Source organism: Channa argus, chromosome 1 (assembly GCF_033026475.1).
Source record: "Channa argus isolate prfri chromosome 1, Channa argus male v1.0, whole genome shotgun sequence".
In the NCBI taxonomy this organism is placed as follows: Eukaryota; Metazoa; Chordata; class Actinopteri; order Anabantiformes; family Channidae; genus Channa; species Channa argus.
The window spans coordinates 36054688-36316049 of NC_090197.1; the positions used below are offsets into that span (position 1 = coordinate 36054688).

The 261362-nt window shown below is 38.8% G+C and overlaps 10 protein-coding genes and 1 long non-coding RNA gene across 23 annotated transcripts; 8 read left to right on the forward strand and 3 right to left on the reverse strand.

The window, feature by feature from the left end:
- Positions 1–36437: 36437 nt before the first annotated feature.
- ccser2a (coiled-coil serine-rich protein 2a) lies at positions 36438–84454 on the reverse strand. 4 transcript variants are annotated; one of them, XM_067516522.1, is made up of 12 exons: positions 83928–84454; positions 71186–72681; positions 70897–71108; positions 60920–61013; positions 57903–58011; positions 57620–57800; positions 55455–55520; positions 55125–55247; positions 52496–52642; positions 45882–45966; positions 44280–44319; positions 41225–41430 (listed from the first exon to the last, which is right to left on the reverse strand). In XM_067516522.1, the coding sequence occupies exons 2-12, from the start codon at positions 72636–72638 to the stop codon at positions 41370–41372; spliced, it is 2571 nt and encodes an 856-aa protein (XP_067372623.1). In that variant the 5' UTR covers positions 72639–72681; positions 83928–84454; the 3' UTR covers positions 41225–41369. The 4 variants fall into 4 exon arrangements, with proteins under 4 accessions (XP_067372615.1, XP_067372633.1, XP_067372623.1 ...); XM_067516543.1 differs by lacking the exon at positions 44280–44319 and adding an exon at positions 45685–45706 and having other exon boundaries at positions 41366–41430; XM_067516532.1 differs by lacking the exon at positions 44280–44319 and having other exon boundaries at positions 41190–41430; positions 83928–84453.
- A 1357-nt stretch (positions 84455–85811) lies between these two features.
- sparcl2 (SPARC-like 2) lies at positions 85812–93015 on the forward strand. 2 transcript variants are annotated; one of them, XM_067516564.1, is made up of 10 exons: positions 85812–86132; positions 86255–86334; positions 86570–86651; positions 87326–87398; positions 88152–88263; positions 88504–88622; positions 88701–88855; positions 89921–90033; positions 91116–91210; positions 92029–93015. In XM_067516564.1, the coding sequence occupies exons 3-10, from the start codon at positions 86589–86591 to the stop codon at positions 92082–92084; spliced, it is 786 nt and encodes a 261-aa protein (XP_067372665.1). In that variant the 5' UTR covers positions 85812–86132; positions 86255–86334; positions 86570–86588; the 3' UTR covers positions 92085–93015. The 2 variants fall into 2 exon arrangements, with proteins under 2 accessions (XP_067372665.1, XP_067372657.1); XM_067516556.1 differs by lacking the exon at positions 86255–86334.
- Positions 93016–96499: 3484 nt separating this feature from the next.
- On the forward strand, positions 96500–106239 carry ndnfl (neuron-derived neurotrophic factor, like). The gene is made up of 4 exons (XM_067516616.1): positions 96500–97065; positions 99632–99866; positions 102184–102308; positions 104066–106239. The coding sequence occupies exons 2-4, from the start codon at positions 99688–99690 to the stop codon at positions 105517–105519; spliced, it is 1758 nt and encodes a 585-aa protein (XP_067372717.1). The 5' UTR covers positions 96500–97065; positions 99632–99687; the 3' UTR covers positions 105520–106239.
- Positions 106240–107056: 817 nt separating this feature from the next.
- dnajc9 (DnaJ (Hsp40) homolog, subfamily C, member 9) lies at positions 107057–110396 on the forward strand. The gene is made up of 5 exons (XM_067516671.1): positions 107057–107410; positions 107573–107713; positions 109342–109596; positions 109864–109950; positions 110037–110396. Exons 1-5 carry the CDS (start codon positions 107237–107239, stop codon positions 110145–110147), a joined length of 768 nt encoding a protein of 255 aa, XP_067372772.1. The 5' UTR covers positions 107057–107236; the 3' UTR covers positions 110148–110396.
- LOC137133248 (uncharacterized) lies at positions 107720–108912 on the forward strand. Its single transcript, XR_010915223.1, has 2 exons — positions 107720–108273; positions 108818–108912. It is a non-coding gene; the product is annotated as an uncharacterized lncRNA (long non-coding RNA).
- A 119-nt stretch (positions 110397–110515) lies between the features above and the next one.
- fam149b1 (family with sequence similarity 149 member B1) lies at positions 110516–121868 on the reverse strand. Of its 2 annotated transcripts, XM_067516577.1 has the most exons (17): positions 121731–121868; positions 120574–120689; positions 119899–120015; positions 119140–119284; positions 118242–118390; positions 117935–118078; positions 116483–116644; positions 116188–116369; positions 115956–116086; positions 115042–115104; positions 114303–114415; positions 113745–113969; positions 112548–112671; positions 112173–112298; positions 111953–112034; positions 111476–111613; positions 110516–111326 (listed from the first exon to the last, which is right to left on the reverse strand). In XM_067516577.1, the coding sequence occupies exons 2-17, from the start codon at positions 120618–120620 to the stop codon at positions 111244–111246; spliced, it is 2031 nt and encodes a 676-aa protein (XP_067372678.1). In that variant the 5' UTR covers positions 120621–120689; positions 121731–121868; the 3' UTR covers positions 110516–111243. The 2 variants fall into 2 exon arrangements, with proteins under 2 accessions (XP_067372678.1, XP_067372687.1); XM_067516586.1 differs by lacking the exons at positions 115042–115104; positions 121731–121868 and having other exon boundaries at positions 120574–121230.
- ecd (ecdysoneless homolog (Drosophila)) lies at positions 121803–127100 on the forward strand. The gene is made up of 13 exons (XM_067516600.1): positions 121803–122007; positions 122123–122240; positions 122375–122462; positions 123230–123408; positions 123837–124029; positions 124261–124389; positions 124515–124640; positions 124785–124870; positions 124976–125079; positions 125567–125828; positions 126208–126275; positions 126351–126553; positions 126708–127100. Exons 1-13 carry the CDS (start codon positions 121803–121805, stop codon positions 126939–126941), a joined length of 1995 nt encoding a protein of 664 aa, XP_067372701.1. The 3' UTR covers positions 126942–127100.
- A 47-nt stretch (positions 127101–127147) lies between these two features.
- On the reverse strand, positions 127148–133587 carry si:ch211-248a14.8 (uncharacterized). Of its 4 annotated transcripts, none has more exons than XM_067516632.1 (5): positions 133160–133587; positions 132632–132718; positions 132025–132226; positions 130439–130739; positions 127148–130355 (listed from the first exon to the last, which is right to left on the reverse strand). In XM_067516632.1, the coding sequence occupies exons 1-5, from the start codon at positions 133189–133191 to the stop codon at positions 129946–129948; spliced, it is 1032 nt and encodes a 343-aa protein (XP_067372733.1). In that variant the 5' UTR covers positions 133192–133587; the 3' UTR covers positions 127148–129945. The 4 variants fall into 4 exon arrangements, with proteins under 4 accessions (XP_067372733.1, XP_067372753.1, XP_067372744.1 ...); XM_067516652.1 differs by having other exon boundaries at positions 132632–132684; positions 133160–133570; XM_067516643.1 differs by having other exon boundaries at positions 127148–130352; positions 133160–133562.
- Positions 133588–137625: 4038 nt separating this feature from the next.
- Positions 137626–149860, forward strand: p4ha1b (prolyl 4-hydroxylase, alpha polypeptide I b). Of its 2 annotated transcripts, none has more exons than XM_067516701.1 (15): positions 137626–138004; positions 140739–140821; positions 141038–141134; positions 141321–141472; positions 141872–142009; positions 142129–142368; positions 143482–143696; positions 143796–143972; positions 145067–145137; positions 147027–147126; positions 147323–147376; positions 147471–147536; positions 148067–148135; positions 148559–148655; positions 148886–149860. In XM_067516701.1, exons 1-15 carry the CDS (start codon positions 137991–137993, stop codon positions 148954–148956), a joined length of 1644 nt encoding a protein of 547 aa, XP_067372802.1. In that variant the 5' UTR covers positions 137626–137990; the 3' UTR covers positions 148957–149860. The 2 variants fall into 2 exon arrangements, with proteins under 2 accessions (XP_067372802.1, XP_067372794.1); XM_067516693.1 differs by lacking the exon at positions 145067–145137 and adding an exon at positions 144237–144307 and having other exon boundaries at positions 137630–138004.
- Positions 149861–149983: 123 nt separating this feature from the next.
- Positions 149984–167780, forward strand: actn2b (actinin, alpha 2b). Its single transcript, XM_067516714.1, is given in 24 exon segments — positions 149984–150316; positions 153549–153663; positions 153830–153949; positions 154392–154457; positions 154460–154477; positions 154660–154704; positions 154707–154746; positions 155070–155089; positions 155092–155147; positions 157531–157612; positions 157898–157983; positions 158237–158329; positions 158687–158917; positions 159696–159843; positions 160168–160318; positions 162435–162543; positions 163277–163417; positions 163662–163844; positions 164189–164323; positions 164675–164854; positions 165095–165241; positions 165845–165910; positions 166047–166205; positions 166402–167780. Coding segments are annotated over 24 exon segments (2679 nt in total). The 5' UTR covers positions 149984–150187; the 3' UTR covers positions 166561–167780.
- A 2545-nt stretch (positions 167781–170325) lies between these two features.
- On the forward strand, positions 170326–238039 carry ryr2b (ryanodine receptor 2b (cardiac)). 4 transcript variants are annotated; one of them, XM_067516750.1, is made up of 104 exons: positions 170326–170416; positions 172781–172900; positions 173862–173966; positions 175561–175635; positions 175758–175836; positions 175989–176101; positions 176399–176522; positions 176860–176956; positions 177046–177120; positions 177544–177700; positions 177882–178046; positions 178213–178334; positions 178531–178714; positions 178797–178932; positions 180691–180786; positions 180943–181061; positions 181425–181558; positions 183125–183366; positions 184229–184421; positions 184600–184819; positions 184937–185041; positions 185212–185315; positions 185478–185561; positions 186186–186345; positions 186584–186731; positions 186844–187052; positions 187424–187598; positions 190341–190549; positions 190920–191106; positions 191361–191493; positions 191787–191901; positions 192200–192360; positions 192543–192702; positions 193130–193216; positions 193466–193692; positions 193998–194211; positions 194303–194938; positions 195075–195275; positions 195472–195583; positions 195676–195807; positions 196132–196408; positions 196575–196689; positions 197116–197248; positions 197511–197614; positions 197783–197918; positions 198206–198392; positions 198942–199050; positions 199180–199300; positions 199560–199729; positions 200166–200386; positions 200837–200927; positions 201010–201150; positions 201880–202043; positions 202204–202282; positions 202433–202522; positions 202843–202980; positions 203079–203156; positions 204233–204308; positions 204395–204518; positions 204851–204966; positions 205312–205388; positions 205935–206056; positions 206319–206368; positions 206612–206672; positions 207136–207383; positions 207826–207907; positions 208009–208139; positions 208219–208539; positions 208645–208882; positions 209296–209383; positions 209498–209584; positions 209898–210059; positions 210233–210295; positions 210954–211082; positions 213648–213760; positions 214407–214503; positions 215191–215321; positions 216007–216058; positions 217115–217165; positions 217333–217432; positions 217784–217863; positions 219752–219828; positions 221121–221194; positions 221496–221576; positions 221879–221967; positions 222438–222566; positions 222697–222801; positions 223079–223160; positions 223247–224541; positions 224706–224773; positions 225057–225201; positions 225340–225426; positions 226390–226602; positions 226818–226948; positions 227183–227225; positions 229338–229474; positions 230399–230459; positions 230765–230911; positions 231125–231259; positions 232362–232518; positions 232768–232832; positions 235553–235653; positions 237016–237067; positions 237495–238039. In XM_067516750.1, the coding sequence occupies exons 1-104, from the start codon at positions 170369–170371 to the stop codon at positions 237588–237590; spliced, it is 14886 nt and encodes a 4961-aa protein (XP_067372851.1). In that variant the 5' UTR covers positions 170326–170368; the 3' UTR covers positions 237591–238039. The 4 variants fall into 4 exon arrangements, 3 of the variants coding, with proteins under 3 accessions (XP_067372851.1, XP_067372829.1, XP_067372837.1); XM_067516728.1 differs by lacking the exons at positions 170326–170416; positions 172781–172900; positions 173862–173966; ... (2 more) ...; positions 175989–176101; positions 176399–176522 and having other exon boundaries at positions 176861–176956; XR_010915225.1 differs by lacking the exons at positions 170326–170416; positions 172781–172900; positions 173862–173966; ... (3 more) ...; positions 176399–176522; positions 232768–232832 and having other exon boundaries at positions 176861–176956; positions 237495–237578.
- The last annotated feature ends 23323 nt before the right edge of the window (positions 238040–261362 follow it).

The window sequence follows — 261362 nt, forward strand, 5'->3', positions numbered from 1 at the left end:
TGCAGACCTTGAAAATAATGTGCTGTTGTTGCAACAGCGCTCAACCAAGGAAGTTTCACTTGGGGCTAGGCATCTAATACTGGCTCAGATAATGCGCCTTGAAAACCGTACAGGGTAATTACAACCAAACTATTGCTTTCAAATTACCAGTACGGCAATGAGATGGTTGTAGGGAATAAAGCTTTGGCTATCAAAGTGATTCCGACAATGCATAGCAAAGTGGCAGTGCAGAGCTTCACACACTGTGATCGCCAAATGCTTGTAAGAGACAAACTTAGCGAGAGGTAGCTTTTGTGTACTTTAAATCCCACAAGTCATGTATTCAGCAGGCTGTGAAGAGGAGTGGTGCTGAGTTTCTCTTTTTGGCAGATTGTTTTCTCACCATTGTAAGAAAGACTGTTGCATTTCAGTTGTAAATTCTTAATTCCTAACCTGCTGCATGCAGGAGATTACCTAATACCCAAACAGGTTAAACAAATAGGATTATTACTCAATTTGTGCATTGACTGTTTACAACCAACAACTTACCAATCGTAGCTTAGCAACTGTAATTAGGCACAACAGGCCTGTCAAGATACTCTGCATTTAGAGTGAAAAATGAGGAAAGGCTTAAGGCCCCATCCACCCATCCATCCCTCCCTCCCCTTTTCACCACTTACCCTGTTAAAAATCACAGGGCTGCTGGAGCTGATCCCAGCTGTCACTGGATGATAGGCAAGGTAAACCCCGGACAGATCACAGGGCCACACAGAGTCAGACAACATTTCACACTCACATTCAAGCCTACAAACAATTTAGAGTCACCACCTGAACATGTCTTTGGATTGTGGTAGTAAACCACAGTACCCAGAGGCATCGGGAGAACATGAAAACTCCACACAGAAAGGCTCCGGTCCACCTGCAGTCTGTAAGCAGGCCCTTCTTGCTTTACTATAGTAGCTGGTTGTTCCTTTTAAAATAAAATGAAACAAAACAGTAACACTTGGTTACATCAGTTTGTGAGATTAGTTATTTTTAGAAAAGGTCTTAGATCAAGAACATCCACTCTGTAGTATTTGATCATTTTTGGGAAGCTGGTCCCGAAGTCTGGATTTTAAAAGTCTTGCCTTGCAGTAAGGCCTGGAACATTGCAGAGGAAAAGGCACATGCAACTTTAGCTTTTAGCAATAAATGGACTATATGTAGCTACTATATCAGCTACATATTTGAGGCCATTTTACAAGATTCTCATTTCAAAATGTCCACTGGAGACCTTTTTTTTTTTTTTTTTTTTTTTTTATAAATAACATCATCTGCAAAATACTTTAATTAGCTCGGTAGAGCTGATAGTTGACAACAAGAAATAAACTACTTTTGTCTATATCCAAAGATAACATACGTGATGATGGAGACAGTAACGTCTGGGGCAAGCTCTGCTTCCCTGCTGTCCGTGTCCGAATAGGAACGGAGGTGCCGTTACAGAGAGACGCACACATTAGAGCACAGAGGAAGTGGTATTTTATTCTTTGGGTTTTCTTAACAAGCAACTGAGGATAAGTAGGATATGGTACTTTTCAACACTGTGCAGTATTTTCTTGAAGCGAACCTCTTTCTCAACAAGTGTTTCAACCACCGCTGTAGGATCAAGGAAACATGCTGCTGCTGTGCATGGAGAGAAATACTGTCCCTCTGTGTTCAGAAAATGATGAAATCTCTTGACAGTGTTTTCATTTCAAAAATCGGACAGGTGGCTGGCGAGGTGAAACAAAGTGGTGACCGTGGAGGACAGGGACATTCTGTCACTCTTTAGCGTTTAGTATGCTTAGCGAAAGACAGCAGGAGCTTTTTGAGAGTGTGTAGATTTTCCCACTTCTGGCATGAAGACAGCATCACCCACTTGGTTAACCAACTCACAGAGTGTTTCTCTGACATCGAGGAAGTGGGTATCATGAGGCCATCTGTTGGGACAGTTGCAGAGGAGAAACCACATACAGACTCTATTTACATTTCGAGGCGTTTCCATTTGTTCTGTCCAGCAGCCTCTTTACATCTATCTCCTTTTGTTTGGTGGAGGGGGGGCAACTGGCTTTAGCTCAAGACCCTTTAGACTTTTTTCAGTAAAATATGTCAGACTAAAGCTAAATGCCAGGTTGCTCTGGTCAGAGAATTTAATACAAACTTTATGTAAACAAATGTCCGTCAATCACTCACTGCGGGAGGGACATTTGGCCGTTGACTGAGTCACATATTTGGCTAGTGGACTTTCTAGTACATAAAAATGATTAGACTATGGTGACATCAGGGAAAGCATGATTTACCTACGTTAGGTTTTTCATTTGGTCATATTGTCATCAGCCATTACTGAAATAGAATTCAGTTTGACTTATTATTTCAGTCAATTTTTAGTATTGTAATTTACTGGAAAAGGATGAAACATGCAGAGGAGAGGAGTCAAGCAACTACGGCACAGTTAGTCCTACATTTGGAGGAACAAAACAATGCTACTAAACAAATACAAAACACATTTAATAGGAAAAATATGGCTCAAAGAAGAATTTCTAACTTCTGCAACTTCTAGATGCTACCAAAGAGACTAAAGGATACTTTTCAAACTTAAGATACACAAGAAGATAAAGCAGTTGTTGCTGATTACATTAGGAACAGGGGTAATCACTGGCTGTCTGCTAGAGGACGAGATATACACTGGTGTGTGTGCAGATACCCGAACAAAGCCATGGTTTCTACAGATGGTTTGGTCAGTTGAGCTATAGAAAGAACTCAAGTCAAGGTAGTACACTAAAACAGCACTGAACTGTAAAGCAATACTTCAAGTAAGGCACTTCATGTTTTAGTTTAAGGTGGTGACTTCATGGTTTATTTATATAAAAACATTTTCAAAAAACACCTTGGCTCATGGTGAAAAAAAAAAAAAAGAAAAAAAGGTTGCTTGAAAGCAATTTGTCCAAAGATCTTGGTTTCCATGGTGCCAAAAGCAACACATTCATCTCCCAGTACACAAGGTGCTTGTTAACAACAGCTGCTCGTTCAGTGTTTATGGAATTACAGACTGAGCATTGTTGGATTTTTAGGTCAAAGTTTCCAGACTGCATTCTTTCATATATGGTAGTTAGACTTTTTCATTTTTATTACACTATGGACCATTGTATATGCACGCCCATATTTCCACTAAAAAACATTTGTACATTTAGTGGTGATGGATTTTCCTCTGTGGCTGAGACAAAGTACTCAATGGCAGCATTTCAGAAAATATAACACCTAGTTTAAGTCAATCATACAGTAATAAGAGAAACAATTTTCTGCAAAATTAAACAATATACAACTTATTCAATGCTCATGATGACATAATATTAAGCATCTAGGGATGAAAGAGGAAATGTTTATGTATAAAGCTATATATACACATTACACTTTAAATAGACATTGTGCTGTTTAAATTGCAGTTTTTGCCACCTCCTTTACTAGAGGCGCCACAAAACCAAGAGAACGTCAATTCCAAAAACAGAAATAAAGACTGAATGCAATGATTTGCAAATTTCATCAACTCATATTTAATTTACAATAAAACATAAACAACATATCAGATGTTGAAACTGACATTTTAATATTTCATCGAAAATGTTTATTTTGAATGTAATTTGAACCAGGTGATGTTTACTATTGTGTAGCATCCCCTCTTCTTTTAACAACTTTCTGTAAATGTCTGGGAAGTGAGGAAACCATTTGCTGGAGTTCTGGGAGAGGAATGTTGTCCCATTCTTGTTTGTAGCTGCTCAACAGTCCTGGGCCTTTGATGATTTTTTCTTTTATAATGCACCATATGTTTTCCATTGGTGAAAGGTCTGGACTGCAGGCAGGCCAGTTTAGCACCTGGTATCTTCTACGGTGAAGCCATGCTGTTGTGATGGATGCAGTATGTGGTTTAAATATGCAAGGCCTTCCCTGAAAGAGACCATATCTGGATGGGAGCATATGTTGCTCTAAAACCTCTATGTACTTTTCAGCATTGATGTTGCCTTTCGAGATGTGTAAGCTGCCCACGTCATAGGCGCTAATGCACCCCCATACCATCAGAGAGGCAGGCCTTTGAACTGTCTGCTGATAACAAGCTGGTTGGTCCCTCTATTCTTTAGTCCGCAGGACACAACATTGATATTTTCCAAAAAAAACTCTAATTTTGAATCATCTGACCACAGAGCTGTTTTTGCTTCAGACCATTTTAAATGAGCTTTGATCCTGAGAACACAGCTTCTCCTTTGCATAACACAGCTTTAACTTGTGTGGATTTAATTTGTGGATTGCACAGTGAACTGTGTTCACAAACAGTGATTTCAGGAAGTGTTCCTGAGCCCAGTAGAGAATCAGGCCCATTCTTAATGCAGCGCCATCTGAGGCCAGTTTTGACCTAAATGACCTAAATTTATATTCTTTACTAAATATTTTGTTCTTTTTTTGTCCTTTTGGCTTATCCCGAATGAAAAAGCACATATCCTTAATAAAGTAATGTAAAGTACTTTTTAAAACGTGAAAAGGGCTTTTTAGAAAAGGTACAATTTTTGCATTCCTGCTCTACAAATCTGGCATTTGTATTTTCTACTACTCTTCTACAAGTTGAACACTGAATTGTGTGACAAGGAATCCATCATAGCACCTGCAGCTGAGTAATGCTGGGCCCAGACTGAACAATATTCTTGTCTGATAAAATTGTCACTGCGTTAGATCCCAGAGCCCTAATTTCTTCCTGTTTCTTGGCCAACAAATATGACTACACATTGACATTCAGGCAATCATAGCTCTGTTGGTGCCAGACATTGACTTGATAACATTATGTACCTAAATGTTTGTCTGTACAAATTCATTATAATGGCTTATTCGGAGATTAATGCTCATGGCAGCAAAGTTTTTGCCACAGCTCCCGCAAAACTTCTATGTTTCACAGCTTCACCTTGTAGCATGGGCAGCGTGAATCCACTTTCTCATCAGCACATTTACAGTTACATGCACTGTGCAAAAGAGTCATGGATGAAGAAGACACATTCTAGTGTGACACAAAAGTCTCAGATCAGGAAATCAATGGTTGTCCGCTATGACATCCACTAAACCAGATAAAGCAATCAGCGATCGACATCTGTTTGCACTCTCCGGTCAGTCAGGGGGGAATCAGGCTTATATCATGGAGTCTGACCGAGGCATAACATTAATTTACAATCCACTATATGTGTAGTGCATAGTGGATTGTAAACATTGTGTAACGTATTCAGTGATTGGATACATCTGATTTATAAAGCAATCTTGTATTCAATATATGTCTCAGTTGTCACAGGTCACACTGTAGCAGAGTTAATAACATCTGTTCAGTGCCAAATGTTCCAAGTGCATTGAAGACGTTTGGGTCTTTTACTGCTTCTTAGGTTAAAACTAATAACTAAAACAGAGAATGCAAATAATCTGTAAAATGATAAAGACTCACAAATAAAGAAACATTTGTACCTTCAAGACAGAATAATTTTCATACAAATACTTCCCATTTAAGGATTTAGTCATATTCTTTCATAAAGCAAGTGATATTAAATGATGCACACTTTTTAAAAAGTCATGTCAGAATAGTTGACAAATCAAAACCACCTCTCTATCAATCTCTGTATAACTTATAATAAATCTTTATTCCATTTAGTTTATTCACATACTGTACATCAATAAATGCATTTAAATTAGTGCAGTACTAAAATAATTTTGCAGTATTATATCAAATATTCTAAATAGCTACTGTCACACACACACACGAAAACTTGCTTATGCAAAGCTGTTGACATCGTATTTTAAAGATGCTCACTTGTAAGACCTGTAATTTCCTAAGGTTTGTCTGTGACCACTCAGCACTGCCTCCATTACTGGTATACAGGATGTCAGGCAGTATACATTTAATGTCTATAGGCAAGCACACATGGTTTTGTACTTTGTTTTGTTTTTGCAGCACAAGAGACCATTTCCCTTTTTGGAAAAGCTGTGATGATCAGAACTCCTAACCATGTACAAGAACCAGCCCTGTATCTTGCTGACAGTGCTATTTGCAGCCCATAATTCTAAAGAGAATACACTATATGCTCATCTAATTGAATCTGCTACAAATAGGAGGCATCACCTCTGGGAACTCTCTGCCTGACACCTCTTTTAATGCGAATTGATGCATGACTGCACAGGTATTGTATATATATAAAAAATTGCTTTAACATCGCAACTTCTGCAAAGATTCTCAAGTGACTGGGAAATGGGAGGTACATCTGAGGTGAAGAGTGTACGCTGTCAGCCTTGTCAGACATACATCATTCTGTAGTAATGTTCTGCCATTTTAAGGGCCAGTGAGGATCAGTGCAGCCGAGTTTCATCCAACCAGTGTGTCGAACAAGCTGCGCATTTTTGCTAAGGGAAAATGTGGTTTACCTGTGGCATTTAGTCCACCAGATCGTACATCAACAATCAGAGGCCACTACAGCTTTTAGATGGGCAATTTTCAAAAACATTTTTCAACTGGCATTTAATGTCAGCCATCAAATGACCTAACTTACAGATACAATACTGCCATAGGTTTCTAAATTATTTGCCTGAATTGCAAAAAGAGAACAGTGCTCTACCTTTTTAGTTCATAATAGAAACAGTCTTTTACTTCTGTTTATTACCGTTATGCACCACACTTTCAGATTTAGTTAACCGGTGATGCAAACTGATGCATCAGTGAATACTTATTGTGTTGAACTTTAAAACTTAACAGAACTACAAACATTGAAACAAACATTTATTTTTTTGCACCCTAAAACCCAAAAGTGTTTATAGCTAAGATGGCCAACAAGTATTTTGATCGCTGAATTATTCTTTTTTTCAGAACACATGTATAGAGGCCTAAGACCCCTCAGTTTGTTTTTTATGAAGTGGTTCGGGGGGGGATTTTCGGAGGCATACTTTGCTGTGCATTGTTCTTTTGCCAGTTTTTTTAAAAATCTCACTTTATTCACCGGTGTTCACATTATTTTAAATCCATGCAATGTGTCCTACTTCACGCTGGTGAAGTAGGGATTACTCACTCAGTAAGGTACACACATTTATCTACTTATGATAATGGAAAAAGCCCATGATAATTTCAAGTGTTATCCTTAAATTTATTATGAATTCAAAGCAGCTTTTTAATAATTATTATTGTTGGCAATATACAGATTTTTTTAAAGCCACAATATACACATTTTGGGGAGTCAGGCTGGTTGTAGCATGAGACTCAATAATATCCATCCAGAATTATATGCACACTATCAGGAGGGAATATGTTTGGGAATATCTTCGCACTGCTGCCAGGGCGCTCTGCAAAGCTGTGTCCCAAGAGGTTTTGACAGCACTACTCCGCATCAAGATAAGTTCTAGAGCATATCCCTACTGAAAAATATATTTGTGAAAAGTTTACTTACTATAGCTTTAAGTGCCTGAGGTGAAAGTACAACAAAGTTCAATTGTAGGTGCTCACTTTCTTTACTAACACTACAGAGACTAATACTAAACCTTACAACCAACAACAAAAATGAAACAAGGAACAAGGGGTGTCTAAAATTATAAGGCTGTAGAGAGGATGTGAAAATGAACAGCAGTTTTAAGTCTCTTTGGAGATGGCATATGCCATAAGTAAACAGATGAGATGACACAGAGGAGCAGCAACATAAGTCATCAATTTTAAAAACATGAGGGATTGTTGCAAGTTGAATGGAAATTGGTGGAACATTTGTGTGCACGGCTTCTAACGTTGCCAAGCTGGGTTCAAATAAACAAAGTCCTGATGAATTTGTGATGGAGGCACGAATATAAGACTAAATAATGATGAATGAGCGAGTACTTTGATTTGGATAAGGTCCAATTTGTGGTCCACAGCTTTGTGCGGTGTTGATTTTATTGGCTCTCGACTCATACTTCTCTCAGGTGGGATACTTTAGCAGAGTATTTGGTCTGATAGCCTGGAAGATGCATCCCAGTCAATTGCATGGACCACCAAATTTTGGAAGATGGATGCCATTTCCAGCTGTGCATCGACAATAAGTTCCATTTGTCAAAGCTGTTCCTTGTTTTGCTAAAGAGGTTTTGATTATTAATGTAATTCTTCTTGAAAAAGAACTATTGGACAGTTGCATGCAAACACTAACATTGGGTATTAAATGTTATAAGACAAAATCCAAAGAAAACATTTTTTCCCCCATTTCTTTGTTCCACATGCAGTAAATAGCAGGGTGTCCAGCCCTGTGGAGAAGATCCTGTCTGTCAATCTGTCCCGACTGCTCTTTTAACTGTTAACAATGCATCAACATTTGAAGACCTATTCAATGCCTAACTCATTAAACAAAACTGTATTAGCACACGACTTTAATATTGTGTCTAATTTGAGAATTGTCATGACCTATGAGCCAATGGATATTTACCTGAGGGATTAGTTCTTCAGTCAGCACCATGACTTGTGAAAATACAAAACAGCAAAGCTTTGATGCTGTAGCAAACACAGTTCAGGGTATCTGGTTCTGTGTCGAGGACTTTTGTGTCCTGCTTAATCAATAAAAGTATATGTTAATTTAGCAGTATTGCTTCTAGTTCATTATGGAGACAAATGAAGCTTCATCCCTGAGTAAACACTACCCATTAAGTGATAATGAGAAACTTGAAGGATGCATTACATTAACCACTGCTGTCTTTTTCCTCTCTTGCTTTGCCAAGTGTCAAAACTCCACTGTTTGTCTATTCTCTAAAGATTTTCTGATTTTTTTAACACTATTGAACTCATCAGTCGACCATTTTAAAAATTGCTGCCAACACTGACTTTATTAATGATCAGAACCTGATCAGTGTTTCTTTGCTCTTAAGGGCTCCTGACCGCTTAAAGGCTGTGAAAACCTGATACTCTTTGTTATGTACTGTATACAACATGTGCCTCACACCTGTAACTTATTTTTTTCCCCCTTTTTGTAACTAAACCTTTAGCCCTCATTGAGAAGATGAAGATAAAAGCCGGATTTTTTGTGTAAAATAAAAAGGCATTTATTAATGTCTACAGTAGTTATGCTTTTTTGCAGCTCCAACTTTTATATTTATAGCTTCTGTAAGTATAGCAACAATCACTGCTTGTATTTAGATCCCTGGATGTAATTTTTCTTATCAATAAGTTAGTGACAAATATTTATTTTACGGAAAATTAAAAGAGTACAATCTCTGATATATAAAAGTATTTAGACTATGAATTCAACTTGTACTAGCTCCTCTGGCAGCATTTTCAGCCTCCAGTCTCCATGGTTAAGCCTTTACAAGCTTTGCACACATGGACTTGGGCAGTTTATCCCATTCTGCCTGGCAGACTCTCTCAAACAGCTTGGATGAGAAGCATCTGTGAACTGCCATCTTCAGGTTTCTCCACAGATGTTCATTAAGGTTCAATCTGGGTTTTGGCTGGAAGACCTAAGTCACATAGACAGTCGAACATTTTAGACCTGTCTTGGCTCTTTGCTTTAAGTCATTGTTGTGCTGAAAAATAAACTGCTGTCCACGTGTCATGTCACATGTAGTCTAGAGCATCTTTTTCACCCTCCACACCAAGTGCCTCTTAAAGTGGCTTATGTCTAGCCACTCTACTATGAAGGCCTGATTGATGGAGTGTTACTGAGAAAGTCATTATTTTGGCATGATCTACATCTCCACAGAAGACTTCAGCAGCTCTCGTTTAATTGCTGTAGTAAGAATCCTGGGGCCGAGGTGTATAAAAGTCAGTGTAAATTGCAAACATTTCTTTAAAGTGTTATTTCACAATGTCATTGTGTGACTGAGCGCAGTCTGATGGCAAAATTTGCAATTTTAAATCCATTAATAATCAAATCAGAAAAACAAAATGTGCAAAAGGTGAAGGGATCCAAATACATTGTTAAGCTCTTTTATCCCAAAAGTTCAGCAAGGCATAATGTATCAACCACGCTTCGATCTACTGGTAAGTACTGTGGGTGTACTGCATGTTGAGGTAATAAAAACCATTTTAAAAGCACTGAGCAAAGAACAAATCAAGTAACAAAGGACCTTATTTGAAGCTGAAACGGGAAAAAAGCAATAATTACAATACTGTGTTAATGAAAGAGTTTGCCAAAAAGATTGTAGCCACAGAGATAAAAAAAAAGGAGTTTAAAAAAAAAAAAAAAAAAAAAAATTGGGAAAGAGGAGTGTTACCATAGTGATGTTTGGCAGTCAATAGAGAGCTTCTGTGCTTTTTTCTTTTTCCTTTTCTGTTTGAAACCTGATTGAGTTGACCGGTGGTTAGAGGAGCAGAATGCTACAGGCAGCCTATCTATTCCTTTGATTAGCCCCCCCCACCCCTTTTCATTCATTTAAATCATTAATGCCACAGCCACCATGCTTGCATGTGTCAGAGCGCTGTCAAATAAGGGACCATTCCTTAAAGGTCTTTTAGTGTGTTCCTGTGGAGAAGCATAAAAATGTTACACATTTCCAGACAGACCTAAATCAGTTCTGACACCATCTTTATTATTACAGCAGCTGAGGTGACCGGTTTCAACAGTCAGGTACAACATGAAGGGAACCTGAAAGTGCTTAAACAATAAACTAATTGGTCAACAGAAAGAGCTCAAGCCCGTAGTAGGATAGATTTTTATTGTCAGTTCTTCAATAATTAATTTATTTTTTCATGTATATAAAAGTCTCTCAAATACAAAGATTTGCTTCTTTTCTTCACCTATTGCATGTAACTAAATTTTCTTTCAATGTTTTCTTTCAGTGTCAGTATTTTGGTATGATGGTCACAAGAAATAGGATAGTAATAGATGATAAAAAAAAAAAGTTAGTTGCACATAAAATTACAGTTGAATGGTGGAATTGGACCTGATTAATATCTACTAACATTGCCGTTCAATGTATACAGAATAATATATATTATCTAAGTGGCCATTAGATATTATATACATATTTTACCCCTATATGTACTCAATCCAAAATGTCCAACTTCCTGACTGCCTATCAGGCTGGTGAACAGTCGGATTACAGTACAGTAAGCACCTCATGAAAACATGGACAGAATTTTTTGCATTGGCTGCAGCATCCTTCCCTGCACATGCATCTAGTCAAGTTTAGAAGGGAAACGGTACACTAAATGGACAACAAAGACGAGATAAGATCCTGGGATACTTTAAGCCGTAGCTTTAGTAGAACACAAGTTGAGGATTATAATTAGTTGTGCTAGTAGCACTCATGTAGTACCCTACATGACTCAGGCTGGGGACATCTGAACATCGCTGCCATGTGGCTGTTTACAATCCAAAACTATGGGCATTAATATTCAGCTACAACAGCCTCCAATGGTCCAGCCAGGTCCAAATGTCCAAAAGATTTTTGGCAGCATGGAATTGCGCTCATTCAACCCCAACAGCATCTGTCAGGTCAAGCCCTGATGTTGGGCAATGACGTCTGGATACGGCCAGGCTCACAGTCGGTATTCCAGTTCATCCCAAAGGTGTTAGATGGAGTTTAATTCAGGGCTTTGTGCAGACCTGTTTCACAGCAAACTGAAAACATCTTTATGGACCGGGCCTTGTACATAGCGGTACTGTTGAGCTGAAACAAGAAAAGGCTTTACAAAATCTGAAAACTGTAGGATTCTTTAACACAGCGCAAGTCATTTTTTTTGCCTCACTTCCCTTTGGATGAAAATGCTTCCTTCCCGTTTTCTAACCAACGTTTCCATATTACTTTGAGAAAGTTATAAGGATATTTTCACATTTGGAGACATTTTCTCACAATGCACGTCGAAGATTAAAGTGTAAAATACTGTGTGTATCATGCTGTGATTTAATGTTTGACTATAACTTAAATATAAGGCTCTCTGGTAGAGATAAAAGAACTGAAAGCAAAAGAACGTTTTCAGGTCATTGAATAGTAAAGTAAAAAGTTTGCGCCACAAATCTTTCCAGCTTGACACAAGAGACGAAATCTGTGCTGTACTGTAGCTCTTCTAGATCCAGATGGACCATAACTGACCAATTAACTGGAAAAAGCTGCAGTGATTTGATGATAAACAGTGTCATCAAGAAGTCTGAATACAAGGCTGAGAGAGAAACCAGGAGTAATATAAGAAAGGGAAGACAAACGCGTGGGTCGCAAGAATACAGGGATGTGACCCCGAAGTCAGGACAGTCATGTAACAGATATCAGACACATCTGAGACCTGCTTCTCTCAAGTGCATCATTCTGTGCACCCACAGAATGATGCCCACAAAGACCCACAAAACAATCCAATCCAATAAAATCTCACTTGCCAGATGGAACAAAATTAATGTAGAGAAGAATATTATCGAACATGTTAAAAAACAAACCCACCTTGAACAAAAGTTTTATATTTTATTTGCTCAAAAGAAGAAAAGCCAAGAATTAATAGGAGACAAAAATATGATCTCAACCTTCACAAATATTTTTCCCCCTCCATCGGTTTTCATATTTTTTTATTTCATCATTGTTCCTTTGATGTAAAAGCATCTTGTTCTCTGGCCTTTCAATCCGTACAAATAAGAGCTAATAAAGTTTGTTTTGTTCTTTCTATATAGAGAAACTGCTGGAAAACATGATATTTTACTTCTCTCTTGATTACTATCCAAAAGTTAATTTATTGTTATAATTTACTATCGTGGGGAAAATGGCAAACTGTTGGTGTTTAAAGCTCTACGTTCGACACACTATAACTACTGATATTTACTTCCCTCCTGGTCTTGCAGCTCACCTGCTTAAAGCAGCCACCTGTTCTTTTGTTTGGACTTTCAATGGTGATGAGGAGGGTAAAGATGTAACATTGATTATTTTCCTCTGAACTTTTGGGGAGGCCAACGGAGCGATGCGATGACAGAACAGATGGAAGAGAAAAAGCAAACAAACTGTTCAAGGCTCCTTGCAGTAGAAGTGGCAAAGTAAATGAGCAGACAAGAAGCTGTAGGCTCAGGAGAGTGTAAAGCTGTGAATGTTTAATGTGCACTAATGTGACTATGTGCCAGTGTGCCTTCCCGGTGCTGCTGCTTTGTGATCAGAGATTGCTTCATCATCACATTACCTCCTTCTTCTCCTGAGGGAAGGGTGTCGGGCAGTCCAAATTGTCAGCTTTAACATACACTTTTTCTGCTTTGTGACACACGTAGCTCAAAACAGCTGCCGTTTCAGATTCCAATGCTGAGAAGGTATTGTTCTGGAGTCGGGATTTTTTATTTTATGGAGCCGACTTTGTCAACATACCTCATCTAGGTGATGTCTCAAACATGCCTGGCCTAGCTACAGACCTCCTGGATTCTGCAATCGAGTCTGTAGTTCCTAGTGAATACCGAACTTTCCAAATGTTGCCAGGTCTTCTTGACTCAGAGCTTTACCAAAGCTGATCACAAGAAACCATTTAAGACTTCTCTGTAAAATACATACAAGGAACACATGGCCCCTGAAAAGTACAAGTAGCCTCACATTTTTCTGGCAGTTAAACTTGTGTGTTGAAACAGCTACAGCTCCAGGCCCTCTGCGTTAATCAGCCCAGTGATCCTCCAATCTATGAAAACCCTGACAAGAAGAGGAATCCATCCAGTCACAACTTGGCATTGACTGTATACGTGGTTAATGTGAAAGTGTGGGTAATATCCACGTCAATCAATGCCTAAATCTCTGAGCTCAGTTTTTCAAAACACCATTAATCTGGAATATTCACTGAAACATGACAGATTCTGGTAGGAGAAGGCCAGACTGATTAGGAAGTGTATTCATTTTGGCACATCATTTTGCGTTAGTGTTGTGATGAAAATGTAGGCTATATTGGTGTAAGTAAAACTTTAGTGATTTGAAATTTTAGTCTAGATTCTGTCAGAAACATTTTCATTTCATGTTTGTCCTGCATTTTTAATAGTCGGGTCTTCAAGAGTTTTGAAGCTCCAGCTGTCATGAGTGTTGCTCTGATTTAATGCAAGGGAAGTGGAAAAGGCTGCTTATTTGTTTTCACAGACGGCATCAGTGTCCCTCTGTCTGCAAATCAGCAAGTGATTCTGACAATGGACACACTCACATTTTGTTTAAGAGACTGTTCACTGTATTTTATACGGAAGTTATTGGATGAAACACACACGTTTAACTAGTCATGCAGTGGTGTCATTAATGTCCCACCTTGAGCTACAACTACAGAATGATAATGTTGACCCGCAACAGTCATGATGCCAACTTTACTGACATTTCAGGAGTCAGAAGAGTAATGTGGTAATATTGTTAAACAATGACACAGCTTCTTATTCCAGTGTGTCTTCTCTGCTTCATCAGCCAATTTTAAGAAATCTCCTTTAAACATTGACTTCTACATTTAAACTTGAACTATGCTTGGCCAGGGGCGAAACCACAGGAAGCTCTAGTGGGGACCTGTAGGGGGTCCTGATGTGCAGACTGATGTGATGAAAAATACTGCATTTTCTTTTCTGCTTAATGGTAAATGGTGCAAGGAAAACGGTTCTGCCCATCCAACTAAGACCATTACAGTATTATAAAAGGAAATACAATACATCATATGGGCACAGATACCATTGATACTTTTATCCATAATGGTAATTTACTACTCATCAATATTTTTGAAGTACATAAAGATTCAATGTCCAGTTCCAAATTAAACTGTGGTGCAGAATGAACATAATGAGTCACTATCATAATTAAACTTGTCACATTAAGTTATTTTCTTTTCTTTTTTGTCTTTTGGCTCATCATAAGTTTAGGGTCGCAACAGCCGATCACTGGTTCGCATATTAATTTGACACATTTTTACACTGGATACCCTTCCTGATGCAACCGGCTCGGGACTGGTACTGCACACCTGGAGATGGGAATGGGTGGTTTGGAGTGTTCTTGCTCAGGGACCCTGACATGTTTTCTGGGACAGCCTGGCACAAACCTATAATCGGTGGGCAACCACTCTAGCAAATGAGCCACTGCCGCCCGCTTGTCACCATAAATGATAACATGAAACATTTTTGCAGAGTCAAGATGATGCCAAAACATGGTTGAAATCTTTATAGAAAATGGGGCTAGGGGGTTGAATCAAGGTGCATCATTTAGACTCAGCTCAACTACTCAGTAAAAATATGTTCTGGGTCACTGAGAATCAATGCATGAATTTCCATTGCACATTTAGGTAATATAGTGAATGTTTTCACACTTTTTATGATGAAATAAAAGACCAAATGAATTGAAAATGTTGGCCTTAGAGCAGACGTGCACCCAGTTTGCTCTCGGAACTGCCAGAAACAATGTCATTCAAAGTCTAACACCCACTGATGTCCACAAGAATCTTTCACTGACTTCAAACACCATACGACAGAAGAGGCTGTCTAGCAGCAGCAATGTCATACAACTGTTTAAAATGCACCGGAATCTCATCTACCTTAAAATCTATCAAAATACATGTCTGAAGCAGTTTAAAACATGTCGTGTTTGAGGTTGGAGACACAAAGGGGACAGTTACTGCATCACAGTATGAAATCATGCTGTGCTGTCTAACCCAGTTTCAGTCAAATTCAACAGTTTTCTGGGGCCAGCCTGACTATTTCTGAACAGTTTGTTTCTTATCAAATCATGAGGCACATGAAGAAAATTGAGCTGACATGACAAATATGTGTCTAATATTTCAGCACTTTTTAAAGCTGATGGCCCATTTTCAATGGTATAGAGGGGACTGAATACTAAATAAAAACATATAGCTCATAAGTGTAGCTAGAGGTTCACATAATTACCTCACAAATACCTAGCATTACTACACTGCTCATCAGGTTCAGGGTGGTATGAAGCATTCCATTTACACTCTGCCCAGCAGAATATATAATATCCAAGACTAAAAGACCATTTGTTTCGGGATCCAAATTTTATGTGAGTATGTTAGCATGTTTGATTTCCCACTGCCAAAGTGATAAACCTATTTTTATAATTTACCTTCTATAGATTAACACACTGTTAATGCAAAGACATTTATTTTGCCATTTTTTTATTATGAATGTGTGATTTGTCAAAAAAAAAAAAAAAAGAAAAAAATAGAAAGCTTGGCTGGCTCTACTAAATATGCAAGGCTACAAAACACATCAGGAAAAAAAAAAAAAGTGGTCGACTTTGCTCTAGATACACAATCCAGATGACCACCTCATGTTAGTTTCAGCAGTGTGTCCGCTTGCAAAAAGCTCCATAATCACTCTTACAAAGTAGCAGGCACTTTTTATTTTGACTGGACTGAACAAGTTGTTCATTTTTGGTCTGCTGCTGGTTTCCATTCTTGTTTACATTTGTCCATTTATGTAATTCTAATATGGAAAATTGGTTAACAGAGAAGCTCTGATTGTGTATGTGAACAGGATGAATTGTATGGATATCTTCTTAAAAACTACTGTATGTGGATTATACTCACTCCTAGAGTTTAATCGTTAGGAAATTTTTCCAATGAGAAATTGGTCATAAAACATCACATTTACTATACGTTTTCCTGATCTATGACCCCAGTCAACATTGATGCAGTACTGTGCAGTACTATGGTGTTACCTTCAGAGTAGCACGGCCTTTTCCTCAGCACAGAAATGGTTATGTGCTCACTCTGATTTGCCTTTAATTTGTCAAGAGTGGCTTTGTTAATATTTTGTCATGTTTGTGTGTGGCATGTGTGAATTGATTCACACAAAATTGTGAACATCTGTTTGTTAATAGACAGATGATTCTCGCATTGCTGCCAGATTGCTACTGCCCACAAATTAGCCACTCATCTATGACTTGTTAAAATCTATTAACTCAAAGAAAGAAGTTTGAAGCATGAGAGCAGTTTCTAAAAGAATGATCACTGGAGCTACTTGAAAAGGAAAATGGAGAGATTCCTATATGGAGGCACTAATAAGTATAGATTTATAGTCTTGCGGTTACATTGATGGCAGTGATCTCACAGACCTCATTAATAGACAGTTTAGCTGAATGTGATATTACATCTACAACTTTTAGCATTATTTACTTACACCGAACAAAGCTTAAAACACATTTTAAAGCTACAGTAAAAGTTTAGGTAGTGAAAAGTAAAGAGTACAACAGCACATTGCATTTACCAAAGAAAATAAAAATCATAGACCTTAATTACGAGATAAGGTGTAAAATTTTGTTGTCTTTGGTGAATGCAATGCGCCGCTGTAGAAAAGAACTTCTTAATGAAGTTTAATCATCAATATGCACAGCTGTTCATTAACCACACTTCTTACAACAACCATTGTTTAACCAAATCAAAATCATTGTCCCATTCTTTGTTTGAACAAGAGTGATAATATTTAAGATGTGAAAAGGGATAAGTAGAGGATTTTATATAATAAGCAGCAGCTTATTACATAAAAAGGGACAAAACCAAATGATGAACGACCTGCGACCTTATATGCTGTGGGTATATTAAAAGAAGAAAAGCCCTTGATAATTAGCCCATTTTAAATTACATTGTACATTTACACAGTAAAATAAATATCAGCTCTGTCAGGCAGCTTCAATAATACATCGGTTACACTAAAAGTTTATCAAACACCAGAACAATGCATAGTGGTATCAACATACTGAGTCAGCATTTTACTATTGAACAGTTATTACAATCTGGACCTTTTTTTCCTAGTTGTCTAGATGACCAGGTGTCATAGGATGGTGAACGTGGTGGTGGATGGAACAACAAGTCACAGGACTTTTCCAAAGGTGACCAGGGCTTGACTAGTTGGAGACTTGTTTTGGTTTTAGAGACAATGCCTGGCAAGAACGGCTGTTGGGCTGAGCTTGTCTGGCAAGGTAACACCACAAATTCACACAGTATCTAAAAATTATGAAAACCAAATCTTCTAATGCAACTTCCAGTTAGGCCATTCAGGCATCGCTGGCCGGAGAGTGCCTGAGGATAACCGCATAAAAAGTTGATCTGAGTTTACATTATCAAATGCTATTAGTGCCCAACATTTATTCAGTCTTGTAAATGCCAACTAATAGAGCGGGAGTGGTGGCTGAAGATGAAGAGGAAGGGAGTGAAATGAAGAGCACTGACAAGAGAAAAACAAAAAACAAAAACAATAAAAGCATGTGTGGGTCTACTGCATGTGTGTGTGGTCTACGCGAAAGAACAATTCTATATCAGGCATATAATGATGTATTCTTTTAGTGCTGGGTTGGTCTTAGATCTATACATTTTTTGCAGTGATTAATACAGGGATAAAAAGAAATTTGAAAAAGTCACAATAAAATCACACTACTGCACTATGCCTTTGAGTACAGTGCTCCTAATGCATGGATCGCATCACTTGTTATCAGTGGGGAAAATGTGGCTGACCAAGCAACAGTTTGTTGTGAGGCCAGTGACTTCATTAAATGCAAACTCCAGAGCACCTAATCTACAGAGCTCATTCAGTTCCTTTTAGCTAATTAAAAGATATTAGTCTGCTGGAAACCTTGGACTAACAATTCTAACAAGAGTCAATGCAATCCTTAGGAAAATAATGAATTCTCAATCATCAAAAAGTAATTATATTTCATGTAATGAGAAACTAGTCGGTATTATGTGCCTGTCTTTGTTTTAATTTGTTTTTAAATGCTGAAACATGCCATGGGGCAACTCCAGAGTCAAGTTAGACTAAACTGTTCAAAAATGAAATATGCAGCTTCAGTACAAACACTTTTGCACTGTGGCTATTTCGGTGGACTTTTGTCTGACCTCGGCCTCCAAGAGAAATGTTCACATTAACTATTTAATACGTTTTATTAAAACTAATCAAACCTTTGGTTTGTCCCAGATCATTAAGAGCATAGTGTTTGGCAGTTACTACCTTGACATTCCCACTAGTGTCCTTGTGGTTTTTAATTCAGTGTTTAAACATGTATTAATGAATATTATGGTTTAATATATCTTTGTACCTTTTAAGTATTCATGTAGTGCACTGTGGTCAAGCTGTTTAGATGTAAGACTTACAACATGCCTCGCAGAACTGAATGCACAGTTATGGATGAACCCGTTTTATAGGGAACCTTAGTAACATTTCTAGTTTTTAGTAGCACAGTTTCCAATGATCATTAAAACCAAAGTTAATTACCGTGGTTTGAAAAAATAATAGACACTGTTCGTGTTCTTTGTGTACATTTGCGGATATGAACACGTGCATGATCCCTGCTGCTGCAGTTTGGTTAAAAGGTACACAAAACTCATAGTCCCTTTTGAATTTTGTTTTAAATCTTTTATTGCATTCTCCAGGTCATTTCTTATTCCTCCTAATATCAGTAAAACAAACAAATCTGTACATTTTTATACACTATAAAAGCACTTACACTAGAGAAGCTCTGTTTCGTAATTTAACTATATGTAGCTGGCAGAATAATATTTAAGGAGTATAATCTTGTTTAGTTTCCATTCAATAGAGGCATTTAGGGGGTCTGGTACCATATTACATGCTAAAGAGTTTAAAAGAAAAAGGAACTTGTTGGTATTATTCCTGTTTTTACTGCATTTCAACTGTTGATCTCCTATCAGTTGTATTTATTTAGTGATTCTTAATCATTCTCAGCACATTTTAACAATGCTTTGAGAATACTTATAACATGATAATTTTGGTGACTATAATCATGATATGAAATTTTCATTTCAAATCATGGAAAAAAGGAAAAAAACTAAATCTCTGCTCTGATAAGTTTTGCTTTGTGCCATCCAGTACTCAAAAAAAAAAAAAAAAAAAAAAAACAGAACCTCAAAATGTTGCTGGAAAAAAAAGATGCAAAACAATTTGTTACACACCTAGAGGTGCAACAACAAGTAAGTAGTTGACTGACAGAAAACTAATTGGCAGTTCATATAATATGTTATTGTAGCCAAAGCGCTTTATAATGTTTATATTCCCCAAGACAGTCACACACAGATGTTAGCAGCTGCCATGCAAGGCGCTCACCTGACCAACTGGCAGCAATTTGGTGTTCGGTGTCTTGCCCAAGGACAAGACTGTTTTCCTGTAACATACAACTAGGGTAAGTTGTTTGTACAAGCATGCAAAAATAAACAACAATGACCTAAAATGTTAGCTTGAGGTGATGCATAGCAGCCGTAGTGAACAACTACATCTTTCCTCACTGGAGACTAAATTTCTGATCCAGTGTGAAACTAATTCTTGTGATAGGAGTTAGTGACAAGTAAACTACAACAAAACCAGAACATTTCAACAACAACTAACCATTTTTATTTAGTGATTTACTCTTACCTAACCCTCGTCTTTGTGTCTTAACTCTAATCAAATCCAGTGTTTTTGTCGGTTGAAACATGATGAACTCGCGACCATTTTACCAATGTAAAAGTCACCAATGTAGTCAGCATGTGCCATTTTAGTGCCTGGCATTCAAAAGGTGTGCATTTTTAACATGCCTGCCTTCTTGGAGGAGTTATTTCATGAAGAGACGTAATGAAAAAAACACAATATATATGGGTGTAAAGGTTGGAGGACTTGTTGCCCAGTACACATATTCTATGGACAAGAGATGCAGGGGATCAAAACACATGACCCATGATTGGCTAAAGATCTCTCTACTCCTGAGCCACAGCTGCCACCTGGTAGTGAATTAAATGTCTACAGACAGTTGATTAGCCAAGACATCAACTTAGTCTGTCTGAAATTAAATCAGGCGGCTTCACTATTCTGTGGTATTTTGTAGAAAAGAACCAAATATTTTAAAATAACCAGCAGATTCATCAATTACAATGACTGTTAATTGGTGCCCTGTTTGGATCACTCACTGAAAAGCTATTTTTTTTTTTAATTCTATGCTAGTGGAGCCCAACTTCAACCTAACACCTAACAGCCTTTGATAAATGTCGCCAACAATATAAAAATCTCCTTACAAGAACGTACTCGTTCAGAAACCTCTTTGGGCTGTTTCACAGAGCGATAAAGGATCCTACAGATCCATGTCTCAATCACAGATGAGGACCATTTCTCTTGGAGATGGTCTTTGACAGAATGAGACAAGTTAGACTCTCCTGGCAGATTGGTAAAAGGAAAAGGACGATTGGAGCTGCCACAGCTACACTGATGTGGAGAAGGAATCGATGGTCAGCTTTGATTGGACATCGAAGATAAACATCTCACATGGATCACAGTCACTTAGGTTTTCTGTGCTCACAAAGCAAACCAGCAATGAAAAAGGAGGAACTACAGCGTGTCCTTTGAGCATTATCAGTTACAAAACAGTCAAAACCATTTTCAAACATGCTCAAATTGTTACGGTGTTAGAAATGTATACACAAAACAGAAAACCATCCAATTTATTCACAGATACATAATAAAAAACCTTTTTTCAAGCTCAAATGACCCTGCATATCTCAGCAGCAGCGGCCTCACACACCGACATAACCCTCACTTATCCAGATTGCTGCTTTTTTATGTTTTTGGTAGTTTGACATTCACGAGTTGTAAGTGAGTTGACACAAAAATTAAATAAATAGAAATGACATAGTGAGAGCAGTTTCTATGGGAACAACTTTTGTGCCTCTGGGGAGCTTCTCTAGTTGTTGATTCATGTTCACTCGAAAAAAATAAAAAATAAAATAAACATGAGAAAGAAATTAATTAAATTTAAATCCTACTTTGAGTTCTGTTACCTTGGCCCTCGTGAATGTTAAATGGCTGACCTTATAAACTGTGGACCAACAGGTTTTGATTTGCATCCTTGATGAATATTTTGCATGTCGTAATGAGCTCCAGTAAATCAGACAGAATTACAAGCTGAGATATAAATGGATGATGACATGTATAAAGAGCTGTTGATTAATTCGTAAATTGGTCCACTGTTTACATGTAAATATGCAAATGTACAAATTGAACATGTACTAGTGCATTTATTCATGTGAGCCCGGGCACAAGGCTTCATGATTAAACCATTGTTACTGTCAAAGAGGCCTTAGAAGTGCTTCATTTGGGAAAGTGAATGTTTTGAGTGTTTGCTGCCGATTCTTGACAGTTTACATATAAGCACAAACACCATTTCAAACAGTTTTTTTTTTCTTTTTTGCACTTTTAAGCTTGTTTTCATCTTATTTGACAGTGATTTTATGTGTGCTAAGCTTTATGGTTTATCGTGTTCTTTATGAATTGAGTTTTGTTGTTTGTATTGTTTTGATGTTTCTCTGCCCATTATTTTAGACTAGGGAAAAAACACTGGGACAATAGGAGGGAAGACAGGCAATTCTAAGGTAAATGTTAGCCTGTTAATTCTAAGGTAAATGCAACACTGTATAAGTCCATTATGACAACGTAGGTATTTTAGTCAACAATGTAAGTTTCTGTTCATTTTTCACTCAAAACACTTGCTACAGAAGCAGGTGTGTTGTGCAGCAGCTGTGGATTACATAAACAGGGAATATACACATTCACATGCATAATAAATGCACGATATTTATTGAGAGGATGTGTGTTACAGATTGGTGCATTTACCAGAATCATCTGCTTTTTATAGGACGTCAAGCGTTTGTATTGAGGACGTTTACAAAAATTCAAAAAGAAAAAAACCATGATGAGACAAGAACTTTTCTGTGGGTAAGCAGAAAGGTCCTTTCACTTGGAGTCACTTTTTTGTTTTCCAAGAAGGATTAGGACAAAGGTTCCTCAGCGAGGATAAAAGCTGATGATGGGGAGAGGAAAAAAGAGCCCAAGGCGGCTCCGTGGTGTGGATGCTGATGAACTGATGTAGTAATTTGTTAATGAGATCTAAGCGAGCCCCTCTCTCTGGCTTTGTCCATATGAAGGGGCATCTGTCCTGCCTTAGGGTCTGTGACAGGAGGCCCTCAGTGGCCAAACTGGTCATAGTATGCGCGTGAGAGAGAGAGAATATGAGAAGGATGACACAGACCAACATCATTCTCACCTGACATCCAATGTTTCTCTACTTGAGGTGGAGGAAATCCAACTTGAGAAGAAGGTTCAAACTCACAAAGATGCTGAGCCGTTCAAAACCGTTTCAACACATTTATAAATAGCACAGGGGGGTTGAAGCACAGACGTTTGGCAGGTTGCCCTCTTCACTGTGCTGTGACAGAACTCTCTGCAGGCTTTTTATGAACTGTGTGCAATAACTTAATTAGTGAATTCATTGAGTGTAGCACAATGTCATGCCAAATCACTTTTTTGCCAAGCAGAGATCATTTTAAATGACAGGTTTAAACCATCTAAAGTCAACAAACCAGATTTACTCTAAAACTTAAACTAGACAAGTGTGACTTCAACAGTTGCCATGTAAATATTTTGATAGTTGAAAAAAAAAAAGGTTTTAATTACTACAGAAAATAGCCCGAAATTACTTTTTCCTATTTCATAAATTCATAACTCTGCATGTTAAAGCAAAAATTCCACAGGCGTGCAGAGCTTCAAGAAACGAACAGCTTTATAAAACATATGTTTTCAGACGTGGACATCTAAAAAAACAAACACAAGATCAAATACAAGCGTGTTCTTGTCTTTGCGTGTTTACAGTTGAAGGTTTCACTTTTACAGATCGAGTATCAAAGGGGGTTTCTTTAGATTATGTAGTTTTTTTTTTTTAACCCTAAAATGTGATAACGGTAATGTAACATCAGTAAACAATTAACTGTACAGTTAATTAAATGAAAAATAATGATAATCCCAGTCTGACACATAGTTCACCTTAAATCTACATGGAATTTCTTTAGGACAGCAGCTACTGCAGCATTTTAGTTCTGTTCCGTGTTACAGTACATGGTGTTATAGAACTTATGCTACTTTCACCTTGAAACTCCTCCGTCAGCCACACCCACACACACCCACACACACCCACACACACCCACACACACCCACACACACCCACACACACCCACACACACCCACACACACCCACACACACCCACACACACCCACACACACCCACACACACCCACACACACCCACACACACCCACAGTAGAGGACAGGCCAACTTACCCAACCTGTCACAGTGAACATCAAATGTCGACATCTGGGGACAGCAAGAATATAAGAGACTTCATGTGAAAGAAGTGTGTGTACTTCGACTTGTGTACTGTTTTACATGATTTGTCTTGGCCTGTTTTTGTATGGGAAGGGTGTGTCCCTGTAGTAGCCTTCTCTTTTATAATTTTGCTCATTCCAGAAATACAGTAGAAATACTCTGTTCTGTCCTAACAGAGTGACCATATCTGCCACACTTTTAAGATTAATATTCAAGGTATGTGGCCGTTTGCCTAACACCATCCCTCATCCAGCATCTATGTACTGCAGATAGCACTACAAGGCCTAACAGCACTACCCAGAGCGTACCAATTATTTTCAGAACATCTCCAAAGCACATTTCATCAGATGAAATACACTAAGACAAATATTGCTTTTGACTCTATGCAAGTTAGAATTTGTCTTTGACGTGTCCCACTTAGCCCTGTGACTACCATGTTCTCTTTAAACAGAAATCTTAGTCAAGAAAAGACAAGTCCCTAATTACTCCTTTGAAATAAATAAACTAAGAAATTATTAATGTTCTTGTAGAGGGGCTGACACTTTTTGGAGCTCACACTAGCACATACGGTAATGCACTTTATGATTCTTAATGTAACGCAAAGTCTTCAGCCAGCCATGGTAATTGTAGTAGTGCTTTAACTAATTACCTAAGTACAGACAACCAATTTAGTTGATAACAAGTCACATCTCCATGAAAAGGCTTCTTCATCTCGCACATTACATTATTGCTACACAGCAATAATGGCAGAAGCTCACACACTTGAAGAGTCTGGGGAAGTGTTTTTTTTTTTTTAAATGGTGGTTACATTATTTGATTGTTACATTGCCTACAATAAAAGAAAAAAGCCTGGAACAAAGTGATAACATATTGTCCAAACTTAACTATGAAAGGACTCAGGTTACTGGTACTGCTGTGAAGAAAAGTTTGATTCCTTGAAATTCAGCAAAAATTAACCAAAACTGTGAAGCTCTCTGCTTTGGCAACCCTGCTGCATCAATTGAGTTGCTTTTTTTGTAGTGAATAAAGGGGTTTTTCATGCAGTTCCCACGCCGTCTTAACTTAGTCTCACTGTCGGTTTTTATTTTTGTTAGGTTTAATCATTTTGCATAGAAATACACACCACTTCATATGATAGTCTTTCACCCCGCTGCACTGCTACCAGAGTCTCTGTCATGCACTTCAGCACCTCATTACAAACCTGGTTAAGGGTACACATGGCCAATAAATCACATTTCTCCAACAGCAAACAGATGTATATCTTTCTATAAATCCTCAGTCAAGATTATTATTTTGTCTTTACATGATGTTTGTATGTCAGGAAGCTGATAATAACCTCACATTACTGACAAGTAAAAGCACGTAAATTAACTGTAATGAATATTCATAACAAGTGAATACATTAAGCAGAAGCAGAGGGGAAAATACACTGAACTCATATTTTGATCACCATACACATTTGGCAGAAACATTAGTTAATATTAAAGAACTCACAGTTTGACAAATGCCTCCTCTTACTTTCAATTTCCCATCAGAACAGAAAGGGACATCATCAATCACCGCACTGTGTGAATTACTCAGCGAACTAAGTCACATTTTCAACTCGTCAGAGTCTAATCCGAGTTTTACTTATCTTAATAAAAATAAAGCTCAGCCAGTGGGGAAACATAATGTCATCATTTTACACTAATTCAACTGTATGGAGATTTGTTAGAATCCAGGACATTCTCAAGCTAGTGTACAAATATTTTATTCCTTACCAAATTTTATCATGTGACATAGAGCTGGCGAACAAAAGGGAGTTTGCAAATGCTTTCACTGGTTCTCATAAGCATGCTCATGGTTGCACTGTTTTTGCCAGGTAAGCTGGTGTAAAAGCAAACTGTGACATGGGAGAAGTTTTTAAAATAATTTTAAAAAGAGCTTGTTGTTAAAGTAAAATAAATCTACATTGCTATTATCTGGTTTGCCTGCAGTTGTGAAAATTGTGATCTTGTGTAAAATATCCTTGACAGTCATTCAAGGCATCTAACATCTGCCGTTCGGTAGTGTGTATATGGAAAATGCTACGCTGTCTCATTCCATTTTTGCCTCAAAGAGAAACGAAACAAGTATGATAACAAGCAACATCCACTTCACTTTGTTGTCACAGGTCTATAAGTGGAAATGCCAACTCTATTCTGCAGAAAATAATTTCTCCTCAAAAAGTCACCAGAAGTTGCCAGATGATATCACACTAATTTGCAAAGGAATGCATTATTCTGCAGTACACAGTAACTCTGCATGAGAAATTCTGTGATTATCATATCTTACTGGACTCAACCAACGAATGGAAAAAATTGGTAGTACCAGCTGGGTCCCAAAGAACAAGTCACTATAATTAATTAGAGAAGCGGATTTGTCATTCGCTACATTATGTATGCTTTAAAAAAAAAAAAAAAGAATTAGAAGAGGAAAAATTCAGTTGCATTCAAGTAAACATTGGCTGTAAATGTGGTTTTAAAGCAGCAGAATGTTGTCTGGAAATCAGGTCATACTCTGTACCACACAGTCTCTCAACTGGTAAAGAATGACTCAAAGCATCCAGTAAAATATCGTTTGCAACTGGACTTGCCTCAATTTTTCTATATAAGGCATTAAAAAAAAATTGCAAATGAAAATCGTAGGTTCACGGTGACGTTTAGTCTTTATCTTACTTTGCATTTCTCCAATTATAATCACTCCACTCTGGGATTAACTGCTTCAGTTAGAATTGGGTTCAGGTTGGAGTAGAAGCAGGGGTGGACTGGGAGTCAAAAATAGCCCTGGACTTGATGATGCCATCGTTGATAGTTTTTGAGAAAATTATTTCCCCTCACACCACCATTTAGTGCCCTAAAAATCATATTAGCTGTCAGTTAGGTTAATGCCGTTATTTAAACTGAAGACGTGACAAATGAAACTGATGCCGACGCCTTTTCTCTCTGCAACCCAAAAACCACTGTCTGTGCCGAAGATTGTGTATGTTCAGCAAGAGGTATCACTCTGTAATGCCTCTGGAATATAGGAGTAGACTGAGAGTCTCTGTGGTCCCAAAACTCCCAAAAAACAGAGTGAAGCCTTTATTTGTAATGAATCCCCCATCTGATCAAAGCTTCAGTTTTAGTATACCACCACAATTATTGTGAAATTCTGTGGGAAACACTGATGTTAGGCTATTGCAGGAGTTCTAACAATAGCCAACTATAGTCATGAGGCAATTACATGAATACTGACGTAGTAACTCATTTTTCCCCAGCTTACCAATTCTGTAAAACTGTCAGGTCTTCTCATTCACATCTGTCCTCACAGGGTCTGTCTGCTGCCACCCGTCCCTCCCAGTAATGACACTTCCCTGTTGTTTTCTCCAAACTGAGCTGTTTGGAGACAACTGCCTCACTCTGGACTATTCTAATCTACAGGCACAATGAAGTGTGAGATCTGTCTGAACATCAGACATTCAGGGCTTTTCCAGAGTACACAGATGACCAGTCAGCCTCTTAGTTAGGGTTGGTGGTAGGAGTGTAACCGTGAAACAGCCAGGCAAGAATCAACTGGGACTGACTTGATTTCAGTGGAAACCAGTAGAGTAAAAGCAAGTGCTGATGTTGTTCTGATGTTGTTTTTGTCTGCCAGTGTCTCAACTCAACTGTCCGGCCATAGTATAGCATGTAAATAAACATCCTCAACATGACATAGCCCAGATCCACAGCCCAGAGATTTGTTGTTGGAGTGACAGATGAGAGATGAATGGACAGTGAATTAGATTTTTGCATTTGTCTCATTGCAGCGCCGGGAAAGCTAATGCCTTTTTAATCAGTAATGTGAGGCCTCTGAGGGAGATCAAGTCTCCCTGACGCGCCAACTTAAATGTAAAACTAGCTCACATCACTCACAGATTACATGTTGCATTGTTAAAGTTTATAGCCAATGTGACATTTGCAAAAGGTGGGAGCTACTGTAGGCAAGTGAAAAATGATGTGCTCTGTGGAGAGATAATGTTCACCCAAGCAAAAAGCTCACGTCTATTCGGTTTATAAAAAGTGATTTTGAGTGGCACACATAAAACTCTGGAAAGAAATATAAATCCAAGATAATTTAAAAAATGAAATTAAAAAATGCATCCAAAAAATGTGAAGTAGGGGGCAGAGAAAACCAAGTAAGCATCAGCCTATTAAAAATCTAGTCTTTCATTCTGCCTCCGAGTTTCTCTGTTCATCTAAAAAAAAGTTTTTTTATGCAGCTGAATTCACAATGGTTGTTCTCATTTAGAGGTGGGTTTTGTTAGACTGAGACTGTATAAGGTAAAAAATAAAAATATACCAGTGATTTAGTTTTAGCTAATGTCAAAAGGACTCAAACAAATTGTTTCTCTTTTACATGTTTTCTGTTTTGAATGTCAGACATAAGAATGGATAAGACAGGAAGGGCTTTGAAATCATTATATAGTTGTTAAACAGAAGCCCACTGGTCACTGTTGAAATCTAAGGCCTGACATTGTCTGACAAAGTGAACATACATACATACATACATACAGGTTTATGACCACAGTTGTTTGAACAATAAAAATTTTTCACTAACGTTAATGCCAAATCACACACGTTGGAGGATTCAGAAAGTAATACTGATGGGTTTACTTTTAGCACTGTGAGTCATTCTTCTCTCCTCCTTGTTTATAGTATCTAAAAACAGTATTCAGAGAGGCCTTTTACCCTGTGGATTACACTGCTGTAATTTTGTACTCGCTGTCCTCCCACTTGTAGGTATAATAGTTAGCAATTAAGGAAGTCATTTAGCAGTTTTAAAAGCATAGTAGTTGTGTTGGATTTTTGCTTTCTCCATAGTTATGTTTCAGCCTTAGAAGGTATATTTACTGACCCAATAGAAATTTAGCATGTTTCTGGATGAGTTAACTACTTTGAAATGCCTGTAGCCTGAGGCGGCAGGAACCCGGGCACACAAAGGCCAAAGACTTGGCTATAGTTCTTCCTTAGTTTATGCTCACCGCAAAGAAAGAATTCACTCAGCCTTTGAGAGAGAATGGAGATTTGTCATCAGCAAAACCCTGTCATCCTGAGGTAGCGCAACCAAACTAATTTAAACATTGCTGTTCTTTTGAGGATATTGCCCCATTTTTATATGTGTGTAGCACTGAGTGATGGACAAGGCTCATCTCATACAATCACGGGTTGTGGAAACTGTTGAAATACCCTACTGCAATAAAGAGCGTAGATGCTGCTGGACAAACAAACAAATCCCATTGCAAGGATTTAGAATTTATGATCAGTCTTCAAATTGTGATCTGTTAACTACTCAAAGACTGACTTTTATTAGCAGAATTATTTGTCAGGCAAATCAATTTATTTCTTTCAACTTAGTGAATAATCGACACAATGGAGTTTAAAACTTACTCTCTCAACAAGTTACAAAAAAAGGAAGATTACCTTTTTATTTTCGAAATTAATAGTATTAAAGTCTAAGAATTATCCAGTTCCATTAGAGTTTTGTCAAATAGTTCAAAAGTTCTCATGACATAAGTTCGTTGACAAATATGTATGATGAATAATATTAAGACAGCAAAGTCTGTCTCTGAGGTCTGCTCCTTTTAATTTAAACCAGGTGGTCAGACAAGCTGCTACTCCAAAAACTGTAAATTATCAACAGTCTCTGTCTGTAGATATCCTCCAAAACTGTGTGGGTGTGGTTTTTGATGGATAACTCCACTGCTTCCTTTGCACTTCAGACATGTTTTAGCAATGGCACGTTCATTAACTGGCCAGTTGCAGAAGCAGATCGGTACTTGGAAGGCGATCGTGTGCACAAACTGTGAGGGACTTTTTATTATCTGAGCAGAGGAGAAAAAGAAAAAAATCTCTCTGAAAGCAAACACTGAATGCAAGTCTAGCTATAGAGAAAGGGTCATTTTAGGGATATTTGAAGAGACAAAAACATTGAGAAAGAAAACAAATACAGAAATATAGGTATTCTGCCGGCTCCCCAAGTATGTCTGGTATTCAGCAAGAGAAAGAGCTTCTGCAGCACAGGGCATAAAACTTTCATAGCTCTGTCGGGATGCTGTGTTTCTGCTGGATTATTTATCAAATAGTGAGAAGCTGTTTATCACACAGCTAATACTTCTCTACTCAGGTAGAAGCCCGGCAACTTCACATATATTGGGCTCATAATAAATATTAATTTGGTTGAGAGCAACTTAAAGAAAGAAAAATGGATGTGCCACATTCATTTGACCTAAGTGTGGAATACTTTGGATGTTTTGCAGCTCAACTAGAGAGCTCTTCCTCTGATGTTGGCTAAAAAAAACATATGTGGCATAAATGATTTAATGACGACATTATTAGAGATGGATACAGTGTAGTGTTGGGATTTACCCGAGCTGAAAGACATCGGATTCTGTACAAAGCGAAATAAAAATCAAGCAAAAACAGTACAACGATGCCAAAACAACAGACCTCCTGCCATCAAAAGCACTCCCTGTTGCGGTAATCATAGGTCATTGCTAATTGACCCTACTGAGCTTTGAGGGCATTGTTTTGACTTCACAACACAGTCATTATCTCATCTTAATTAATCCCTGTACGGTACAGCTGCATGGTGTAGAAAGGGCTAGGTATTATAGACCCAGGCAGTACAGACCTGTCAGGGGCCACTTTGTTGTTTACCACAATATATGGCCCAAGAAAATTAATAAGGTATCTTCAATAATGGTGGTACAGCTATAGTAAACAAAAATAATTAATCACAGGTGAAGAGGTGACTATCCAAGTTTCCCTGTAGTTCATAGACCTAGTGATAAATTGAATGAAGATGATGGATATAATACCTCATACTGCGATCCTGGTAGTCAGAAATATGTTAATGTTTTATCTAAAGTCTGTCCCTTCAGGAATTTGCAACAATTAATGCAACTTATCTCCAATGAATATGGGGGACTTTGCAAAATAAAACATCACAAAAACACTGCAGCTTACGTCACATTTTCTTCAGAAAAGCTCACATAAAAATCAGCCATTTTACATCTTAAATCACAAAAATGTCTGAAATCTAGGAGAAACTGATAAATACACTGGGTGCAGCAAGGGTAATTAAGACAACAAGAAAACTGACAACATGTATGAAATAGAGCACAATCAGGCTCAAGTCGTATGAACAGGGATTCTGTAATGTCTATAAAGTCTCAAGAGCAAGTTCGGTCTCTGAAGCAACAACAGTATTGTTTCAATGTCAGCTGTCACCTTTTCCTTGGAGACGTCAACATGCGAGTGTTGGTAGTCGACAATATGTGGTAATGGTGTGAAGACAATGAAATAACACCCACAGCAACTAGTCTTACCACTTATTAATTTACTTAGTATTGAGCAGCAAATACACTTGGACACTTAATAGCAAGTGTCATATTTTGTCCTCAATACTCGAGCCGTGCAAAAATAATTTTCTCATCTCTAGAACAGGGAGCTTTGCATTGTAGGAATGTTAGCAGAAAGTACATGCTGTGCAGACTACTTTTTCAGTTCCACTGTGGAGGTTTTGATAGCATTATATAATGAATAGATTCAGACAGTACTACTGAATGACCAATACACTATATAGTGAGCAGTGGCTGATTTTGGACAGAGCCCGTGTCTCCATAAACGTCACAGCACTAGCCAAAAGTTACTGTGAGACGAAAATTGTCCAGAACACTGAAAAGGGGAAAACAGATTAAAAACTAGCTTCCAAAAAAAATGTCTAAAATCTACACAGACAGACTACACCATCAACCTTCACAAGGACATCATTGTTTTTTTATTTTTACTTATACATACAAAAATCATGCTTAGTGGCGGCAGTGGCTTACTTGGTAGAGTGGCCACTTACCGGCAGAGGTAGGGTCGGAGGTTCCCGCCTCGCTCTTCCCGACCGCATGCCGAAGTGTCCCTGAGCAAAACACTGAACCCCAAACAGCCCAGCCCCATCCCCAGCTCAGGAAGGAGATCCGGGGTAAAAACTGGTGTAAAAATTATGCTTGAAAGCAGGACTTTTCTTACAGTAGATGAGCAACATGTAGGTCATTAAAAGATAATCACTACTGTGTAGTTCAACCTGATCGGGGGAAGTTGTGCTTAGCAATGAGCATCTGTGTGTGAATTGGAGCACCAGAGTAAGAAGGTCCTGTCCTGGAGGAGGTAGAAGTCAAACAGCTGTCAGGGGATCCAATTATGGTCATGTTCCTTTGCCATCCCACAGTGTACACTCACATGTTGTGTCTTTCTCCCCTAAAACCTTCCCTCTACACTCAAGTTAAGCCGCCTTGCCTGCAGCGCTTGTGAATATTTGAAAGTATTGCCGGAGGATGAGAACGAGGCTGGCATTTCCCCTTCAAAAGAAGTGGCTGGGTACCCTGGTGGCAGAAAGTGTCTGCCTGAAAACAGAGCAATAAAGCCAGTAAATACATAAAAGGCCCTCTGTGCTTTTGTCACCATTAAAAAGAAGGTGTCCAGCGTGGTGTCCCAGTAGGCTCAATATTTTAAGAAACAATGACAGGAAGGTGAATGAACTGAAAACAAAAAAAAATCCTGAGTTAAATTGTCAGCTGGCACCAACAGCTAGGATTTTATCATCCATCTCCCTGGGACATGAAGAACTAAATTCCAATATGTTTTTCCGGTTCCAGCAAAAGATGTTTAAACAACCCTATAAAATCTTATAAAAGATATTTAATTAAAAAAAATTGTAAAATTAAGTTGCATTCAATATACTTACCTACACTTTAATTATAGCTAAACTTGAAAGTTCAATTAAATTTCATTGAAGACTACCTCCCACACACCACTGATTACAAAGACAGAGATTTGCAACCAACAAGGAGAATTAATGATGGGCCCAAGAACCGCTGATACAGACAATGTGCTATATTATTGCAGTACCCCCAATAAAAGTGACTGAGATGCAAAATACCAGCAGTCATCTTTGGCCTCAGCAAAGACGTTCTGCTACACAATCAGCATTAACCCCCTTACAACACGCCAGGGATTAGATTCACATACTGTACAATTAACCGTGCCCTGTTTACCTTTTATGCACCACTGGTCACTTGGCAAACTGTACATAGTCACATCAGCCTAAACCTTTTAAAGCACCTGCTTCTAAATAATATGTTGCAACATGTCATTAGGAGTTTTAAACAGCAGAGGAAAGCCATTCTTCTGAAACGAACACAGCCACAACTGATGCCCTTGAAAGAATGAAACTGACCTCGTGGAAAAAAGAATGGAGGCCCAGTTACACACAGCCAATGCTATATACTTAACAACTGTGACTATTATTCAACTAAACCCCTGCAAAAAAAATTCTTGGGGAAAACATAGAAGTGCAAAATAGCATCCATTAATCTGAATAGTACATGTTTAAATTGTCCTGTCTTAGATTTAGTTAAACTTACATGTGAATACAGAGGGTGAACAAGGCATTTCGGCTGTGCCTTCCAATTACCGTATACTGAAGTAGGCGTAGTTTAAACATTTTTGCACATTTTCGTCCCCTGCAGTGCTGATATTTAAGCTTGAATTAAATGTGTTTTTAAATGTTTTTAAATGATCTTTTGTTGAACGCTCCCTATACTCTTTCCTTTCTTTGAATGGTTTAGTCATTGAATGGGTTTCCACATGATGTCCATCTCTTGTCAAACCCCAGTCCTCTCAAAGAGCAAAGCCCAAAGCATTATCAAGCAATTTGCTAAATTATTTTATAATTTAGTAACACTTAAACTAGTCACTACATTAAAGAGAAGAGGGTTTTCCCTGTGTAATGCAATACACCATTCAATCAGATAACTCCCACTGAAAAGCTTTAATAACTGAACGCAGGATATGTACAGAGTTAATATTTGGCACGTAGGTCCATATCCTCATCAGTCTGAAATTTACAGAGTTCAGCGCAACAAAGGCTTGAGTGTGACAACAATACACCCACCCAAATCATGTTAAAAACAGAGCCCAACAGCAGCTGGGTCAACTGGAATCTACTATGTGTTGATCAGCCATAAGCTCCTGAAACATGTGGTCCTTCCTGTCTAAGGCATTTTATGAAAGGACTATGACAGACATGGAATTCACCATCAGAGTCATGCACAAAGTCACAATAAACACTTTAAAGCATAGATAACCAGGAAATGAAAACACAGTGCAATAGATAGACCAGATTGTGCAGCACTGGTAAAGGCAACAGTTAGAAGCATAAATGATTATAGCATCAAAGCAAGCAGTCACATTAAAACACACTGATTTAAGATGAATCGTTTTATCTAATTTTGGGCCAATAGGAAGTGTGGACAGAATGTGCATGTGACCACGTAGATTATGCATGACAAATGCCATGTTGAGCATGCCATGAGGGAAATAATTGTGCCATTGAGCGGTGTGCAAGAGAACAATAATGTTTACATCTCTAAAACCAATTTACATAATTATCTTCACCAAGTTTGCATGGAGCCAATGGGAAATCCCCCCCAAAACAACAGCAGCAGCAGCAGCAGCAGCAATCCAATCAAGAGGTAAATATGCCTCAAAACTAATTCAGCTCCTAACAACCATAGTACTTAAATCATCAGGATTCATTTCATCACTAAATACATTAACAAAATGAAAGCATAAATACACATGCTGCACAGCCCTGAAATAAATTCAGCCAGTAGTAAGGAAGTTAATTCACAAGTCTTATAAACATGGATATGGGTATATCAAGCAGCAAAAAAAAAAAAAAAAAAAAAAGCAAAACCAAACAGATGCCAAGAGATCGTCAACAAGCAGAGCAGTTACAGCAGCCAGCAGCATAACAGCTCACAGCAAAGCCAAGACATCAGCTCACAGTACACACAAGCAGCACCTTACCTCGATATTGGCAGGCCAGGAAACTCTATTTCCAGCTTGTAGCGACATTTGGAGGCCCACACCTGATGTGATTAAAGACTGCAGAGCAAACATCCCTATTTTTCCAAAAAGTCAACAAGTTGACAGCATATGTATCATATGTGGAGATAAAAGTACAAAAACTGATAAACACTTAATTAGACCAATAGCTAATCCTGGTGCTCAAAGACCCCACTCTGCTCTGCTTGTTTTCACACTATCCCTGCCCCACCCACAGCTGATCACCTAGACCAGGTGTGTTTAGTCAATCACAAACTCGAAGATACCAATTCAGTTTGTCTCCTCCCCTGATTCCATCCTTATCTAAAATGGTATGTTCCATTAAAAAAAGAGAGAGCCATCAAGCGATGAATGTCACGTGTTGACCACTCCTCTCACCTGATTGGTTCGTGAATCAACTGGTTTGTTCCACTTTATATTGGAACTTGAAAATGTATTGCGTTTCTAATTATTCAATTTGTTTGTTTCTTCCACCATATGTTTGAGGTGTTGTGGTTCAATTTAAGTTTGTTGTCATTTTCACACGTGTGAATATTAGCAATGAGATGGCTCTGCTTAACTGCTCTTCTCTGAGCAGCAATCCGCAGGACTTGTGAAATGCAAAGGGGAAAATCTGAAAGTTATCTGACAGGACATGATAAAAGAGCTTGGTTTCCTTTCAAGAGAAAACCTTTTGCACTCCGTCTCCCACTTTTCCAAGTTAATGACAGTGTCACGCTACTCCCTGTGCTTGGCAGGCTGTTACCCACCCATCGTCTCTGAAGCGCATAACCTCATTAGTTAGTGGACTATATGCAAGGTGTACAGGGGCTGCATGGTTTTTAATGAATAGAGATGAGTAATGCTACTTAGTTTAATTTATTTGACAAGAAGGGAAATGTCTCTGCTTTAAGGCATTTCCTGTGAAGCATACCACAATAAAGTCATATCCAAGTCCAAGTCCATCTACCTCTCCTTATTTCTCACTTCATAACTCATGTTTTTTCAAATGAAAATGCCCATATTCATTATGGACACCCACAGTTCTATTTCATTTCACCTGGGGTCCTCCTGAGAAGCCTGTGACAGGCCTGAAGATTGCCTGAATTTCCCATTTTCACCTGTATCACCTCTGCATGCCTCTGGAAGTGGGCTGAAATTCTGAGAAATTAAAAAAAAAACAAAGTTTCAATTTTTTCTAAAAATAACAAAACATGACAAAAGCACATTTGTTTCACAATCATACTTTATTTTCAGAGAACGACAACCAGCGAAGTGAAAACAAACTGAGAATTAGGTTTCTCTTTTATCTCGTACTGACATCAGCAGCTTTATGTTTGTGCGTGTAAGTGTTGGTGGCGTCAACTTTCAGTGGACAACCTTTCACTTTAGAATTACCCATGTCTTCGCCTATGGCCTGTCACTAATGGCAGAGCACAGTCCTTTACTCTGATGTTTAACATTTTGACTCTTGCTAACATTTAACCACTGAAAGTAAACCTGCCAGGAGATTATTGATCTAACATGCAAGCAACTTTTTATGAAAACAATATATAAAAAAAAAAACACAACAAAAAAAAAAAAATCCAAAACCAAACAATTGTCAAATGTTTTGCTTTGACCTTTATTGCTGTTGCACATTGCTTCCTTAAGATGTGTGATTACCTTTGCGGGGACATGATTAACAGAAATCAAAACACATACTGTAAAACCAATTAAATTATAAATAGCGTCTAAATCCAGTCTAATGTTCATTCAACATTAATAACTAATGCCATTTAAAGTGCTCCTGATAATGTTTTTACAAAGCTTTATTTGCTTTTTTCATTTGCATAAAAGGTCACTCAAAATACAGTGTAGCATTCCCTCAGCTTTTTGCTTCAAACAGTATTGCACAGCATACGAGAGACGGCGCTTAACATCTGAAAGCAGCTATAATACTGAAGGAGATTATGTAGTGATAAACACAGTGACCTTGTATATTACGGGATGATATGTGAATAGCTACCCTATGGGATGTTTCAGTGGACAATCGAAACTTGCCATGGAAATTAAAGTATATCAACAGACTGCACCATGTCTGCTGTTGTTTGGGTAACATATACACTAAACAACAAGTGTAAACTTAGTTTTAAAAAAGTGGAAAAATGTCTTTGCAGCATTATGTTTGTGTTCATCAGGAGCAGGAAGAGGAGGCTAAGAAACAACTGCTCCTGTTGACGGAAAAATCACAAGCTGAAAACACATTGACATTATAATGATTTTATGAACATGTAAATATATTCACTTTCCTTTTAGCTCTCCACTAACTCTTAAAGAAAATTTCAGGTTCATAAGCTGATGAAAGCTTCACTATGCTTTCCAACTTCCTGCAGACTTCATTTAACTATCTGCAGTATGGTGCTGGGCAGGTACTGTACAATGGATTAATCAGAATACTTTTGCTGAAAATATGCAATTGTTTTTTTAAAGGCACTAAAAGCTTTGTAGACCAGAAGAGAACAGCACAATTAGTTGCTGATTATATTCAGACACAGTAATTTGATCAACTGATACAATTTAAAAGTATTAATTGTAGCAGCTTTCAGGTAAAAGCAAAAGTTTAAGCTGCAAATACACTATTTGCAGTAGCTCTACTTTATTCAAAATATCAGTGGATTTCCTGGTTACAAGTCAAGTGTAATGCATCTAGGTTGATATGCATACAGAACAACAGGGCCCCTTTGGTAACTTTTCTTCTTGTTGTGCAATGCAGCTTAATAATTTGAGTCTTCTCACAACAAAAATGATTCAAGATCCTGCAATAGAATTGATTCAAATTGCTGCAGAGACTCTTCACCCCAGTTGTGGTTTTGTTATAGCATAGCTAGCAAGACTTATTGGCTTCAGTGCCAAACTGAGCAGGAACATTGATTTGGAGATAGGGAATACAGCACAGGGAGAGAAGGATGGCACAGCCCAGCTTTCCCTGGCATGAATTTGCTTTTGGCCTGTGGGCAGACACCTCTCTCTGTATTTTTCTCTCTCTCTCGCACACACACACACAAACTCTTCCAAGACAGAATCACTGGCAGCCAGAGGTGTCTGGAGACACACACACACACACACACACACACACACACACACACACACAGTAGTGGGCAACATTGATTTCCTGTTTGGCATTACTAAGCAGTGACTGACACAGCTGAGGGGACCAGGCTATCCTCTGGACCACAGTGCACACAAACAAGCATTATATACCTTCATAAAACATTCACAAGCAGAAAACATGCTAAACACAGCCAATTTTGATCCTTCCCACTTTCCTCACAACATTTCCTAATCTTGGCCCTTTCCTCCTGCTCCATTATATTGTCCCTCTACTCTGCATCTTCCTCGTCCTCTGCATGTATCTTTCTCTGTCTGTGTTTCCATTTTCATTAAAGGAAATAGGTTTTTCTTGGCTTCATGGAGCGGTGTTGACTGCTTGGCTGGTTTGGCACAATGTTGAGCCATCCAACAGGTAAACATGGATCCAAACACACACACACACACACACACAAAACCAACCAGCCACCCCAGTTTCCACACTAATCTAGAGATGGCCATTGTTCTTCGGCGACAGCGGACAGATGGATCGATGTGTATCTGGAGAGCTCATATTGTGAGAGCTATCAAAGCTCCACTTTTGTGCACTTTGTTATAAAATTAAAAGTGTGTGTTCGCGAAGCCTTTGTGTGATAACTAACAATTGATTTGTGTGCTGTGTCAGTGTTTGAGTTTTACCAGAGTTTCTGTTCACGCGTTCACTATGTACAGTACCATGTGTGTCTGCATGTGTATGCATATGGTGTGTGTGTTTGTGTGTGTGTCTCACTCTGTGTAGGGTGCATTACTGGACGCAGCAGACCGGACAGTGCCTGAGGCGTACACCAAGCGGTCACGCAGCGTGACAGAGAAGAGAGCAGAGCTGCTGTCAGAAGGCCTTTTTAACACACTGCTGCTCTCCGTTTGGGGACATTTTGGGAGCATCTGACTGCAAAAGGAGAGAAGTAAACAATTCTCCAAGAGTCCCACAGAAACACCACCTAAGCCCCAAAGGCTCCCTACCTGAAAATATTGCTTTAATATCTTTGATGTTCCCAAAGAGATGTGCAAGATAGCGAGAGAGGCAGAGGAAGAGGGGGGGGGTGAAGTGAGCATCTCAGACATTCAAACACACACCAGTCAGGAGCTTCACACAGCTAATGAATCACAGTTAGTTGATGTTTCTGTGTGTTGGTCACTGAAGGACAAGGTTCAAGCAAGTCAGTGTGCGTGTTGAAAAAATATCCCTCGAGTTATTTAACTGGATTTAAACATTTTTTTACGTTAAATCAACTGTCACTTTTCTTAACTTAAATTTGACTTGTTAAATATTTTTCCATCAATACCTTAAAATTAGGCAGCAACTGTAGCAATTTATTAATCTTTTCAACATTTTTGCACTAAATGTATTTTCACTGGAACAAATGACATTTCTTTACCTTTATGTCAGATTATATGTGATGCGTCAGTGAAATCTTAAAATAGCATTGTTGCATATCGTTTCCTCTCTCATCCTTTCTTGTACCTCATAACCGCGTTCTATCAAAAAACGCACAAACTAATCATGAGGTAACAGACACTTCAGAGTACTTTGCATGTGTTAGTGCATTATTATAAGGAAGACTCCAGTACACTGTGTCGGAGAACAATCAAGTATGTGAGTGCCTTATTACTCTGGTCTTTTCTGCTACATTATGAAAGCTTATTCCTCACTTCAGCTCTGTTTCTCCTAATTAGATCTCTGCCAACAGCACGGTATTATTTTTTTAGAAGCTCATACTTCCATCTGAATTGCTTTTACACAGAAGCTATGCAACCCCTTCTGCTATTATAAGCAGGGTTCAAAGTATCGCAGCATGTAAAGGTAAGAGAGCTGAACTAGAAGCATGTATGCACCTACAGTGTGGAGCAGCTTTCCTATTTGTCCCTCACCTCTAGGTCTCTCATCTCTCTCTCTCACCCACAAACACAACATTTCACTGTGGAAGTAACAACTCCAAGGTGTTTTAACTCATTCTCTTTCCTCATTCCATTTATTTATTTATTTCCCTTTCCCACTTCTTGCTGTTGCCTCTATCTTCCCTTGGGCCTTCTAAAACACAGCAAAGGTCACGTTCATGTCACCTCAGTGTGTAAAACCAAATGCAGCTGTGTGTCAGAGGGCACAATCGTGTGAGGACAATTCAACGCAGACTTATGAAAATAGCCAGCAGGTATTTCGAAATAAACAAAAAGCTGACTTCGGTTAATGGTGACAGTCGGCAGCATCCATGTGCACATGCAAAGCCAGGAAACTAGGCATTTATTTTTCTGTAAATTCCTCTAAATCTAAAACTGTTTTCCACTGCATTGTAAACTGTTGTGAAGATCCTGCTACATACCATGTGTCCATAAACTGGTCAGGTTGGAGACATGGAAGCCAATTTAGAAACAATACTGTACAGTAGTCACTAAACCAGTGTCAGTCACACAGGCAGCCCCTGAATGATTCATATGGGTTAATGAGCTCAGTGTATGTTCCTTTGAAACTGAAAAGGTAAAGCAATTACACTCATCACTAGGGGGGAGAAGGCCATTAAGGGGAATATGAATGTCAGACTGATTCCAGTCTTAAGTTTTGACGGGTAGATTTAAGCTCCTCAGGGAATCTTTGGCTTGGGGAGGCATGAGCGACTCAAAGGACTCAGGATCTTGGCTGAGCCGGGGTCTTTAAACGTCCCCTGGCCAGGCTGCTCCCGGCATGAGCTGGTGCACCGTGGATGCCTGCAGTGGTCTGGTGCTCTGTGAAGCTGAAGCAGTGAAGTGTGACATAGACTTGGAGCCTGCACCTGGGGTTCAGCGTTAAAGCAGGGAAGGCCTCTAGACGGAGGGGGCAGCTGCTTGGTCCGGTTCGCCAGAGCCCCTAAGGGACTCCCTGGCTTTAGAGAGGCAAAGCCACCAGTGCCCCCTGACATAAGTGCAGGGAGAGACACGCGCTTATGAAGGCGAGGTTGCTGCAGCATGCGAGGGCAAGTTGACCCGGCAGACCTAGGAGCATTAGAGTTCGGCAGTAGTGCAGCGGGGCCTCTCCACTCACGCTGCACTGCAGACTGAGCTGCAGATGCTAACCTGTCTCTGCCAGTTACTCCCTTTGGAGCCTCAGAGGCTGGGCAATGGAGGTGGGTGCTGAGAAGATCACTCAGCTCGTCTGGGTCTGTCGGGCCGGACACATCTGCCATAAATCGTTCAACAAAATGGTCCGCATTTATGTGGGTTCCTTCCTCTGATCTGCTCCTTCTGAGGTCACTGTGGCCCTCGATGAGGGGAGTTTTTACTAGTCTTCCCTGGTGCGGGTGCTCGTTGAGGCAGAGGTTGAAAGGCTGTAGTATTTGAGGCTGTAGAAAAGAGGAAAAATACATCAATAAGATTTTTCCTTTAAAAAAACGGTGTAAAAGAGACATGGAGCAGTCAGTGTAAAAGGAGGAAGAACTCAGTTGTTTTAACATGTTCACCCCACCACACCGCTTTTTTTTGTATATTTCATACCAATAGAATCTAGATTTTGAATACTTTGCAGCTATGATGGAAATTCTGAATCAAAACTTGAACTGAAAATTCTGCCTCTCTTTGATTCTTAGATTTGCTTATTTAATATTGCAGCTTGTTTCCACTACCAGACACTGAACTATTGCTAGAGTGGAAGAGGTGCAGCCACAGAGAAAGCCCTGATTCAGCATTTAAAAACAGGCAGTGGAGAATAACCTTAACATGCGAGTGCCTGGAATCTACTGAAGTCTCAGTCATTTCGTGATTGCTGCTGCAGATGAGCTTCAAAACATTTAAACTGAAAACCATGATGCCTTTCACACATGTGCCAAGCTGTTACCACATGGAATTTAGATCAACCATGGTGCTGAGGACAAACAGAGATTATATATAAGCACAAAACCATAAACACCTGCACAATCTATTGTGATCTGTTAACACCTTGCAGCAATTACTGTCTTAGTGTAACTTAGGTTCAATATTTGTGCGATGTGTTTAAGGGATGCTAATTATGCAGCATGATAACTTTAGCTATTGCTTCAAAAGGGTCATTATGATATAAGCGGCAGCATTTCCTTCACCACAAATTCTGGATATTATTATGCGGTACGCTCTACTTCGAAGGGAAATGCAGATATTTTCCTTTTACGAGAGGGGTCAAAATATTTCTAGGGAATGTGTAGCACTATAAGATAACCTTCACATTTTTATAGCAGCCATTCGGGACCACATTTCCAGACAATTTGCAGAATACAACAGCAACAGTGCTTATTAGTCCATCCATCTAACCAAGAGGTTTCAAACCAGGAAAGAAGTCAATACTGAATGCCATATTACTATCTTATCCAATATAAGAACATTTTGTGAATGCCTTATGATCTCAACATCTCTCAAAACATACTTCAAAAGTTAAATCTGCTCAGTTTGAGACTGATTTTTCACAGCATGCTGATGTTTTTGTTGATAAGAAATCACAGGACTTTGGCCTTTCCCATTGTTGAAGAATCTAGATCCATCTTGAACCATCTAAAGCTACTAAAAAGCATGAACTCAGATTTAGCAGGAAGATACCCACTGTGAGTTGAAAGGAACGGATCTCAGAGGATGTGAACATATACTTTGGATGTGCTGATCAGCGTGTTCTGCCTCTTTCTACCATCAGTCATTTAATGTGAGTGGGAGCAGATGTCCATGGCCACAGCTCCATCTCCTGGTCCCCTGCCACAATGCGTCCATTGGTCTAAAACCCTTGTCCACCTCTTAATCTTAGTAATAAGGAAGGAGAGAAATGCAATTTTTAAGAGCTTCTAATTTGCATACTCCTAAATAAAGGATGCTTTGTGCCTTCATACAAATACCTCTGATTAGTCTGCCACTCAAACTACGGGCATGTTTTTATAAAGTCTTTTTCAGTCTGGACACTTCTCATTCCTACCATGATTCACGCTCAGCAATAAGCACTCCCTAATGACTCCCACAGTTAAAAAAACAATCCACAAATTACAGAATTCAACATCAAAAGGTTGAGTGAAATAATTAATTAATCTTAATTCCTATTTTGCTCCTGTCTCACTCATAACAAGGCACAACCCACTGGAACTTGCTATTTTTTAATTTGGGCAATGTGGTAAAAACACAAGCTGTGTCCAGGGTTATAAGTTATAAGTATAGGACACCTTTAATTGACATATTGTCAGTAATTGCTGCATTTATTTATAGCTGACCCACCTGGAAGTGTTTGAGTGATGCAAAAAGCTATAGTCAATAATTATTGGCCTTTACCTCTGTCTGCTATAGACACTAATAATTAGCAGCAATTTCAGCATTTTAAGCCCTTCGTTGCACTGCCAAAAAGTAAATATCGCGGCTTAATCATGATAGCTATCACTTTAAGAGAATATAATCAGTCTAACCAAGAAAAGCGGCAATTTGAGGCAGCTGGAAGATGGCAGGGTACACCATAACATCTCATCTCCAGCTTCTCTCGCTATGAAAAATGGAATGTGATTAGAATAGCAACGCACAAGAATCTGAATAATGATGAAAATAATCCCCATTATATTTGCTGGAAGACAACTAGATGGCAGCGCATCAGCAGATGAGAGTGCCAATATGGTGGCTCTCCATTTCACAGCTAGATTAGACTTTATACTGTCATTTAATACAGGTGGTTGTAAAGATGGTGATTTGGGTCGTGTTTGAATTTAAGCTGTGGGAAAAGTGTGAGAGCAGAGAAAGTTGGATTACTTCGATTTTTCTTTGGCTCCCAGTAACACAGGTATTCATAAATGTTATTCCTTTCAATATAGTTCATCCAAACCCAAGAATAATAAACCGCCTAAATAAAATATAGGAAACAAATCCACACTGAGGGCTTTACCAGTGCATGCATAACAGTTCTCTTATACAATGGAAGAAATGAAAAGTCCCATTTATAAAACTGAGAATAACTACAACACAATAACAGCACAAAACTTACACAGTAAAACATAAAATAAAAGAGTAAATTAAATGTGAAAACAAAATATTAAAACTAAAGCAGCAACAGTGTGACCCCCAAAACTCAACCAATAAGAACAGCAAAACCCAACCCGAAGCATGCAAACTGCAGAGATGCAAACCACAGCCCAGCGTGCAGGAGTTAGGGAGTCTGAGAAGGCAGCATGATGATATCGTGTTAATGAAAGGATTACTGTACCACGCTGTGTCAGTAAAGTACTGCACTAGGTGCTCCACTCCTTGCCATTTGCATAAGGTGTGCAGAGGAAAAGTGGAAAAGGTAGAAGAGAGACCATGTGGGACATTTGCTTTTTTCAGATCATTGAGTGACAGAGTACAGAGATGAGATGGGCAGAGAAAAAGGTCAAAAGACCAGGAGAGAGCGTGGAAAAGCAGAGCATACATGTACAACAGACACTTGTCAGAGTTAAGAAATGTTCAATCTAGAAGTTACACCTAACTTATGCTTTTGAGAAAAGGTCACGTATCAGTTCAACAAACAAATCAATTTAATGTAAAATATAATTACTGCAGCCTCCACTAGATGCAGCCTGTATGAAGAGTCTGATTTCTTATCAAACTCCAGAAATGGCAGAAATTTCTGTCTTCGATTGTAAAATACCTTTATTGTTGGCAAGAACTCTTTGCTGGTTTGTTTACAGCCAAAGCTCCCAGTGGGGGGGGGTTAGGGCATTAGCAGTTTATTCAGCATAACAGAAATATACTTGTTTTCCTCCCATCAGCTGTTTGTCATCCTATGTCTAAATATGACTAGCTATATTAGTATGTTTCAGTGTCATTACCTCTTTCCTCCTACTCTCTCTCGCTCTTTTGATGCTTTTTTGCTTGATTAGACCATGAAATCTACCAGTGGGAGAAAATGCACTTTGACTGAATGCTGGGCTGTACTTACACATTTGTCAAAACTGCCTTGATAGAACAGACTTGATATTGAAAATACACCTGTGCCACTTTTCCATCACGTTCCCTCAGGATACAAAGCTGAGACCCCCTGGGATAGATCAAAGGAACACAGCATGGGTTCCTTTCTTAGTTTCTATCTATCTTTCTGTTTCTGCTCTTCCCTCGCTCACATGTGCAAATTTCCTAAAGCCTATTTACTGTCATTTTCTTTACCTTGCTCTGTCATTGGCAAAGTAACTCAAAAGCTTTGTTGGGAGATTCACTGAATTGCGTGAGGTTGTTGTGACTGCGCTGTCATTGTTTCTGCAGTCCTGCTTTTCTCAATGAAGTCAAGCTGTTTTAGTTTACAGCAAACAAAGTGGGAATTTGACTTTTAAATCCAAAGCCAAGGTCATTTGATGGTCAAGTGTGCCAGTCAATTACTGTATATATAAAGATGACCCCTTCTCCAAATGTAGGTAGTTAAATTAACAGCAAAGCATGGTTTTTAATAGGTATTTGCAGGTAGAAACAGTTGATAAAGTTAGCCAGTTTCTGAGTGAAAGCAGCTCATATGAGAGAAGCGAAGCTATAAATGAGCAGTCAAGGAAACACAAGAAGACACCAGAAAATTAATTGGTAAAGGACAAGCAGTCACACTGTGTTCAGTAAATCAAACAACAATTGTGCATGCTACCAACCTTGTTCCAAATTAATCTAGAACTAATAGAGCACAAATTGTCCTATAATTGCACAGTGAGGCAAACACCACTAGTGATAGTTCAGAGTGTTTTAATTGGAGACAAAGTAAAACTTTTTCCAGGCTATTTACTGACCCCTGGATGTGTTTAGTAATGAAAAGATGGAGAAGAGGCTGCAAAGGACGTTAGTGACTCACTCAATCTGCGCTGGGGCATGCTGGTACGGATCAAGCCCTGGTGCTGTGCCTGCCACGGGGACAGCAAGGGGTTGTGCAGCACACCCTATGCAGAGAAAAACACAAAGGACAAAAGGCATAACCTACCAGAAAACACACAAACACATGCAGAAACATGCTCGCATAGAGAAGACACACTCACGTGTTGTTAATGAATAGAGATGGGCCAATTAAAACAGCACACAAAAACCACACACAGCCACACATGCACATACTGACGCACAGAGACTGATGTACCAAGTCAGTGTTAAATCCATCACTTCGAAAGATCTCTTTTAAAAGAAAGTTGAACTCAGAAAAATAAAAACATCAAGTATTTACCTTATTTCCACTAAAATAACTTTCGGGTTAGAAATGTCCCCACAGAGTAAAATATTTAACCCAGGATACATATATACATATATCTGCATTTATTATTCACTCAAATAGAAATATTCTCAACACCTTTAAACCCATTTTGTTACTTGGCATTTTGGCAACACTTGGGGGATCGCATATGTTATTCACTATATCACTTCTGTATATTAGTCTGTACACAGGAAACTGTATCCAAACACAAACATAAAGAAAAAGATTAGTCTGCCACTATTGTATAAGATGTTTATTTGCTAATTTAGAGTCTTCTTTAAAAAGCCCAGGAAAGTATTTTCTCACTTTGTTTGACACAATATTATAGTATACTCATTATCCTATAAAACGTCTGCTGCCTAGAGATTTCCAATAGTCTTTATGCTCCCCCCCCCCCCCCCCGGGCTACTCTGGAAACCAATTCCCTCCTGCTGTATAATTGTGATACCTTTTATATAAATATAAAGTCAAATCCATTACCAACCATCCCTAGGCATGCTCTTAATGGATTAGAGAGGCTGTGATCATACACAATGCAAAAACAAGATGATACTGTAAACGTAAACAGATTTCACAGTTGAGCCAACAAAAATACTGCCATACAGTTTTCGACCCACTTTTGAAAGTTGACAGGACAATTTCTATAACCTGGGAGGGGACGCTTGGGGACTTTTCATAAAGCTGTTCACGTTGGTTGTGAATTTGATGTATATGTACTCAACAACTTGCAGATATTTTTTTTGTGCATTGGTCTGCACTGGGGTACACAGTAAGATTTGGCCTTACAGTATAATATATATGGTTACAGGAAGTGGCAAACCCATAACTGTTTATTTACTGACTGCTGCAATTGTTGTCAGTGCAGCTCATGTCTATATGCTCTACTTTTTCATTTTGTCACATTAAGCATCCGTAAGTCTGCATGTGCCTTAAGGAATACAAGTTCCTGTCTTAGTACTGCAGCTATCTTCACACTAAGCAATTCAAAGACCCATGGCCCCACTGGGAGAGTTAAAGTGAAGGGGCAGCAGCGCCATCACGTTAAGCAGTCAGACAGAATGAAACCCTAAAAACTGAAAAAAAAAAAAAAAAAGTAAGAAAAAAAAACACTACTCCTTTCCTCAGCTGTGGCGAAGTTTGCCTCAAATACAACTCTAATTTAGAACAGAGGCAAATCTGTTAAGGAAGAAACGGAGAGTGAGAAAGAAGACCAGAAGGGCGAGGCAGCAACTTCCCAGCATGAGCGAGAAGGACTGCCTGCTCTGCTCTCCTCCGTGTCCTTCCTACAACACCAACGAGTGTTTCAGCGGGAGGTCTTGGCAGTAGCCTCTCGTCAAGGCTTCGTGTGCAGAGAGGAAAACCTAAGGCAATGAGAACAAGAGGTCTGGCTGGAGGGCTCTCCAATGATCCTGACAATGTCTGGCCGCTTCATTATACCTCTGCAGCAGCTTAGCCTGTCAATGTTTTTACAGTTTTCCATCGTTGCAAAGCCTCTTCACTGAAGGGCCATCAGAGCTTCAACAGTGCACAGAGCAGAAACTATTAAAGTTTTCATATTCCATCAAAACATCTTTCATTTCTCCCCCACCAGCACATAGACTCTGGGTTTGATGCCTGGTGGCAATACTTTATGCTTCCGTCTTTCCAAAAAACACAGGGGATAGGATTCTCCTTCTTTCTGCTGCACTCAGTGGTGAACTCTTGTCCTGACAATGGGGAGCCTAAACCACAGGGTAAAACTCAAGAGCAAGCTGCACCTAGCACCCACAGGGAAAACAGCAGTGTTAGCAGTGACTAGAGGTCACTGGCAGTCGAAATGTGAAGTAATGTAAAATTCTTTGCGTGTAGCTCACAAATGGGGCGGCCGTAGCTCAGTTGGTAGAGCAGTCAGCCAAGAATCACAGGGCCAGCGGGTCGACTCCCGGTCCTCTTAGCTACAAGTGTCTTGGGCAAGAAACTGAACACCCAAGCTGTCCCTAGTGTCTGCTGCTTAGTTGTAGGGTTGGTTTGGATAAAAGCATCTGCTAAATGACTAATTGTTCACTTGTATTACAGGTTTAAAAGGTTGAATACAAACATTAAACTACATTAAAAGCACAAAGATTCACAATATAATCAGTGTAAAGCATTTCAATATCCCAGTTGTTGCTAACTACAAATTAAACCAAGAGGGCGAGAGAGAGAGCCAGAGAGAGTAAGAGAGAGAGCACGACAGAGGGAGAATTTCATTTTTTGATGTTCCCTCTGTGAATTTGGTTCAGACTATTAGCTTTCTGACAGGAAAAGCTACTTCTCCAAAGAGCTGTAATCATGTGTGCAGCCAAAAGAACAGGAAACACTTTTCTTTGGTAATGTTATTATTATTTTTTTTTTTGAGGGCTTTAAACTTGACCGACAGAATGAAAAAAAGAAATGAAAGGTCAGAAACAATAACAAATAATAAAAAATATTGTAGTTTTGCCATTTTCTTCAAAAGGAAAAACTACGATACCAGAAGTGGCAGCAGTGCCATGTTCACTAAAGTGAACTGCACTCTCAGGATTCGTTGAGCAACCTCACGTGCCCCAAAAGCTGATGGTGAAACTTGGCAAAGTAGGACAAGAACTTAAAAGTCAAGTAAAACTTGTTCTTTGTAATCCGACAGCCTTTTCATCAAATAACAACAGCATTTATAAGAATCCACAATGCTGTGTCCCTACAACGCCCTCTCTCTGCTTGAATCCCCTAATCCACTACACAGAGCTCCCCTTGGCTGCCTACAGCTAATACCTCAGGTCTGACCACAATGTCTCACTCCACCGAATTTGGCAATTAAATCTTCACCTGTCCAAGACGAGTCTGCTGTGTGAGCGTGCTCTAATCAACGCGCATGTGTAAGCAAGTGTGTACGTGTGCATTTGTGATGGTTTGTCTGTAATGCAAGGGGGTAGACTGAAGAGTTGTCTGTGGAGAGGTAATGTCACGATCTGAGATGGGGGGGGGGGGGGGGGGGGGGGGACTTATTCTTTCAACCTACAGCTTAATACTGATCACTAACCCCGCTAAAACCTCCTTCCTCCCCTTCCCTGGCCTCTCTCTCACTCACACACACACACACACACACACACACACACACACACACACACACACACACACACACACACTCTAACACAGTGACTTGAAATGTATCTAATTACAAGAAGTAATGAATTGAGTCAAGTCAAACAAAGAACAACAGAGACAAAAAGAAAAGAATTCACTGACAGAACAACAAGACAGTAAGAGAATAACAGTGAGAGGGCAGGAGTGATAAAAAGACACAAAGGGAGGTGTGAGAAGAGAAGAAGAGATGAAGGAGAGGATGTTTAAAAAGCAGAGAGGGAGTAGGAGGGATGCTGTAATTATCCTCTTTGTCTGCCACTGATGAAACATTGCCTGTTGTGTTGCCATTGTTTCACTGCTGCTGTTCATCTGCGTGTTTGTTTATCTGGGTTATTAACAAGGTCGGATCCTCAGTCCTCAGTCTGCTGAACTCATTGTTCAGTCACACAGACTGTGCCCCACACTTGAGCACAAGAGATACATGTGACACATCCCACTCACACACACAAACTTATGCAGGCAATCAGGGTCTCTCAGAACAAAAACACAAGGTTGCGTAGTTTTCTATTGTGCCATTGTGCTGAAATTACGCAAATTATACTGGTCACGTTTTGTTTTGAAAGACAGAAGAGACACAGAAAACATGACTGCCGCTGTGACTGCTCTTGGGTGCAGAGAGTGTTCTTCAACAAGTTGCATTTAAATACGTCACACTACATAAGCATCTTGCTGCAACAAGTGTGTCCAATATTTGTTGGCATCTTGTACATTGACAGTCATATATTCATACTTTATTGTGAGACACTTTTCTCATGAACATGCCTCTGGACTCAAAATTGGATTGTAAGCAGATTAAAATGGGAAGCTGCAGGAGCTGGTGCCCAGAGGAGTTGGTTAGAATATGCTGCGAAAGCCTTCCTACATACTGGAAGAAGTTATGAGTGCATCCCTGGTCGTTACAAACAGTGAATACAGTTAAAGCAGCCTACAAAGCAAAAGCCTCCAATGTTTTGTTCCTAAGGAAAAATGAGAAGGAGCAGCTCCCCTGAGGAGACCCTCAAGCTGCTGGAAGATGCTGCTTGAATAATGGACTTAACAACAAAAAAGTTATAGTCCACAAATACCCATATCAGAAGGTCAAAGGCCATGAGCTTCTTCTCTCGGTTTTTTCTTACACTCTTAATCTGAGCTCAAAATACGGTAAGATTTCTCTAAACTCCATGTTTAAGTTGTTTGTGGGACTCAGCCAAAGACTCAACTCTAGACCTCCCAGCACCAGGGTGCACTGATAAGGAAACCAGTTATCAGCTTTAAAGCTATAAAAAGATTATAGCTACTGGCCTTCGACATCCAAATTATTCCTGGCTGATCCTTTCAGCTCAGCACTCAAAAACACTATCAGAGGGGAAGAGCTTTCCCAGTGCTATGATACAGTGGCACTTTAAATGTCAGAGGAAGGGTAAATCAAGAGAAAAGGGCATTTCAGAGACTAAATGGGGTGGGGGGGGGAATAATAAAGATGACACCATATTATGAATTTGTGTGTGTGTGTGTGTGTGTGTGGGTGTGGGTGTGGGTGTGGGTGTGGGAGAAGCACTGAAAAGTGAAAAAGACAGACTCAATGTATATATGTATGCGTGGGGGGAGCAGCAAATGATATTTTTGTAGGAAATGGCAAGGGTTAGAAAAACAATGTAGACGAAGAACAAAACGCAATGAAAGATCTTGTAAAAAACACACAAGCGAGGCATTGTATGAGGAGCACTGAACTGAAGTTTATCAGTCTGCTACCAAGAGCTTTGAAACAAATCTAGAAACAAAGGCAAAGAAAGAAACATCCTTTCTCGGTGTTATTTGTTTACTGTGTGCTCTCTTTTCTTGTTACCTTGTCAAGAAACACAAAGCAAAAACCCGCAGCTAACCTTTTAGAGCAATTGCATGCTCTGAAAAGCAAAATGTCACTAACATAATGTGTTTGTACCCACATTGCTGCAAAACACGGTGCGGGAAATAGTCTCCACCCCGGTGACGACACAGTAATGTAAATTAAAGAAACAGAAAACAGGAGGATGGTAGAAAAGGGAATGGACAGGTGTTATTATACACTAGGCACTTCAGGTTCATAGATCTGTTTCCACCATGGAGATGATTCCCACCGAGTACATCTAGCCCTGCTTTGATGGTTGTCATAGCAACTGTTAAACCATATGCTCCTGTGGTAAGCGGGAACCTACTGAGTCGGCCTGTTTTGTCCTTTATGTTTCTCTCCTCTGTTGACTACGTGCACGACATTAAGATGACTTCTGACTGATACGCCCTCCACTGTCAACCACCCCATTAGCTGGACTGCACGTCCGATGTTTATCATTACAGCCACATTAATAAAACTGTAAATCTCTTTGGTATCATTTTTTAATTCTTTTCCTTTCTTTATATCCTTATGCTGCTCAGCTAAAGCCTTTTGTGTGTGTATGTGTGTCACTCCTGCAGCTGAGAGCAGGTCAATTAGGGGAGTGTTTACTAGGCACCCTGCCTGTGGCACTCCAGCTATTGAATCAATATTTGGCTGCCACACAGCATACTATTGAGGCATGATATTGAACACACTGTACACCTATCCATCCCTCCTCCACTTCGCTCTCTCTTTCTCTCCGTCTCTATGTTTGCTTGCTTCCTCACATAAATCTTTTTTCCCCACTCACACTCCCGCAGATCTTGTCTTTCTCCATCACTTTAACATTAACATCAGCATCACAGCTTCCTGTTCAGTGTAAGACCTGGGTTTTGAGAAAGTGAGGCAGAGTGACAACTCCACTGACAACCTAATAAACTGTATTCCATAGAGAAGACATGGTGTAGTCGTCTAACAATTCAGATGTGGCTGACCAGAAAGAGGCAGCAGATAAATGGGTAATTGGTAGACTGAATTAAGTGGAGTTACTCAGCGACATATTGCACACGTGCTCTAGTGTGTCCCAAAGGTCCGTTGTGCACCACTGCATAAGATGCTGGTATAAAAATATAGTGATATTTGTTAAAAATATGAAACACACACAAACATACACACAACTTCAAGAAATCCTGCAAAACAAAAGGTTTCCAGAGTGCACTTGTCAGGAGAGCGTTTGTGTCATGTTTGGACTCACAGCATGGCTGGCTGGTCTCCAGTACGTCTGGGTGGCCTTGTCATAGTGATGCTGCATCCGTTTGTCCATCCGCCTGTCGCTCTGCTGCTGGAAAGAGGGAGCCCTCTGCTGGTGGCACTGACACCTGACTTGACACCCTTGAGCAGACTGACGCCAAAAAAACCCCCCCAAAAAAACGGAAAAGCGAATGTTGTATGATTTGTTTCATTTTAAAACTGTGGATGTTCCATGTCTGCTGTCATGCTAGTTAAAAGTATAACAGTAACTTTGTACAGCATTCAAATCAAATCAAACTGGGAAAGGAAAGGAAAACTAAAAAGGCAAAAAGCATGCCCAAATACATCCTTCCTGCGGACCAGTTAGAAACATCACAACTGACGTCAATGTGAGAACAATTCATGAAAAAATACACTATTGTAGTCTATTGAAAAAAATAAATAAAAAATATTAGAAATTGAACAAGTAGCATTTTAAAAGCTGAACAAACAAAATAATTAAAACAATTGAAAAACAATTCAAAATAATACTGTTTCTCTACTTCTTTTGCTATGAGTCCAGTTTGAAAGAAAACAAGGAGTAAGCGGATTATCAAAGGAGTTTAAAATTAGAAGTGACAGGCGTGATGGGCAAATGAAGGAAAATTAGGGCCAGGTCGTAAATGGTAGAAATTATATTTAAATCTTAATTCCACAAATCTTACAGTAAAAAGTCTCTGACTTCAATTAAATTCTCACTCAGTACTACCTTTTCCTAACAAAACCCTTTGACTGACTACCCGATTAGAGAAATCTATGTGATTAGATTTTTTTTTAGAAATCATTTCAAATTGAAACTGAACATCACAACAAATAGTGATGTGCATTAGATCATTTTATAAGCTTTCACTTGTGAGACTTTCTTACTACATCTAACATCTTCTATTTTATATGTGAACACATAGAGAAATGTGTGCTGGGCTGCAAAGACTATAGCAGAATATGACAGAAATTGCAAGTTTTTGCCAGCCTTGATGAAAACTTCAATGCGGCTCAAACAAGAGCGGCGTATAATCATGAGCAGTCTGCCGCCACAGTGGTGGAAGCAGCATCCAAAAACTGCAGTCTGTCACGTAGGGCTGAGAAATCAGAAATCTTTTATTGCTCAGCTTTTCTCCATACCGTTATTACTATATTTTCTGAGTCCCAGTTCACGTACACACAGACAGTACACTGCCAAATGCAGCTACTAGTTTCGCATAACTCTTTTAGGTTCAATTCATTAAAATCTCTCAACACTTAACCTTTGTTTGCCTCGCTCTTTAATATTTTCTGTCTAATTTCAAGGACAAACTGCAGATCCAGCAAGACACCACATGAACCAGACAATCTGCAACTTTCACAGATTCTACTGTTGTTGTACAGCATTTATTTTCTCAAAATCTAAAATTCAGACTTCCTCAGCACATTGAACTGACCTCAGCCTTATGTGTTTGTTTTTATGCTTGTACAAAAGTTACACAAGGAACACAACCTGCAGAATTCCTTATAACGTCAGGGGTCCATGTAAACGTTTCTCTCTTCTGTTCGTTCTGCTTCCCCAAGCATCTTCACTCTTTCAGACTCTACACTATTATTCAGACACAGATCTGAAAATGCATCCTTGCTCGTTCCTACTCGATCTGCTTGTTGAAGGTGAGGGTGCAACAATGTTGTGTTAGACCAACGAGCCTGCAGTGGGTGGGTGCTAGTTCTAATTGGAGGAATAGCATGTGGCAGGGAGACTAGCAGACAGGGCTTGCTTTGACATTTAATTTTTTTTTTTCCAATACAGAAGGGATCTGAATAATGTCAGTCGGGCATATAGTTGTTTGGCTAACAAGGGAGCCTGGTCAAGACACTAACGAATGTTCGAATGAAGACGGAGTCAGCTAAAAGCTAACAGAACGTAGGTTATTGGAAGGCAGATGTAACCGTGCAAGCACACACTGGAGTGTATGGAGGATCCCAAAAACAGGCGCGAGCAGAAACGATGACTGGTATCAAAGTATGTTGTCACTGACCACTATAAAACTGAAAGCCAAAGCGTAAATCTGCATCACATGCCTTTCACGCCGTTTGTTTATAACAATCCATCTTTCTTCAATATGCCACAAAGCACAGGGTGATTACGTTTATAGAAAATAATGTCTCCTGTCCCTGTTCATTGGTGTGAAACAAAGATAAAGCAGGAGTTGTACCCAGACATGCTTGACTATCTCAGATCTGTGAGGAAAGATCCTCCTCTGATGCTCTTTGTGATGTTTCTCCCTTTGTTTCTTTTGTGGAGTTTTCTTTCTTCTCTAAATAGACGGTGCATAGACTTAAAGCCATTTGAGGTGAACCAGGGATTTGTACAGCCTGTGAGCAATGATCTTGTCAGTTTCTAATTTCACTAATGCCTTGTTTATATAATTCTGCACTTAGCAGGTTTAAAGCTTTAAAGAAAATAACATAAATATCGGCATTAGAAATAAGGCAGCTACCCACTCAGGGCAGCTACACTGGAGAATAATTTCTACCTGGAATTATGTGGTTACACAGTATATTTGCTGTATAGTATGAAGCTGCCTTTTAAGGTTTCTCACTTAGCAGTGCAGTTCACACCAACTCACCATTTGTTCCCGCTGATGCTGTTGTTGTAGCTGCTGACACTGTAATGTGAGCTGAGCAATGGTCTTGTCTCGACTCCTCAGCTCCTCTCTGAGCAACTGCACTTCCTTAATCAGCTCCTCCAACTGAAATTGCAAATACATGTATTTGTTGCTCACACACACACACACACACACACACACACAGCTATACTGTATTTTGTACATATTGATCAGCCTCAAACCACTTGGTCGTTTTAATGTGGTCACATGGGTAAGCACAGGGAAAATGCTGACCCCTGTCGACCACAATATTAGAACCACCAGCCGTAAAATTAAGGTAAAGTTTTTCACCTGTGATGCAGTAGTATCATCTTCAACCTCCTCAGGAACATCTGTTGGAGAGTCTGTATCCTCAAGCTGCAAACAAACAAAATTTATAGAACACACAGACACAGTACACAGTCAGCTGGATCAACGACAACTACCTTAGGCATGCCTCAAGAGCAATATTTCACTACTGTGGAATAATTGTACTCTTTAACACATATACTCAGCTAACCCTGAAGTGTCAGCCACCAATGTTTGATACTTTAGGCAGAGTTGTTGAGTATGGTTGTTTTTTTGTTTTGTTTTTTACATTCAATACATTAATTTCATTGAGTACAAAAATGTCCTTATTTTAGAGACTGCTTGATTTAAAGTGCAACAAGTATATAATTTTTTTTCCCCCAAGGCAGGATATCGTCTCGGTTACACACTCCAATTATGGTCCTTGATTATTTTTCCAATTAATAATTCATTAAGGCTTTAGTGAGTGAAATATCAAGAATAATGAAAATTCCAATCACAGGTTATTAGAGCTTAAAATGATTTTCAAAATTATTTATTTATCTGCAGTACTCAATTTACAATATCATGACATAGAAATGAAAACAAATTTAATCTTGAGTGTTTAATACAATTCACTAAATGTAATTTTCAGAAAAAATAATACAATTGTTGTTGATAAATAGCTTGTCAATTAACCAATTTATATAAAAATTCAATGCAAACTACATTCCACTCGCTCCTTATTCAGGTCAGGTAGGCTACAATCAAACCAAGTATAGATAAAGAGAGTTGTGCTGGATATCTGGCTGTCAGCACAATAAAGCAAAGATCAATTAGGATTCAGCTAGGCTAGAGGCTCAATTGACTATTTCTGCCTTGAGCTCAAATAAAAAAAAAAAATAATAATAAAAAAAAAAAAAAACACACAACCAAGAACAAAATTTCGAATGGACCACAAGAAATATTTTACATCTTGAAGCAATACAGCCAAAGTGTTTGCCTAATTGGAATAAGCACAACCAACGCTTCTAAAGGAGATATTTGATTTAAAAGGTGCTGAAAAAATTTAGTGGGATCTTGCAGTGAGATTACTAATTGCAACCATCTAAAACCCCTCCTCACTTCTCAAACGTGTCTCCCAAGGTCATGTCATCTACGAAAATCAGTGACAAGACATTACACCTTCTATCGCTACTTCAAAATTCGAGTCACTTGGCATATGTACAATAACCTGCCTTGGATATTAACAAATGTTTTTGCATAAACACACAAGATAAGAAAATTACCTGGCCAGGTAAGACAGCCCAGTTTGACTCATTTATAGCAGGTCTGGTTTTAAAATTGACAGATACCAGGCTCTGTATAACATGAAGCGCTTGGTAGCTGTGGCTCTTGTGAGCAAATGTCCTAAGAGTCATAAACAACAAGACATAATAAAACTAATTACAAGCCTCATTCATGGTGGATTTGTCACATTACCACCATTTCTTCTGATTACCTCATTACTGGTCATTCAACTTAACATCTGGTTTGCCTAAATCATTCCTATTCAAACCTAGGTTTACTTTGTGTTTGCTTTTTAACATTGACACTAATTGAAACGTGACCTGTACGTTTCAAATTTTTACGATAAAATATTTTCGGACATAAAGCAGCACCAATTAAAGCTGCATGTTTCAGTGTGAAACACAGGATATCCTGTAGGCTACTGTAAAAACATGGCGGCACAGCATGGCGGCCTCTGTGCAGGGGTGACTGGTGCTATACGGAATCATAAAAGGTTTCTAAGCTAAATTCTTACTTTCATGTGATTTCACACTAATGAAAACAAAACAATGAATTCTATATGCTATGTCACCTAAAGAACCCTTCAAATCACACTGCACCTTTAAAGGCAAACATCTGTTTTTATGCTGTAGTTGGTAGACAAAGCATCTATGATCAATTTGTTATTTTAAAGTATGGAGTTCTTTTACTCCTTTGTAGGTCTACAATTGCTTTATTTTGTAACTGATAAACTGTATTTTTTTTTCTTCTCCTCCCATGTCACCTCTGCAAACGGGTGTCTACCTCTGACAGAGAGTCTCTGTTCAGTGTCTGTCACTGTCAAACGAACAGATATTCACAGTATATTCAAACATATGAGCACGAATGCAGGCACGCAGCACTGTTTAAATGGGCCAAACCTTCAGTAATGTTTTCAGCTTCAGCAGCTGCTTCTTGAGTGAGCTGCAGTCCTGAGTCATGTGGTCGAGTGTGAGTTCATCCAGCATCACTGTGTAGCCATGCTGTCTGCCTTCGGAGGCGTTAGGCCGGGAGGAAATCCTTGGAGCTTTAACACCGTCATAGTGCTGAAAGGCATGAGCCCTGAGACAGAGACAAACAGCCACAGAGAAAAACCGTGATGATGGCTCTGTTTTTACCTTTTTTCTTCTGACATGTTTTAATCTTTTGAACCTAAGAAACAACCTGCTATCAATGAATGAGCGGTCTGGTCCACTCCAGCGTTGATGTTTACGGCGGTGCCCCTGCCGGCCGGCCCTCTCTGAGCGATCAGTGTGGGACATCCTGTCAGAGTCTATGCAAGGAAAAGAAAGCGCAGTGAACCAAAGAAATTTATTCTGAAACAGAGAAGCAGCAAGTGAGCGAAAAAAGGCTACGCTATTCACTGTGCTATCTGATGAGAAATTTATGAAGCCAGTGTTTGTGATAAACTACACTGTAGATGCGAGTACATGTCAGTGGCTGAAGATGAGCCGCGTTATGCAGAGGTTGTTTTTCTCTACTTTTCTTTACCTCTTTTGTGACTTGCACACTCTCACAATACATGAATATGAGGTGATTTTTCATTGTGGTAATGAATACTGCAGTGCATATTGCAAATACTCTATTGTAGTGCAGCTACATATAAATCATAATCTGATCCATCTCAATTTCTTTTGGCTGTCTGCACCAAACACACACACCGGGAAGGGCCATTTCATTTTCAAACACGTAAAAAGACGTAGTATTTGGCGGCACTCAACAGCATATAGAGGTGAAATGAACCATGGTTGCAACAAAATTGACAACTACAGAGCATGACCTCCAGGAAATCAAACAGACTCTTGACTTTTTTTTTTTATACACAACTGAGAGAAAGGGACAAAGAGCGATGAAGAAAAAGAGAGCTAACGAGAGAAAGCTAGATTAAAAAAGCCAATCCAAGGAATTTAGCAGCAGTGGTTAAAATACTTTACCCTCTGTGTCAGCACAAAGCAAAGGAGCAGACGGCCTGTTTCATACTAAACTGTTACATTCCAGGGAACTCGAGCTCTCTCAAAAAGTCCTTTTCAGCTCAGAAAAAGTCCTCTGTAAAGTAATAAAGTGCAAATATATTCCAAATGAAAAAGTAAAATCCTTATAGACAGAGAAACTCAGATGGAGAGCCTTGAGAAGTGACTCCTCGTCCAGTCAGCTGGTGAGCAGTTAAAGGGACAGAAAGAGAAAGTCAACCCAGCTCCCATCCTGTCTGGTTCTGTCTTTGTTGACAGCCTTGTTTTTCTGGGAACTCCCTAGGAACCTAAACTGGGGGAGAGAGGACCGTGGTGGTGGTGAGCGAGCAGCTGAGGTCCAAGCTAGTAGGTCACCGGCTGAGGTAGTCAAGGGAGAAAGTCTGGGGCCTCTTTCCTGTCAAGGGACTTGACAGCTGGATAAAAATACTTATACTTGAGGACACTTCTACCAAACTCTTATTTCCCTTCTCCCCTCCCAGTTCCTTCTTCCTGCTTTGTGGCAGAGTCGGGGTGTCTTCAGGATGAAGGAAACACCCTTCCCTATCCCACGTCTCAAGGCCTGCCCCTGGGTTGGTTCTTAGTGGACTCTTTAGCCTGTCTCGCTTTCACACTGCCTCACATGATAGCAGCTCTAGCCATGACATACAGAGCTATAAATACGGCCACTTCCCAAAAAGGAGTAGGAAGAGATGACACTCCAATTCACATTCCTTTGGAGGGGAACATTCCTCTCCCCCTTTTCTCTCTTTGTCCTACACTGAAAAACAAAGCAATCATTGTTTACCCACTAGGAGTGATGAAATCATGGGGGGAGAATCTGCCTTAGTAAAATGTGCAATAATTTTACCCCCGTGAAGGTGATAACATTCATGTTTTGCTAAAGTTGTTTTAGAGAAGTAAATATTCAAACTTTATTATCACTTTGGGGGCTGTAGATTACATCAATGAGAGCAGGCCAAATATTAGTAAAATTTCTCAGTGTATGCACCACGATCCACAGCTCTAAAACAACCATAATGCTCAATCAACATATCATAAAAGAAAAAAAAGAAAAAAAAAAAAAGAAAAAAAAAAGCTGAACAAAATTACTGCAGTGCTTTTGTGTTTATTTCAGCAAGGTGTATAGGTGTGTATATAGGTGCCCGTGCAATATATGGTTGTAGGGGCACATGGATGGTCCACATCTAGCACTTCTTTCTATATTCCATTTTATGGGACTAAAAAGAGCCTTGTTTGTACAAACCAAGCCTGTCATTGCACATTCAACTAGTGCAAAAAACACACCATCCATGAATGGTACTTTGCTTTCAGGTCTGACAAGAGAAAACATGTCCTAGAATTCATTATTTTTATTTTCAGTTTGGCGAAGCCATAATAACACTCTGTCAACACAAATATCACGATTCTATTGTGTTAACATGACCTGATTACCTTTAACACCTACAAAAGGAGCTATTTTACCCAATTTTAATGATATTGGTACGCGATTATATTACAAAGTCAACATGCATGAAAAAGAAAACTCCTAAGATAGGAGTTACTATGTCAAGATGGGAGAGTGGGTTATGTAATGTGTAAACAGTAAGCTATTAAAATAATTATTCAGACACCATACTGGTGTTGTCAAGACAATCAAATGTAAACTCTGCTCCTATTAGGCCTGTACATGCAGCGTGGTTGTGCTGGCACCATATGCAAGTGTGTATGTGTGCATCTGTTCATATAAACAAACTAGACAGCTGGCTGAATACTTCTGCAGGTCAGATGCTTAGCTGTCATTCAAAGCCAGCTGTGTGGCAGTAGTGCAGTTTTAATTTAATAACTCTTCTTCAACCAAATGTTAAAAGAGCAACAGCACATAATAGACAATGAGAAGTCCAAAGATTGTAATGGATGTTGCAGAGGCAAATCTGCAACCCAAGGCAATGCAGGATTGAATTTATTCAAGTCATTATACGCCATAGAAGGATACTGCTGGAAATAGAAAGCTCAGACCTTGGTGATGCATTAATTTACAATTATGATCAGAACATTTTTTGCTAGAGGTATCTGCTTATAAGAAAATAATGGACAACCTCCAGCCAATGAAACATTTGTCAGGGCTGTAGAATAATCTTAAAAATGTAAATCCTTTGCAAGATAACTGCAATTACAGAAAATATTTTGTCTAAACACTGTGTGCGTGTGCGTGTGATGTGTGCGCACGCTGACCATGCAAGCCATCCTCGGTTAGGTCCACATCCAGCATGAGGTCGTCATCATCCAACTCTCCACTTCCCGAGGGGTCGAGGTTGTTCAGAATGTCCTGGGAAACCACAGGTAACACTCAATTCATTGTAAGGCATTACATAATACTACATGCACATTTTGGACACATTATCAGTGCATTAGAGTCATTATCCGATTTTGCCTCTGGTCAAAAATCTTTTTTGCTGTACAAGACCAACTACAGGGAGACAGAACTCTAGCCATCCTTGGACAGACACAAGTAACTCTGCATGAATTCCGAACAAAACATTTTTGTTTTACACATCATTCTGATTTATTTTTTTAAAATATGTTCATAGCATCTCCAATTAGCCAAACATGGATTTTCACATAGCCCTGCTAAATGTTGTTTTAACATAAAACAGGATACTTCCGTCCTTGGTCTGTCATTACCAATGTCTTCCAAAAGCACCAAAATTGCTTCTTGCCACTTTGCACCAGCATATATTAGAAGTTAGCACACAAATAATTCATTTATAGTGTCATATAAATCACATTATTTAAAGTATTTTTTTTAATGGTAGAGTTTCAGTTTCTTCATAAATGTATATCCACACAACAGCAAGGAGACCTCTACACTGTAATGTAATCCAATTATTCAGTAAGTACTACCTGTGAGACACATTTTAGCAGGTATACTTTTTTTTTTAACATTAAGGAGAATAGAGTGACAAAATCACAATTAGGTTGGTGCACATACCGTAATATTCAATCATATATTTTATTTTGGTTTCATTCCTTATTTTCATCATTCTCAGCAACAATTTAAGAAGCATTATCGACACCTTCTTCTATGATCCTGTTTCATATAATTATTTCACTCTAACAGCACAACTGGAGGAAGATGCTCTTATTCCATACAACCGAACAGGCTTCTGGAAAAATATCACTCAATTATGAATGATAATACAGAATGCTTTGAAAACCCAACAAAAACACTTTTCATAAGTGCCTCAGAATATGCAGCTAGTCTGACTGCTGCGCTGCTGTCTTACGAATAATTCAAAGCATACCCAACAGCAAAGGAATGAATCAATAGTTCAAAGCTTTATTTTTCAAGGCAATTTTGTGCTTCACGAAACTAAATTGATAGGGCTTTGACTAGAAGACACAAGCATAGCATTACTCATTATTGAAAATCTCATGTGTTGCACGAGAACTGACTGGTATTCTGCGTTTCAGACTTAATGAAGAAAGAAATAAACAAATCATACTTCTGCAGTCTTCCAAATACCATCAATGAAGATGAAGATGTGGGGGAAATCTTTGTTGTTTGAAAAGTCCGTGAACAAATCCACCTGTCTCATCTGATCGCTCTCACCTCCTCTTTTGTCTGATGTCTCTCTCCTTTTCATCCTCCACCCTGTTGCTCCTGTCTCTAACACCTTATACTGTACCTCCCACCCTTGGAATGTAAAGATTTTAATACCATATACAAGCAATAAGGTGTGTGTGTGTATGTGCTCTCTCTATACAGTGCACCAGCCACACAACAGAAGCAGCAAAACTGTAGCAGCTCCAGGTCCTCCATCTGTGTGTACACAGTTTGTTCAGACCCGAACAGCTCAGTGCAAAATTACACTCTTGTGCAAGTGAAAAAAAAAAAACTATACAAGAGGCTTCTAAAGGACTCACAGGGTCAAACAACTAATGTGAAGCAGGGGCAGTTATGCGGCTGCTGTTGAGAAAATTAAATCTCATCCTTCCCATCAGAAGGACGGCATGTCAGACACTGTTTTAATGCCACAGCATCTTATGTATATCGTTGTGCTAAGTTTGAAATCAAGACATTTAAGTGTAGTGTGAAGATTCATATTGGTTTCCAATACACACATATTGTATAGATGTTTTATAAACAGCTATTTCAGGACCACCTGCAACCTCTCCCCCCATTTTCAATGTACACATAAGGAGCACAGAATGTGGTTCAGTGTTTTATTTAAAGAAAATGATCAGGCAGGGACTGAAACACCAGCCCCCTCCACCACTTTAACTACACCCCCATATCATTGCAGCACTCCATTGTACCCTGTAGCATATGAATTCTATAAAGTTAGCACTGAACCACTTAATGTTATTTTAGTGCCGTTTCTTTATTTCGGCGCTATTCACAACTTGCTCTCTTTTTCACTCTCTTTGCTGTAATTTTAGAGGCAAAATGACATTTCACACTGATTTGGAGCCAACATGTTGGAGACCTAAAAAATATACATAATCTCTCAGCAGAGGAGTGAGTAACTGAGTTTGTGTACACGCGTGCGTGTGTGTGCAAGAGCAGCAAAACAAATGACATGTTTGTCCACTATGGTCCACAAGTCTTCACACAGTCTGAAGTAGTCATTTATGAGAGGAAAACCATACTCTGGAAAGGAAATGGGTTTGGGTTAATTACTGAAATTACAGTAAAGTGTTTTAGTTTTACAAGACTAACTAAAGTACAGTGTGTGTGCATGTGCGAGTATGCATCCTGATCCCTCTCCTGGATGGTGAAAAACACACAACTGCTGCATCAGCATCAGCATCATCATCATCATCATCATCATCATCATCATTATTGTTATTATTACGAGCACTGGTCATATTCATTCTATCATGAAAAATATATTTTGTTAAACATTCAATCCGAACGAAGGCACGAATTTTGGACTCTCAATTTAGATTGTGAGATCAACAGTTATTATATTGCATTGAAACAGCAGCTGTGAGGCAATTACATTGTAGGAATAATGATTCTACTTGTAGCAATATAGGAATATGACAGACAACTCGCACATTTTTTATGTATCTTAGACACCCAGAGCTGCTCAATCAATCCCAAGCCTGCGGCATTGGCATTATTCAGAATGTGAATGAAAGGTCTTCATACATAGTCAGTTTCTTGGAAAATTCTCTGCTCCCACTGAAACATCAGCTGAATCTTTAAACAAACATAGCCGATCAAAACACTGATTAAAACTTTCAAAATCACTGGGAAAGTTTTGAGGCTGAACTAGTCTCACTTCGACAATTTACCCTAAAATGTCCCGAGTGTCTGCATGACAGACTTGCAAAGCAGAATAAAAGCTCACTACAGAGACCCTAATTCTACCCATCGTTTCCTTCTAAAGCATCTTTTTTTGGGCTGTCTGGCAGACATTGTGTTTTCATGACTTGAATGTAAATTAGCACCGTGGCATGCAATCAGGCAAAAGGCTAAGTATGCAGCTCATTTTCAGTTCAATCAAGCAATCCCGCAAAACCACAAAGTTCAGCTTTAGATAAGAGTGTAAAATCAATAAGTGCCAGGAAAAAGTTGTCTTCTCGTCTCACATGAAGTAACTTGCTCTTTTCAACCCAGTACATTTCTATTAGTTTCAAATGAAATCTCAGCTGAGCTCTTCTGTCAGAGAGGGGGCTAAAAAACCAACATAAAACATGTTGTTTTCCAGGATCTCCAGGTTTTTAAATTTATAATAACTAATGCACTGTTTTCACACAGAAATGGGCTGGGTGCAGGCTTAGTGTAGTCAGCTACAGTTACCGTGTGTGTGTGTGTGTGTGTGTGTGTGTGTGTGTGTGTGTGTGTGTGTGTGTGTGTGTGTGTGTGTGTGTCAGAGAGAGACAGAGAGACATAGAGAGAGAGTATAGTCTATAGAATGTGTCTCTTGTGTGACATTACCACTTCTACTTAACAGAATAATTCTTTACACTCTGTATCTTGGGACTCACTTGTGGTCTTGATCGAGGATATGTCCTTATATCCCAGTCATTTCCACAGGTCACTGTAATCCATTTACCAGACTCATTTGCAGCTTTCAAACTAAGGCTGTTTTTCAACAAAAAGTCCATTTTCAGTGTCTGTCTGAATATCCTACATTTCACATGTCTTACAATGGTTATAATCTTAATGTAGTACACCCACTGTAAAAGCCTCTGTCTTATTGGCTTTAACAGGGATATTTGGTGCTGTGTGGGAGCTGCTCTGAGTAATGGCTCATTGGTGGGAGCACAAACATCTGGTACAAGGTTCATAAAAATCAAAGTAATTAATTTTTATATTGATTGATCTTTCTGGCATCCTGTCAGTATAAAGTGGGGGCCTCAAGGGAAGACAGGCTATAGATAAAAATAGAATATCATCTATTATTCATCCATTATCTAAACCACTTATCCTATTAAAGGTCATGGGGGTGCTGCAGTTAATCCGAGATGTCATTGGGTGAAAGGTGGGGTTCACCATGGACCGATCCATCTTAGGACTGACACATAGATTCACTGTGCTGCTCTAACTTTATAAACTGAAAAATGTCAAATGAAAAAAGGTGGTAACTAGCAAGGTCTCAAGACTAAATATAGAGCAAAAACTTCAACTCATGCAAATCATTTAAGCTTCCACTTATAAGTGCCCACAGGAGGACTTCTACATCAATAAATACTAGTTATCTACTTGGTACATGCATGTTATAATCTTCATGCTGAGGTGAACGATAGTCCCAACAACACACTTTGACCTTTACATTTACGTACAGTAAACTTGCACTGCTGCTGCATTCACCTCGGGACTACAGGAAAGTTGTTGCTGCTGGTACTAATATTTTAGATAATGTTATTGTTATGCTAAACTTTTAATTTGACAAGGAAAAAGAGTGTTGCTAGAAAGACAATACCAAGATCTGTTCCATAAACAATTAGTTTCTACTGGGATATGCTATGCACAGGCAAACATTTAAAAAAAATAAAATAAAAAAATTTAAGGCAGTACAGAGGAGGCACACAGACTGAAATTGTTTAATGAGCATTGACAGCTGCAGAAAAGAGCAGCTGTAAAAATAAAGTTTGAGAACCCCTCAAATCAACATTATGTTTTTGCAGGGTTTTCTTCCCCCCCATTTTTTTGGTGCTCGAGATGTAGATATTGTTAGCAGAAGAACAACAATTTTCTCTACTGTGCCATAGTCTATATAGTATTGCTGTATACAAGCAGATGATGTACTGATATAATGGAAAATAACCTTAGTCATTAAAAAAAAAAAACTGACCAACAGAGTTGCACACATAATTTTTGTTTGAAAAGAGTTTGTTTCTTAACTTGCTTTAAGGTTTAATTTGCATCTGTCAATTTAACCTAAAAAAGGTTTTTTAACTCATAACGCAGGATAAAAAAAAAAAAAAAAGTTTTAGTCATATTAGTCATATTTTTTTTTTTTTTTTAAATTGAGGGCAAAGATCTGCCGTAAAACAGTGGGCAGATGCATAGGACGGTATGTATAATGTCCAATCATACCACTGCCAGTGAAATCAATAGACTAATATGTATTCAAATGAATCTTGAGTGTATCTCTTTCAGGATAGGCTCAATAACCAGGCAATTTTAGACTTAATATTTGAGGGCAAGTTGAGAGAAACTGGTTATAAAAGGAAACAGGGAAATGATTGCCAGTAAAATCACAATTCACGATTGCGGTCGGAAGCTACAGCAGCTCATAATGACAGACATATAGCTTGTAATTTCAGGAATGACTCAGAACCCTCTCGTAACAAGCAAAACTTGTATTATGTGTGTGTGAGATAATCTCTGTAGAAAGCACTGAACTCACCAAAAGAGGTACAAACAAAACTACTATTTACCTTAAAACGGCTGCTGCTGTCAATTTAAAAATAAGACAAACAAAGACAGGTTGAGCTATAAGCCTCATTAATGCAACAATGTGGTCGGTTCACTGGCTGCGTGTTCCGTAAAAAGCTGAGCACACTGCAGACAAAAGCCTTTAGCACCTCACTCATTTCAACACTAATGAATTGACCCGTCTCAACCTGGGCCCACAAAGGCCTAATATTAGAGGCTAAATAAATAAATCAGGGATAAAAGGCAGCAGTAAATCTGCAGTTTGAGAAACCAAAAGGAAGAAACCAAAGGATTACAGAACCAACAGGAGATTGGCTGGCAAACCGAAAGAATTGTTCATGTAAAAACACTGAAAAACACAGCGAAAATAAGGAAAATGGTGAAATATGAAAACAAACAAACAAACCAAACAAAAAAAACCAAAAACAAGAGAGCTACTGAAGAGAAGAATGGCTTAGATGACTTAGAGGTGCAGGTAAACAATCATGCTGTGAGGAGGAGTTTGGCTGAAATTTAAAGGGAAATATGTTCCTTTAAATAAGATAAACTTGAATGGCACATTGTTAATGACATCATCAAGGCTTCAGTTCTTAGAGAACAGCTCCCAGACAAAGCTTACTATAGAATTACAATTAGGGTATAATTAAAACAAATGACTTCTTTCTTTCTAAATGTGACCACTAAGTTCTTTTGAAGATGAAACCTGGATTACAACCATTTCTGGTGACAAGCTGATGCAATGCAATATAATCATCATGCAATACCTGTTTGATAAAGTTAATAACATGCTTGATAAGAATGTGCTGGTGGTTTTGAAATGTTGGGATCTGTTGTCTTATATCTAAGGTGTATCTTATAGTTGGAGCTAGTGTTTGCTGTAATTAACAATATGATGCAGTTCAATAGCACAGCCACAATAGGAATGTCAACCACTTAACACCGTTTAAACCAAAAACATTAAACTCCTGAGGTTAAATGTGGTGTAGATGTGTAGGGATATATAGATGTTGCTATTATTATGTCCACCCCCATGTCGGTAGCGCAAGGCATCAACCAACCTGCAAACACCGAATTTTTCAGCCTCAGCTCTTTACCTTATGCTATGCATTTATGATTTGGCATGAAAAATTTAAATTCTTATGCCGTTTAAAACATAAATGGTGCTCAGGTCTACTGATGTGGATGCACAGAGGCCGGGGACACATTAACAATCGCTGTGAGAAGTGGCCCTTCATTTCACAATGCCAATTCTGTAAAGCTGGTACTGTACCAAGCTGCATGGTGCATCATGGGAATGTTATTATAAGCTCAGGTAGCCCACTCGTTGATTTTGCACAGAGGCATATGAATGCAGATAGAACCATATATAGCCAGAAAAATACTGGCGCACACAAGCCATGAGCAGCAGCGCACACACATACACCGTGTTCACTGAAGGATGCACAGTGCCTCCAAGTGGATTGAGCACGTCACTGCAGTAGATGTGAACCTGCTAGAAGCTGAATATCTTATCCATTCTCTCATAGCAGCAATAAGTGGTAAACCAGTGCTGCAAGTACTAATTCCTCATTGGAAAGTAGATAACTATTTTCTTTTTGTTTAAAACCATGATAGCTTTGCCTTTTTATATGGCACCAAGAATGTGGTAATACCCTTCCATTTCTACTTCACCACAATCAAACTCAGAGCACAATCTTTCCACATACTTCACTTTCTGTGACACGACTAAGAATGGAGCTCTAATGGCTACCTCCTGCTGCAGATGACATTTCATTCAACAGTGTACATTTTCAGGTGCCTCAACGAAAACAGGATTTTATTCGTGGCCCTCTTCTCTTCATTACATAGGACTGTTTACTCCGCGCATAAGCAAAAAATTAGAGAGAGACAGACAAATGGAAATAGCAGAAAAAGAGGAGGGATGGAGCAAGCGCGGTGCATCCAATTACAGTAAGTGGGCTCGTTTCCTCTAATCAAAGCTCAGTTAAATATCTCAAAGGCAGATTCCCCATAGAGCTGATCTTTCACACATCAGCAGTCACTCACACTGTCTTTTTCTGGACCTACCCTTTTCCTTTTGGCACCCTTTTCCCCTCAGCTCCCACTCACTTATTAGCTAACATCAGACCTTTCCTTCTCTATCAGCAAGAACCATAACCTCTCTTTTCCCCTGGACAGAGGTTTGTACCTCGCTAAGAGAGGTCATTGCCCACTGGCTATGTTCAGAAAGAGCAGAGCTATACAGAGAAGAAGAATGGTCGTTTTCTTACAAGCTGCAAATATGCATTCAATCATTTCTCCAGATTTTTTTAGTGTTGCTCGGTTTTATTGTATTGGCCAAGGGCAGGGATGATGTCTGCAACTGATGCAATCACAGGCTCCATTTACACTCATGGGGGGAAAAAAAAACATCCTGCAGTTCAACACAAACTAGAGACCCCATAGCCGTTTTATTCCAGTGGAAGGGATCGGAATTGGATTTTGACTTTATACATCTCTCAAATCCAGCTTTTATATCCATTTTGCACCATTAGTTCAATTACAAAATTACACAATATCATCATGTATAACAATAACAGCCTTGTAGAACTGCGGGCGATTCTCTTGAAGAGCGTCTTGTATGCCCGAACACCGTATGATGCTCTGTGGCACCATCCGTAGATTATGGCTTTCCTAGCACTGATTAAAAACCTCTAATCAGTATTATAGTCTTTTCTAATGATGTAATTCTATAATTATATAGCATTGTTATGTGGAGTATTGTACAAATACCGTAAATTAGTAGTATCCGGGGTGTTAAAACACACACAGACACACTCCTTAAGACATGGTGAATGATGATACACATGGCTAAACAATGTGTGCTTGTACTGACACCAGAAATAAAACTCTCTCTTCTTTTTCCTATTGCTTTGGTAGCACTGGTGTTACAAATCCATTATTAAAATAGAGCCACACACTTTCAAGTAGTCAAGGCTTATGTCGACATAAAAGTAGTAAACACACAAAGCTTATTATACAATTCCTAATCCAGCTCATTTTAAGCTCTTTTTGCATTTCTGAGATCAGGTGCCTTGGTGCAGCAATACAAAGAACCAAAGCAAGGCCAGCCACACTATTAGCGTGCAGTTGGTGGCCAGTTCAGCATTTCTCTCAGGGTGAGAAAGGCCTTGGCATAAAATCTGTAGCAAGAGCTGGCAGAAAACTCAACACAATTTAGGTTTAGTTTTTACACATTGTTCTGCTCATTTAATCCATATTTATAAACAGGAAGGAGGAGTATTTTAAAAAAGGAACAAACTATGGAACGGACTAAGGCAGTACACCATGGTGTACTTGGTAATGGCCTCAGAGACACTGACCTGTGCCATGATATGCTTAATTATTGAGTCTCACCTTTTTAAGGGTAACTTTCATTGCAGCATGCATACAGCATGCACCAGAACATAACAACACAATTGAAAATGCCAGAACTTCAAAATGTGGCAAAAGAAATCTGTTGAGCATATAAACTGCAAGTTTATTACCCCATAGGAAAAAGATCTGTATATAACAGACACGATGTGTGTCCACAGGAATATGCATATCACCACAAATATTACAGGGATTTTCAGTTACTGTAAATACATGCAGTGTTGTTGAGGATTAAGTGGATTATATGCAAGACTGTACTGTATATTGTAGGCCAAGCTGTGTGTTGCAAACGTCAATGTAATAGTAAGTCCATATGGATATTGTACAGCAGAGTGCTCTTGATGTTTTACAACCTCTAGTTTTCTTTCTAACCTCACACAAGTATCAGTAAAAGCTGCAACATTTAATTGTTCTCTGAAGTTTTGCGGCGTATCAACGCTGAAGGATTTTACACCTACTCTACTCCTTTTGCTGCCTGACATATACTACAGAGATATCTGAAATAAAAGAAAGAGGATATGAGCAAGAATGAACCCTTGTTAGCGGAGCTCTTACACTCGTATCAGTTTAAACAACTGGGAAATTGTATCACATACAGAATCACATATTAGCACTAATTCTTTAATAGTAAGTGACTTATTTATCTTCAGCCCAGGATGTCTTTTTTTAGATGCTATCAATTTGTTTGCCTGAAGGATTTTCTTGAATTCTAGTGAATTTGAGATGTTACCATTTCTTCTCTTTTCCTCCTGAAACACAAAATAGCAGTGGGTAGAAGTAGAACCAGTGGCTACTTACAAAATCGAACAGATTTTAGAATTGAACAAATTAACAAATCTTTTTTTGTTTTGTTTTGATTTTTCTTTTACACATTTATTACAAAAGCTGGAAAAAGGCTCACCATGCTGTTGAGCTCTGAGTCATCATAGCTGTCTAATGGATGAGTCCCAGGTCCACCAAGGGGCTCAAAGCCTTCCTCGTCCCACAAATAGGTTCCACCAGAGCTGTTGGAGGGTGACAGATCCAGAGATGATGCCTGGGGGACATCACTCTGCTCTGGAGAGACCACCAGTGGTCCCTGGGAGTCCTGCATAGGGCTTTCTTTTTTATGTTCTGCAGAAAATATAAAGACAGGGCTAAAGAAATTAAAAAATAAACTGAATTATTCCCGTTTAAGCCAGTCGATTTACCTGCAAGATCTATAGCATCCCAGTCACCGGTTTCATTGAGCAAGCTGTGCTGGCTGGTTTGGGTAGTGCTGCCAGTTAGGCCAATGTCAGGCAGTTCCCCATCACTAAGAACATCTCCCACATTGTCCCACTCATCCAGAAAGTCTTCGCTGGTGTCACCCCTGTCCAGGGATGACACAGAAGATAAGGACATGTCCTCCAGAGTTTCACCTGCTGCCTGTTCAGAGCCCTGCTTATGCACATCACTTTCCCTTTCTTTTCCTCCTCCACCTGCAGAGCTTCTATCACTGTCACTGTGAGAGTCTGCATTTTCAGCATCACCAGCTGCCACAGTGTCTACTGCTATTCCTATTAGCCTTCCACACTCAGTTGCAGCTGAAGCTCTGACATCCCCCTTGACCCTGTCTGGAAACAGAGGTTTCTGGTGTTTGGCTTGCCCAGACCGAGCCAGCCTGAAGCCTAAAGACGCTCCAATGCTACCCAGTGGCTTGTTAAGCACACTGCTTGGAAGGAGAGGCTTCTTCAGAGTGGTGGGAGTAGAGGGTGCAGGAGGGACTGAGGACAAAGGCAGAGAGGAGGCAGCTGGATGATTTTTGCTATACTGAAGTGCTCCACCTGGAACTCCAAGGCTACAATTTAGGCCTTCGAGTCCTACACCCATTTTTCCATTGCTGAGGTTAGGAGGTTTGAGGAAACTACTACGAGGAGGCCGTAGCTGAGTGTTGGCCAGAGGCTTAGCTAGTTCCACAGCCCGGTTAAAGGAGAAGGACCGTGTCATATGCTGATCTGTGGGTGAGGAAATCTGCTTGAAGTGAGTGAAGCTGTTCGAACGCACCATGTCACCACTGTCAACTGCCAAAGTCTTCAGGCTGTCAGTGGATGGGGACAGGCTGTCTTGAGAGCTGCTTCTAGGAGAGCTATAGCCTAACTTTGGACGCAAAAGGCGGGATTCTGAACTTGTCCGAGCAGGAACAGTAAAGCCCTTATGGCCAATTTTAGGTACTCCATTCAGTGGGCTCTGGCCTAGCTTGGTCCCTACCTTGGGACTCACTTTTAAGGATTGCTTGGGTATGGCCTTGGGGCTGGAGGCAGCAACCATCAAAGTACCTGACCGCCTGATCCTGGGAGTCCCTGGAGGGCCGTTCTTCACCTCCTTTGCTAGTGAAGGAAGCAGTGTCAGAGTCTTGTCTTCACTTGTTTCCCCAGGAGTAGTGGGGGTGGTGGGGCCGGAGGCGGTTGTCCCCCCATCTTTCTTCCATTTCAAGGAAAAAGCAGAGGGATGGATCACACCATTTGGCCGTGTTTCTGGATGAGCAGTCTTAGCATCCTGAGTGGAGGTGGTTGGCTGCGTAGAACCATTGGACAAGGGGCTAGCGCCACTTGTCGAGGAGCGTCCACCGAACTTAGGCAGTCTGGATACCATAGCAGAGCTGATGAGTGCTTTTTCTTCCATTAGATGCCAACAAAGGCATAGGGGAGCATGGAATCACATACAACTGTGGAAGGAAATAGACAGAAAGACAGATTTCACATGGGACACTGACAACAACTGTCCTTCAAAAGTCAGCAGTAATGTTAACAGCTGAAGGTTTTCTGATAACACCTGAACCTAGTGATGTGAAGTAAAAATCAAGCCAGCACTGTACCTAACATCAATCCGGTCTTTACTTTGTTTAAATACAAAGTACTACACAATAAAACTTTCAATCAATCAATCTATACACTGTGTTTCATGTGTGTGTTGCTATATTCATACATTTTGTAATTGAGAAAATAGTTTGGTTTAAACTCTGCTATAATCGTACTATGGGGTCTATTCTTTCTTCATTTAAGGGTAGGTAAAGGTCAAACGCAGTTGAGGAACAAACTAACAAACAATTGCAGTCACACTCACCCACAAAAAATGTCCTCATTAGGGAGTACAATTATCTGCAACAGACGAATAATACAAAGGGTAGTGCCATCCACCTGCTGCAGTGCTTGCATGCGTCTCCTTTTCAAAGATCGCAGACTGTGAGGAGCATTAGGGATTAATCTGGCAGGCTTACGGGGTGACTGGAGACTTGTCACGGCAAGTCTGTCTTGATGCATTCACATGGCCACATGAGAGACATAAAAGCCAAATGAGTCTCTAAACAACTACACAGTTTAACAGCTACATATATCACATGCTCAATATGAAGAGTCTTTAATTAAACTGTTAGTACTTGTAAGTTTAATCAAAGCTGACTGCCAAAATGTAAACAACAACATGTATTACTTGTTATGATCTGTTTAAAACTAGGTAATTCACATTATCTTCCAAAATAAAGTAGTTAATGAAATTAATAGGCAAGTTTATAGAATAATGATTAATCTTTAATGTTTTTCCGCACAGGACATGACCTGTACTGTAGCTGGCACTATAGTCTTAGAGGATATGGCACCAGTGTGGCTGGCCAACAAAAAAAATGGGTAAATAGTCAGAGGAAACCAGAGCTGGGAAGGTGGCCAGCATGTTGTGAATAGTGAATGAAAAATGTACAGCACGTAACGCCAATGGAGGGGGCACAGTTTCCGTTCGCGCATTGTTAGATTCATTCATTTCCAATTAGCCATGTGAGTTGTTGTTAATGCACCTGTGTGTTACATCTATCTGTTTTGTGCCAGAACATTATGAATTGAATCGATCCAGATGGCTTATGTGGTTAACACCCAGTAAACCCCTCTGCATGAAGAATCAAGATGGGATTTACAAACTTACCTACTGTTGCATTATATTCATATTTACAATTAACAAACCGAGCTGTTACTTGGTTCAATGAGCGTAACTGCACAAGGCGCAAAGGCAGATACTGAAGCAATAATCCACTCAACTTTGGCAGGAGTGGGGGAGGTGTGTTGTGTTACATTAAGAGTCTCCTATTATGGGGGGAAAAAAAAAAACCTACAATGTCCCACATTCCCATGCACAGACACGTGTCTACAATCAAAGTGACACATTCACCACAGAAGTGTCTGTCTACACCATCATCCTAATCTGCTTTATAAACACAAATGGGTACAAACACAAATACACACAGTTACACTCACAAAATCAGGTCAGCATGTGCAAGGCCACAAAAGCCTACTCGCCCCAGGAAGGGGGTTATGACTGTGTGTCTGTGTCTATGTGTTCAATGGGTAGAATTAGATTAGGGTTTTTTGCAACTGTCAGTGGCCCCAGAACCTCTCAAATTTCATTCATGTCCAAAATGACACACTGCCCTTATACAACAACACCATCCTCTCACTCCTTACTCAGTCTAAATTTCAAATTCATACTAAGACAAACATAGCTAGTATGACCAATAAAAACAAAACAAAACACACCTATGTCAAAATATTCAATTGGAAATTTCCTACATGGAAAAAAATAACATAAAAATGTAAATATGCCACCATAAACTGCATTTGCTCTAATAGAAAAATCAGCAACACAAATACACAGCCCATGCTAGAGCTGGAAATGGCTGATATACCAGAATTAAACAAATGGGTATCAACATTTCACTACTGATTCCAAAAGCAGTGCTGTTTACGTCACCTGCAGAAAATTCATTTTAAATGTATTTGAACAAAAAAGCTGTACAGCGCTACAGACACAAAGTGGTTGACACCCATCTCTATTTCCCAAAACTAGTGCAAGGACGCAGGTCAGCTGAGAACCACAAACAAATAAACAGCATCCCGACTGACTGACACACATTCAGAGTGGGGCGGCAAATCGTGGAGACCATCTGTCAAATGTTCATATGTGAAGGCTTGCCCCACCCCCACGGCTGCAGTGCTGTAAATAAATATCCCAGAGCACCACTAACATCAAGTACAAGGTCTGAACCAGACCACAGTTTCTGGTCTGGATCCTACACTGAACCGACAGCTTGTGAACAATAAAAAACTGTTGTCTCTCGTTATCTCAGAACCTCACCATATGCATTTTGTCTGTGATATGGAATAGATGAACAGCATCGACTGACATCCAATAACACCTTATGCATGTGTGGTTTTCCTTAGGTTTTCACCAAGCGAGAAGGGCACAGAGAAGAGTAACAGAAAAAGATCGATATTGTTAGAGTTAAAATGGGGAAGAGTGACAAGACAATAGACAGGTTTTTCCAACAGAGAAAGCTAGAGCTCAGACTAAGCAGCGATTCTTGTGTATGAAATGAGTAGGAAAGGGAGGTGACATCTTTTCTTACTCTTTGTCTTACAGGGAATGGGAGCTTACATTGTGTCTACCACTGAGGCCATTTGGTCCTACTTCATTTCTCACTCAGAGGACATCCACGTCGAGAGCACATGACAGAGATGCAGGAAGGCTGAAAAAAATCGGATCTGTTGGAGTTAGGTCATTCATTACTCTTCTGGCAATGCTTCTACTTTGTGCACTGCACACACACACAGTAAGGAGAGGCATTCTTTAGGAGTAACAGGATGGATGCAGATAGGATGCGACAGCCCGAGGGCTATGATCTATTGGGTCATTGGGGCTACGCATGAATGGAGGTGCTCTACTATACACAGTAAATCCCCTATCCTGCCGTTTATCCCTGTCTGTCCCCATCTACCAGTGCTCATAGCTCCCCATCACTGCAAACCTGCAGCACCATCTCTCAACACAGCAGCATGTCAGGCAACATCCATCTTTTCTCTTACCTTTACTTTAGAAAAAGGATGGATTTTATTTGACTTTATACTGATTGTGGAAACAGAGAGATATGGTGTGAAGGGAACTGATGGGATTCATACATAGTTCTGTCTTTTTGTATATAGAGGCCTTATAAGCTATTGTTAATATTTTTGCTATACTATTTTAGTAAGATTTGGTATAATCTAAAAAAAACAGCAAATTAATATATTTTTAAAGATAACACCGTGAATCTAACAGTAGTAGTTTTTCATAGCAGCTACTGATGAGCTGTATAGTGCATATTACTTCATTATACCCTTAAAAGATTCTAATTGCAAAGATGCTTTAACCACATTAAAATCTGTGGCTTCAGCTTTTATTTTCATAATGGTAGCTTAACCATTTCCTGTGCTGAGCAACTAGCAGCTCTAACCACAGTGGCATCATGTGTTTTTGTAAAGGCAAAGGTTAAAAAAAAAAAAAACAAATGCAAAATAAACGTAACTTCAGCAAGACCTAACAAGCAAAGCACATGGACAGTTGTTAAACTGCATAATGAAGACAACTAAAAAGGGAAGATATGCTGTGGAAAACAGGGAAGGAGGTACAAGAAAGGAATGAGTGGAGAGAGCAAGAAAAATTGTAATCTCATTTTTGGCAACTGCGTTGTCGGTGTAATGAGGAAAACAGCTGCAATTTGCAACTCTTCTGTTCTATCCTTCTTCTGGCTATATCTTCCTGTCCTCATTGTGCAGCACCGATCAATATGGATCCATAGTTACAGAACTGTCTGAAAAGCCTAACATGGTGCACACACTCTCAGAACAGTTTCAGTCAGCGAAGACTTAAATTCAAGGACTTACCATAATCTACAGAGGAAGAGATGCAATATATTAAATAAACATACTGTAGGCATAAGTAACTGATCAAAGAATGGATAAATAGAAACGGTGGAATGCAAATGCAGTATATTGAGAGTCCAGTGTCTCAGTAGAGTCATAAGTAGAAAGAGTCATCTAGAAAGGGTTGTAGAGGGTCATAGCTTTCTCCCTAAAGAGATTTACAGAGTGGCATTAGAGCAGGCTAATAGAATGAGACAGGGATGAAAGCAACACTGACGCTTGGCTAATGTGTATTGAGTGAAAGCAATACTGGGCCGAGCTGCACTGATGCTAAGTGATACTAGGCCAATGAGACAGCACAGAGAGCTTGGTAATGCTGCTCACTAACTAAGGTAGATCAGATGACAGAGGAAAAACATGGAAAAAGTTATGCCTTGGCTACCAGCTACTACTGTGTGCGCACACTGCATGTTGTAGCTACTCAACCACCAGAAGCACAGACAGGCACAAAACTACATCACAGAAATCCATCTTCAGGATTCTTTTTTGCTCATAAAAAGTAGATTTGAAAATATTACCTTATCTCTAAAGTGGAATCCTTATATCCCAGAGTCAGTCATTAAGATAAGAATCACTCTGCACATTTTTTCATTTACCATCTAAACTGAAAGTGCCGTAGCGCAAAAAGAGCCCTGCAAACAGGAAGACACTCTTCAGAGGTTGATCTGTCTGCAGTTTGGCTGTTCCTGTGTGTGTGTGTGTATGTTTGTGTGTGTGTGTGCATGTGTGTGTGTACTGATGGGTGTGTGGGTGGAGAGAACACAGCCTTTATGGGTGAGTTTAATATTTCATAGGGCATCTTTTAGGAGCCCCACCCAGTGTGCTGCCAGAGGGGAGTAACTAAAACATTACAAAAAGAGATTTTTATGCAAAAATGACCATTTGCAGCAATAAATTCTAATCATCAATAAACTGGTGTTAAGTCTAAAGACTAAAGCCTAAAGTTCCTGACGTAAGAAATGTATCTACTAACACAAATAGCAATTTTCAGTGTGTATGCTGCTGCCCTATAATGTCATGAGATCACCAGAGGGGATAATAAAGAAAACCGATCCTACGTAGCGCTCATTGCTCATGAAAAAGTGACTCTTTTTGTGTGCCGTTCTCTTTGAGATTCAGTGTAAATTCAATTTCCCATACTCATTTCATGGCTGACAGCATACTGGTTCCAGTCAGTCAACCATTTTCTGCTAAGTGCCTGCAGTAAAAGCACACAACCACTGCCAGCTCCTCATTACAGTGTGTCCTGTTTATAAGTGTCTGTGATGATAAATGACAGCACAGGGTCTGACCAAACCCACAGTACATTAGCAGCACAACTAAAGGCTAAAGTGGAGGGTTTCTACAAACTAATTAAGCTTCTACAGTGTTTCATGTGGTGCCTCTATAAAACAAATTAAATTCACCTAATTCTACATCCACAACATTTCTTTTTCTCAAAGTGGACAATTTGACAGCTCCATAAATGGATGATAATGAAAAGAAAGCCTTTTTGCATTTTGGTATTGCCACATTAATCTAGGATACATGCGCAGAACCCAGATACTGAACGTCATGAGTCACACTAGTCACGACACAGAAATGCCCTTTAAAAAGTCCTCACCATCTGACCTGACTCATCCACAAGAATCTGTGATCCTGAGCAGCAGACACCTTAGTGGGACTTGTAAATGTCATTATTATATCACCATCATCATCGCATAGCAGGCCAGATGTACGGACTGTATGTGTTTGGCATGCATAGACAGACAGGTCGCTTCTGCTACCATACTCATATATAACTATCACTTATACCACACAGTGAGAAGTCTGCAGTTTGTTCGACAGCCCCATTTAATCCTCACCTTTCGATTGGCCACAAGGGCAGGAAAGGCTGATAAGTGTCAACAGGCAACAGCACAGGTGTCAATCATTGTCAGCTTAGTCATTAGAGTCATTTATGTAGATCGGGGTTAAAGGCAGGGCCGACAGCAGCTCAAAGTCGACTTCTCTGAGTGAAGAATAATCAAACGTCTCAGAAACTACAGTCACGTTATTGATTGAAGACACAAATTCAACCATGAAGAACTACAATATACCTCCCAGCTGCCAACAAGGAACTAATATATTCTGAATGTCACTGGACCCTAGATTTTGCAAGAAATGTGATATATAGATATGGGGCATTGCCAGAAAGTGAAGCAAGTGACTTTAGTAGAATAAGACGGTCAAACGTTTTGTAGTAAAATACATAACTTTGTGTTTTAATCAGTTTATATAGGCATAACCTTCCTAAGCATCTTTTGTTGGGATCAATTCACAAAACCCCGTACTTAGAGACTAGTGAAACACTATGCTTAAATTACCAAAGGTAGCTTATTGATGTTAACAGGACACTAGCGAACTTACACTGACTCTTTTCAATGAGCTGGGCTTACAAGTTCTGGTGCTGGTCAACAAACCGCAAAAGTAAGATACAAGTGGCTGAGAGCATAACAGAAATTCAAGGTGGGGTGTCGGTTCTCATTGGCATCATGAGTCCAAACAGCCCTTTCATGTAACGGGGAACAAATTTAATTTAAATATATAAACATAAAATCACTGCTCAATCTGGCCCCCAAAAGTGAAAAAAAAAATCACCTTTGTTGCTACTTCATATCTAAAAATTTGCAGCATTAGCATTTAGAGTCACCAGTTTTGGACTGTGGGAGGAAACCTGAATGCCACAGAGAAAACCACACAAGCACTGGGACAATATGCAAACTCCAAAGCATGCCATCTCACTTAAATTTCATGTTTAATCATACAAACTGCAGCCTTGAGCACAGACTGTGCTCTGTTTTTAAAGCACCTTAAGTGACACACACACACACACACACACACAGACACACTTTTACCGTCACTAGCATCGAATGCCACACATACTGAATTATTGGTGGTAATTTCACCTACTGTCTATTCACTAAAGTTTGAGATGACATCAGTGTCTCTGCAGCATCAGTGCCTTCTGGACGTGCAAGTTCGTTTGAAACATCTCGCCCTTACCGCGCCGCAGCACGAGTTTGTGGTTGGGTTGTGACCTATACCAGCACTGACTCACTCCTTATCACATCAAACAGGCCTGAGAAGTAAAGGATGAGGGATGTGACTTTAATTCACACAAAATCTGAGCTCTGAATATAAAACACAGCCTACACATTAAGCTTTTATTAGGTTGTGTTCCTGATGGATTTATCCACTGAGAACGGAAAATGCACTATGAGGTCAAGTTCCTCTCTGCCCATCTTCCTTCCTTTCCACTCACTCTTGGCAAACGCAAAACCCAAACTCTACTATTTTCTTAGACAACATATTTTTGTAGAGTAACAAACAAACAGTCTTGCGTGAGGGCAGGGAGAACAAGGCATTCTCAGATTACATCAAATCCGCCCACTGTCGGTGGCTTCTGTCCATCCAATGCTGTGCCTTTGTGCCAGCTTTTCAGAGGGTTAAGGACTAATAGGTCAGCTGATGAAATTAGATGGGACCCTATCCAAAAGACTGATTGATTGATTTCAACACAGAAATCCTCCACAGCACATTGAAATCCAATATGTTGTGTTGTTAGATGTTGCTGTAGTTGGTCCTGGCATGCAAACTCAATTTTTAAATACCAGCCTAAAGTCTGAGCAGGTGACTGCAGTGAACATTTGATTTTGCCAAACCCTGAGCGATCAGTAAAAATGCTAGAAAAGTCTCACAACGTCTCAGCCATCAGATCCAAAACTGAAATTTCACAAGTGTCACAAAAATGTACCTGAATAATATGGGCCAAATGAAGTGTTTCTCTGGATGAAACTGACATTTTTAGGAGTGACAATTGTGTGCCAAAGGGTGAACCATTCAGTTCCAAAAAGAGGCAATGAGCCAAATTAAACTATTACAATAACATGCACCGAATGCACTCAGAGGCCTTTATTAACCTTGTATGTACGGCTCTGTAACCAAACCATCAATAACATCCGAAAATAAAGCGTATCTTTGAACAGATGCAAATTACATCAAGTCACATATGCTGATGACTCAGTGCAAATAAGCTAAAAGCAAACTTTCAACATCATAACGCATCACAGCCTCCAGCGCATTGAGCAGCCATGTCCAATGTCCAAGGCTATAAAGGCTGTAATATAACATGACTAAAAAAGGCCTTGAAGGATTTCTGCATGAGTCTTAAATGTTTGAGACAGAAAAACCCTCCGTTGTGGTACAGTTCAACACAGATACATTACCTGAAGCTGAGGAGACATGGAGGAACTGGATATAGCCTTGGAGATTAAAATATATTGTATGTCTTGAATTGACGTGAGCTGACACGCAGGCAAGCGCAGCCACCTGGGGAGGCACATAATGAATATGCTGTGGTTCTGCTTTCAATAAAGGACTCAGAAAATGAATTTGTGACGCAATCGCCAACTTTTATTTGCATGAGCATGCACAGATGATCATTTTCTCTATTCGTTTCTGCTTAAAGGCCGTGCATGATCGCGCAGGTGGTTTTCATATCATAGCTAATTAGGCCTCTGTCAAACGAGCACCGTCTGAACAAGCCCACACAGTCCAGAAAAGAAGTCTAATCAAGCAGAGTGAAAATACTTGTGTGTGTCTAGGAGCTTTACATCATAAAAGTTTCACTTTCTCAGTTAAGTATGCTTAGATGCTATATACAGTATGAAGATATGCTGTGTGAGTTCTATAATACACACAGTAAAACAAAGTTTCAATACATATATATAATTTTCTAGTAGAAAATCAATAGTACTACACTTTTAGAGGGGATCTGGACACCGAAAAGCACTAGTGCAAATAATAAAATAAATAATGGCTAAATTCCATGTAGTAGTTTCAGGGTCCAGGCCCATTGCACGCTAGCTCACTGTCACAACGTGCAGATACATCTGAAGAAAGGACGGCCTTTGGTAAAGTCAGTAACAGCTTTACCCGTAATGACAAGTCAAAGTGTCTATGATAAAACAGCTCTATTCCAGGTTGAGTCAAAGATTTCTTGCATTTCAATAACTGCCCATTGTACCTTGACAGTAAAAGGCATCATCAAGCCAATAATACAAGATATGCGCTGCTACCACCCTGCACTATGTTCACAGCTGTGTAAACAGAGGGACTCTTCCAGTGATAAAAAAAAGGCATTCAACCCTATACATACAATTTTATTACTTAGTACAGAATAGTTCAACAACAGAATAGAAAACATTAGTTGTAAATAGGCTACAATATATCATACATATAGTTGGGTGCAAAACTTTACACCCAACTATATGAGCTAATACAATTGTTCTTTCATCAGAATTAATTTGCTTTATTAATTTATCGAGGCATTTAACTTTTGCACTGATGTAATTTTCTTTTTTAGTGTGTGTGTGTGTGTGTGTGTGTGTGTGTGTGTGTGTGTGTGTGTGTGTGTGTGTGTGTGTGTATTAAAAACACTGTCATATGTACTTTATGTCACAGTACTTCATGGCACACATGGCCTTCCATATGTCAGGGCTCATGGTTGTGTATTTAACTCTTCCTCTAAAAAGGACTCGCTGTACTCAACAATTCCAAAAGACATTTTCGCTTCACACTCTTATGAATTTTCGACACTGTGTCAGTGTATCTGAGATCCTGTGTATACACTTGTGCTGAGTTATTCCAAGCCTTTAAACATCTGTGGTCTTACCGAGGGAACGACAGAACTGATAAGCATGGCTAAGTATAGCTCTAATGATAGGCCACGTACAGAGAGCGAAGAGGGCACAGAGGATAAGAGAAAAGTCAAAGTCAAACCAAGTGGCTCTGAGCAAAACACACACATGAAAACATGCACAAAACTACAAGTGCAATGTGTTATCACTGAATGACCATCTCGAGGCATTTTCAGTACTCAGCTATTATAACTCCCACTGAATCAGGACTATAGTCAGGAGGGTGGAGCACATAAAAAAAGAAGAGAGAAAAAAAATCTTTAGAGGGAGACACGCCATGCTCGTTTTGTTCCGGTGAATGAGATCAGTAAGTAAAGGCAATACAATACTTACAAAGGAAAGGATAACTAAATGGAGAATAATTGCCCCCTTTTGCATCATATGAGCAGCTGTTGGGCTCAAGCTTGCATTTCCTGGGAGCTACAGTTTCTTGGAATGATTGCTATGCGCAGGGTAATGTGTATAATGTGTGTCATCGTGCATAGCTAGACACTGATAACACAGACACTGATGGTTTGAGCAGGCATGAAGTAAAGGAAGATGACAGACATTCACACACTCAGAGCCTGGAAACCCCCCTCCAATAATAAACTTCAGTATGGGGGGTCTTTAGTAGGCAGATGCTCAGTGAGACATGCAGCTGTTGTTGGGGGAGGAAGGCATCACATAGGTGCCTCGAAAAAGATGCAAATATGCAGTGTGTGTGTGTGTGTGTGTGTGTGTGTGTGTAAGTAAAAGTAACCCCAAATTGACACCATGACTCTTTGCAGTGTCTAGACTGTCAGATGACAAACAAACATACACACAGACACAGATATGAGACTTGACTGACAGCAACTTCAGCCGTGGTATAAAAAGATGAATATGTGACGCTGCGCTGCACGAAATTAAAGCCTTGCTTGAAAGGGAACTGGATCTAACTTTATGACATGAGCAGAGCATGAAGATGTGTGAGTCATCTTCAGTTATGCTGTCATCCAGACATGTACACAAGAAACACACACTTCAGTTCACAAAACAAGTATAAACTATGGAGCCACAGAGACATGTCATGCAGCACTCCTCCTCCTCCTCCTCCTCCTCCAATGGGTTGGATTACTCCAACTTAACAGAAAAAGGCCAAATTATATAATTATATTATCTAATTAGTAACTTTTAAATGGCTCTTAGATAAAGGCCTGTCTATGCTCACTTATGGTGAATGAGTGAATGTGGCAGCAAATGTTATGACGCTCACAATGTGACTGACATATTAGTAAACATGGCCTGTTGTGCCTCACTGGGCAGCACAAAGGGAGACCACAGACAGAAAACCTCAGCCATAGATCCTTAGGAGCGGGGGTCTCCTTCGTGTTCTTTACAACCAATCAGAGAGAGATTTAAAAAGACAATGCTTTGAACAAAGTTGAACAGTTTTTTTTAGCATTTCACACTCATAGCAGGACTTATGAACATATGACTGCACTTACCTAAAATATGCTGTTAACAGCATATTCACACACTTATGCTCAGCTGCCTCAGCTTGTCAATAACAGCACGTTGAGAAGTGCGCGGCGTTTACTGTTTGCAGACCGTGATAAGCACTGACGAAGTTAAGAGTTTAATTAATTCCCGCTCGGCTCTGCGGGCTACCAAGCAGATCAACTCTGCCGAGTCCTGCACTGCTGCCCGGGAAAGAAACAAAGCAAAAACTAATGTTGGGAATTCCTCGCTTTTCCATCATGCGCTTCCAGCTTAACGTTGAAGACAGACTGGAGCTGCTGTATCACTATGCTGTGAGTTTAGTTTCACTGACAGTGTCAACAACAGCGACTAACTGGAAACTGGAATCCGACTGGAAATGACGGTCCCTGTTAAGCGCAAGCCAACAAAATCCAGCAGTAGACATGATGTGGAATCTGCATGCAAAACACTATATAAGCCTAGCAGGACGCCACAAGCCAGGCTACAGACCGACTTCCCTAAAAGCACTTCATCATTCCGACATCCTCCTCCCGCGTCCAGCTGGGCGGAGCGCGGAGATGTCACCTGGGTCTCAAAGGGCGACCCCGCATGTTAATCTGCGAGTACTGCATCAGCGGGACCTGCTCTATTTTGGATGTTGTCGGAATACTAGAAAATTCGATTAGTCGTATGTTTTCATTTAAGCTTATTTCACCAAAGGCTAAATCGTTTGTAAACTCCAAAATATGCTTCAGGCTGACGCATGGAGTAGCGCGCAGGTGTGTGGTGATACTCTATAGGCTCAAATATTAAGGCTTGCGTTCATGTGGATTCACAGGCTTATATTTAGTATTAGCCGCTAGAGGCACTAATTGAGAGCTATGCAGCCCTTTCTGGCAAGGCCCTGTGAAATGAAGGGTCCAAGGGTTTATGAGGTGTAATTAATGCATGGTTGGATTACTGCATGGGTCTACCAGGCACAGTCCCAGGAAGTTAATGATCCACAGTGCTCCTGCAGTCTCCTTTAAATATAGACTACATGAACGACACACACAAGGACCAAAACAGTAATTTCCAAGAGGTGCAATTCATGAAAAGATTAAAAGATCCACAAAAAGAGGCAGGATGTCATCAAAGTGATATTTACCACCCTTATTTTATGCGACAAAAACATTAATTGGGTTTATTTATCCTGGTTTTATGTTTATGGGAAGAAATGCTGTTAAATCATCTATGGTAAATTTTAATACTTCTACATTGAAAAGACAGGTAGGGCAGGGCAGTCAAGCAGGACATAACTTAACCAGCAACTTTAGGGTGTGCGTGTTTTAATTTACTAATTTATATTCCTTCTACTGTGTTTTCTCCTCAATTTAATATTCAGTGTTTATCTGTACTATATAGTCCACCCATGAATATGTTTCATTAAATATTTTAACAGGAAACTCTGTGTTTTGTGAAGCGTTCACAAAATTGTGGTCTGCCTTCAAGTTAAAAAAAACAAAAACAATATCAGACTGTCAAATAACATGCTTGAATGAAAACTCGTGTTATGATTTCTCCTATAAGCCCACAGAGGTTACACCAACCATTCAGGGAAACTGCTATTAACCACCATAACCACCAGAGTGCAATCTTTCCCCTGGTATTTCCTTTAGCTGCTCATATTTTCAGAGGCGTCCCTCCTCCGTATACACTTCTACCTGCATGCTTGTGTGTCTGTGTGTGTGTGCTCATGTCTGTAATACAAAGAGAGTTTTGGAAAGACAGAGAGAGAGGGGAGGGTAGGAGAAAGAAGACGTATGACCATATGTTCTCTCGGGCTTGTAAATCTTTTTGTGGAGTATTGCCAACTTCAATGAAAACCACATCACTTCCCCCCAGAAAAACTTTTTATTTCTTATCTCTTTCTCTCATTCTTTGTCCCAGCACAATTCTGCTGCGCAAAACCATAAACTAACACCTGGTTGAGATACCTGTGTGCCCGGCTGGCAATCAACAGGGGGCTTGTGAGAAGGGAGGAAAGGCTGTTAGACTACAAAAAGCAGAGAGGAGGGGTTAGATAAGGCAAGAATGTAAAAATAGATGGATCAAATGAAAAGGAAAGGTAATGACTGCTGCTCCCTCACAGGAGCCAGGGAGCCAGCGAGAAAAAGGCATCTGGCAAAGAGGAGAGACGGAGAACACTAACAAGGGAATAGAAAGAGAAGAAAGGACTGACAGAGGGACTGGTAAGATGCTTTTTTCCAAGCAGTCAGGAGGGATAGAAAATGACTTGTTAAGCCGTAATAAGTTCCTGATCTGGACACTAAATGTCTTTTCTGTGTAATTCAACCTTGTATTTCCTCTGTAGTGAAAAAATATTGTTGTGACTCAGTAAGCTGCATTGTATCCTGCTACACTGACAGAAGAACTGGAAAAGTGTAATAGTTTGTAAGTGACACCACAGAAGAAAATAAAATTGCAACCATTAACAAAGCAGGGCCCGGGTAAATTGATGGTCCTTTGACCTTTTTTTTTTTATTTTTAAGTTTTCCTTTCTAAATAAAAAAAATGTAAATAAGATGCTGCTGGGAATTACTACAAATTCATATAATATTTATTTTTGTATGCTTATATTCTCTGCTGAGATTGTAAACATTGTGTTTTTTAATTTGCCATCTTGTAGCCCACTGAATGCCGCAGCCATGGCCCCAAGCTTGACCTTTATCGTGATTCTGCTTCTGAGTCTCAACACCAGTACAGCCAAGGTGAGTCTAATTGAGTCTAACTTAGTCTAAATTTGTCCATCATTAGTCTTAATCTGCAAAAATACATTTTACACTTTACTAAAAAATGACAATCATACTCGTTTTTTTGTGTTTATTGTTGTATAATATTTAGCACACACAGTCTCTGATTACGAACCTGTTTTCTTCAAGTGGTGATCAGGATTGTTTTGTGGAAAATAGTTATTCCTTTGCTGTGGAAGTGTTGCTCCAGCATTTTGGGTCGGCATTGCACCTGTATCACATCTAATCTTGGAGGACTCTTAGGGCAGATGTGGATCTGGCACCAACTACAAAGTTTCTAGAAATATAAGTTTAACCATTTTCACTATGGTGTGTTTTATATTATTTCAAATACACTTACTACAATAATGGACTCTTGATAATTTACAGAATAATAATCATAATATTGATTACAAGTCTCCACATGTGGTGCATCACAGAGATGAAAAAAGAAATTGACATGTTGCAACACGATCATGATCCAAAATGTAATTTAGTAAGTGTACAAAAAAAGACAAGTTTATGCCTGAGTTTACTGCATGTCTCTGGAATGTCTTCAGAAACAGCATAGGATCATTTTAACCTTTGCCTAGAACATGATAGAGAACTTACAGAGAGCTGTGTTGGTGTGTGTGTGTCTGTGTGCGTATCAGGGAGGCCGAGCCCAGCGCAGACAGAGACAAGTTGAGGAGAGCCTGAGACCCTACATTGGCAGAGTGGAGCCAGGTAAGACTTTTTATGTACCGTGAAGTACAGAAATAACACAGCAGTAGGTCCCCAGCTAGAGTCTTAACCTTGGACATTGCAATTACCTGTCCTGCCTAGCAGGCCGCCAGAGAGCTCCAGAATGCCACTTCTGAGACAGTTGCATGTCTCATATAGAAAGAATGACTTCTAGTATTTTATTTTGAAGTATTGTGTTGTTTATACAGCTGGTAGAGTCACCATCTTAGGTAAAGAGATAGGTCCACAATGTTAAATAAAAATATAATGCATGTTGCCAAAAATAATTTATATTACAACATACAATTAAAAGCAATTTATTAAATTGAGTGTTAAGACAAGAGGGACACTTGACAAAAGTCTTTATCCTAACATATCTTACAGTTCACAACAAGAATGGCTATTACATGTATTTATACAGATTTGTCTCTTACTGTACAACATGGCGTTTTGGAGCAAGAGTAGCATGTATAGCAAGACTTTAGAGGCAGCTTTCAAATAATTCACTGTCCCCCTACCATTCATTACTTTGCTTTTTCCTCCTCTAACCATTTAGTTCTAGGCTTTTTCAGTCACGACTCCCTGATTTTTCATTATGTTAACTAGATCCTTATGAGACGTTTTATGTGATGCTCTCATATACAGCATGTTCAGTCAGTCGTGGAAGCTCCATAGTCATGTATTCACTCGCACACACATTAAACTATAGAGAACTATAGACTTATGCAGTAATCGAAGTGTTCCTCATTGTTTCAGAAAAGCTTTGTGAACTGCTGAAATGCCATAGTCCAGTGGGATCTTGGTGCCAAGTAGTTCAGGAAAATGAAGTCCTTGTCCCCAAGTGTGTTTGTCCTCAATCATGTCCACGGTAAACACCTGATGGTATTTAAACTTAACAGCATTTGACCAATGCACTCTGTCATCTACATGAAAAGTTCAGTATTGATTGTATTTGAAACTGTAAATTGTACTCACACAGAGCAAAAAAAAAATGCTGTAAATGTGTTTGGGTGGAATTATAGAGTACAGATGTTTATTTGATCCAGCTGTGTGCACTGAACCATCCTCACATATGGTTTTGCATGTGGACACTGGCTCATGAAATCAGGCAGAGGGCACCAGTGTGTAGTGTTCTGGGAAAGACTTATAGGAATGAGTGTTTGCTGCATAAAGAAGCCTGCAGAAAGAGACGCCACACTGGACTGGCTCACACAGGACCCTGTCTGGGTAAACACAGCTTTAAATTTTACACTCAATGTCCACTGTGATCTGCAGCTTTACAGATGAGTTCTGTTATCACTCTAGTCCCCAAGAGTAAATGCACTGAAGAAGAGAAAGGTCAGTTTCCGTATCGTCTCCTGGACTGGTTTCTGCTCCTGAGTCGTATGGGGGAGAACTTTGCAACCCCTGCCCCGCCCCAGAGCTGCCTCAGCCACACAGAGAGGACACAACTTGCACAGGTAGCCGAAAATAGTGCTTCAATTAATTGTCAGCTGATTGTAGAGTATAAACAGTTTGTGGTGTATGACAAGCTGAGCTAACGATGATGCAAAGGAATCAATATCCACAACAAGATTCAATGCTAAAGAAAAAAACATACCAAGGGATTGCTTTCACTCCCAGTGCAACTGAATACTGAACATAAAGTTGATTCTGACACCAGACACCATCACCGTGCTAGTATACAAACTGTGTTTCATGGATTGTCTGGAGAGAAATCGATGTTAACAACCTGACGTAAGTGGCAAGTTCTTGTGTTGCTCATGGTGTGGTCGTCCACAGAATGAGACAGGGGCTCTCAGACATTATGTATAAATAGAATTTGGTCAATAATCGCTGAATTATTCAATAAGATGGTGAATAGAGAGATACTTAATATCCTCCTGCCAGACACTTTGACCTCCCGGCTTTAAATGAATTAAAAGGAAAGTCGCGCATTATTTTGATGATATAAAAAAATGATGAGTTGACAGTGTTAAGAAGATATTTTTGTAAGAGTTCATGCATTGCCTAAATGTTCTTTGAGCTGGACTAAAACTTTTGTACTGGAGTAATATTATAATTCTATTGTTAATAATATATTTTGTTGCAAAACGCAAGACTTGATGGCAATCCATTCAGCTGTTGTCAAGTCGTTCCCCTCAAAACCACAAATGTTAAACCTGTGTTTGTGCCATATGAAAACCCAGGAGTTTACCAAAGTCCTAAGATGCTGTATATTCTCTGGAAACAGTCCATGCTATAGATGTGGACATGTTTCCCTAAAAAATTACAAATTTGTTGTGATGGTGGTGCTGGTTAAAACATTTATCATTTTATTTACAAGGACCTTGAATGTCTGTACAGAATTTCATGGAAATCCATCCAATAGTGGTTGAGAAACTTTAATGTGGACCAAAGTGGTGGAAAAACTTGGGCATGTTTGTTTTGTTCGTTGTGATTTAATTTAATGCAATAGTTAAAACAATTATGAATTGTCGCTTCTTCCACAACCTATTGTTATCTCTCTGCTGCTCTCTCTATAGCAAAGATTTTCCCTGCTGGACAAGAACAAAGATGGCAAGTTGAGTCGCCGGGACCTGAAGAAGCTGCATTATAAGAGGATGCCACTGGAGCACTGTGCCACACCGTTTTTCCAGTCAGTCCCACCTCCAGCAGCTCCTGCTATAGGACTGCTTCCAATATGCCAGCAGGAAACAAGAGAAAATTATATGATCATCAGTTCAGTGGAAACAAACACAAATTATTTCAGTAGTAATTAATGTTTTTACTGATAGGTCAAAACCACACCGCATCATAGCAGCCACCTACATTTACTAGTGTTCCTCATTCATTTTTAGTTGTAGTGCCATAAGGTGACTGAGTGGTCAATAAGATAATGGCTTTGTAGCTCACTATGCTTACATCCCCCTCACCTGATGTCACACAAAGGTTCATAATGTGAACCTTCTGTCTCTTGCAATATGTTATTTTTCAGCTAATTACTGAAACAGCAAGGGTTAAAATGTCACACTGTGGTGCATTTCGCCTCCGCGCTGAGACCAAGCTGCACCTCCCACCATGCTGTTCTCTCTGCACGCCATCTATCCATTCATCCTCCATGCCAATCTCCACTTCCTTTGGCCTCCTCCCCTCCGATCTCATGACCGCACCATCTCTTTATCATCGTACTCCTCCTCCGTGTTGAAGCACATCTTTTTCCCTTCTGAGCTTCCTACTTCCCTTTCATCTTTCCTTTGAATAGACTTTTCCTCTTTCTATGTCAGTCCCTCCTTCATTTTCATTCTTTCATCGTTTTATGTTTCCCTCTTTTTCCACCATCCCTACTCCCACCCAATCCCCTGTTTCTCTGCCAGTCTGCAGTGACAGGTTTTGTGGGAGTAGGGCTCGCTGTGTCAATGTCAAGCCATTCCCAGCAATGATAATGTTTATTACCCACTGTGGCTCCCGCTGCCCATGGATTAACACAAACTGAGGGAGTACCCTTCAGAGATAGCGATGTCGGCTGAACTGAAAGACAATGGCTGTTGAAGAGCTTCAAGTGCAGCTATGGATATGTCTTTTTACCTTCTCTGTGGGCATCAATATGTCATGTTTGTGAACTTGTTTGTGCATGGATTTATTTAGGCATTTAGGCATAAATGTGATTCTACAATAGCTTTTCATACTGTTGTACCAGGTTCACCACATTGACAACTCACAACTTTACTGCGTTTGCAGGTCATGTGACGGTAACAGAAACAGGAAGGTGAGCCTGAAAGAGTGGACAACCTGTCTGGTGGATCGCTCTGAGGCCTGGTTCTACCATTTCATGTGTTAGTCAAAGCTTTTGGTCAACGTTACTGAAACTCCATGTGGTCACAGATAGAACTGGATAAAGATTACAAATAACATAAAGCCAATTTCATTACAATTTAAAGAAGAGCACATGCAGTCATGCAGTCAAAACAATGTCCTGAACGTTGATTACAGTCATTTGTTAAAGCGACAATTTACAATTGCTCCTTTATAACGATGACAAAATGAATGGTGATAATAGATGCAGTTAGCCAAGATAGTGTCACTTTCATTGACTTCAGGAAAATTAATCCTGATTGGGGTGATTCCCAGACCTGAGAGAGCCCCTCGAGGACAGTTACATTTTTTCACAGAATTAGTAGTTTCCTTTTGGGTGAAGTTATCGAGGCTTTGTTGGACTTTCTTTGAATTTTGGATGTTCAAATCTGAATTTTTAATTTTAGTGCCGGTATTTGATTTACCACCATAAAACCACCAGATGTGAACACGAGTAATGAGACTATTTGACTTGACTTGAGTTTTCTATCGGAATTTAAAAATCTAAAAATGTAATTCAAACAAAACTTTTGAAATTGCACAGCTTAACGTTGAATTAATAATTTATAAATTCAAATGGACGAATAATATCATAGTAACTGCAGTTGTGGTGTTTAGTTTCATATAAGATTCACTGTGGCCATAACATGCACAGGAATCCTCTTTATTGTTATCACCAATTATTGCTATATAAAACCATTACAAAGACATTTGAGCATTATCATTTTTAAAACATTTATTTACTTACAATTTGTTACAACTCATTCCAAAATAAAATGTCTTTTTGTTTCATCCACAGCAATGAGAATGGGTTCCCGCAAGCTGTGTCCTTCAGTCAAAGTGACCAACCTTTGACATGAAAAAACTGCCATGAACTCCTGCATGTCTTGTGTATAGTAAAAAAAACTCACCGAAGACAACATCAGCACAGTTACCCGGTCGTAAATCTCCAGGACACCATCTCTACACACTGCTCACTCATCTGCTTTACTCTCTGTTGCAGCTTGTAACATAGTGATTTATAACATCATCAAGTCTGCTGCTTGTCTGTGCATTCACTTGTGTGTTTAAATCCAGACAGCCTGACTGTGACTACTGTTGCAGTAATTATATTTTCTGATTTCTGTAAATTTTAGTTGTAAAAGAGCAAAAGCAATAGGCAACAATGCAGGGAGTGTTAAAACACATGACATGCTTTAAGGATGACAGCCATTCAGAGAGACAGAGTGATGTACGGAGAATGATAGGACATAAAGATAAGGGGAAAGGAAGAGCTTTGTATGAGATAACGTGACCGGAAAAGAGACAAAGAGATAATAAAGGGGTTGAAGGGGAGAAAGAGAGGAGAATGTCATAAAGCACTGGAAGAGAGTGAGGGAGGGAAGGGGCGATGCAAAGTGACTGAAGGAAGGAGAGAGAAGTACAAAGTGTGTTTGTGAAAGATGGGAGGAGGTAATGCACTGTAAATGGGAGTTGAGAGTAATGGAGTAATGCATAAAAAATGGATCAGAAATAAGGGAAAGACTAAGAACAGAGCGTGAGAGGGGGAAGGGATGGCTGAGAAAGCGGGAGGAACTGAGGAGAAGAACGAATCTAAGAAAAAAGGGTTGGATAATTCAAAACACTTCCACTACAGCCAGTTCTGTAAATAGCATCGTGGAGCATGATACAGAATATTCGAAAAACACTTGACCTCTATCAAGGTGAAAAAAAAAAACTTACTGCATGCTTCCTGATTTTCTGTATGTATATGTCCCTTATATAAGACATAAAAACTCATGCTTCATCTTGTCTCTTTGCTCCTGTTTTGTGCGTGAATTTGTGTGTGCTTGTTTGGGTTCTACAAGATCAATAGGAGGATGAGTTTGTGTGGCCTAGGGTGAGTTTCTTTGGGATGACTTGTTTCTCTGGACTAATTAGCCTTCAACTTTACCATGCCCGAAGGATGAGGAGGGAGACAGACATTGGGAAAAAGATGAAGAAAGGGGAGAGATTTCAGTGCTGTATACAAGAAGCAGATTCAGTGCAGACGTGAGACAAACAAGGGCTGCGGACTGCTCGCTCTAGATGTGCAAAAAGAAAGTGCATCATCATTAATATCAAAAGCAAGATGTTTACATTCCATCAGATTTTCTCGAAACACTTTTGATAAAGCGGAGTGGACCACTGGAGGGCTGCACTTTGTCTTGATGTAGCAAGTGAAAAACAAGTCCAAGCTGGGAGAAGCAAGAAAAAACAGGCATGAAGCATGAAGACAAAAGACAAAAACAAGGAGATTAACTGTACTGAAACTTTGTTTGCTAATGATGACTGACCTGCGGAACGGCTGGCTGTTGGTCCTGTCTATCTAAATACAAAGTCCATCCCCCCACCACCTCCACCAACAAACAACTCTTCTCAATTGCTCCCTTGTTCTCCAGGGACTAGTTCCTTTCTCTGGAAAGAAACACAGTAAAATGAGTTGTTGGGGCCACCCCTGGAGCACGGTCTGCACACCTCCTCCTCCTCTTCACCTCTGTTATTTCTTAGTGTCTTCATACCGCCCCCTCCGTGCTAATACATTCCCTCTCCTTACCTCTGGACCATCATCTCAAACCTCCTTCCATCCCCCATCCAAACACAGAGAGGGTAGTTGTAGATTGAGCCACCTAATCCTACTTTACTTCCCCATCACACACACTCACACACACTGCTCACTTCCACTCCTACTCTCCTCGCCCCACCTGTCACACCCCATTTGGATATTAGAGGAGAGAAATATTTGTGTGCCACCCACCTCTCTAACCTTGTCCTCTCCCCTCCTCCTCTGTTGGGTGCTGATCAGTGATTTGATCTGTGGTGGTTTGCTTGCATCTCTCGCTTTCTCTGTCATACATTTACCCATACACACACACACACACACACACACACACACACACACACACACACACACACACACTCCCAAGAGACTCTGACAGTGCAAGAGCAGATGGGCGGCTGGTGATGACATGTTGTTAAAAATAAAGATTCCCGTTAACCCGTTGTCAGCTAACACACCCTCTCTCCCTGCCTTCCTTCCTAATTTCCCCTATTTTATCTCCTCTCCCTTTGTCACTCTCTCCCTGTTGCATTCTCTCATCATCAATTGCTCTTTCTACCTTTACTGAGATAACACTGTCCATGTTGGCTATTACTCAATACAACAGCCAAGTAACTGTGGCACTGAAATCAGACAGGCCCAAACCCCAGAGCATGATATTCAATACATGGTTGTCATAAACACAGCTCTCTGTATTATGCATGGCTTGTAAGCACACATCAATAATAGATGAAAAGGCCAGTTTTGCAGTTCCTTTTCATGCAATTATGGTGAATGAAATTTTTACTCTCACATTCTGTCACTTATTCTGCGGATGGATTTTGTCCGGCGACTGAGTGTCCATAAATTATTAAACGGCAACACAAGAGGGGGAGAGCTGTGGGATCAAAAGAAATATTCAGGCCAGTCAGAATGGCAGTGAAATACAGAGGAAAAGTGTGTGTGTCACCGAAGCCTGCGCATCAGTTCCAGGTCTGACAGATGTCCGACAGATGTCCAAAGACTTAAAAAACAGACAACATAATTCTCAAACATCATTTAATATAGCATAAAAGTCATCAGAATGCAGCGTATACACAAAGTTGAACATGTGCGGTAATCTCTCTAAGGTTAATCACCATCCAATCTTCAAAAGCAGCCGCTGTATCGTGCTCTGCCAGATTGTCGACTTTCAGAACGAGGGATTGTAAAGTGGGCCAGCAAATGAAGAGGGATAGGGAGAGGAAGACTGGTGGCTTTGAAAGAGAGACCCGCCACAGCAAATGGTCTTTAAAAAAATTAATAAAAAATCAGTGGCGGCCACTAAAGTGAAACATTTATTAATAGTCGTTATGTGCCACATATTTTTATTCTTCTTTGAAATGATGTTGCCAGCAGAGGCTGGGAGACAGGCACAGAAAGCCAGGGAGAGAGGGAGACTCTCAGATTTTAGCCTGTGGTCAGACAATATTCCCTCAGGGTGGAGAGGGTCCCATTCAGAGCAACCTCAATAGACTGACACTGAAGTACCTGGTGAATGAGTGAGAAAAAGCCTCATCACAGAGAAGAGAAGAGGGAGTTAGCACACAATGTGGCGGGCCTCCTTCTATTTTCCTGATGATATTGATTAAAGAGCTTAGGAGTGAGGACGGTACATGAGGCCTACCTTTGTCTGGAGATAAGAGGGCTGGGTGGGTTGGAGAGCCACTGATATGAATACCCCCACCCCCACCTGTGGGACCTACACTTGACCTATAGTGTAAAGCTTCCAATATGGCTGTCCTTTAAATATCCTGTATATAGACAATAGATTATTGCTGTTGCTGGTAGACTGAAGGTCATAACATAATGCGGTGATGCACCGCATCATACAGGACTGCAGGTTTTATAACTAAGCCAAATGGACCCTGGGCAGCAAAAACAAGCTACTGTGCAAAGCAGAATAAATGCAACAATTTCCAATAATTTTAGCAAAACTGAAGTCAAGGGTGCAAAGTGCTTTATAAATAAAATTAATTATTATTATTATTATTAAAGGTTGAAATCAGATACATAAAGAAAGTGAGAAGGTTTATTGTTAAGGGTATAAATGCATTTGCAGAACATTAGATGATAACAATCATAACAATCTCATGTCTGTAGAGTAAATATGAACTGCATCTTTCTGTCTTCTGTATTTTGTATTTTTTTATTTATTTTAAAGACCTGAGCTATAGCTCTGAGTGCTAATACAACATCAAAACAAGGAGTATACTGGGCATCCTGTTTTCCATTCATATGATAAAACTATTTCATAGAACTGAACTCTTGGTCTGTGAATAAAAACAGAAAGATTCTGAGATTTTGCTGCATAAAAAAATGCAGATATTTTCTTAGCACTGTTAGCATTTCAAAAGCACAGTATGCACCCTTATCATTTGCAAGAAGTGGCAGAAGAGCAATTCTTTCACTTAAACATGTTAAACATTTAGAGGCCGCGTGATAAAGGGCACAAAGGCAGTGTAACCTCTAACATGCTGTCTGAAGACCTTTCCTACTGCAGCTTTTATCAAAAGCTGTAAAATAGTTAGTGTATTTAACTTTTACATCACCTCCCTCCTGACAACACATGAACAGTCTCTCGCTCGCTCTCTCTTTCTCTCTCTCTCTCCCTCTCCCTCTCTCACCATCACCACCCCCATTCAGCGACCTCACCGTCAGCCCCCTCACACACACCCACTCGCTCCCTCACTCTCAGATTGCACATACAGATACACAAACACACACAATCACACATGAGCCCATTTGAATTGCAAGTGAGCTTTGTTCACTACCACAGAAGGTAAACAGAGGGAAGTAGTGAAAAGAACAGGGGGTGGGAAAAAAAACAGTGGCAGAGGCAAATCGAGAAGAAGGAGATTCAGGATTCACTGACCGGACGACATTCACACAGTGTTTAGCAGGACAAGCCCCCACGTGTGAAGGACTGAGAGTCAGAGAGAAAGAGTGAGGACAGAGCCCTTGGGGAGCCTTGCTTGCACTTCACCACGGCACACAGGAGCTGGGACAGCCCTGAAGGGACACCATAGACCCCAAGAGACACCTCCTGAAGTAGAGACAGAGCAGTACCCCATGGGAAAAAGAGACAGGGGAACACCCAACAACAACCTGCTGTCGCTCCTCCTATCCTCGCCACCGGATCTCATCCTCCTCTTCTCCTCCTCCATCCTCGCTCCCTCTCTCATTTGATCACATCCCTCACTCTCTGCGCCGAAGTGGGAGAGCGTGCACTGAGTGAAGGTAAGGGCGATGCATGCATGTTGTTGTCCTTGCAGAGTATGTGTGTGTGCGTGTGTGTGTGTGAGGGTATGTGTGTGTGTGAGTGCATCAGTATCTCAGATTTCAACAGGATGCATAAGTCAGCAACTTATTTCTTTGGATCACTTCTTTTTGAGTGAGAGTGTGTGTCGTCTCTGGAGGGTTTTTAAAAGCCGAGACAGATGGAGGGCACTTTTATTTGTTGCAGGATGGTTTTCATCTTGACAGCAGCAAATTTTTTGCATGCTTGAAAGCTGTGATCATCTGTTAAGTGTGTGTTTTAGTGTTGACTCTGGATGTCTTTTCTCTCTTATTGCCAGTAACTCTTCTAGTTTGAAGAATGACTTTAGAGTGTGAAAGTGTGATGTGAAGTGTGGACAGTATCAAGAAGTGTACATGACGAAGAAAAATAATAGACAAGTAAATTAATGATGTAGGCACAGGGGGAGTGAAAGTGAGGAAGACAAGAGAAAGGTTAATATACTTGACTGCGCAGGCAGCGAGGTAGAAAATCTGTTCCACAGTCATTGCATGTTACCCTACCATCTTCTCATCAACCCCCACATGAACCATGGGCCAGCTCTTTGCCCATAGTAGTTTGGGGGGGATAACGGATCCTGTAGAGCCCACCCTATGCCATTTAATCTGTCTCTGCCCACAGATAACAGAAGGCAGATGGTCCTGCCAGAGCACAGGGAGATAGAAGACAGCTAATACAATGTGCGGACAGATAACACACAGCACTCAACCAGTCCCTGTGAAATTGAGCCTGCATCAACTTCTAAATAAGGGGGCCAAAGGAACTGAAAAGCAAACAGAAAAAGAGGGATGAGTAGGGAGAGGGAGAAAAAGAAAATCGAGAGGGGTCTTTAATTAAAACCCAAAAAGTAATGAGAATAAAAAAAGCCAGTTCACAGTCTGGGATAAAAATAATGGACACAGGAAACTAATCTAAAAGATATAAAGCTGTGCAGACAGAGAGCGGGAGCATCAAAGTCATGAGGTCCTGTGTTTAAAGGGGAGTGTGTATTTATTTATAGAGGGCGGTAGTTAAGTTCACTAAGCTCCCTCTCTCTGTAAGACCCAGCCTTTTGCCTTATGAAAATTCAATTGGCCATAATTTGCTGAGGAGCCGCATGCATATTTTATCAACGGGCGCGTTTTGAAGAAACAAGCCCTTCAAGCTTTTTTGTGTCTTCAGTTTTATCAAGATTGAATGAGAGCGAGTGTGAGAGAGGTGGTGCGAGGTTGTGCAGCCATCTGGTAATATGTGACACATTAGAGCTCATTCAACACTGTTGCTAAAGTAAGCTCCAATCAGCTTAATGTGTTTGGTGAAAACACAAAAACAAATTAATATCAACCTTGTTGTATAGTCTTTTTTTTCTGATTCCAACCCTCTCTTTTCCAGTTGCACTTTCTCCTCTCTTCCATTCTCCGTCTTATTTCCTCTAATTGCTCTAGCATCCAACATTCTTCTCTTCTTGCTCTCCATTTTCACAGCCCTCCCTACCTCAACCTCCCCTTCCTCTCCTCCCTCCCTCCCTCCCTCTCATTTCAATCTGCCTTTCTCCCTCTGCATGTCTCTCAGTTAAAGCTTTATGGGTCGTTCACTCCCCTCTGTCTCTGCAAGGATAATGAGCAGGCGCCTCCATGTGACTTTGTAGCTGTGCGATGGCTTGCGAGTTAGGATCTCAGTGCGTCCCGGGGCCCAGAAGACTCAGATGTACCTTCTGTATCCGCCTCCATGGTTCCACTGTGATTGTCATCTGATCCAGAGGGCACAGCACTGACATAATACACCTTGTTAGAGGAAGGCGGGGAGTCTGTTTGTGAAGACTCTGTGACTTTGAACAAATGTGTTTTCTCTGGGGAGGGGGAAGAAGACTGAGACCTGTAATCATCCCATCCGCCATCACTAAACCATCCACAATCACACACACATACACAACTATATAAATACACATAAAAGACAGGAAACAGACACTTATTTATAGGAATAAAAAAAGGAATGAAAAACTATAACAAATCAGATAAAGTGGCTCTTCTCAGGGATCACATTTACCTATGCTGACTGGATTTGACTGCTGTGGAGCATCATCAGTGCTGTCAGCCTCTGCTCTTGATAAATTGGCACTAATACACATAAGGAAAGATATATGGCGAACAGACACATTTGAACTCTGCAACTAAAAATAGAAAAGTAGATGTAAAGGCATCGGCATAAGAGTGATATTAACAACCCACTTCACACTTTGAAAAGTGGTGCGATGGGTGATTCTTTTTACAGTGAGTGTCAAGCTGTGCTACACACATATCCCAGAGTAATTTAGCATGGTAATTTCTTTTCTTCTACATGAATAATTCTGTCTGAATAAGATAGGATGTTTCTTCATATCAATGAATCATCACCTCTTTCGTCTCTGTGTGAATGGGACAGAAGAAATGTAGCCAAGTGTGTTTAAGGGCATTGCTGTGTGTGTGTGTGTGTGTGTTGCTGATTGGTTCTGGTTGATGTTCGTGACCTTTTATCCATTTGCTTTCACAGCCTGGGACACATCCAAGACGTGACTAAAAGGAGTCAAACAAGAACGAGATAGAAAAATGGCCCTAACAGCTCTGTCCTGGTGTTTTAGTGTAGCTTTGGCACTGTTTTGTGGGCCTTGGTGGCCCCAGGTATACCCAGCTCTGGCACCTGAAAACGAGGTGCCACTTCGCCCCACTACATGGTTAACAGAAGGAAAGGTCACCACTATAACGCTCCCCAAAGGAAGAACACGCAGGTAGGTTCAAAGATGGGATGAGGAAAAGTGCTATACATCCATGTGGTGTATTTGCATTTTGTCTTTAGGGGGGTTAATGATTATTTTTAATATAATTTCCATTGTTTGTAATTGTTTTGAGTCTAGCTCATTGCATCCCAATCAGCAAGAAGTTATGAATTGGATTAAAATATTCCCATAAACCTGAGTAAGTTTAAATACCTGTTCATTTTGTGCTGAAAAAGATCTTTTACTTTAGAAAAAACAATATCACAGTGTGGAGTCATGCATTTAAAGTTTTACATCAGTAAAAGTGCAAATGTTTTACCATCAAAACTTACTTTAAGTACTAAAAGCATAAGTACTCATTATGCAGGATGGTAAATCTGACAAAAACTCTGGATAGTGGTTATTATTTATTAATATTTAGATCTCTTTAATCTTACAATTGGTACATGTGGATACTTAGTTACTTAATGCACGGCTTCTTAGTTTGTAAAGTTTTATCTTATCTTTAACAACACATAATGATTTACTGTAATAATTAATTATGTATACATTTTTATTATTAACCTGAATCTGAAAGGTAACCACAAAATACATAAGTAAAATAAAAGTAGGTCTACAACATGTAAATGTACTTATTTACTTACTTATGTACTTGTTTTTTTCCAACACTGGCTATGATTATGAATTGTAGTTAACCAGGAGAGATGTTTACATAACTGATAAGATGTATGTAATGTAGAGACTAAACCTGAAATGGACACATGGAAATGAAACAATGTTACATATGGTATGACAATATGCACTTAGATACCAATGCTAAATTAAATCCAGATTAAAATTAATTGTATTGTCGTTGCTAAATGCTAATTGTTTTGTCTGTTTAATAGCCCCAAATCCAAATATAAATAATATCTAATCCACAGTAATAAAAAACTGAGAAAACAGCAAACGCTCACATTAGAAAAGATGAATACTGCAAATATTTGTCATCTTTACTTTTCAAATATCTAAAACCGAGTGTGATCATTGTTAAACTGTAAAACTGATAAATGTACATCTAAAATGTGAATAAATTATGTAAATGTCAGTATCCAAAATATAAAAGGGATAATCCCAACAGAATTCAGATTGTTAAACAATCTGTGATAAAGCATAACGGTTTTTAAAACATAACACAACCATGAGTAATTCCTAAACAGTAAAAAACGAATGATTTCCTTATTTGCAGTTTTTTTGAAGACACATAAAAAAAATGTTAATCTCTTTAGTAAGTCACCAGCCATCCGCCAACCACCTATTTTAGAGACAATACCAGCACCACTGTAATAAGACCAAAGAGGAAGTGGAGCCCAATTGACCTGAACCCTGCAGGACAGTGCCAGTGCTTGCTCACTGAAACTAGATGAAAATTGGGAAATGCATCTCCCTGTGTGCTGCAGTCTGTCCACCAGTGCAGTCATGCAGAACCACATGTCAAATAATAGAGAGAACACAATGATTCAAAAATTAATCATTCTATTAAATAAGCTGCAAAGCGCCCTTGAGAATGACAATGTCGCACATCTGTTTGGAAACATCCACCATCTGCGCAAAATCATAAATGATGTTATTTGTAAGAAGGAGAACAAATATTTAAATAACCATGCAGTTACTTCATTTTCATGAAGGGTAACCAACTGGGAAGGAAAAGCAGTTACACAACTGTATGAGTTGCAAAGCTGAGGCTTCATCTGGTCATGGGGTCTCTGTGATTGTCAACAGCTTAACAGTGACTTAAAAAAGAACAAAAAATTAATCAACATAAGACGAACACATCACAGCATGGATGTTAATTGTCCTTCAGCTGCCATGGAACTGCCATTTAATATGCAAATGTGTAATACAACATGCAATGAGACTGCCGTTTAAACATCTGATCACAATAAGCAAAGTAATAGTTTCTATGCTAAGCACCATCCCAGATAGTTACAGCAAATAGGCAGATATCCATCTGAAACTGTTGATGCAGCCTTATCGCCTGTTTTCCAGGTCACCTTTCCTGATCTGCTATCAAATGTCTGATCAGCATGAAGGCAAATGTAAAGACGGTGATCGGAAAACGTTTGAAACAATAAAATTGACAAGCTTTAGGAGAATAATTTAAACCACCCCACCATATCTGCAAATCTCATCCAACAAAATGAAAGAGCACTGCACAGTATGCACTGGAAGATATCTTGTCATCCCATCCATCACCTTGCAGCTAAATGGAAACAGGGTGTTATCTTTCTGACACTCTCTGTGAAGAATCACACAGCTTGTCGCGGTTACCGTTTGTGTTTCTCCACAGGCTATACTTCACGCTGAAGAAGAAGACTCCGGCGATGTCGGTGACTGTCAGCCCATGTGACCTTCCCATTGAATGGAGCTTGGCTGCCCGCACCTTGAAGGACAAACCCCTCAAGAGCCTGCAATGTGGGTGGACTTTAGGATCACAACCTGCACGTTCAGATACCCACTTTACCCACCACTATGATCATCACTATGTCTGGTTAAGCTAAGAGGATCAATTAGATTTTACCACCATAGCTCAGATTGGTCTTTAGACCTGGACACTCTAATCTGACTTCAATCAGACAGAGGTTTACTCAATTTAGGGGAGACTTTATGAACAGTTCCATTTATTTCTACTGTATCACACTTAATTAACCAATCATATTCCACCTGTGACTGATGTATGTTTAGAAATCCTTATTTTCAAATGTACTTGTCACATATTCCCAGAATGAGACATTATTTTTATCCTTCATCTTCTTATGAATTCATTTGTTAAAGCTGAAAGTGTAGGAAACAAATTGTCACGCTGTCGCAAGGGTTTAGCTTTAGATTTTAAAAAAGAAATATGGATCAACACAAAAGGACTGACAACTTAACTATAAACATTAAATATATAATAAATGGCTGTGCTCTTGGTCTGCAATATGTTGTGGCTAACACACCAAACTAATGATATGAACACAGTGTAGCATGGTGAAATAGCTGCAAACTAATATTCAGACTTCTGATTAAGTTTTTCTTAAAGGCTTCTCTCCACTCATTTTCAGGTTAAGTAGTTTTTCTTCGTGATTAAAAAAAAACTTTAGAAAGTTATAAAATGACACATGAATCATTCAGACCTTGAGCTCATGGGTCCCTATTACCAGCCTGAAATATTCACTTTGATTCTGTAACGTTTGGTCTCATACAGGGAGCGTAAAGATGAGCAATGAAGGTTTTTTTTTCATATTTATTTGCCAGTTGCACCACTCAAGTGAAGTGTGTACTTCAACATGAAAACACTTTAGGTATGAATGACAATACAATACAACCATTGTTGAAGGGATAGTTGACATTTTATTTATTTAATTGTTCATTTATTAGGTGTTCAGTGTTTAGCTTCACAGCCAGATTTTTTTGTGCTTGGTACTTTGTGGTTTGTTTGAGCGCTTTATGCAATTTGTAGTGCTTGTGTCCTGCGACCTACACAATGCAATAGTGAAACACAACCTGTGCTTGTAGTCGTGTACTAATCTAGAGAATACTGTGTTTACATATCAGGAATTTATGCATTTCTAACTGTAGTTAAAAAAATTTCTCATTGATTTTCTTAATCAACAATGTATCTAACAAAACATAGGTGTGATCATGTGAATGTACAAGCCAGTCCCCTCCCTGAGATCCCAGGGAGATGCTGCAGTCACATAATGTGGCCATTTTGTTGGGGTTAACATTTGAATTTTTCTAGCCATGGATCTCTGAATTCTTAGGAGTGCAGTAGGTATCATAACATGAAAAAAATGGCTCTAGCACATAGACATCAAAGTGGTTTTTAACTCTCTTCAAATAATGTCAAATTTTAAGGTCGGTAAAGAGTGTGGTGCAGGATGAGTCATTCTTTTATGATTTTAATAAAAGATTGCCTTCAGAGAAGTTTTAGAACATATGAAGATTAACTAATTATAATTCTTAAAATCCAGAGTCTGTGGATATATGTAAATATTTTTGCAAGTTTTACTACTGGAGCCAGTTTATCTCCACCTTCACTTAAAAGGCCCATCATTAGTATTTGGACACTAGAGGATGAAACTTTTCATATCACATATCATATTCTGTAAAATGCATAGTTGACCATAATTGTTTGCTTGCCTTTATACACCCTTTTAACAATGTTCTAATTCTTTTCTTGCCTCAAGGGAGCACCAAGAAGAGTACGCCTGAAGTGTGGTGGCGAGGTCCTGGGACTGAGGAGAAAATACACAGCTTTACTGGCAATGCAGCGGACACCTACATGGGTCCTTCCTATCCCCATGCTTCCATCTACATCCTAAAACTGCGCTCCAAACAGCACAACACCAGAGCTACAGTGTACCTCTATGAAGGCCTGGGACCCTCAGGCGCCTTCCCTCTGATCCCAGCTGATCCTCGAGTTCACACATTAGGTGTCGGCATGACCAGTGTTACCCTCAGCTGGGCGCCAAGTGCCTCCATAACCAGCCTCCCACAAACACAAAAAAGTTTTGATTACTGTGTCCTTATCAACTCACAGCAAAACTACGCCAGCCTTTGTGGCGCCCAAGAGAGCATGAGGAAGGAGAAAGACCAGAAACAAGAAAAGAAGGAGAGGAAGAGGAGAGTGACAGTATGGCCAATTTTGAAAGAGTGGTGGTGGCAGCAATGGGATGCTTATCCTGAAAACCACCTGAGTCCATCTTCTTCAGTCACTGATGAGTATGATGAGCTTCAGTGTTCGTGCCAGGGCACAGACAACGTTTGCACAGTTTCCGAGCTCCTGCCTGATACCCAGTATTACTTTGACGTCTTCATTATTGACAGGGTTAACAGGACGAGCGCGGCATACAAGGGGACATTTGCTCAAACACATGAAGAGGCTCGACCGGCAATCACCACGCTAAGAGAAGGGGAACTGAGGTGGGTGACGTTCCCCGAGAGAGCCTCTAACTCAGAGCAGTTCTTCACTTTCCGTCCTCGGGGCTGGCAGCAGAGTGGCCTCCTGACCTTGCAGAGTTGCACTGGAGGTGAAAAGGTCAAGGTCACCGTATCCAGTAAAGGTCAGGTTTTGTCCTCCCAGGCTGTGGGGGGAGACTTAGTGCACATTTGGCTCCAAGGAAGTCCTTCGTATTTCATCCACTTAGAAAAAGAAGGAACTACCACAGGCCAGATCTCTGCTGCTGGAAACCCAGACTTACCAGGAGGTCTGATGGCTTCAGTGAAAATGCAGACCTCCTCAGCCTATCACCGTAGAGGGGTCCCATCTCTGCCCTCCACTTTGCAGTTAAAATCCTTCAACCGGTTGCGTGGTTGCAACACTGTCACCCTGGCCTGGATGGGCACAGAGGAAAGAAGCCTGTACTGCGTGTATGGTAGAAAGCTTGGAAACCATGAAGCACAGGCTGGAGCAGTATCAGCTCTAACTGCGCCCTGTCTGGGCCCAGAGTCCCGCTCCGACACAGAGAGGGTTCTCTGCAAGTATTTCCAAGAGCTGAATCCTCAACGGGCCGTCACCACAGCCGTGATCGGGGGCCTGGAGCCAGGGATGGCCTATGTGTTTGATGTGTATCTAATGAGACGCTGGGGGATCCCTATCAAGTATGCCAGCAAGATGGTGAAGACTAGAAAGGAATGCTGAGCTGCTGCCCCCTGCAGGCAGTTTTTACAATGTACCAGTTTAGGGGAAATGCATCGGCCATGGACATGCTGTGTAGACTGACCATGAGAGTGAAGCCGTTTGATTGTTGTGGAGAGACTGTTGCCATAACAAGGACATATTCCCTTACAAAGAGCAATGGTTGTATTCTAAATCCATTTGCACTATCTATGCAAGTGGATGGAAAGCAAATGAGAAATATCTGCACACCAGCAAAAGTTCCTAACATTTACAATAGAACTCTTGTGCTTTTGTCATATTGTTTTTCATTGTTGATCATGATAATGATGTGCCAGTTGTCCAAGTGCTTATTTTGTCCACGAGTACAAAGGACAGCTGAGATTTATGATGACAGAAAGTCAATACAAAAACAACAACAGAGACTGTGCCAAATATGCAACAGAAACAGATGGGGCAATAATTGGATAACATCTGAGACAGGGGGTTCACCGTGTATATCTCCAGTGTTGCATATTGTACAGGCTTATAAACACAGATGGGTGCAATCTACAGATGCTTAGTTCAAAGTCAATGTGTATCTTTGTGTTCTGCTTTTGCATGAAGCAGTGAAAAATACTGAGTGACTTGCTTCATTGTCTTTGATGTATTCTTGTGCTGCTTCAAACACACCAATAAATACTAGGGTATCTGTAGGTTCTTGTCTCAGTGGTGCATGTATGTAAATAGCCAGATTAGATTTTCACACTCTTGAATTGTTTTGAAATAGTTTTTAGTTTTAATGTAAGCTATGAGGCCTTATGGAATTTAGTGATATACGTATTTTTGTATGGAGATTCCTATCTTCTAAAAACAATTATGCTTCAACTACTAAGAAATTATGTATTGATATTTTCAAAGTAGAAAAGCTAAGGCTGCAAAAGCAATCAAATTTTATTGCAGACATTATTACTATAGTGTGGCTGCATGATTCTGATAATGTACTTGAGTAAGTAAAGTATCAGAAGGAAATGCATCCAATTGTGATGACATTTAATTGATTATTTGTTGGTTAAAGATTAATGTTACAAAAGTATGCATTAAAATTTTAAATTGATTCAGGTAATATTTAATATAGGATTAATACGACTCAATTAATAATTCTCAGTATTTAAAACTGGCACTTTCAGAGGCTAGATGCAAGCTCATACTCATCAATCAAGTAATCAAATCATTAACATTAAATCAATACTATAAACATTAAAACATATTTTAATAGAAATAACATTTAAAAGAAGTTCAAATAAAATAAAGATGAATGGTAAATGGAGAAGGGGTTATTAACTGAGCTACTATTCATGAAGAAAACCTCTAAACTTGTATCGTATGTAATGTTTTATTTAGATATATAAAAATGTTTGTCTTTTACAGAAATACCTTATTTATCAACCCGAGGCTCTGTTACATTACATTCCATGTACACTTTAAACACGAGATATAATTAAAAATTCAATGTCAAAAACATTAATAACGTAGATTGAATTAATAAGAAGGCGCGCTTGTGTGTACGTAATCAAGACGTAATACGTACGGAAGTACGTGGTAGGCCGAGCGCGCCAAATAAATGTTCGCAAAGGGCAGCCAGCTAACAGGGCGTCCATAATAGCTGCATCGTTAACAGCTAATTATTATTGTAAAAGGTCGTTGAGACACGCAGGAGTAAATCTTTACCGGTCGAAACTCGAACCAGAAAGCTGCCAGGATGGCTCTGCTCGACCGGTGCCAGGAGCTGTTCAAGACCTCCAACCTGTACGAGGTGCTGAGCATCAAAAAGGAGGCGACTGACGCAGAAATCCGGAGGAGCTACTACAAAGTGTCGCTCAAGGTCCATCCAGACCGTGCTCCTGAAGACCCGCTCGCCACCGAGAAATTTCAGGTTCAGTCCGTGCAGTCAGAAAACACATCGTAAACACAAGCTAGGCTCACAAGCTAGCTTTCCTTTTCGTTGCTTAGCGCCATGTTTTTGTAATGCACGATTCTTTAAGTAAGGCTGTGTTTGAATCAAATGCAGTGTCACATGATTCCCTTTTCCCTCCAGGTGTTGGGGAAGCTGTATGCGGTGCTGAGCGACAAAGAGCAGAGGGCTGTTTATGATGAGCAGGGAGTTGTGGACGAAGAGTCTGACATCCTGCGTCAAGATCGCTGCTGGGAAGATTACTGGAGACTGCTGTTTCCTAAGGTATAGGAACACAGCAGCCGTTTTCTTTCAGTATCGTGAGTCAGTGTGTACAGTGTATGTTATGATGTGACACGTTCCTCGAGTGACGCTACATGGAATCAAGACTTTTGTGTCAAGACATGTGGCGGTACACAAACAACACAAACTCAACACACGAGTAAAAGTGCGAGTAGTCGCTGTTTCAAATAATTTACACAAAGTTGAAGTATATTCTTTAATAAGTGCAAAAGTACTAATAGTCCAGAAGAATATTGAATTAATCCCTCTGAGTTACTGAAAAAACATCTTACTGCTGTTGACACCATGAATTTCGTTTAGTTCAGATTTTTGAACACATGCCTAATGACAGTATTTAATTAATTCATAGAATGATTCCAGGAGCAACTTAACAGGGCTTTTGCAGGGACTCAAGGGCTATTTTTTATTCACCGGTTGTAGCCTTTGATGGCTTCCTTTTTCTGCAACATCCAGGTAGTGTAGCCAAGGTTCCTTTGACTTTGAACTTGTGAACTATGCTTTCAACAGGGTCTGGGAACGTATTGTGCCTCGACTACGTTTTTGTATCCTTTTCCTTGTTTGTAAAAGGCAATGGTCTTTTATTCATTTTTTTACCAATTCTTTTGACACTTAAAGCCCTAACCAGTTCAGGGATTGGATGCGTTCTATCTCAAGCTCACCCGATGCAACTGATAGATTCAATAGTTTCGTCAGGTATACTTGAGACCTGATTTGAAAATGTGTTCTCTTCTGAGGGATTTTATCTAGGGGTTAAGTGATGAGACTGTGGTAGTCACTAAAAGTTGTATTTTGTGTCGAATTAATTGTGTCGAGCTATTTATATTGTTCGTTTAACAATATGCTGGATAGCAGATTCATAATATTGAGTATAAACTTTATATATTTTTATTCTGTTGAGGAATGCTCACTATAGTTGGCAGCAATAAAATGCAAAGGTTGGGGGCTACACACCAGTGCAGTACTTTTTAAAAAGAAAAAAATCCTAAGTAACTTTTACCCTCATAATTGCTTTCCCGAAGAGGCAAATTGTCTGGTTAAATGTTTTAAAACTTGTTTTTATTTGATTTCCTTATTATACTTGTACAGGAGTATAAGCACAGAGGATGGTGTTGTTGAACAGAGTAAAGCCCCTTGAGGAAAATGTATGATTCTGGGCTATAAATAAAACATTTGACCATGCACTCATTATACGTGTGTGTGTTATTAAATGGTAAATGGTCTGCACTTATGTAGCACTTTTTTTTTTACCTCATCAGTACCCAAAGCGCTTTACAAATGCGTTCACCTAGTCACACACCAACACACACATCAATGACAAAAGCTACCATCCAAAGTGCTGGCCTGACTATCAAAATTAACTTTGGGTTTAGTGTCTCGCTGAAACCCACTTCAGCCTGTTGCACATAATATAGTGCACAAATCTGAAATGCACCAAGCAATATTGGTCAGTAATTAATATATATATTTTGACCGTTTAATATTGTAGCATTAAATATAAATCATAACATGCTGTGTTTTATATCCATGACAAGCAACTGTCACACTTTTTTTTTTTTTTTTTTTTTTTTTTTTTTTTGACAGTCTGCTCTACTTCTCCGTCCATCTCCTAGATTACAGTGCAGGACATCCTTGAATTTGAGAAGAAATATAAGGGCTCTGATGAGGAGCGGCAGGATGTGATCCAGCTGTATGTACAGCATCAGGGAGATGTGGACGCCATCATGGCCTCAGCTCTGTGCAGCTCGCAGGAAGATGAGCCCAGGCTCTGCAGCATCATCCAAGATGCCATGAAGAACAAAGAAGTTCCAACGTTCCCAGCATTTACACAGGAGAGTGAAAAAAAGAAGAGGGCTCGTAGGAAGAGGGTGAGAAATGTTTTTGTATTAAAGCCAAATACATTCTCACACCTTGTATTTTATCTGTTAGTTGATTTTTTTCCTTCCTCAGATGATGACTGCTCTGTTTAAAATGTTCAGTGATATGTTAAATGAGTTACTGAACAAAAGTTGCACCACGTTGTGTATTTATGTAGGACATGCATGCACACACACAGTATCTACACACAAGTACTAGGTTCTAGTATATTCCAGCTTTAATGTCCATTATGAGTAATGCTGCGTCTGACTTTCCAGGCTGACAGAGAGCGACAAGAAGCAGAAGAAATGCAGAAAGAGATGGGGCTTGATGATCAGGATGATAGTCTTGTGATGATGCTTAAGGTAATGGATGCATATTTATGAAATAACTGTGTTTTCATTTTGCCTTTTTAATAACTATTCTTTATTTTATTTTTTCTTATTTCCAGCAAAGGCAGAATTCCAGAGAGCATAATTTTAACAGTTTCCTGTCTGACCTGGAAGCAAAATACTCCAAAAAAAGTGGTAAATCTCAAAGAGGAAAAAGAGGGAAAAAGTGAGAAGCATACAGACCCTGGTTATAGTGAATAGCATGTAAATAAACTGCAGATATTTTTCATTAGGAAAAAAAACCACAATTGTAGATTTCAAGTACATGTATAAGCAGCTGCCTAATTGCCCCTTTCTGTATGCCTCCCCATCTTATCTAGCATCACTAGCTTTTTATCACACCTTTGTGATGCAGCTGTTTTTGCTATTTGTCTTGTTTTTGCCATTCATAAAACAAATAAATTCATATTTATATACATTATTTGTTCAAGGATTTGTATTTTGTATACGATAAAATCATGAAAATCCTATAAGAGAAAACTGTCATGCTTTGTAGCATGGTTGAAAGGAACACTACTCTTTATGTATTAACCCTGATAACACCAAAGCATCCCCGCTTTGCTCAAGTAATAAGGATACGTTTACATTAAATACAGTATCTTATACTGACATGATCAATGAATTCCCTTATTTACAGTTTCCTGTAAGGGCCTTTCTTGTTGCCTATTATCTTGGTGTGGCAGCTCAAGCACATATGCTGCAGAGATCGCTGCTTATGTTGCCACCACATTCCCTTTTCATATGATTTATACTGAGCTTTAATGGAGAAAAGGCAACCAAAAATGTGGCATCTTGTTCTGTGTGCAAAGAGAAGCCCTCTTTTTTTTTTTGTGGGTTTTTTTTTTTTTTTCACATGGAGGATGAAAATTTTGTCCTTATAAAAGATACAGTACCAAACTCTCTGATGTAGCATCAGAGAAGAAAAATGCTTTGTATCCTCTCTATCCCTGTCTGGGTGGATCTGTTAGTCCCTGCATAGTCATTTAACCAACAACACACCACAGAGGATAATATACTGTACATTCAGATATAAATAGCTATATACACACTAATTGATCATACATAATAGAAATATCTACAAATACAAGTCATACTGCACATTAATGGAGTTAACTGTGTTTGGCAGCCACATAAGCTGATTTCTGAAATACAAAAATCTCTCTTAACAAAAACTACCAGAGCAGCATAATATTAAAAAAATATGCTACTTTGGTTAGTGGGCACAGATTCTGCAGGGTGTTGCACTATTGTGGTGTCATGGACATACTACAAGCCAGGTCTACTGGCTCTGGATGAGATGCCTCCTCGGGTGTGAGACCGAGTTGGGACTGACACAGGCACCAGTGGAGCTAGAGGAAAGAGAAATTATTATAAAAATCTCTCCTAATGAACATTCTGAACTTAAAACAGATTTTCCAGCTGCTGCAACCTCTCACAATCGTGGTTTATCTGAGGACTTAGTGTGGAAGAATTTCATCAGCCGCTTTAATCTACTGACCTGGGAGAGAGGCTGGTGGGTCCGGCTCCTCTTCATCTTTGATGGGCACGTGCCCCAAGGGGTGGTGGTAAAACGAGTCCAAGCAAGAAGAGCTGCTGATGCCAAGACTGATGCCAGTTATACCAATTCCAAGAGAATCTGGTGAAATGAATGAATAAATGAATGCATAAAAAATGACTACTACTATAAAATTAATTTTACACTGGCACTATGTATATACAGTACTGCAATTCAAAGCTGTGTTTACTTGTATACCTCAGGGTGTGCTGAAAGATAGTGGAGTATGTTAAGCACTTCAAATAGAAATTAATTACTGATTTTAAATAAATATTTAAAGATAAATCTGCAACACTGCAGAAAACCTAGTTAGCAAACATGCAAAGAAGATGATGAAGTTAACAACATTTTCCAACACAGTTAAATGTTTTTTGTTTACTAATTTTGTTCACAAAAATCTGTTTATTCTAAGTTTCTGACCTGTGCACACAGAAGCTCTGCCTGGGCGCCCCTGCCCAATGTTGTCCAATACTGTGAAGGAACGACGGTACGGAGTGTCTGACTAAAAAGAAAACCATTAAAAATAACAACACAGAACATATGCCAACTCATTGCTTGGCATAGTGAGAACCATACCGCTTAAAAAAAACTCAGTTCTGGAAGTACACATCGTATTGTGTGATGACAGAGAGCATCTTACTCTGTATGTGTGAGTTGTGTTGGGGCGAGAGAAGACATCCAGGAAATGGTGGCGATCCCTTGGCAGTGAACTGCCAACTTCGTCATTTATAGCACTGTGGGCACGGCTGGACGAGCCTTTCTGACGCTGGGTGGATATGAAAAATGTTTGTATATAGCTGGTCAAATGTCTTTTACTCTATTTGAAAAAATGACCAATAAATGTAAAAATTATGATTGTTCAAATGTAGGTTCTTTACGTTTTAGATTTTGCAATTACAGGTATTTTTCTATTTACTAATTTATTACAAACTATTATCTGTTTACAAAGACTTTCAAATTCATTTAACACATTTTTTAATTGTCAATACAGTGTTGTTTCATTGTTGTTATGTACCTGTGCAGGTTTAGACTGCTGTCCAGAGTGAGACAAATCTGAGTCTCCGGTGCTAATAGGGGGAAGGAGTGTGTTTCTGCTTAGAGGCAACAGTGGAGATGCCAAGCGGTCACTGGCTGTGGATCTGTGAAAGAAGAAACTTCAATAAAAATATAGATAGATTTCTTTATGCCACCTCTATGGTGATAAGATATATTCTTTCTAAAGACAAGGTTGCAGGAGTGCTGTGAAAATTCACAGCTTAGGTGTAAGAGTAAGGTGTTAGAACTCTGCCTCTTCTTAGATACGTTTCCATAAAGAACAGATGTGTTTTGAACATGGTGTTTGTTTTTTGCTATCGAAGGTTAAAAGTTATCTCTCTCCAGATAGAATTTGATAACAGGGCCACTGCAGTGAGAGTGCTCTGATATTAAAGGAGCAGTCTGACATTCTGAAAAATATCTCTACTCACATTTTTGAAAAAGACATACGGAAAGACTGAGATCCTTTTTATGTCACGCTGCATAATCTTCACCTTTTTACAACCAACCTCATGAACAGTACACCCCCAAATCTCTTTACACAGTATAATGAACACACTGCAAACTCCACGCTGGTAGTATGACATCAGAAGGCTATATATACTTATGAAAACTTAATGTTCATTTCTCATTTGTTGAACACACAAACACACACACACAAAAAAAAATCAAAATTGTTTTAAAGGATGGATTAGATTTCGGCCAAGAATACGATCAGAGAAGAGAAGATCCCATCTGTTAAATACGAAGCTATAGCTGAGGAGATGATTACCTGAGCTTACATTAATATTGGTTTCAAAGATTGGAGGGGGACACTGCTAACCTGCTATGTCGAAAGGTAAAAAAACCCCATGCACCAGTGTCTATCATCAACCTTTAGCATTCGAATGGTGCAGAACTTTGCAGAACTGGCATTGAATAATAATGTATTCAGACACTTTATTCAGTTACTCTTTTACTTGTGGTTCATGACAAGTTCATCTGTTAAGTTTGTTTCACACTTGAAACTTCTATCACCTCCCACCTCGCTTTTTCTATGCAGTCATAGAAAAAAGTAGAAAGTCAGTCTCTTTTCAAAGTCGTATGTGCCTGAGACTGTAGGAGAGAGTGAAGGCATAAAAAAAAAAGATACAAGAATTAGTGGAGTTGCTGCGGTTCCCATGATGTTGCTACTTACAGACGTGTCCCACGGATGACCTCATCCATGGATCCTGTCGTGTTGGCCTGACTCAGGCTGAGCACCAGTGGCAGGAGGGTCCGGGGGGGAGGGTTTCTGCGGCGGGCAGACTGTGCTGGCCGGGACAGTGAGGAAGAGCTCTGCTCCAGGGTTCGTCGAGGGCGAGGTTTATTGAAGGAGACCAAACTGGAGCCTGGCCTGTGGGATGCCCACTCCTCTGGCTCCCTGTGTGGGAACAGGAGAGTGGAAGACAATTGATGAATGGTGCATTTCCACCTGCAGCCAACTGGCTGTGTGCTCTGCCAAACAAGGTGCTAAGAACAGGAACCAAAACATGGTAGGAATGAAGCTATATACCTCTTGTTTTGCAAAATGAAGGGTGATTACATGCAGATAAAAACAACTAAAACAGATGACTTTTTCCTTTCCATTCAATGATTCAAATCACAATTTAAGACCATACACATATGCATTGAATGTGTCTAATTTGACTTTTATTTATTTGTCTGTTTTGGCACAAATACTCTTATTGGTTAAAAGAGTAAAATACGTCCATACTGGATTCTATCCAGCACACCCAGATTCCTCTGCTGCAAAGGGATGCTATGGATCACGATGAGGTCGTTCAGATTATGCTGGGTCGCTGCTGCTCCTATTGGGACCCTTCCAACCTGGGGGATGGTGTGAGATGAATAGGAGAAAAGAACAAGAGGAGTGGGTGGGTGGGTGGATGGGTGGGGGGAGGGAAAAGAAGGGGGATGAAAAATGATGCAAAAGACAGGATTGATTAAAAAGCCAAGGACAGACAGAGGTAAGAGGAGGCAAAATAAAGTACTACATATAAAATAAAAGCACATAATATGGAAAGTCAGGTTAGATACCAAGAACTTAAGAGTATCTTACAAATGCCACTGGCCATATGGTTAGTTGTCTCCATAGGTACAACACAACATAATCTCAAAAAATGGTTATTAATCATGCAATAATGTCTGGAGGACCCCATATCAACTATGCCACAAACTAGAAACAACAGAACACACAAAATGCAACAAAAGTGATAACTAGCAAGACTATGCATTCCAACATTCGCATCATGAAAGAAACAGAAAGACGAAAATCAAAAAGGTTCAAGTTGAAAAAAGGTTGCAGTCAATTAAAGAGATAAACAGCCATGGTGCTTTCATGTTAATCAACAGGCATAAGCACATTTATTCTATAGATAAAGAAAAATGAGCCGCCACAGATGGTGTGCACACAACACACCACCTTTTTGGCTCTAAATGAGGGAGTTACATACAGTGGAAGAGTGCTTATTGGATTTCCATCTGGACTTGTGCTGTGAGCCCCTTGACTTTGTGTTCTTTATGGGAAAAAAGGCATGACCACAGGACGACAATGGGTATACAATAAGGGAAGGAAGAGCAGTAAAGAACAAAAAAAAGAAATAAAAAACATATATGAACAGACGCAGAAAGAAAAAAAGGGGGAAAAACAGAAAATAGGCAGCAGAAACAGAAAGTACACAAAACACAAGCAAGGTGAAAGGAGGAGAGTAAAGGGGGAAGGAAAGAAAACAGAGACACATGTTAATGAACTGGAAGCATTGTAAGACTGAAAGAGCAACAGGCAGGAGCGAAAAACAGGTCCCAATCAAGTGTGGACTGAGGGACAAAGATGTATGTAAAGTTGCCACAGTTACGGGTGCCTTGAGGTCCATAAATATTTCGTACTCTTAAAATAAATTAGCTTTATAGTCAACTTGGTTAACTACAAAAATCCCCAGAAAGCCGATTCACACTGGCACTGTATATATCACCCCTGTACTCGCTAGTCTTAGTTCTATATTCCATCTCCACAAACTTCCTGGAATGTGTCTGTGAAGGTTCTCAGTCATCCAGGTTTGGTAATCTGGAGGTTTAGGCATTTCAACTGAACCTCAGACTAAAGAAGCCACGTTTCCAACCAAGAAGTCTAGTTCACATGACTCAACCTCCAGATTTCTTAGATGTGCTGTTTTCATTGTCTGTTTTTGTTGACCTGAATTTCTTAGCTCGCGTGTCATTACTAAAAAGGAATTAAAACATTTAAAAGGTCAACTCTTAACGGACCTCCTGATGTGCTGACCATAATGTAAGTAAAATGAGGCTTAAGGGGTGTGTCTACGCCCACAGACACACCCCTGTCCCTCTGAGCCCCCACCAGAACACTGACCTGGAACTGTGGGCCAGCTGTTAGTGGGGGCACTCTGCTCTGGCCTAGTTTGGGCAGCGTCGTTGGCAGCATGAAGGTATTCTGGCAGTCTTGCTGCACAGGGCTAACATTCCCAGATATCTTTCCATCATCTGTCAATCACACAAGTACAATCAATTCCTGTGTTCTACTTTGGACATTAGGACACATACACTTAGCCTAATACTTTCAAAATAGTAATAATCAACTCTACCTGAGGTGCAGCACTCCCAATGGCGTTGAACAAGCCCTTTCATCCAGCCGACCAACTGCCACCATACATCATCAAATAACAGGTCATGGATAGCTTGACGACGACAGTGGTATGGTGAGACAGGAGGCAGACAGTGATGCCGTCGTCCCAACTCTAAGCAGTCCTGCTCCCACTCATCTTCCCTGTAAAAGATAGAAACAGAGTAGTAAATAACACACATTGACACCGGTCGTGGTTTAGATTTAGTTCGGGGGAAAAGAACAATTCTTTGTAGCAAGTAAAGTAAGTGACTTACAAGTCTTGGCGATCAAAAGCCAGATATTCCTCCATCAGACCCTCCACTTCAATCACTCTTGGCTTGTCGTGGCTGCTGGAGCTACTAGAGCTGCCCGGAGGACCATCTGACTCAGCTGCAGAAGAGCTGATCAGTGCCGCTCTCCTGCCTTTCACGTTCAACCTTTAGGCCAAGACAATAGCAAAGAAAGATCAAAATATATAAACATTGTATGTTCTCAAGAACAAGGCCACACATGCAGTATGTTTTCTGTTATGTTTTTGACACTTTCTGTTAAAACTGTAATTATAGTCTATTATTTTTTATATAATCATGTGATTGATGACAACTAAAGCCTTGGTTTGATCAGAATAATGTGATCATTTAGACTCAAGGTTGAAAACTTTGTTTTCATAAAAACAATATATGGCCACTTTACACATTTTTTTAAATGAATTATTCCATTAATATTTATTAAATTCTTTCCTGATAACCGACTTTGTGTCTTGCTTATAAATTACAACACCATTATTCAGAGGTCATGATGCGGAGTAAATGTTCAAATGTTTTTAGTTCATATTCACTTGAATACTAAAAGAAAAACATGTTTATACTCATCAGTTGGTGCTACAGTCCTTTGAGTTTTTCCAAAGCAGGAGAGATATAATGTCAAAAAAGCCCAAACACATAAAAAAACATCAACAACAGCTTATCCCTTTTCCCTCTTAATTCTCATGCTCATGCATTCTCATGCACATCACATGCTTTGAGCGGTTGCTCAAAGACTTTATTTCACTCATCGCCTCTTTCTATCTAGCAGCTAATATCTCAATGAGCTCTGAAATAAATAATGCCTACAATATATAATATCTATAAAAAATTTTATATGATATCTATGTTCAAAGAGATGCAGAAGCACCAAATGCTGCAATATGTCATGTAATGCTTGCTACTTTAGTGCTTCAGAAAATACTTGTTTTGTTTAGTTTTGCCATCACTAATCAAACATGAACCAAGCAGACTTTAGCTTATAAACTACAAGTCAGAGCATCTAGGTCACAGAACCACAGAGTCAGCCAAGACTCCTCGATAATTGATGCACCAACACCAGGCATCTGACATCCATCCAACAGCCACTGAAACAGAGACTTTATAATAATTCTTACAATTTTCTTTACACAGTAAAGCAACAAGCATTACTATTTAATATTTTGTTTCAAATATTCACATGGTAGATAGTTCAAAGTTTTTTATTGTTGTAACAGTGTGCTAAAATGAATGACCAACTAAACTTGACTTAAGCAGTTTCTGAGCCATAGTATTCCAATGTCTGATTTGAAATCAGTAGGACTAACAGGACTTAAATCATACATCAGAATTTTGCTTTAGTATCATTTAAGAGATATTTAATATCTCTTCCTAATAAGATAGTGGTATTTGATTTATACTGGTGAGTCGGAGCAATAACCTTACTCTGTGTCATCCTTTTCTTTTTCCTGGAACTTCACATTGCTCTCTTTGCCTGCTGATGGGCTGCTGGAAGAGCTGCCTTTCCCCAAAGTAGCGTACCACTGGAAGCCCTCATCACTGGGATTTACCAACTGGGTTCCCAGGATTCTGAGTGAAACACACAGACACATAAACAATGCACAAATAAGTACAATTATTAGATTACCATATGAGAATAGAATTTTTAAGATTTGCCTCAATATTCGACTTTCATCTTGGGTCCCCATTTCCCTCAGGAGTAAAAGTTCATAAGGTCTGATAGAAAACATACCGAAGATGTGGGAAACGAGTGGCCCATTGGTGACATTCATCTTGCAGCCCCTGGAGTATCCCTCCTTTGCTGCCTCTTCCCTCGTACAGCTCTTTGTCAATCTCCTCAAACATTTGCTGTACCTGTCGGGACGCTGCCTTGTCAAACTCCTGTGGGAGAAAGACGGAAACAGAAACACAGAAAGGAATGCTAGTTATTTCCCTCCGAGAAAACTGCTGGCTTCTGTTCATCAGTTATTGGCAACACATTGCCATTGTATATTGTTTTTTTTCATTTTTTATTCATGACAAGCTTCAAGGTGAATAATAATCAACTGCTAAGACCCCCTGGGATGTGTATATATGCTTGTGGTCAAGCTGAATTTATTCAGTAATAGCATTCATATACCATAACAAAAAATGAAAGAAACAGAAAGTTTAAGGTGACATAGAAGTGAGTTAGTTTGTGCAACAGAGTTTTCCTTTCTCTAGGAAGCAGGTTGAACAAGCTAAACACTGAATCCGAAAACAAGTTATGTGTGACCAGCTGATGCTAAAAGTACGATGTAATAATTAAATATTCTTTGTGAATTGAGGTCTTGCATACAAAAAAGTAGGCCACAATCAAGCCATCTACCCCAGGAAATGGCTGTATGTTCTTTGGTTTTCCAAAGTTTGCAAAAAGTTGACAAACAATGTTGAGACAATTTAAATTTGACATTAAAAATGCACAAAAACATATCTTTACTTTTCTTTTTTATCTTTACAACAGAATAACATAGAGCGTGGAAAAATGCTAGAGGAAAATAATGTTTTATGTATGAGTGTGTGTATACTTGAGTATGTTTCACGTGTGAAAAACAGTTTCAGGCTAGGATCATTACTTCACATTAACATAGATTTCTCAGGTATAAACTTACATCGTAGCCCCATGAAAAAACAGAACTCCTCTCTGTGGAGATGCCAGTGCCTGTAGAGCTGTGGATACCTGACCAGGACTGACTAGAGTCTACTGAGATGACAGTGGGACAGTCCGAATGGCCTGAGGCAGCAGATGTCTGTGAGCTACAGGTAAAGAATGAAGAAGTTGTGAGATGTGTGTCCAGTTTAAAAGCTATATTTTAAACTCTTAGATTAGGAGTTGCAGATTATTTTTAATTTTAATAACTTTCCCCATGGAAAAGCATCACCTGTTTCTGATGTACCCAGTGAACTCTCTGTGTTACAATTTAAACCAGGTTTCTGTTATGTGGCTATGGAAATCAGGTGGTGGTGGATGCTGACGTAATCATAGGCAAGGTTCCAAAGTTCAATTCAACTTTATTTATATAGCGCCAATTTACAACAAAGTCATCTCAAGGCACTTTACAGAATAAAGTCCAGACTACACAAGTATGTAGAAGGTAGAAAAAGTGGAACATAAAGGTCAAATGTCAAAGTACTTGAATATTTTACTACCCTGCTTCGTTATTTATTCTGCACATCTGAAGGAGGCAATGTGATATCAATTAATCCACTGCTTATGGGTGTCTGGTTTCACAGATCGAGAGGCTTGAAAATCAGCTGCCCACTCAAAACAGTGTAACATTACCAAAAGTATGCAGGCAAATGTATGAGTATGTGATGCCTTGCAAGCAACCCAGGAATATCTGTCTGTATGAAAGCCAAGTCTCAGTTACCGGTGTTGAGTAGACAAATCTTCGTGGAAGACATGGAGGTAGTGCTGAGGGGTTCTGTCATCGTCCGTTTCCTCCGGTAGAGGATGGTGATCGAGGCTGCTTCGAGACAACCCACGACTACACCAAAGATATATTGAGAACATTACCCACAAAAGGGAGTGTGTAGTCACATTTTTGGAAGGCCTTGCAATTCCAAAAACATGACAACACTTATTGGTAGAATGATGCAGAGCAAATTGTGGTCCCAATACAATTCATAAAAACATAACTGATAAATCATTCAACATGATCTGAAGCTAGAGTAACAGCATGAGACTGACTGAATCAATTCATTTAACGGAAAGTATAAATGTTACATTAAAAGTCATGTCTGGGCCAGAAAACATAAGCACTGGGAATTTTCTAGCCAGTGTTCGCTAATAGTAATTACAATAACATTACTGTCTACTGCAAGATAGTAAAAAATATTTAACACCTTGGTTAATGAAAAACATTTTAATATTTTTAAAGGCCTTTGAGGGGAAAATGAAATAAGTGATTTTGGTCTTACAAAAAGCCTGGGAAGGGATCTAACTAATATGACTTTAACCCGTGTACAATCGCACTCAGCCTACTGGAACCTGGAAAAGCCTTAATGGCAGTGATCATCTGGTAGCCTTTATATTAGAAACTCACATCTCAAGTTTGTGCGACACAGGTCTCCTGGTATATCGTGAAATCATTATCCTTTTTCTGCTGTTTTATATGCTTGAGTCCCCGTCTTTCATTCTTGTCTCCGCTTCCAGGACTGGCTGCGAACAATTTAGAGGGAGATCTGACATCGTCCAGTCCGTCGATAAATACCCCGAGTGCAAGACAGCTAGACGGTGCTCTGGCTACAGATGCTAACGTTGTGTGTAAATGCTGTAGCTGTTAAGAAGCAGCTATGTCTAAAAGCAAGCTAACGAACGTTAGCTACATGTACGGGCAAATAAGGCACGAATAGCATTGTATATTTCCCGAAACACATTTTTCCCCAGATTAACCTTGATACATTAAATTAGCATTTTATGTGATTCAGACGTCGCCAATCGGCTTGCTTGTTATATGGCAATAAATACGTTAATGCAGCGAGCTATCGCCACCTCAGAGGACTTTCTTAGCTAACGTTAGCATTAGCACCAGCAACAATAACACGGCTGTCATGGATACGCAGCTTCGTATCCCTCTGGTCTCATGGGAAATAGATGTTGGATCATCATAAAATAGCCATGACATCATAGGTTAATGCACTACAGCTACCAGAATCCACTGCGACAATGCAATCGCATTCCTGAAATGTATCGGTTCGTCTTTGTTGTGGGCTAAACTAAAACTAAGCTACTATAGCTTACTATACTAAAAACCTACCTATTTTTTCATTACATTCATTATAATTAGACAAGTCAATCTGACATTAAACAGTAAAAAAAACAAACAAATAAAAAATAAAATCTGTTTACATAGGAACTGTTGTTCGTTACAGATTTGGTAGTCGAGTAGAATTAGCAGTAGTACCAAAACAATGAGAAATAGCGTGACAGCAACGTTCTTAAAATGAGCACCTTTTTGTGTGTTTTCGCATTAAGGGTTCTCTGGACTACGCTGGCATAACACACCATTTACAAAGAAGACACGAAAGGGTAAGCTGGACTGATACCGCAATGAGGTTGTCTCGGGTTTCCACAAATATAACTTGCTGAGTATTACCCGATATAGTGAGCCTCCTGTAACTTCAGCCAATAACTTTAGCGTTAATGTTCTTCAGGACGACTTTACTCAGTCGAAAGACATAATGCAAGAGTAGCTCCTACCTTGTTGACAACACATGTGTTTGTTTATCACAGGCTTGTCGTCTGGTTATCTGGGTTCTTTAAAGCACTACCATGGACGCCCTACAGCGGAGAGTGGTTATTGACGACACGGTCCAGTACAAACTCTTCATGATCCAGTCAGACGAGTCAGCTTCGCAGCAGACTGAGGAGCATTTCTCACATCTACTACAAGGGATACTGGCAAAGGTTGCCCCCCTCTTGATCCAGTACATCTGGCAGCATCAGTCATTCAGCCTCAAGTATTATCCTGAGAAAGGTTTGGTTACCACCTTAGAGTTGAATGGATTCAAACCATGGTGTCATAAAGGTGGGCTGTGTGGTGTGGTGGTATAACACTCTTAAGGACTGACGCATAGTATTCTTATTGACAGGAGGTGTCCCTGCTTATATTGGAGGTAGCACTCAATTTGGGGACAATGTGGAGGATGAATGGTTTATTGTTTACCTCCTACTGCAGATCACAAAGGCCTTCCCAGAGCTTGCAGCCAGGTAAGACAGAATGTACTCTCAGTTCCTATTTTTAAATTAACTGAATGAACTGATCCTTTGATTTTTTTTTTATATTATGCCCTGGCTTTATTAGTTGTGTTCCTCTTCAACTTCAATCCTATGTTTGAGTGCAGAGTTGAGGACAATGATGGGGAGTTTCTTTTGATTGAAGCAGCAGATTGTCTTCCCAAATGGCTGAATCCAGAGACGAGCGAAAACAGGGTGAGATATCCAGATGTGATGATAGATAAAATTATGGTCTTTTTTTGAATGGATTTGTTTAAACTTTTCCCATCATTATGTCACTTTGAAGCATAATTCTGGATGTTTTGCATGTGCTCTACCTTTAAATTAATGTCACATAGTAATTTCCCAAAGTGTATAATAAAATTCTAGATTAACATTTTTCTAGGCAGCTTTTGATTTTAGTCAGTTCAGATTCAAAAGTAATTAAGGACAAATGTGATTAACTTAAAACTTATGAGATTTATTAAGTCATTTCTACATTTCCTTTATGACGTGGAATGTCTCCTTATTGACAAACTGACAATTTGTTTGTTTATTTGTTTTTTGACTTCCTCAACCAACATATTTAATGCAAGGTAGAGTCTGTATTACCCTATTCTTAAAAGAACATGAATGTTTAGAAATTTTCTTTTTCCAATTTCAAATAGTAGCTGTCAACTCTGACAATTTAGACGTTTGTCAGCAATATGGTTCAAATGTTTAACTTTGACTAAAATAATCTCAATTCATTGTCTTATTTATTAGCCTGTGCTAGTAGATGTCCAGACTTCAGTGGAATGAATAGCTGTCTGGAAGGAATGATTTTAACCTAAAATGTCTTTATATGAATCAGAAAACAATTTTTAACGTAAGAATAAAGTAATACCATTTTGCAGTAATGGTAGAAAATCCTGCAAACCTCTGTTGTGGATATTCCTGTTGTGATAGTCGGTAATAAGTGGTCCACTCGTTGTCTTTTGCAGGTCTTCCTCCATAAGGGAGAATTGCATATCCTGCCCTGCCCTTCTGCATCCAGTCCAGTGGGGGTCTCAAAGGATGTGGTACCCAGTGTGGCACAAGCACTAGCACTGCTTACCACTCACCCAGAGGCCTGTCGAGCAAGCCCCAAGATTTCTCGTGCCCTGATGAAAAGATTAGAGGGGTGAAGGATTTCTTTTCATGATAAAAGTCTTAGTTTTATACTCAAATATTCTGCACAGTCAACATTATCGCAAAACGTATATGATTTTCACTAGAGATGCTCTGACATGATCCTCTGTATGACTGTGTCTGAGCCATATCCAGTAGGTTTTTACAAAGTATAAACGTTGTTAACAGACTGCCTTCTGTAAGGAGAAAAAGCAACTTGACTCATTTTGACAGCAGTTTTTAAACTAAGAATTAAAAAAGCAGGGTTTTAAAAAACAGTGTAGGAAATTGAGATTCACTATAAACTTGATTCATAAAAAAAAAAAAAAATTGTTTTATAGACTCCTCACACTTAAGAGGAATACAGAACCTGACGGGTTTTAAGAGATAATATGAACATCTAAACATAAAACAGCATATTAATTTCTTCTTTCCATTTAGGTACCCAGAGAAGATAAGATTGGGCCTCCACCGTGCCCACTGTTTCATACCTGCAGGTACTGCCAAGGTGCTAGCAGAGCGACCAGACCTGGTTGCAGCTGCAGTATCAGCATTCTACCTGCGGGATCCAGTAGATTTGCAGGCTTGCCGAAGCTTTAAGACCTTTCCTCCTAATACAAGAGTCCTTACCACGGTAAATACGCCTAAACATTTATAATAGTAGTGATGTTTATATATATATATATATATATATATATATATATATATATATATATATATATATATATATATATATATATATATATATATATATATATATATATTATATATATATATATATATATATATATATATATATATATATATATATATTTCATCTTTTGTGAACTTACTTTATACAAGCAATGTCCTTGTATAATTTCAGGTGACATTCACCCGTTGCCTATATGCCCAACTGCATCAGCAACAGTTCACCCCAGATCGGAGGAGCAACTTCACCCTGCCTCCTCGCTCTCATCCCCACTACAAAGCCCATGAACTTGGCATGAAACTGGTGAACCATCGTCTTTTGTCTTCATTCTTTTAGACTTGTTTTTGTTGGCCGCTTCTTAAAATATTTTTAAAATGTGTGAATGTTATATGTAATTATTTATGTCTGTGTATATATCCTGTTCCCAGGCCCATGGCTTTGAGATCCTGTGCTCTAAGTGCAGGCTACCATCATCAGATCCTGATGCATTGGTCAGTTGTAACCCTCAGTGGAAAGGCTTTATGGACAGTCTGAAAAGGAATGGCTATTTCCAGGTTAGCCACAATTTTTTTTTCTTTAGACAATTTCTAAATGTAAACATATACTAAGCATACCATGTACTTTGTTATAGATTCAGTACACTATGTATTTAAGTACAAAGATTAGAGTTTTAAATTTTGTTTTTGGGTCAAATGCAGGGAGAACTGGAAGGTTCGGCTCATCATAGAGAACTAATGAAGTCAGCAGAAAATTTCTTTAAACAGTCAGTCGCATCCAAATCCAGGTAAGGACTGTATTTGTTTGTGTTTGTAACTAAGAACACTATAAATGTGTATGCCTTTAATAACCAAATCCATCTGGCTGAATATAGATTTTTGTGTGTTTTCAGTGTTTTGTCACCGGGTGAGGAGATTCTCCAGTTGTTGCAGAACTGCAGCTCCTTCAGTTTGGAGGAATTGAAGAAGCAGGAGTCAGAGCTCCCCCCAGAGGACAGTGAGTCAAACCATTTATTTTCACTAAGAAATGCTTTAAGAAATTGCAGGCTTGAAAGCCTTTTCAAAAAGTTTGTAGATTCACCTTTTAAGGAGTAGCTCAGGTCTTGTGAACTTGAATTTGCCTCAGTTAAAATACCTTTGGGGTGAATGACAACAGTTGAGTCACAGACTTAGCCTCCAGTGGCAAAGATTATGATAAATGTTATTTACTCGGTTCAGTGTGGTTGACGGTCTCATAATTTTGAGTAAATATCTGCCTGTGCAGATGTGCATTGTCTTTTTTTGTTTTACTACAAATGAAGTATTGGTGGTTAAAATGACCTTGCTAGAAGTAAAATTGTATTTTCCTGTCTCTGCCACCTGGGATTCTCTGCTTTCTGCCAATTCCTTTCTGTTTCTGTCCTTTTGGTATGCATCCTCCATTCTTTACCCTTCTCTCTTTCAGCCATTTCCTATAATTAGGTTTTTTTTGTCTCTACCTCCAGGTGACAGTTGGCTGGATATAACAGCTCAGGATTTGGAGCGTATGTTGCAGGAGAGAGGTGCGGGGCGAGGTGATGTTGGCAGCCAAAATTTCAGTTCCACCAGACAGACACAGCAGCATGTCAGGGGTGCAGAGGAGAGGAACAAGGAGACAGAGGACAAAGAAGAAGAGGCAGAAGTTGGTTACAGCCTGGTAGCAATCACTCAGGGAATGAAAAACTTCCTCAATGCCATGTCATCACATGAGGGTGCTGAATTGCCCTGGTGAGACAGCTAGAATATCTGGACAGTACACCATTTGACTATATTTAGCCAAAATCACTGTTTACATGTTTGGGTCAATAAATATTTTAGGATCGTTTGAATATTTAATATCCTTATAATACTAATAGTAATTAATAGACAAAAACACACGTACACACAAACACAGGAATGTTCAGAGATATAAGTTGGAGTACCGCACATATAACTAGGTTGAATTTATTTTAATTTCCATGTGGATGTAACACAACCATCATATTTCTCCTCATGCTCTGCCTCTTCTGAACATTCTGGTGCACTCACTGCCTTTCTAGCTAATTAATTAAGATGTATACTGTTCAACAAAAATTCTTGTTTCACATTATATTTCTTTATATTCCAGGAGCAGCTCAACTCAGCCCTTTAGCTTTGACCCTGACTCTGTGGCCAGCGCATTAGACCAACTACTAGGTATGTAAAAGTTAAAAAAACAGATGAAACCTGCCATATTTTTCTAAATTTATTGAAACTATCTTTTCATAATAGGAAGCAAACAGGAAGAACTTGATTCGGATGATCTAGATGATGAGGAGGAAAATGAGCAGGAGGAGGAGGATAAGAACAATGAGGGGCTCTCTGGTTGCGCAGAGATTAATGAGACCGAAACCTTGGACAGTCTCAGAAGATACATGGACCAAATGGACCAGGAGCTAATGAGCACTAATATAGGACAAAGCTTTAATCAACTGGTGAGATTATGGTGTGATTTTACCATCTGAATATAATAGGAATCCCTCTGCACAGCTTCATTCTTAAAATATTTATTTCATTATGAATTTTTTAAAACATCTGCACAAAACATAGGTAAAATAATGCACCATTACTATGGTAATATTTCTGCAGAGTTACAACAAAGCAGACTTGGTGAATGGCTCTCCTCAGCCTTCTGCAACAAATAGTTCCCCAACTGTGGAAGGGGTGGAAGAGACAGAGGAGATCCAGCCTCTGGACGTGGACCTCAACTTGGTCACAAACCTGCTAGAGTCCCTCAGCTGCCAGGCTGGACTTGCTGGGCCAGCCTCGAACCTGCTGCAGAGCCTGGGCTTACACCTGCCACCCAACTCTGATTCATCTTAAAAGGCAAGAAATTGCTAATGGTTGAGGGCACTGTTTGGCAGGCTCAAAGTAATAATTCTAAGATAGATTTGCCATTTTGAGGCTTTCAGGAGATTTTAATACATTTTGCTTTCTGTTATGCTGGGAGATTAATGTACTGTGTGTTTACTGTGACCTTTTTTTAAAATCACTTACATCTGGTTGAAACAATAAATATTTTTTGCAGATAGTGTTTTTCATTTTATTAAATGTACACATTATTACATTTCAACATTATTTTGATAAGCATATGGTAAAATCATAACTTCTGTTATTAGGTTTAATACATATACAGTATAGACTTTTAAACGATAAATAATAGCTTATTCTTAAATAAACATAATTTAGGTGCTAACAGTACAGTACACTGTTACAGTAGACGCAAAAAATTGTGTCAGCCCTTTTTTTATCTCTACTGCCTCTTCATGAACCTTTTTCATCTGACATGTCTTAGCAGTCAATTTCATTCAAGGGTTACTTCTACAGTCCTTTGGTTAGAAATGCATTAGTCAAGGAGGTGATTTTAAGTCTTACTAATACTGTTAGGTAAACACAATGAAGTGGGCACAACAGGACCCTGGACCTCAACGCTATCCCTTATCATGTGAAAAAAAACAGTTTTTACAAAAACACTGGATGAGTCTATCTTAGATTCATTGCATGTCAGTTAATAGTTCTTAAAATTTATTCATTTGTACATTAGAAAAAGATGTAAAGTAAACGGGTGTTTTTTGACCTGTGCTACTGAGTTGAAGTTGTTTCTCTATGTAAAAGCATGACTTTAAAATGACTTCTTACTCATTGTGGCCACAGTCTGTGATGTTTTTAGAGAGCATGTTAACTGGAACAGGGGTGATCTTTTGTTAAATATTGCACATACACATATGCATGCATAGGCCCTAAATACATATGCTGTATATATAAAGCATTCACTTAATTTGGCCTTGTTCACAAAGGACAAGGACAAAAACACTTTTTTAGCAAAATGAAAAACAAATTTCTACAAAACAATACAATGTATTTACAACATAATAAAATTAATTTAAAAATATAAAATGAATTGTTTGCATAAGTGTTCACCCCCTTATCAGAGTAACTCATTACTGGTGTAGCCAAATGGTTAAAAGAGGCCATATTATGCATAAATAGGGGCTTAAATTTTATTCAGGGACTTCACTGATTTAAGGTTGTATTTAAAGGATTGCTCTATAAATGCAGCTGTATCTGGAAAGCCTGGTTGCTGGTGAATCACTATCATAATCAAAAACTACACCAAGAAAACAAAAGAACATTCCAAGCAACTCCACAGAAAGGTTATTAAAATCATACAGTAAGTCAACGAAAGGACACAAGAATTTTCATTCCCTAAATATTCCACAGTTATAGTACAGTTAAATCAATCTTTAGAAATGGAAGAAGTTTGATACAGAAATAAATCTGCCTAGAGCAGATACAGTATACCTCAAAGACTGTGCAAGAACTAGTGAGGGAGGACAACAAGTAATTATGACTCCTGTGAAGGAGTTACAATGCTTCAGCCACTGATTTGGGAGAGACTGTTTTATATGCTGCTATATATAACACCCACAGCTCAGGTTTTTTACCAGTCATAGCTTTTCATCTGATGTCCAAAAAACATAAAACCTTCTCCCACCTCAGTCTTCCACATGCTTTGTGACAATCTCTAGGCGAGACTTTTTTCCCTTTGTCACTCTCCCATAAAGCTTTAACTGCTGAAGAACACAAGCAACAGTTGTATTGATAGTGTCCCCTGTCTCTCCCTCACTCATCTCCTTCTTCCAAAGCTAATAACTTTTTGAGGACAACCTGCTCTAGGCAAATTTATAGCTGCACCATGTTGTTTTTATTTCTTAAAAAAAACATTTTAAAAAAGAATTCTTTTGCTTAAAGTGTTCTTTTTTTGTTCGTGGAGTTGGCCAGGATTCGCATTTACCACCAACTGCACCTTTAAGATACAGTTGTGTTTATATTACAGTTACTTGTAACACATTCCCTGCACTCATGTGATTTCTATGAAATGAAGTGCATGGCTTTTAAAGCCACTTGGCAGCACCGTTGGGTCCAAGAGTTTGCATCCCCTCATTTTGAAATGCCAAAATGAGTAAAACTAAGATTTTTTTTCTCACCAACAAAATATTTAATGCACATTCAGCTAGTACAAATATTCCATTGATTGAATGATCAGAAATTAATTAAAGTTAAATTTTAATAAACTAATAAAGGAGAATGCAAACTTTTGCACCAATGTAATTTTCGATATTTTACTATAAGTATAACAAGTTAGGGTTTGGTTTGCATACCATTACGCTTACACTGAAATGGCATAGATTCAGCTGGTACGGTAGAACATGGGGAGGGTTGCGTCAGGAAGGGCCGACGTAAAAACTGTGCCAAATCAACACGCAGACAAAACGATCTGCCGTGGTGACCCTGAACTCCCAGGATAAGCCAAAAGGACAAAAAAAAACAAATGGTCTTTCATCACCAGAAGTAACAAAAATGGTCAAGGAGTGTATCACTTTATACAAATTAAATAGACCACAAATGAATGTTGTAAAAAAAAAAAAAATAAGAGGAGTAAACTTCCAAGCAGGGTAAAATCTTTTGAATAATTAGGCCTTTTTTACTCAGTGCTCTTTGCTAAAAGAAAAGAAAAAGATACTGGTCTTTGTTTAAAGACTTGAACCCGACTGTAATTCATTTGCTTTTTACATGTTTGCAATATGGTTTAATGCTTAGAAATACAGTCCCTGAAGTATTTCATATATGCTGACATTCTTTATTTATCTCAGGTGATTATATGATACACTGTAACTGACTCAGTAGCACAGGTCATCTGGCTGAAAGGAACAAAGTTGAAAGCTAACTTGTTATTCTTCACTGTTGTCAGTGATGTGGTGTGAATAACAATGTGCACATGTCTTACTGGTATAGTACATCTCAATCTTAATCCTTTACCGACCAACTACACAAGCTGGAAAAACGGCTGTAGCACCTGCCTTGCTGAGTGGGTCAGTGCAGCAGCAAGTGGTGAGACACACAGAGCTGATATACAGACCAAGAAGTTCAGTACCATCCCCAACAGAAGAATAGCAAGCAAGTATCCATAGAAGAGGAGGCTGTGCCAATTACCCTGTCTTAAAACATGCCAGGGACTGTCCACATGCAGCAGCCACAGGAGCCCCAGCACCCAGCTCTGGTTAACCAGCTGGGCGTAGTAGATGTCGAAAACAGAGGTTTGTGCATTAGGGGAGCAATGGCGCTCAGCCTCAGACACCTTGGCCAACCAAGTTAGAGAAACACTATAGAGGATTAGAGCCAGAGGAGCGTAAATATGTTCCAGAGGTTCAGCAATTGACAAACCCTGGAAAGCTGCTGAGACAGAGAGAGAGAGGAAATGTATTATTTGTCCTGGAGTTAAGAACAATCAGTTTCACCAACAGCATCTTAACGTTTACCTGTGATGACAATCGAGGTCCCACTCAGAATGGAAGTCAGAACCGATATGTGGATAGATGGCGGTGATGACAGCTTTAGGGCAAAACTAAAGCCAATAGTTAGCAGAGGCAGTAGGGGCAGCGTCAGGGTGAGGAGGCCGGCATTCGAGCTCCTGGCTTTGGCCCACATGGTCAGTACACCGTGGATGCTGTTACAGATAGCAGGCACTAGCACCCTCTCACCTAGGGACCTTGAGTAATGCTTCAGAGGTATCAGATTAAGAACATGGAGGAGATTTAACACTAACAAGGAGACCAGAACCTGAAAAAGAGCAGAAAATGTCAACACAAAGAGTTATAATATATAAAAAACATATGCTCAAAGTGTTCAACAAAGTACGAGTTACAAGTCTCAAATGTTCTTACTGAAATGGGACTGTTGACATGATGATTTGTGAGGGTTGTACAAACTATCCCAACTGCTGCGGCTGATGTTGCTTAGCAACAATTCATATCATTTCAATCATGTCATAGCAATTCATATCATTTTACTGTATTTATTACGTTTTAAAATTTAAGACTTAAATTTGGGAAGTTTTTTCTTGTATCTTCAGAAAGCATATTGTATGCATACACTGACAACTATTATACAGGATCTTAAATGTTAAATATACCAATGTCAAATATACCAATCCATCTTGTGTGACTATGAAACATGCTAAAGAGATAGATGCAATGTTAACCCATGAACTAATGTCATTCCTTTTGTATAGCCCCTCCCTGTATCTCTAATTCAGTACTTGTAAATCATTAGTAAGTGTTATTTTCTTGAGCGATTTAATTAGAAAAACACTGCACAACACATCAATGTAAAAAATACAGAATGTTATATTAGAAATCATAAATCCTAAATTTCCACAAGGAATGTTTAATGTTGAGTGCAGGGTGACACTCGCTATGCACTTTAACAAAGCTCATCCATTAGGTACAGTAATTTCAACCTTTGGACACAATCACATTTACAAGTCAGTCCTTTGGTCAGATATTTAGTTACTTATCTACACTAAACCCCTCCTTTGATTCCCCACCGACATCACCACCACTACCACATGCCCTGTCCTTCAAACTAGCAAACACACATACACACACAGCAAATACTGAGTAAGTAAGAGACAGTAACCAACACTTCATTGTAGACTTATGCATTAATAACAGTAATGATTAACAATCCAATAAAATTAACTTTTACTTAAAAACTGTGAACAACCCTCCTTTGTGCTACAATAACACATTAATACTTCAGGAATTGCAATAGGATTCACTTTCTTAAAGTCAGCATTTACATGATGTTTGTAGAAATATATGTGGTGCTTTTGCATCAATACATCTGCACAGATAAAGGGCTAATAAAATTGCATGTAGCTTCGGCATAAGCAAATGCCCTGCACTCAGGTTACACTATATTCTGTGTAAACAGTATAGGTAGACCATGTGTGCACTGTTACCACACTTGCTGTATAGGAAAGGAAAGAAGTATCTTATTAATTGCTTAAGTTTGATCAAAGAGTAAACTGTTGCTTAAAACAAGAGAAACAACAGACACCAACCTGGGCAAAGGAGAGAGCCACAGCATACGGATAGTGGTACTGAGGGATGAAGATGCCAGCCACAAAATTTCGGAGTTTGTCAGCCAAGCCATATATGACCACGACCACCAGGCCCAGGGTGGGAAGCAGTGACTTCAGTAAATGAGTAGGGCAAAGACTCCTCACTACTGGGAAATACCATCTCCTCCTCCACCTCCCTGAACTACACACAGAACAGACAGGAATCAAACAATAACAATGATATTTACATCATACAGCGGGGAATATAGCTCCTTAAGAATAACATATTAGCTTGAATATCAAAACAAAGTTAAATTTTTTTTTTCATAAAAATTTTCAAAACCAACTTGTCCTTGAAGGAATGTTTAGTCCTTTGTTATTGTTTAGAATGTTTCCCTAGAGAAGATAACTTTGTTGGCTGACTGATAATCACTTTAAAATAACCCTCATTAATGACAGATTTATGGTTTTGCAGCAATAAATCGAAGACGGATAAACTTTATAGGCGTCCGAATAAGCCTTGACTAAATATTTGCATTTCACATTTGCCTGTTTCCTAGAATAACACAAACAATATATAGCTTGTACCAACATGATAGCTTTTTACCTAAAAGACATGTTGACATTCTTTGCAGGGGTTGTTGCTATGAGTGCAAGGATCTGTTGTCCGGAGTCAATGTAGAAAAAGGAAAAGCTATAAGACGACCAATCAATGTGACGTCCGTGGAACAACAGAAAAGTTTAGCAACTACATCACAAAATGAATGTTGCAACTGAAATCTAAAACAGTTTTAACAATAGCGTGTGTTATGTTTCAAGATTATTATGTTGCCATGTAAATAACTATATAAAAATAGTTATATTGTCATATTCATAGCTTGATTTGCACTCCTGATTTGGCCTATTAATTAAATTATCTTATTTTTTAAGACATAAAAACATGTGTTTAAAAGTTACATAGGTTAGTAACCACAAATGTAGCCTACAGTATTTTACTATATTACATTTTGCGGAATACCAATATAAATATATACAAATATAATAGCTTGACCGCTGGTAAAGCTGCATGTTGCCTAAATAGCAAAACAACAAAAAAAAAAAGAAAGGGAGCAAAGGAAACAAACTTCACACTCACCATCCAGAATTTCTCATGAAGTTATATTTCATATTCACACAGCAAAATACCCTTTGTGCAGCCGCCAATGCCAGTCATTCCTAACACGACCAATAATAATGCATCTCCAGTAATATTAAAAATTCACTGTCTTAACACATCACTCTTGATGCTGCTGCGTGTGCCTTTGCCACTTGCTCTCTGTGCTACAGGAACTGATCTTGTTTTCACAGTGTGCACAGATGGACTTTGTTCCTGGTCTGTTTGTTTTCCCATATTTAAAAGAAATCCTCTATCTGGATGGACCTTTATTGGTCAGCTGGGTTACACAGAAACAGAACAAATAACACATGTGGAATCCACAAGAATGGGTTTGCTGACACATTACATTACATGTTATGTGGGACAGTTAGAATATAATAGACTGTTCCAACTTCATGCAAAGAATATAAACTATTATGTTATAGTATTTACATGTATCTAAAACAGATAAGTTTTTTTTTCTTACACTGTATTACCAGCTCTATACCGCCCGTTCGCTGTTTGTTGGTCACTTTGACACATATTTGTGACATTCCTAATTTCTTGCACCGGCTTTACCTTCCCCACCGTCCCTGGATCCGTCAGGCTTCACTGGTCATCATGTCATTAGGGAGTCCATCAGCCAGATGTGCTGCATGTGGGAAGGTCTGTTTAAGTAAACATCCGACTGGGAGGGAGCAACAGCGATGTGAGAGCCTCTGATCAATCAAAAAACTATAGCAACAAGGTTCAAGCTGCAAAGAAAAGAACATCACAAAGCACTGACAAAAAATGGGGGATGGATGGTGACTGATCATTTTAATACAAATTACATGTGTGCACACCGATATGATATCTTTACTGATATGTGTCCAAATATTCTTCACTAAACATTCATATGGCAATCAAGCCATTTAATAGCACAGCAGGGGGCAGTTACTTGGACAGTCACATACTGTAAAGTTCTTTAGGCATATTAGTTGGAATAACAAGAAAATTAAATTGAACATATATGATAAAAGTTTGATATATTTGTTTTCATGGTTTACCTTTAGCCAGTACACAGAAAGCCATCCAAGGTTAGGGGTTGTTTGTTCCTGTCACCCAGTATCACATCAGTGCTATACTGACCACTAGACAGGGTCAAAATTTAACCCATTGATATAGTTTGCAAATGAATATTTTATATACAAATAATTCAAACCAGGGACCTTCTGGCAGCATTAATCAACCCACCACTTTGCTGCAAAATTTTACATCACACATTTCTACAACTTCTATTAGATTTATAAAGCATCAGTAATATCTTAATTATTAATACAATAAGATGTTCTAAGAACAAAAAAAAAAAAAGTAAAAAGGTAAAAAAAGGCCATTTATTATTGAGTTGACTTTGGCCCTGAACTCAGCCTGAGACACCCATTACTTTAGGTTAATTTCCCTCTGCAAACAATTGCAGGTGGCTGGATTAAAAAACATGAAATTACTTTCCCCCATCTGTGTCCGTTCGCTAGGGACGGACAGCAAATTTGTGTCCTCTGATCTAGGAATATGCAGGCTATTTGCCAATAACTTCTGTCACAACTTCTGTCCTCCTTCTTTCTCATTAACACTAGATAAAAAGGAAAACAATTTTTGCAAACTATAAATTATCTTTGGCGTGGCAATAATTTATCTATCTTAATCTATTTTAAGGCCTTAACCTGTAGAACTTTTGGTGTAAAGTGGGAGTTAATTTGTGTTAAGCAGAACTAGTAGTATTACTGTCTGGAGGCTGTCTGTTTACATGTCAGACTGAATAAGAGTTGTAGTGTGACAGAACCTGTCAACACCTTCCAAACAGGGAACAGCATCTCTGACAAAGAGATGTACAGAGAATGTAGAGACGCTGATGAGTCCTGCATCATTCAGTACCTGTCTGAAATAAAAGGTGAAGGTTATATTTGTACTTCAAAATGTTTTGCTATACATGAAAAAAAAGGCTTGAATACACAATAACAAACATGTAGATGAATTGTGCACTTTTTGTTTGTTCTGCCTGTGTGTGAGCCAGAGGACAAATATAAAGCTTCACCTCTTCCAGAAAACAGGCTGTATCAGCTGACAGCAAGTGCACAACCTGCTAAATGCAGAATAAAGGCTAGCCCACCTTGTATGACTCCTAATATATTCTCATCCTTGATTGGTGAAGCATAGAGAAATGGGCGCTGCATGGATCACCAGTAACTGTAAGTAAAATACAATCAAATAAAAAGCTCAATAACAATAACGTCACAAAAATATTATGTAATAGCCAGTTTGTACAAGATTGGTTTACTACTTATACTGTGGTGCCTGTGTTTGGATCAGCGTGCATTTACTGGAAACCTTTTCTGGTTTTAAACATAAATGGACCTCAATATTAATTTAAAATATAGTTATCCAAGTAACATTTTGGGGGAATACTTACTTAACGATCTATATTTTTTTGTTGTCAAATTCCACAAAAATCAACAATGAGTGATTCCACCCACAAATGCCTGTGTATCTTGCTTGTGAAGCCTGGTATGCTACACTTTATTCCTCTTTTCATTATAATTTTCTGTAGAAACTGTAGCTGAGTCAAAACTATTAGCACTGTCCTGCTGCCAGATACTAGCTAGAGAAACAAACAGCAAAAAGTCCCCAAATAAACGCACTGCTGATTCCTGTACAATGTACAGTTTACAAAAAACTATATTTTCCACGTATTTCGAAAAGATTTTTTGCCTTTTTCATAAACTAAAGTATATAATCAAATTTCAAGAGGAACAAATGGGCTCAGGGACACAGACAAGCTGGAGAAACTACTAAATCAGCTCTAGTATAGAAAAAACATTGTGTACGGGCCGTGGCAGACTCCCCAAACCTCCAGTGCTGTTTTTTTACAGCTCAGTGCTTTGGGACTCAACCCAGTCTCAGCAACACTCTCCACCAGGAGTCTGCCTCCCAGGCCTCTGACTGCTGCGTCCTCAAAAATTTACACACTACACATGCAGTCAGTACCAACACTTTGTGCTACCTGAGGCTGAATCTCAGTGATGATGCCTAGTGAAGGCACTGTTATCAACAGGGCACTGAAGGCTGAGCCAGCTGATTGCATTCTGCTCCACTGTAGCCTGGGGAGGAGCAGCAGCTCAGCACTAACACTGGCACTCTCTCACTCTCGATGCATCATCACCATGGACTCCTTGAAGCATAGGAGGATGTATAGCACCCATTGTGACTTCCCGTGTCCACTGGTGACCTTTGAAGAGCAGCTGTTTGTGAGCAGGAATAGAAAGGAGCATACACTCATATTTGCTTCGCAGTTTCTATTGACAGAAAGTGTATAATAATTTGGCCTACAGTTCTAAATTATGCTCCAAGAACAACAGTTAATTTTTGGACCTCTGTATGACTCGGTCTAATACCGGCTGTTATGACAGTTGCTTGGTGTGAGACAGCAGATCATGTATATTACTACCAGGAATTTATTACCTTTTAAACTATTACTTTATTTCTATAAAATTTAATTACCAACTTAATGCTAGTCTGATATTCTCAGTCATGAAATCTTCTGATGGAAAATCAAGTCTGATTAACTGATTACATTTTACTCTTAGCATTTTACCTAGTTATGATGGCAACTTGTACTCACTGTACTTTTGAAATGTTGTTGAAACTTTGTCGTTTATACATGTTTTGTCTCAAACTGTTTGCAGAACTGCTCCAAGGTCAGTTATTGTCTAACAGCAGACCACCCAGTCACTCCATGCTCAATGGTGCTTATCAAAGTGCTGGAAAGGGAAAAGGATTCCATGAAAGGATAAAGGGCTGGGGGCAGTGTCCTGAAGGTGGAAGATGGTCTGCCCATCAACAGAAACTTATGTATGAAGTTTAGAATTGCATAGGCTTGAGAATTGAATCTCTTCGATTTACTTCTCTCTTGCAAGATAATAAAACCCTAAAAGACATCCTGGATGTTGAAGCTTCTTTACTGATTGCACTTGAGGTGTCTAAGACCAGATATTGTCATTTTTGCCATGACAGGTCTGTTCAATGGTGCGTGTGTAAAAAGCATTTCTTAATTGAATGGAAGCTTGCAAATGGCCACTGCTTATTACACACACACACTCTCTCTAATGTTTACACAGGGTCTGCAACTGAGATTTAGCTTAGTTGCGATTTGTTGCATCTGGAAATATTTGCAGATGCCAGTTTACTTTCTCTCTCACACATAGATACACACTCTTAGCTCCACCCTGCTGAACTCAGTAGCATGCATTAGGAATTTCCTCCCTCCGGTTACACTCTTTGTTGGGAAGAGGAAACTTTCTGGAATGTTTGAGAGAACTGGGAAGAGTAAAGACTGTAACTGTAAAGTGTAAATAGTTTGTTTGGCAACTATAAATATTGCTAAAGTAGACAAAACATCAGCTTTTGTGTTAAGCTTTAACGTTATAGCATAAACAGTGATTGTAATGGCTGGATGTTCCAGCTTTATTTGTAGTAACGTTGCATTTCAACTCGCTGCAAAAAGGTGACGTTGACTTTTTTTTTTTTACACATTAAAACCAAAAATATCTACTGACACCTCCCCAAAGCGCCCCTCCAAACGCCAACCCCTAAAATCTGTAGTAACAGGAGGAGAAACTGTACGCATGTGACAACCATCACGTAGCATCCAGATTCAGACTTTGAGAAATCCAGCCCGAACCACCAGACGGCCAACAGAGCACCGAGACACCACAGGCAGTGAGGACGCACGCTTCCTACCGCTACCGGCAGCGTTCGAGTCGAGGCTTCAGGGGAACTTCTGCTAGCTGACAAGATGCCCTCTTTAAGGTACCTCACCTTAGTGGCTTTTTATTCATAGAACCTGGCATAAACCGGACGTATAACGGTAAAGCAGCATTTTCAGGTGGCTCTGGTGTTTTCTGTCTGCAACAACCAACAGTGGAACACTGCGAACTCTTAACGCTCATTTTTGTGGGATTCCGTGGAAAGTTAGCTAACGCGAGCGAGCTGAAAACTAGCAAGCCACTGGGACAAAGTAAAGAAGTTTGCTGCGTGCGACTGTTCTCATGGCATCCAGGAACAAAATGAGGGTGGGACGATTAAGAAATTAGCACGGTTACGTTAGTTCATATGGGAGATAACGGAAAAGGGGGGGGAAAGTCTGGAGTTTAACGATGAAACGAAGTTAAGCTAGCGGGAATATCGCGACATTCCAGTGCAGCGTGGGATGCTGCTGCCTTTGCTCCGCTTAAGGTAGATTCCGCGCATTTGTGTAACTGCCAGAGATGCTTTTATAGCTCCGATCACGCACTTTGTAGCAGTTTCTATTAGTCTGCCATGTGACACAGCGACGTTTCTATCCACTGGAAACGCGTTTGTCCTACAAGCTCATGCTGCTACTTTGGGAGCAAACGCACAACTCTTGATGTTACACACAACCCTCCACATGTTAACAGCGCATGTTTGTGGCAGTCAGTTTGCCACAATTATTTGACGGGTTACTGCAGGTGAAAAGGGGTTTCAGTCGGACTCCATTGGGGAGTGAGCAGCCCTCACATGAGTTCTCCCGGTGGGGAGGGGCGAAGACGTGGCAGTCCGCTTCCATCCACATCCTGTGTTATCTGACGCCACATCTTCACTCCCAGTAAAAAAGAGAGGATAGTTCCAGTGAGAGTAATCAGGCTGCTGAATGCAGAACGAGAGGAGAAATGTCAAAAAACAAACAATATCGCTAAATGAAAGAACAAGGCTTCTTTATGCACGGATCATTTTTGCACTTAGTTTTTACTGTCGAAAGTTATTGCAGAAAAGGTAGAAATGAATGCTCCAGTTGTAGCTACAAATAATTTAGACGTGATACATTGTATAAAATAAGGGGTGAAGCCTTTCCTCCAGAAGAAGAAGCTCCATCCCATGGCTGTGTTTTTGCTGCCTTTTGCTACTTATTTTCTCTACATTTAAAATCCACAACTGAAGCTGGTTCAGTCTGTGCCTTGAAAGTTGTTGAAAGTCATTTTAGGCCAAGTAGGAAATCTAAATGGAAGAGGCAGGTAGACATTCATTAGTAAAATGCAATAAATATCACAGCTTATTGGATTTCTGATGGTCTTCCTTGGCCCATATGAGCAGTGGGATCTATCCTCTTTTCCCACAGTTGACACGAAGCAGTGAATTTCGAGAAAGTCGGATGCAGCATCACCAATCTCACAGGCCTTTTTTATGAACAATAGTTTCTGTAATCTTTTTAAACAAATATCTTAAAGGTGTTTTAGATTATTCACACAGCTACTTTAACTACCACTCACTCACATGATGTGACACTTGGGTCTAATTAGCTGTCACAATTAGAGCAGTAAGCTTGACATTACACTACTGAAACAATGTAACTAATTATTGTAATGACTGTCACCATGTCATTACAAGTTTTTGTCCTGGAAATCTATGGGGCTTAGGCATATTTCTGGTATTTTGGACTTTATGGCACCACCAATTCTGCAAAAACTGCACTTGCTTTGGTGTTTCTACCTAAATAAACTTAGATCTGATTTTAGTTTAATGAATTTAATTGAGCTTTAATTGAATGTGCAGTGTTTTGTCACACTTTTCTTCATTTTTGCTGCTAACCTAAATTTAAATAATTTTTAAAAATGTCTTTATTTTGTTCACTGATGGCTTGTTGCAACGTCCGAACCTGCCTGAGCCTGTTTTTTACCTCCAATGAAAAGCATTACGAGGCCTCAAACTCTAGATGCATGTTTCATGCATGACCTTCACTCTTGGTCTGTGCATACAGACAGCTTTGGGGAAGTTTAATTATTTTTAGTTTTTCCCAAGTCCTTTGAGTATGTTGCCTTTTCCAGTTGCATTGGAATTTCTTTCTTTTATTTATCACAATGGGCTGTGCAATGTAAAGAGACTAATTTTGGGTGTAGGGTCGGGTACAGGTGTGGGTCCACGAGGGCTTTTTTTTTTAAGTTGCATGCTAGACTATATTAATGAGTGAGCCTGTATTACTCTCTTCTAATTTATGTCTGTCTGGTTAGGAAGATCAAAGTGCCACTCCTCACAGGCCAGAAGCCAAGTAGTATTTAAGGTTGTCCCAACCCTTAAGCCAAACCGGACACAGTAACAGCAACCACAGACTTATATTTGGCTTTTGTCTGGTGGCTGGAAAGCTGCATTTCTAAAAGCATTAAATTTTTTAGTTCAAGCCTTGGATCACTCTTTTTCCTTTACCTTTTGCTGCATCTGAAAATGTTTTTATTAATTTCTATTACCATGGTTCCTTAGTAGTTTATTTTCCCACTTAACCATTCGAAGAATTCCCTATTTTATTTCACTGCATTTAAAAGGTTTTGCATTTGGTAGAAGCAGCATTGGTGGGTGTATAGGAAGCCAATCATTTAAGAAATCAAGCACATCTATAACAATGGGTGAGCAGTAGATGACTATAAGGGCCCTCTAACATCTGTCCTAATAGCATTTGTTTTGATATATATGATTCAATACTCAAGTTAATTTAATAATTTGATAGCTTTTTCTGTTTAAATCTTAATTTTAGGATGGAGCTACCTTGTTTGTGTTTACTTTTCCTGAGCTGCCTGCAGTTGCTGTCAGCCAACAATGACTTCTTCACCTCCATAGGTAAAACCATTAAGCAACATATGTTATTGGTATTGTAAATAGCTGGCTTTCCTGCTCACTCTACTGGTTATTTTACTCTAATTTGTCATATTTGTTCCAAAAAGCTAAATATAATCAGATTACATATGTCCTCTAGTGATCTTATAAAACTACTGATGCTCTGTAGTTTATAATTGTAGTATTGATAGTAAGCTGTTTCTGATTTGTATTCTTCAGGCCAGATGACAGATCTGCTATACACAGAAAAAGACCTGGTCATTTCTTTAAAGGACTACATCAAGGCAGAGGAGAGCAAACTACAACAGATCAAACAGTATGTTTGCACACGTATGGCTTGATAGGCGGATAGACATACATGTTCATGAGCATACATATGTACATACATTTATTAAGTTCATTAGGCAGGTACCTGTACTACAAACAATTTTTACTTAATATACATCACAGCTTTCTGTCTGAAAAGCAATGTACATGACTCAATATTATCTTGTTTTTATAGGTGGGCTGATAAGTTGGATTTGTTGACAGCAACAGCCACACAGGACCCTGAGGGCTTCCTGGGTCACCCTGTGAATGCCTTCAAACTGATGAAGAGGCTCAATACAGAGTGGGGGAACCTAGAGACCCTTGTCCTTAGTGACACTACTGATGGTATCTATTTGGACAAAAACCTGCTATGATTAATAAGAAATAACTCAGTATGCTGATACTATCTGGTTGGTTGGGTTTGCCATATGCTACATTAAGAGTCAAAAGGTTATAAAATCACTGCAAAATGTTTAGGTATACTTTGAGCATACTCTTCTTAAATGACCTTTTCTCCTACAGTTTAGGGATAGGTCCCCAAAAGTATTGGTCTGTTTATTTACTGCAACAGGTGTTTGTTTGCTTACTGTTAGAACAAAGAGAGACTAAAGCAACGGACTCTTAAAAGATACTTAATAATTTTCTAATTTGGTTGTTTACAGCAATGCTCATTGTCTGGGTGGTATCCAGTACAGAATCATCATCCTATATCTTTCTTTGTCTTTCCCTGTGCATCTCTCCAAGGATTTATATCTAACCTGACCATCCAGAGACAGTATTTCCCCACAGACGAGGACCAGACTGGGGCTGCTAAAGCTCTCCTCCGCTTACAAGACACTTACCGGCTGGATGCAAACACTATCTCTACAGGAGACCTGCCTGGTAATCAGAAATACTTTTACTTCAAGAAAAGCAAGGTTTCTGTGTTGCTTGCCTAGTTGTTTTGTTTGCTTGTATGCCAATAACCCCCCCCCACCCCCCCCCTCTACCCTACATACCAGGAGTAAAACACAAGAGTCATATGACAGTGGAGGACTGTTACGAGTTGGGAAAAATTGCCTACTCTGATGTCGATTACTACCACACAGAGCTGTGGATGGCACAGGCCCTGAAACAGCTTGATCAGGGAGAGGAGTCCACTCTAGATAAGGTGACAGTGCTTGACTACCTCAGTTACGCTATCTACCAGCAGGGGGATTTAGAGAGAGCATTGGAGTACACTAAGAGGCTGCTGGAACTGGGTGAGTCCCTCCACACTATAAAGTACTATAACACTGTGAAAAGTCATGTTTTTCTTTAGGTAATACAAAGACTGTTCTGGGTAAATAAAATCACATAATAAAATCTCATAAGTTACTATCTATTGTATTTAAAATAAAGTACTATTATATACTAAAACATTATAATGTCTGAATTGATAGGATGAAATCACTCAACAAGTATATTAAATTAGGCTGCGAGCAACAGCAAATGAAACATTCCCTTTGGCTTAACTGAAAGACACAGAGGTGGATGAACTACATTTATTGAAACATTTAAAGGCACATAATCAGTCCATATTTTTACCATGGCTGAGCCAAAATATATATGCTGTTTTTTTCCCACCTATAGTCAGATAGATCACCTAGATCACTGTCTGAAAAAGTGTTTTACTTGCGGATGTGGCGTTTAATGTGGCGTCTTTTTCTTTTGTACTTTTCTGTAAACTGCAGCTCATTACATTATTTCATAAGATTAAGATGGCTAGATAAAGAGTGACTGGTGAAATTAGACTTAATTATCTTCTCCTTAATCATATTTTCTCGATTTGGTTCACAAGTAAGGGTGATAATGAAATGAGGAATGAATGACAGGATAAGATGATTGAGTAGAGGTCAATATTAGTATTGTTATGTGTATATAATATTGTGATTAATATAATAGTTGAAGCAATTCATGGTTTGTGATTTGTAATGTAGTGGAACTCCGGTGTAATAATATTGTTTCTAATGATTTATTGGGTGGAGAGAGCTAAATGCCCTGATTTGGCCAAATGCATTTAATTATTATTTTCTAAAATGTCTAATTGTTTGTTTTTGAATAATACAGTTGACAATGGATACATTTCACATCATGTCTTGTTTTTATGACTTGTTCATTTGAACCTTGCTATTTTCTGAACAAATTAATTAGGAGCCCCTTAATTACTTAGTTCAGTTTGTACACATATTGTTTCAAACTAAATATATTATGTCTGAATTACTAGCATACAATTTATTTATGCCATGTTTAAAGGTCAGTTATTTTCATTTAAAATTGGATAACTTTGCTGCAGTCATCACTATTTTTAATGCACTCACATTTTCCTGTGTCAGACCCAGAGCACCAGCGTGCAAACGGCAACCTAAAATATTTCCAGTTCCAGTTGGACAAGCAGAGAAAGACTGAAGAGGATGAAACTCAAAAGCAGGTTAAACGAGAGAAAAGGGAAACATCTGACAAAAAGAAGAAAAACAACAATGTCTCCAATCACCAAATCCCAGAGAGGAAGAAGTATGAGATGCTTTGTCGTGGAGAGGGCATCAAAATGGTAAACAAGACAAAGGGAAGCAAAATAATCCAGTAAATAACTAATAAAAAAAAAAAACACGTCAGTTGTGAATTTTCAATTTCTTTTCTTTTCAATCAGACCCCTCGAAGGCAGAGCCGGCTGTTCTGTCGTTACTATGACAACAATCGCAATCCCAAGTATCTGCTGGCACCTGTGAAACAGCAGGATGAGTGGGACCGCCCCTACATTGTTCGCTACCTTGATATTATCTCAGACAAAGAAATTGAGAAAATCAAGCAGCTGGCGAAGCCAAGAGTAAGTGATTCTCATTAGTTTTCTTTGCTACCATTATGTTATTCAGCACACGTATGAAGCTTTACTTGGTTCAGTACTTTGGCCCTCCAAGACAGTTTATATGCTTTTTCAGTTTCTGTTATGAGGTTTAGTGTGTTGAGGGGTGGGAGGCAGATGCTATGAGGCTGGTTGATGTGATTCTGCTTAGTCAGGCAAACACACAGGCACACACATCTTTGTATGTGTGTGTCTGTGTGTGGGTAAATCATGTCCCTGGCTTCACAGCTCCGCAGGGCCACCATCTCCAACCCTATCACTGGAGTGCTGGAGACAGCTTCATACCGGATCAGCAAAAGGTAAGGCAGAGACAGGAGCCGCCTAGGACAGAGGATATAGGAGAGAGTTAAGAGGAGAAATAAGAGGGATGATTTTCTCCCTCTGTTTCCTTTTCCCCTCAATGACTCTTTCTATTCTTCCTCTGTTTTGCCGTCAGTCTATCTCTCCATCACGCTGCCAAAGCTTCAAGGCTCTTGAGCTGAACCGAGATTGATCAAAACTTTATGCATCATATTTGTAGACAGTATCTTTGTAAAGAAAATAACAAATTATAGTGAAATGACAGAGAAACAAAAATAACACATTTTCAGAGCCAATGGATATTTAGAAAACATTGCCAGTATTGTTTAGTATTATGTGTTTGGAGGATCTTTTGCGGATACATTTCTGCTCAGGAGTCTGCTACAGAAAGGTAACACACATGAAATAGAAGACAGAAAATGTGTTACTTTTTCTACTAGTTGATATTATCATAGTTGCTTTTTGTGTGCTAGGGAGTGTATCAGAGGCAGTGGTTCATACTCTAGTGGTTAATGACTTTATTTTGAAGAGGAAAAATTTGTTTCTCGCATTGCCTCTTGAAACACTTTCTTGGCCATTCTTAAGAGTAACATTGACAACTAGTGACCCGATCTACCTTTCTGTTCTCGCTTTGTTTCCTTTTCTTACTTTCTACTTGTCCTCTTCTATGTTTTAAATTCTATCATCCTTTTCTCCTTTTCTTTTTTTATCTTTTTTTCCTAAACCTTTGTGCCCTTGTGCTGCGGGAACTACTCTAGTTAAGGCGAGCCACGGTGCATGACCCCCAAACTGGGAAACTTACCACAGCCCAATACAGAGTCTCCAAGAGGTAAGGGGTCACAGGTCACTGGGAGGATTACAGATTCCCTTCACTTCCTCCTTATTTAACTTATTCTTTATGAGTGTACCTGGGGCTGAAAGCTGATTCAGCCCCGTACAAAGCAAAGTGCATTTGTTTAGCTATACCCGGAAAACTAACAGAGGTGGTTTTAATTTGGTTAAAATGAAAATTAGAGGAATGAGACTGATTAAATATTATTTCCATTGTCAACAAATTTCATGACAAGACCAAAGTCAAAAAATTACTTGATTCTAAAAAGAAGTATTGTATGTATAGCTGAAGTTTGACACATAATTCACAGGAGCATTAGACATGCTTGCTCAAAAAACATAAAAAAATTCATGAATAACTCATTATTGCCTTCAGGAATGTTTTTATTAATTCCATGAAATGTCGGCACTGTAGTACAATTTCATTTGTCCCTTCACTCTATACACTCTATGTATTTACTTGTTATGAACTAGAGGCCCAGTTGTTTTAGGAAATAATTTTTTTAATTGTATAGTCAAGACAGTGTAGCGAAAACAACGTAATGTACATGTGCAATTCTGGTCTTTTCATGATTGATGATATTGTTGACATACAAAAAATTGTGAATTTATCATTTAAACAAATTTCATGTTTTCCAATTTTAAACCAAGCTAAACAATCCTTTGACTTAGTTAGTTGGTATAGCTAAAATATTCTTTCATTTTGCTGGTATCATAGGCATTTTCGAAGGACTTTCGTCATATTATCCTTCCCAGGTTATTCAAAACATAGAGGACTTTTTTTTTTCCTTCCCCCACTGTCTTTCCAGTAATATGAGCTGATTTCAACAGTTGCAGTTCTTCTTTGCTTCTTTATTTTCCATATCAGCAAAAAACATCCATGGCCTAAATGTAGATTAACATGCTAAAATAGAAGTAGAAAGTGTTCCTATCTAATTTAAATGACAGGTAAAAGTTTTGAGATATCTTTTTCATTGTTAATACATTTTTTTGTTTTGTTTTTAAAAGCAGGCTTTGCAGCCCCCTAAAATCCCCAAGTGTGGGTTTGGTTATATCGTAAATGTTTGGGTGTGTGCAAGTGGGTGTAAGAGTGTGGTGTTTTTCATGCTAGCAAACACGTATTCACAAAATCAGGGAACATTTGGTGATTCACTGAAAAGACAGATGGATGAACTCAGAACAGTCTGACCTCTCTCTGAAATGGCTGCAAGACCATAAAAAATTCATAAAAGAATGTGCTGGCTCAGATTTGGTCCAGCTTCCCATCGAAAATACAATGCATCATCAAAACAAAAATGAAACAGATGACTCATATCACTGGCACTCTTGTATTGTATAGACATACACACATCTCAAAATAAATGTGTTCTATATTTTTTGTGGTTGTACACTATATTAAATAATGCTCTGCAGTGCTTAGAATTCAATTTAAACTTTCTAATGGAATCAGCTAGATAAGTAGAGTTTAATCATAAGTGGAGTTTGGTCACATTTTAATGGCAGGCAGGTAAGTTTAGGAAATTCTTAAAAATATTTTCCTGGAGCTATCCACTAGACACAGACACAGCGAGTGTCAACTCGCCATGAAATGCCCACACCCTCAATTGCACATAGTTTGACATAAAAGTAATCCTGTACCCTGAGCTGATTGGAGATTCTGAATCTTCTGTTTTTTGCTTTCTTTATATCTTAACCTCCCCTTTCCAAATCTGATTATAATGCACAATTTCACTTCCCTTTTAAGATTTTCATGGCAAGTTTTCAGCATGAAATTTTCTTAAAGAAAAATTTACTGCCATCTAGTGGTCAAATATGTCCCTCACTGACTTAATCTGATGCTAGTTCCTCTTCTTTCCACATTGCTCTGCTTTGCCCCCTGTATTCCAGTGCTTGGCTCACTAGCTATGATGACCCCATGATTGAAAAGATTAACCAGAGAATTGAAGATCTCACAGGATTGGAAATGGACACAGCAGAAGAGCTACAGGTAAAGAATCAGTTAGTTAGTTAAAAAGTTTATTTTTTGTTTTTTTTTGTTTGTTTTATGTTTACAAGGTAAATTCTTAATGAATAAGCCTTTCATAAATGCATTTAAAAATACATGTTATCCTTTGTAGTTGTCTGTCTGTCAGGAAACCTGGTTTATACACGAGACTTATAGTATGTTTTATTGATCTCTGCAGGTTGCAAATTATGGTGTTGGAGGTCAATATGAACCTCACTTTGACTTTGGAAGGGTAGGACACTTTATAATTTACGAGGGTGATATGTGTAAATATACAGTGGTTTAATACGGCAGGACATTAAACTTGATGTTGTTTTTCTCCACAGAAAGATGAGCCAGATGCCTTTAAAGAGCTTGGCACTGGGAACCGCATTGCAACATGGCTATTTTATGTAAGTAAAGCTAAAGGCACTGATCTTTACAATGGCATGATTTGGTGGAAAATAATTAAATATATCAGGGCTTGATGTTAAACTTTTTAGACCACTTGGCCTTCGTGCAAGTAGCTGTGACATTGTGAATTTGAAGAGACAGTTTATCTTGCTTAAAACAGTTTGTTGCTTTATTTGCTGATTTTTCATTCATACAGTCCGTAAATAGCAGATGCTTCCTTACTTTACACAACAACAGGTGCAGAGACAACTGTAGGTAGCGCCTGTGTTTTGGATGGTTATTTATAGTGCAATAAAATTAAGGGTAGATTTGATAGAACCCTACCATGGCTGCAGTTAAACTTACCGGTCTGGTGTGGGAAAAAAATGTATAAACTGGTGTTTTGAGTAGGTCCTAGTGTGCTGCTACAATAAACTGGAAGGTCCATGGTGAACATATTGAAAATGGTGAAATAAGACAAATTCTAAATAATTTAAATCAAAACAAGCAGAACCAAAACTTGAATTATGTTGCTTTTTTCTGTTTTCAGATGAGTGATGTAACAGCAGGTGGAGCCACAGTATTTCCAGATGTTGGTGCTGCAGTTTGGCCCCAGAAGGTAACTGATGATATCACACTGCTTATTAACAGTACACATTTAACTGTGAAAAACACTGGGCCTGTTGACACTCACTGAGTTGGCACATTAATCACACTCACTGACATGGTTTCCCTCCCACACATTAAACAATCCTCTGAGATGACAACAATTCCATGCAAATAGGATTATGCACTAATTTGTTTATTTCTGTGATACAAATGTATCCCCTTGCAAACCTCAGCGTGTTTAACCATGACTTAAACAATCACACATTAGCAAGTGCATACAAACATGTATCTAACTTTTGCTATCTGTAAAAACTTTCACGTGTAAAAATCATTAGAAATTAATCTAGGAGACTGAGCCTTTCTGAGAGTTTTGTTGACTGTTGGGTTTGCAGCTGTTCTCATCCATTTTGCCTGTTGTTTGTGTGTAATCCAGTCAACTGCAGTGTTCTGGTACAATCTGTTTGCCAGTGGGGAGGGAGACTACAGCACTCGCCACGCAGCTTGTCCTGTGTTGGTTGGCAACAAGTGGGGTGAGTTCATTTTGTCTGGTTCGCTATAAACCATCTACAACAACCCAAATAAGTGTCTCTTAGTATAGTATTTTCAGAAAAAAATATTAAACAATTAAACCCAGTGTCATAACCAAAACGCAGACACGGTCTTGATATTTTAAGGTTAGATGGCTAAACATTTCGAATGTATCTAAAGTTATCAAAGGGCTTGGTTAAGGTCATTATCTTGTTGTTGTATTTGTGTTTAGTATCAAACAAATGGATCCATGAACGAGGCCAGGAGTGGCGGCGACCTTGTGGCCTAAGGGAAACTGAATGATGGAACAGTAAACCTCCTAGTCACCACCCAGCCTCTCTCTCTGCTTCCTTGTGAACCTTCACAGGCTGAAGAACACTGCTGCAGATCACAGATGACACACATGGATACATGGGGTCCAAAAGGCTCACGCCCACACTACACATAGGAATTTTTTAAAAAATTCATATATTACACTTTGAACTGGCACAACAGTGTCCTTCTTTTTTCTTTCTTTACATGTGGTGGCAATCTCTGCTTCCAACAAAGCCTTAAAACCAAATGTACAGTAAATGCAATGTGAAAGGGATCAAAGGACACCACAGCACAAGAAAAATACTCAGACCACTGTCCAGATTAATGTTTTTGGGGGATGGGGCATATTATTATCTCTATGCTGTTATTAATTCTAACAAATTTTAATTTGCAAGCTGCATTGCAAGTCAGCATCTATACAGTACAGTGTCCCTTTGTTGAAATGCCTCAAAGGCAATTTTGTTACTAATTTGAAGGGTCACAATATGACATAATGTTGTATTTGTTGCACTTGTGAACACATGCATAGGAACACAAATTTTATTGGATATATGTTCATGATTGTCTCAGTGTTGTGTGAAGGGCTATCAGCTGTAATTGATATCAGCTGTAATTGATTAGCAAGAAGAACAAAAGAGAAATGCAACATGGAAATTAAATAAAGGAGTCACGTGGATACACTACAATACAATATGACAGATTGTAATAGCCGGTTTTTGTAGAGAGATTCTAGTAGGTTTGTAACAGTAGTTACCAATGTTTTTCAGTATCACAATATGGGCCTATGGGTTTTTCAAGAAAGTTCTATTTTATTTATATGTTCAATTTTTTGGTATTGTTTTAAATGAAAGTGAGATTTTTTTTTCTACAATAAAAACTTTTGTTGATCTTAGCAGTATTAACCATCCTGCTGTTGTGTGCGTGTGTGTCTGTGTGTATTTGGGGGGCGGTAAAGGGGATTTTGGGGGAAGGTATGAAGTTGTCACGTGACTGTCCAGTACTAATGAACCCGACGCTTGTCGGTCTGTGACAACCAGGGCCAGGCGTCTGTCACGTCGGGAGGACAAGTAAAAGCGTGAGAGAGAAAAAGCAACAGGTTGGAATAGAGAGAGTCAGGAAACTGTCTCCTCGTCACCATTAGTCACTCATTACAGTACAATTGTCTGACCAAGAGGGTAAAGCGCGTTTAAGTTTTGAGGGATCAGAAAGTAACGGCACGATGATGATGACCCAGGTGGAGACCACCGTGCACTATGATAACGGCTACGAGTATGAGTACATGATGCAGGAGGAGGAGTGGGACAGGGACATGCTGCTGGACCCTGCCTGGGAGCAACAGCAGAGGAAAGTAAGTCCAAGTCTGGTTCAAAATAAATCCAACGGATAGATTCCTCATGGTGTAATGGGGGACAGAGTAAAAACCCAAAAATAAAATACATGCACAGGTCCCACTTTTACATAGCATTTAAAAGCACAGTAATTCATACAGTTTTTGATAATACAGTTACAATCAACTTACTAAAGTCAAGCAGGCCATAGTAGAGAGTCCTGCTTCCGGGTTTCAATTTTCAAAATAAATCAAGTCGTTGAACCCAACGTTTTTACGAGTTTTCCACAGGACACAACGCAATGAAATGAATACAAATACATTTGGAAATGTATGGTATCAAACTTAAAGAGTATTCCTTGTATTAGCATATCGCTAACGTAAACGTTGTAGCGTTATTTAGCTTGCAGCAGGTAACGCCATCTAACGCGCGGTATTCATCCGTACATCAAAATTGCTTTATAACTCTCTGCAACGTACGTAAGCAAAGCTAGAGGAAAAGACTACGGTCATCTTAATTTAAGATTCGAGAAAGTGATAATACGCTTTGTCCACAAACTGTTAGCTTCATGTGTAGATGTATTTTTAAGGACAATATGGAGCGTTGCTCTCCAGATGCAGGTGTAGTTACGTGCCGCTTTCCGTGACGCCGCCGGGGTCATGGAGGGAGGCTTGACAGGCGGATGCGGTGGGCACCAGTAACTGCTAACAATAGCTCTGCCTGCCAGCGACTCTACAGACTGCTGCCTCTCCACTGATACGCGCGGAATGCGAGCTGTCAACAGATGCTTCTAACACATGATGACACTCTTGGGATTAGAATGAACGTCCATCTCTATTTTTAACCAAAAGGCCTCATAGTGGAGTTAATCCGGTGTCCTTGGTGCGGAATTCTTTTGTTTGTAGACACCACGCAGAATTATTGTACCAGCACTAGCTCACCTCAATATAGCCCCACCCTCCCAGACGGTCAGTTGGTTTTGGAGCTTAAAAGTTAGCCTAGGCCTTAAACAACCTGTTTGCACAACTGGATGTCATCAGCTCCTTTCCCTTCTGTGGCCCCCACATGGATGACAAAACTGTGTATTCTTGGTAACACTAGGCAGCAACACCATAGTACCTTCATAGTCTGTATACACGGATGCTCTTTCAGTGTTTATCTTTTCACTGATTGTAATTCATAGCTGACAAGTGTCCATTGGAAAGTGGTTTGTATGTGGGAGCAGCTGCTCGAAATATTCAGAATTGAAAAAAGCATCACTTATGGTTGTGTTTCTTCTTGGCATTGTGATGAAGTAGCTCTGTGCCCGGCCAGCTTGTTGTACAATGTAGCGTATACTTCTATCTGACATTCACAGTGAGTAGTTGTGTTGCCACAAGGCTTGTTTGCCCCCCTAAAGATTATGTTTAGCTACCTTTTCCAAATAAATTCTCTCCAGTACCCTCTAGATCCCTTATCCGGCTCATTTCATAGCACAGAGAGGTTTTTTCGTATTCTACTAGCAGCTGTAATAGCTTTCTCACAGTGGATATTAGCGGTAGATCATTTTGAATCTAATTCCTTACTCAAACAGATTAATTAATTAGATAATACCTCCAGTGACCTTTCATGTAACAGAGATCAATACACAGACTTAAGCCAAGTTTTAAGTTAATTATGCACTATTACATTAAGTAAAAGTACACACGTTATATAGATAAGTAACAGCTATGCTTATAAATAGAGAAATAGAAGTCAGAATCAATCCACCATGATGTCTTCATAAGGCTGTGTATTTTTATTGTTAAACATTTTCCGTCCTCCTGGACAAAGTCTGCATGTCTCTGACCTAGTAAGGCCCCAAAGGCATCAACCACTTCAGCAGGGTTGGTCCTCACTGGATAGGATTCATAAATATTTTTAGCTTTAATCGTCACTTGTCAGTAGTGCTGGAGAGGGAGGCGGGGGGCTTGGAAAGTGGGGAGCACTGTTCTGGGACTGCAGTTGAGTCAAATGTGGAGGAACAGCAGGCCACGTTTTTTAACAATGAGGGCAGCAGTTCAATGTCACATATGCCCTGGGGTCTCACTCAGTGCGGAATGTTATGGCCTTTGCCCCAAACCCTGCGATACTCTGTTTTTGCACCAGCGCCCTGAGGGGAAACCGTTGTGGGAGGCACGGTACCCATACACTCGTACTGGATGCAAGGATCTGTAAGAATTTGGCTTGGAAAAAGTGCTCGGGTCATGTCGCTTTGATGAACTCGTATATTAACTAATAAAACTTTGGCTTTAAAAACACACTCATCTGAAAGTTTAAACTTTAAATAAAACGGTTTACTTACTGAACAACTGTAAACCCAAAGCACACATTAATTCTATTTTATTTCTCGGATATGGGACAATAAAGTGACAGAAATTGCTAAATGAAGCAAAGCCAAGTAGTGTATGAAAAAGAGTCCTGCTATTGGATCTGTTAGAAGTGTTTTATAGTATTTTTATTTTTTTTTAGCGGGGAGTATATCAACATGTATTTATCCCTGTCTTACATGCTTCCTTAATATGATTAGGATTATAAATGGGAATGCTAGCTCGCATCCTTCATCCATGCTTTCCTGTCTTCATCCCTCAGCGTAGTAGCCTAATGAGTGTGGCCTGGGAGAACAGCACACGTGTACTGTATGCTGATAAAGTTATCTCCCTGCAGCTGCAACCAATCACATTGTAAGTGGCAAAATAGTGACAGAAAGCAACACAAGGTGAAAACCTGCTCTGTATCCACGTGACATTTTCACTCATGTTGACGCGGCGAGATATTTTGACGTTTTCCCTTCCAGTTTCTTATCGTGAGGCACAGCAGAGCGGTCTAAATTTAACAATTTATATTAGTTGGAATGTGCTCTGTGGTCGGCTCCCAGCTTTTATCTGCACAGTGCTGAGCGCCTGTGAACTCTGCTGCTGGCTATTGAGAGACTTTATAAAAATAGGAGTAGAAAGACAATGAGCCTGTCTTGACCTAATTTACAGTATTTCACTTCCCAACATGGAGTACATTTCTTCTGATAGTTATAAGCTATGAAACTACAGCAAGGAAAAGTTCACATTGAACAATATTGGATCTTGCTGTGAAGAGGTGTTAGGACATGCATTTTTGATAGCACTTTTATTAATTCACTTTCATTTTTGTTTAAGTTGATCGGTGGTAAATTAGCAGAGCTGCATATGAGTGGCTGGGTAATATTTCATGTGCAAAACTGACTTCCTTTTCTGTTAGACATTTACAGCCTGGTGTAACTCCCACTTGAGGAAAGCCGGCACTCAGATTGAAAATATTGAAGAGGACTTCAGGAATGGACTAAAACTCATGCTGCTTCTGGAAGTTATCTCAGGTTAGATAGCTTTCAGAAAATGTTAATTTTATAATTTACTACATTCATCATTTCTTTAGGCGTTTTTCTTTAAATAGTTAAACTCTTTAATGTAGTCCAGCCTTATGTCGGTGGAGCCTCTAAGGTGAGACATATCAGACTGTCTCACATAACGTTCTGGTTTCAGGAGAGAGGTTACCCAAGCCAGACAGAGGGAAGATGCGGTTTCATAAGATTGCCAACGTAAACAAAGCGTTGGACTTCATCACAAGCAAAGGGGTGAAACTGGTCTCGATTGGAGCTGAAGGTACCTGAAACCTCCCTGTGTGTGTGTGTGTGTGTGTGTGTGTGTGTGTGTGTGTGTGTGTGTGTGTGTGTGTGTGTGTGTGTGTGTGTGTGTGTGTGTGTGTGTGTGTGTGTGTGTGTGTGTGTGTGTGTGTGTGTGTGTGTGTGTGTGTGTGTGTGTGTGTGTGTGTGTCTCTCTCTCTCTCTCTCTCTCTCTCTCTCTCTCTCTCTCTCTCTCTCTCTCTCTCTCTCTCTCTCTCTCTCTCTCTCCTCTCTCTCTCTCTCTCTCTCTCTCTCTCTCTCTCTCTCTCTCCTCTCTCTCTCTCTCTCTCTCTCTCTCTCTCTCTCTCTCTCTCTCTCTCTCTCTCTTTCATGTGTCCAAATGTAGAAGAATGTGAGGTATGCTAGGATTTTTGTTATTGGTTGTAGTGCAAACTGATTTTAACAGGTTGTTTGTCTTTCAGAGATTGTGGACGGTAATGTAAAGATGACTCTTGGAATGATCTGGACCATCATCCTCCGCTTTGCCATCCAGACATTTCTGTGGAAGGTGAGATAATAAAATTCAAAGAATCCACATGCTATTCATTTTCCACGGGCATTGCATCCACAGAATTGACAGCTGCAGATGACGGCATGTAATGATGCAAAATGGAAGGGGGGAAAGCAATGTGTGACCTGTACTGAAGTATACTATATAACCATTAATGTGAATTTTGTTTTCCCCCTCAGAAACATCTGCTAAGGAAGGTCTTCTTCTATGGTGTCAGAGAAAAACTGCCCCTACAGGAATGTCAATGTCCAAAACTTCCATGTCAGGTGAGTTAACACATTTAAAACTGATGAGAGATTCTTACATGTAGTAAGTTACAGCTGACCTAAGTTGAACTTAAACATCAACAACAACATAATAAATGTCAAGACAGATACAAAAATATAGCATTTTGATCAGTGCAAATCTTTTCCTGACTTTGACTTTTAAATGATATGAGAGAAGATGTGTATGCAATGGACAAAATGCAGCCACAGAGTGCTGTTGTGTTTCCAAAGGTCCAGAACTGGACTTAGCACCTTCGTTATTGTATCAGCACATTGCCTCTTTGAAATGACTGTTGGTTCTCTCTGCTCGTCGGCTGCTGAAGCTGGAAGGATGGCCTCGCTTTCGTGCCCTGATTCATAGACACAGACCCGACCTCCTCGACTATTCTAAGCTCAACAAGGTGTCGTGTGGTTTCACTTGTAACCAGGGTGCTGTGTTGCCGCCATTGATGCTAACAGACTAATTTCCACAAAATTAACACTTCTGTCACTGTGTGAACTGCACACTCCACTCCAATAATATCACTTTCTTTATCTTTATTTCTTTGTCTTAAAGTACTATTTAAGTCTGTTGTGGTACTATTAAGGTATTTTTGAATATGCTTTGAAATATGTTATACATTAATTGAAGCGAGGTAAAATGTCTGTGGAAGGCCACTTAGTTTGTCTTAGTTGTTGTGCAGTAATGTTGGCTACCGATAAACAACGTGCTATTTGGCTAATGGAAATATTGAAACAGTACTTTAACCGAGTGATACATTTCTTCCTCATGGTTTACTGGTTGTAACCTTTGTGCAGTTATTTAGACTCACCCCGTGCTTCATTATGTTTAAGTAAAGCGGTTTTTGCGGTATTTTCAGCATAATTACCATTAAAAACAGTACTACTTGTAGCACCCCACTGAGCCCATTACGAACATAAATTTAACGGAGACAAACCCAGAGTTATAAATATGCAAACCAAAGCATCTGTACCTTTATGTTATGAAAACCTTAACATCGATTAAATATAATAATATATAATATCTAGCACATTCATATGTGCATACTATTTTTGATTTAAATATTTTTTCTTAAGGCATCTACAGCTCATGCCCAGATTTTCAGTGCTTGTGTATAAACAGGTGAGGGCCTCAGTGAGCTGCACTGCTTATCTGCAGAGCTAGAGAGCACAGCTGACAGTCCTCCTATGTTCATCAAGTAACAATAATGCACAGTGAAAGCCACTCTTTCCCTCCTGGAATAAGGAGGCAGATGGGAAAGCCAAGGTGGCTGTAGGAATATTTGAAGCTTCTCTCTTCCATTACCAATTCTCCTTTAATATTTATTGCTTGTTTTCTTTCTAAGTAAAAACTGATAGAGAGATAAATTGAGATTTATATTATATTGATAGAGATTTCACCCATAAGATTTTCTAGGTTTGTCCAATGAATTTCTGAGCCACATATTGCAAATAAATAATTCATGCACTAAAAATCAGACCATGTATTCATGTGAACTTCTTGCTCAAACTGTATCTTACCAAGGCCACATTTGGCCCAATACTCTGTGTTTAATTTGTTTTGGAAACAGAAGCGCACATGTCTCAGCACACAAGTCATTGGCTGGACTTGAAGCAGACTCTGAATAGTCACAGAAACATGAGCCCAGATCCCTCAAAGCTCAGGCTTAGCTTTACCTCTGCCATTGTTGTTGCTGTCACATAGTGTTCCCCAGTTAGATGCTGCTAGTCCTCATGAAAGGCAGGAAGATGTCTGTGGTCAGAGCTAAAATATTAATACAAGTACGGTGTTAGACTTTTTTCATTACAAAAAAGACCCTCAGTGTAAATATCAGTGGTGACATTATCACCACCATATCTCCTCTCTGCAGCTACTACTTTTCTTTCCATTTTTTGACATACATATTCACGCTCAGTCACACCCCGACTTCTCAGTTCTGCTCATGCTGTCAGGAGACAGTTGCACTGTGCGCCAGGCAGCTGCTGGGTCTGGCTCCAGGTGAGCGTGTTCGTTAAGCTTGCAGTGCTACAGCCTCCTGAGACAGCTCTGGTCAGGCGTGCGTGCGCGCACACACACACACACACATACACACACACACAAACATTCACACACACACCGGAGTATTCTTCCATATATCCTTCCCATCATCAGTTTATCTCTCCATCCATCCATCTATCTGTCCTGCACTGGATCAGTGAGCAGCTGGTCCTGTCATGTAATGTGCCATCCTTGCCCCCTCCTCCTTTTACTAAACAGTGGTACAGAGTTAGGGACAGTATGATGGCATGATCCCTTTACACCACTGCACTCTGACTGTCCCATTAGAAGGCAAGGGTTCACTGTCAGCTGTTGGCTTAATACACCAGTCCAAACACTTGCTTTCCCCTGTCAGAGTCACTTGTCGTGTTGAAGGGAACTGAATGTTTACTTAAGTAATACATTAGTTGATGAATGTACTTGTTGATTACTTTACAACAAGTTGTCATTTGCAGTCACTGAAGTCAAGTAACAAATATCTATTGGTAACAGATCTTTGTCATTATCTGTCATCTCCAAGACATCACAGTGACATGTTAATGATTAGTCTATCAACGACTTAATTGAACAATGAATCTGTAATAGTAAAAATCATTTGTGTAACATGTAATTGTTACTTTATAAGACCTTTTAATATAACTCTTAACTTTGCAATGGTGATTGATGGTCACATGGGAAGGGTAAAAACGGCAATAATCCACATGTGAGGCTGGTTCAGTGATGTAGAATCGTGTGTCCTTATACAGGATGATCCTCTGGGGAACCTGAATCTGGCTTTTGACATAGCCGAGAAACACCTGGACATTCCCAAGATGCTGGATGCAGAAGGTAGTATTTTCAGGGGTTTCTCTCAGCTACTTGTCTTTCAGATGTGTGTTAACGGTTAAGTTGTTCCCCTTCGTGTAAAGGCATTTTTTTCTGTTAGAAGTTTGCGTGTGCAGTGTCCTACAAAGTGTTTAGGTTATATTACGTGAACATTTTCATACACTTCATATAGCTAAAAATCGAACTGTGTGTAGAGCTGACGTACAGTGTAATCTTTTTACTTGTTTTCTTTTTCATTTTTCTCCTCCTTTCTGCCCCCTTTACTATTTCTCCCTCTCTGTATCACAGATATCATCAACACCCCTAAGCCTGATGAAAGAGCTATTATGACCTATGTGTCCTGCTTCTACCATGCTTTTGCTGGAGCTGAGCAGGTACAGCGATTGAACTTTATTACAACCACCAATTTGTTTTTCTAGATGGCAAAGGAATCAACACCATTGTCTTGTACAGTACCTATGCATTTTGACAACATGCAGAAATCTATCTATAATTAGATTTTGACATGTTGACCAACAGGTGTATTGTGAGGATAATTTTAGTGATATGGCTCTGATCGATGGGAGCATAGTCCACTGTTTTACTGTGCCGATGCAGTTACATTATTCTTGTGCCCTGTGCTCTTAGGCAGAGACAGCCGCCAACAGGATCTGTAAGGTGCTCGGTGTAAACCAGGAGAATGAGAAAATGATGGAGGAGTATGAGAGACTGGCCAGTGAGGTAAAATAACCAATTCAATTTCAGTAAAAAAAAACCCTCTTGCATGATGATGACACATTGTGTAACAAAAATAATGAAATTAAACATTAGAAATTGTGGATGCTTTTGGGCAACAGTTCATGTTACATTAAAGTCAGTCCTCTGCCTATTACTGTACATGAACATAGTTCAAAATAATACAGACTTAAGTTGAAAAAACATGTTTCTTTCCCCCACTTATGTATCACATTGCTGTGATGCGATGAGGCCTATCTGCTGTAAAACTTAAATATTCATCATAGTCTTCTTGACACGCTGCTATCTTAACATGGAAGTCCTCTGCCTCTCAATTTATTACCATTACCAATATGTTTCCAGCTGCTAGAGTGGATCCGCCGCACCACTCCCTGGTTGGAGAACCGCACCCCAGAGAAGACCATGATAGAGATGCAGCGGAAGCTGGAGGATTTCAGGGACTACAGACGCCAACACAAGCCCCCTAAGGTGCAAGAGAAGTGCCAGCTTGAAATTAACTTCAACACCCTGCAGACTAAGTTGCGCATCAGCAATCGCCCTGCCTTTATGCCCTCGGAGGGGAAGATGGTATCCGTAAGTTACAACTCTGCATTCTTCCGCTTCTTATAATTCAATTGTTATAAAAGGGTTGTTGATCATGTGTACTGCTGTTCATGTGAAGTCTTATGGAAAATGTTTTAGTGTTAAATTACTATATTCAGCATAAGGTTAAACCAAAGACACATCACTGTCAAGATCAGTCAGTTTTAGAATTGAATTTAAAAATTTACTGTTCACTTTTGAAGCACTTTATGGCCTAGCTTCTTGCTATATTGCGGAATTGGCACAACTGCATGAGCCAGAGCTCAGCCTGGCTCAAGACTAAAAGTGACTGGCCTTTTTGAGTCAGAGCCCCTGAACTATAAAACTCCTGGCAGACTTGCTGGTTCAGTGACATTTTTTTGAATTACTGCTTAAAACTTATCATTTTGAAAATAGCCTTCACCTCTTTACTTGTTTCTAATATGTTTTACCCTTCCTACCTATGTTATCTTGATTTATTTTATTTTTTGTTTTGTTTTTAATTTAATAAGTGTGGGCTTTTAATTGCTCTACTTACTGTATTGAACTGTTTTTACCTAATTTTTATTATTTTATTTTTATTAATGTTTTTATATGGTTCTTATGTAAAACAATGTGGAACTCTGTTTTGAATAGTACTTTATAACTAAAGATTGATATATTATTATGAAATCATACACCGGAATAAGAAGTAATAGGCATTGCTTTGTTTTCTACACAATGGACACTTTGCCAGGGTAGCAAAAACATCTAAATGTCGTATGTAATGTGATTTTCATTGTATTAATAGGATATAGCCAGTGCATGGCAAGGCCTGGAACAGGCAGAAAAAGGCTATGAAGAGTGGCTCCTTACAGAAATCCGTAGGCTTGAGAGGCTGGACCATCTCGCAGAAAAGTTTCGGCAAAAGGCCACAAATCATGAGAACTGGGCCAGCGGTCAGTTTTAGTTGTATATTTATCTTTTAATAGTATGGCTGGCTACTTTTTTGTGTCTCTCTAGCTCTGTATGTTCATATTGGTATGTCATCTCTAATCCTGTTTCTATGCCTGACTTTGAGTGTTTTCGTTAACCCTGGGGTTAGTTTGAGCTTGTGCCTAATAATATTTGATTGGAGTGGAGGCTTTAGAGTCTGCCTTTTGCAGTCTGCCTGTACAGGAGTGCAAGAGGCTTATTTGTTTAGATCTAACCTAATAATTAATGATGTTGTTTCCAATTCTTACCTCATTCCTTACTTCCTTTTTTGTATGAAACATATTTAGGTAAAGAACTGATTCTCTCCCAGAAGGACTATGAAACAGCAACCTTGACAGAAATCAGAGCATTGCTTCGGAAACACGAGGCCTTTGAGAGTGACTTGGCAGCTCACCAGGACAGAGTGGAGCAGATTGCCGCCATCGCACAGGAACTGAAGTACGCACCCCCCATCATAGACATTTGCAATCATGTGTCATGGAGGCCAAGGAGTGTGTTTTTACTCCTGTCAAACTGAACACGGGTGGAGGGTGGTCTAATGGCAAAATAAACTAATGAAATTTGTTGGTAACTTAATTTCTATGGTATTTAGCTTTAGGCACTGTTATCTATAAGGGAGTGGTCTGGATAAATTATAGATAACAAGACACAAAGGACAACACAGGGTGCACATGGACGGTGCAGCAGTTCCGTGGTCCCATCTGTTTGCTTTCTTCATATCTGGGAAAATAAAAAAAGTGGGAGACAGATTACAGAATATTATTTGGTTTAATATAAACTTACTTAGAAAACTGATCTACTATGATATTCAGCACTGTGGAAAAGGTATTTATAAAAATTACTTTAACTCGCTGCGTCCATGTTAAATGCACGTTGCTCCAGGAAATCTAAATGCAATGGTGAAGCATATGGTTGAGAGACATGCTGACATTTTCAGTCAGCACTCATCGATGAACACCTGCCCGTCGTTTCCTTCCCAGTCTGGGCCACAGAATGACCATAGAATACTTTATTTTTCCGCATTTCACCTGTGCTCTGCAAGAGGAAGATAACATTTCAGCTGACAAGCAAAATGTCTGGTAGGTTCCTGCATGGTATGTGACAGTTAAAAGACTGTTTGCTTGATCATTTTCATTAATGTCTTGTTTATTTTATTTGGCTTTTGACCCTGCTCTTTTCTTTTACAGACAGTTGGTCCTCATTTCACTGTCAAGCTGGAATGCCTGTTTCTTTCCTGCTAAATAAGGTAAAGTCTGCAACTTATTGCATGGTTTCAATGTTATCACACACTTTCTTGGCTTATAAACATTTTACTGATAAAATTCCAACCCCCCCACCCAGGTTTGAGCCAGCATAATCCTTATGAGGGCAATTTCTCTAACCTGGAGATGTGTGACCTCGATTATAGCTCAGCGTAAAGTGCTCCTGCTCAGCCTACCAGTGTGAATCAGTCTGTTGTCTCATTCATGAACAAACCAGCAAAGGCAGAAGTCTGTCCTAGTGCCAAGACCTGTCCAGCAGCCTCCAGTAATGTCCAGCATTGCTTCATGGAATAGTGCTCTTGGAAGACTTTGCAGAACACCTTCTCCTCCTTCCACTTTTAAAGAAACATCTAGCCACTATGAAGAAACTTCCAGCATGGTAATTTAGAACAGAAACCTGAGGAGTTAAGCGTTTTACTGTCATCTCCTCTATACCCAGGACCTGGCTTCCAGACTGTTGAATTGAGTCAATACAAATTGTTTCATGAGCATGGAAATGAAAAGAAGGAAACAGAAATACAAGGTTTCATGCCACTATAAGCTGTTCCAAAACTGGGAAAAACTGGACCGTCTTCTAGACAATTAGTCAACCTTCAAACGTCTTTCACCTCCAGTCAGGCTGTAAATCTGAAAAACACCTGGATTACCTTGGATGAAGTCTGTCACTCCATTTTTCTTCACTCAAACCCAGAAGGTTTCCAGTGATGGCCTAACAGGACTGTAGTCCATAAATACTTAATTCAAATCCCATTAAAATCTGCTTTAGTAGTTCCTGCAGCAATTAAATGTGTATTTCTGTTTTTGAGTTGTTCTGAAGTGTATTTAAATAAACACTAATTAGACCAAATGTTTTTGGTGATGCTTGGCTTGACTTGGCTTTAAAGTCTAATTTGATTTATTCAAAGCGTTAAACCATCGAAGAAATTTCACATTCTGGATTAAAAACCTTGAAAATCCAGTAAGCATCATGGTAGTCTGGCCTTAATAAGACTTCCTGTGCAAATGTGACTGACTTCATACCGTGCTGTTTAAACTAAGGTACTATCAACAGTAACACTCTGGAGCTGGCTGCTTGTCAGTGCCCCAAGATAGTAGTTAGGAGTTAAAATTGACCAGATTTTTAAATATTTGCTAAACAACAGGATAACTGCATTCCATTGATATTATTCATCCTCTAAGATATTCATTAGCTCTTTTTTTGAAAATGGCACCCAAATACCTGGGGAACAGAAACTCAGTAAGGCTTTTTCCAGAACTGAAACAAACCAGCAGTACATGCTTTGTTTTTCCAGTGAGCTGGATTACCATGATGTGGCTGCTGTGAACATGCGCTGCCAGAGCATCTGTGACTTGTGGGACAAGCTGGGAACCCTGACACAGAAGAGGAGAGAGGCACTGGAGGTAATAGCAACTTTCAAGACTGGTGTTCATGATAACAGTATAATTTCTAAATATATACCTGAAAGATAATCAGAATCAGATGAGAATCCTTCATATGAGTAAACCTGAACGACTAATAACTGTGCATGTTAGAATAACTTAGTCCAGACGTAAGTGTGCTAATGTTACTCACTAACCACAAAAGATGCAGAATGACGTTATAACTGTATCCAGCTTAATCAAAATGTAGCTGTGAGCATATGTAGGTGTTCGTCTATGTCATTTTGAAAAGTGAAGACATCTGATAGATGAGAAGAGATAATTGGATCTGCTCTAAAAACACCTGATCCAGATAACAGGGTGAAGGGGATAAAGGAGCAACAGACTGAGTCCTGTCCAGGCAGCAACTGGCCCAAAGCCCATCAGCCACTTCCTCTGATCCATGCTAGCAATTCCAGACCTGCAAATGTGTGAGGGCCTGGGAAAGGATCCAAGGATTAAGTCTGAATGATAGGGACAGGGGTCTGTTTTCTGTCTATTTAACACAACCGTCCCCTGCTGAAGAGAGTGATTGTCAGGAACAACCACGCTAAAGTTAGGAGTTAACATGACATTATCAGTGTCAGTGCACTCTGACAATAGTCAACCAAGCAGATGAACGGGTTTTTGTTTTGGCATTTGTGTTTGAGATGTGACAATGATCCTTTTTAGGTTGTATACCAAATTTAAACATGATATCTTGTAATCCTCGCAGCGGACAGAAAAGCTGCTGGAGACTATTGATCAGTTGTTCCTGGAGTTTGCCAAGAGGTCAGCTCCTTTTAACAACTGGATGGAAGGAGCCATGGAGGATCTGCAGGACATGTTTATAGTGCATACTATAGAAGAAGTCCAGGTAGGCTTACAGTACATTACCAAAGTAAGATTATTCTCACACATTCCCATGATTACATTTTACATTTGGGATATTATCATAATGCAAAGCAACTGTAACTTTTTTTGTGTGTAATGTTTTATAATACAGTACATATGTATTGGTGAATCTGATACACCCTAAAGAAAGACACATACTTTTATGACTCTTGACAAAATGTAAAATTTAATAAAATGTCTGAAGTTCCTTTTTTTTTCCCTTCCAGAGTCTAATTGCAGCTCATGAGCAGTTCAAAGCCACTCTGCCCGAGGCCGATGGAGAGAGACAGGCCATCTTGGGAATCCACAATGAGGTGCAGAAAATTTCCCAGAGCTATGGGATCAAGCCCAACATTATCAACCCCTACAGCACCATCTCAACTGAAGAGGTTCTCAACAAGTGGGAAAAGGTAACTACAGCTTTTAAACATCCCTACAGACTCATGCAATGCATCGAGGAATCAGGTCCTTATTCACATAGTGGCTGTCTGGCTATATAGAAACATTCGTTATCAAAAAACGAGGAAGGAGAACAGTATCTACCTTCAACTGAAAAAGTGGCTAAGTGCTGCACTAATGTTTCATCCCTGTGTTAAAGGACTCAGCAACCAGTGGGAATCTAAAGTATATATTTTATATATACTAGGGTAACTTCCATTATGGTAATGGCTCTTTTCAAGAGGTGCCAGCATCTCATAATACAAAGTAAGTGCTGTGAATGCACTTGTGTTTTTTTGTTTTTTTTCTTTTTCAGGTGAAAAAACTGGTTCCTCAGAGAGATGGTGCCCTCCAGGAGGAGATGGCACGCCAGCATGCTCATGAAAGGCTGAGACGGCAGTTTGCTGCCCAGGCTAATCTCATTGGACCCTGGATACAAGCCAGGATGGAGGTCAGAGACTTGCAGGCTTCATAGGAGATTTGACAGTTATCAAATCAAATAGAGACCTAATATGGAAGATAATTACATTCAAATGCACTGTACATAAGGAAGGTACAATGATGGTGGCTTTCCTTGTGATATGATGATGATGATTGAAGAAGAAAAATGACAGAGTGTTGTTATGCATATTCAGTTTTCCTCTATCAAATGCTTTATGTACAAACAGAATTTGCTCATAGTCATGGGTAAATGACTCCCTGTAGTATCACTAAGGAAACTATCAGATATTTAGACCAGCATCTTATGATCTAAATTGGTCCAAAAATTAAGTTGACCTTGTTGTGTGTAATATCCTAACAGGAAATTGGACGCTGCTCCCTGGAGATAGGAGGCACCCTGGAGGACCAGATGACCCAGCTGAAGCAATGTGAGCACATCATTGTTGCTTACAAGCCCAACATCGACAAGTTGGAGGGGGACCACCAGCTAATCCAAGAATCCCTGGTGTTTGATAACAAACACACCAACTACACCATGGAGGTACAGGACAGTGCTAAACAGTGTTAGAAATAGATGTGCACATGGATGAACATGAACAGTAGGTGCAATTGAAAAATAGTACTTACAATCACACAAATACAAACTCAGATAATCATTGTGGCTCTGCAAGGATCCTGAAAATCACAAATGTATAAAGATAAATATTCATTTAGATATCAAGTTTTAAATCATTAAACTGCTTCATTCTCTTTGTGAAATGTTCCATCATCACATTAACAGCATATCCGTGTTGGGTGGGAGCTGCTCCTTACCACTATCGCTCGAACCATCAATGAGATTGAGACCCAGATCCTGATCCGGGATGCCAAGGGCATCAGCCAGCAGCAAATGAATGAGTTCAGATCCTCTTTCAACCACTTTGATCGGGTACATCTCTCAGCTTTGTACCATTTCACGTCACTGGAGTGCTTTTTTTGTCAATTTGAGTGACTGATCTTATGCAATCTTGGCAAGTCTGTATTAGAGCAGGGGTTAGTCAAGTATACTGAAATCATTCTGGGAGCATAGTGAAGCAAAGTAGAGGCAAATAAATGAAAATGTTTCACCAGATAGTGAAGCATTTTCGCAGATAAGAAACATTTTGTGTTAGTGTACAGTCTCCATGTGCATAAAAATACATATGCAATATTTGGGGTTTTATATTTTATCACAAAAGCTAGAAGACTGTTTTGAAAGCATTGCTTCTCTTTGTTATGTAAGTTCAAAACATATACATAGATGAACACATAGTTCAAAACAGATATCTACAATTTTGATAACACTAAAACTTTAGTATTTATTCTTAATATAATATATAATAATATAATATTGGTGTATTTAGTAATCATATACAGTACAGTGCTTGTATAGCATGTATTTCATTTAACTTGTAACTCAGTTATTAGTCAAACGTTTATGTAAACTCCCTTGACCTTGACTTCTTCCTTTGTTTCTTGAATGGTGAACCTGGCATTTGGTCTTTAACTGTAGAAGAAGAATGGAGCAATGGAGACTGATGACTTCAGAGCCTGCCTCATCTCTATGGGTTATGACTTGGTATGGTAGCAATGCAGTTGAATGGAGCTATTTTGTCAGTGGCTTCACAATTTTGTATTTGCTTTTGCTGTTTTTTATTAGGTGCAAGTTGCACCAATATTGCAGTCTTTTCATTCCGCAATGATGCCTTTCTCAGGGAGAGACAGAGTTTGGCCGTATAATGATGCTGGTGGATCCCAATGCTACTGGAATTGTGTCCTTCCAGTCTTTCATTGACTTCATGACCAGAGAGACTGCTGACACAGACACTGCGGAGCAAGTTGTGGCATCCTTCAGAATCCTGGCAGCTGACAAGGTATGTGTGTGTATTATATGATTGTCTTAGTGTGGCTTACTGGCATATGAGTAGACATTGTTAGCCAGCAGTAATTTATTCTACCCAACCAAGAGCTTTTCCAGGCCAAGCAGATTTATGGTCCACAATTTTAGTAATGAGCCTTGAATTCTTTGGGGAAACATGTCTCAAACACATTTTATTTCTACCACCACAGCCCTACATTCTAGTGGAGGAGCTGAGGAGAGAACTTCCCTCTGAACAAGCTGAGTATTGCATCATGAGGATGCCGCCTTACACCGGCCATGGAGCACCACCAGGGGCCCTGGACTACACTGCCTTCTCTACTGCTCTCTATGGAGAGAGTGACCTTTAACCTACTGACCATTTACCTAACCACTCCCCCCATGCTCTTCTTATGTCCTCTTGGATAAAATATGCTTCTAAACAAGTTCAAATTTTATTGTTATAAACAAGGCATTGTACATTATATCCACATTTCAAGAGAAATGTATTAAAAAGACTAAATTGGTAATACTGTTATAGCAACAAGATCATTGTACTGCACTAGTTTATCAGTCTAAGAAATTAGATATTAATGTATCTTGTTTCTTTCCCTGCACTGCATTTGTTTCAGGAATACAATCTTTTGATGAGGCATTTTGACATGATTAAAGTGAATTGCAGTTTAAAAAAGCAATTTCAGACCTACTGCCATCTAATAATAAACAGTTTCGAAAAAAATAGTGTCGAAATAAAAAATAGGTTCCCAAAATGGCTGAAAAATTTACAATATGATCTGAGGAAAAGTGGAAAACATATGAATGCAAAAGTAAATGTTTACATTTGTGAAGTGCTTAAAATCCAAGAACACAGAAGACTACATGTGCAGCCAATGTGTGGGGGTTTTACTTTAAGATGAAATGCTTTCTCAGGCAGCAACAAACAAGTTAATGCTTTCATCATCCTAGAAATTACTTTCAACAAACTTAGAAAACTAATAACCAAATAAATGTTAAGTGATTTTCCTGTTTTAAGACCTGAACTCTACATTGATTTAACAGTCTCCATATTGAAAAGGTGTCTGACTTGCATTGTACATGTGTATAATTTACAGTACCATATTCAATGCAAAGCTCTTAATGACAGAGTAATAAATCTGACATTTGTGTTTGTGATGTAATTCTTTAGTCATGCAAAACAGCTAAAGTATTGTGGAAGTTATTAAAATAATTTCAGAAATTTCAGAGAAGACAATCACTGGCCACTTCACACGAAAACTGAACCCACAGCTCTAGAGCACACTCAATTTATTACCTATTAAGATCAAGCAAGCCCCTTCAAAAGAAGTTTTTTTTTTTTTTTTTTTTTAATGCTATAACTAAGGAACATTGCTTCAGAGATGTCTGAAGTTCTAAGAGATTTTCATTTTGTTTAAAACTTGGATTTGTTTAATCTGTGAGGTAAATAAAGAAACTCAAGTAGTACTGACACCTTGAAGAAATCTGCTGGCTCTGTTATCAACAAATGAGTAAGTTAAACGTTGTACTTGAAGGTACTGCAATAATAAAATAAACTTTGTGACTGATTCAGACATTTATGTCTTCGTCATCGTTTGTCCTAATTTGTCACCATTTTTTCGCTTTCAAAAATTACGTCACAACTCGAACATGTACTAATACAATAGAATAAGACACTCTATAACCAGGAGAAGATTTATGTAGTGTTAATGAGGAGGGCAGCTATAGCATAAGCACAGTTTTATAAACTAATAATAGCCTTTGTATTCTCTTGCATAAAGCAAACCTAACCTAATGGAAAATATAGATGTTTTTTCTTTTTCTTCGTAAAGTAGTTACAGACATCTAACATCTGCAATGTCATCTTCAGAGGCTGCAATTATTCCTTCACCCTTCATGTACAATTGGAAAGAACAATGTGTTAATGATTTCGGTTTTTATACTGTAATTGTCTGTCAAGGCTAAAAATACAGAATTTGGTCTCAGGATGGCTTTGTGGTACAGGCAAGTGAGTCAGAAAATTCACAAGTCTCTTCTCTTTGAGAAGCATGAATGTGGTCAGCAAATGCCAGGCTAATCAACCTATTATATTTTGCAATATCTTTTGTGGAAGTGGAGCAAGAGTGATATTGAGAAAAGGTCATGTAACCAAACTCGACAGGAGTCTTCTGGGGAGAATGAAAGTATTAAATTAGGTTTTATTAAAAATTTGTGGACAAGTGGAACTTTTGTCTTTACAATGTGTTAGCTAGAGAAGGGGTCAGGGGGTCAACAATCACATGTGCATTAATTCCCTGAACACCATGATATTGTAAGCAAATTTCACAGAAATTAATCTTTGTTTGTGTTCCAGATAAGTGACTAAAGCATTAGCCAAGTGAAATTTCTGACATAACAGTGGCTCTGGGGAAAGCGTTAGAAGGGGTGGGTCAACAAAATTAAGCAGACTTACCCCCAAGGAGATACTGTAATGGAATGGAACACTTTAGTTAAAGGATTTGTAACTTCCAATTTTCCTAACAATATTCCATTTTCAAAGATGTTTGTAACGCAGAATTTTGCAATTTGGTTCTAATTAAAGGGGGGACTTAGACAGGTGGTACGCCTTCACGTAATTAAGCTATTACAACATTGATTTTTAGCCTAAATGGGAGAGTTTTTCACAAACAGAAGGTCAGCAAAAGATGCCCAAAAAGGGGCTCCTCTACATCCCAACATATATTTGAGGAGTAACAATTCAGTTAATGTTTTTGGACATAACTGTAGCGATACGTAAAATGACGTTTCTGTATTCATTACAATTTTGAGTAATCTTATTGACCCATAAAGAAAAGCATTAAACCACAGAAGAAATGAAAATAAAACCATTTGTGTGTCGTCGTTAATACATAATAACCTATATCATAATTTATTAGTTAATTATATTTTATATTTTGAACTTGGATTTACAAAGTTGCTACTAAAAATGTTTAATGATGTGCTTATATAACACTTTTATGCAAAGGGCTTTACAGTGTTGCTTTACACCCATCAACACATGACAATGGCTGCCATGCAAGTTGATACTGAACCCCGCAGAAAGTTGGGGTTCAGAAGGACACTTTTACATATGGACTTTAAACCCCAAGATTGCAACCAACGTATCTCCTGAGCCCAGATAAATGAATAAAAATTATAGCCATTGTGGGGTAAACATAACAGAAAATGGAAATACTTACCTAAAGAAAAAAAGGAAAAAAACCTCTACCCTGTCCTTAAGTACAGTTGGCTACTTGAAAACATTATTTACCTACCTCCTGTCTTTCTGTGTATGAAAACATCATCAACAAAACCAGTCTAATACAAAGCTTAAAGACTTTTAGGCTGAGCTAAATAATGAACTCTTGTGGGATGAAGTGCACGGCAGCACTTTCAATAGTTCTTTACATACAGTATTCCCATAAGGTGCCCTCAGTGATCATACAAAACAAAATGTTGTACACCCTGTATTTACTTGTGACATATTTGAACAAGTTATAATGAGTCAGCGGGTGTGAAGTAGCCACAACTACTATACTTCTTCCTGTATTATTATGTTATATTTTACACTCTTGGTTTCAAATTCCCGCCAGACAAAAGCTATAAAAAATCATTTTAAAATCATATATTTACTTTTTTCGTATATATGTTAACAACGTCATAATAAATTTGTGGATGGTAAAGATTTCAGATGCTGTAAATTATTGTGTAATAGCTGTTGCTGAATCTAATTTAAGCTAGCTTAACTGTAAGGCTAGCTGACATATAGATCAAAGATCAACAGCTTGTCCCCTTTAGGGAAGCCAAACATGTTCAGCACCTTGTGTTGAACCTGTGGCCTTCTGCATCCCAACCCTATGCTCTACCCATTGAGCTGTAAGATGACATAAACATGTGCTGAAAACGTGTTGCCTGTATCCCCTCAATTTTTGGTACGCCATTTTTGAAACAACAACAAACAAATAAACAAACAAACAAACCCCAAAAAGTTGGACAGACTGTCTTTCTATATCCACTATGCCTGGATCAACCCCGCCTCCACCTTAGCAGAAGCTACACCCAGCTTTTTCTGTTATCCTGCCTGCCTCCTCTAGTGCCAGCACCTTTGCTGAAGTCCATGCAGTGTGGACAGTTTGGTTTCACATAATGGCCGACTCCGGAGAGGGCGACGATGAATTCCAGTTTCTACGAACGGTGAGTCTTTTTTTAAAAATGTTTAGTAAAATGCTGGTTAACTTAATGTTAACCTAGCTAGTTAATGTCACAGCAGTATCAGCCATAACCCAAATGAAAGGGTCAACACTTATGAGTTAACGTACAAGATAGAGTCCTTTATTGAAAATAAGCTACTTAAGTCAAAGTAGGCAATCTTAAGTATATTGACAATTTACTGAAAGCATTACAATTCATAAATTACATTCAGATTTATACTTTATATCATTTAAATAGTTTGGTCAAACATTAAATGCTGCTATCTTGGCCAGGTTGCCATTACGCAATCCTGTTATTTGCCTCAATGGGATTAAATGTGGTTTAGTTACATAATGAAAGTTATATAAAAACAAAACATAAAGGAAATTATTGGTTTGTAGATACCAAACTAGTGAAACACTCGAGAATTACAAGTAACTGGTACTCAAAGTTCAAAATTGTTGAAAGTAATTAAAGGAAAAAGCAAAACATCACACATTAGGTTCTGTCAGCTAGTGGTAGAGTCTCCTGATACAAAACAGCAGTTCATTAAAGTGTCAAACTCCATGTCCTTAGATTCAAACACAACCTTGACTATTTTTTGTAAAGAAACCTCAACTGGAGTAGCTCTGGGGCATGTTCTTTCAATTTTGTCTTACTTCACTTTGTTTTTTAAGAGACTTTCTGCTGTAACTTAGCATACATCAAAATCAAGTGTGACCTTATGTTGTCCACCCAATGTCGTTACCTTACGTTATTAATTTAATATTTAGCGCTTTCATCAAAATGTTTGTTTTATGTTATCATTGTTCCCATATTGTAAGTTGTCCTCTCTCAGCTTTTTATCTCTGAACTTTGATAAGGACATTTCACAGGGAGACCGGTCTGATGTGGGTATGAGACACACCCACATACTTACATGTTACTTACATTTTGCAAGATCTATACCAAATCACAAATTACTGTGTAGATATCTTTGTCATTTATTAGTGAATAAAATGAAGGGTGGAGAAAGTTTAGTAAATGACACACATTGGTGAAATCGCACCTGTTTCTGCAGGTCTTAAAAGGTGTTTGTTTTGTTTTGTCTTTATTTGAAACATGGAGGATTTGTCTCTGCTAGGAAGCACAGTGTGGACCCTTGAAATGACAAATGGAATTAATAGATGAGTGCCAATTTCAAAACAAAACTTTTAAATCCTGTTGCAAATGAACGTGCATTTCCATTCGCCAGGACTATGCACATTTGGATTCATTTTTTGTGATGTTGTGATTTTTCTCTTTACAAATACCCCCTGAAGACCTGAGTCCTTCAGCTATCTGAATGTTCCCCAGTGCCTCAGTGTTGGGCAGTGAGTTTGATTGATTGCAGAATGCCACTGATATGAGGAGTGGAATGGAGGGTGAATCTTGGGTTAGATAGGGCACTATCTTTCCAACATGAAGATATGCAGCCTAGCTACAGGGAGGTGTTGGTAGTCCTGGCTAGACTTTGGAGACAAGCTGTCCCTCTACACAGTTCCTTTAATAGAAGGCTAGATGTGTTCTGTGTGACATTTAAAGAAGATAAGATACATTTTAGGTGACATACAGTACATTTAATTTACATGCATTTACAGTAGGGTAACTCTTTGAATACACCTAAATAAAATAAACTGAATACACTTAAAAATTAAATTAAAACGTTCTTTAAAATGTAATATATTCTGCATTTTTCTGATTTATTTCTAAGATATGTATGGTTTGGTTTGCAGGATTTTTGAACGCAAAATTTGTACTAGTATTAACTGGTCAGTATTGATTCCTGAAGATGCAGTTTACTTCCTGCTTCAATAATTTTATAAAATTTAATATTAATGTCCTTTGGCCAAAGTTTACTTCAGAGCCAAAATTTCAAAATTAGTGTGCAGCTACTAGTTCTGCCAACCTGCCCAATGTTTTGCTGTTTTTTTTGTTGCTCTTTTCTTTTCTGTCTTCACTTTCCACTCACCCCAACCGGTCAAGGCAGATGGCCCCCCACCCTGAGCCTGGTTCTGCTGGAGGTTTCTTCCATTAAAGGGAGTTTTTCCTCTCCACTGTTGCCTAGGGCTCACTCAAGGGGGAATTGTTGGGTTTTATCTATACATCTTTATAGTCTTGACTTTGTTATGTAAAGTGCCTTGAGATGACTCTGTATTCAAAGGGAGTACAGAGTGCTGGGATCTTTCTGGCACAATGGAGGAGACAAATTTGATTTATATCAGATTAGCACTTTACAACCACATCAAATGAATCTAACATGTGGTGATGGAATCTGTACATTTTACAACATTTGAAAGTTTGTGCTTACTGTTGTTAAGTGTGTGTGTGTGTGTGATTTCCCTTCAGGGAGATGAGGTGGTTTTGCAGTGTACCATCACCTCCGAGGTGGAACATGTGAAGCTCTGTCTTGCTGCAGAGGGATTTGGCAGCAGACTTTGTAGGATTGAGCCCACCTCTAACTGCCAGGTAAAAACCTCCCGCTCAGTTTCTTCTCATTGCCGGACCAGTCAATTTATCATCATACTGCCATTCTTGAAATTTGGAATAATGAGATAGAAATTCGATGTTTGGCACAGAACTTGATTTTACAGAGATAATCATTATAAATACTATAAATCAATATATATTGTATTAAGTACTGTGTATACTGGAAGAAGATTACACTTAATTGTATCATATATGACATAGCAGCCTACTGCCTTTGGCAGCTTTTATTTTCCAGTAGCTTTTTGCTTAAAACCCAGAACGTCCTACATCAGAAGTAAAAGTTTATCATGATTTTTACTTTATTTTTTTACATGATATGAACATTTTAAGTGTGAATTTTTTATGATTTTTACTTTATTTTTTTACATGATATGAACATTTTAAGTGTGAATTTTTTAAACTGATGCTAGATCAGCTGGTGCTTTTACTAGAGATTAGGGCGCACTACAAAGACACTCAGTCTACTTTCAGTGTTCAGATACAAACTGAGACCACATACCTCATATAGACAGTCTTTAACTGAAGGCAGCACTGTCGGCCCATTTGGGCACAACTTGATGCTCTAATTGTTTACTTAAAGTTTTTCTAAATGTCTGCTAACCATGTGACCAATACATTCTTCTTCTTTTGTTCTGTTTATGAATGATGGTTTTCAGATTAGTTTGTGTGTATGGAGAACTATAGCTCAGTTGGTTGAGCAGTTGTCCATAAACAATAGGGTTAGTGGTTCAAGTCCTGATTCTTCCTGGTTTTCTTGGACAAGACAATGAACCCTAAGTTGCCCTTGATATCTGTTACTTACTTGTAAGTCGCTTTGGATAAAGTCATCTTCCATACTGGACTATGGACTGCTTAATTTGGTGTCCGACACTAATTGCACTGTTGATCTTTGAAAGCTATAACAGTGACACATGCTATGCTCTCCTTTTGATTCTACCAGAATATTCCACCAGACTTGTCAGTATGTGGATTTGTCCTGGCCCAATGTCTTTCTGTCCGAGCCCTGCAAGAGATGCTGGCCTGCGGCAAGCACATGGCTGGAGAGGTCAGATTCCTATTTTTTCCCCACTTCCCAGGGTGTCTAAATATTCGTACAACATATTATACCATACACAACCCTGACTTGTATAGAAATTGTAATGACAGTACACAAGTTGGGCTATGTACCCAATTGACTAGAATAAGGAATAGGCTTTGTACCTGAGACTCTATTTTGCTATGTGATTATTCCAAAGAAGAGTCGCAGTGTAACACTAAGCAGGGATTGACAATAAGCTTTTTAGTCCGCTTGGCATTTGGGCAAGTAGCTGAGTAGCTTTCCTTCCCCAATGGCCAAAGGTACAAATTAAAAATTGTGGGACTGTTCACAGATAATTAATATAAACTGGTATTGGAACGACTGTTATATTTTATTAACATACAAAACATAAAACTAAGAAGTAATATTCATATATAATCTCTACTAATTATTTTTTTAAATAACACTTAAAGTTGGGGCAACTGTGGCTTCACTGGTAGAAAGGGTCTTAAAATAATATCAGGCTCATAAAAAAAAGTTTTAAGTTTAATGCCTAGGACGATATTTGAGTTTTAAATTAACTAAGGAATGTTTATTGCATTAAATGTTAAGTTATTTTAAAATGTTTAAAAATAACAAAAAGATTAAATGTTAAATCTGTATTTTTTGTTAAGAAGATAGTGGAAATACTGCAGTGTTACAGTGAATGATACAGTCATGATAAAAACAGAAAATTAGATGGACAGCAGGCAAAATAACATGTTGACTATATGTGCACCTGATACATCTGCAGTCAGACTTTACACCTGATATTTAATAAATTGAAAATCGTGAAGGGCCAGATTCACAAATATAACATTTGGCAGCTTAAAACATGACATCTATGAGAGTAAGTGCCCTTTGGATAATGCATAACAAGACACATACAGCCAGGAGTGTTATTCCACGCTTTTAATAAATCTAAATTAAATGCAGCCCACACTGTGACATTGTTTAAAGAGACAATTTTAAATGCATTAAATGCACCTTGCCTAAAACAAATTGCTGAGAGCCTGTCTGTGTTGGTTGTGGACGTGCGTTTCAGTGTTCCAGTTCTGTTTTAAACAGAAACACCACTGATCATTGCTAAAGCCATGAATATTTTCTACACTTCTACTCTCATAAATTTGCTAGACTGCAGCTCATGTCTGTAAAAGTCGGTGAAAGACACAATGATTCTTTAGAAATCAGAGGTAAGTTACATTAATATGACAAAGCAGGGTGAATGCTCCATCTGTTATTAATGCTTAATGAAGTTATGTCGAACTTGGTAAATGGGTAGGACAGCATCAAATGAAATATAACATGATCTATTCTCTGGCTCACCTGACTGAGATTTTTGGACACTAAGCTCAAACATACTGCGGGCAGCTCTTCAATAAAATATGATTTTAACCAATTTTTGGTGAGGAGACGCATTAATCAATGTTTGGGAAACACTGCAGATCATCACATTTACTTTTCACTTTGCCAGATTGGCCAGCTGCATGATATATTTCACTTTGAGTTTATTCATTTTCAACACCACTGTTTGTGTTTTCTCATACTGAGTCATAACGTGCCACATTACTGTGCTTTGCAGGTTGGAGCTGGAGGAAGCCATCGCACCCTTCTATATGGTCAGGCAGTGTTGTTCCTGCACTCATTCAGTGGCATGGTGGGTCACCTGTATGCACAAAGCAGATGCAAATCCAAACATCCCTGTTGTGCATTTTTAAATCTATCAAAATAAACATTTATATGTTTAATGAAATATATGTTTTGTGTATTACTGTCTAGTATCTCAGCTGCTTGTTTTCATCTAAGTCTTCAACTGACAAGCTGGCTTTTGATGTCGGCCTGCAAGAGGATAATGCAGGTAATTTGTTTTTGGACCAAAAGCAAAGGTGAAAATATTTTATATTTTCACAGTATATTCTTTTTGTAATTCTAACTGTGAGCAAACTGATGTCAAACATGTGGAACAAGAAAACAGTTTTTTTATGTATGTATTTTCTGTGGATGGCTTAGGTGAGGCATGTTGGTGGACTATTCACCCAGCATCCAGACAAAGATCAGAGGGTGAGAAAGTACATGTTGGAGATGACCTCATACTGGTCAATGTGTCCTCAGAGCGATATCTGGTGAGTTAGCGAAGGAGTTAAGTGTTTTTATTGTAGATAATGAAAAAAAAAGTATGAACAAGTCAAATGCCCTAACCTCTAACAAAACATTAGTTAAAAAGTAAATTAAATTTGTGTTCTTTTTCCCCTGCAGCTTTAAAAGCTTTAAAAAAATCTGACATTATCACTGGTGTTATTCTTAATTTGTGATATTTCTTCCTTCAGCATAATCGTTTAGCAGCAATCACAGTACAAAAATCAGATGTTGTATTTATTGTTAATGATCTAATTTCTTGTTATCATTTTGTTTCTTCCTAGCACCTGTCCTTTGGCACTGTATGCGACAACAAAAGCTTGACTGACAGTGTGATTGTTAATGCAGCCTTCCAGCAGACTCTCTGGAGTGTTGCTCCCATCTGCTCTGGGGGTGGAGTTGCTCAAGGCATGCTTCTTTGTTTTTTTGCACCTTAACCATAAAATATAACAAACTATCAACCTATACAATGACATAATCCAACTGTTTATTGTGTCCCAAAATGTAATAATTTAAAGAGGTATTCCAGCTACATGTGATGATGTGATGATGACTGAAAAGCAGGTTGCAAAAACTGAAATGTAGGCTTTAATAATACTTTTGGGTATTTACTAATAGAACTGTACCTATCTTGTATCTTGTTTCTTGTTCACTATCAGCAATAGTTACAAATGGCCTTTTCTAGTTGCTGTAAAATGTTATTTTCAGTAGAAAACATGTCTGGTGTCTGTTGTGCTAATTCTAGGATTCCTGAGGGGGGGTGACACATTGCGGCTACTCCATAGCCACAGTGATGCATGTCTGACAATTCCCTCCACAGAGCAGGAGGAGGATCTGCAAAGGTCAGTCAGTTGAAAAGCCTAATTACATTTTATGTCAGCTACACAAAATGTCCTTTTGTTCCACGGTCATATTTGTTTTCTCTATGTAGGATAATGCATTATGAGATTGGTTCAGTCTCCAACCATGCTCGCTCTCTCTGGAGACTGGAGATTTTGCGTGTTGCGTAAGTATATAGAGGACATAATAATCAGCTTCCTTGCAATTTGATTTAAAACTGTACAGTTTTACTTATTGGTCGACACCAGAATGGACGGTATTTATAGTCTTATATGCAGGAACATTTGCAGGCAAATGAAAATAATGCAGGGCTAGTTAATTATCAACAAGACCATGTAGAGTCTAACAAGTTGCACATACTGTACAGTGCAGTACTGTTACTCTTGCAGTCTGTTCCTGCTGTTTTGTCTCCGACAGCCTGTCCAGAGTTGATGGAAAAATGTTTATCACTGTCCGAGAATGGAATTGGTGTTGTGTGTCCTCTGAGAACTCCAATGGCATTTCAGTGAGAGGAAAAAGTGTATTACACTGTTCAGTTTCCTTCAAAGAAATACAAAACCAACAACACAATGCCCTTGATTTTCCTTAGTTGGAGTGGTAGACATACATGCTGGGGGCAGCCATTTAGATTGTGCCATGTGACTACTGGAAGGTACCTTGGTCTCACAGAGGAAAAAGGCCTGCATCTGGTTGATCGTGACAAAGCAGACATTAACACAACCTCCTTCTGCTTCCAGTCCTCGAAGGTCAGCAGACTTTTGCTAAAATCACCAAACTGTGTTTTACAACTGTTGTTATACATTCAGAATTTTTGGGTTTAAAGACTGGAGACATGAAATGTGACAGTTTACTACAATTTTCAGATTTCTGATAAGTTTATTATTGGATGCATCTGCGATAAATGTAATAATAGATTTTTGGCTTTAGGAGAAGCTTGACACTGGCACAAAGACTAATGTTGATGGCATGGGGATCCCAGAGATCAAATATGGAGATTCCATTTGTTATGTTCAGCATGTAGCCACTGGACTGTGGCTCACCTACCAGGCAATTGATGCCAAGTCGCCTCGCATGGGGGGAGCTCAACGAAAGGTAAACATGCTGATTCACAACTATTATTATAAGAGAATCATTATTATCCAGCCAAAGGTGCAAGGCTTGTGTTGTATATTGGCAATCTTGTAGGAATGTTAAATTTGAGAATGGACAGAACTGCAATTTTAACATAGTGAATTTTCCGTTGGAAATGTGTTTTCAGGCTGTTTTGCACAGTGAGGGTCACATGGATGATGGGCTGACGCTGTCGCGTTCTCACAGGGAAGAATCTTACACTGGCAGATTCATCCGGAGTGCTTTTCTCCTCTTCAGTCACTTTATCTGGTAATGGATGCTATATCCACACTGTTAGTCATTTGTAGGTTACACAATGACTTGGTCAAACAGACAGTACAGTGAAGCATTTATTCCTACTTGAAACAAAATATTTTTCTAACATACAGATAATTATTGTTATTATTATTATTATTATTATTATTATGTAATGTATTATTGTATTTTTCATACATCTTTTGTTTAGTAAACTGAACGGTTTTAGTCAGCAAGGAACTCAGGTTTCTGTCAGCCTGCCAATGGAGATTGTGATGTGCAGTCTAAAGGATCTAATAAAGTATTTCCATCCACCACTGGATGGACTAGGCCATGAAGCTAAACAGAAAATTATTACAGCGCTAAAGAAACGGCAACACATGTTTCAAGAAGAGGTAAATGTGTGAATTAATAAATTGGGCCTACTGTAATAATGTTTTTGACACTGTAATATGAGTGTCCTTCTTTTTTTCTCAGGGTGTGATAAACTTGGTCCTTGATTGTATTGATCGTCTGTACCAGTATAGCAGTGCATTACATTTCGCTGAAACTGCTCAGAATGACATGGGAGAGGATTGGGAGACGATTCTCAACTGTTTCTATGAGCTACTGGGTAAGAAATAACACACATCTCCTGAGTTTTGTCTAATTTCTTCAACTTGCTTTCTATGGCTTTAGTTTAGGCTGTAAATGTACAGTACATCTTTTTTTTTCTTTCGGCTTATCCCGTGAGTTCAGGGTCGCCACAGTGGATCATTGTCCGCATGTTGATTTGGCAGAGTTTTTAGAATGGGCTGTTACGGGTTCTTGCCTAGAGACACTTCGAAATATAGCCGGGACCGGGGATCGAACCACTGACCCCGTGGATGACTGCCTTACCAACTGAGCTACAGCCTGCTGTACACCTACATAAATGTACAGTACATCAATGCCTTTAAATGTCCCTCTGACTTCCCTATATTAAAGTATTTCCCTGCTTTTAGATGAAAACACCTCCAGATGACATCACCAAGAGGAATTTTACATCATTAGGAGTTAAGATGATGTCATCTGGGGGATCTCTGGAAAAGCAGGTTGACTGTTAATGGTTTCTAGCTTTACTTCTGCTTTTGGGTTTTTATTTTGACGTCAGCACTTCCTGCCTCACCGCTTCTCGATAGCTCTAGTTTTACCTCATCACTCAACGTTATTGCTTTCACCTGTGCTCTCCCCGCTCAGCCTGTCTCCCTGTTACATTGTCTGCCAATGTTGGTTGACTCTCCAGCAATTGTTTTGACCTGATCTTGTGTACTGAACCTGTTTCGGATCTTGGACCTGCCTCTGCCCCTATCTAACTCTGACCAGACCTTGTGAATTAAACCTGTTTTCGGACCATGGACCTGCCTCTCAGCCTCTGCCCCTGCCCGAATTACTCTGACTTCACCTGTAGCGGAGCTCCCTCTGTCTTCCCTTCCGGACACTCTTAGTCTGTGCTCTCTGATTTATTGGACCCCGTTGTTCTTTTGGATAGGATTTGGATCATAGGACTTTGATCGTGAGTACTAGGAGGATCAGTACATCTGAGACTGTCGTACTGAGAGTCTTTGCTGCCTTCCTCTTTGCCTACTCTCAGCATTCCTTCGGCCCAGTCGCACGAGCCCCGCCGCACATTTATTACCAGACCTCTTATCTCTACGCCGCCTCGCAGTAAGCGGCAGTTTTCTCTCAGTGCATACTAATGAATATCGTTAGATCTGGCACTAATCTGTCTCAACTGTTTTCCCAGATTCCCTGTTGAGCCTTCTCCTCTTGAAGCCCTTCTACACTCCTTGCACCCAATTCATTAATAAATCACTGAAAACATTATCTAGAGCTCTGGTTGTTTTAATTGGGTCCTGTTGATATTGGTGCATTGACACACACCGTTACAGCTGACTATGATTACAAACTCCATAGTGTGAACAACAAGATGACATAATCTGAACTGGAGTTTTCTCCAAGTGATGTCATCTGGAGGCATTTTTCAGCCAGAAGTAGAGTTATTTTGATATAGGGAGGGGAGGTTTAATGGCCTTTCTGTGCATGTACTACAGATGGTAGAAGCAAAAAAATCAAGTTCAAGACCAGTGAAATGTCCTTTAATACTTTAACCAAAACATATATTATCTACTGACACATACTGTATATGAACTGATATACATTTTTCCTCTTCAACATCTTCTAAGTTGTTGAAAATCAATTCATAAGCATTTTGCTTTAAATACCACCAAATGAGCCATAAAATGCCAAAAATGTGTTTTGAATTCTGGTGTTTTACATAAATTACATGGTTTGTGTTTTCCTCACTGCAGACATATTGTGCATCCTGATGCCTTCTTCTTTTTCCCTTCAGCTGCTCTGATCCGGGGAAACCGTGTGAACTGTGCACATTTCTCAGGTTCTCTTGACTGGCTAATTAGCAGGCTAGACTGGCTAGAGGCCTCTTCTGGTTGGTTGAATTTGTAGATTTTAGTATGCACCACACACAGCAGATCATGTGTACATCATATTGCAGCATCCTAAAAACATTTTGCAGTATAGAGAATAAATGCAAGTTACTGCGTGCTCCATACAGTAATGAGCAAATCCATACCTTTATGTACAGGAGTGTTGGAGGTTCTGCACTGTGTCCTAGTGGAAAGTCCTGAAGCACTCAATGTCATCAAGGAAGGGCACATTCATTCTCTTATCTCTTTCCTAGACAAACATGGATGCAACCAAAAGGTAGAGTTTGCAGGCTTTTTGTGTGCATTAAAATAATATGAAATAGTGAAAATGATATGACAAGCAATGTGCAAACAATTACAAAATGTGTAGCAAATTGAGCAATTTCTATCCCTATATCGCTGTTATATCACTACATTAATTGGCCTAAAGTCAGTAGTTCACCTACATTTTATTTTTATTTATGTGTGATTACAGAATTTGCCATTTGGGAATGAGTTGATGTCAGAGTTTCACAATCCAAAGGCAGAGAAAAAGAGTTTCAGCTACGATAGCACTTTGTCATATATTCCCTAATTTGGGATTATTTCCATGTGTTTATTGCGCAATTGCCGGTTGAAGTGCTGACAGGTTGCATTGCAGGTGCTGGAGGTGCTGTGCTCTCTGTGTGTGTGCCATGGTGTGGCAGTGCGGTCCAATCAGAACCTCATCTGTGACAATCTGCTGCCAGAAAGAGACTTGCTGCTCCAGACACGTCTGGTTAATCAGGTCACCAGGTACAACTCATTCATGTTTATTTTTTCTTCTTTAATTCAATTTCTTGTACTTTTCTTGTGCTGTTAAAGTTTTTCTTTTTGTGCATGCACTACACATAAATCTGATAAAATTTTGCACAAAATGGATCGAAACTGGAAATATACTTTAATACCAAAAAACACCTTTTAAAAATTGCGTGCACCTTTCAATATTCTATTCCTTTTATTATACTCAATGAGCAAGGGCTTTTTTTTCTGCAGCTCTTCTCATGCCTGCTGATGCATTTGCTTCACTGACTGTAAAGATCTTACAGCTGTTTCCTTTGCACTGATGTCCACATCCTTGATAAAAAGATATACTTTAGTACAGCACTCTTCCTTTGTCTCCTGGACTTGAGTTAATTGAAGAATTACTTGCCTCCTTCAGTATGTCTTTATTCAGGTGCTGCAGCAGTTCTTTTTCTTAGTAGGTCAGAGTAATAGTAGTGATGTCACAGCACTGATGTCTTTGCCTCAGCCAATTCAAGTAAGGCTGTAGGAAAGTTATCCACTGCTTGAGGTGGTATGTCTTAATTAAGTCAATCTTTGGATATTCTTTACCAAGTTCTGTCATATTTCCTATTATATTTCTTTCTCCTAATATTTTGGCTTTTTTTTGGTAAGCAGTTTCCCTTTCCTTTAAGCTTGTTTTATTTCTCCATCTACCCTTTCTTCCAAAACAGCTGCCTTCTTTTATCATGCTTGTCTCTATCACCAGCCCATTGTGTTCCTTATAGCTTATTTTGTTTCATATTGTTCACACCTGCTCGGTTCATTCTCTATTCTCTTCTAGCTATTTCATGATCACTTTTACATCTTGTTAAACTAAATGCCTCATTATTACAGTTTCTGTTAAAAAAAAAAACAATAATGCCACCACCATGCCTAGCATCTTTTATTTTTTACACATATTGTCTAAAGATTTAGGATTTTTATGCATTCACCCCCATTGGAAGTTTTACCCATTTACTTCTTTTCAACATTAAATCATGGCCAATGGATTGTTGACCATAATCCAAGGCTGGTTCCTGTTGAGCTCCCAAGTTGAGTCATCATTTGGATGGCCCATCAAATTAACTGAGATTGTCCAAGTTAAATAGTCACATTTTCGGCATGAAAAGCCTAATTGAGTCCACTAACAAAAAATTGAGTTTAACATTTTAGATTTTTATTTAGTTTAAATTACTTGGTAGAAATTTGATTTTAACAGTTACGTGAAATTGTCTTTTTTTTTTTTTTTTTATAATTCAGTGTTCAAAAGAAATAAAAAAAAAAATTACCTCAGGAGTGGTGGTGGTGGTACTTTTATAAGTACTGGATTTTTTAATGCTGCATGCATAATCATGTTGCTGTAAAATATTTGCAAAATGTATTGCAATTTGTTTTAAAAATACATTTTAGACATACAGTAGGTTTCTTCAAATATAATAATAATAATATACCAGAAACAAAATCAAACTATATAGAACTAGACCTTACCAAGTAAAGGCAAGGCTAACTTCTGTGTTGTTTTCCTTTTTTTGTGTCTCCTGTCTAAACCTACCACAGCATGAGACCAAACATCTTCCTTGCCCTGGGTAGCGACTCAGCTCAGCATCGGAGGTGGTACTATGAACTTGTTGTGGATCAAGTCGACCACTTCCTTACATCTGAGCCCACTCACCTGCGTGTTGGCTGGGCTTGCTTTGTGGGCTACCACCCCAGGCCCACAGGGGGAGAAGGCTGGGGAGGCAACGGGGTGGGCGATTGCCTTTGGTCCTATGGCTTTGATGGGCTTCACCTCTGGTCAGGTGAGGACGAGACCAAAAAAAGACTAACAAGACTCTCAGCACTCACTGCTACAGAGCCTGCTGATTGACTGCAGACTTGTTAATTTTTGTGACAAATGACAGTATTTAGAAATCTTTCAAAATGCTACAAATTTATATTAAAATAATTTACCTACTGCCTTTAATTTAGTTAGGTATAATAGTATATGTAGGATTTGATTTGAGTGAGTCTTTGTCTGTCCCTAAATGCAGTGCAGTGTTTCCATACTGGCATTGATCTATCAGCAGTTATTAATGTCCACTCATTGGGCAGCACGGTAGTGCCGTGGTTAGTGCTGCAGTCTTGCAGCTAAAAAGTTCTGGTTTGTATCTTCTGGCTGGCTGAGGAGTTGGCATGTTCTCCCTGTGGGTTCTCTGGGTACTATGGTTTCCTCCTACAGTCCAAAGACCTGCATGTTAGGTTGTTTGGTGACTTTAAAATTGTCTTTGTTGGCCCTGAGATAGAATGGAATTTGTCCACAGTGTACCCTGCCTCACGCCTAATGACAGCTGGTATAGGTTCCAGCTCCTGGCGACCCTGAACAGGATAACCACTCGAGATATGTTTTAGATGGATGTTAAATAATAATGTATTATATAATGTATAATGTATAATATAAAGTGTCAGATTATATACAGTCACCATGTCAACTGTAGCCCCTGTAGCTCACTTTCTTGTAGCCCTGCAGCAAGCTGCTCTAAGACATTCCATACAAAGATTTAATTTTACTCTGCAGGGTTAGGGTATTAATAAAGTGTTGCTGCACTTAATTAAATATATGATGGGATTTTAAGAGGAACAAGAATGACTGATTTTAAAGACTTTTTTTCCCCTGCGTCTCAGGATGTGTTGCCCGAAGAGTGAGTTCCCCCTTCCCTCACCTGCTGAAAAATGATGACGTGGTAAGCTGCTGTCTAGACCTCACTGCTCCCTGCATCTCTTTTCGGGTCAATGGTCTACCTGTGCAGGGCATGTTTGAGAATTTCAGTGCAGAAGGACTTCTTCACCCTGTGGTCAGCTTCTCAGCTGGAGTCAAGTCAGTAGTGGGGACCTGCTTGTTTTCTATGTGGCTATTTACTGTAATCAAAACCATCTTTAATTTTTTTTTAAGCAGCTTGTTACTATTTTTATGGCTGTCTGAGTTTAGATTTGATCTCTACAAAGACCTCAATAAATAAATTAAATCACTTTCTTGTGTTGTTTTTGGACACCAGGGTCCGGTTTTTGTTTGGAGGAAAGCATGGGGAATTTCGCTTCCTGCCACCACCAGGTTTTGCTCCATGCTCTGAAGCTCTGCTCCCAAAAGTCACACTGATGGTTGGGCCTTGTCAGAAATACATCTCAGATCATGAAGATGGGAAACAAGAGCTCATAGGCCCCATAGTACCCCTCAATCCAGTTGCGTTTACTCCCTTACCTGTTGACATAAACAAGGTTAGTGTTCTGTTTTTTTCCTCTTCATTTTGTACTTGATGAGATTTTTGGAGGTTTTTTTATCTTATCCAGTTAAACATTGTGTCAGTGTACTTTATTGTTACTGTACTATCATAGGTGGTGTTGCCCCCGCAACTTGAGGACATCTGTGAAAAACTGGCTGAGAATATCCATGAACTGTGGGCAATGGACAAGATTGACCTTGGATGGACACATGGACCTGTAAGAAAAGAGAAACCTCACCACTAATTGAGCAACTTTCATAATTAGTGTTGCATATTGAATTACTATTTAAAATAGTATGTTAATATATAATACATTAAATTCAAACTTGGCTTGTCTGACTTACCCTAGTATTGCTTCCAGTTTCAAAAACAGTTTTTGTAAAACAGGTGAGAGATGAGGGTAAAAAGCATGATCCTTGTCTGGTGGAGTTCAACAAGCTGCCGGAGCAGGAGAAGAGCCAGAATCTTGAGATGGCACAGGACACCCTTAGGTTTGCTCTGTTACTCATATTTTACTTTTATATTTTATTTTGTTATTTGAATTTAAAAACACGGTAGAATGGTTTGTTTTAAAAAATGTTTGAACACTTAATTAATTAGTAATCAGTTTTTGCCATGATTAATGACTACATCTCTTCATTTTTAAACTACAGGACTCTTCTTGCCCTTGGTTTCCATATTGGTTTGACTGATGACCACGCTGAGGACAAAGTAAAATACATTAGACTATCCAACAAGTATGTATATTTACAGTTTATAACAAATGTGGGTACACCCATGGTCAGTATCACTAAAATGTTGAGTAATTAGTAATTCTGCCCATAATAATCTGAAACTGAATAACGAAGTCAACTATGAAAGAATTGAATTAGAAAGATGTTTGACTAAACTATAATGAAAACTTATTTCAAGAAGAAACTGCAACAATAGCTCTTGCTTAAGTGGAAAGTAAGTAAATACATAAACTCAATTATATAATTATTATACTTGAGAAAATTGACAGGCATTTCAAAACATTTGCTTAAGCACTTTAGTAAAGAATTTGAAGCAAGTTTGTGTACTTCTACCAATGTAGCCTTGTCCATCTTTAGGATGTCTCCACCATGTGGATTCATTACACACAACCAAGGCCACCACATGGCCAAAATTGATGTTGCTATTTTACAACCTTATTCATACAATAGCTTAACTGTAAATAACAGGTTAAATAGTTTTTTTTTGCCGTGTTCCTAGGTAAAATGACATTTGTTGCTTTGAGGTTGTAAATCAAAGCCTCCATTTTCCATGTACTTTATCTAACCTTTTGTCATTTTCAATGTTGGCACACTCAAACCCTTCCCTTTTTTAATTATCTTTCTTAGGTATGAGCAGCCCAGTGGTTATAGACCTGCCCCAGTAGATTTGAACCAGGTTTTTGTGAGCCCAGCCAATGAGGAAGTGGTTAACTTACTTGCAGAGAATGATCACAATGTGTGGTCCAGAGAGCGCATTAAGCAGGGATGGACCTATGGAGCCCAACAGGTTTATTTTCTCTACTGTATTAATGCATTTATCAGACACTTCTGGGGAGAATGGCATTTTCATATACTGTATATACTCAGAACATAGTATATGAAAAGGTATGCTACTGTACAGTATTTCTTGTGCCAGCCACAGTCTCTCAATCCATGGATATTCCAGAGCTTTCAAAGCAAACAAATAGCTGTTTTCAGAACAATGTAGTAAATATATGTAACCATTTTTGCATCTGTACTTTTAGGATGTGAAAGGGAAGCAGAGCCCATACCTTGTGCCCTACAACTTTCTTGATGAAAGGAGTAGAAGAGTGGGCAGAGAGAATGTCAGAGTGGCTGTTGGTGTACTGCTGGTCTATGGTTACAGCCTAGAGCCCCTCAGCCAGGAACGGAGTATGTTTCAAAGTCCTGTTATCAGTAATAACAGTTCACTTGTACAATTTTACACAAAATACTGCAATAATTTTAACATTGTGTTAATTCATCTTGTTTCTTGGGTTTACAGCTACGTTATCAAAGGCATGTCTTTCCTCTGCTGAGAAGTGCAGAGTGTTCAGACCAGATAAATGGTATGCTGTGAACCAGGGGAAGTGGTATTTTGAATTTGAAATACTGACAGCGGGAAATATGAGAGTGGGCTGGGCTCGACCAGGCTGTGCTCCAGATAAGGAGCTTGGCTCAGATGACCAGGCATATGTCTTTGATGGGTTTGAGGTAAGATATTCCAATTTGACACTTCTTAGTATATCCATCTGCCCAGGGTTGCTAGCATTAGGGCTGAATCACAGTGAGATGCTTTCATAATGTCACTTAATGTTCCTACAGTTTATCGATCTACAGAAGAAGTGGTCACTTCCGGCTTACATTATTAATGATACTAGAAGGTATTTTGGAAATCGGACAAAAATATCGCCCTTTATAATTTAATGAGAACCACAAATGTTGCACACCTGGGAGGTTAAATCTGAGTCAGTTCAGACCTTGACACACCTCTCTGTGATTACGCTGTGTTGTGCTGGTTTTGCCATTTATATGTGAGAACTTTAGACTTGTCTCTCTTTCTGTCTAAATCTTGTTGCTTTCAGGCTCAATGGTACCATCAGGGCTGTGAGCCCCTGGGACGTCTGTGGCAGAGAGGCGATGTGGTGGGCTGCTTGGTTGACATGGCTGAACGCACCATGATGGTCACGCTCAACGGAGAGGTTCTGTTTAATGACAGAGGATCAGAACTGGCTGCCAAGGACTTTGATATTAAAGACGGTCAGAAAATGTTTGTGACAAAATGCAGTGAATTGCACATGATACTGTCAAATTAAAAAAATTTAAATAAGGATAATAAGATTTTTGGGAGCAGTATCAGCAGTATCACTTTCATGAAAGCAATTCAACCTATATAATAAACTTACAGTGCATTCAGAAAGACTCCCTTCACATTTTTCAATTTTGTTATGTGATACTATGATACTGTAGTTGTTTCACTGTTTTTGATTGTTAATCTATACTCAGTACCCTATAATCACTAAGTCACTAAAATCACTAAAACAGAATTTTAGAAATAAAATAAAAAAATTTAAATATCACATAGGCATAAGTATTTAGACCCTTTGAAACAACACTTGAAATTTATCTCAGGTGCCTCCCATTTCTTTTGATCTTCACTAAGACGTTTCTACAACTAATCTGCTGTCCACCTATGGTAATTTAAATTGGTTGGACATGGCATCACATTTGACAATGCACACCGTATTAGAACAAAAGCCATGAGCTCAAAGGAACTGCAGAAATAGGAACATTGTAAATCACAGATTTGGAGAAGATTACAACAAATTTCTGCTGCACTGTAGGCTCCTAAGAGCACTATGGTCTCCATAACACTCAAATGAAAGACATTTGGCACAACCAGGACTCCTTCAAGAGCTGGTCGCACTGCCAACCTGAGCAATCTGTGCAGAATTGCCTTAGTAAGAGAGTTGACCAAGAACCCAATAGTCATTTTGACTGATCTCTAGAGATCTGTGTGGTGACAGGACAAAGTTCCAGAAGGACATCCATCACTGCCACCACCGGTCTGGGTTTTATGGCAGAATGACTAGACCAGGGGTCTCAAACTCAAATGACCTAGGGGTCACAGGACGCAGAGTCTGGGCTGCATCAGGTATTCCACAAAAAGCTTGTTTAAAAAAATATACTCTTCTCAAACATCACTACTAACAGTTCTTTAACATAAACATGAAGAGTTCTTCTGAACATGGCTTCTCTTCCCTACTTGCCTGCTTACTCTCACATAGCTGAGCCACATTTGGCTTGAGGGAGGAAGCAGTTGAGACCCTCAGTATGGCTTGAAGATGATCGTCAGTAAGTCGGGACTTACTTACTTGGACTTATTGAAGTTCAAGTTAGCAAAAAACTTTTTGCACAAATATGTGCTTCCAAAAAGGCACGGGCTTAGGGGAGCAAAAATTGCCCAAGCTTGTCTGCTTTTCTACTCACCTCGCTGAACTTGGCTTTGAGGTCAGAGTTGCACTGCAGGTCAATGAGCTCCATTTGAAGCACTTTAGTCATGTCTTTCATGATGACACGACCATCATAACATTTGTAGATGGTAGAAAGTACCAGGAAACCGAACGTAAAAAAACTGACTGCTACCGGGCTTTTCATTATCAGCTGGGACAGTGGGACACTATTATTTTTTTATTATATACAAACAATGGGATCCAGCCATTGAGGCGTCATTTACTGGCTTTTATTTTCTATAATAACCCCATGGATTCAGCAGTATGTGCTAGCCAACACCAATGCTCCGTTGACTATATAACCGAGGCGGGTAAGCTCCGCCTTATCTCCGAAGCGGGACGGTGGGCGGGAGCTGCCTGAATGGCCCCATTGCAGGCCCACTCCCCTCAGTGACATCGTCAACGGAACATCGGTGTTGGTCGTTAACAGTCGTTAACATTGACTTCGTCCAGCTCATAGTCAAACATAATAATTTCAAACACAGAAGTAGTAAGTCTATGATGGTTATGTGATGTGACACGGGTGCCTCCATAACTGTCCAACGTTTTTCTGCTTGGGTCAAGCCCTGCCCCGGGAGCCATATACTCCACTGTGATTGGTCGGTTCATTCAGCTCTAGCTTGCACAAAAAAGGAACCTTGAACACACAACACGGTAAAGTGGCATTCATATAAAACTCCCATTAAACTTTGATATCTTCCTGCTGGCCACAATTGGCCCCCTGGACTTGACCGAAGCCTCCCCTCAGTGTAAAACACATGAAAGCAAACTTGGAATTTGCAACAAAGCAAAGAGGAAACCAGGCACCGCTCATTACCTGCCCAATACCAATCCAACAGTGAAACGTGGTGGTGGCAGCTTCATGGTGTGTTTCAGCAGCCACGGAGTGAGACTGGTCAGTGTTGAGGGAAAGTGGATTAGAAGTAAGTATGGAGATATCCTCGATGAAAACCTGTTCAGGACCTCAGATTTGGCTGAAGGTTTGACTTCCAGCATGCAAACACTCCAAAGCACAAAGCCAAGACATCACAAGAGTGGCATGGGGACAACTCTGTGAATGTCCTAGAGTTGCCCAGCCACAGCCCTGACTTGAAAATGGCTGTTCACTGCCAGTCCCGATACAACCTGACAAGCTTAAAAGGATTTTCAAAAAACAATGACAGAAAATTCACCATTCATAGTGTTCAAAGTTTACCCTAAAATAATTGAGGCTGTAAATGTTGCTTCAGCAGTGTCTGAAAATGTATGTAAATTAGTATTTGTATTGTATCTATTTCAGTTTTTCCTTTTTAATACATTTTTAAAAATTCAGTTATCACTATGTCATTATGGGGTACTGAGTGTAGATTAATAAAAAACATTTGTAGTAAAAAAAAACTGTAGTATCAGGGTGCAACATAAAAAAATTGAAAAAAGGGAAGGGATTCTAAAACTTCTGAATGTACTGTAAATATATCAGACTGGTTGTTTTTTTCTACCTGTTTCCCAGGTCTGTTACCTGTGGTCAGTGTTGGGGTTAACCAGGTGGGGAGGCTGAACCTCGGCCGCCAAGTGGACTCTCTACAGTACTTTAGTGTATATGGCCTGCAGGAGGGATATGAGCCATTTGCTGTCAACATGGACAGAGATCCAGCCCTGTGGATGAGCTGGAAAAAGGCTCAGTTTACATATATATTGCCTAATGATCACAACCTACAGGTTGGTTTATATGATTTACTGTGTAGACAATCTTTTAGTTAATAGATGTGTTAAAATGTTTTATAAAGAATGCAATAAGGTACAATGTTTTTTGAAATAATTCAAAGGATACAATAACTTTGGTCACTTATGGTGTGCAACCTTTATCACACATTTTTATTAGAAATATTCCAGAGTGCTTGCTCAAGAAGTTAAAAAATGTTGCCCCAAATTGTTGTTACTTTTTACAGTGGCCTGAAATGTGCAATAGTAAACTGCACATGTCTTTGGACAAAATTGAAAATGTATTCATTTAAAAAATCTTTAGTACACACCTCTACAGGACACAAGGTCTATGATAACCCTAATGTTTGTTGAAATCTTGTTCTAGATCACCAAAGTCAGTGGCTCAGTGGATTCATCATCCAGCCTGAGGGTTTCTCAGCGGTTGTTCGGACACCACGGTGGAAACAGTGACATGGGCTTCTTCCGGCTCAGTATGTGTGTTGAATGTGCACCCATCCTCACTAGATCCGCTGGGGCCGTGCCACCAGTGCCCTCCAATGCTGTCTCTCCAGGTTAAGATGATATTATATCATATATTGTTAGCCACAAATTAAGAAGACATTACAAAAAAACACAAGGATTTATAGAATTTGCCATAAGCTTAATTAGGAAAAACTACATTACCCTGATGCAGCATGTCAAAATGAAAACATATATGTGAAAAGTATCATCAGATTACTTATATTCTACTTCTATATTCATGATGGCTTGTTTTGCCTAAGCACCCCATGGTCCCTGGTGTAATATATTTTTGTTGTCCTTTTAGCAAGGAAAGAGCAGGAGGAGGTGGACTCTGACTTTGAAGTATTGATGAAATCAGCCCACAGCTTTCCAGGCTCAAAAGATTTGCTTAGCCATAAGGATCATAGCCAAGACAAAACATCAAGACTGAAACAACGGTAAGAGAAATTGAAATTATGCTATATTAAATGTGTATTTGTAGTATAGAAGAATAAGCATGAATATAGTGTTAAATAGTGACAAAAAGTTATATATTTCAGGGTTCTTTATTTTACTGCATTTAATCATAAAAAAAACATGGTTATGAATCAAGGTCTGTCCAAATGAACTGGAAAATAAACAGGAAAATAAGATTGCGAAAGAAAACACAGCAAACCGATTGTGTCACACAGTCATGGTGATTTTACAAGGTTATTGTACTGTGTACACATTCATATTTCTATTCTGTTAGGTTCCTGCTGAAGAAGACTAAACCAGGCCTAGTCAGCAGCAATTCATCTGCACGTCTTTTAGAAGATGTTGTAGCTGACAAAGATAACTATGATCATCTTGTTCAGAGCTCCAGAGTAAGGATTTTCTCCTTTTATCATCTCATCATAAACAGATAACCACTGAACATATAAACCATTTATTATGTATTTTAATTGCTGAAAACGCCCACAAATTACAGAAAAGACAGAATTTATTTGGACACTTTTTAGCCTCAGAGTGCAGAAAAATGAAAGAAATTATAATGCAGGGCTTTTGCACCTTTTGCACCCACTTCAACTCTGCAATGATGGACGTACATTAATTACCAGTCACGATTAAAACATGCAAAATGAAAATATCAAACAATGACACCTGCTGACCTTTCCGTTTCAGTATTATTACTCAGTAAGGGTTCTTCCAGGCCAGGAGCCATTCAACGTGTGGGTAGGCTGGGTAACGTCTGACTTTCATCAGTGTGACATAGCATTTGATAGTGATAATATCCACACTGTGACCGTCACCCTCGGAGATGACAGTGGCAAAGTACAGGAAAGGTTAGTGGGCTCTGGGAGTCATTGTTATGGGTTTACCAAAAACTTAAATGCTAATTGCAGTAAGAGATTGTGTTGATTGCTGTCATGATCCTTCTTCCACCATTCAAACAATTCTGTTCAATATGAAACTAAGTAACTTCTTAGTCCTATTTGTAATCTAGCATTTCTGTCCTTTTGCACAGTGTGAAGCGGTGCAACTGTTACGTGGTGTGTGCTGGAGAGGCAACAGGCCTGTCTCAGAGTCGGAGAAGTGCAGGGTTGGAAATTGGGTGTTTGATCGACACAGCTACTGGGCTACTTAGCTTTACCTCTAGTGGAGTGGAGATGGCCACCTTCTACCAAGTAAGTCACACTGCAGACTTTCTGATTTTTCATATTGCTCTCCAATTATCATCATACTTTGCTTTTTTAAACTTAATTTAAATTTCATATACATGAAATGTCATCCTAAAACATAGTAGAACTATAGTCATGAATAGGAATACATTTGGTGTATGAATTGAGAACGGAATCTAAAAAAAATATCCTGAAGCCTGAAGTTTTACAAATTAATTGAAAATTGAAAAGTACTCAATTTTAAATTGTGCTCATTATTATTTTATTACACTAGTGATACATGTAGAACTTGTCTGAAAAGGTTCACCGTATGTCAGACAACAAAAACCAAGCCAGGAATTTTAGTGATGTTGTTGAATCTGAGTATATCACAATTAATAATATTTTTCTGAATTAAGTCATCATTAAACTGAGTTATTTCACCTCTAATCAGGTGGAAGCCAATACAAAGCTTTTTCCTGCTGTTTTTGTCAAGCCAACCACCAGCAACATGTTTCAGTTTGAGCTGGGATGCATTAAGGTAAAGAAGCAATAATTATTAATCATGTCAGAAAATAGATTGCATTTTCATCTTTGTTTGTCAGCATGATGTGTAAAATGCAACATATTTAATTATTGTGGATATATCATGTTGGACAGAGTGATTTAATAATTGATTAGATTACAGCTTGGCAAGTTGGTGAACATTTTGTTGTGGTGTACCTTTTAACATTACTTAATAAAGTTTGCTCGTCTGTCATTCTCTGTATTTGTCTTCCGTACGATTCAGAATGTGATGCCACTGTCAGCAGGTTTACTTCGCAGTCATAGAAGAAATGCCACACCACAGTGTCCACCGAGGTTACAGGTCCAGCATCTTAGCTCAGTATCATGGACCAGAGTACCAGACCATTCATTAAACGTGCTGGTAGATCGAACAGATGATTACCATGGCTGGAGAATCCAGTGCTCCGAGCCTCTGCAAGTCATGACTCTACAGATCCCTGATGAAAACAGGTTAAAAGCAGGAAAAAATTGGATTTTGGATTTTAGTTTGCAGATTTTAATATACAGGAAGTGATGCATGTCTTTATAACATTGCAAAAATTTGAACAATGTCTCTTGTTCTACTGTGCTGGCAAAGCGCTAGACACCACTCATATAATATCAAATGCAGACTGCAGTTCTGACCTTCTCTGTTGATATTGCTATTACCTCTGGTATCAACTGGAATTTGAATTGTTTCATTAAATTGTTCATAAATAACCAAGAAACTTTGACAATATTTTTACTTCTGAATACGTGCATACATTGATTTTTAGGTGTGTTGACATATTGGAGCTGTCTGAACTTGAAGACCTTTTGACCTTTCACCACCACACCCTCCTACTCTACTGCTCTTTATGTGCCTTTGGGAACACCAGAGTTTGCCATGCCCTCTGCAGTCATGTGGACCAGTCTCAGGTCCTTTATGTCATTCAGAACCCCAGCCTCCCTGGTCTGCTCCGTTCTGCATTTTACCAGCTGCTTATTCAGGTGATTGCTTGTTGGAGATCAATAACAAAACTGGATTAGAAAACTTTAGTGTTGGTAGAGTAAATAAGCTTAATAATTTTTTTTTCTGTAGGTTTATCTCAGCAGCCACATGACGAATTGTGTCTTGATGAACCGTGAATACATTGTGCCGATGACAGACCAGACCAGAGAAATCACCCTTTATCCTGAACCTTCTAATTGTGTTGAAGGGAGGAATGGTCAGGTTTTGGATTGCATTCCCAACACCTGTCTTAGCACATCCCTTAAACCACAAATGTGTTTCTCTTCTCCTTGTTTTGTAACGTGTGAGGGGATGCAAGGAGATGTTGCCGATGAAATGACCCATATAGACAGCCCAGAAATCTCTCTGGAAATCTTGAAAAATCTTACTGTGAAGATGCTGACTTCAGGGGTTCGGACTGTAGCCCAGGGTGTGAGGGATCCTGTAGGGGGCAGAATTGATCTTCTGCTCGTACCATTAATTAGACTATTCTATACCTTACTGGTAATGGGGGTATTTGTCAATCAGGACCTGGAAGAAGTTCTTAGACTAATAGAGCCAGAAGTCTTCTCTGGAAATAATAAATCTCCCGAGGAGAAAGGGGAGAAAGAGGATGATGATGATAATGATGATAATGGTAATGATGATGGGGACAACAAAAAAGAAATTTACATTCCTCAGCAAGGTCTTCTCCGGATGAAGCTTCCAGAAGCTGTCAAACTTGAGGTGAACATATAAGATGTGTTTGTTTTTTCTTCTACTGTAAATTTGGATTAACTCCAGGTCCTGACTGTAGTAATTGTATTTTGAATATCTATTTGTAAGAAATTACACAAGCAGATTAATAAATTTCTTTCTCCAGCTCTGCCATTTGCTATCCTACCTGTGTGACTGCCAGGTGCGCCACAGAGTAGAGGCTGTGGTTGCATTCTCTGACAACTTTGTGGGTCAGCTGCAGGAAAACCAACGCTTGCGCTACAACCAGGTCATGCAGGCACTTAACATGTCTGTCGCCCTAACTGCCCGCAAGACCAAGGAGTTTCGCTCACCCCCAGAGGAGCAGGTTGAAAGTCTAAATATTAAAATGAATGTTTTATAAATGTGTCGCCTCTTTTGTGTTGTGCACTGTAACTTAAATGAAGCCAAAAATATACAATAGGAACAGAAGAAAAATGCTCGTTCTTGAGTGTACATAAATTATTGTGGCATTTCTTAGAATATTGTTGATTTGTCTTGTATCATCTATGACCTGTATTTAGATAAAAATGCTACTGAGCTTCAGGGAGGGTGATCAGCAGGAGAACTGTCCATGTCCAGAGAAAATCCAGCAGTTTCTACAACACTTCCATCAGCAACTCAACACACATTGCGGTTGGAAACCCTGTTTATGTTTGTCCTCATTAGACCAAAGAACAAAAAAATAGTCACTGAGAAAAACTTTTTTTTTTGCTGCCATTATGCAGGTATTGAATTGGACGGTGATTCAGAGGATGAAGATGTTGAGGTGTCTGTGATAGATCAGCTTTTAAGTCTAGTGGCAAAAATCACTGGACTGAAAAAGACAGATGTAGAGGAGTGTACGCCGCAAAGTCTCAGTAAGTAAATCTAGATTATCAAATGTATTTTGTACATTTTTGATGCTGTGCTCTCCAATATCATTGCATTTTTATCACTTTAACATTCTTTGTTAACAATACATGGGATAATGCAACATGCTTTGATTCAGGATCAGTAAAGAAATGAGAATAGCTGGGCTTCAATTAAAGAAGAATTTGGAAGTGAATATATGAATCAGAAGTACCTCATTAGAAATGTTGAATTCATTCTCAAATCAAATCTTGATGGGAGGTCTGACTGTTTTCAAACAAAAGGCAAGTTACGTTCCATTATTTTAGTATTTTTATCACAATGTCCTTCAGAGTCCCTCAAAAAACTGATCTCTGAGACAATGGTGTGCTGGGCCCAAGAGAGTGAGATGGATGACCCTGAACTGGTCAGGGCTGTCTTCTCATTGCTGCACCGTCAGTATCAGGGACTTGGGGGGCAAATGGCAGGTCCACTCTCCACAGCTTACTCCATCAGCCAAGCTGCAGTTGAGGAAACCATGTCTCTCCTGTCTTCCCTGTGCCAAATACGGTCTCTGCTCAGTGTCCGCATGGGTAAAGAAGAGGAAAGGCTTATGATCAGAAGACTAGGGTAAGGAAAGGTTTGCATTGTGATGTGAAGTTGCTTCTTTTATTGTGATCTGAAAGGTGTTTACTATACATATGTAAATTGAACTGCAATAAAAATAGTAAAATGATCCTTTGTGCAATGAAACATAGTCCTACAGTGTTGTCTTTGTTTTGTGTATACTGTACAGAGACATCATGAATAATAAAGTTTTCTACCAGCATCCCAACCTAATGAGGGCACTGGGGATGCATGAGACTGTAATGGAGGTGATGGTGAATGTTTTAGGAAAGGGGGAATCAAAGGTGAGAGAAACATATGAATTTATACTGATACTATGAAGAGTATGGGTCTACCCCAAAGAAACAGAAAATTAGCTTTCTAAAGTATTTTCATTAGTTGGTTACTTGAAAAGTATTGCTGATCCATAAACTGTATACTGTACCAAAGGTTACAGTTTTAAACAATTAATTTATACATATGGCCTAATATCATTAATTTCTCTCAAAAAGCATTACAAATTATACTGTGCAACATACAACACGCTCTGTTCTTTGACACCCACAAGAACATTTTGAGCTGACAAAGAAGCCAAAGCTAACAGACCGTGTTGTGGGTGACACGCATGATTAATTAGGAAATACTTTTTTGCAGTGAAGTCAGCTTTTTCTAACATCTTATCTTTTGCTTTTCTTTATGCTCAATAATTGTATTTTTTTTTTTTCATCTAGGAGAGTACTTTTCCCAAGATGGTGGCCAGCTGCTGTCGATTCCTTTGTTATTTTTGTCGCATCAGCCGTCACAATCAGGGAGCGTTGTTTGACCACCTCAGCTACCTGCTAGAGAACAGCAGCGTTGGACTAGGTAAATCTGACTTATACTTGTCTGTCTATGGATAATTGACCTTTACAGTGACAATAATTGTACATGTAAAATTTAGGGTTTCACAAAGGTAGAAGTGCAAATTGCTAAGGCTGCCTTGATTTTCAAAGATACTGTACTTGTTGTTGTGTCTGACCTTTGTCATAATTGTGCTGAAACCATTTTGCACATTGAAGGGGAAAAAAACTCCTCTTTGAGGACATCATGGTGTGGAGGCTTTGTGATTTATAACTTTGTCTCTTAGCTTCACCATCAATGCGTGGGGCCACTCCACTGGATGTGGCAGCAGCCTCTGTGATGGATAATATCGAACTGGCCTTAGCGCTAAAGGAGCTCGACCTAGAAAAGGTGAAACTGCTGCAAAATTGAAACTATATTTATTGATTCACATGATATGTAAGGCGTGATGTTAGGACAGCACATATTAACCTGTGGACAAAATGACTCTCTTTGCTGTACTTCATTATTTGTACCTATAATATCTTTTGACCTAATTGAATCAAATGTAATCTCCAGGTGGTACAGTACCTTGCACGCTGTGGTCTTCAGAGTTGTCCAATGCTAGTGGCTAAAGGCTATCCTGATATTGGATGGAACCCTGTGGAAGGCGAGCGCTATGTGGATTTTCTGCGTTTCACTGTCTTTTGCAATGGTCAGTTGTACCAATAAAAAATTATCCCATTGAGAAGATATCTTGTGTTTTAAATGACCAAATATTAAAACACTGGTTTCAAATGCAAGTTTGCCATCTCCCCATTGGGTTTTGCTAAACTCAATGGGTAATTTTGTGCTTTTACATGGGACTACTCATCACCTGTGCAGACGGTAAAACAAATGCTATTTAATAGCATAGAAATGTAGCTTCTTTCCCACACGCAATCCACAAGTTCATCCAATCGAGGAGTGTTATAGTTTTTACTTTATGTTCTTTGACCACAGGTGAGAGTGTAGAGGAAAATGCTTACGTTGTGTTGAGGTTGCTGATTCGTCGTCCAGAGTGTTTTGGCCCTGCCCTGCGAGGCGATGGCGGAGAAGGTCTCTTAGCAGCAATGGAGGAAGCTATCAGGATCTCTGAGGACCCCTCTATGGATGGCCCTTGCACTATGTACCAGTCCAACAGATCACTGTCAGTATTACACGTGTGAGAATGCATAATTTAAGATTTGAAAGGAAACCAAATCAGCTACCACTAATGTGATAATGCTGCATATAAAATGACTTTGGTTTTGTAGTTAAAAATCGCGCATTTCTGTTAACATTAACAACGATTTGTTGAATCAAAATATCAAGTCTTATTTTGTTTACTTTATTTCAGTGATTTGTTAACTTGTTTGATAATTGTCTATTTTATATAGAGAAACCTTAATATTAACTTGTTTTGCACTACTTTAAGCCTTTTCAAAGAAAGGTAGTAATGATTTTCTCCCCAGGTTTTTACCATTTCGTAATGGAGCTGCAGCATCTGTGTATAGTCAACCTGCTGCTGCTGCATAGAGGTTAAATAACCTAAATACAAAATGACAAATCTTCAGTGATGTTGAATATTTTATGTAAAAAGAGGGGAGCTGAACTCTGGGCTGTCTGTCAGTTTTATTGTAAAACCAGAATTTTAAAAACCTTCTTATTAGCTTCCTTTGTGAAAAGCTTTTGACGTTATAATTGCTTCCTGTAACAGAGACGTTGTCCAGGACAGTGATGGTGACTTCGTTCACATGGGGCATGCCATCATGACATTCTACTCAGCTCTTATCGACTTGCTAGGGCGTTGTGCCCCAGAGATGCATGTGAGTTTTTTTCCTGGCCTTCAGCAGCAATGTCTCATCAATATCCACAATGTCTCAAACTATACTTGCCAGTTGTATCCATTATTGTATGATTACCGCGCATAACATAATTTTTTATGGGATTTCCAGCTGATACAACAAAGCAAAGGAGAAGCCATCCGCATCAGAGCAATTCTCAGGTCACTTGTCCCCATTCAGGATCTTGTGGGAGTCATTAGCATCTCTCTTAAAACACCTTCACTGTCTAAAGGTACGCCCTTTTGTACGAAGACATTGCACCGAAACCTGGCTTGCCTTTTATTGCTGCAATTTAAACCATGATTTTCTATGGAATTTTATTGGACATTAAAGCCCCACTTTGAGATTTTTGCAGTTACAGTTTTTATTTGACTCTCCTGTCAAGCTAACGTGTACATGTATATAATTGGTAAATATACAAAGCTCATCAAAACTTGCACATTGCACTTTGGTTATAACCTATAATAGCTCTTATTCATTTGTTTTTCCAGATGGTGTGGTGGTTGAGCCTGACCTATCTACAGTGTTCTGCCCAGACCACAAGGCAGCTATGGTTCTGTTCCTGGATCGAGTTTATGGCATTGAGCAACAGAGTTTTTTACTGCACCTACTAGAAGTTGGCTTTCTGCCTGACCTTCAGGCAGCTGTCTCTCTTGACACAGTGAGCAGAAAATTTTATTGCCTTGTTCCTGTACTTGAAACATTAAGTGCATCAAAAGAGTGACCTGGGATTTTGTAGTGATTCAAGCTGTAACCTGTCACCAATAAAAAAAATATCCACTTCTCCACCCCCTTTTGCTCAGCACTAACAAGAGTAAATTGTAACATTTCTGTGATTTTTGAAAAATCTTCTTAAACATGATTAATTCATGATGTTTAATTCAGCAAGATCTTGTGATAAATTTGTTTTAGTTTTTCATGAAACATTATTCTATGTGTATCTCAGTGTATCTCAGTGTGTATCTCTTGCTCAGTCAAAGGAACATTGTTTGCTTTTCTGCCCATCTTCCTCTTTCCCCTCTTCATTCCATCTTGTGTCATAAGTTCCGCTTAGCTAAATGGATTCTGTGTAAGTGTAACCTCTCTTTTTATTGCAGGCTGAATTAGGATCCACTGACATGGCTCTGGCCCTCAACAGATACTTGTGTACAGCTGTGCTTCCCCTGCTCACCAAATGTTCCTCTCTCTTCTGTGGATTAGAGGACCATACTTTGCTAGTTGATTGTCTCCTCCAAGCAGTCTACAGCCTTTCCAGGGCTTTTAGCTTGACCAAAGCTCAGAGAGACACTATTGAAGATTGTTTGTTGGCTGTGTGCAGGTAGGGTTTTCCTGGAAAAGCTTTGTGTTGCTCTCCACAGATAGGGTACTCATTTCTTTATTCAGCAAGTTGCTGGTAGATAATGTTCTGATACATTGTCATTGATGGTAGTGTAATTGTCTGTGGTCTGCTATTTTTAATTTATGAGCTATTTGCACTATTAATTTTGTGTATCTATTGATCTCAATATTTTCGTTTTTGCTCTTATACCAAATCAGATGTTGATAGGAAAAATGAGGAACTGCAACAAATTAACGGACTCATACATATCAGTGCACTCTTGTATACATTTCTTACATTTATTAAACTGGTATAAAAATCTGTTTTTGCTCACTTCAGATATAATTTACCAAATGTAATCAAAATGTTGAAAATTGAACATCTTGCCCATGGCATCTTCTCAGTTCTCGTCTCAATAGTGCCTGCTCATGTGACAAATTCTGTCCTCAGTAAACTCCAGCCATCTCTGATGCAGCGTCTTCTTCGACGTCTTGTCTTTGATGTTCCTCATCTCGCAGACCACAGCAAGATTCCACTGAAGGTGAATAAACAAATAGCAGATTACTACAGTATATGTGAACATATATTTGTAGATAATTTATTTCAATATTGTCATTTACTAGCTTTTAACCAGTCATTATGAGCAAAAGTGGAAGTACTACTCACTAATTGGAGGGCAGGGTCACCAGAGTTTGGCCTCTGAAGAGGAGCTCCACCTGTGTAGAAAGTTATTCTGGGGAGTTTTCAAGGCCCTGGCAAAGAAGGTAAACCATACTGAATACCTTTGTCTTTTCCATGCTCTTAAAAATCTGTTTTAGTAGAAATGGCAAAATGCATACTTGAAGTCCTGCTTTAGAGTGCTTCTAGGAAGACCTGAGTGGAGGAGGACATAACTCACTACAGATTAAGAGTTCATTTTTAATGTTTTCTGAAACCTACTGTAACTATAGAGACTTTGTAGAAATGTGAGACATAATCAATAACTGAATCCCCTTTCGGTTCACTGTAGCGTGCACCAAAATATGTCTGCCGGACACTTACTTGACTGCTTCAGAATATGAAAAGCTCAAAATAATAAGTTCATGAGGTCATTCCATGCCCACATATTGCCCGCATCTAACGGCCTCAGAAACTGAGCACACGGTCAGTGTTGCACAGAATTGTGTTAATTTGTCCAAATAGGGGGCCTGGTGTCTCAGTGATAGAGGATTGGGTTTGCATGCAGAAGATCGCGGGTTTGAATACCACCCCACCAGGTTTGGCCCTGCCCAGCCACCAAGGGCCACCTTGGTGCCGGTCCCGAGCCCAGATAAAATGGGAGTGTTGCGGCAGGAAGGACATTTGGTGCAAAAACATATCCCTAAATGTGGGGATGGTGATAAATATTCTTTTGATTATTGTTTTTAACAGGCAGTTTGAAGTGAATCCACTGATCTTTCAATAATTCATATGTCTTACCATATCCTGTTGTCTTATTCTTTTTCACACTACAGCCCTATGAAGCACAGTTATTTCAGCTGTGTGTCCAGTGCCTGGCTACAGTGGCCAAGGCCCTGCCACCTTACCACATTGACCAAAGCTGTGTGTCTCAGACAGAGAAAAAAACTTCAATGGACACAGATGGACACTTTGACCCCCAGCCAGTAGATACCTCCAAGTAAGATACTGCAGTGGATTAAAAGAGTATCATACTTACAGAAGCTTCTTCTAAAATAAAATCAAAATTTTCATGCTTTTGGTAAATACTGAAAATTCTTCTCTCAACATGTTATGGTATGATAGATGTATATAATGTATTATTTGTTTCTCTGAGCTAGTGTATCAGTGCCAGAGCGACTGGAGTTTGTAGTGAACAAGTATGCAGAGCATACTCACGAGAAGTGGTCCCTGGACAAGGTAATATCACAAAATCGAATCCATTGAAAACTGAAGGGCATATTAAACTTCTTAAGAATATTAAAGCATATCTGTGTGGTTGAGATGACATGTTGATGTAAGCATATTTTCTTATGTGTGATTTTTACTGAATGTATGTTATCTTCATAGTTTGCCAATGGCTGGGTTCATGGGGAGCAGCTATGTGAGTGCACCAAGGTTCACCCTCTCCTCAAGCCATACAGGGCTCTGGCTGAGAAGGTACTGAGAACTCACTCTGTTTTTGTGGTGTGTGTGTGTGTATAAGAAAGAGAGAGAGAGACAGAGAAAGAGATGTGTACTTTTTAAGTAAGTTTAGTGGAGTATTTAGTATAAAAAATTTAAATGCCTTGGTTCATCTTTGAATTATTATCTCATTGACTTTCTCACACAACTTAGTATATAGACTGGACAACACAATTCTTTTCAAGTTTTTGAAATACAAAAATTGTTGGAGCATGTTTTGCTTTCTGGCTGCTCATCGAAGACCTGCAAAGTTCAGTTTTACATGAGACATTATGAATTATTTCTGAGTTTTCCAGGAGAAAGAGGCATACCGCTGCGCCATTAAAGAGACAATAAAGAGTATGCTGGCCTTTGGATGGCACATAGAGAGGACTAAAGAAGGAGATGCATCTGACCTTCATACCTGCACACGCAGAATCTCTCAGTCAGGACAGGTACTCTATATGTGCTCCATATGCTATTCTCCTAGCTACTAGAGTAACAGTGGTCATTCACTGTATAGTTTGCTGAAATCATTTGGTTTCTGTTCTAGCTATCTTTTGAAGGAGCATCAACTTTTAGCCCCAAACCCATGGACATGAGCAACATTACCTTATCATGGGAGCAGTGTGTGAGTAATTATGTCTCTTTCAGCTTAAACACTACTTACATAGGTAAGACTGTAGTTGTTTAGTCAGGCTTGTTGTATGAGAGTGGACCCAAGTAAAAGACAGTGAGAGGGGTGTGCTAAATAAAAGGTTTATTGAACAACACAAGGTATAGATAAAGGCTAACTAAAAATCTAAAAGTCACCCCAGGAGGGAGGACAGACCTGAAAATTAAGACAGGTCTACAATACAAGCAATAACAATGGTGCAGAGCCAGAGTTAGATAAAGTATGACAGCTAGGAGAATGTGAGAAACTAAATGAAAATCATGGTGAGTGAACTAGGCAAGGGAAACTAGCCCGAACACAAAGTAAGTGACAAACCAAGGGAGACTAACCACGGGCCAAGCTGAAGGAACTGGAAGAACTAAATATGAGCAGGTGTGTCAGAAGAGATAAATAATATAAGACAAACTAGAGTTAACTTACAGAGTACCAAAGTATGAACATAAGGACATAACCAAGACTGAGTGTAAATGAACCAAGAAAGCACATATACAGAAAAAGACTAGAAATGTGGATTGATGATAGTTAAAGTGTGTGTATATTGGGGAACGCTTGTGAGCAAAATACACAGAATACTAACCAGTGTGTACACTAAACTACATAGTAAAGTGAGTAACCAAAAACGTCAAAAGTGCGCAGTTACAGGGTACAAGTGGGAGCAGGAGTAAATTATATATCAGAAGTGCACATATGTATGTCTGAACAGAAACTTGGATAATAATTACCAGAGAGAACAAACCATTGACCAAAACTCAGTCCAGACAATCAGTAAGGTAGAGCAGGGAAGCTGGAGTTCTTCACGAACATAACAGCAACAAGGATCTGTCAGAGTGTCAACAATTAGAACTAATGAGGTATGTGAAGTTGCCAGAATTCACAAAGGGAACAGGAAGTGAGGAAGAGTGGCTACAAAAGTAAAAGTCCAAGACAGGAAGTGAAGACGAGCAAATGAAGTCCAGCATCATGCCATCTGCAGAGAAAGCAACATATAACCAATGTTTTAAAAATAGATGTGACTTTTTTCATTTCTATAGGCTATGGCTGAACAGTTAGCTGAAAACTACCACAATGCCTTGGCCAGGAAGAAGAAATTAGAACTTGGTAGTAAAGGTAAAGGATTTTTCCTCTGTGCTCGCTGGGAGGAGAAGAAAACAGCTGACAAAACTGCAATGTAGTTGACTCATTTATATTCTCAGGAGGGGGTGGCCATTCAATGCTTGTGCCCTATGACACCCTGACTGCCAAAGAGAAGAACAAATGCAGAGAAAGAGCCCAGGATGTCCTTAAGTTCTTTCTTCTCAATGGCTACACTGTGTGGAGGTGGGTACAGAATGTACGTATGATTGCAAAAGGGCAATGTGATACAGTGTGTGTGCGGAAAGGGAGAAGTGAGACGTTTCATTTCAATGTCACAACTGTGTTGCTGTCTTGATATCGTTTAGAAGACATCTTAACAACCTGTCTTTTTTAACAACTTCCAGTACAGGTCACAACCTAAAATGCAGCAAAGACTGTTAATTGCATTCCTATGTCATCCCACTGCACAACAATGCCTTGCTTGACATTTTGCTGCACATAAAGTACTTATTTGAGATCTGTCTTCTTAAGCTGAGGAATTTTATTAGGCCTATTTGATTTCTCTCCATCTACAGACATCGGAAGACAGTGGAGATGGATTTTCTAGCCATATCCAACTGCTTTGCCTACACTCTCCTTCAGCGGATGTTGTTTCACACTGAGGTTGCCCAAGAGCTTATGTTGGAGCTGGGTAACAGTAATTTTTATGAATCTAATCACCAAAATACATTTTAATGTTATAAATCCTAAAGAGAGCATGCATCTGACTGGTATCTTGAATACCTCGAATTTGAACAGCTTTTTTTCATGAAAGATGAGCATTAGTTTTTTGTCTACGTTTAATTTTGCCTCATGGTAGTTTTGATTTGAACCTTTTACAAACTAGTCAGACTTTTGCTGGGTATTGCAACCTGTCTTACATGAAAGTTACAAAGAAACACTTTTATTATTAATATTTTTCCATTTTGTCTGTAAAATCCTGGTCGCTTTAGTCTTTGATTGCATGATCTATAGCTTTTCATTGTTTCTCTTGCAGAGGTGATGCAAGCCAGAGGACAGCTGTCTAAAGAAGAGAGACTTCCACAACAGCAGCCAATACTTTTTTTTTTGAAGGTTTGCTTCAGATCAAAACATCAAAACACTGGTGAAATTTACCAAATTATAAGAAATCTGCTAAGTAGCTTTAGCCCCTACTATTTTCACTATTTCAGTGTCATTTAGTTCTTCTACACAGCCTTTTTTCCTATCTCATTTACGTCATCTAATTAGTTTTGTTAGATTGTTGCCATGGGTAACACCTCTAAGTAAAGCCCTTTGTCGCTGTGTAATTTATTTAACCATTTTGGAAATCCATGTGGGCGTGTCGATTGCCATCAGGACATTGATTAAAGCTTCCCACACAGTTCTGCCACTAAGGAGGCAGCAAATGAAAAAGGTTTATTTTTCATTGATGTGACCCCCTGAGTCAGATCCAGCCAGCCAAGACCGTGAACAGTCATGCCTTATATTTCCACAACTCCGTCTCCCACTCAACCATACACATCTCTGTCTGTCTGTGTTGTTGTCAAACAAGGTGTTTTTATTTTTTTAGTCAAATTTTGGAAACAAAGAATTTGGCTTATGTTGATTTATGATGTGACCATAGACTCTATTCAACAGGTCATCCTTCCTCTTTTGGAACAATATGTTAAAAGCTATCGGCTATATTTTCTCTCAACTTCTGCCTGCCCAAGTGGTAATAGGAGACATGCTTCAAAAAGGGAAAAAGAGATGATTGCATGGTATGTGTCACCTACAACAAAACTGAAATTATGTTGATAACACTAGTGTTGTTTTAAAGAATCCTTGTGCTCTTGCACATCATTTTGTTCTGGGAGAATTCCTCAAACATATTTTACATAGTAATTGTACCATTTTACTTATGATTTTGTCACAGATGTTTCATACTTGTTGTCATTCTTCAGATTTTTTTATTCTGATGTCCTGTAATTACTCTTCTACTCCTCTCCTCATTACCTCATTTGTCTTTCCTATTCCATCTAGCCTCTTTTGTAAGCTTGCAGCTTTAGCAAGACACAGAATCCCACTCTTTGGTAAGGACGGTGTGGATATAAAGCTTATTCAGAATATAATTTGTTTTACTTGTTCTTTTCCTTGGTATCGTGTTGTGTTGTCCATGGTTGAGTTTAAGATTGTTGTCTCTACATTTTCTCAGGTGTAATTGTTGAGATTCATCTTAACTTGTTGCCGTATGTTCTGTAGTTGCATACATTTATTCTAACATTTTTCTGCAGTGCATTTGTGCTTACAATTTAAATGAATGTGTGTTTCCTCAGGCAATGACGTATCGTCACTTGCGAGCATCCTCCACGTTTTGGCTCAGGCTCTGGATGCCAGGTAGCTAGATGGCACTACTGTCACACTGCATAAATTGATCGCCTTGCTCTGCTTGTGGTCACATCCATGTCACACCACCATGTCCGAGGATGAAATGACTGATGTAATTGAGCCACTGATTAAGTGATGCTATCTAATTGTCGCTGATATCACTTTTACTCCCTGAGGACAATGCTTCTAAAGCATGGCATTAGAAGTTAAATCTTAGCTCAGAAGAGACTGATGTCATTTAGGGTGAATAGATTAGCAACTGATTTGCTCTGCCCAACGGTTTTTATTATTGCCAGTTAAGAGTCACTGCATGAAACCTATGGCATTTTAATTTTTTACACCTTACATAAAATATTGTTCATTTTACTGTTTCTATTTTTGTTGAAAAAAAAGAAAAAGATCTTTGCACATACTATGAATCCAGAAATGTTTGCAAGTCACAAAAACATTTGTTCCCACCATCTGATCCTAGGACATTGATGGAGTCAACCACAGAGTCTATTCAAGCTCCTCTGCATTCATTCTTTGAAGCAGCTGCAGCTGATCTGGATATGACTGTGGAGAACCTTTCTGTGACATTGGTCTCTTTGCCTCAGAGCAGGAGTCAACAGGCTAGAGGAGTGGCCAAAGTTCTCAGTTACACAACCTCCATTCTTGTCCCCACCCTTACGTCTCTCTTCCAGCATCTTGGCAACCACAACTATGGAGTAGACCTTTTGGGTAAGATCTACATTGGCGCAAGCCTCTGTGAAGCAAGAAGGTCCCATACATAAATACAGTACATATACACCCTAAAATGGTTCAGTTTAAAATTTAACTTGTTTTATCATCTAACAAAAGTAAATATACATCCTCTTTGTGTTTTTCTTTCTCCAGTTATCACATTCATTTCCTCTTGCATGTTAAGGAGCTGGATTAACAGCTGGTTTCCACACCCTCAAAATCACTCAGGGCTGCCCTCTCTCCTCTTTCCTACCTTACACATCTTGTCATCTTCATTAACATTCTTACCTTCCAGGAATCATTCATTACCTGAGTCAGCAGACATCCAGCTAGTCCTGCTCTCTATGATTGTATGCATTCAGTTATCCTACCAAGTGTCCTTTGCTGTTTCTGAAAGAACCATGGACCTCAGCCTTTAACCACCACCTTGTTTTTCTAGTGGGAAGAATCCAGATGTTTTGTTACAGGATCCTCAACAGTCTCTACGCTCTTGGCACAAGTAGCAGGATCTATTTGGAAGGGTACTTCTCCTCTTGCTATGTGATTTTGATAATGAACGTGTCTACTTTTAAGCAGATATTTTTTAATGTATATTATATCCTAACCGAGCATATTTATTTAGGCAACAACCAGCAGCGGGCACTTGTCTGGCAGCCCTAACTGTGGCTTTTCCTGTATGTTTCCTGGAACCAGCCCTCAACCAAAACAACCCTTATTCCATCTTCAACACCATGAGTGCTACTGAAAGAGAAGGTGATGGATAAACATACCATGAACTCTAAGAACCACATCTGGTTTTCTCAGTAATATTATCCATATTTGTTTTCCTCAGACCTCGGGCTGCCAGACCAGGTGGAGGATATGTGTCCCCTCCTGCCTTCTCTGGAGCAAATTTTAGGGGAAGTGGAGGAGCTGGCAGGTGCTGGTACTGGAGCTCGTCAGCCTCACTACATTCACATCACTGAGGTCACTTTGCCCATGCTGTGCAGCTACATGTCCCGGTGGTGGAATTGGGGCCCAGAGGGCCTTCCAACCAGCCCATTGTGCAGCTCAGTCATTCCACGGCATGCCAGTGACCTACTTGGCCACATTCTCTGTATCATCCACAACCATGTGGGCACAAGCCATGGTGACTGGATGAAACAGCTGGCAGGTACTGTTGTCATTTAAAATACTGTGTGTGTTGTGTAAATGTCTTGCTTTATTCCACAAAATTTAATTAATTATCTAAATTAATTAAATAAAATCTCCTTTACAGTTTTTTCCCAACCAATCATATGTAAATCCTGCCCAGAGCTGCTGAGCAGCCACTTTCTGCCTCTGATGGAGAAATTAAAGAAGAGAGCGGAATGTGTGCTGTTAGAGGAGGAGCTGATGAAAGCAGAAGGGTGTTGTGCCTCTGAAGCAGAGTTACAGATACAGGGGAAGTTCACAGTGCTGGTCCGAGATCTTTATGCCTTTTTTCCCTTTGTCATTCCATTTGTGGATTTAAATCGGTAAGACATGTCACCAAGGAATTTGGATGTAGAGAAGCAGCTTACTATCTGAGGCCAAAAGCTCAGCGGGTTAATGTGAAGTATTTACATAAAGGGTTCTTTGTAAATCAATATTAAGGGAAACGTATTTTACTATATTTTATATTGACATCATCCTGGCAGTCATTATCATCTGGCATCTGACATCCTCTATAAATCGTTTGGAATAAACCTTTAATATTTGTTGAAATGGGTGAAAAATAATGAGACAAATCTAATTATCAGCTTGAGGTAAACTACCATTGGCAGATTGTAAAAACAAATTTTTTTGAAGATACAAAAAGGATGGGGCACATTGCATTGGGTGGTTATTATATGTTTAGCTTAACAGGAATAAAATCTGTGATGCTGTGTTTTGGTGTGCCTTGTCTCAGAGCCAGCTGGCTGAAAGAGTCAAACCCTGCGGCTGAGCAGCTGTTCAGCATGGTGGCAAAGGTCTTTATGTTCTGGGCCAAATCTCATGTGAGGATTGCACATAATTGTGTGTTTTATTTTTAATATCATGTCCATACTATGTAAGTGAATATTGTACCCCATAAACACACCATTTCCATTCACTTGTACATGCTACAACAGAATTTTAAATGGGAGGAACAGAACTATGTGGTACAAAATGAAATCAACAACTTGGCTTTCTTGGTCAACAAAGGCAAGATGTCCGAGGTAAGAAATATTTCAAAATTGACAATACAACTTTCAGTTTTTTACCGTAAAGTCACAATAAAAAGTAATTGGTTATGAAATGTGATGTAAACCACAGTAATGTCACAATCAATGTCATTGTTGATATTTGTGACTTTGTTGAAGCTATCATCAGATTTTATTGCCAATTTAATGCAGAAAACCATGAAATTGCACTTGCTTTTTCTTTTTTATGTATGTAGTAACAAACAGAGGTATATCAAAAAAACATGAAATTCTCAATTACGTCAGGTAAATTAAGGTTAATTACTTTTCATGGGGTCTAACTACTCAGTTCAACCATGAGAAGAGGAGGATGAAGAGGAAGGGGGACCGCTATTCTATGCACACATCTCTAATTTTGGCCTCCATAAAGAGACTGCTTCCTGTGGGACTCAGTGTTTGTTTTCCAAGTGACCATAGCCTTATCGTTTTGGCTAAGAATGGATTCATGCAGGTTGGTTGGAAATGTGGACAATATCAGCAGCCTTTTGGTACCCTTGATTACACAGCCTTTTAAGATACGAATGTCATTGTTAACAAGTGTATTATTTCATTAATCTGCATTGTGATGGTGTGATGTCTTGACATTTATTGACCATCCTAGTGAACATTGTTTACTTTCCACAGAGGAACACTGAAGATGAGATTCGAAAGCAAGTTTTCCAGGGCCTTATGCAACTTCAAAATCAGGTAAATGATTTTTACCTGATTTAACAGGTAAACATGTTACATTTAATTTTGTGGGAGGCAGTAAGTGTGTGCTAAATTAAACGTAAGTATGCTCTTGTAGCCTGTAAAATCCATAACTGTTTTTAATATTCTTAGCGAGACATCAATGTAACATAAACACCATACTGTGCAAAGTATTCATGCAGTATTTATTCATTCGTGATTTAATAAAATGTTTATTTATAAGTTATTGGTGGAAAATGCATAAATTCTGCTTTGTTACCGGCAGAAACAAAGTTTTTAAGCAGAAATCAGTCTTTGAGCCGTTATATGTCATTATTTATTTACTTTCATCAGTCAGCAGTGAATCTTTGTTGTTGGTCATGATAGAATCTAAGCAAGGAAATTAAAGGAAAACAAGATTCAGGAAAGAAATTTGATTCCTAAATCATATTTACTAGTATGCCTATTTCTAACCAAGCTCCTGTATTAATTCTTTCATGTGTTTTCCTAAAGGTGTTTCCTCTAAAATTCTTTCTTTTTCTCACTGCTGTAAACCTTGTTTCAACGGATTAAGGGTGTCTTTAGCAACCCACCAAAAAATATTTTTACAAGGAGTTGTGGTTAAAATAGCAGGACCTTGGAGAAAGAAAAAAATAAGTGCCTTTTCTTTTCTCAGGCATTAAGCTGCATGAGGCAGGAAACCCTCAATGCTGAACACCAGAGCCAGCTTGAGACCATTACTGACGCCCCAAAGACTGTGGACAGGATTCTGAGCGTAGCTAGAGTCCTTCATTACCTCGACCAGGTGACCTTTGATAGCAATTAAACTACAGTAATATATTCATATTTTCTGTATTTCAAATCTTATGTGAATATGTACTGATATTACTGCACCAGTCAAATGAAGGAATTCTCCTTTCAGCCACCAGGTGTCACAGAATCTTTTTTTCATACATGTTCAGTTACCTAGTCTCCTAAAATGTTCCTAAGCAACTGAACTGCAAAGATAAAATCAATTTGCAGTTAACTTATTTGATGTATGGATCAAAGCCCACTGCAACGTTTTTGGAACGAATGAAGCATTTAAATACTGACCTGTATAGATTAGTGAACCACAGTAATTTAGTAGTGAGCTGGCAGAGCGTAGCAAAATACAAGTTTGATTCCAACATGGTTCCATGAGGTTCTATAGAGTATTTCCCTCTTTAGCCATAACCAGTGATTGTTCAGCATTTTTTTTTATTTTCATTATTCATTTAATTAGTTCTCCTCTTTTCTTCTAGTTGTAAACATAGGTTGCCTTGTTGGACAAACTCCACACATGCTCATGGATGAAAATTCGGCCCACTGGAGCACATCGTGTGTAAATATTGTGGTGTTATGTAAATTACTTGGATTTGCTGACTAAGATTAGTTCTCATAGTCGGTGTTTGTTCATCATGACCTGCTGTCGTATGTTTTTTTTTATCACTTTAGCTGGAGAGGCTCCTCTGCAGCCTCTCTCATCTCAACACCAACCATTTTTACTTTTCCATGGAGTGACGAATCAATAAACAAATAGTGCAGTTATTTTCCCCTAAAACCTTATATTAGAATCCACATCTGCCATCTCTCTTCTCCTGAAACGATCACAGCTCACATGTTGTCTCTAAAATTGCAGGTCTGACCTGAACATTTAAACTAATCTAATTGTGAAAATGGTGATGAGAATAGTTACATTGTTTTAACTATCATGTGTTATTAAACTTACCAGACACAGAAGAGGTGGGGGAGTCCACATCTAGCAATGTTCAGAGTCTTTTCCAAATGAGATGGACGTGACCTTAAATGACTGTAAAAATTTTGCCTGGTCTCAGTGTTTCACATATTGAATATGTTAATTAATGAAGTTACCACTGTTCTGTTAGTATCACGAGCTCTACAGTGGCCTCTAAGTGTTTCTCCCTCATTCAAAACTACTGTTGTGGTTTGATTAGACCGTAACTGCTGTTGCTTCTCAGGGAAAGAAATTGTACTACATTGTTTCAACCAGTCCACTTAAACCCCTTTTACTCATACACTGCAATTCTCGGGCGATCTCCAGCTGTGTGTTATACTGTATTTGTGAAACGAGACTCCAGTTAATCTTAGAGGCTGATTTCTTCTGACGTTGTCCAGAGTTCAAATGTGAAACAGGCTTTATACACGTAAGGAGGCTGAATGTGTGCTCTCATTTGCATATGAAAAAGAGAAAGTTTACATTGGTCAAAATGTGTCTCTGAAAACAGGGATATAGGGATGCAGCTGTTAAACCTTTAAGAGAAGAGGAAAAATACAAATATGGTGTTTTGTTCTGATTAAGTGGTCAGAAACTACTGTAACTGTTTGCAGAGTTTCCAGAAATCTGACTGTCTTCATGACCAAATACATTTCATTCTGTCTCCTCTTATTTCTGTAACCATACATTCATAAGGTACTGTTTGTCATCTGTTTTTCTTTTTTCTTCCTCCCATGGGTCAGAAAATAATTACTCCACCCGATCTTACCCAGCTAAATATTTCATCCATTATTAAAGTAGCCCACCAGTTGTAGCCTCTTGAATACTATACCGTATACATCATATACTACAGTACCCTGTTGGTGTGACGGTACAGTACAGTACATTAAAGTAGGCACTATGGTTTGCACATGCACCGGGGTGCTGTACTTTGAGTGTAAACTGAGCACAACCTACAGATGATATACTGTAATTACATGCCATGCCATAGCACAAAAGATGAGCATCTGTAAGAGTGACCAATTGACACAGCAGAAGCCGACACTTTGAATGCCTACATCTGTAGTTGCTGTAGTAGAAGATTCTGGGTCCTAGTGTTGGTGCACGTTGGTTTCATTGTTAATGTTATCAGAAAGGAAATATAATTGACTTTTTAAAAGGGATTTTTACAGTTTGCTAAATAAACAGTAAAGAGTGTCCGCCTACCACTTATACGGTGGGAGGTTCATCCCACTCCCCTCCCAACCACATGTCAATGTGTCCCTGGGCAAGACACTGAACCGCAAACAGCCCGTTCCCAGCTGGACAGTGCCAATCCGAAGCCCGGTAGAAATCGGGGAGGGTTGCATCAGGAAGGGCATCCAGCTTAATAACTGTCCCAAATCAAAGTGCCGACAAATGATCTGCTGTGGTGACCCTGAGTAAAGACTAGGAAATGTGAGGTCCAGCATTTTTTATGCCATCTTTATATCTAGACCGAAATGACACCTAAAGAATTATTTAGCCATATTGTATTAGCCATATTTTAATCTATTCTATGCAAAAGCTACTGCTGTAACAGCCTTTGTCATGAGCATCATATAGATATTGATATATCTTTGGCTTTGGATTCAGGTGGAACACCCGCAGAGGAGTAAAAAAGCTGTGTGGCATAAAATCTTATCTAAGCAGAGGAAACGAGCGGTGGTTGCCTGCTTAAGGATGGCTCCTCTCTACAATTTACCCAGGTACAAAGACATAATCTGACTATTTTGCATCAAAGAAAGTGCTGTTAGCACCGGCTGAATACACCTTGTGAGAGGGTCATACATTATTTTTTTTTTTTTGCTTGATCAATTCAATTGGAAATATTTTGAGCTGTGAACATAATATAATATTTTGAACTGTTCAGATCAAGTAACTGTGAAGATAGTGTATCAGGTTATAGTACAGTACACTACGCTGTAGGACTGTAAACCTATCCAGGTGTGCAAGTGGAAGCTCCGCACTTTGTAGGAGACATCGCTGTAGTGGAGAGGTAATGTAAAACCTAATTAGGCTATCAGTCATCGGTATGTCAAATCCAGAGGGAGAAACCATTAGCATATGAAGCCCAGTGGCTGTGTGTGGTTTGATGATGATATAGGAATATTATTTTTGTGTTTGTGTAATATAGCTTCACTGTAGCACTCTATACTCTGAGTGTAACAATTATTACCTTGGACAGCTTTAAATAAATGAGTAATAAACGGTCTAATCCCCTCTTTTAACATTTAATAATTTACTTTAGACTTTTTTTCCCAGCCTTTTATTTTTATCTGTGTAATGTGAATAGTACAAATGCAATGCAAACAGTAGTTTTTGTCTCTTTTTTTGTTTCTTCTTTCCACTCAGGCACAGAGCTGTAAATCTGTTCCTCCAAGGCTACAATAAGTCCTGGATTTCAGCTGAAGACCACAGCTTTGAGAAGAAGCTCATCAAAGACTTAGCTGTGAGTGGAAAAGGTGGTCCTGTTCATACTTGTTAGAAGTTTAAAATCATTTTATCAGTTGTTAAGTAAAACAGTTGAAAAACACAGGACACAGTAAATATGACCCAGTACAAAGTATGTTGTACAAAGCACTTTAAATAAAATACAGCCCAAATAGCCAGGGTTAACTATTGATGATACCTTTTTAAGTTTGTTTTGCATACCATTTACTTTACCCTAAATTACCTAGACCAAAACACTCAGGCAACTTCTCACCTAGTCATCTAGCAAGCAGCCAAGCCTTGTCATCCCATACTGTAGGTGAACACAACCCTATCTCCAAATTTACACTATACAATGTTCTTATATTAGAGTACAACATACATTTTTGCATTTGACATGCAGATGATGGGATTGATGCTCTCCAACCAGTGTCAGTCAAATCAAATTTGCAAATAGCACCCAGTGTTCACCTCACAGCATGAAAATGTGTTAAATTAATTGAAATGTATGGTAAACAACAAATCCATGTATTTATATGTAGAAAACAATCTCAATATGATTTTCAGAATTTGTCTTCACTGTCCCCTTTAACATGATAGTGAGTTTGCAAGAGACAACGCCTGCAGTCAACCATGAGAAATGGTTAAACAATATATAATATTTAAGCACAAACAACACTGGCTTTTCTCTCTCTTTGGCCTGTAGAAGGAAGGAGTGATGGAGGTGGGTGGAGGTGACCGAAAGAAAGAAAAGAAAATGGAAGAAGGTGCCAAACCAATCGATCCCCTCCTACAACTCATTAGATTTTTCAGTCGAAGTACCCTGATTGAAAGAAGGTGTGTGTGTTTAATATAAGGTATTCTTCTTTCAGTACTGTCGAATCCCTCACTAGGAAAGACAACATTACATTTTTCATAAGTAGTCTTTTTTGCCTAACATTTGTACAACATTGGACTAGTTTCATTGACTTTTTATTTGCATGGAAACCAAACTCTGCATGGACAGTAATCTTTATTTGTGTGATTAATTCTTTAGTCTAATGCTTCTTGTTTAACAAAAGCAGCATTCTTATATTATTCCTATAGTGCTCTTGTTATTCCTGGGTAATTTGGCCCACCAATTCTGTGTGAAGTATCACTCAGACATTCACATAATATTCCTGTGGAGAGACACATACCACCCAAGAACATAACCTTGAATTAACTTTTTCACTTAACAGATTTTAAACATTAAGGATTTGCATGCACTTTCCCTTGTACAGTCACATGTAGAGATGTGATCAACCAGATTGGCTCACAAATCTGCTCCCATACATGTCTATGCACTAGTAGATTTTTGATTTACACATTGTTTAGGGGCAATTTGAGGTGGTGGTGTCTTCAGCAATGTGAATTACACCATTAAGTATCCGCTAAGGATTTACTTGGATCCTATCATAGACCAATCTTTGACATATTCATGGACAATTATTGACATTTTAATGGGCACTAATATTATCTCATCTTTTTTCCCTATTCACAGTAAATTAGGAAACGACAATCTCTACAAGTCCTATGCTGCTATTATGGCCAAGGTAATAGAACACTGAGAATGATCCACTATGTAGATTCCAAATTTTTGTTAACCATGCAAATCACATATTTTTGACCGGGTTTCCTAAAAAATATGTTGTTACATATATGCTGTTGTTAAATATGCTGTTAGAAAATCTTGTGGCAACTTTGCAGTTAAAGCTACAATATGTAATATTTTTCTAATAGTAGTTGAAATGTGCTTTAGAACATATTTTAATCATTTTTTTAATCTAAAGTCATTGAACAGCCTGGTAGTAGTGGAAAGCTTTTAAACAAACTCTTCCTGTAAACATTCTGAGAAGACCAAAGTCAGGGGTGGGGGCTCCCCCTCAGTGAAAAGATTTATGGTGTGCTACAGCTTTTGCAGTAAGGCTTCCAACTAATATTTTCAGCTGGAAGACAGCATGGCTGATTCAGATGCTACCAGGCTTCGGATTCTTGAATTAGCTGTGAAAGCATGATTTAGGTTGAAGCGTTGGGATGAACTCAACAGCGAAAAGCCTTTTTAAGATACAAAGTTACAAAGGTTACTGATAAAGGCTGAAAGGCCATTCACCACATTTATAGTACACAGTATTACAGTATTGTAGAAGCAATAACTGGAGATGGTTTCTTTCAGTAGCCTGACTCCCGTTATATATTTGGTTGCATTTGGGTCCCCTAACACTGAAATGGCAAATAGGAAACTAAACTTAAACTAGTATAATAACTATGCATATTCACCTGGTGGAAATGTTCTTTTATCATCAAAAATAATCAAAGAATGTAAAACAAATTCAGTCAAACAAGTAGAGTTTAAATAGCTTAACACAACTAATGTTACAAGTCATTTCTCCAAAATCAACACAAAATGTAAATTTTAATGACTACTGCAGTATCAAAATTATTCAATCCCCTGAATAGAATCGCTCATGAGAGCACACATTTACAAATTAGGTATTGTCTCAGGCACACCTGATGCTATTCAAGGGATTTATTAGTTGCACCAGGTGTGCTTGAGATAGAACACAGCAATTTTATTTTCTGCCTTTTTTTAAAACTTTTCTTTTTTCTAGAGTTGCCAAAGAGAGGATGACGATAAAGAACAGGAGGTGGAAAGCTTTGAAGTAAGTGAATGTGCTGTCACTTTTAAAAATGCATATAGTTTCTTTCTGTTGTAATAATTGCAATAATTATCAGAATGACATTTATTCAATTTACATTTTAGTTAGTAATCAAATAACAAAATGCATTAAAATGATCTGTAAGATAAATATATTTTTTTGGGACTCAGGAGAAGGAGATAGAGAAACAGTATTTGCTGTACCAGCAGGCCAGGCTGCATTGTCGTGGAGCTTCTGATTTGGTCCTGCAAACCATTAGTGCCAGCAAAGGTACTGTAGGAAAGGTTAATAACTGAATTACCTGACTCATTTTATCGCTAGTCTGTTCCTTAGGTATGGTGTCGTCTCTTTTTAGCAAGTGATTGTTGCTTTAGATGAGTCAATTGAAAGTATATGTGCTGAATAGTGAACCAGACTTCATTTATGAGATTAAAGATAAGATTTTCTTATTCAGTGATTCAGTTAATGTTGTTTCCTGATTTGGAATTGAAGAGCATTGGGGTAGATTGGTCATTTAGTGTGCTTCGCCCCTTTCTTTAAAAGTAGCAGTCATGCAGTATTATTCTTTTGAGCCTGTAGTCTACTTTACATACGATTTTGATTAATTTCATGTCCTATCAGGGGTCATGGGCTCCATGATTCCCCCCACACTGAAGCTGGGTATTGCTCTTCTCAATGGAGGGAATGCCTCTGTTCAGCAGGTATGATGCATGCATTGATGTCTCCCTAAAACTATACAAATAGCTTGCACATTTATTATCCCTGACACTGAACAGTTCTCAATTTCCGTTGGGACTAGAAATATTAAAATCATCAAACAAAAGGCTAACATAATTAAAAGAGATAAGTCAACGCAAAGGCAAGATCTTATAATAATAAAGTGACACTAAGAAACAAGGTTTTTACAGCAGCTGTAGATCAGCTTCCAAGAAGAATTGGATTTATTTGGAAGAACACAAAATATAAGCACAATTATTCTTTATATATGTATGTATGTATGTGTATATATATATATATATATATATATATATATATATATACACACACCCACACCCACATATATATACACAGTATGTGTATATATATATATATATATATCTTTATATGTGTGTGTGTGAAAATACAGCAGATATATTAAGACAAACTAGAAGAAGCGGCCTCTGTTCAGGCAGTAATAACCACAAGTGAAATTGTTTACAGTTTTGAAAAAAGTTATGTCTTTGAAATTTCCTGGTTTTCTGCATAAATTAGTCATGAAATGTGATCTGAAACTTTACCAAAATAACAATTATCCACAAACACAATATTTTGTGATGTTTTATGTTTCATGCCTTTATTGACCACACTGATTAAAAAGGATGGTGGAAAAAGTAATGACAACAATTAGCTTCTGATGTCGCTTAAATGTCAGCTGGAATCAGGTGTTAGCAAACCCAGAATCCAATCACTGAAATTAAAATGGAGGTGTAGTTTAGACATACCATGACTAGTAAAAACACTCAAAGTTCCTCAGTGTGCTATTCATAAGCACCATCATCTGATAAACAATGCCTCACAATAAAGAGATTTCAGAAGAGCTATGATCAAGATTTGTTGAATTTCATGGAGCTAGGAAGGAGGACATCATGGAAGAATTCATTCCTCTCCAAAGAAAACGGAATAACAATGAAATAACCTCATCCCAACATTGACAATGGCTTGGGGCTGCTTTACTGCCGCTGGACCTTAACTGCTTGGCATCATGGAGGGAGAAAATTAATTCCCAAGTTTGTCGAGGTATCCTACAGGATAAGATCAGTGTGGCTGTCTTCGAACTAAAGTTTAGAAGAAGCTGGATGATATGTTGCCACAGTGGATCATTTGTCCGCGTGTTGATTTTGCACATATTTATTTATTTATTTATTAGTTTTATTTACTTTATTGCAAATAAGTGCCCTTACTTTTTTGTCAGGACTGTATGTTGCTCACATTTAATCAGAATCAGTTTTTATTGGCAAAGTATGTTTGCGCATACAGAGAATTTGACTCTGGTTTCTAATGGCTGCTATTGTACTTCCGCTTAGTAAGAATAAAAAGGAACGTTCACATTGACCCACTCAAGTATAAACAAAGATGAGGGAAGATCACTTTAACATATGGCAATTATATTCATGTGGAATTTATGTATAATTAGATAACCTGCTTAATAAATGAGAAAATAAATGCAAAAAAAAGCATAAATATTTGCAGATGCGAATGAATATACAGGATATACAGCCTGTATTTGAGTGTTAAGTTATGTTTATTTCTATTCAAACTTTACTGACAGATGAATGAATAATAAATATTTTCCAGTTATGGCAACTGTGGTGACTCATACCAGAGCCCATCATTCAAAGAAGAGGACCTTGACTCTTCACACACATCATTTATGTGTGATGTGAAGTTTCTTACAGTTTAAAACTTATCACTTTTTCTGAACATGGTGCCTTGACAGAGAGACACTGCAGCAAAGCTTCCTTTAATAAAAATAAGTAATTTTAAAGTAGTCTTATCAGATTCAGATGAGATCATCCTTCTTATGAGATTTTTGTCTTTGATGTTTGATAGAAAATGCTGGATTATCTGAGAGAGAAGCGAGATGTTGGCTTTTTTCAGAGCATGGCAGGACTCGTGCAGTCATGTAGGTGAGCGATTGTAGGGAAATCCTGATGAGCTTTGTCAAATGTCAAACCCTGGTAGGCCTTATACAGTGCATCCAGAAAGTTTTCCCAGTGCTTAACTCTTTCCACATTTTGTATTGTTACAGTCTTATTCCAAAATGGATCTAATGTATTATTTTTGTGGAAGAAGTTTGTTCTTTGCAAATTTATTACAAAAGAAAAAATGAAAAAGATCACATGTACATAAGTATTCATGGCCTTTGCCATGACACTCTAAAATGAGCTCTGGTGCATCCTGTTTCCACTAATAATCTTTCAGATGTTTCTACAACTTGATTGGATTCTACCTGTGGGAAATTCAGTTTTAACTTTGGAAAAGGAGTTTGATTTGGAAAAGCATACACCTGTCTATATAAGGTCCCACAGTTAACAGTGCATGTCGGAGCACAAACCAAGCCATGAAGTCCAAGGAATTGTCTTTAGGCCTCTATGGTAGAGTGGCCAGACAGCAACCATTCCTCAGTAAACGGCACGTGACAGCCCGCCTGAACGACTCTCAGACCATGAGAGACAAATTTCTCTGGTCTGATGAAACAAAGACTGAACTCTTAGGCCTTAATGCCAAGCATCATGGTTGGAGGAAACCAAGCATCTCTCACCACCTGACAAATGCCATCGCTACAGAAAAGATGAATGCAGCAATGAACAGAGACATCCTTGATGAAAACCTGTTCCAGAGCGCTCTGGACTAGAGACTGGGGTGATGGTTCTTTTTTTAACAGGACAATGACCCTAAGAATACAGCCAAGATAACAAAGGAGTGGCCACGGGACAACTCTGTGAATTTCCTTGAATGGCTCAGCCAATGCCCAGACTTTAAATGCAACTGAACATTTCTGGAGAGATCTGAAAATGTCTGTGCATCGATTCTCCCCATCCAACCTAAAGATAGTTGTACCAAGCTTGTAGCATCACACTCAAAAAGACTTGAGGCTGTAATTGGTGCTAAAGGTGCTTCAACGAGGTATTGAGTGGTGAATACTTATGTACATGTGATTTATTTTCCTTTTTGTATTCGTAATAAATTTGCAAATATTTCAAACAAACCCCTTCCATGTTGTCATAATGGGAATCATCGAATTTTGAGGAAAATAATGAATTTAATCCATTTTGAAATGGGGCTGTTACATAACAAAATGTGGAAAAAGTTAAGCGCTGGTAATACTTTCTGGATGCACTGTATACTAATTGATAAAATGGTAAGAGTTGAAAAGCACTAATTATCTTTTGTGTGTGTGTGGTTTTCTGTTGTCCAGTGTTTTGGATCTGAATGCATTTGAGAGGCAGAACAAAGCAGAAGGATTAGGCATGGCCATGGACGAGAGCTCAGGTACAGCATTCATATGGAGAAAAAAAATAAACAAATCAATTTTTGTGAAACCATGACATAGCAGAACAGTCAGCTGAGAGATGTCCTCTTTGAACATATTCTAAATTCACAGTCCAAATTCATATTTTTCTTTTTTTTATTCTTGAATATTGTCACCAGCATGTCAACCCTTCACTTCATTGTAACCTTATTTGTCTTTTCTTCCTGTATCTTTTATTCATTCTGTCACATCTTCTGTATTAGTCCACTACTTGCACTTCATTCTTTTATATCTTGCCCCTTTTGTCCATCTTTTTCCCAGGAGAAAAGGTTATGCCTGACAAAGACCTAACCTGTGACCTGTTTCGTTTTCTTCAGCTGCTCTGTGAAGGACACAACTCAGGTTATTTATCCTATGCAGTTTTTACATACACCTTTTCATAGTTCACAAAGTATATAACGAGCAATAATGGACCGAGTAATAAATCAAATACATACATGTGTTTGTTGTTCATTAACCTAAAAAACACATTAAATGATGATAAGAGCTCATTGTTGCAGTGATTCATAAATGCTGAGCCACACTTTGTTTTTTTTGGTGCTCTATTTGAAGTCCAGTTATATTGTTCCTGCAGGAAATACAGTGATTGCAGTTATTAAATACAATGAAATGCCCAACAAGCTCAAGCATTTTTTATGTGATAGATTTCCAGAATTACTTGAGAACGCAAACAGGCAACAACACCACTGTCAACATCATTATATCCACTGTGGACTATTTACTAAGAGTACAGGTAAGTGTATTTTTCTGTGGTGAGACTGGACAAACTAACTAACCAAACCAGAGTAGAAAACAGCTGCTCTGTTACTATAGTCACAATGATATTATCCCTTTTACTTAGCTACTTTATCAAGGCTGTGGTTTTGGAGGTAGAATATTTGCCCACCAATCCTGGTGTTGGTGGTTTAATCTCTGACTTCTTTTGACCATATGTAGATGTAGAATCTCAGTGGGTCAGGCCGGCACCTCGTATGTCAGCCATTGTCATTGGTGTGTGAATTAGAAGCAACTGTAAAGCACTTTGGGTGCTAATAAGATAGAAAGTAGAAAAGTGCTATAAAAGTGCAGATCATTCACAATTTATGGAAACAAGTTGATTTTTGAGACTCTAATTTGTTGTGATCATTACCATTAAATTTAGTCTTTTGTTTCAGATGTTTTACCTTTTAAAATGCTGTTCTATTCTGTTGTGCCGCACTGCAGGAGTCAATCAGTGACTTCTACTGGTACTACTCAGGGAAGAATGTGATTGATGTACACGGCCAGTGCAACTTCTCCAAGGCCATTGAAGTTGCCAAACAGGTTTTCAACACACTCACAGAGTACATACAGGTCAGTTGCTTTCCACGATTACATCTGTTGTAATCCTATAAACATTTGTCTTAAAGCTGACTCACTTTTCTAATAGTTTAGATTTACGTGCTTAAATTGGACAGCTCACAATAACATTTTGCACCTCCAGGGCCCATGTACTGAGAACCAACAGAGTTTGGCTCACAGTCGTTTGTGGGATGCTGTAGTGGGATTTCTTCATGTCTTTGCTCAGATGCAGATGAAGCTCTCTCAGGTATGGTATAACCCACTCACATTTATTTATCTAATTTCCTTCTAAAATTAATTACAAATAAAATTGCTGATATTCTCATTGAAAGTGTAGTCTCTAATCTAGCAGTCCTCATTTAATCTTTCCAGCAATGCTAATACAAATACATAACATTAACTGATAATTTGGTGAATCGCTCATTAGAAACTACCTCTGATAATGTAAATTGTGAGCTCTGAAATAATGGAGATCAGTCTGCTTAAATATGAACTAACTCTAATTATATTTACTTATTTTTTAGGATTCAAGGCAAATAGAGCTTCTGAAGGAGCTGTTGGATTTACAAAAGGACATGGTTGTGTTTCTGCTTTCCATGTTAGAAGGTAATATTTCCACATACCCTTTTGTTGGCAATTTGTGATTTTAAGTTATTACAAGTTATCATTAGTCTATTCTTATTCTGTTGCAGGCAATGTTGTCAATGGAACTATAGGAAAGCAAATGGTGGATATGTTGGTGGAATCATCAGGCAATGTGGAAATGATCCTTAGGTTTTTTGACATGTTCCTTAAACTTAAAGACCTCACCTCCTCAGATGTCTTCAAAGAGTATGACCCTGGTCGTAAGGGCTGCATTTCCAGAAAGGATTTCCAGAAAGCCATGGAAAATTGCAAGCGTTTCTCCCAATCTGAGATTAATTTCCTCCTCATCTGCATGGAGACTGGTGAAAGTGAAATTGTCTGTTATGAGGCCTTTGTGGATCGCTTCCATGAGCCGGCCAAAGACATTGGCTTCAGCATTGCTGTTCTCTTCACCAATTTGTCCGAACACATGCCCACAGATTTAAGACTAAGGACATTCTTGGAACTGGCAGAGTCTGTGTTGACTTACTTCCAGCCCTGTCTGGGATGTATTGAGATCCTTGGCAGCGGGAAACGCATTGAACGGGTCTACTTTGAGATCAGTGAATCTAGCCGCACACAGTGGGAGAAGCCACAAGTCAAAGAGTCCAAGAGGCAATTCATTTTTCATGTGGTCAATAAGGGTGGAGAGAAGGAGAAAATGGAGATGTTTGTCAATTTTTGTGAGGACACCATATTTGAGATGCAGCTTGCTGCCCGGATATCTGGCTCCGATAGCGGAGAGAAGTATGCTTCAAAAGAAATCGGGGAAAAGAAGAGGAGTGAAGATGAAGGCCAGGACAACAAAGGAACATTTTTCATTTACTATTGGTGGCTACTTCTGACATCTCTACTTTCTGTGAAAAATCTGAAGATACTGATGAAGATGACCCTCAAGGATATTCTTATGTCAGTTTTTTTCTTTCTTAGATTAATTTTTATGGCTCAAGTCCAGTGCATTTGTGTGGTGATTCACAGCATCATAAATATGCTGTACATAGCTTTCGTTAGTGGCGGGCTGATAGAAAGAGCCAAAAGGATGACGATATCAGACTTGCTCAGTGGCATCACTGAGCCAACTCTTGATGAGGTCATGGAAGTGCCAAATGGTGTGGATCGGCTGAGAAAGTACTCAGCCAGTTTCTCTTCACAGAGAGAATTGAGGGAGATTGGGCACATGGCAGCTTTGACCTCCCGAAGGGAGGTGGATGTACTGTCCGACATATTTGGCCTCAAAGTAAAAAAGGAGGGAGGTCAATACAGCCTTTTAATGAAAGACCTCACTGGCAGTTTGACTGACCTGTTCAACACAACCTTGAAAACAAGTGCCACAGGAGATGTTTCTGAAAAGCATCAGAGGATGGTATGAATACTTGGTATATAAATAGGATGAATGTTTAGAATGTTTATGTTTTTCTTTGATGCTAAATGTATTTTATTTCTCACAAGATTTGTTCAGCATCATTTTCCTGCTTTGATACTATACTGATTCCTATTAGGTATTTCATTCTCTTATGAATTTTACAGCAGTTTGAGGCCCACTCTGCGGAAGAAGAGAAAACAGATGAGAAAATGCCTGAATTAGACAACACAAAGTAAGTCTTCTGCTTCCCCAATTAAACCCTCAAAGAGGGATTATTTAACCTTTCTGTAATATTGTAAGCCTTGGAGGGAGTTCAGTTAGAAAATAGAATAATTGCTAGTCATGATTGTGCATGGTAGATCTAAAACGAACACAAATAAGAAAATCAGTGGCCCTGCTGTCACAGTCAACCAAAAACCACCTTAAAATCTTAAGAAATAAAAGTCTGTTTTTTAATGTCAAAAATTCCCTTAATAAAAGAGAGCTCGTTGACCTTTTCCGTGGACTGTTTACAGAGTGAATGAATGTGAGAAGAAAATTGGGAATGTGAAAGCAGAGGGAGCATGGAGTGCCAGGAGATGCTCTAATAAGTCAGAGGAATCAGAAAGCCAACATTCTGCCCTCTGGGAGATGATAAGCAGTCATAACAAGATCTTGCTGGTACTGTAATATACAAACACACTCACACATGGCACATACCAAAACAAATAATAATGCACATGGCATCAACTTCAGTTTGCATGCACAGGCGGAGATGTAAACTGGTAGAAAACACATGGATGTTTGCCTTTTTTCCAGAACTACTTTGCGAGGAATTTTTATAATATGCGCTTGCTGGCACTGTTTGTTGCTTTTGCTATCAACTTCATCCTTCTCTTCTACAAGGTGAGTGTGTTTGCGAGAGAAATCCTGAATTACCAAATTTTCAGTGGCATCAATAGTAGTTAGGTAATGTACCTGATTCAATTTTACATGTAATATCTGATTACTTTTTTTGTAAAAGCACCTGGGCCAACCCAAACAATAAAATGCAGCATACTGTACACAAAAATGCAATGATAATATTAATTCAAAAATATATGCAGTATTTAACTCAGAGTATAAATGTCTGTGTAAAATATTTAATATGTTTAAATGCAGGACTTTTACTTTTCAAAGCTTTTCTATAGGGTGACATTGATACCTTACCTCAAAGTTACTTTTTGCAACATTTAGGAATCAAGCTAGCTGTAGCATGAGGGGGTGAGACACAGGGTGTCACATATTGTCACTGTGTCAAAGTCTGAGATATCTCATATTATAAACCAAAGGTACTCTTTCACATCAGTATGTGATGCAAAAAGTTTGACCTGATTGCTTAGAAGGGAGAACTTCTTTAGCCTTAAAATGCCCTCAATATGTTATGGAACATATCTTTACTACAACAAATGTTAGAAATACTCTAGTAATGGATTTAAATATCGTTTTTACAAATGCTAAATGAAAAAAATTCTGTTTTTTACCATGATTGATTCTGCTTGTCATTATAACCTGCTGATCTCATCTTGTCAACAAAAAAACAAATAACAATTTGACAAAAATTCAGTATTTTAGCTTAATTTGCAGACTTATAAACACACTGCTGAAATTCATGTGAGCATGTAAATGCGTGGTTTAAATAAAGCACATAAATATATAAATAAAAAAGCAATGACTGTGTCACAAAGTATGCAGGGTCTTATCCAATGCTATAGTTTTGCATTGTTTATTGTCTGTAATATATTGAACGATGTTTGTTATATCTGTTATAAGGTATGCTTTGTCCTCTGTGAAGTTATTTGTTTATTTGATCCCTTACTGTGTTCCCAGGTAGCTTCTCTGCCTCAATTGATTGAAGAGAAGAAAGCGATAACATCTGTTTATGGTGAAGAACTGGACTCTGCTGGTGAAGACGACAAGCAAGGCAGAGTTTATTTTGTATTAGAGGAGAGCAGTGGTTACATGGAGCCATCTCTCCACTTCCTGGCTGTCGTACACACAATCATCTCCTTTTGTTGTATCATTGGTTATTACTGCCTCAAGGTTTGAGTACATTCTTTTGTATAATTATAGTGAACTGATTAAATTTTTTTCCATTAGATTCTTTCCATTCGGTAGAGTATATTCTAAAGCCAAAGATAAAACAAAGGCTTTCTCCCACACAGTTAATTTAATTTAGATTTTAATTTTGCCAACTTAACAAATTTACCTAGACTGTTTCAGTGACAACTAATTGCTCCAGCTCCATTGATTGATAGGTACCACTGGTGATCTTCAAACGTGAGAAAGAAGTGGCACGAAGGCTGGAGTTTGATGGGCTGTATGTGACAGAGCAGCCCCCTGAGGAGGACATCAAAGGGCAATGGGACCGACTGGTCATTAGCACACCGTATGTTCATAACCACAAGATCATCTGAGGTGGTGCCATATTAACATCAAATGAAAACATGATTTATGTTTTGTGCAAGTTTACTTTATAAACTTGCTGTTAGCACCTATTTATAGTGGTGTTACAGGTTGTACAGAAATATTTCCCCAGTGACAAATTTCAACTTTCTGTACATTTTCAGTAACACTTACTTCCTTTATCAAGTTTTTGATGTTGTGTCTTTATATTTTTTAGATCATTTCCAAGTACTTACTGGGATAAATTTGTGAAAAGAAAGGTATGCTCTTTAAAGGACCAACGCTTTTCTTCTAAACAGCTTATTGTTTTCTTTTCATCCTAAATGTGCTTATGTGTGTATGTAAAATGTGCAAATACCCCCCAGTGACCCTTCATTAAGAAGCTAATAGAATTAAACAAACCATTTTATCGCAATCCCCTATCTGGTAAAAAAAAATATTTATTAGATCCAAAGATGGTGCAAAACTTTAAATCTCCTTACTCAGATTGGCTCACATGTAAAGAAGAGACATGGTAAGAATGTAGGTAATACTGTAGGAAATGAAAAATGAACGGTACAGTTCAATCAGAAAGTTTTTAGGCCGCCTTCACTTTCTCCAATCCATCAAATCGGTGGAGGGCTACCGTGAAGGTTGTCCTTCTGGAACTTTTTTCCATGTCCACACATGAGATCTGCGGCTCAGTCAGCGTGACCATTGGATTTTTGGTCACCTTTCTTACTAAGGCACTTCTCACCAGTTGATCAGTTTTCCCAAGTGACCAGCTCCTGGAAGTGTTCTGGTTGTGCCAAAACCATTTGAGAATTATGGAGGCCACTGTACTCTTGGGAATATTCAGTGCAGAAGAAATTACTTTTTAGCATTCCCCAGATCTATGCCTTGCAATAATCCTGTTTTTGAGCTCTTCAGGGAGTTCCTGAGACCTCATGGCTTTTGCTTTTACAGTTTGCATTTTCAGCTGTGGGATCTTTTATCAAGAGCTGTGTGCCTTTCCAAATCATTCCAAACAATTTAATTTACCACAGGTGGACAGGGTGTCTCTAAAGATGAAGAGAAATGGTAGGCACCAGAGCTAAATTTCAAGTGTTGTTTACAAGGGTCTGAATGTTTAGGCCAATGTGATATTTCAGTTTTTCCCTTCTCATAAACTTGCAAACATTTCTAAAATTCTGTTTGCAATTTTTCATTATGGGGTACTGAGTGTAGATTAATGAGAAAATAATGAATTTGAACTGTGTATCAGCCTGCAACATAACCAAACTGAAAAAGTGAAGAAGGTCTTAAAAGTTTCTAAATGTACTGTAGTTCTTTCTAATTAGACTAGCATAGTTTTATTAGCTCAAAGATGCATTAAACCAGGAGAACCAGTCACCATTTCACAAAGTTATCAGATGACTAGTGAAAGGCACATTTTTTCTATCCATATGCAGGTACCAGAACAAAACCTCATCTGTAGATCTCCTGGAGTTTTCTTTAGTAGCTGTTAGTAAGACATGTGATAATATAATTTAGGTAAATTCACTTTTTGTGTTTGGACACCCACATTAGACTAAGTAAAGCTGGCTATTTCGTTCACATTGCCTCATTAATGCCTTGTATTGCCTTTCACTGTAATTTAAAACAAGTAGGCCCTTTTTTTAATGGAGTTCTATAATAGTAGATATTTGGGGGCTATTAGTGGTACTCCATATTAAGGAGCTTCCACATGAGATTCAGCTTTTTGGCTTTTTTGTGGCAGCTTGCACTTTGTAGTCTGTATTGTAATTCATTTTATACATAGTATAATGTGTTCAAGAGCTTCTGGTTATACACTTAGTTTGGAGGTTGCACATCCCTTCCTATATGGTGTAGTACCTATGTTTGAAAAAAACAAAATTGGACTCTGTGATACATGTAGGATATAACTAGACTTTGGTTATCTCTTATTTTTAAGTGAATGAATCAGTCGATAAAGTTTCTTAGACCCACAGCACTAAAAGAAAACTCCTCATCTATCTTATGATTAAGTGAATATTCTTTAGCCATATTTCACTGTACATATACATTTTAGTAGGACGGTAAAGTATGAGTAAAATAAAATATCTGCCATTATTATTGTTGTTACTCTAAGTAGGTTGTTACTGCCTGGTCCCTAAAACCATCTGTCTGCTACTCGGGTGTCAGAAAGTCCTTAACTTTTTGTTGAGTAGCTAGTCCAAGTAGCACCACCATCAGATCATCAGCAGAAATAGGTTGCCATCTTATTGTGGCACTGACTGTGTGGAAGAATGTTGCCCCTTGCCTCCTACTGTCCACTGTCACTTTAAATTCAGATGAAAAGACACAAAAACCTTGTTTTACTCACTATGTGAACCACTTTGTTGTACTGTCAGGTAATGGATAAGTATAGCCAGTTTTATGGCTGTGAGAAGATTGGTGAACTGCTAGGCTTGGACCAAGCTGCGTCAGTCTTCAGCTCTGAAAGAAAAGAAAGGAAAAGATTCAAGAGAGATACTGCCTGGAGTGCTCTGTGAGTAGATGAAGTATTAAAAAGGTCTTCTCAATTTTGGATTCTTTCATCAATCAATCGGAAACCACAGATTTCTAGTTATTTATTTTGCACTAATACAGCCGGTTCACACAAAAAATAATATAGATATAAAAATTATTATAAATATGATAAAATATTGTATTTTACGGAGTTTTTTTTTAGTTATCCCTTAGAGATCTATCTATATAGGAAATATTTTAGTATAGCATGTTTATTTGAGTATAGCATATGCATCATTGTTATAAATAATGTTATAAATACTAATAAAACATGTAAAAGACAATAAAACGTAAAGAATTGCAGTTTATTTGGCCGTACACATGTAACTTTCCTTGGTGACAGTGGTCTGGTATACAGTACTTCTTTGAAAAACATCTACATCTACGTCTGTTTCGGTACAGGCAATTTGGCATTCATGTGAAAAGAAAAGGGTTCATGTCAAATAAGGAAATCAATAAAGCTGTAATGCATCTTACCGTAGAGGTCAGTGGGACTCTAGCTAAATGAGCTGCACTTATGAACACCAAGGGCTTATTTACTGTTCTGTCTCGCACTCATTTGGATCTTGTTAGTAACTCCTTGAAACTGTGTGTCAGATGAGTGGTTATTAATAGCCTATGCCATTATTAATAGCTATTTTACTAATATTGTGTACATGTTTGTGTACTGAGGATATGTGTATGTGTGCATTACCTAAAGGAGTGGTGGAACAAAAGAAGGCCCTAGAACATTATGTTGTACTTAGGGAGGAACAGAACATTCTGAGATGAAGTCATGTAACAGACAGGCTCTTTTAGAAAAAACATTGTAGCTACAAGGGCCTGATTGTAGCCATGGACATTTTGACCTTATTTTTCTGATTCTTGCCATCATATATCTGACTGATAATCCTGTGTATTTCAGATTTAACTCTACTGACATGAAGTACCAGGTCTGGAAACTAGGAGTTATGTTCACAGATAATGTAAGTTTTGGTGTTTTATAGAATTTACCTGGTTTATTTCTGTCTAGGAAAAGATGTCATGTGCGGCAATTTATGTTAACAGATGATTTAATATAATTGAACATAACAGACACATATCTGATAATTAATGATTTATTCATAAATTGTTTGCTGTTCTAAAATTCTCATATAATTCATATAATGATACATCGTTCAGAAGTGTCTGTGGTAATATCCTGTCATTCTGTCTTATCTAAAATACACATTTGTCTTTCTTTCTATCCTGGTAATCTATATTGCCTGTTTTTATGTGTGTATGCTCACAGTCCTTTTTGTACTTGGCCTGGTACATGACCATGTCGGTTCTGGGTCATTACAACAACTTCTTCTTTGCTGCCCACCTTTTGGACATCGCCATGGGCTTTAAGACGCTTCGTACCATCCTTTCATCTGTCACACACAATGGGAAACAGGTGTGTGTGTGGGTGTGTGTGTGGGTGTGTGTGGCAGTCTGCCTTTAATTCTCTGTCCATCTGTCTCAGTGTGTGTTCAAAGGTGCAGTTCACATGCATGTTTGCTTTTACAGTATGATGCAGGGTTATATTGGGGATTTTCAAAGATGAAGAAGCGTATTAAAGCCCATCTGCCTCTGTCTATCTTTTTGCAATTATGTGTGTGTCTGTCAGTTGATCCTGACTGTGGGCCTGTTGGCGGTTGTGGTGTATCTGTACACTGTTGTAGCCTTCAACTTCTTCAGGAAGTTTTACAAAAAGAGGGACGACAAGAACATTGAAGACATGAAGTGCAATGACATGCTTACAGTAAGTTAAATTGACACACAAAGAGACAAAAGATAGACTCTCTCTCTCTCTCTCTCTCTTTATATATAGATCTATAGATCTATAGATATAGATCTATAGATCTATCTTATCTATATCTATATAGATAAGATATAAATATATAGATCTACATCTATATATATAGGATATATATAGTGTCTGTATGTGTGTGTCTGTATATATTTGTTTGTGTCTGTATATATACATTTATATGTGTTTTAAACACATACACAGCCACACGTCAGTTTGCACTTCCCCAGACTGAGAGGGGGAGAGAAGAATTCTGACAGTGAGCCACATTGTTGAAGAGAGAAAAGCCTCTTGTCTTAGTCCTTCCATTACTTTTCCATAAAATGATGGACACGTGGATTGAAAATAACCATTCAAGCCTCTGCACAGCTCTTTGTTTGGCCACTCAAAACAGTAACACCCCACCGCCTGCTCTATTCTAATGTGGACTCTGTTGTCAGTCACATAAGCAGCCGAATGGGCAGCGATAGCATTTGAATAAAACCCTACTATTATAGGAGGCAAGAGATATTACAGTAAATCGCTCACTGTGTTGTTTTTTTATGTTTGACTTTTAGCAACACTTTTAAAATAGTCATTTGCAGTCTCTTTCCCATCATTACAACACCGCTGTTTAAAGAAAAGTTTGATTAAACATGTTTTTCTTGTGCAAAGCATACTTGATGCTGTACAGTTCTTGCTAGACTAGTTTTTACCTATTTCTGCCAGATATTCTTAGATACTCTTCTTCAGAAATTCGGTCTGCATTAAGAATATTTATTAAAATCCCTCTACTATTCTGAAATGTACAAAATTGTATGAAGTGCTTTTACAAAGTAACCAGCATTGAGGCAGGCATTAAAACACATTAAATACATTTTGGTTTTCTTTTGTATTTTCAGTTTACAACATCCAGTTTTAGAGTTTAGAAAAACAGCTATCTGACCTTGTTCATACCTTTGCCAACAACAGCCAGAGTAAATGCTGACCTGAAGTTTTTTTTTCTTCAAGTTCAGTTTCCTCTTCTTCAGTTGGATGCATACGATACAGCAAATAAAAATGTATTTTCTTTTAGTGCTATATGTTTCACATGTATGTGGGGGTGCGTGCTGGTGGAGGAATTGGTGACGAGATTGAAGATCCGGCTGGGGATGAGTTTGAGGTAGAGCGTATCGTCTTTGACATCACATTTTTCTTCTTTGTCATCGTCATCCTCCTGGCCATTATCCAGGGTGAGTCATGCATGATGAATTTATTTTTGCCACTCTGCTTAAGATTATGCATGCATTAATATGTATACCACTAGTTTATACTCAGAAACATAAAGTACATTTATTGCTTGTTTGATGAGAATACATTAGATGAATTATTTATATAGAATTGGATATTGAGTGTTCAAGTTTCACTTACAGCTGTCAATCCCATATAGTAAATCCAGAAACTTGAAAATACACAGACATGCATTATAAAAAATTTTTTAGGCTTGATAATTGATGCCTTTGGAGAGCTCCGTGACCAGCAGGAACAAGTAAAAGAGGACATGGAGGTGAGATTTTACACTTTATCTCTCTCTCAGACACACTCACACACACACACACACACACACACACACACTATACACTATACACTATCACCACTGTGCACACACATGTGAACCCACACAAAGTGTATGTGTTTTTGTGTATGTTTCTTTGAAGTTCCTGTGCTATGTCATCTCATGAAATCTCATGAAACACTTTTCTGATAGGACTTTGCCTTGATGTTTTCTCCTTGACTTAGATTTTTGTTTGCCTTGTACCTCACTTGTAAGTCGCTTTGGATAAAAGCATCTGCTAAATGACTAAATGTAAATGTCAAAAAAGGCTATTGCTGGATACATATCCCATAACTATCTAATTCTCTTAAAGCTACAATTTGAATCTTAAGCTAGTAGTTCAGCCTAGCCGTCCTCTTCCTGCTCTGAAACTGTTTTTCTTCATTCTTTTTGGGCCACCATGCTCTGCGCAGACATTCAACAATTAGTCTTTATTGAATTAAAATTATTGGGAATGCGGCAAAAATTGCCAAGCTGAAATTGTCTCCAACTTTGCATCTTCGTAGCATTACCAGTACTGTTCTGTGGGTCTGGATCACAGTAGGTATTGACAGCACCTACAGTAAGATAAGCCTTTGAGGATATTTCTACTAAAATGTATTTAAACAATGTTTCATATTGCAACTTTAATACGCTACACTACGAATGTACTGGCTGATATGTACGTTGCATTTGTAGATTAAGTTAACCATGGTGACACAACAGCTGGTTATCTTGATGGCAGCAGCTAAGTAAGTTTGAGGTAGCTGTAATTCAACAGTGTGCTGATACATGATTGTGTCTATGCAACATTAACTAGATTCAGTTGTTGTGCGAGCTTATGCCCCAGGAATTGGAGCATTGGCCTCAATAAAGGGATATCATTGCCTCTTTCTCCTGGATACTTAGTGGATAATAATTAAAGTTCATTCTGAGGAAAAACAATTCCTGGTAATAAAAATCCAGAGTAATGGACATACAGTTAATAAAACACATATACCAATGAGAAAAAAAACACTGACCATTCACAGATGACACCTAAAACATGGATTTTTTTCCCCCCTCAGCAGCAACACGTATATAGGTCTATGATATGTTGGTAACACGAAAAGTTAGTCACTGTCTTGGATGCAGGAGAAACAGGCAGGTGTACATACTTGAGCAATTTTGACAAGGCCCAAATCATTATGGCCAAGACAGCTGGGTTTGAGTGTCTTTGAAAGGCTCATGTGGAGCTGTTTTGGCAGCAGGCAAAGGATCAACAGCCTCTTTGGCTAGGGTTGTCATAATGTTTTGGCTCATCAGTATAGATCCCTTGCTGCCTGTTTTTGTCAGCATTTTCAATCACTTTTTGCACTGCACACTTTCAGTCTTCAAGTCTTGCTTCACTCATGTTTGAGTACTGATATATGTAGTGTTGTCAAAGAAGGTAGGCTCATTTAGCGCTTAATGAGAAAAGGCTGGATGTAGCAGAATACAAATAAGGATACATTTTCTTGATTATGATTCCTTAAATTGCATTGCTCAGAGTTGGTGAACCAGTGATATGCAACACTGGTTTTGTTTGAGCCTAAGGAGTAGCTTTATTGATCATGATGCCACAGTGCATATATAAATGTACCTCTAAACACTGCACAGATGTGAACATAACCATGCCAAATCACATTCTGCAGGCATGACATTAAGGTTGAAATAGACTTTGTGTCAGCAGTAGGTGTGTAATAGGAACACACAAACAAATCTAAAGGTACAAGAGTGGCAGGCAGGGAATTAAAGGTTTAACCACTGAGGAAACAGTGCATTAACATGACTAGGTGGTGATCTGCTCACTAGTGTACATACTGTATGTGATGACAGTGAATGCATACAGCCAGCATATCACATTTTATTTTTAAATGGAAAATTATACAGGAAAAATATAAGCTTTTGTACTGTCAGCTGCAAAACACTTACAACAATTTTAAGCAAAACCTATTAGAAATTTTTAATAGGCCAATAAAAACTGAAACAAACAGGGACTGTAAAACGTCTTTACAGTATAGTATATTATTATATGGTACTATTGTCAGTGTGTCGTTTCATTTCATCTGTCTAACTGTGTCTTGAAAAATAAACCTGTGTCCCAAATTGTACACCTGCTTTTGCCTGATGTTAAATTTTAAATAGTCATTTTCTGCAGTCAGCAATGATACAATGGGAGCTCCTACTTCCTCTTTCTTAATTAAAAAAAAATAAAATAAATTTCGCAATTCCTAAAAACAGATATTATCTTTTTGCTTTTTTAAAATTATCATTATACAAAATATACCCAAAGTAATTGCATTGTTTAGGTCCTGGCAATGTCTCCTCTGTGTTGTAAAAACCTGTGACTAATCCTTGAAATCTTAAAGTATTATTTACTCTCTAAAAATAATAATACTAAAGTATTATGTAGGAAGTAGTTTTACACTATCTCGCCTTTTGTTTATGTCCTTTGAGTGCCTTTGTAAGAAGTAACTTAAAAGGTGTCATAGTGTTGTGCTAGAATTTGCAAAGTTAAACACTATGTTTGAGTCACAGAGCACTAAAACAAAGGCCTCTGGTCTTGATCTTTGGATTTTTTAAATCATTTTTAGAATACACTCGGGAGAACAACATGTTTGTGCAGGCTTGCTTTATGAAACGTTACATGTCTTACATCTCTCCTTTCACAGACAAAATGTTTTATATGTGGAATAGGAAGTGAATACTTTGATACAGTCCCTCATGGCTTTGAGACACACACTCTACAGGAGCACAACTTGGCCAACTATCTGTGAGTTGATTCATGCTCACTGCTGTCATGCAATGGGTTTCCATTGTCTAATAACTGTAAAAATACTAAAATTGCTACAGAAAATATTACTGCTTTTCATTTTGCTTTCATAACATTCTGCATGCTCCAACAGTATTAATCTTCATGACAAAAACCATTAGGAAACACATTATCATCTCCATCAGTGTTATTTAAGGTCATCCACTGTTGAACAATGTATTCCAGATAACTATTATGATCCAACTTTGATACAGTCTGTTATTCTCTTTTGACCTAGGCTGCTGTTGGTGCAAAATAACAAAAGCAGTCTTTAATTTCCTCAAATAGCAAACCCCACATGCAAAGTTGTTATTCAGATTTAAATCAATGTTGTGTTTCCTACTTTTTCAGATTTTACTTAATATCTGCCCAGTTTACAGCATGCCATTTTGCTATTTGTAATGACAATTCTGTAAAAAGCAGCACACTTCAATTTCTTAGTAACAGATATGTGGAATCAAACTGAAGACTCATGGGAAGGCAGAAACCCTTAATTTTGGTTTGCTGGTTTAAAATGTCAAGAAGCTTCGTCACCATGGAAATACAGACATGAGCCAGTGGGGTCCTCCAATCACAAGACGTTAACACATCTTACAGCATCCATAGTCCTCACTGTCAATAAGCTTTTATTTACAATATAACACAGTAGAGTTTATAGTTGTACAGTCCATGTTAAAAATAAGACTTCTAAACCATTGCAAAATAATGGGGTCCAAGTGAAAATGAGTAAGAGTTTGCATAGATGTTGAGGTGCTAAGAACAGAAAAGAATTTTCCCCAGTTATAATAGAAATGTCATGCAAACTACTGTATTGTATGTGACAGTTTAAGATCACTTTGCAGTGGATGGACAGTCATAATGATGCCTTTATCACTATCGTTTTGCATAATTTAACAGCCAATAATTATGTGGTACTTGCATTTGCCTCCTTTGACTGATGGGCTCGTTGTGCTCTTCTCCATTTATGGTGGTAAATCATGCATTTTAGACTTACCAAAGCATCATAGTTTTTTATTTAATGAAGGTAATGTAGTATCAGTAGTTTGCAGCATTTATTTATTTTTGTCAGTAGTAAAATACTATAAGCATCAAAAAACATTTACTCTGGTTGTTTTGTCAGTCAAATTGCAGCTGCTGTCTCTGGCTCTGTTCAAACTTAAAGTAACTAACAACTGTTTTCTCAGTATTATCACTATCTTTGAACTTGTACAAAGTGTCTTAATTTAATTCCACAACCTCCTATTAATTTCTGTTTAATGAATCAAAATATGTTTTTGTAATATATCCGGTTCCAACATGAATCCCTCTGATGTGTCTTTACAGATTCTTTCTGATGTACCTTATTAACAAGGATGAAACTGAACAGACTGGGCAGGTATGATAGTTATATCTTCTCTTATATTGCATTATCTAGTCAAGGTGTGCATTTTTAAAATGCCTAAACACTAAATCAGCTTTTTCATTGTGTTTAAGAACTGCATGTTTTTCTATTGTCTTACATTTATTGTGCATTAATCTATAAAAATTAATGAAACACAGAATCAATGAAGACATATGCTGCACAGTTTAATATAAAATGAACACAACGCTTCTTCGTTGGATGGCTTTGGATGTATTTTTGTGATGAAGACAATTAAAGCCAGAGCTAATGGGTGCAATGTGAAAAATGCTGGTCAAATTGAAACATGTCATCTGTTGACACAAAAAAATTTTTTTGCTGACAGTCAAATAATGGATACCTTTGGCAATATTAATGACTTAAAAGGTAATTAAACATGTTACTACTCTGTTGACTTTGCCAGGAATCCTATGTGTGGAAAATGTACCAGGCGCGTTGCTGGGAATTCTTTCCAGTGGGAGATTGTTTCCGTAAGCAATATGAGGATCAACTCGGATGAAAGGAAATCTGAGAGATCTAAATCCTCCCTAGATAATGTCATCACACAGAAGCCTTCTTGGTTGATGCTCTTGGAGTCAATAATTTGCTTGAATTTTGTGTTTGCACTAAGTTGAGTATACATACTAACTTTATATATACTTTATGGACAACTATTTTAACATTATATTTATTACTCTATTATCATTTAAAAATATGTGGTCCTCGATTGTTATTTTCAGATTTGATGTTTGGTGTTTCTGTACAGTGACTGTTTTATTATTATCTTAAGAAGCTACATCTGGCAATCCTAAATCAGTTCCCTGACACTTTGCTGGCAAGGTGTGTAAAACCCTTGTTTTGTGAATGCAGTGATTGGTCTTTTTAATCCAAGTCCCACATCCCTTTCCCCTGTGTGAAATCCAGATAAACACTCTCCCTCTGGCATTTGTTCTCTTTATCATCCTCCTCCTTTTTTCTCGAGGCTCTTCTTGGCTTTTGTGCTCATCTCTCCAGGATCCTTCTCCTCCTACTGTACATGCTTCCTTGTCTCTCATTCCTGTTCTCATCTTCCTTTCTTAGCCCTTCTCATTTCAGCCACTGTGTTGCATGATGCCAGCAGACCTCCCAATGCTGTAATCCCTAGGCATATCTCCTTGAATGAAGGAGGATGGCATGTTAAACTTCCACTTAGTGTGAGTGCATGTGTGTAAAGGTGTGGGGGGGCTTTCTGATGAAATACAGATGACCTACACTTTGTAGTGTCTCTAAATGCACCTCGTCTGCAAAATGCTGCAAACCTGGAGCTTTTGACACAAGCAGATGCTACACAGTGTTACTTTAATGGAAACCCTACACACAATGGGAAAGGATCCAGTTACAGTGTAGTTACAAAATGAAGACAGGAAATGTCCACTCCAACTACCATCCCAAGTTTAGGTATGGAGAAATATTACATTTGCTGCAGATTGCGTATTAGCATCTGTTATACACATTTCGGCTTGATCAGTCATGTCCATATATCACATGAAAAATCAATAACAGAATTATTGTGCCAGATCTGCTACTGATATTCCTTTTGCATTTGGTTTATGACTTGTAAGCATGCAATATGGTGATGTTTAAAATGGTTTCAGGTAAAGGGCAAAGTTGTTTTTGAAAAATAAAAGTTTGATTATTTTGCAGTTTTGCTATAATAAAAAAAAATATTTAATAAATTGCTTCTCTCTGAATTAGCCCAGCCAATGCAAGTTTTTATATAAAGCACTTAAAAAACGGCAGACTGACCAAAGTACATACCAATTAAAGTAAAGACTATATATATATATATATATATATATATATATATATATACATACACATTTAAATAGTACAGTCAACTGCTCATACTGGGTCAAAAGCCAGGGAGAAAAAGTGAGATTTCAGCTTTGATTTAAAAATAGACAGTAAATAGGCCTGTCTAACTTGCAAAGGCTGTGCATTCCACAAATTTGGGCTTGCAATAGCAAGTGCCCTATCTCCCCTGAGCTTCCGCCCTATCCTTGGCACATCCAGGAGCAGCTGGTCAGCTGACCTAGGTGACCTGGAATGGGAGTGCACATATAGCAGCTCAGAGAGGTAGGGCAGGGCAGGACCATAAAAGGATTTAAAAACAAATACAGTGCAGTGAGGTTAAAACAGGGGTAATATACTCTCTGTTCGATTTCTCTCTCATCCCTGTCTGATCTTTGAAAAGAGATTGGACAGGGACGAGAGAGAGACACCAAAATACAGAGAATTACACTAATCCAGCCACGCTGTGACAAAAGCATTGATTACTGTCTCAAAGTGCTTTTTTGAAAAATATGATTTAACTTTTGTCGCTTGTCTTAAGTGAAAGCTGGCTTTTACAACTGCACTAATCTGCCCGTCCAAGCTAAAACCACTGTCCACCTTAACCTCACATTTCTGACAGGAGGTTTAACTAATTGTGTCAAAGGGCCCAGGCTAAAATGGAGTAAATTAAGAGCCATCCAGGCGGCACAGTTTCTTGACCATTGCGCTTAAACCCTTGTAAATGTCTGGCCAAAAATCACAGATCCAGGAGCGTATGGTGATCATACACCAGCAGGGTGTTGAAATTTTGAGTGAGAGACTAAAAGCTGTATATGTTGGTGCTTTCTTGGATTCATCTTGCACTGAGTTACTGCACTTGGTAGTATGAAGGCTGAGCAGTGTTTAGATCAAATCATTATTCCAAACTATGTGCCACTGGTGTGAGAGATTATATTAAGGCCCTGAGTACCTATTTTCTCAATTAGCTTCATTTAGAGTTGAATCAAGAAACCACACCAATCAAACTATTTAGCAATTTTATTGTCTAAAACTACTAAGAAAAAGTCACCAAGTGTTTTTCTCAGTACATACTATAAAGTGTTATTTGTTATCTATAAATAAGAGCTCCTGCAAGACCGTGTCCCTCTTGAAGCTTCATAATGATCATAGCTACTTGTTCCCGAGTTACCAGACACTGAAAACATAGCTGATCCTTTGCCGTATCAGCCTTAGTCCAGAGATTGTGGAATGGAGAGAAACCTCTCTCATCAAAAGCCCATTTCATTTGGAAATTAATCCCCTTCTAGTGTGTGTGAAATCAATCATACCGTCATAAGATCAAACCCACAGACATCCAATCCCTTTCTGCAGTTCTCACACCACAGCTCTGCAGGAGACATGGTACAATATTAGAGCTAGTCTTCAACTATAGTTAATTCACTAGAACACCATGTATTCAAAGCAGGCCACCTAACTCCCCCAAATCAACCCAAATTCAATATGCTAATTGTTTAGTGGATAACTGCCACATCTGCTGGATGAAAAGATACTGTGAATAAGATAGATTGTTTGCAGCTGCCAAGCTTCCCTCTAGTCTTCATGAGCTTTCCATCCTGTGGTTGAGAAAGGCTGAGGCCAGAAGTCTTGAATTTAGTTGGAATTTACACTGTCTGCTTTAAATATGACCAGTAACAGTAGGGTAGCACTACGTGACTCAGCTCAGGAGGCTGCTGTCGAAGGAAGAGAAATGCACTTGAGCTTTGTGTTTTCTCTGTAACGCAAGTAATGAAAGTTAATTTCAGCTGGCGTTGCGGCTGATCTTTGTCTCCATCTCAGTCTGGATAATCAACTTCTGCGATGTCTGCTGAGGATGTGAGGAGGACAACCAAGCTGCCTCCTTACTGTGGTTTTACATGAATTGCTGTTACAGTCATTTACAAAATTTCAACACCAGCTAAGCAAGACTTATGGAGAAGAAACAGTTGCAGATACTTCTCTAAGGTTTGGTTCAAAAGCCATCTCCCTTCCACAATGGTGGGTGCTGACCTAGACATGCAAAAAAATAAAAAATAAAAAATCAGACTAAGCAAAACGTAATGGCATGTGTTTTTTTTTTTTTTTTGTTATAATTATTATAGCCCAGTAAAGACTGAGTAGACCAAAATGTTGTTAATACAACCCCAATGCAAGAAAAAGGTGGAAAGATGGGTAAATGTAAATAAATACATAATGCAATGATTTGAAAATCTCATCAAACCATATTTTATTCACAATTGAACATAAACAACATTTTAAATGTTGAAACTGAGAAAATATATTTCGAATTTCTAGCTGCTCAACAGTTCTTGGCCTTTGTTGCTGTGTTTTTCATTTTATAATGGACCAAGTGTTTTCTACTGGTGAAATGTCTGGACTGCAGGCAGGCCAGTTCAGCACCTGGACTCTTCTCCTGTGAAGCCATGCTGTTGTGATGGATGCAGTATGTGGTTTAACATTGTCTTGCTGAAATATGCAAGACCTTCCCTGAAAGAGACGTTGTCTGGATGGGAGCATATGTTGCTTTAAAACCTCTATTTACTTTTCAGTAAGAGAACACGGTGCATTTCTGGAATGTGTTCACATATGGCTTCTTCTTTGCGTGATACAGCTTTAACTTACATTTGTGGATTACACAGCGACCCGTGTTCACAGATAATGATTTCAGGAAGTGTTCCTGAGCCCATGCAGTGATGTCCAGTAGAGAATCATGCCTGTTTTTAATGCAGTGCCGCCTGAGGGCCCGAAGATTGCATGTGAAGTTTTGACCTTCGGTTTTGTTTTCCTCCTGATTCTCTGAATCTTTTGATTTACACATTATCCCAACTTTTTTAGAATTGGGTTTGTATATAAAAATACCTGCAGTATCAGTGTGATGAAGTTTGGGTAAATTTCCAGTTTCAATAGAATATAGTCACTATTATACTTCGCCTACCTTACCTGCTGTTTGAGAAGTTTTTGGTTAACACTGGAATCAACTTCTCTTTTTATAGCAGAAGGGGCTGCACATCCACTTACTGCAGTTCCTTAATAGAAAGCTGGTGTCACAGTATCTTAAAATGTTCACTCGTGTCATACAGCCCATCAGAAGAAGCCAGTGAGCCTGTCAGTGACATAGAAATAATCCATAAAATCTGCTCTGACCTTGTGACTCATAGGCAAATTGCATGTGGTAACTTATAGATCTAGCTATACTCCTCATCGTCTTCAATGGGAGATCAGTGGCATATGGATCTATCATTCATAGCCTTCAGGTTTGCATTATTCAGAGACATTCTGGTGATGCACAGTATGTGTGTCAACAACGAGGCATGCAGGAATTATGCATGGGCACATGGCTTTATGTTGGCATGCAGATACAGAGGGGCATTGTAAAATGATAATGGCTACTGGGGCATGTGTCTGGATCATCCCAAATATATATGATTTATGCGTTAGATTGGGAGATCACGACTGTGGACCCAAACATACCATGGCAATGTAAGCTGAGTTGTAAATCAATAAAGTATGATGAGGGGAAAGAAAGTAGAGGAGAGCGTGCAGCAGTGAATTTACTCATACCTGAGGCCAAGTATCTTGAATTAAATATCAGCACGGACTTCTTTTTGTTACTGCCTCTGATTTCAGTTTGAGAGTCGTTATCTGCCTCAAACTGGGGCTGATTTGCACATAGGACCCTGCATTACAATTGTGTTGGCAGTGTTGGGTAGTCCTTTCTTGCTTGCTTGTTTTGCACTGCCACAAAATAGGCTATCTTAATTATTTTTCTTGTTTTAGATAATTAGGACCAAATATGTTTCCATTACTTTAATAAACATTTTTGATTCTATGAGTAAAGGATCACTTTCAATAACTGTAGGAGCACTGTATATATTTCTATGAGTTTTTGAGAATAAACTAAAGCAAAAGTCTATTTTTCATCCATGCTGTCATCCTCAGGCACTCTTTCCGAAGGCATTTTGTTGACTCGGTCTTTTTCTTTCTCTCTTTTACTGACCTGCCAAGAAATTACTTGAAGCCTGTCTGCAGTTGTGTAGCATATGAGACCTTCTTATGGAAGAGACACAGGTTGAGTCTTCGTTGTGCATCGTCAATGAGACAAGTTCTGCCATTTAAAGTCAGAAAGTTATTGTGGAGAATGCTGTGTCGGAGCCGTTGTTACGTGCCATTCAGTCTTTGTACAGCTGGAGTGCGACTTGGGTTTGTATTCTCTGGTGTTGGCCTACTTCAGGGTTGCTCTTTGTCACCGATCCTGTTTGAGATTTTCGTGTACAGGATTTTTAGGAGCAGCCAGGAAAAGAAGAGTTTTGGGGACCTCCGAAACTCTTCTTTGCTTTTTACAGATGATGTGGTTCAGACCGTGACCTTCACTACGCACTGGGACAGTTTGGAGTCGAGGGTGAAGCGGCTGGGATGCGGGTCAGCACCTCAAAGTCTGAGGCCATGGTTCTCTCCTGAGAAATGGTTGATTGCACCCTTCGGGTTGGAAATGAGTCACTGCCCCAAGTGAAGGAGTTTAAATTGAGAGCGAGTCAATCAATTTACCAATCAATCTATGTTCCAAACCCTCACCTATGGTCATGAGCTTTGGGTCATGACCTGAGCTGTGCTCAGCCTTAGAGAAAGGATGCATAGTGCTGACATCCAAAAACCGCTGCTTCTTTGCGTTGAGGTGGTTGAGGCATTTAATAAGAGTGCCTCCTGGGCACCTCTTGCTGGAGGTCTTTCAGGCACGCCCAACTGGTAGGAGACCCCATGGTACACCCATAACACGTTGGAGGGATTATATATTACATCTGGCCTGGGAACGCCTCAGAATCCCACCAGAGGACCTGTCTTGCTATACCCGCTGCCACCGTGACCTGACTCAGGATAAGTGGAAGATAATGGATGGATGGTTAGAAGTTGTTTTGGAGATAGTAAAGCAATAAGCCTTTGAAATAATGGAGAAAACACCTAAGCTCAGCTTTCTTTTGTTGCTTACACTCTTTCCTTACTTTGTTAAAAGACCATTGCTTTTTTTGAACTTACTCTATTGATTGATGCCAGTATCTGTCATTCACAACACATTTAATTTGTGGGAAATGGATTATAAATGCGATTAATTCTAAATAGCCACAGGAAATCAGCAAGACACCCTCTAAAATGAACAGTGCTGCACCAATAATGCAGCGGCATTAGGAATCTTGATCTACTGTGGTTATATTGGTCAAATCACTGCCAGCTAGCATCAGTTTTTAGCCATTAGTAAAGGCTACTTTGACTGCACATACAGTTTCATCAAGAATTCAATTTACATAAGCCTCTTGGCTTAATGTGGGTCTGCCATATTTTGCTTGTAAGAATGCCAGTCAACCAAGAAAATACCAACACTAGGTGTAAAGTGAATTATTTTGTGGGATTGCCAGTTTATGCTATCAGCTTTGCTCACATTTGTGCAGTGGCATTATTGTATGCACCCTTGTTAATCCCATGAAATCCCATGGCCATAAAATTCTGATTGTGGAAGTACCTGCAACAACCATTGGTTTTTTGTTTGTTTGTTTTTTTTAGCTTTTCAGGGTTTAGAGAGGTGTTAAAGTGAAAATTACTTGTATAATTTCTTCTTAATGTGACTTTATAAAACAACCAGCTCACAGCTTTTGACTGCACTGCAAAAATGGAGCAATAAATCATGTTGCATGTTGCTCATCTTCACTTTTCCATACTGCAGATGTGCTGTCATGCTATTCAAAGTAATGATTACAGTAAATGGTGTGAAATGCTCAAATCTCATGGCATCAGAAAGCAAGAAATAAAAAAGCACAGATCATGACAAAATAATATCTTTCCAGATGCTCATGCCTTTTACGTCAGTATCAAAATGAAAGATGCATAACATTAGGACCTGGGTTTTTTTTAGTAACAGTGTCAGAATAGGAGTGGATTGGCAGTATATAAATAACTGTCATGTCTGCATTAAAACCACATAAGGTCGTTTTTTCTGCATTTTCTTTGAAATCTTTTCTTGTTAATTTTTCACTCTCATTTCCTTAATATTTGATTTATTGTCTGTCTTTACTCCATTAGTTCCATTTAAGTTCAACATGAACTGCGTCTTATCCCAGCACCTTTTTGGCGGAAGGCAAGGAAGCACTTTAGACAGGTCACATTCATCAAAGCTAATACAAAGAATGAAAATGTATTCCCATAGATGCTTTGGAGATTCAGATATGCCTCCACTGCATGAGTTTTGAATTTGGGATGAAACTATAGCCCCTGAAGAAAAATGGTTAAGGATAACATGGCAAATGTTCAAAAATTGGTTTTTAGAGTAATATAAAAAAATTTTTTTTTTTGTTATATGTTTGTTTACCGATTACATGTATTTTCTCTTTCTAGGATTCAGTCAATAATTAGTGTATTGCATCAAGTGGTTTGACCAGATTTTCAGTTTTGAAGTGTATAGTATCATGACAATCAGAGAATTTTTTACCAGCTCATTGCAATTCAGGTTTTTGTGCAGAGTTACCATCGGCCAGTGGACAAGCTTTACCATTAGTGATGAGAGGAGGGCCTTCCAAATTACCATTTAGATTGGACAGCCCCATTCCAAGAGAGAGCCAATTACTCAATAGGATTTGTTAAGGAAAAATATAGAGAATGGCTGAGAGTGAGAACATATCCCAGCAGATAAGATGCATTCTCCTGACTCTTGTTTGAATCCTGTATCAGATCAATCACAGCAACATCTTACAGTGTATCTTTTCAGTGGGTGTTACTTTAAAATCTGCAGACAGAATATGTTGCCTCTGCAGGGCTGTTGATACAGTGATCTGAACCACTGAAATTTGAAAGGAGACAGGTGCTGCCTTAAAATAATTGAAACTGGCAAATTGGCTCACTCAAAGGGAAGCTTGAGCAGTTGGGGAGATGACCCATTTTCTAGCCAAGTGGAATTATGTGCATTTCAGACACTCATGTTTGAGGAGCACTTGTTTATTGACAAAGATTTTACACCAGTTTAGTTAGTGTCATTGCACATATATATTATGACTAACCTGAGACCAAGAGATGAATATATTATTCTTAATTATATTATTCATTTTTAAAGACTTTAATATGGACTATTAAGTCTGGATTGGTTCAAAAGACAGAGTTTTCCAAACTGGTTTTGTCTCCACAGCTGTCTGGACATCTGCCTGCTCAGCTGTTATCCTTATCTGGAGTTTGTGTGTGTGTATATTTTTACTTGTGTAATTCAGCTGTCAGGGTATAAATTTGTTTACTCTGTCATTTTGGGGACTCGGCTTACTTTGGGGGACAAAAAGCCAGTCACTTTAATGAAAAAGAAAATAGTTTTTAGTTAGAGTTTGCAGGACATGTATGCGAGCCAATGTGATGTCCTCTGAAATCATAGAAACAAGTGTGTGTGGAACATTCAATAGATGACAAGAGTTATTTTTGTGTATAAAATTTAACGGCTTAAATATAAGTTTAAAATATAGTCACGGGCCATTTTATTGTTGCTCTATACATCCTCAAAGAGTCCATTGACAAACATGTACTGTATGAAGTGTGTTAAATCTTGTTAAAACCTTCTTTCTACATCACATTTTAAGTAAAATGTTTTTTTTAACATTCATATTATCAATAGGGAGATTATACATTAAAAAACACGATCTTATCTTGGCATGCCCTTACTATGACACATAACAAGCTTTATCAGAGCAGCCGAAAAATGCAGCATATGTGCACGCTTTTCATATAAGGAAAACACGGGATTAGACATGTTTGTGTAGTTGCAGGCAGTGTGTGTGTATACATTTATTGCTTTTGTATTTACAAAAATAACACTGTTTTTGACAAACTAAATGATTAAGGATTCTGTTGGATAGATGTAATTAAATATACTTGTCATAATTTTTTGAAGTTGATATAAAAATCAAATTGAGGAGCATTATCTAGGTTAGCAAAATTATAGTTTTTATCAATCAACTAATCAGTGTATCCCTATAATAAACATAAATCTCCCACTAAAAACAAAGGTATAAAAAACTCTTTACTCCCCATGATCTGTTTCAAGGATTTTACCATATTCTCTGATATTATAGTTTATTGCACATATGTTAATAATCTGACTTCTGAGAGTCCTCCTTTTTCACGGAAAACATTTTCAATGTTCAATCAAACACGCAGCAAAATGATACAGATCTTAAAGTATTATGGTTCAAAGTTGAGAGCAGGACCTAAACTCAACTTGAAAAGATCATCAGTGAAGTGGAATAACCCAAATAATGAGAATGGAGAAACAGACATTGTGGCACTGTTTTGTAGCCACTGTGTTTTTAGATGTTTTATATGCAAGACAGCAGTTCCCATCCGATAACACACAGGGATTCAGAAGTCATCCTGTTCATTACCGTCTGTCCTGAGGTACAGTTTAGCATAGAAATGTGACAAATGCTGCTCACATCCAAATTCTTTCCTGTGCCACTCCTTCCAGAAAACATGATCTTATTTGCCAGGCTGTCACTGTAAATAATAGACACATATTTGTCATATTTGACACATTGTACAAAAAGGTGGCAGAAAAACAAATGGACATTTTAAAAACTAAGGTTTCCTCATGGTCTGGCAATAAATGATAAGCTTGCACCAATTCAGCCATACCTGTGCACAGCGCTCTGCCCGGTGGCAGATGGCTTCGGTTGGCAACACAGCTGAATGAGGGCAAATGCGGTGTGTGAATGGCCTCACTGCTGGCAAATGAGCTTGTTTCTTGTCTCCTAAAATGACCCAGTTATTGCCAAGCGAAATCTACGTGTGCACACAGTGATAATTAAAGTTAGCGTTACAATTAACGACATACACACACTTGTCATTTTCTCTCTTCAGTGGACCAATTAAACACTATCAAGCATAAATACTTCTTGGAAACATCTAATTTTGACCATATTCATGTCATCAAATATTAAAAACCTTTATTGTTTGTCTGTTTGTATCAAATATGGCTCGAGGTAATGACAAACTTTACACAGGGAGGAAATTCACTCATACCAGCAACTACAGTATTAGTCAAGCCATCGTTTTTTCTCAGCTTAGAATTCTTTCATTATTTAGTCGTTGTTTCTCAACCTGCAACTATCTTGTAGTCTTTTGCAAGTGGTCACTAAGAGAAATAGAGGAATACAATATGGAGAGATTCTGCCAATAAAAATGCCTGAGTGGATGTTATCATGGAGATATTGGCACACACCATAGATAGACTTCATCCACTGAATGACACTAATAATCGACAGTTAGGCTGGTTCGATTTGCGATTGCATCTTTTGTTTATTTTCTTGTGGTTTTAAAATTGTGGTTCTTCAAATTTTTAATCAATATGTTGTGCAATAAGTGACTAATTACACTAATGTTTGCGTATTTGTGTTGCACGCAGTGAGACTAGTCTGTGGTCAGTGAGCACATGATAACTGGCAGCTATCCAACTGACCCCAAATGAGAAGAGAAAAATGTCATCACATCAGTTCACAATTGAGCAGTTTTTGTCACGTTTGACTTAGCCCTGCATCTATGCAGAAGTCTTGCTCTCAATAGCCTGCAATCAAATCTGTCTCTTGATTAGACTTTCTCTCTCTCTCTCACTCTGTCTGTTTCTTTCTGTGTGTGTGTGCCTGGCCTACAGAGATTCCTGCACATAAATACATGGTAATTGTTCTGCCTCATGATTTGGATGGATGACTGCGGCTGTCTCTCCCTGTTGCTTATCACTGTCATTATATTCAGATCATTAAGATACCTTCCTCTTAGACAGCGCCAAATTGATTATCAGTTGTCATGGACAGCTTTGTTGTAGGTGCTTTGATCAGGTGGCAGTAGTCTGCATTTTTATGTTAATTTAGTTCCTCTAGTTTAGTTTAATTTGTCGCTCATTCAGTGGCTAAAGCTTAGTGAATGTGGGATCTGACAGTTGCAATAATGCGACATTTCGTTGTGTGTCCATGCCATATCTTTGTGATAATCCAAGACAATTATGGCATGTGTCAGACTTTTCAACGTCTTTCAGATGCAACCTTAACATTTAAGTCACTCAGGTATTCACAAGTGCCATTAGAGGAGGAATGCTTAAAATAGGATCAAAATAGGACTGTCAAGGATGGTTAAAGTCAATATAATGTTCATTGTTACCACTATACTTTTAATTTAAACAAACCAGTTACTTACAACTATGGTAATTTGTCTAGGGTATAAGCACACAGGATGCTGAACATATTTTTAACTTCAGGACACAAAGCCAGCTGACAGACTAAATAATTGAGGCTGCAAGCTTATACTTCCATGTTCCAGCTCCGTCATTCACTGTGACTGGTCTTCAGTGGCTATGCTCGTCTCGTGGTGTCTTGAAACTAGGTTCGGTTGCTATGCCACCATCCCTTGTTCTCGCTGTGGGGTCTCGCTCTTTACAAGGTTGGGCGAGAGGCATCGTACAACCTGGACAGGTGTCCAGTCTATCTCAGGGCCAACATGGAGAGACATACACAGAGATACAACCATTCACACCTACAGCAATTTGCGTTCAGTAATTAACCTAACATGCATGTCTTTGGACTGCTTTGGAAACCTATGAGAGCACGGGAAGACTCCACACAGAAAGCCATGGCCGGCTGCTGGTTACCCTGTAGCTTTGAGTTAGCAGCACTATCCACTTCACCACTCATATTCCTCACTGTGCGTATTTATTTTTTTACATTTTGTTTGTGAACTAATTTAATGCAGCAATTCAGATTTCCCTGAAAGAAGTTAAATTAAAGTGTCTCTCCTCCCCAATACAAATGTTTATTAAAATACTGTACATGTGCATATCAGCACCTTCCTTTAAGGCGAGCAATTTTCCACACAAAACTGACCCTTGCAAATTGCCTGAACCTTAACAGAGCTAGCAGAATGTGCTGTGAACCACAAATATTCTCCCATTTGCTTTGCACTGTTCTTCCTTAAACACATACAGATTAAGGGGACCAGTGCACTTTAATGACTGCATGCAAAATATTCCTCAAATGGCTGCAAACTGCTCTCAGGCAGCTGTCCATTTGATAAGTAGCCAACATATGTCTTAACACAGACTGGATCTAAGGTGTAAGATGCAAAAGGCTTCTAAAATGTATCTACTGTGAGTAAATAATGTTTCTTAAAATGTGTTGAGATGCAACCTCTTTTAGCCCTGTACACTTACTTGTTAGAAAAGATTGTTATGAAATACTGTGACAGAAGTTTGATTCTAGCATTTCCACCAAGCAAGCGCTCAGGCTTTTCAGTGTTTAACCCAATTGCCCAAAGCTGCTCCTTTTCAATATTTGCACTTCTGGAAGGATTTGGGCTTATGAAGAGTAAGACTCTACAGCTCTAATACATTTGGGAAAGAGACAAGAAAAGTTTCACAGTTTTTTGCCCTCTGGTCCTTTTCAGGGATGTCGTGTGATGCACAGCCTCGTAGATCATTGTTTAGCTTTGATAAGAATGTATCGTCATCATTAGACTCAGTGTTTGTGGACAACTGTAGTTCCTAGCTTAGTCTGTCAGTCAGTCTGTCTGTGTCTATCCACCCCCCAACAAATGAGGAATGAGGCATTGCCTACAGTCAGAGAGGGGGTGGGAGACTGGGTGTGTGACAGAGTGTTGCAGTCAATGAATATGTCAGCTTAAAATGCTAGGACATTGCTCCCCTGTAATCCCATTGGCTCTATAGATTAGAAGAGACATGGTGTAGTGTCAATTGCTAAATTTGTATTCTGGTCATTTGCCTTTCTTTCTACAAGGGGTGACTTTTGGCCATATTTAGTCTAGTGAAAAATGCAAATTTTCCCCTTTGGTTTCAATATAAAATCAAGCCAAGGGGGAACTTGGCTTGTATTATGAAAAGGTAGCGGCTAGAGCTGCATTTACTTTTGACCTTTGGAAATACAGCAACCACAGGTGGAGGATATTAATTTTTAGTCTGTTTTTTTCCTCATAAACATCCACTTTGTGCTCACTTATTCATTCATCAAAGTCAGTTTGAGAGAAGAAGGAAATAGTGTGCGATTTTTCAGGAAAGGGAAAGAGTCTCAAGGCCGCCACGTTCAGGATGGTGATGATTATTAGAGTGGAAAATATAGTGTGATATGAGCCAGGTCTCATTAGCTAGCCACAAAGTACTTACATGTAAATTAAAGCCACCGTGTGCAGAATTGTAAAGAGGCTAAAGGGCAACTCGCACAGGTCGGAAACATGTAGAGCATCACACCAGCATTTGATCTCTGGATAAACCCTTCCAGTCAACGTACTTTCACTATGCTTAGTATGGCAACAATACCAATCACATAAAGAGAAAATTAATGTGCAAATGTAAAAGTAATGGGAGATGTAGGACACACATTAATGGCTAATAATGCTAATATTAAAAGCCCCTCCCTGATGAGCCATCGTATGATATATGTGCTTATCAGATGAGAGCTCAAAAAGGAAAAAAAAAAAAAAAAACATATTCAAGAACAATTCCGGGTGTATATACTGTATATACTGTTCAACTAGCTGAGCTTTATAGGTTTTTTTTCTGATTAGACTGGGCTTTAGTCCCAAGTGAGGTTCCTCACAATGTTGAGCAGACATTATGAATAACAACCAGAAATCTTTCTTTGCCAAGGACGGGCAATCTGTACCAGCAGGAGCAAGTTTCTTTTTTTCCCAGTACAGTGGAGAATTCAAAGTGACCATTTCTAAAGTTGAAAAACAATAATAATAATAATAAATTACAATAATTTGGAAAAACAACAACAACAATGTAGTGTTAGAATGCAGATATATACTAATTTGTGTTATACACAGTGTGTTGTAGATTGAGTAATAATAATTACCTAAATAGTAGTATTGGACAAAATGCGTTGTTGTTCGGATAGTGGTGCTATGTGAAATGGGAGAGTATCACCAAAGTGAGTGGGTTATGTCAAAACATGAATATTATCAAAGTTAGTGGTGACCCACTGTTGGGACGTGGCTGGTGGTGGTAAAAGAGGAAAAGACAAGTTATCGCTGGACTCATATTGTTTAATTCTCTTTGTTAAAGGACACTTATACAAAATCTAATTGCAATCCATTAATGATGTTTGAGAGACTGTATTTCAACTCGGACAAAAGGGATACACTGACTGACCAAGAGACCAATGCCATGGCTGACAGAAATACAAAACACTGTACAATAATAAACAACGGTCTATTCACTCGCACCGTTATAGGACCTGCTGTTTTGAACAGTGAAGTGGCTGAAGAGTCATCATCACTTGGTCTGGTTAGTGGTCTTGTCCTTTCAGATAATGATACTTTATCTAACTATTGATATTCTGCATCAGCATTCAGACTTTTATCAACCGCTCCCATTATCTGTCCTGAACACTTGCCTTTCATTGTCAGCTTTCCATTCTAATAGGATTTGCCCTCTGCCTTCATCACGCTCATATGCAGTGCACACACAAACACACACATGCACACTTCACCATGTCTCTTATCTACTATAGATCCTTTGTGTGGCGTAAATAAGCTTCAGACACTGAGTTCCTATGCTATTGGAATTGTTCCGTTACCCTGACCTGGAGCCGCTCATCTCCAATGCAATGATTCTGGATCCAATTGTGATTCCCTCAACTGTGTCTCCCTGTCTGTTGCTCCTTTTACTCCTCTCTGCGTAAGTGAATAGTGCATATCCCAAAGTGGGGCTGAGGTCGTGCGTCTCTCCTCACAAAAGAAATGGGAAAAATACATATACACATATCATCACAGAAGCCCTGGGAGCCTAAATCTAGTTTCTGCTTTTAGTTCTTTTAATTGTCTCAGTAAATTGGGCTTAATTTGTCTGCTGAAATTGCATTATGATGATTGGCACGGGAGGGGATGAGAATTTTAACTGTTGTGCAGAGCACTAATTGGTTCCTTACCCAGCCCAATTTAGAGTGAGCAGCCAGCACGTCAAAGCCCTTCGTCTTTCTAATAAGCAACACAAAGATTTCACCATTTCTGCTTATAGTATTTTTTTTTTTTTTTTAAGGTTTACGTATACACACAGCGATGACAGTGCCCCTGTCGAGTTGTTTCATTTAGCAGCTTTAGAATTTTATCTTTTTGAAACTTGGCTCAGTGTTGTTTACAAATATTTTATTTTTATAAATGTGTTAAAGTGAAGAAGAGCGATATGTGAAGGTGGGTTGTTTAAAACAGCTTGGAGTTTGTGAGATTAACACCAGCTAAACTACAAAGTGCTTCACACAGCAGTTGTTCATATTCATTTTAAAACTGGGTGGACACAGTAACAGATACTTGGACAATGTACAGCGATCAAGGACAATAGCTGGTTTAATCAGCACAATAGCTCATTTAAAACTTTTTAAAAACCATAGTGTGTTGGTGTTTTATTGCATTGTATTGTAAGTTGAACATGTAATTTTGTCTCACCCAGACCATGATTATATAAAGTTGTGGGAGAATGAAAGACCAACCTTCTTCTGCAAGACCAAGAGGAGAAAGGACCTAGTCGATGTACATTGAAGAATCCTTATGCCGTGCAAAAAATTAATTGCTCATCCAAAGTTGAGCTCTTAATGCACTCAAGTGGGCATTTGATTTCATTTATCATTCACTGCTGTCATACTTTCCCCAGCATTGTCTTTTCTTTCTACATAACTATACAAAGGAGAAATGTAAATTGATTTTTAAGTTACTTCAGAAAGATAAGATTACTGTGCATCCATGCATGACTATGCGGATGCATGAGTCTATTTCTGTCTTGCCTTCTGTTTCTCCCTTTGTCTCCGCCTGTCTTTGTGGGTGCTCTCCCTTTCAGAAATTATTTGCACCTGCACCACATGCTGTGTCAGTCCTCCCAGTGGTGCCAGGATCTTGGCAATCCGAACAGAGAGGTGTGGTCGCAAACACATCAGGATCCTGGAAAAGTGGGGCTAATGTACACATACACAGAAAGTATCTTTACACGTCTTTCTCCGAATGCTTCTTTATTCATTGAAGCCAATGCTGTGTCTCAGAGTTACCAGAGGGATGTTAAAAATTTCAGGACTCTGCTTAGTCAGCCTAAAATAGAAAAGTTATCTGGCTCTCCTCACAGATGGCATTCCCTTCATTCATCCATTCAAGTTTAAATATTTGAACTCAAAACATTATTACAGTGTATCACTTCCTACCAGTGCATTTGGCTTTGATTTGCTCGCAATTTTTCTTATTTGCTTAAACCTACTTTCATTAAAAGGACACATTTTGTGTGCAATGCAAACTTCCTTCTTCTTGTTTGTTTGACTGACTGCCATTTTTTTCTTTTGTGATGCTGTGGCTCAAAGAATGAAGGGATTTTATTCCATCACCTTGTGTTTCATTCACTGTTTATTTAAAAATCAAATGTACATTTAGCAGCACACATCGCCCATCCTTAGTATGACTTGTTGGTTTTGGTGCAACATTGGATTATTTAAATTATATCTCAAACTCTCTACATCAGTGGAGAAAAGTAGTGATGGATAATTAAAAAACTAGATATAAGAAGTTAGTTCTGATATCTTTGTCTTTCTGGTATTTGTGGATGTAATGCAAAGTTTTGATGGTCTACACAACACCCCATTTAGCTTTGTCTGTGTAGAATATTTTTTTCTAAAGTGCCTTTTTTCTAAATGTTTAATGAAAAATCTCGAAACAAAAAATGGGTCCTGTTTGAGGAAGACCCAAAGTATTGCTTATGGATTTTCAAAAAGACAGTGAATCTATTGTAGATGGGGAATAACTTTCATTCTGCATCATTTTCCCACCTCTTTGCTTTCCTTTCTGCTCTCCATTCTCTGTTTATCACCCAGACAGTTATTATAAACTGTCTGTCAATTCTAATAACCTGAAGTCACATGTATTTTTATTGTTCTGTCTCGCCTGTCATCCTTAACTGGAATAGACCATTTAGCCTAGCTCACAGATGTTTTTCTGCCAAACTTGTTTTTTACAGTCATGCCGTACATTCATGCTACATACAGCACATTGTCATTCTGAGAACATGAGAGTGCAGCATTTAATAATTTATCAGTGTAAACTGACACATTGTTAGAGGTTGCTAGGTTTGGTTTGAGATATTTGTCATTACAAAGAGGATTTACTATAGGATATTTATGAGCTATGGAAAAATAAAACTATGAAATATTACTGCAGTATGCTCTAATAGTGCAATGTACACTAGCGTATTAACACATTTAATACATCCTCTTACAGATTTTATGTGACATTATAAAACTACAGATATCACAGTCACTGCCAAACTCTTCTTATGAAGTAATGAGACATGATGAACTGTTAGCAGGGTTCTGTCTTTCAGTGGATCAAAACAGTACGATTCAACATTACCCCACAAACCCAGCTGGGATGGTTCTGATTAGTCCTGCATGAAGAGCTAATATGAATCTAACAATCAGGACCAGATGTGTTACTTTTTTATCAGAGTGCTGAGGAGGAGGATGTTTATCAGCACTTAACCTGATTATTATATAGGCGCAAAGAGATAAACAGAGTAAATTTGGGAGCTTAAAGGTAGACATGCAGGGAGCCCTGATGTGTACGTGTGGGCAAGCAGCACACAAACGCTAACTCATATTACATTGCATCCCTTTATTTGCCTTGGCTTATCTTGTCTATTTCTCACATCCCTTAGATCTCTTTGGGATTTTTAACATCTGGACGTCAGGATGTCGAATGCAGTATAAGTAGCCAAGCCAAGAATCTGCTTAGGAGACAAAAAGGATGGGCACCTTTATTTTGGCCTTTAAGGTTTAGCTGTTATCCAGTGCATATAAGGGTTCGAAACTCAAATTTTGCTCCACTACTATCCATCTTTTCACTTCTTGTTTTTCTTTTGCTTGATTTCTTGCTGTCACACTCACATTCCTTATCACATGCACACACACTTGCCCCATGTGTGCTCGTGTTTTGAACTATACACAGTAAAACCCCTGATGAGTTTCTGTCTTTTATGTATATTGGAAGATTAGTATGTGACTAACCAGGTGCACAGTTGGTAAACCATTAGGAAAGGAGTGGAGGTGGGACTCGGGGAGGAAAGACAAAGCAGCATATGGTAAGAGAGGTTAGTCCAAACTGTACTGATAAGTAATTCATGCACTTTGGTATTGTGTTGTTGGATATGGGGAAAGCCCTGTTTTTGTGGCTTGTGCATGAATCAGTCCAACTGGGTCTGTCAAAGCTCTGAGCCATGCTGGTAAGTTATCTCAAGCATGGAAAAGCTTCAGTCTGTCCCCTGTGTGTTGGTGAGACGATGAATGCCAGTGAACACGATTTGTTGCAGAATTCTGCAGTGACATTCTGCATAACAATAATGTTTGACTTTCAAGTTCACGCGTGTTGTGTGTTTACCGTACACTTGCCGAGGAGTGTACTGAGGAGAGAGAAAGAGGTCAAAAGATAATTAGATTAGTGTTCTTTATCAACAGGGATGTTCCATACTGCTCATAGAGATAATGAATTAGCTTTTGCCTTGAGCATAATTAAAACTCTTGATAATCTGACTTTTGTTCTGACTGAATAGCTGCTGACTAGTGACAGATGGAACATGGAAGAAGAGGGTGAAACAGGAAAGTCTTGGGTGACTGATTGTGTTTGTCAACTCGTAGAGTAAATGGTTAATGGTCTGCACTTATATAGCGCTTTTCTACCTATTGGTTCTCAATGTAGATTAATGGACGACTCAACCTCCTGTGCCACAGTTGCCCTACAGAGTCTGTTTTGTATGCTGCTTGTCACTCATTTGTAATACATTTCATCTGATTGCATTGAGTAGAATGAGATTTTATGAAGGCCATTGTGTAACTTGCATCACAATGAACCAGTGGTGACAGTGTTTCACCTTGAATCTGACAATAGAAGCATGTGGTCACAAAGAAGACTCCATATTATCTGGTGGCTGTGGAGCAGGGCAGTGGTTTGACCTAAACTGGGGACATGACAGTAATTGAAAGTTCTATTTTCACCTCTTAAACAACAAAAAAGCATTATGTGTCCATATAGGTGATAGACAAAGGCTTTGAAAAGTGTTTTTCGAACCTGGTTACCTCTGTGAATTACTTTTCAAAATTAAATTTGTTGCCAGTAAACTTTTAGGCAACTGACTATTTGTACGAAGAAATTCGCATTTCTGCGTTTGCTCGCCTCAAAATGCAGCTAAAACTTTGTAAACCCGGCTCCGTTCAGGTGTTTAACAGTAAAAAATAAATCCGAACTGCATCATCATATTGAGCCAAGTTTGCACACGGCCCTAACTGATTCCTCACACCTGGACAAACTTGGACATTTTTCTGGTAGGGAACGTCTAACGAAAGATAACAAATTGCATTGAGGGAAGTGAATGAGACAGAAAGAATGGATCAAAACAGCTTATGTTTTGATCAATTCTTTCTCACAGGCTCCATCATTAATGGAAGTACAATGCTTAATAGTTTACCTTTAATCAAATAGGATGTTTACATCAGTAATGGTGTGTAGAGCTTGATTTCCGCCATTAACCAGGATTAATAGATTTTTTTTCTCTCTTTTGACTTACCCTGGAAGCTTGGGGCTGCACAGCAGATTATTGGTTTGCAAACTGATTTAGCACAGGTTTTTACATTGGATGCCCTCTCTGACTCAATCCTCCCCCATCTTACCAGGCTTGGGTCAGCCTCTCATATACGCACTTTATTTTGCAACCTTAAAGGTTAGACTTGGATAGTTCTGGGGGTTCAGTGTCTTACCCAGGGACACTTTGACATTGAGGTGAGAACTGATAGGCAGCCACTCTACCACCTAAACTTCTCTGTACTTACTAGGACCAGCTGTGCTCTACACTGCACTAAAGAAACACAATAAATTTAAAGTGTGTTTACAAAAAAACCCCAACATGCTTTTTGTTTTTTTCCACACATTCTACATGCACTGGGTTTGCTGACTTCTTGTCAGAAACGCGTCACTTTAAGGTCGGTCTTTAGCTCGATATCAGCACTGGGAATCCAATTGACAGCTAGCTTGAGTGATTGCTGATAAAGCCTGTCAATGATTGTTGTCATTTCAACTGGCAAATTGACAGTAGCTGTCTAAAAAAGAGAAACTGCTTTTGTCTCTATGTCCTTAATGTCTTAGTTTTCTGATATTGATGTAATTTTGTGTCTGCACCTCACAGTCCAGTAAAAATAATCGAGGAGGAGGATAATGGGTGACGGGGCTCAATGCCAAGACAGGGATGTTTGAGATTTGTACATTAATTAAGAATGTTTAATTCAAGCCAAAATGGAACATATACAAACATACAAACATATAGGGAATACATTTTTGGGGGCACTTTACTGAGTGATGACTTACAGTCACTACGTGCCTCCCATGTTTATTTCATGTTATTGATGTTAATTGTGTATGCGTGGCTTGGATTTCAATTAAATCTGCGTGTTTAGGACCTCAGCAGCGTTCACACCAAATGTGGACACATGCCATTTACTTGCATGTGTCATGAATGAGTCAACAAAAAAGACTGGATCCGGCAAAGGAATCTAAATCAAGCATTAAAACCTGTAACTGAGGCCATGGATCCAAACAAGCTAAGCGGAAATTTGATTGACCTCAGCCACTAGTCTGTATGCATCACCTCTCCAGTCTGAAAGAGCCACTTTGTCTATACTTACCTCAATTTGATTGCGATTACTCTTTGTCACAACATGACACAAGCTCTAACTACATGCTGTTGACCTCTGAGCGATTACGCACAGATTGCCCTCCCCATGGTTTCCCTATTAATGAAACACCGAGATGCAAACAGAAGCCAGATTTGTAAACATAGATGAAAGGCAATTGCTGGATGTGTTTCCAATGATATTTGTTTGTCTGAGTTCGTATGAGGAGTTTTAATGCATGCATAGACTGGTAATGTAGAATATGCAGCCAGATATTTTGTGTAGCAGGCTTCACTTTAAAGGGCTTTCATGGTGATGGACTGAGTTGACAGGCTGTATGGCAAATAAGTTCTACAGGGAGAAAGAAAAAGCCAGGGCCTACTTGTATATTCTACTAACAACTTGGTAAAGGACAGGGATGACAGTGCAGATGACACATCGGGCTGTGATCAAGGTCAATGCTAAAATGTCTATGAAACTGCAGAATTCTTTGGACATAGAGGGAAGATTAGGTGTTTTATTCATGTGAAGAGACGGATGAAGAGATGCTGTTTAAGCGCAAACATACTAGACTAAATGTGAACGCTGGTTTGAGGCCAGAAAAAAAGCCGAAGTTGGAGGAAAGAGAAAAGATGGGGAAGCAATGTGGACCTGGGATCACTTGATAATTCAAAATTTCATTGGTATTCAGAGGCTAATATCTCATTGCAATTGTCAAGAAGGATGCAGACACAGTCACATACACACAGAAATCACCCTGAGGGTGCTAGCTTCTAATTATTTTCCTGGAAAAATAAGATGCATTCTAAATTGAAAAGCCCTTCAGAAAATGAAAGATGGGTGGTTTTCAACATGTTATTGCAGAAGGACCCAACCAGGGTGTGTAAAATATGCCCATGTGACCGTTTAAAAGTAGGTTATGTAAAAAATGTGACAATTATTTCATAGTGGTAGTAATTTGGTAATCAGCACAGATATATTTTTGAATGAATTAATATTTGGCAACATGAGGTTTTGAAGGATGTCTAAGCTCTGGAAATTACTCGTGCTGTGAAATGAGAAATGTGGGATTCAAGTAGGCAGGATTTTCACTGAGTTATAACCCTGAATAAACCCAAGCATGGTTCGTATGAAACATTTCATGGTTTGAAGCAGTGATGCAGGAGGTTTTCATGCTGTGCCTTATTGTTTTCTGTGACCAACAAAGCAAAGACAAACTATTAAAATGACAAATGCTTTATCTTTTTGTCTGACCAAGCCAGTTTTTTCATTTCCCATCAAATATTGTTTTGTGTGCAAAAAGAAGTTAACAAGACAATAATAAATTGATGGAAATTAGCTTTTTTTCAACTTGAGTGTTCATGCTATGATCATACTGTAACAATAACACCAAAGTCCATTTTATGTGCAATGAATTGTGATGAAAAAGCTGGTGAAACTTTACAGATTTGCAATATGTTAATTCAAATAGCACCTATATGTTTACATTTAAAAAGAATTTAAAATGAAGTGCCCATGGTAATATTTTTATCACATTTTTCATCATCACAAAGGCATGATTTATTTTTTCCAACAACATCTTTATCATACACCCGGGATATGTTCTGAGAGATTTGTTTAGTTCAGAGGACATCAGAATAAGAGATGGCTGCATTCTTTTTAGACCAGATCATGTTTGTTCAGGTTTTAATCAGTAGTTAAAGTTATTACAGTGTTTTCACATTATTTCTGTGCCATCGGGTGTTTTATTGACACCCTTGAGATGGTGTGGTGGATGGTAACGGCCATTATGAAGTAAAACTGTCTTTGTAGCCCAGTGGGCTACAGTGACTCGGTTATCAGTGTGTTCATGCAGTTCTTGAGGAATCAGACAGTGTGAAATTGCAGGAAGGTGAATGCTGAGTCTCAGCTTAGAGTGTGTGTTTATCAAGACCCACGTAAAAGGTGTGCCGGTCTAGAACCACTGGCCGGGTTTTCCTTTCCATTTTATTATTTGTGACTTAAAAAATAAATCCTGACAATAGACTTAGTAGGAGATTTCTGATACTTTATTTTATTCTATACCTTTCTTTTAACATGTTGTTTACACTTACAGTGATCACTGTGTTGTACATTATCCCCAGTGCCCCAGATGTCATTTGCAGTCTTCATTTGCAGTGTTTGCCCTATCAGCCTGGATGTATTCAGCAGTGAAATAAAATAAATTGGTTTTTAAGTCAATATTTGGCCTCGTTGTACCTTGATTTGTTTTTCACTTGCTTCTCAAATTTATATCCAGCAAGATGTTTATACCTGCAGATTAGCAAATATCTACGAGGCCATCGGGGAACACACCTCCAGCATGAACTCCAGGACATTAACTAACTACGTCTGCAACTGTCTCAAGTACTTACAACAGATGCATTATTATGCACACACACACATACACACACACACACACCTACACACACACACACACACACACACACACACACACACACACACACACACACACACACACACACACACACACACACACAAACACACACAGGGTTCAGATATAAAGGACTAAGTCTCCACTCACTGGATGCTAACAAGCCACTGAAGCACAGGAAAATGCAAACACAGTAGTGACTGACTAGCTTGCAAGGCTGGATAATAACACAATGTTGGAGGAAATGTACACAATATTCATATTCTATTCATGTCTCTAATCATTCTATATTTTCATAGAAATGTGGTATGGCCCTCCTGCACTG

Excerpts from the sequence above, each read along its gene's own strand:
- ccser2a (XM_067516514.1), bottom strand. The coding sequence starts at position 72,638 with ATGGAAGAAAAAGCACTCATCAGCTCTGCTATGGTATCCAGACTGCCT. Across the intron at positions 52,643-55,124 it reads AGCATCAGCGGGAACAAATG|TCTGCTCAAGGGTGTCAAGT; the intron begins GTGAGTTGGTGT and ends TTTTGGCGTCAG. Across the intron at positions 41,431-52,495 it reads GGAGACCAGCCAGCCATGCT|CCTCAAATACTACAGCCTTT; the intron begins GTGAGTCCAAAC and ends TCTTTTCTACAG.
- sparcl2 (XM_067516564.1), top strand. The coding sequence starts at position 86,589 with ATGGCCCCAAGCTTGACCTTTATCGTGATTCTGCTTCTGAGTCTCAAC. Across the intron at positions 88,623-88,700 it reads TCACACAGGACCCTGTCTGG|TCCCCAAGAGTAAATGCACT; the intron begins GTAAACACAGCT and ends TTATCACTCTAG. Across the intron at positions 88,856-89,920 it reads AGAGGACACAACTTGCACAG|CAAAGATTTTCCCTGCTGGA; the intron begins GTAGCCGAAAAT and ends CTCTCTCTATAG.
- ndnfl (XM_067516616.1), top strand. The coding sequence starts at position 99,688 with ATGGCCCTAACAGCTCTGTCCTGGTGTTTTAGTGTAGCTTTGGCACTG. Across the intron at positions 99,867-102,183 it reads CCCAAAGGAAGAACACGCAG|GCTATACTTCACGCTGAAGA; the intron begins GTAGGTTCAAAG and ends GTTTCTCCACAG. Across the intron at positions 102,309-104,065 it reads ACCCCTCAAGAGCCTGCAAT|GGAGCACCAAGAAGAGTACG; the intron begins GTGGGTGGACTT and ends TCTTGCCTCAAG.
- dnajc9 (XM_067516671.1), top strand. The coding sequence starts at position 107,237 with ATGGCTCTGCTCGACCGGTGCCAGGAGCTGTTCAAGACCTCCAACCTG. Across the intron at positions 109,597-109,863 it reads AGAGGGCTCGTAGGAAGAGG|GCTGACAGAGAGCGACAAGA; the intron begins GTGAGAAATGTT and ends CTGACTTTCCAG. Across the intron at positions 109,951-110,036 it reads GTCTTGTGATGATGCTTAAG|CAAAGGCAGAATTCCAGAGA; the intron begins GTAATGGATGCA and ends TCTTATTTCCAG.
- fam149b1 (XM_067516577.1), bottom strand. The coding sequence starts at position 120,620 with ATGATTTCACGATATACCAGGAGACCTGTGTCGCACAAACTTGAGAT. Across the intron at positions 120,016-120,573 it reads GTGTCGCACAAACTTGAGAT|TCGTGGGTTGTCTCGAAGCA; the intron begins GTGAGTTTCTAA and ends TCTTTGGTGTAG. Across the intron at positions 116,370-116,482 it reads GCTTTTGATCGCCAAGACTT|GGAAGATGAGTGGGAGCAGG; the intron begins GTAAGTCACTTA and ends TATCTTTTACAG.
- ecd (XM_067516600.1), top strand. The coding sequence starts at position 121,803 with ATGGACGCCCTACAGCGGAGAGTGGTTATTGACGACACGGTCCAGTAC. Across the intron at positions 123,409-123,836 it reads CTGATGAAAAGATTAGAGGG|GTACCCAGAGAAGATAAGAT; the intron begins GTGAAGGATTTC and ends CTTTCCATTTAG. Across the intron at positions 125,829-126,207 it reads GAGGGTGCTGAATTGCCCTG|GAGCAGCTCAACTCAGCCCT; the intron begins GTGAGACAGCTA and ends TTTATATTCCAG.
- si:ch211-248a14.8 (XM_067516632.1), bottom strand. The coding sequence starts at position 133,191 with ATGAAATATAACTTCATGAGAAATTCTGGATG. Across the intron at positions 132,719-133,159 it reads TTCATGAGAAATTCTGGATG|CTTTTCCTTTTTCTACATTG; the intron begins GTGAGTGTGAAG and ends GTCGTCTTATAG. Across the intron at positions 130,740-132,024 it reads TGGCTCTCTCCTTTGCCCAG|GTTCTGGTCTCCTTGTTAGT; the intron begins GTTGGTGTCTGT and ends GCTCTTTTTCAG.
- p4ha1b (XM_067516701.1), top strand. Across the intron at positions 145,138-147,026 it reads CAATACAGAGTCTCCAAGAG|TGCTTGGCTCACTAGCTATG; the intron begins GTAAGGGGTCAC and ends CCTGTATTCCAG. Across the intron at positions 147,127-147,322 it reads ACACAGCAGAAGAGCTACAG|GTTGCAAATTATGGTGTTGG; the intron begins GTAAAGAATCAG and ends TGATCTCTGCAG.
- ryr2b (XM_067516750.1), top strand. The coding sequence starts at position 170,369 with ATGGCCGACTCCGGAGAGGGCGACGATGAATTCCAGTTTCTACGAACG. Across the intron at positions 207,384-207,825 it reads CTATGGAGTAGACCTTTTGG|TGGGAAGAATCCAGATGTTT; the intron begins GTAAGATCTACA and ends TTGTTTTTCTAG. Across the intron at positions 227,226-229,337 it reads ATAAATTTGTGAAAAGAAAG|GTAATGGATAAGTATAGCCA; the intron begins GTATGCTCTTTA and ends TTGTACTGTCAG.